Source organism: Petromyzon marinus, chromosome 14 (genome assembly GCF_048934315.1).
Source record: "Petromyzon marinus isolate PM22_M1 ecotype Great Lakes invasive population chromosome 14, UKy_Petmar_22M1.pri1.0, whole genome shotgun sequence".
NCBI lineage: Eukaryota > Metazoa > Chordata > Hyperoartia > Petromyzontiformes > Petromyzontidae > Petromyzon > Petromyzon marinus.
Window position 1 is genome coordinate 15672555 of NC_133680.1, and position 288358 is coordinate 15960912.

At 45.7% G+C, this 288358-nt stretch overlaps 1 protein-coding gene and 1 long non-coding RNA gene across 2 annotated transcripts; both read left to right on the forward strand.

Moving 5' to 3' along the window:
- The first annotated feature begins 25113 nt into the window (after positions 1-25113).
- Positions 25114-209563, forward strand: LOC142924556 (uncharacterized). Its single transcript, XM_076066958.1, has 7 exons — positions 25114-25200; positions 25592-25691; positions 26838-26990; positions 207367-207533; positions 208379-208537; positions 209259-209515; positions 209557-209563. Exons 1-7 carry the CDS (start codon positions 25114-25116, stop codon positions 209561-209563), a joined length of 930 nt encoding a protein of 309 aa, XP_075923073.1.
- Positions 209564-209691: 128 nt separating this feature from the next.
- LOC142924596 (uncharacterized) lies at positions 209692-211351 on the forward strand. The gene is made up of 2 exons (XR_012941711.1): positions 209692-210092; positions 211202-211351. It is a non-coding gene; the product is annotated as an uncharacterized LOC142924596 (long non-coding RNA).
- Positions 211352-288358: the final 77007 nt, after the last annotated feature.

The window sequence follows — 288358 nt, forward strand, 5'->3', positions numbered from 1 at the left end:
TGAAATCTCGTGCTGTTCTTAAACATTTACTTATCTTAAACATCGACTTATCTTAATCATTGACTTATCTTAAACATCTACTTATCTTAAACATCGATTTATCTTAAACATTTACTTATCTTAAACATTTACTTATCTTAAACATCCACTTAAACATCGACTTATCTTAAACATCGACTTATCTTGAACATCGTCTTATCTTAAACATCCACTTATCTTAAACATTTACTTATCTTAAACATCGACTTAAACATTGACTTATCTTAAACATCGACTTATCTTTTCTTAAACATCCACTTAATCATCGACTTATCTTAAACATCGCCTTATTTTAAACATAGATTTATCTTAAACATCAACTTATAAACATCGACTTATTTTAAACATCGACTTATCTTCAACATTTACTTATTTACTGGTAGGAACGAAGTTGTAAACTGAGTGTACCAGCCTGCAATAAATTAATGTGTCCGTCCGTCCCCTTTCAATACTTTAACGAAGTGAAATCTCGTGCTGTTCTTAAACATAGACTTATCTTAAACATATACTTAATCTTAAACGTAGACTTAATCTTAAACACACACTTAATCTTAAATATCGACTTAATCTTAAACATCGACTTAATCTTAAACATCGACTTATCTTAAACATTTACTTATCTTAAACATCCATGTAAAAATCGACTTATCTTAAACATCGACTTATTTTAAACATCGAATTATCTTAAACATCGACTTTTCATAAATATCGACTTAGTTTAAACATGGATTTATCTTAAAGATCGACTTATGTTAAGCATCGACTTATCTTCAACATTTACTTATTTACTGGTAGGAACGAAGTTGTAAACTGAGTGTACCATCCTGAAATAGATTAATGTGTCCGTCCGTCCCTCCGTCCGTCCGTCTGTCCCCTTTCAATACTTTAACGAAGTGAAATCTCGTGCTGTTTTTAAACATTTACTTATCTTAAACATCGACTTATCTTAATCATTGACTTATCTTAAACATCCACTTATCTTAAACATCGATTTATCTTAAACATTTACTTATCTTAAACATCGATTTCTCTAGAACATTTACTTATCTTGAACATCGACTTATCTTAAACATCGATTTATCTTAAACATCGATTTATGTTAAACATCGACTTATCTTCAACATTTACTTATTTACTGGTAGGAACGAAGTTGTAAACTGAGTGTACCAGCCTGCAATAGATGCATGTGTCCGTCCGTCCGTCCCCTTTCAATACTTTAACGAAGTGAAATCTCGTGCTGTTCTTAAACATTTACTTATTTTAAACATCGACTTATCTTAATCATTGACTTATCTTAAACATCCACTTAAACATCGACTTATCTTAAACATCGACTTATCTTGAACATCATCTTATCTTAAACATCCACTTATCTTAAACATTTACTTATCTTAAACATCGACTTATCTTAAACATCGACTTATCTTATCTTAAACATCGACTTATCTTAAATATCGCCTTATTTTAAACATAGATTTATCTTAAACATCGACTTATAAACATCGACTTATTTTAAAAATCGACTTATCTTCAACATTTACTGGTAGGAACGAAGTTGTAAACTGAGTGTACCAGCCGGAAATAAATTAATGTGTCCGTCCGTCCCCTTTCAATACTTTAACGGAGTGAAATCTCGTGCTGTTCTTAAACATAGACTTATCTTAAACATAGACTTAATCTTAAACATAGACTTAATCTTAAACATAGACTTAATCTTAAACATAGACTTAATCTTTAACATAGACTTAATCTTAAACACACACTTAATTTTAAACATCGACTTAATCTTAAACATCGACTTAATCTTAAACCGTTACTTATCTTAAACATCCACGTAAACATCGACTTATCTTAAACATCGACTTATTTTAAACATCGATTTATCTTAAACATCGACTTATGTTAAACATCGACTTATCTTCAACATTTACTTATTTACTGGTAGGAACGAAGTTGTAAACTGAGTGTACGAGCCTGCAATAGATTAAAGTGTCCGTCCGTCCGTCCCCTTTCAATACATTAACGAAGTGAAATCTCGTGCTGTTCTTAAACATTTACTTATCTTAAACATCGACTTATCTTAATCATTGACTTATCTTAAACATCTACTTATCTTAAACATCGATTTATTACTGGTAGTAACGAAGTTGTAACCTGAGTGTACCAGCCTGCAATAGATTATTGTGTCCGTTAGTCCGTCCGTCCGTCCCCTTTCAATACATTAACGAAGTGAAATCTCGTGCTGTTCTTAAACATTTACTTATCTTACTTAACTTGTCTTGAACATCTACCTGTCTTGAACATCTACCTGTCTTGAACATCTACCTGTCTTGAACATTTACTTAAACATTTACTTATCTTAAATATCGATTTATCTTAATCATTGACTTAAACATCGACTTATCTTGAACATTTACTTATCTTGAACATTTACTTATCTTATCTTAAACATCCATTTAAACATCGACTTATCTTAAACATTTACTTATCTTAAACATCGACTTATCTTAATCATTGACTTATCTTATACATCTACTTATCTTAAACATCGATTTATTACTGGTAGGAATGAAGTTGTAAACTGAGTGTACCAGCCTGCAATAGATTTTTGTGTCCGTCCGTCCGTCCCCTTTCAATACTTTAACGAAGTGAAATATCGTGCTGTTCTTAAACATTTACTTATCTTAAACATCGACTTATCTTAATCATTGACTTATCTTAAACATCTACTTATCTTAAACATCGACTTATCTTAATCATTGACTTATCTTAAATATCGACTTATCTTGAACATCGTCTTATCTTAAACATCCACTTATCTTAAACATTTACTTATCTTAAACATCGACTTAAACATTGACTTATCTTAAACATCGACTTATCTTTTCTTAAACATCCACTTAATCATCGACTTATCTTAAACATCGCCTTATTTTAAACATAGATTTATCTTAAACATCGACTTATAAACATCGACTTATTTTAAACATCGACTTATCTTCAACATTTACTTATTTACTGGTAGGTACGAAGTTGTATACTGAGTGTACCAGCCTGCAATAAATTAATGTGTCCGTCCGTCCCCTTTCAATACTTTAACGAAGTGAAATCTCGTGCTGTTCTTAAACATAGACTTATCTTAAACATAGACTTAATCTTAAACATAGACTTAATCTTAAACACACACTTAATCTTAAACATCGACTTAATCTTAAACATCGACCTAATCTTAAACATCGACTTATCTTAAACATTTACTTATCTTAAACATCCATGTAAACATCGACTTATCTTAAACATCGACTTATTTTAAACATCGAATTATCTTAAACATCGACTTATCATAAATATCGACTTATTTTAAACATGGATTTATCTTAAAGATCGACTTATGTTAAGCATCGACTTATCTTCAACATTTACTTATTTGCTGGTAGGAACAAAGTTGTAAACTGAGTGTACCATCCTGAAATAGATTAATGTGTCCGTCCGTCCCTCCGTCCGTCCGTCCGTCCCCTTTCAATACTTTAACGAAGTGAAATCTCGTGCTGTTCTTAAACATTTACTTATCTTAAACATCGACTTATCTTAATCATTGACTTATCTTAAACATCTACTTATCTTAAACATCGATTTATCTTAAACATTTACTTATCTTAAACATCGATTTATCTAGAACATTTACTTATCTTGAACATCGACTTATCTTAAACATCGATTTATCTTAAACATTGATTTATGTTAAACATCGACTTATCTTCAACATTTACTTATTTACTGGTAGGAACGAAGTTGTAAACTGAGTGTACCAGCCTGAAATAGATTAATGTGTCCGTCCGTCCGTCCCCTTTCAATACTTTAACGAAGTGAAATCTCGTGCTGTTCTTAAACATTTACTTATCTTAAACATCGACTTATCTTAATCATTGACTTATCTTAAACATCCACTTAAACATCGACTTATCTTAAACATCGACTTATCTTGAACATCATCTTATCTTAAACATCCACTTATCTTAAAAATTTACTTATCTTAAACATCGACTTATCTTAAACATCAACTTATCTTATCTTAAACATCGACGTATCTTAAATATCGCCTTATTTTAAACATAGATTTATCTTAAACATCGACTTATAAACATCGACTTATTTTAAAAATCGACTTATCTTCAACATTTACTTATTTACTGGTAGGAACGAAGTTGTAAACTGAGTGTACCAGCCTGCAATAAATTAATGTGTCCGTCCGTCCCCTTTCAATACTTTAACGGAGTGAAATCTCGTGCTGTTCTTAAACATAGACTTATCTTAAACATAGACTTAATCTTAAACATAGACTTAATCTTAAACACAGACTTAATCGTAAACATTGACTTAATCTTTAACATAGACTTAATCTTAAACACACACTTAATCTTAAACATCGACTTAATCTTAAACATCGACTTAATCTTAAACATTTACTTATCTTAAACATCCACGTAAACATCGACTTATCTTAAACATCGACTTATTTTAAACATCGATTTATCTTAAACATCGACTTATGTTAAACATCGACTTATCTTCAACATTTACTTATTTACTGGTAGGAACGAAGTTGTAAACTGAGTGTACGAGCCTGCAATAGATTAAAGTGTCCGTCAGTCCGTCCCCTTTCAATACTTTAACGAAGTGAAATCTCGTGCTGTTCTTAAACATTTACTTATCTTAAACATCGACTTATCTTAATCATTGACTTATCTTAAACATCTACTTATCTTAAACATCGATTTATTACTGGTAGTAACGAAGTTGTAACCTGAGTGTACCAGCCTGCAATAGATTATTGTGTCCGTTAGTCCGTCCGTCCGTCCCCTTTCAATACTTTAACGAAGTGAAATCTCGTGCTGTTCTTAAACATTTACTTATCTTACTTAACTTGTCTTTAACATCTACCTGTCTTGAACATCTACCTGTCTTGAACATCTACCTGTCTTGAACATTTACTTAAACATTTACTTATCTTAAACATCGATTTATCTTAATCATTGACTTAAACATCGACTTATCTTAATCATTGACTTATCTTATACATCTACTTATCTTAAACATCGATTTATTACTGGTAGGAATGAAGTTGTAAACTGAGTGTACCAGCCTGCAATAGATTTTTGTGTCCATCCGTCCGTCCCCTTTCAATACTTTAACGAAGTGAAGTCTCGTCCTGTTCTTAAACATTTACTTATCTTAAACATCGACTTATCTTAATAATTGACTTATCTTAAACATCTACTTATCTTTAACATCGATTTATCTTAAACATTTACTTATCTTAAACATCCACTTATCTTGAACATTTACTTATCTTAAACATCCACTTAAACATCCACTTATCTTAAACATTTACTTATCTTAAACATCGACTTATCTTATCTTAAACATCCACTTAAACATCGACTTATCTTAAACATCGCCTTATTTTAAACATAGATTTATCTTAAACATCGACTTATTTTAAACATCGACTTATCTTCAACATTTACTTATTTACTGGTAGGAACGAAGTTGTAAACTGAGTGTACCAGCCTGCAATAAATTAATGTGTCCGTCCGTCCCCTTTCAATACTTTAACGGAGTGAAATCTCGTGCTGTTCTTAAACATAGACTTATCTTAAACATAGACTTAATCTTAAACATAGACTTAATTTTAAACACACTTAATCTTAAACATCGACTTATCTTAAACATTTACTTATCTTAAACATCCACATAAACATCGACTTATCTTAAATATCGACTTATTTTAAACATCGATTTATCTTAAACATCGACTTATGTTAAACATCGAACTTATCTTCAACATTTACTTATTTACTGGTAGGAACGAAGTTGTAAACTGAGTGTACCAGCCTGAAATAGATTAATGTGTCCGTCCGTCCCTCCGTCCGTCCGTCCCCTTTCAATACTTTAACAAAGTGAAATCTCGTGCTGTTCTTAAACATTTACTTATCTTAAACATCGACTTATCTTAATCATTGACTTATCTTAAACATCTACTTATCTTAAACATCGATTTATTACTGGTAGTAACGAAGTTGTAAACTGAGTGTACCAGCCTGCAATAGATTATTGTGTCCGTCCGTCCGTCCATCCCCTTTCAATACTTTAACGAAATGAAATATCGTGCTGTTCTTAAACATTTACTTATCTTAAACATCGACTTATCTTAATCATTGACTATCTTAATCATCTACTTATCTTAAGCATCGATTTATCTTAAACATTTACTTATCTTGAACATCGACTTATCTTAAACATCGACTTATCATAAACATTGATTTATCTTAAACATCGACTTATGCTAAACATCGACTTATCTTCAACATTTACTTATTTACTGGTCGGAACGAAGTTGTAAACTGAGTGTACCAGCCTGCAATAGATTAATGTGTCCGTCCGTCCGTCCCCTTTTAATACTTTAACGAAGTGAAATCTCGTGCTGTTCTTAAACATTTACTTATCTTAAACATCGACTTATCTTCAACATTTACTTATTTACTGGTAGGAACGAAGTTGTAAACTGAGTGTACCAGCCTGCAATAGATTTATGTGTCCGTCCGTCCCCTTTCAATACTTTAACGGAGTGAAATCTCGTGCTGTTCTTAAACATAGACTTATCTTAAACATAGACTTAATCTTAAACATAGACTTAATCTTAAACATAGACTTAATCTTAAACATAGACTTAATCTTAAACATAGACTTAATCTTAAACACACACTTAATCTTAAACATCGACTTAATCTTAAACATCGACTTAATCTTAAACATCGACTTATCTTAAACATTTACTTATCTTAAACATCCACGTAAACATCGACTTATCTTAAACATCGACTTATTTTAAACATCGACTTATTTTAAACATGGATTTATCTTAAACATCGACTTATGTTAAACATCGACGTATCTTCAATATTTACTTATTTACTGGTAGGAACGAAGTTGTAAACTGAGTGTACCAGCCTGAAATAGATTAATGTGTCCGTCCGTCCCTCCGTCCGTCCGTCCCCTTTCAATACTTTAACGAAGTGAAATCTCGTGCTGTTCTTAAACATTTACTTATCTTAAACATCGAATTATCTTAATCATTGACTTATCTTAAACATCTACTTTTCTTAAACATCGATTTATTACTGGTAGTAACGAAGTTGTAAACCGAGTGTACCAGCCTGCAATAGATTATTGTGTCCGTCCGTCCGTCCATCCCCTTTCAATACTTTAACGAAATGAAATATCGTGCTGTTCTTAAACATTTACTTATCTTAAACATCGACTTATCTTAATCATTGACTATCTTAATCATCTACTTATCTTAAGCATCGATTTATCTTAAACATTTACTTATCTTGAACATCGACTTATCTTAAACATCGACTTATCATAAACATTGATTTATCTTAAACATCGACTTATGCTAAACATCGACTTATCTTCAACATTTACTTATTTACTGGTCGGAACGAAGTTGTAAACTGAGTGTACCAGCCTGCAATAGATTAATGTGTCCGTCCGTCCGTCCCCTTTTAATACTTTAACGAAGTGAAATCTCGTGCTGTTCTTAAACATTTACTTATCTTAAACATCGACTTATCTTCAACATTTACTTATTTACTGGTAGGAACGAAGTTGTAAACTGAGTGTACCAGCCTGCAATAGATTTATGTGTCCGTCCGTCCCCTTTCAATACTTTAACGGAGTGAAATCTCGTGCTGTTCTTAAACATAGACTTATCTTAAACATAGACTTAATCTTAAACATAGACTTAATCTTAAACATAGACTTAATCTTAAACATAGACTTAATCTTAAACATAGACTTAATCTTAAACACACACTTAATCTTAAACATCGACTTAATCTTAAACATCGACTTAATCTTAAACATCGACTTATCTTAAACATTTACTTATCTTAAACATCCACGTAAACATCGACTTATCTTAAACATCGACTTATTTTAAACATCGACTTATTTTAAACATGGATTTATCTTAAACATCGACTTATGTTAAACATCGACGTATCTTCAATATTTACTTATTTACTGGTAGGAACGAAGTTGTAAACTGAGTGTACCAGCCTGAAATAGATTAATGTGTCCGTCCGTCCCTCCGTCCGTCCGTCCCCTTTCAATACTTTAACGAAGTGAAATCTCGTGCTGTTCTTAAACATTTACTTATCTTAAACATCGAATTATCTTAATCATTGACTTATCTTAAACATCTACTTTTCTTAAACATCGATTTATTACTGGTAGTAACGAAGTTGTAAACCGAGTGTACCAGCCTGCAATAGATTATTGTGTCCGTCCGTCCGTCCATCCCCTTTCAATACTTTAACGAAATGAAATATCGTGCTGTTCTTAAACATTTACTTATCTTAAACATCGACTTATCTTAATCATTGACTATCTTAATCATCTACTTATCTTAAGCATCGATTTATCTTAAACATTTACTTATCTTGAACATCGACTTATCTTAAACATCGACTTATCATAAACATTGATTTATCTTAAACATCGACTTATGCTAAACATCGACTTATCTTCAACATTTACTTATTTACTGGTCGGAACGAAGTTGTAAACTGAGTGTACCAGCCTGCAATAGATTAATGTGTCCGTCCGTCCGTCCCCTTTTAATACTTTAACGAAGTGAAATCTCGTGCTGTTCTTAAACATTTACTTATCTTAAACATCGACTTATCTTCAACATTTACTTATTTACTGGTAGGAACGAAGTTGTAAACTGAGTGTACCAGCCTGCAATAGATTTATGTGTCCGTCCGTCCCCTTTCAATACTTTAACGGAGTGAAATCTCGTGCTGTTCTTAAACATAGACTTATCTTTAACATAGACTTAATCTTAAACATAGGCTTAATCTTAAACATAGACTTAATCTTAAACATAGACTTAATCTTAAACATAGACTTAATCTTAAACACACACTTAATCTTAAACATCGACTTAATCTTAAACATCGACTTAATCTTAAACATCGACTTATCTTAAACATTTACTTATCTTAAACATCCACGTAAACATCGACTTATCTTAAACATCGACTTATTTTAAACATCGACTTATTTTAAACATGGATTTATCTTAAACATCGACTTATGTTAAACATCGACTTATCTTCAATATTTACTTATTTACTGGTAGGAACGAAGTTGTAAACTGAGTGTACCAGCCTGAAATAGATTAATGTGTCCGTCCGTCCCTCCGTCCGTCCGTCCCCTTTCAATACTTTAACGAAGTGAAATCTCGTGCTGTTCTTAAACATTTACTTATCTGAAACATCGAATTATCTTAATCATTGACTTATCTTAAACATCTACTTTTCTTAAACATCGATTTATTACTGGTAGTAACGAAGTTGTAAACCGAGTGTACCAGCCTGCAATAGATTATTGTGTCCGTCCGTCTGTCCCTCCGTCCGTCCGTCCCCTTTCAATACTTTAACGAAGTGAAATCTCGTGCTGTTCTTGAACATTTACTTGTCTTGAACATTTACTTGTCTTGAACATTTACTTGTCTTGAACATTTACTTGTCTTGAACATTTACTTGTCTTGAACATTTACTTGTCTTGAACATCTACTTGTCTTGAACATCTACTTGTCTTGAACATCGATTTATCCTAATAATTGACTTAAACATCGACATATCTTAAACACCGACTTATCTTAAACATTGATTTATCTTAAACATCGACTTATCTTGAACATCGAATTATCTTAAACATTTACTTAAACATCAACTTATCTTAAACTATATTCTTAGTTTTTTCGGTAAAGTCACGTTGAAGAGAAACAACAAAATAACAAAATATATATAAAACAATAAAAATTCTCACGACGTTTCGACCATAACTCAAACGGTCATCATCAGGTGTGTCGGTTTGCATAAATTTATTTTGAAAACGGCATATTTATTTATTTATTTATATAAAAATTACGTTTGCGTCACGCGCAACGATTGGCTGTTTGCCAGGACTAGTCCATCTATTTTTTGAAAGAGGAGGGGGGAGACGAAATTTGTTTTTATGTATGCTGTCTGAAAGGCACTGTAAGCGTGAACAATCAATCAAGAACTGAAATGATTTATCAAATCTTTCCAATGATTGCTAAGATAGAATCCATCTTCTCGGTTGAAATTGTCTCTGTGTTTGTATATGTGGATAGCCTCATGAACGAATCTCTCATGGAAGCCAGATGGCTTACAAAGAACCTCCGTCTTGGAAAAGTCAATGGCATGTGAGCCTACTGAATTAGAACAATGATCTGCTACGGCCGAGGTGTTGGTCCTACCGTGTTTAAGGTCTGCTTTATGTTCACGAATGCGGTCCGAGATATGGCGTTTGGTTTCTCCAATGTAACTACTGCCACAGAGGCAACTTAGTTTGTAGACACCAGGGTATTGTATGTCCGGAATCACATCTTTTACAGACGGAACCAGATCACAGATTTTATGTAATGTGTTGAAACGGACCTGGATCTTGTGTTTATTCAAGATTTTGGAGATCTTTTTTGTGATCCCAGCAATGTAGGGTAAAGTGATGGTTTTGAAAGGCTCCTCAAGAGGGTTCTTCTTCATGGTTTGAGTGATAGCTTTGCGGATTGTATAGTCGGAGTAACCATTAGCCCTAAGAGCCTGGTGTACGTGCTTGAGTTCACTGCTTATGTGTTCCTGGTCGGATATGCATTGGGCTCTATGATACAGAGTCTTGATGAGAGAATTCTTCTGTGATGGATGGTGGTGGGAATCCGGTTTCAGATAAGCATCCGTATGGGTAGCTTTCCTGTAGACAGAGTGGCTCATTGAACCATCAGGTCTCTTTTTAATTAGGACATCCAAAAAAGGTATCTTGCCATCTATTTCGACTTCCATGGTAAATCTGATGGCTGGGTGTATGGAATTGATGTGGTCGAAGAATTGGTCTAGAGCAGGCCGGCCATGTGGCCAGATGACAAAAGTGTCATCCACGTACCTCTTCCACAAGGTTGGGCGCAGAGTGGCAGTCTGGATGGCGTCAGTCTCAAATTTCTCCATGAAAATGTTAGCTATAACTGGAGAAAGGGGGGAGCCCATTGGGGTGCCCTCAGTTTGTTTGTAGAAAGTTCCATTCCAAGTGAAGTATGTATTGGTTAAACAGTGTCTCACCAGGGGGGGTACCTCAGCGTTTAGTCCTTGATGAACCAAGTCTTCAATGATTGCAATGGTGTCAGGTACTGGAACCTTGGTGAACAAGGAAACTACATCAAAACTGACAAGCAGGTCGTCTGGGGACAGGGAAATACCCTTGATTGTTGATACCAGGTGAGTAGAATTTTGTACCGCAGAGGTGGTCTTTCCAGTGAAAGGACGCAGGATTTCAGACAAAAAACGAGCTAGTTTGTAGGTGGGGGAGCTGATAGTAGAGACTATGGGACGAAGAGGTGTATCAACTTTATGTATTTTTGGTAAGCCGTATAATCTTGGTGGCCTGGCAGCAGAAGGTTTCAACGAAAACCGTTTAGATTGATCAATTAATGCGGTTGAATCAGAAATTATTTTGTTGGTTTGTGTGACGAGGCTGTTGGTGGGATCTCTTTTTATTTTTGTATAACTACCATCGTCGAGTAATTCTTTAATTTTGTTGTTGTATTCTATTTTATCCATGATAACAGTAGCATTGCCTTTGTCAGCTGAGAGAACTACAATATCATTCCTCTTTTTTAATTTATATAATTCAAAACGCTCATCTTTGCTGAGGTTGCTAGCTGGCATCTTAGCGTTTTTGAGGGTTGCAGCGATTTCAGATCTTGCTACGTCTGCAGCGATGTGACCCAGGCCCCTGAGAGCAACGTCTACTTGGGCAATTATATCATTAACTGGTATGTGTTTAGGTGTGACTGCAAAGTTTAGACCTTTAGCTAAAACGGATTTCAGACCATCGGAAATAGAACTGTTACTGCGATTAATTACGACTTTATTAACGTCTAACTTTTTGGTGTGTGGGTCCGGTCTTTTGTTGAAAAGGAGGTTAAATTTGGAAATCAGGTTTTCCTTACATTTGGTCGACATAGTAGCAGCTGAAGAGGCAGTCATATTGTCTACATGTTCCCAATCCGATGTGGACATTATTGCCGTCAATGATAAGTGTGATTTGTAGAGTGTCTTGTCTAACTGATCTAGTTCTGTGCGTATAAGTCTGATTTTTTCTGAGATAAGAGCTAAGCTAGTTTTGAAAAGAATTCGTTTCGCATTAGAAGAAGTTACAGTAGCAGAGGTGAGTGTAAATGCGATTGGTATTACCCCAGAGTCGCGGCATCTCTTCAGGAAGGTGAGAGACTCGATCAGCTGAGCTTTCTTATCCCGGAGTTTGTTGAAGGATCTTAAAGTTATGTGAAAACCCTCCCCGTAGAGGCGATTAAATTTTGACTTAAAGCTTTCGTGACTGCAGTAATTCATATTCTTAGTTTTTTCGGTAAAGTCACGTTGAAGAGAAACAACAAAATAACAAAATATATATAAAACAATAAAAATTCTCACGACGTTTCGACCATAACTCAAACGGTCATCATCAGGTGTGTCGGTTTGCATAAATTTATTTTGAAAACGGCATATTTATTTATTTATTTATATAAAAATTACGTTTGCGTCACGCGCAACGATTGGCTGTTTGCCAGGACTAGTCCATCTATTTTTTGAAAGAGGAGGGGGGAGACGAAATTTGTTTTTATGTATGCTGTCTGAAAGGCACTGTAAGCGTGAACAATCAATCAAGAACTGAAATGATTTATCAAATCTTTCCAATGATTGCTAAGATAGAATCCATCTTCTCGGTTGAAATTGTCTCTGTGTTTGTATATGTGGATAGCCTCATGAACGAATCTCTCATGGAAGCCAGATGGCTTACAAAGAACCTCCGTCTTGGAAAAGTCAATGGCATGTGAGCCTACTGAATTAGAACAATGATCTGCTACGGCCGAGGTGTTGGTCCTACCGTGTTTAAGGTCTGCTTTATGTTCACGAATGCGGTCCGAGATATGGCGTTTGGTTTCTCCAATGTAACTACTGCCACAGAGGCAACTTAGTTTGTAGACACCAGGGTATTGTATGTCCGGAATCACATCTTTTACAGACGGAACCAGATCACAGATTTTATGTAATGTGTTGAAACGGACCTGGATCTTGTGTTTATTCAAGATTTTGGAGATCTTTTTTGTGATCCCAGCAATGTAGGGTAAAGTGATGGTTTTGAAAGGCTCCTCAAGAGGGTTCTTCTTCATGGTTTGAGTGATAGCTTTGCGGATTGTATAGTCGGAGTAACCATTAGCCCTAAGAGCCTGGTGTACGTGCTTGAGTTCACTGCTTATGTGTTCCTGGTCGGATATGCATTGGGCTCTATGATACAGAGTCTTGATGAGAGAATTCTTCTGTGATGGATGGTGGTGGGAATCCGGTTTCAGATAAGCATCCGTATGGGTAGCTTTCCTGTAGACAGAGTGGCTCATTGAACCATCAGGTCTCTTTTTAATTAGGACATCCAAAAAAGGTAGCTTGCCATCTATTTCTACTTCCATGGTAAATCTGATGGCTGGGTGTATGGAATTGATGTGGTCGAAGAATTGGTCTAGAGCAGGCCGGCCATGTGGCCAGATGACAAAAGTGTCATCCACGTACCTCTTCCACAAGGTTGGGCGCAGAGTGGCAGTCTGGATGGCGTCAGTCTCAAATTTCTCCATGAAAATGTTAGCTATAACTGGAGAAAGGGGGGAGCCCATTGGGGTGCCCTCAGTTTGTTTGTAGAAAGTTCCATTCCAAGTGAAGTATGTATTGGTTAAACAGTGTCTCACCAGGGGGGGTACCTCAGCGTTTAGTCCTTGATGAACCAAGTCTTCAATGATTGCAATGGTGTCAGGTACTGGAACCTTGGTGAACAAGGAAACTACATCAAAACTGACAAGCAGGTCGTCTGGGGACAGGGAAATACCCTTGATTGTTGATACCAGGTGAGTAGAATTTTGTACCGCAGAGGTGGTCTTTCCAGTGAAAGGACGCAGGATTTCAGACAAAAAACGAGCTAGTTTGTAGGTGGGGGAGCTGATAGTAGAGACTATGGGACGAAGAGGTGTATCAACTTTATGTATTTTTGGTAAGCCGTATAATCTTGGTGGCCTGGCAGCAGAAGGTTTCAACGAAAACCGTTTAGATTGATCAATTAATGCGGTTGAATCAGAAATTATTTTGTTGGTTTGTGTGACGAGGCTGTTGGTGGGATCTCTTTTTATTTTTGTATAACTACCATCGTCGAGTAATTCTTTAATTTTGTTGTTGTATTCTATTTTATCCATGATAACAGTAGCATTGCCTTTGTCAGCTGAGAGAACTACAATATCATTCCTCTTTTTTAATTTATATAATTCAAAACGCTCATCTTTGCTGAGGTTGCTAGCTGGCATCTTAGCGTTTTTGAGGGTTGCAGCGATTTCAGATCTTGCTACGTCTGCAGCGATGTGACCCAGGCCCCTGAGAGCAACGTCTACTTGGGCAATTATATCATTAACTGGTATGTGTTTAGGTGTGACTGCAAAGTTTAGACCTTTAGCTAAAACGGATTTCAGACCATCGGAAATAGAACTGTTACTGCGATTAATTACGACTTTATTAACGTCTAACTTTTTGGTGTGTGGGTCCGGTCTTTTGTTGAAAAGGAGGTTAAATTTGGAAATCAGGTTTTCCTTACATTTGGTCGACATAGTAGCAGCTGAAGAGGCAGTCATATTGTCTACATGTTCCCAATCCGATGTGGACATTATTGCCGTCAATGATAAGTGTGATTTGTAGAGTGTCTTGTCTAACTGATCTAGTTCTGTGCGTATAAGTCTGATTTTTTCTGAGATAAGAGCTAAGCTAGTTTTGAAAAGAATTCGTTTCGCATTAGAAGAAGTTACAGTAGCAGAGGTGAGTGTAAATGCGATTGGTATTACCCCAGAGTCGCGGCATCTCTTCAGGAAGGTGAGAGACTCGATCAGCTGAGCTTTCTTATCCCGGAGTTTGTTGAAGGATCTTAAAGTTATGTGAAAACCCTCCCCGTAGAGGCGATTAAATTTTGACTTAAAGCTTTCGTGACTGCAGTAATTCATATTCTTAGTTTTTTCGGTAAAGTCACGTTGAAGAGAAACAACAAAATAACAAAATATATATAAAACAATAAAAATTCTCACGACGTTTCGACCATAACTCAAACGGTCATCATCAGGTGTGTCGGTTTGCATAAATTTATTTTGAAAACGGCATATTTATTTATTTATTTATATAAAAATTACGTTTGCGTCACGCGCAACGATTGGCTGTTTGCCAGGACTAGTCCATCTATTTTTTGAAAGAGGAGGGGGGAGACGAAATTTGTTTTTATGTATGCTGTCTGAAAGGCACTGTAAGCGTGAACAATCAATCAAGAACTGAAATGATTTATCAAATCTTTCCAATGATTGCTAAGATAGAATCCATCTTCTCGGTTGAAATTGTCTCTGTGTTTGTATATGTGGATAGCCTCATGAACGAATCTCTCATGGAAGCCAGATGGCTTACAAAGAACCTCCGTCTTGGAAAAGTCAATGGCATGTGAGCCTACTGAATTAGAACAATGATCTGCTACGGCCGAGGTGTTGGTCCTACCGTGTTTAAGGTCTGCTTTATGTTCACGAATGCGGTCCGAGATATGGCGTTTGGTTTCTCCAATGTAACTACTGCCACAGAGGCAACTTAGTTTGTAGACACCAGGGTATTGTATGTCCGGAATCACATCTTTTACAGACGGAACCAGATCACAGATTTTATGTAATGTGTTGAAACGGACCTGGATCTTGTGTTTATTCAAGATTTTGGAGATCTTTTTTGTGATCCCAGCAATGTAGGGTAAAGTGATGGTTTTGAAAGGCTCCTCAAGAGGGTTCTTCTTCATGGTTTGAGTGATAGCTTTGCGGATTGTATAGTCGGAGTAACCATTAGCCCTAAGAGCCTGGTGTACGTGCTTGAGTTCACTGCTTATGTGTTCCTGGTCGGATATGCATTGGGCTCTATGATACAGAGTCTTGATGAGAGAATTCTTCTGTGATGGATGGTGGTGGGAATCCGGTTTCAGATAAGCATCCGTATGGGTAGCTTTCCTGTAGACAGAGTGGCTCATTGAACCATCAGGTCTCTTTTTAATTAGGACATCCAAAAAAGGTAGCTTGCCATCTATTTCTACTTCCATGGTAAATCTGATGGCTGGGTGTATGGAATTGATGTGGTCGAAGAATTGGTCTAGAGCAGGCCGGCCATGTGGCCAGATGACAAAAGTGTCATCCACGTACCTCTTCCACAAGGTTGGGCGCAGAGTGGCAGTCTGGATGGCGTCAGTCTCAAATTTCTCCATGAAAATGTTAGCTATAACTGGAGAAAGGGGGGAGCCCATTGGGGTGCCCTCAGTTTGTTTGTAGAAAGTTCCATTCCAAGTGAAGTATGTATTGGTTAAACAGTGTCTCACCAGGGGGGGTACCTCAGCGTTTAGTCCTTGATGAACCAAGTCTTCAATGATTGCAATGGTGTCAGGTACTGGAACCTTGGTGAACAAGGAAACTACATCAAAACTGACAAGCAGGTCGTCTGGGGACAGGGAAATACCCTTGATTGTTGATACCAGGTGAGTAGAATTTTGTACCGCAGAGGTGGTCTTTCCAGTGAAAGGACGCAGGATTTCAGACAAAAAACGAGCTAGTTTGTAGGTGGGGGAGCTGATAGTAGAGACTATGGGACGAAGAGGTGTATCAACTTTATGTATTTTTGGTAAGCCGTATAATCTTGGTGGCCTGGCAGCAGAAGGTTTCAACGAAAACCGTTTAGATTGATCAATTAATGCGGTTGAATCAGAAATTATTTTGTTGGTTTGTGTGACGAGGCTGTTGGTGGGATCTCTTTTTATTTTTGTATAACTACCATCGTCGAGTAATTCTTTAATTTTGTTGTTGTATTCTATTTTATCCATGATAACAGTAGCATTGCCTTTGTCAGCTGAGAGAACTACAATATCATTCCTCTTTTTTAATTTATATAATTCAAAACGCTCATCTTTGCTGAGGTTGCTAGCTGGCATCTTAGCGTTTTTGAGGGTTGCAGCGATTTCAGATCTTGCTACGTCTGCAGCGATGTGACCCAGGCCCCTGAGAGCAACGTCTACTTGGGCAATTATATCATTAACTGGTATGTGTTTAGGTGTGACTGCAAAGTTTAGACCTTTAGCTAAAACGGATTTCAGACCATCGGAAATAGAACTGTTACTGCGATTAATTACGACTTTATTAACGTCTAACTTTTTGGTGTGTGGGTCCGGTCTTTTGTTGAAAAGGAGGTTAAATTTGGAAATCAGGTTTTCCTTACATTTGGTCGACATAGTAGCAGCTGAAGAGGCAGTCATATTGTCTACATGTTCCCAATCCGATGTGGACATTATTGCCGTCAATGATAAGTGTGATTTGTAGAGTGTCTTGTCTAACTGATCTAGTTCTGTGCGTATAAGTCTGATTTTTTCTGAGATAAGAGCTAAGCTAGTTTTGAAAAGAATTCGTTTCGCATTAGAAGAAGTTACAGTAGCAGAGGTGAGTGTAAATGCGATTGGTATTACCCCAGAGTCGCGGCATCTCTTCAGGAAGGTGAGAGACTCGATCAGCTGAGCTTTCTTATCCCGGAGTTTGTTGAAGGATCTTAAAGTTATGTGAAAACCCTCCCCGTAGAGGCGATTAAATTTTGACTTAAAGCTTTCGTGACTGCAGTAATTCATATTCTTAGTTTTTTCGGTAAAGTCACGTTGAAGAGAAACAACAAAATAACAAAATATATATAAAACAATAAAAATTCTCACGACGTTTCGACCATAACTCAAACGGTCATCATCAGGTGTGTCGGTTTGCATAAATTTATTTTGAAAACGGCATATTTATTTATTTATTTATATAAAAATTACGTTTGCGTCACGCGCAACGATTGGCTGTTTGCCAGGACTAGTCCATCTATTTTTTGAAAGAGGAGGGGGGAGACGAAATTTGTTTTTATGTATGCTGTCTGAAAGGCACTGTAAGCGTGAACAATCAATCAAGAACTGAAATGATTTATCAAATCTTTCCAATGATTGCTAAGATAGAATCCATCTTCTCGGTTGAAATTGTCTCTGTGTTTGTATATGTGGATAGCCTCATGAACGAATCTCTCATGGAAGCCAGATGGCTTACAAAGAACCTCCGTCTTGGAAAAGTCAATGGCATGTGAGCCTACTGAATTAGAACAATGATCTGCTACGGCCGAGGTGTTGGTCCTACCGTGTTTAAGGTCTGCTTTATGTTCACGAATGCGGTCCGAGATATGGCGTTTGGTTTCTCCAATGTAACTACTGCCACAGAGGCAACTTAGTTTGTAGACACCAGGGTATTGTATGTCCGGAATCACATCTTTTACAGACGGAACCAGATCACAGATTTTATGTAATGTGTTGAAACGGACCTGGATCTTGTGTTTATTCAAAATTAAAGAATTACTCGACGATGGTAGTTATACAAAAATAAAAAGAGATCCCACCAACAGCCTCGTCACACAAACCAACAAAATAATTTCTGATTCAACCGCATTAATTGATCAATCTAAACGGTTTTCGTTGAAACCTTCTGCTGCCAGGCCACCAAGATTATACGGCTTACCAAAAATACATAAAGTTGATACACCTCTTCGTCCCATAGTCTCTACTATCAGCTCCCCCACCTACAAACTAGCTCGTTTTTTGTCTGAAATCCTGCGTCCTTTCACTGGAAAGACCACCTCTGCGGTACAAAATTCTACTCACCTGGTATCAACAATCAAGGGTATTTCCCTGTCCCCAGACGACCTGCTTGTCAGTTTTGATGTAGTTTCCTTGTTCACCAAGGTTCCAGTACCTGACACCATTGCAATCATTGAAGACTTGGTTCATCAAGGACTAAACGCTGAGGTACCCCCCCTGGTGAGACACTGTTTAACCAATACATACTTCACTTGGAATGGAACTTTCTACAAACAAACTGAGGGCACCCCAATGGGCTCCCCCCTTTCTCCAGTTATAGCTAACATTTTCATGGAGAAATTTGAGACTGACGCCATCCAGACTGCCACTCTGCGCCCAACCTTGTGGAAGAGGTACGTGGATGACACTTTTGTCATCTGGCCACATGGCCGGCCTGCTCTAGACCAATTCTTCGACCACATCAATTCCATACACCCAGCCATCAGATTTACCATGGAAGTAGAAATAGATGGCAAGCTACCTTTTTTGGATGTCCTAATTAAAAAGAGACCTGATGGTTCAATGAGCCACTCTGTCTACAGGAAAGCTACCCATACGGATGCTTATCTGAAACCGGATTCCCACCACCATCCATCACAGAAGAATTCTCTCATCAAGACTCTGTATCATAGAGCCCAATGCATATCCGACCAGGAACACATAAGCAGTGAACTCAAGCACGTACACCAGGCTCTTAGGGCTAATGGTTACTCCGACTATACAATCCGCAAAGCTATCACTCAAACCATGAAGAAGAACCCTCTTGAGGAGCCTTTCAAAACCATCACTTTACCCTACATTGCTGGGATCACAAAAAAGATCTCCAAAATCTTGAATAAACACAAGATCCAGGTCCGTTTCAACACATTACATAAAATCTGTGATCTGGTTCCGTCTGTAAAAGATGTGATTCCGGACATACAATACCCTGGTGTCTACAAACTAAGTTGCCTCTGTGGCAGTAGTTACATTGGAGAAACCAAACGCCATATCTCGGACCGCATTCGTGAACATAAAGCAGACCTTAAACACGGTAGGACCAACACCTCGGCCGTAGCAGATCATTGTTCTAATTCAGTAGGCTCACATGCCATTGACTTTTCCAAGACGGAGGTTCTTTGTAAGCCATCTGGCTTCCATGAGAGATTCGTTCATGAGGCTATCCACATATACAAACACAGAGACAATTTCAACCGAGAAGATGGATTCTATCTTAGCAATCATTGGAAAGATTTGATAAATCATTTCAGTTCTTGATTGATTGTTCACGCTTACAGTGCCTTTCAGACAGCATACATAAAAACAAATTTCGTCTCCCCCCTCCTCTTTCAAAAAATAGATGGACTAGTCCTGGCAAACAGCCAATCGTTGCGCGTGACGCAAACGTAATTTTTATATAAATAAATAAATAAATATGCCGTTTTCAAAATAAATTTATGCAAACCGACACACCTGATGATGACCGTTTGAGTTATGGTCGAAACGTCGTGAGAATTTTTTTTGTTTTATATATATTTTGTTATTTTGTTGTTTCTCTTCAACGTGACTTTACCGAAAAAACTAAGAATATGAATTACTGCAGTCACGAAAGCTTTAAGTCAAAATTTATCTTAAACTTCCACTTATCTTAAACATTTACTTATCTTAAACATCGATTTATGTTAATCATTGACTTAAACATCGACTTATCTTAAACATCGATTTATCTTAAACATTTACTTATCTTGAACATCGATTTATCTTAAACATCGACTTGTCTTAAACATTTACTTATCTTAAACATCGACTTACCTTGAACATCGACTTATCTTGAACATCAACTTATCTTGAACATCGACTTATCTTAATCATTGACTTGTCTTAAACATCGACTTGTCTAATACATCTACTTGTCTTAAACATCGACTTATCTTAAACATTTACTCATCTTAAACATCGACTTATCTTATCTTAAACATCCATTTAAACATCGACTTATCTTGAACATCGACTTATTTTAAACATCGACTTATCTTAAACATCGACTTATCATAAATATCGACTTATTTTAAACATCGATTTATCTTAAACATCGCCTTATGTTAAACATCGACTTATCTTCAACATTCACTTATTTACTGGTAGGAACGAAGTTGTAAACTGAGTGTACCAGCCTGCAAAAGATTAATGTGTCTGTCCGTCCGTCCCCTTTCAATACTTTAACGAAGTGAAATCTCGTGCTGTTCTTAAACATTTACTTATCTTAAACATCGACCTATCTTAATCATTGACTTATCTTAAAGATCTACTTATCTTAAACATCGACTTGTCTTAAACATTTACTTATCTTTAACATCGACTTATCTTAAACATCGACTTATTTTAAACATCGATTTATCTTAAACATCGACGTATCTTAAACATCGACTTATCATAAACATCGACTTATCTTAAACATCGACTTATGTTAAACATTTACTTATTTACTGGTAGGAACGAAGTTGTAAACTGAGTGTACCAGCCTGCAATAGATTAATGTGTCCGTCTGTCCGTCCGTCCCCTTTCAATACTTTAACGAAGTGAAATCTCGTGCTGTTCTTAAACATCGACTTAATCTTAAACATCGACTTAATCTGAAACATCGACTTAATCTTAAACATCGACGTATCCTTAAACATTTACTTATCTTGAACATCGACTTATCTTAAACATTTACTTATCTTAAACATTTCCTTATCTTAAACATCGACTTATCTTAAACATTTACTTAAACATCCACTTGTCTCAAACATTGATTTATCTTAATCATTGACTTATCTTAAACATCTACTCATCTTAAACATCGATTTATTTTAAATATTTACTTATCTTAAACATCGACTTATCTTAAACATTTACTTAAACATCCACTTATCTTAAACATCGACTTATTAACACGTAGGCTTTCGCGACCAATATTACTCATAATAAAGGTTTTTGGGTTAGATCCCGTTTATTTATAAATGTGTCGTAACCCTCCACCACCTGACATGGCCAATCAGCAAAAAAAGTGTCACGTTGACAAAAGACAAATAATTCACTACTTTAGCCCACTGGTGTGTTGAAGAGTGAATCCACATTTACAGTTTGAGTACGACGTTTCGCTGGTAAATACATCCAGCATCATCGGGCAATTCGCCAGAATGGTAAAGCCCTCGCTTGCTCCCGGTTTTATATAGAGCAGCAGGGTGACGTCATCACTTAACTCATATCAGGTGCAGTGATTAGAGGTGGGGGGGGGGGGGTAATTGTAATTATATAATCGATTAGTCATCAGTCATTGGTTATGATTAGTAATGAGTTGTAGATTAGTAATTCTTTAAATCAAAATGTAATGTGTATTATTTAATAATACGCTTCCAGGCCGCACTAAGCCTGTAGCTGTCAGAGCGATTAAAGTTATTCTTATTCCTCTCAATTTCAATGGATTCTCTAATTAGTCTTTGCCAGTAATAATTAGTTTTACACAACACTGCAACATTGTCAAAATCAATTGAGTGTCCTTGTTGACAAGCATGTTCTGCCACTGCCTACAGTTGTGTTTGAGATTATTTAATATTTCTCTGATGTTCTTTTAGTCTTACGCTGATGTTACGTCCCGTCTGTCCAATGTAGCAGCTGCCACATAAACAATTAATCCGATATACACCTTCTGTTGATAATTTAGGTAATGCGTCTATAGTACAAGATACTAGTTTTTGAATTTTCTGTACTGTACCAAATCTTACTGTAATGTTTTGCTTTTGCAAAACACGGGCTAATTTGTCAGTTACTCCTGAGATATATGGAATTTTTATTGTTTTAACAATCTGGTCGCTTTCAGCAGTATTGTTTTGCAGTCGTGATTTGGCATTCAGTGCTCTGTTAATTTGAGCATTATTGTAGCCATTCTTTCGTAGTGCGTCTTTAACGTGTTTAATCTCTCTCACTAGACTCTCGCCATCTGACACTGTTTTAGCCCGATGTATGAGCGTCTTGATAAGAGAGGATTTCTGAGCTGGATGATGATGTGATTCTGCATTCAGATAGGCATCAGTGTGCGTTTGCTTTCTGTAAACGCTGTGTGTTATTTTACCATTTAGGCCATGTCCAAGCAAAATATCTAGGAATGGGAGTGTGTTATTCACCTCCATTTCCATGGTGAACTGGATGGCCGGGTTTTGTGCATTGAGATGATTTAGAAAATCATTAAGTGTATCTTTACCATGTGGCCAGACAACCAAAGTGTCATCCACATATCTAAACCAAAAGGATGGTTTTAATGTGCTCGAGGCAAGTGCTCTTATTTCAAAGTTTTCCATGTACAAATTTGCTATAGCAGGGGATAAAGGAGAACCCATTGCTGCTCCTTCCTTTTGTTTAAAGAAATCCCCTCTCCATAAGAAGTAAGTGTTATTTAAACAATGGCCAGCAAGTTTCGGAATATCTTTTGGTAAACCGGTATTCTTTACTAGTGTATCAAGTAATTTAAGCGATTCGTCCACTGGAACCTTAGTGAATAGAGAAATCACATCAAAACTTACCAGAATATCATCAGGAGTAAGTTTAATATCTTTAATCACATTCACAAGATGTTCTGAATTTTTTTTATGAATGAAGATGTCCTTCCGATGTAGGGCTGTATTTGTTTGGTTATATATTTTGCTAATTGATATGTGGCAGAGCCAATTGTACTGACTATGGGTCGTAATGGGATGCCGATTTTATGAATCTTTGGTAGCCCATAGAGTCTAGGTGGTTTTGAGGCCCTTGGCTTAATTTGGAATTGCTCATTTTTAGGGATTAATGAATTTGCAATTATTGCAGTGGTCTTACATTCTAAAGTATTAGTTGGATCTCGTTTAATTTTAATGTAGGTACTTTCCTCTAGTAAATTTCTAATTTTATTATCATAATCGGCTCGTGACATCACTACAGTAGTGCGGCCTTTATCAGCTGCTAGGATTTGGATATCCTTGTTTACACGCAGCTCTCTTAAGGCTTTTGCCTCGTTAGAGCTAATATTCTCAATTATTTTAGCAACCTCATGTCTAGTCACCTCTGCCTCATTATGTGGAAGGAGTCTAACTGCTGATTCTACCTCAGCAATTATCTCATCCACTGGAATTGTGCGTGGGGTAACGGCAAAGTAAAGGCCTCATTACAAATCATAACCAATGACTGATGACTAATCGATTATATAATTACAATTACCCCCCCCCCCCCCCCCCCGCCTCTAATCACTGCACTTGATATGAGTTAAGTGATGACATCACCCTGCTGCTCTATATAAAACCAGGAGCAAGCGAGGGCTTTACCATTCTGGCGAATTGCCCGATGCTGCTGGAGTAATTACCAGCGAAACGCGTTACTGTTCTTCCTGACGCACTACTGCAGTGCTCGTCGGTGTCTCGTGGGTTTTCCAGCCACCCCGGGGTGTGCGAGGGCCCCAGGCCGGGTGGTCTGGGGTGGCCTTGCTGCCGGAGGGTGGGGGAGCCACAGGCGCCACGGGAGGAGTGACCCCGCTGCAGCGGCCACGTGGAGATGGCGGGGATGGAGCCGGAGTCGCGGCGCACGTCGCGGACCAAGGAAGACGCCTGAGGTGCTGCGAGCGACCGGAGGAGCGGCGCAAGCCCGTCTGGTGCGGGGGTGATGTTGGGTGAGGCGCAACGAGGAAAGAGAGTGGAGGGGGTGGATGGGCTGGAGAGTGCGGGGAGGGAGGAGCGGGGAGGAGAACGAGGGGGAGCGCCGGGAGGATGGGGTGGGAGTGCCCCCGACCAGAATGGGGAGGAAGGGGCAGGAGAGGCGCCTGCAGCCCAGGGGCCGGGGAAGGGGCAGTGGAGGGAGAAGACCATGGGCGCTGGCCCGGTGGGTGCGGGGAGGCCCAGTGGAGGAGCGGGGAGGTGGCGCAGCGGAGCTGGGGCGGGCCTGACCCCGATGCAGGCCAGGGGGCACAACTGTGTGCGAGTCGAATTCAAGGAAGATGTGGAAGAGGGGGTGACCCTGGACAGGACGACCTTCGTGAGGTCGGTGGTGCTTGGGATGCTGCGGGTGGAGGTGGAGGACCTCTATTGCTTGATTGCTCTGCCGGGGGGGAGGGCGTTTGATGTGAGCTTCAACTCCAACATTCTGCTGCAAAATTTCCTCGCCCGTTTCGAGGAGAAGGCAGGCGAGAAGCCGCTAACCTCCATGAGGACGCGGTTACTGTCGGACCTGGAGACAAAGGTTGTGACCGTGTTCCTTTATAATGAAGCGTTGTATGATCAGGACGTGGAGGTATGGCTGAGGCAGCATTGTGTGGTGCTGTCGGGTTGCAAGAGGGTCCTGGATGCGGTGGGGATATGGACGGGGGCCAGACAATGGAGGGTGCGTCTGAAGACGGAGGGGGGGGGCATTGAGGCACGTCCCGAGCGCATTGAACATTGGGGGGAACAGGGGCTATGTTGTCTATGCGGGACAGCCCAAACTCTGTAGGAGGTGTGGGGGAGGGGGGCACCTGGCGGCAGCGTGCGTGGCACGCGTTTGTTACAGGTGCAGGGCGCTGGACCACACGGTGGAGGAGTGTAGGGAGCCGGCCCTTTGCAACCTGTGCGGCAGCAGAGGGCATCTGTATAGGACCTGCCCAGAGTCCTATGCTAACAGGGTGCGGGCATGTCGGAGTGGACAGGTAGAGGGGGCGGCGGAGGAGGTGGCCGGACGGGAAGCGGGCCGGATGCATGGAGGGGAAGGGAAAGGGGAGGTGGAGGAACCACGACCCCCTGGGGAGGGTGAGGGGGGGGGGATCTGTGGGGGAGGGAGCACCACCACCACTGGAGGGGGAGGGGGGGGAGGAGGGGAGGGGAGATGGAGAAGAGGACTCGGAAACCCCAGTGGGGGACTGGGCGGAGGTGATGGGCGAGGAGGAGGGCGAGGAGGGGCAGCGGGTGGAGGAAGAAGCGGATGACGCATGGGAGGAATCAGGGGGGAGAAAACGGAAGCTGGATAGAGTTCTGAAAGAAGCTAGTCCCCAGCAAGATGCGAGCCTTTCAGGATCCTCGCCGGATTCGGGAGAATCTGGGTGGAGGTGGGCGGAAGGGGGGGACGTTTGAACCGGGGGAAGCCCCAAAGGTTGAAGGGGAGAAAAAAGGTGAAGGAGAAGGCGGACAAAGGCAGACGGGGGGAGCGCGCACCGGAGTCCGACACGGAATAATCACGCCTCGACATGGACATATCTGTAGCATCTGTTAATGTGAGAGGAATGAAGGGGAAGGGAAGGAGAGGGGCAATCATGCAGTGGCTGCAGATCACCAGACGTGACGTAATTTTCCTCCAAGAATGTCACCTACCCTATACCCTAGGGTCGGAGGCTCTGCTGGACGAATGGAAGGGACACTACATTTGGTCTGGCAGCAACGGGAACAGATGTACAGGCGTGGTTACCCTCCTAGGAAGAAGGGGAATGAGAGTGGAAGGGACCCAGGAAATAATACCGGGTCGGCTCCTCTGTGTAGATGCATCTTACCAGGGTGTGGAGCTACGGCTGATAAATGTGTATGCCCTGGTACGATGTATGGACAGGACGGAGGTGTGGGAGAGCCTGGCGGGCCTACTGGCCACCAGGAGGCAGGTCATTGTGGGGGGCGATTTTAACTGCCCGTTGTGTCTGGCGGATCTGGTGTCGGTAAAGGGGAGGAGGAAGTTAGATTCCTCTTCCAGGAAACTGAGGGAGTTGATGGAGGACTTTGGGATGGTGGATACGTTCAGGAGGGTGCATAGCACGCGGCCAGGGTTCACGTGGGCGGATAAGAGTGGGGGTACACAGTCACGTATCGACTTTATTTTCGTCTCCGACAAGGTGAATGTGGGAAGTGCGGGGGTGGAACCTTTTCCCCTCTCGGATCACAGAATGGTTGTGGCGGGGCTTGTGATCCCAGGTGGGGTGAAGAGGGGGAAGGGTGTGTGGAAGCTGAATGTGGGCTTGCTGGTGGATCAGGAGGTGGCGGAGGATTTCACGCGAGCATATACCAGCTGGAGGACGCTGCAGTTGTGCTTCCCCACGAGGGTGGAGTGGTGGGGGCAGATTAAGGGTAGGATAAGAACGTTCTTTCAGCGTTATAGTAGGAGGAAGGGGGTGGGTAGGGAATTGAGACAGTGGAACGCTAGGTTAGAAAGGCTGTATAGACTGCTAGAGCTAGGGTTCCCGGTGGGAGAAAGGATAGAGGAGTTGAAAGGGAGGGTAGCTTCAGTCCTGGAAAAGAGGACTAGGCAATTAGTGTATAGGGCAATTAGTGTACAGTGTACAAGATTCTTCTTTAAGGCGGGTAGGGAGGGAGACAATGAAATGAGGGAGCTGGTTAGTCCTACTAGGGGTAGACAAGTGACGACGGAAGGGATGATTAGTGTAGCGGAAGACTTTTATGGGGATTTGTATAAGAGGAAAGGGATAGATGGGGGGCGGCGGGAGGAGCTGCTGGGGGCATTGGGGAAGAGGGTTGAGAACCCGGAGGCGCTAGAGGAGAGAATTCGATGGGAAGAAGTGGAAGGGGCGGTGAAGGGGCTGAACAAGAACAGGACCCCAGGCCCGGACGGGATCCCAGCGGACTTCTATATAAAATTCTGGGAACTCCTGAAAGAGGATATTATGCAAATTTGTAGGGAAACTCTGGAGGAGGGGCGGGTGCCGGACGACATGCGGGAGGGCCTGGTCACATTGATTTATAAAGGGAAGGGAGACCGTAGGGACCTGGGAAGTTGGAGGCCAATAACCCTCCTGAATGCGGTCTACAAGATCTTGGCAAGGGTAGTCGCGGGGCGACTGGGGAAGGTGGTGGGTGAGGTGGTGGGGCCGGACCAGACGTGTGCGGTCCCGGGGAGGAGGATCGCGGACACTTTGGTGGTTTTGAGGGAGGCGATTGAAGGCGAGAGAGAGGGGGCGGGTGCCCGTTGGGGATCCTAAGTCTGGACCTGGACAAAGCCTTCGACCGCCTCTCTCATGAATTCATGCTGGCGGTGATGGAGAGGATGGGGGTGTGTGGGCCCCTGATGGAGTGGGTGGAGCGACTTTATGGGGGGCTCGGAGCCAGGCTCCTGATAAATGGGGAACGCTCCGGGATCATTCCAGTGGGTTCCGGGGTGCGGCAGGGATGCCCGATGTCCCCAGTACTATTTGTCATGTGCATGGAGCCTCTGGCGCAGATGATACGGAATGACCAGAGGATTAGGGGGGTGGTAATACCGGGGAGCAAGGAGCAAAGAAAGGTGACCTTGTACATGAACGATGTGGCCGTGCTATGCAGGAACGTAGCATCGGTATGGAGGGCAATGGAGGGGATGGGGAGGTTCTGCGCAGCCTCCGGATTGAAGGTTAGTGTGGGGACATGTGAGCTGATGGTTTATGGAGACTCGAGGCTTTTCGAGGGTCGGCTGCCAGAATTGAGTCTACAAACAGAGGGGATAAAGGTACTGGGGGTGTTCTTCTGTGGGGATAGGATGGGGGAAATAACTGGGAGAAGGGGGTGAGGAAGGCAAAGGGCTGTCTGGGTAAGTGTGCTGGGAGGCGGCTCACGATGGCCAGTAGGATTATGGTGGTAAAGACAGAAATATTACCATCCCTAAACTACTTGGCGCAGGTTTTCCCGCCAGGTGGGAGGGAGGCCAAGGCCTTGACCTCGGCGATTTTCAGGTTTATCTGGGGGGGAGGGATGGAGAGGGTGAGGAGGGCTGCAGTGTGTCTGCAGGTCGGGAATGGGGGGAGGGGTGCCCCAAATGTGGGGTCTACCCTTCAATCGACTTTTGTCTGCAACGCGCTGCGGCTGTTTTTCTCTGCGGAGCCGCGGGGCAAGGCAGCATGCTATACGAGGTATCGGCTGACGTGGCGGTTGCGGGGGCTTGGGATGACTGAGGTAGGAAGGAGCTCTCCTTTGGACTGGCCGGGGGGCTGGGTCAGCGACGTGGTGGGGAGCTACGTCGGGCAGCACGGCCTGAACCGGTGGGGGGGCCAGTGGGCTCCCAGGGAGGTGCGAGCTGCGGCGGAGAAGGAGGAGGCCTGTGACGAAGTGGCCGGTGCGAGGAGGGAGATGCACAGGAAGATTTGGAGGAATGTGTTGTCGGCAGCGCTCGCGAAGGAGCAGAGGGACCTGTCATGGCTGGCTGTCCGGGACAAGTTGGAGACGCGGGGTTTCTTGTACAGCTGCCAAATGGCGCATACCCCCAAGTGTCCGAGGGGCTGCAACGCGGACGAAACTGCATCGCACGTGATGGTGGCGTGACCTTTTGCCCAGGAGGTCTGGAGGAGGAGTAAGCCGTTGCTGGCCCGTTTCGCGCTGTCGAGGGTGACGGCACGGGACGTCATGTGGGGAGAGCTGCGGGGGGTGTGGAGGGAGGACAGGGACCAGGTGTGGGCTGTAATAGGAGCGACGAAGGAGGCGCTGTGGAAAGCGCGAAAGAAGGAGCTGGAGGGGTCCCTGATGTCCCCGTTGGAGACATGTTATGTTGCGAGGAGATTGTTGGAAAGGGTGGTGGAGGTGGACCGGGTGAAAATGGGGCGCGATGCCGCAAGGGAACGATGGAAGTGGCCGCTGCCCAGGGTGGGCTAGGGCGACCGGGGGGGGGGGGGGGGGGGGGGGGGCCTCGCCGGCGTCCGGGAGTGAAGGTGTGCTTGACTGGAAGGGGAGGCTGCCCCTCCAGTGCTATGGCAGGGGTGACTCCGGTCCAGAGGATTGGTCGGTGGCCGAGCGGGGCCTTTATGGCGCGAGCGAGGGGGCGGCCCCTCGGTCTTTGCTTTGTTTTGTTTTTGTTGTCTCCGCTGAGATACTGAATAAAATTAAAAACCGTATTTACCAGCGAAACGTCGTACTCAAACTGTAAATGTGGATTCACTCTTCAACACACCGGTGGGCTAAAGTAGTGAATTATTTGTCTTTTGTCAACGTGACACTTTTTTTGCTGATTGGCCGTGTCGGGTGGTGGAGGGTTACGACACATTTATAAATTAACGCGATCTAACCCAAAAACCTTTTATGGACATCGACATATCTTAAACATCGACTTATCTTAAACATCGACTTGTCTTAAACATCGACTTGTCTTAAACATCGACTTGTCTTAAACATCGACTTAAACATCGACTTATCTTATCTTAAACATCCACTTATCTCAAACATCGACTTATTTTAAACATCGATTTTTCTTAAACATCGACTTATCTTAAACATCGACTTATCTTAAACATCGACTTATTATAAACATCGACTTATTTTAAACATCAACTTATCTTCAACATTTACTTATTTACTGGTAGGAACAAAGTTGTAAACTGAGTGTACCAGCCTGCAATAGATGAATTTGTGTCCGTCCGTTCTCTTTCAATACTTTAACGAAGTTAAATCTCGTGCTGTTCTTAAACATTTACTTATCTTAAACATCGACTAATCTTAATCATTGACTTATCTTAAACATCGACTTATCTTAAACATCGACTTATCTTAAACATCGACGTATTTTAAACATCGATTTATGTAAAACATTTACTTTTCTTAAACATCCACTTATCTTAAACATTTACTTATCTTAAACATCGACTTAAACATCGACTTATCTTAAACATCGACTTATCTTATCTTAAACATCCACTTAAACATCGACTTATCTTCAACATTTACTTATTTACTGGTAGGAATGAAGTTGTAAACTGAGTGTACCAGCCTGCAATAGATTTATGTGTCCGTCCGTCCCCTTTCAATACGTTAACGAAGTGAAATCTCGTGCTGTTCTTAAACATTTACTTATCTTAAACATCAACTTATCTTAATCATTGACTTATCTTAAACATCGACTTATCTTAAACATCGACTTATCTTAAACATCGACGTATTTTAAACATCGATTTATGTAAAACATTTACTTTTCTTAAACATCCACTTATCTTAAACATTTACTTATCTTAAACATCGACTTAAACATCGACTTATCTTAAACATCGACTTATCTTATCTTAAACATCCACTTAAACATCGACTTATCTTCAACATTTACTTATTTACTGGTAGGAACGAAGTTGTAAACAGAGTGTACCAGCCTGCAATAGATTTATGTGTCCGTCCGTCCCCTTTCAATACGTTAACGAAGTGAAATCTCGTGCTGTTCTTAAACATTTACTTATCTTAAACATCAACTTATCTTAATCATTGACTTATCTTAAACATTGACTTATTTTAAACGTCGATTTATTTTAAACATCGACTTATCTTAAACATCGACTTATTTTAAACATCGATTTATCTTAAACATCGATTTATCTTAAACATCGACTTATGTTAAACATTTACTTATCTTAAACATCGACTTATCTTAAACATTTCCTTATCTTAAACATCGACTTATCTTAAACATTTACTTAAACATCAACTTATCTTAAACTTCCACTTATCTTAAACATCTACTTATCTTAAACATCGATTTATTTTAAACATTTACTTATCTTAAACATCGACTTATCTTAAACATTTACTTAAACATCGACTTATCTTAAACATCCACTTATCTTAAACATCGACTTATGTTAAACATCGACTTATCTTCAACATTTACTTATCTTAAACATCGACTTATCTTAAACATTTCCTTATCTTAAACATTTCCTTATCTTAAAAATCGACTTATCTTAAACATTTACTTAAACATCAACTTATCTTAAACTTCCACTTATATTAAACATTTACTTATCTTAAACATCGACTTATCTTAAACATTTACTTATCTTAAACATCGACTATTCTTAAACATCGACTTATCTTAAACATGGACTTATTTACACATTTACTTTTCTTAAACATCAACTTATCTTAAACATTTACTTATCTTAAACATCGACTTAAACATCGACTTATCTTTAACATCAACTTGTATTATCTTAAACATCCACTTAAACATCGACTTATCTTAAATATCGACTTATTCTTAAACATCGACTTATCTTAAACATCGACTTATCTTAAACATCGACTTTTCTTAAACATTGACTTATCTTAAACATCGACTTATTGTGAACATTGACTTATCTTAACATCGACTTATCTTAATCATTGACTTGTCTTAAACATATACTTGTCTTAAACATCGACTTGTCTTAAACATTTACTTATCTAAAACATACACTTAAACATCGACTTATCTTAAACATCGACTTATTTTAAACATCGATTTATCTTAAACATCTACTTATCTTAAACATTTACATATCTTAAACATTTACATATATTAAACATTTACTATTCTCAAACATCCACTTAAACATCGAGTTATCTTAAACATTGACTTATTTTAAACATCGACTTATCTTAAACATCGACTTATCTTAAATATCGACTTGTCTTAAACATCGACTTGTCTTAAACATGCACTTATCTTTAACATCGACTTTTCTTTAAAATCCACTTATCTTAAACATTTACTTATCTTAAACATCGACTTAAACATCGACTTATCTTAAACATCGATTTGTCTTATCTTAAACATCCACGTAAACATCGACTTATCTTAAACATCGACTTATTTTAAACATCGATTTATCTTAAACATCGACTTATCTTAAACATCGACTTATCATAAACATCGACTTATTTTACACATCGATTTATCTTAAACATAGACTTATGTTAAACATTTACTTATTTACTGGTAGGAACGAAGTTGTAAACTGAGTGTACCAGCCTGCAATAGATTAATGTTTCTGTCCGTCCGTCCGTCCCCTTTCAATATGTAGGGGTGCTATGGGGAATAAACACATGGCACGGGAAGGTGTGGTTCACCCACACCTTGGTGGCTACAACAACGTCCGCTAAGGCTCCAGTGGGTATAAAGTGCGGGGAGCCAGGGAGCTCGGGGCAGAGTGTGGGGCCCGAGGCTGAAGCAACCAGTGAAGAAAGAAGGCCAGCTAGGTGAGACCCTGGAACTCCTGTGACCGCTGCCCTTTTCAGGGCCGGCACAGCAAGCCAGTGGTGCGGCCCCAGAGCCCCAGAGTCAGAGTCCTTCTAAGGGCCGGTCTGGTCGGCGTGGTGCCGAGATCTGTGCCTAACCAGGGCCGGATCTGATAGCCTCCCTTAGAGCCCTACCAGGAGGAACTGGGAGCCTAGAGCTTAGGCTAGAGAGCCTGGGGTGTGTTCCTGAGTTATACGGGTGGAGGGGCCGCTACCCCTTCTAGTGTAACCCTTGTTAAGGTTTAAATAAATAGTGCTGCTTCTATTCTGCCGTCTCCGTGTCCTGGAACCCACTACAACTGGTGTCAGAAGTGGTCTTAAAATAGACACAAGGAGTACAAACCGATCACAGGAACCCCAGGAGGAGGACGGCTCGCCTAGGATTGCGCCAGAGGCCGCGGCCGACGATCCTGGGATGTCCCAGACGCCCCAACAGCAGCCGCCGCTGGAGGAGTGGCCGCCGATGGAGGACGGGTTGCAGGTGGCTCACTCTCGACTGGCTGAGCTGCTGTATGCCGCGGCTTCCACGCTGGAGGAAATCAACCACGCGGGGCTGCGGGCGCAAAGGCGGCAGAGAGACGAACGCCGTTCAACGGCCATTCCCGCCGAAACACAGCCACCAGATTTCGGATTTGCCGCCATGACAGTGTCCTCCACGGCGATTGGAGGGTCGCAGCTCCACGTGGACGCTGTGGGCCAATCAGCGGTGGTGACGTCATCACCAACGGACGCCCGCTGTCAGGACCAATCGGCGGGCGCATCGTCATCACCTGCGCGACCGCCGATGGGTGTCCCCAGCCCCTCAAACACCGGTGGAGAGGCCGTAAATGGCGCGCGGCACCTCTCAGAGACGAAGCCATCGTTTCAACAACGCCTGCCGGTGTTGAAGGAGTTCGTTTCAGACGGCGGCGACTGGGGGGCCTTTCAACGCCGCTTTCTCGCTCATCAAGATATGGCCGGCTGGACGGACAACGAGGCGTTGAGTGCGCTACCGGCCATGCTGGACGATGACGCCCTTGCTACGCTCATCACAGCTCCCAGATCAACGCGATCTACGCTACAGTCGGCGCTCCAGGTCCTCACCATAGTCTACGGGCCATCGTCGGACTGCCGCAAACTCTTCCACGAGCGGTGCAGGGGCCAGAAGGAGCCACCGCTGGCGTATCGCACGGCTCTCCTGGCCCTCGCAAAAGCGGCTTTCCCGCGGATGGACGACGAAGGGGTGGACGCGATGGTGACGGAGAAGCTCCTGGCATTGGCCCAGGAGCTACAGATCGTCATCGTCGCAGAGGACGACGCGGACATGTGCTCCTTGCGGGCAGCAAGACACATCCACGCGCACCTGATAGCGCAGCGTCGATCACCTCTCGTCCCCAAGGGCGCCGCTGCGGTGTGCGCTGGGACGCCGACCATCCCCCCCTCCGAGGAGGTCTTCGCGGCGGGTCGCCCAGTGGAGTGGAGATCCGGAGGGAGGCCGGCTCGGACCACACCGGATCGCCAGGAGCACCCCAAGGCGCTCATCACGTGCTACAACTGTGGCCGCAAGGGCCACGTGGCTGCGGAATGCCGGGCGCCTCGTCAACGACAGCCGGGATGGTCGGACGGCGCTCCAGCCTACAGGCCTCCGCATCGCAACCCGGCAAGTCGCGGCACCCCACATGCTCGGCCTGTGCACACACCTGTCCCCACCTCGCGCGTTTCGGTGTACGGGCCTCGGGGTACGCCCATTGGTTTGTTGGGTGGCGGCGGGGTCGAGAGGGTGCTCGGGCCGGGGCAGTGGACGGAATTGGCCCACCGCATTGTTGCTGCGTCGGCAGGCTCGTCCGTGGTCGCGGGTCGCATTGACGGGGTCGAGGTGCGTATCCTCGTCGATACGGGAGCTTCGGCGACCATTGTGTCAGACTTGATTTATAATATTCTTCCCGTTCAAAGCCGCCCCTTGCTTCCAGTCACCGTTCCGTGTTACGCAGCGAACGGGGGTTCGCTGGGTATCATAGGCCAAATTCGAGCACAAATTTGCATTGGCGATATCAAACTCTCCGGGCCGATATTAGTCTCGTCCTCGCTGGCGGTTCCGTGCTTGTTGGGGACGGACTTTTTGAGCAAAATGCCGATTAAAATTCTAATTGATCAGGGTTGCATCGAGCTTCCCTCGGGCCGACGGGTAACATTCCTGCCTTCCCCTGTCACCTCAAGGGCAGCGTGCGCGTCGATACAAGCGTTCGTCACTCGGACGGTGCGTGTACCTCCCGGGGCGCAAATGCTCGTGCCCCTTCGCTTGCGTCGGCCTTTCGTGCCCGGTGTTCTGGACCAGGGAATTCTGTTAGGGCCCTCGAGGGTTGGGGAAAACGGGCTGGATCTGGTGGCCGCTCAAACGCTCGTTAAGGGGAGCGATGACCCGTTTATCCTCGTCCTTAACGTTGGCGTACAGACGGCCGTCGTTCCTCAGGGAACTGTGCTCGCGCACGCGACACCGGTCCCCGTGGTAGACACGGTTATGGGTAATGTGGGGACCGATCCTCTGGCTCAACCGCATTCTGAGGGGGACGATAGTTGGATGGACACACTATGTTCGGGCACGAGTGATCTGTCCGACTCCCAGCGTGCCGGCCTACGCACCCTTCTGACGTAATTTTCCGATGTTTTTAGTAAACACAAATATGACATTGGGTGCACGAAATTGTTGCGTCACCACATTGACACGGGTGACAATGCCCCGGTACGCCAGAATCCTTTTCGGTTAAGTCCGGCCGAAAAAGATCATGTCAAATTGGCAGTGGATGACATGCTGGCTGCAGACATTATAGCCCCTTCCCCCAGTCCATGGGGAGCACCCATACTGCTTGTCAAAAAGCACGATGGGTCCTTGCGATTCTGTGTGGATTTTCGCCGCCTTAATAAGATCTCCGTGGCCGACGCGTATCCACTTCCCCGGATGGACGAATCTCTGGATGCTCTGGCTGGCGCACGTTTTTTTTCTACGTTGGACTTGTTATCCGGATTCTGGCAACTCCCATTGGATGATGAGTCCAAGCCAAAGACTGCGTTTCGCACACCACACGGCCTATTCCAATTTAACCGGTTACCTATGGGATTACACTCCGCTCCGGCGACATTTCAGCGCCTTATGGAACTGGTTTTGGCTGGCTTACAGTGGAACGTCTGTTTGATCTATCTGGATGACGTCATCGTGTTCAGCAAGACATTTGACGAACACCTTTTGCGCTTGCGCGCCGTGTTCCTCAAAATGCGTGCTGCGAATTTGAAATTTAAGCCGCAAAAGTGCCACCTGCTACGGGAATCCGTACGCTATTTGGGGCACATCGTCAGCCGCTCGGGCATATCCACCGATCCCGCAAAGACGCAGTGTGTCAACTCCTGGCCAACCCCCACCTCGGTGGCTGAGGTCAGGAGTTTCATTGGATTTGCGTCTTATTACCGGCGGTTCGTCGCGGATTTCGCGACTATTGCTAAGCCCTTACACGCTCTGACGGCGAAGGGAGTGAAATTTCACTGGGGCCAGGAGGAGGAGGTCGCTTTATGTTCCCTTCGCGACGCTCTCGTGCGGGCCCCTCCATTGAGCTACCCCGATTTTTCGGAACCCTTCCTGCTCGATACAGACGCCAGCAATACGGGCATTGGGGGTGTGGTCTCACAGGTGATCTGTGGTGTGGAACGCGTCGTGGCTTATGGCAGTAGGGTTTTGTCTCCGGCGGAACAGAGATACTGCGTCACGCGTCGGGAACTCTTGGCTATTGTATTTTTTATGCAACAGTATCGCCCATACCTGTACGGTCGGCATTTCACTGTCCGTACGGACCATGCGGCATTACAATATGCCTTGCGGGTGACACAGCCTTCGGGGCAATTGTCCCGATGGCTCGAAATCCTTCAGGATTATGATTTCACGACCACATATCGGAAGGGTGCTCGGCACACTAATGCGGATGCGCTGTCTCGCCTGCCGCCCGCCTCAGATTGCGCTTGTCTCAGGGGATCGGGGCGTTGTAAGCCGCCAGAGGATAGCCCCCCCTTAGATATCCCGGTTCTCGCTGCTGCCACTGAGGACCCCGTGCCTGAGGGTCCTGTCGGGGAGGGAGTTGCGGACTCCTTGCTGGGGTTGTCCGTTGCGGAATGGGGGCGCCTCCAGATGGAGGACGCATCCCTCCTCGCGTTGCGTCGTCGCGCAGGGGGTTCCGTGCGGGGGGTCGCGGGGATTGATTCGTACGGGCTGCTCCAGGGGCTCCTAATGCATTGGGATGGGAGGGCCTGCCGTCACAGGCTTGTGGTGCCATCCGCTTTGCGGGGTAAGGCCGTTTGGGCCGCACACGAGCGACTTTTGCACCTGGGGACCCACAAGACCCTTGCCGTGCTCCAGCTGGATTTCTTCTGGCCGGGTATGGCAAGGGATGTGGATGACCTCCTGGGTGCATGCACTCAGTGCGCCCAACGAAAACCACCAGCGAAAGGCGCCTGCCCACCGCTACAATCTATCACGGTCTCTCGGGTTAACGAACTCGTCGCACTCGATATATTGGGGCCCTTCCCTGCGACCCCTAGGGGTAACAAGTACCTGCTGGTTGGCGTGGAATATTTCACCCGATGGCCTATGGCATGGCCTCTTGCTAACCAGTCAGCAGCAGCCGTTGCCGAGGCCTTTGTCCAGGGCTATGTCCTCGACAAGGGTGCTCCCGAACGGCTGCTGACTGACCAAGGGAAGAACTTCTCTGGCGTCCTTCTGCACGAGGTGTGTGCGCTTCTTGGTACGAAAAAGATTCGCACTTCCCCCTATCACCCACAAACCGATGGCATGGTGGAGCGGCTGCATAGGATGCTCACATCTATGTTGTGTCACCAGGTGTGTGACTCCCAGACCGATTGGGACCTTCACATTCCGGGGGTTTTGGCCACCTATAGAATGGCTCCTCACGCGGCAACCGGTTTCTCGCCGTTCTTTTTGATGTACGGTCGCGACGTTGACCCACCAATTGCGAATCAGCTCCGCGTCTCGGAAACCAGCAGAAAATCGAAATTGGCCGACCACGTTAAATTTAATATCCTGAGGTTGACCGAGGCGCGGGAGGCAGCGGCCAACGAGAGGTTGCGATCGCGCCAATCACGCACACATGCGTGGAAGCCAGGCGATTAAGCCTGGCTGCACTGCCCTCAGGTGCCGTTGGCGACCTCGGCGAAATTGTTGCGGCCTTGGAGGGGCCCTGTGGTTATTGTGAAGGTTATGCGGCCGCAGTGCGTTCGTATCCAGTGGGGGAAACGCCGCTGGTACGTACACCCCTCGCGTCTGAAGCCGTTTGTGGCGCCGCGCGTCCCTCCACCACATTACACAGGCCGAGCATGTGATGTCTCCGCTGACTCCCGGACGGCGTCTTCGTCACCTGCCCTTGATGCTTTGCTAACTGTTCCACCTTCAGGCGCCTCAAGAATGACGGCTTCCAGCGCGCCTGCGCCACCCGGTGGGGACGGAGTTTGCCCTTCCGGGGTGACGGAAGACGGTGCACCTGCACAGCCGGTGCCCACTGCCGGGCCGACCGGACCCTCCCCCTACGATGGACCCGCAAATCGGACTCGCGCCAAAATGCGCCGCTTGTTGTAAAAATGGTTCTTGTTACTCTTGTTGTTCACTGTTAAGTTTTCTTGCTGCGTTGATGGGGGGGGGGGGGGGGGGGGGTACAATGTATATGTGTATATAGTGTAATTTTGTATAGGTGGGTTGGGTTATTTATTGGGGTGTTCGTTCTTATGAGGCACGCACGGGTGGGGGTTTGTTGTGTTTATTGTTCGAGTATTGTTGCAGCCGGGACGGCTGCGGGTTACACGGGAGGGGGTGATGTAGGGGTGCTATGGGGAATAAACACATGGCACGGGAAGGTGTGGTTCACCCACACCTTGGTGGCTACAACAACGTCCGCTAAGGCTCCAGTGGGTATAAAGTGCGGGGAGCCAGGGAGCTCGGGGCAGAGTGTGGGGCCCGAGGCTGAAGCAACCAGTGAAGAAAGAAGGCCAGCTAGGTGAGACCCTGGAACTCCTGTGACCGCTGCCCTTTTCAGGGCCGGCACAGCAAGCCAGTGGTGCGGCCCCAGAGCCCCAGAGTCAGAGTCCTTCTAAGGGCCGGTCTGGTCGGCGGGGTGCCGAGATCTGTGCCTAACCAGGGCCGGATCTGATAGCCTCCCTTAGAGCCCTACCAGGAGGAACTGGGAGCCTAGAGCTTAGGCTAGAGAGCCTGGGGTGTGTTCCTGAGTTATACGGGTGGAGGGGCCGCTACCCCTTCTAGTGTAACCCTTGTTAAGGTTTTAATAAATAGTGCTACTTCTATTCTGCCGTCTCCGTGTCCTGGAACCCACTACAAATACTTTAACGAAGTGAAATCTCGTGCTGTTCTTAAACATTTACTTATCTTAAACATCGACTTATCTTAATCATTGACTTATCTTAAACATCTACTTATCTTAAACATCGATTCATTACTGGTAGGAACGAAGTTGTAAACTGAGTGTACTAGCCTGAAATAGATTATTGTGTCCGTCTGTCCATCCGTCCGTCCGTCCCCTTTCAATACTTTAACGATGTGAAATCTCCTGCTGTTCTTAAACATCTACTTATTTTAAACATCGATTTATTACCTGTAGGAACGAAGTTGTAAACTGAGTGTACCAGCCTGCATTAGATTATTTTGTCCGTCCGTCCGTCCCCTTTCAATACTTTAACGAAGTGAAATCTCGTGCTGTTCTTAAACATTTACATATCTAAAACATTTACTTATCTTAAACATTTACATATCTTAAACATTTACATATCTTAAACATTTACATATCTTAAACATTTACTTATCTTAAACATTTACTTATCTTAAACATTTACTTATCTTAAACATCCACATAAACATCGACTTATCTTAAATATCGACTTATTTACACATTTACTTTTCTTAAACATCCACTTATCTTAAACATTTACTTATCTTAAACATCGACTTATCTTGAACATCGACTTATATTATCTTAAACATCCACTTAAACATCGACTTATCTTAAACATCGACTTATCTTAAACATCGACTTATTTTAAACATCGATTTATCTTAAACATCGACTTATCTTAAACATCGACTTATCTTAAACATCGACTTATTTTAAACATCGATTTATCTTAAACATCGACTTATCTTAAATATCGACTTATCTTAAACATCGACTTATTTTAAACATCGATTTATCTTAAACATCGACTTATCTTCAACATTTACTTATCTTATACATCGACTTATCTTAAACATTTACTTAAAAATCAACTTATCTTAAACTTCCACTTATCTTAAACATTTACTTATCTTAAACATCGATTTATCTTAATCATTGACTTATCTTAAACATCTACTTTTCTTAAACATCTTCTTATCTTAAACATCGACTTATTTTAAACATCGATTTATCTTAAACATCGACTTATGTTAAACATCGACTTATCTTCAACATTTACTTATCTTATACATCGACTTATCTTAAACATTTACTTAAAATCAACTTAACTTAAACTTCCATTTATCTTAAACATTTACTTATCTTGAACATCGACTTATCTTGAACATCGACTTATCTTGAACATCGACTTATCTTGAAGATTTACTTGTCTTAAACATCGACTTGTCTTAAACATCGACTTGTCTTAAACATCGACGTATTTTAAACATCGATTTATCTTAAACATCGATTTATCTTAAACATCGACGTATCTTCAACATTTACTTATTTACTGCTAGGAACGAAGTTGTAAACTGAGTGTACCAGCCTGCAATAGATTAATGTTTCTGTCCGTCCGTCCCCTTTCAATACTTTAACAAAGTGAAATCTCGTGCTGTTCTTAAACCTTTTTCTTATCTTAAACATCGACTTATCTTAATCATTGAGTTATCTTAAACATCTAATTATCTTAAACATCGATTTATTAATGGTAGGAACGAAGTTGTAAACTGAGTATACTAGCCTGCAATAGATTATTGTGTCCGTCCGTCCGTCCATCCGTCTGTCCGTCCCCTTTCAATACTTTAACGATGTGAAATCTCCTGCTGTTCTTAAACATCTACTTATTATAAACATCGATTTATTACTGGTATGAACGAAGTTGTAAACTGAGTGTACCAGCCTGCATTAGATTATTTTGTCTGTCCGTCCGTCTGTCCGTCCCCTTTCAATACTTTAACGAAGTGAAATCTCGTGCAGTTCTTAAACATTTACTTATCATAAACATCGACTTATCTTAAACGTCGACTTATCTTAAGCATCCACTTTAACATCGACTTATCTTAAACATCGACTTATCCTATCTTAAACATCCACTTAAACATCGACTTATCTTAAATATCGACTTATTCTTAAACATCGATTTATCTTAAACATTGACTTATCATAAACATCGACTTATTTTAAACATCAATTTATCTTAAACATCGACTTATGTTAAACATCGACTTATCTTCAACATTTACTTATTTATTGGTAGGAACGAAGTTGTAAACTGAGTGTACCAGCCTGCAATAGATTAATCTGTCCGTCCGTCCGTCCCCTTTCAATACTTTAACGAAGTGAAATCTCGTGCTTTTCTTAAACATTTACTTATCTTAAACATCGACTTATCTTAATCATTGACTTATCTTAAACATCTACTTATCTTAAACATCGATTTATTACTGGTAGGAACGAAGTTGTAAACTGAGTGTACTAGCCTGCAATAGATTATTGTGTCCGTCCGTCCGTCCATCCGTCCGTCCGTCCCCTTTCAATACTTTCACGATGTGAAATCTCCTGCTGTTCTTAAACATCTACTTATTTTAAACATCGATTTATTACCTGTAGGAACGAAGTTGTAAACTGAGTGTACCAGCCTGCATTAGATTATTTTGTCCGTCCGTCCGTCCGTCCCCTTTCAATACTTTAACGAAGTGAAATCTCGTGCTGTTCTTAAACATTTAAATATCTAAAACATTTACTTATCTTAAACATTTACATATCTTAAACATTTACATATCTTAAACATTTACATATCTTAAACATTTACTTATCTTAAACATTTACTTATCTTAAACATCCACTTAAACATCGACTTATCTTAAACATCGACATATTTACACATTTACTTTTCTTAAACATCCACTTATCTCAAACATCGATTTATTACTGGTAGGAACAAAGTTGTAAACTGAGTGTACCAGCCTGCAATAGATTATTGTGTCCGTCCGTCCGTCCCCTTTCAATACTTTAATGAAGAGAAATCTCGTGCTGTTCTTAAACATTTACTTATCTTAAACATTTACTTATCTTAAACATCGACTTATCTTCATCATTGACTTATCTTAAATATTTACTTAAACATCAACGTATCTTAAACTTCCACTTATCTTAAACATTTACTTATCTTAAACATCGATTTATCTTAATCATTGACCTATCTTAAACATCTACTTATATTAAACATCGATTTATTTTAAACATTTACTTATTTTAAACATCGCCTTATCTTAAACATTTACTTAAACATCGACTTATCTTAAACATCCACTTATCTTAAACATTCACTTATCTTAAACATCGACTTATCTTAAACATTGACTTATCTTAAACATCGACTTATCTTGAACATTGACTTATCTTAACATCGACTTATCTTAATCATTAACTTGTCTTAAACATATACTTGTCTTAAACATCGACTTGTCTTAAACATTTACTTATCTAAAACATACACTTAAACATCGACTTATCTTAAACATCGACTTATTTTAAACATCGATTTATCTTAAACATCTACTTATCTTAAACATTTACATATCTTAAACATTTACTTATCTTAAACATTTACTTATCTTAAACATCCACTTAAACATCGACCTATCTTAATCATTTACAAATCTAAAACATCGACTTATCTTAAGCATTTACATATCTTAAACATTTACATATCATAAACATTTACATATCTTAAACATTTACTTATCTTAAACATTTATTTATCTTAAACATCCACTTATCTTAAACATTTACTATTCTTAAACATCGACTTATCTTAAACATCGACTTATCATAAACATCGACTTATTTTAAACATCGATTTATCTTAAACATAGACTTATGTTGAACATTTACTTATTTACTGGTCGGAACGAAGTTGTAAACTGAGTGTACCAGCCTGCAATAGATTAATCTGTCCGTCCGTCCGTCCCCTTTCAATACTTTAACGAAGTGAAATCTCGTGCTTTTCTTAAACATTTACTTATCTTAAACATCGACTTATCTTAATCATTGACTTATCTTAAACATCTACTTATCTTAAACATCGATTTATTACTGGTAGGAACGAAGTTGTAAACTGAGTGTACTAGCCTGCAATAGATTATTGTGTCCGTCCGTCCGTCCATCCGTCCGTCCGTCCCCTTTCAATACTTTCACGATGTGAAATCTCCTGCTGTTCTTAAACATCTACTTATTTTAAACATCGATTTATTACCTGTAGGAACGAAGTTGTAAACTGAGTGTACCAGCCTGCATTAGATTATTTTGTCCGTCCGTCCGTCCGTCCCCTTTCAATACTTTAACGAAGTGAAATCTCGTGCCGTTCTTAAACATTTAAATATCTAAAACATTTACTTATCTTAAACATTTACATATCTTAAACATTTACATATCTTAAACATTTACATATCTTAAACATTTACTTATCTTAAACATTTACTTATCTTAAACATCCACTTAAACATCGACTTATCTTAAACATCGACATATTTACACATTTACTTTTCTTAAACATCCACTTATCTTAAACATCGATTTATTACCGGTAGGAACGAAGTTGTAAACTGAGTGTACCAGCCTGCAATAGATTATTGTGTCCGTCTGTCCGTCCGTCCCCTTTCAATACTTTAATGAAGAGAAATCTCGTGCTGTTCTTAAACATTTACTTATCTTAAACATTTACTTATCTTAAACATCGACTTATCTTCATCATTGACTTATCCTAAACATCTACTTATCTTAAACATCGGTTTATCTTAAACATTTACTTATCTTAAACATCGACTTTTCTTAAACATCGACTTATCTTAAATATTTACTTAAACATCAACGTATCTTAAACTTCCACTTATCTTAAACATTTACTAATCTTAAACATCGATTTATCTTAATCATTGACCTATCTTAAACATCTACTTATATTAAACATCGATTTATTTCAAACATTTACTTATTTTAAACATCGCCTTATCTTAAACATTTACTTAAACATCGACTTATCTTAAACATCCACTTATCTTAAACATTTACTTATCTTAAACATCGACTTATCTTAAACATTGACTTATCTTAAACATCGACTTATCTTGAACATTGACTTATCTTAACATCGACTTATCTTAATCATTGACTTGTCTTAAACATATACTTGTCTTAAACATCGACTTGTCTTAAACATTTACTTATCTAAAACATACACTTAAACATCGACTTATCTTAAACATCGACTTATTTTAAACATCGATTTATCTTAAACATCTGCTTATCTTAAACATTTACATATCTTAAACATTTACTTATCTTAAACATTTACTTATCTTAAACATTTACTTACCTTAAACATCCACTTAAACATCGACCTATCTTAATCATTTACATATCTAAAACATCGACTTATCTTAAGCATTTACATATCTTAAACATTTACATATCATAAACATTTACATATCTTAAACATTTACTTATCTTAAACATTTATTTATCTTAAACATCCACTTATCTTAAACATTTACTATTCTTAAACATCGACTTATCTTAAACATCGACTTATCATAAACATCGACTTATTTTAAACATCGATTTATCTTAAACATAGACTTATGTTGAACATTTACTTATTTACTGGTCGGAACGAAGTTGTAAACTGAGTGTACCAGCCTGCAATAGATTAATGTGTCCGTCCTTCCGTCCGTCCCCTTTCAATACTTTAAAGAAGTGAAATATCGTGTTGTTCTTGAACATTTACTTATCTTAAACATCGACGTATCTTAATCATTGACTTTTCTTAAACATCTACTTATCTTAAACATCGATTTATCTTAAACATTTACTTATCTTAAACATCGACTTATCTCAAACATCGACTTATCTTAAACCTCCACTTTTCTTAAACATCCACTTTTCTTAAACATTTACTTTTCTTAAACATCCACTTATCTTAAACATTTCCTTATGTTAAACATCGATTTAAACATCGACTTATCTTAAACATTGACTTATCTTATCTTAAACATCCACTTAAACATCAACTTATTTTAATTATCGACTTATTCTTAAATATCGACTTATCTTAAACATCGACTTATCTTAAACATCGACTTATTTTAAACATCGATTTATCTTAAATATCGACTTATCTTAAACATCGACTTATCTTCAACATTTACTTATCTTATACATCGACTTATGTTAAACATTTACTTAAAAATCAACTTATCTTAAACTTCCACTTATCTTAAACATTTACTTATCTTTAACATCGATTTATCTTAATCATTGACTTATCCTAAACATCTACTTATCTTAAACATCTACATATCTTAAACATCGATTTATCTTAAACATTTACTTATCTTGAACATCGATTTATCTTGAACATCGACTTATCTTGAACATCGACTTATCTTGAACATTTACTCATCTTAAACATCGACTTGTCTTAAACATCGACTTGTCTTAAACATCGACTTATTTTAAACATCGATTTATCTTAAACATCGATTTATCTTAAACATCGACTTATGTTAAACATCGACTTATCTTCAACATTTACTTATTTACTGGTAGGAACGAAGTTGTAAACTGAGTGTACCAGCATGCAATAGATTAATGTTTCTGTCCGTCCGTCCACCCCTTTTCAATACTTTAACGAAGATAAATCTCGTGCTGTTCTTAAACATTTACTTATCTTAAACATCGACTTATCTTAATCATTGACTTATCTTAAACATCTACTTATCTTAAACATCGATTTATTACTGGTAGGAACGAATTTGTAAACTGAGTGTACTAGCCTGCAATAGATTATTGTGTCCGTCCGTCCGTCCATCCGTCCGTCCGTCCGTCCCCTTTCAATACTTTAACGAAGTGAAATTTCCTGCTGTTCTTAAACATCTACTTATTTTAAACATCGATTTATTACTGGTAGGAACGAAGTTGTAAACTGAGTGTACCAGCCTGCATTAGATTATTTTGTCCGTCTGTCCGTCCGTCCGTCCCCTTTCAATACTTTAACGAAGTGAAATCTCGTGCTGTTCTTAAACATTTACATATCTTAAACATTTACATATCTTAAACATTTACTTATCTTAAACATCCACTTAAACATCGACTTATCTTAAACATCGACTTATTTACACATTTACTTTTCTTAAACATCCACTTATCTTAAACATCCACTTATCTTAAACATTTACTATTCTTAAACATCGACTTATCTTAAACATCGACTTATCATAAACATCGACTTATTTTAAACATCGATTTATCTTAAACATAGACTTATGTTGAACATTTACTTATTTACTGGTCGGAACGAAGTTGTAAACTGAGTGTACCAGCCTGCAATAGATTAATGTGTCCGTCCTTCCGTCCGTCCCCTTTCAATACTTTAAAGAAGTGAAATATCGTGTTGTTCTTGAACATTTACTTATCTTAAACATCGACGTATCTTAATCATTGACTTTTCTTAAACATCTACTTATCTTAAACATCGATTTATCTTAAACATTTACTTATCTTAAACATCGACTTATCTCAAACATCGACTTATCTTAAACCTCCACTTTTCTTAAACATCCACTTTTCTTAAACATTTACTTTTCTTAAACATCCACTTATCTTAAACATTTCCTTATGTTAAACATCGATTTAAACATCGACTTATCTTAAACATTGACTTATCTTATCTTAAACATCCACTTAAACATCAACTTATTTTAATTATCGACTTATTCTTAAATATCGACTTATCTTAAACATCGACTTATCTTAAACATCGACTTATTTTAAACATCGATTTATCTTAAATATCGACTTATCTTAAACATCGACTTATCTTCAACATTTACTTATCTTATACATCGACTTATGTTAAACATTTACTTAAAAATCAACTTATCTTAAACTTCCACTTATCTTAAACATTTACTTATCTTTAACATCGATTTATCTTAATCATTGACTTATCCTAAACATCTACTTATCTTAAACATCTACATATCTTAAACATCGATTTATCTTAAACATTTACTTATCTTGAACATCGATTTATCTTGAACATCGACTTATCTTGAACATCGACTTATCTTGAACATTTACCCATCTTAAACATCGACTTGTCTTAAACATCGACTTGTCTTAAACATCGACTTATTTTAAACATCGATTTATCTTAAACATCGATTTATCTTAAACATCGACTTATGTTAAACATCGACTTATCTTCAACATTTACTTATTTACTGGTAGGAACGAAGTTGTAAACTGAGTGTACCAGCATGCAATAGATTAATGTTTCTGTCCGTCCGTCCACCCCTTTTCAATACTTTAACGAAGATAAATCTCGTGCTGTTCTTAAACATTTACTTATCTTAAACATCGACTTATCTTAATCATTGACTTATCTTAAACATCTACTTATCTTAAACATCGATTTATTACTGGTAGGAACGAATTTGTAAACTGAGTGTACTAGCCTGCAATAGATTATTGTGTCCGTCCGTCCGTCCATCCGTCCGTCCGTCCGTCCCCTTTCAATACTTTAACGAAGTGAAATTTCCTGCTGTTCTTAAACATCTACTTATTTTAAACATCGATTTATTACTGGTAGGAACGAAGTTGTAAACTGAGTGTACCAGCCTGCATTAGATTATTTTGTCCGTCTGTCCGTCCGTCCGTCCCCTTTCAATACTTTAACGAAGTGAAATCTCGTGCTGTTCTTAAACATTTACATATCTTAAACATTTACATATCTTAAACATTTACTTATCTTAAACATCCACTTAAACATCGACTTATCTTAAACATCGACTTATTTACACATTTACTTTTCTTAAACATCCACTTATCTTAAACATCGACTTATCTTGAACATTGACTTATCTTATCTTAAACATCCACTTAAACATCGACTTATCTTAAATATCGACGTATTCTTAAACATCCACTTATCTTAAATATCGACTTATCTTAAACATCGACTTATCTTAAACATTGACTTATCCTAAACATCGACTTATCTTAAACATTTACTTATCTTGAACATTGATTTATCTTAAGCATCGACTTGTCTTAAACATCGACTTATCTTAAACATCGACTTATCTTAAACATCCACTTTTCTTAAACATCCACTTTTCTTAAACATCCACTTTTCTTAAACATTTACTTTTCTTAAACATCCACTTATCTTAAACATTTCCTTATCTTAAACATCGACTTAAACATCGACTTATCTTATCTTAAACATCCACTTAAATATCGACTTATTCTTAAACATCGACTTATCTTAAACATCGACTTATCTTAAACATCTACTTATTTTAAACATCGATTTATCTTAACCATCGACTTATGTTAAACATCGACTTATCTTCAACATTTGCTTATCTTAAACATCGACTTATCTTAAACATTTACTTAGCCATCAACTTATCATAAACTTCCACTTATCTTAAACATTTACTTATCTTAAACATCGACTTATCTTGAACATTTGCTTATCTTAAACATCGACTTATCTTAAACATTTACTTAGCCATCAACTTATCATAAACTTCCACTTATCTTAAACATTTACTTATCTTAAATATCGACGTGTCTTAAACATCGACTTATCTTAAACATCGACATATTTACACATTTACTTTTCTTAAACATCCACTTATCTTAAACATCGATTTATTACCGGTAGGAACGAAGTTGTAAACTGAGTGTACCAGCCTGCAATAGATTATTGTGTCCGTCTGTCCGTCCATCCCCTTTCAATACTTTAATGAAGAGAAATCTCGTGCTGTTCTTAAACATTTACTTATCTTAAACATTTACTTATCTTAAACATCGACTTATCTTCATCATTGACTTATCCTAAACATCTACTTATCTTAAACATCGGTTTATCTTAAACATTTACTTATCTTAAACATCGACTTTTGTTAAACATTGACTTATCTTAAATATTTACTTAAACATCAACGTATCTTAAACTTCCACTTATCTTAAACATTTACTTATCTTAAACATCGATTTATCTTAATCATTGACCTATCTTAAACATCTACTTATATTAAACATCGATTTATTTTAAACATTTACTTATTTTAAACATCGCCTTATCTTAAACATTTACTTAAACATCGACTTATCTTAAACATCGACTTATCATAAACATCGACTTATTTTAAACATTGATTTATCTTAAACATAGACTTATGTTGAACATTTACTTATTTACTGGTCGGAACGAAGTTGTAAACTGAGTGTACCAGCCTGCAATAGATGAATGTGTCCGTCCTTCCGTCCGTCCCCTTTCAATACTTTAAAGAAGTGAAATATCGTGTTGTTCTTGAACATTTACTTATCTTAAACATCGACGTATCTTAATCATTGACTTTTCTTAAACATCTACTTATCTTAAACATCGATTTATCTTAAACATTTACTTATCTTAAACATCGACTTATCTCAAACATCGACTTATCTTAAACCTCCACTTTTCTTAAACATCCACTTTTCTTAAACATTTACTTTTCTTAAACATCCACTTATCTTAAACATTTCCTTATCTTAAACATCGATTTAAACATCGACTTATCTTAAACATCGACTTATCTTATCTTAAACATCCACTTAAACATCAACTTATCTTAATTATCGACTTATTCTTAAATATCGACTTATCTTAAACATCGACTTATCTTAAACATCGACTTATTTTAAACATCGATTTATCTTAAATATCGACTTATGTTAAACATCGACTTATCTTCAACATTTACTTATCTTATACATCGACTTATGTTAAACATTTACTTAAAAATCAACTTATCTTAAACTTCCACTTATCTTAAACATTTACTTATCTTTAACATCGATTTATCTTAATCATTGACTTATCCTAAACATCTACTTATCTTAAACATCTACATATCTTAAACATCGATTTATCTTAAACATTTACTTATCTTGAACATCGATTTATCTTGAACATCGACTTATCTTGAACATCGACTTATCTTGAACATTTACTCATCTTAAACATCGACTTGTCTTAAACATCGACTTGTCTTAAACATCGACTTATTTTAAACATCGATTTATCTTAAACATCGATTTATCTTAAACATCGACTTATGTTAAACATCGACTTATCTTCAACATTTACTTATTTACTGGTAGGAACGAAGTTGTAAACTGAGTGTACCAGCATGCAATAGATTAATGTTTCTGTCCGTCCGTCCGCCCCTTTTCAATACTTTAACGAAGAGAAATCTCGTGCTGTTCTTAAACATTTACTTATCTTAAACATCGACTTATCTTAATCATTGACTTATCTTAAACATCTACTTATCTTAAACATCGATTTATTACTGGTAGGAACGAATTTGTAAACTGAGTGTACTAGCCTGCAATAGATTATTGTGTCCGTCCGTCCGTCCATCCGTCCGTCCGTCCGTCCCCTTTCAATACTTTAACGAAGTGAAATTTCCTGCTGTTCTTAAACATCTACTTATTTTAAACATCGATTTATTACTGGTAGGAACGAAGTTGTAAACTGAGTGTACCAGCCTGCATTAGATTATTTTGTCCGTCTGTCCGTCCGTCCGTCCCCTTTCAATACTTTAACGAAGTGAAATCTCGTGCTGTTCTTAAACATTTACATATCTTAAACATTTACATATCTTAAACATTTACTTATCTTAAACATCCACTTAAACATCGACTTATCTTAAACATCGACTTATTTACACATTTACTTTTCTTAAACATCCACTTATCTTAAACATCGACTTATCTTGAACATTGACTTATCTTATCTTAAACATCCACTTAAACATCGACTTATCTTAAATATCGACGTATTCTTAAACATCCACTTATCTTAAATATCGACTTATCTTAAACATCGACTTATCTTAAACATTGACTTATCCTAAACATCGACTTATCTTAAACATTTACTTATCTTGAACATTGATTTATCTTAAGCATCGACTTGTCTTAAACATCGACTTATCTTAAACATCGACTTATCTTAAACATCCACTTTTCTTAAACATCCACTTTTCTTAAACATCCACTTTTCTTAAACATTTACTTTTCTTAAACATCCACTTATCTTAAACATTTCCTTATCTTAAACATCGACTTAAACATCGACTTATCTTATCTTAAACATCCACTTAAATATCGACTTATTCTTAAACATCGACTTATCTTAAACATCGATTTATCTTAACCATCGACTTATGTTAAACATCGACTTATCTTCAACATTTGCTTATCTTAAACATCGACTTATCTTAAACATTTACTTAGCCATCAACTTATCATAAACTTCCACTTATCTTAAACATTTACTTATCTTAAACATCGACTTATCTTGAACATTTTCTTATCTTAAACATCGACTTGTCGTAAACATCGACTTGTCTTAAATATCGACGTGTCTTAAACATCGACTTGTCTTAAACATCGACTTATATTAAACATCGATTTATCTTAAACATCGACTTATCTTAAACATCGACTTATTTTAAACATCGATTTATCTTAAACATCGACTCATGTTAAACATCGACTTATCTTCAACATTTACTTATTTACTGGTAGGAACGAAGTTGTAAACTGAGTGTTCCAGCCTGCAATAGATTAATGTTTCTGTCCGTCCGTCCGTCCGTCCCCTTTCAATACTTTAACGAAGTGAAATCTCGTGCTGCTCTTAAACATTTACTTATCTTAAACATCGACTTATCTTAATCATTGACTTATCTTAAACATCTACTTATCTTAAACATCGATTTATTACTGGTAGGAACGCAGTTGTAAACTGAGTGTACTAGCCTGCAATAGATTATTGTGTCCGTCCGTCTGTCCATCCGTCCATCCGTCCGTCCGTCCCCTTTCAATACTTTAACAAAGTTAAATCTCGTGCTGTTCTTAAACATTTACTTATCTTAAACATCGATTTATCTTAATCAATGACTTATCTTAAACATCTACTTGTCTTAAAATCGATTTATTACTGGTAGGAACGAAGTTGTAAACTGAGTGTACCAGCCTGCATTAGATTATTTTGTCCGTCCGTCCGTCCGTCCATCCGTCCCCTTTCAATACTTTAACGAAGTGAAATCTCGTGCTGTTCTTGATCATTTACTTATCTTAACATCGACGTACCTTAATTATTTACATATCTTAAACATTTCCTTATCTTAAACATTTACATATCTTAAACATTTACATATCTTAAACATTTACATATCTTAAACATTTACTTATCTTAAACATTTACTTATCTTAAACATCCACTTATCTTAAACTTTTACTATTCTTAAACATCGACTTAAACATCGACGTATCTTAAACATCGACTTATCTTAATAATTGACTTATCTTAAACATCTACTTATCTTAAACATCGATTTATTACTGGTAGGAACGAAGTTGTAAAACTGAGTGTACCAGCCTGCAATAGATTATTGTGTCCGTCCGTCCGTCCGTCCCCTTTCAATACTTTAACGAAGTGAAATCTCGTGCTGTTCTTAAACATTTACTTATCTTAAACATCGACTTATCTTAATCATTGACTTATCTTAAACATCTACTTATCTTAAACATCGATTTATTACTGGTAGGAACGAATTTGTAAACTGAGTGTACCAGCCTGCAATAGATTATTTTGTCCGTCCGTCCGTCCCCTTTCAATACTTTAACGAAGTGAAATCTCGTGCTGTTCTTAAACATTTACTTATCTTAAACATCGACGTATCTTAATCATTGACTTTTCCAAAAACATCTACTTATCTTAAACATCGATTTATCTTAAACATCGACTTATCTTAAACATCGACTTATCTTAAACATAGACTTTTCTTAAATGTCCACTTTTCTTAAACATCCACTTTTCTTAAACATCCACTTATTTTAAACATTTCCTGATCTTAAACATCGACTTAAACATCGACTTATCTTAAAAATCAACTTATGTTATCTTAAACATCCACTTAAACATCGACTTACCTTAAATACCGACTTATTCTTAAACATTGACTTATCTCAAACATCGACTTATCTGAAACATCGACTTATTTTAAACATCGATTTACCTTAAACATCGACTTATCTTAAACATCCACTTTTCTTAAACATCTACTTATCTTAAACATCGATTTATTACTGGTAGGAACGAAGGTGTAAACTGATTGTACCAGCCTGCAATAGATTGTTTTGTCCGTCCGTCCGTCCATCCGTCCGTCCGTCCCCTTTCAATACTTTAACGAAGTGAAATATCGTGCTGTTCTTAAACATCTACTTATCTTAAACATCGATTTATTACTGGTAGGAACGAAGTTGTAAACTGAGTGTACCAGCCTGCATTAGATTATTTTGTCCGTCTTTCCTCTTTCAATACTTTAACGAAGTGAAATCTCGTGCTCTTCTTGAACATTTACTTATCTTAAAGATCGACGCATCTTAATCATTGACTTATCTTAAACATCTACTTATCTTAAACATCGATTTATCTTAAACATTTACTTATCTTGAACATCGACTTATCTTAAACATCGACTCATATTAAATATCGACTTATTTTAAACATCGATTTATCTTAAACATTTACTTATCTTAAACAATTACTTATCTTAAACATCCACTTAAACATCGACCTATCTTACACATTTACATATCTAAACCATCGACTTACGTTAAACATTTACATATCTTAAACATTTACTTATCTTAAACATTTACATATGTTAAACATTTACATATCTTAAACATTTACTTATCTTAAACATCCACTTATCTTAAACTTTTACTATTCTTAAACATCCACTTAAACATCGACTTATCTTAAACATCGACGTATCTCAAACATTTACTTATCTTGAAGATCGACTTATCTTAAACATCGACTTATCTTAAACATCGACTTATCTTAAACATTTACTTATTTTGAACAGTGATTTATCTTAGGCATCGACTTGTCTTAAACATCGACTTATCTTAAACATGGACTTATCTTAAACATCGATTTATCTGAAACATTTACTTATCTTAAACATCGACTTATCTTAAACATCGACTTATCTTAAACATCGACTTATTTACACATTTACTTTTCTTAAACATCCACTTATCTTAAACATTTACTTCTCTTAAACATCGACTTAAACATCGACTTATCTTGAACATCGACTTATCTTATCTTAAACATCCACTTAAACATCGACTTATCTTAAATATAGACTTATTCTTAAACATCGACTTATCTTAAACATCGATTTATCTTAAACATCAACTTATCTTAAACATTTTCTTAAACATCAACTTATCTTAAACTTCCACTTATCTTAAACATATACTATTCTTAAACATCGATTTATCTTAATCATTGACTTATCTTAAACATCTACTTATATTAAACATCGATTTATTTTAAACATTTACTTATTTTAAACATCACCTTATCTTAAACATCTTAAACATTTACTTATCTTAAACATTGACTTGTCTTAAACATAGACTTGTCTTAAACATCGACTTGTCTTAAACATTTCCTTATCTTAAACATCGACTTAAACATCGACTTATCTTAAACATCGACTTATTTTAAACATCGATTTATCTAAACATCGACTTATCATAAACATCGACTTATTTTAAACATCAATTTATCTTAAACATCGACTTATGTTAAACATCGACTTATCTTCAACATTTACTTATTTACTGGTAGGAACGAAGTTGTAAACTGAGTGTACCAGCCTGCAATAGATTAATGTTTCCGTCCATCCGTCCGTCCGTCCCCTTTCAATACTTTAACAAAGTGAAATCTCGTGCTGTTCTTAAACATTTACTTATCTTAAACATCGACTTATCTTAATCATTGACTTATCTTAAACATCTACTTATCTTAAAATCGATTTATCACTGGTAGGAACGAAGTTGTAAACTGAGTACCAGCCTGCAATAGATTATTTTGTCCGTCCGTACGTCCGTCCCCTTTTAATACTTTAACGAAGTGAAATCTCGTGCTGTTCTTGAACATTTACTTATCTTAAACATCGACGCATCTTAATCATTGACTTATCTTCAACATCTACTTATCTTAAACATCGATTTATCTTATACATTTACTTATCTTGAACATCGACTTATCTTAAATATAGACTTATTCTTAAACATCGACTTATCTTAAACATCGATTTATCTTAAACATCAACTTATCTTAAACATTTACTTAAACATCAACTTATCTTAAACTTCCACTTATCTTAAACATATACTATTCTTAAACATCGATTTATCTTAATCATTGACTTATCTTAAACATCTACTTATATTAAACATCGATTTATTTTAAACATTTACTTATTTTAAACATCGCCTTATCTTAAACATCTTAAACATTTACTTATCTTAAACATTGACTTGTCTTAAACATAGACTTGTCTTAAACATCGACTTGTCTTAAACATTTCCTTATCTTAAACATCCACTTAAACATCGACTTATCTTAAACATCGACTTATTTTAAACATCGATTTATCTTAAACATCGACTTATCATAAACATCGACTTATTTAAAACATCAATTTATCTTAAACATCGACTTATGTTAAACATCGACTTATCTTCAACATTTACTTATTTACTGGTAGGAACGAAGTTGTAAACTGAGTGTACCAGCCTGCAATAGATTAATGTTTCCGTCCATCCGTCCGTCCGTCCCCTTTCAATACTTTAACAAAGTGAAATCTCGTGCTGTTCTTAAACATTTACTTATCTTAAACATCGACTTATCTTAATCATTGACTTATCTTAAACATCTACTTATCTTAAAATCGATTTATCACTGGTAGGAACGAAGTTGTAAACTGAGTACCAGCCTGCAATAGATTATTTTGTCCGTCCGTACGTCCGTCCCCTTTTAATACTTTAACGAAGTGAAATCTCGTGCTGTTCTTGAACATTTACTTATCTTAAACATCGACGCATCTTAATCATTGACTTATCTTCAACATCTACTTATCTTAAACATCGATTTATCTTATACATTTACTTATCTTGAACATCGACTTATCTTAAATATAGACTTATTCTTAAACATCGACTTATCTTAAACATCGATTTATCTTAAACATCAACTTATCTTAAACATTTACTTAAACATCAACTTATCTTAAACTTCCACTTATCTTAAACATATACTATTCTTAAACATCGATTTATCTTAATCATTGACTTATCTTAAACATCTACTTATATTAAACATCGATTTATTTTAAACATTTACTTATTTTAAACATCGCCTTATCTTAAACATCTTAAACATTTACTTATCTTAAACATTGACTTGTCTTAAACATAGACTTGTCTTAAACATCGACTTGTCTTAAACATTTCCTTATCTTAAACATCCACTTAAACATCGACTTATCTTAAACATCGACTTATTTTAAACATCGATTTATCTTAAACATCGACTTATCATAAACATCGACTTATTTAAAACATCAATTTATCTTAAACATCGACTTATGTTAAACATCGACTTATCTTCAACATTTACTTATTTACTGGTAGGAACGAAGTTGTAAACTGAGTGTACCAGCCTGCAATAGATTAATGTTTCCGTCCATCCGTCCGTCCGTCCCCTTTCAATACTTTAACAAAGTGAAATCTCGTGCTGTTCTTAAACATTTACTTATCTTAAACATCGACTTATCTTAATCATTGACTTATCTTAAACATCTACTTATCTTAAAATCGATTTATCACTGGTAGGAACGAAGTTGTAAACTGAGTACCAGCCTGCAATAGATTATTTTGTCCGTCCGTACGTCCGTCCCCTTTTAATACTTTAACGAAGTGAAATCTCGTGCTGTTCTTGAACATTTACTTATCTTAAACATCGACGCATCTTAATCATTGACTTATCTTCAACATCTACTTATCTTAAACATCGATTTATCTTATACATTTACTTATCTTGAACATCGACTTATCTTAAATATAGACTTATTCTTAAACATCGACTTATCTTAAACATCGATTTATCTTAAACATCAACTTATCTTAAACATTTACTTAAACATCAACTTATCTTAAACTTCCACTTATCTTAAACATATACTATTCTTAAACATCGATTTATCTTAATCATTGACTTATCTTAAACATCTACTTATATTAAACATCGATTTATTTTAAACATTTACTTATTTTAAACATCGCCTTATCTTAAACATCTTAAACATTTACTTATCTTAAACATTGACTTGTCTTAAACATAGACTTGTCTTAAACATCGACTTGTCTTAAACATTTCCTTATCTTAAACATCGACTTAAACATCGACTTATCTTAAACATCGACTTATTTTAAACATCGATTTATCTAAACATCGACTTATCATAAACATCGACTTATTTTAAACATCAATTTATCTTAAACATCGACTTATGTTAAACATCGACTTATCTTCAACATTTACTTATTTACTGGTAGGAACGAAGTTGTAAACTGAGTGTACCAGCCTGCAATAGATTAATGTTTCCGTCCATCCGTCCGTCCGTCCCCTTTCAATACTTTAACAAAGTGAAATCTCGTGCTGTTCTTAAACATTTACTTATCTTAAACATCGACTTATCTTAATCATTGACTTATCTTAAACATCTACTTATCTTAAAATCGATTTATCACTGGTAGGAACGAAGTTGTAAACTGAGTACCAGCCTGCAATAGATTATTTTGTCCGTCCGTACGTCCGTCCCCTTTTAATACTTTAACGAAGTGAAATCTCGTGCTGTTCTTGAACATTTACTTATCTTAAACATCGACGCATCTTAATCATTGACTTATCTTCAACATCTACTTATCTTAAACATCGATTTATCTTATACATTTACTTATCTTGAACATCGACTTATCTTAAATATAGACTTATTCTTAAACATCGACTTATCTTAAACATCGATTTATCTTAAACATCAACTTATCTTAAACATTTACTTAAACATCAACTTATCTTAAACTTCCACTTATCTTAAACATATACTATTCTTAAACATCGATTTATCTTAATCATTGACTTATCTTAAACATCTACTTATATTAAACATCGATTTATTTTAAACATTTACTTATTTTAAACATCGCCTTATCTTAAACATCTTAAACATTTACTTATCTTAAACATTGACTTGTCTTAAACATAGACTTGTCTTAAACATCGACTTGTCTTAAACATTTCCTTATCTTAAACATCCACTTAAACATCGACTTATCTTAAACATCGACTTATTTTAAACATCGATTTATCTTAAACATCGACTTATCATAAACATCGACTTATTTAAAACATCAATTTATCTTAAACATCGACTTATGTTAAACATCGACTTATCTTCAACATTTACTTATTTACTGGTAGGAACGAAGTTGTAAACTGAGTGTACCAGCCTGCAATAGATTAATGTTTCCGTCCATCCGTCCGTCCGTCCGTCCGTCCCCTTTCAATACTTTAACAAAGTGAAATCTCGTGCTGTTCTTAAACATTTACTTATCTTAAACATCGACTTATCTTAATAATTGACTTATCTTAAACATCTACTTATCTTAAAATCGATTTATTACTGGTAGGAACGAAGTTGTAAACTGAGTACCAGCCTGCAATAGATGATTTTGTCCGTCCGTCCGTCCGTCCCCTTTCAATACTTTAACGAAGTGAAATCTCGTGCTGTTCTTGAACATTTACTTATCTTAAACATCGACGCATCTTAATCATTGACTTATCTTCAACATCTACTTATCTTAAACATCGATTTATCTTATACATTTACTTATCTTGAACATCGACTTATCTTAAATATAGACTTATTCTTAAACATCGACTTATCTTAAACATCGATTTATCTTAAACATCAACTTATCTTAAACATTTACTTAAACATCAACTTATCTTAAACTTCCACTTATCTTAAACATATACTATTCTTAAACATCGATTTATCCTAATCATTGACTTATCTTAAACATCTACTCATATTAAACATCGATTTATTTTAAACATTTACTTATTTTAAACATCACCTTATCTTAAACATCTTAAACATTTACTTATCTTAAACATTGACTTGTCTTAAACATAGACTTGTCTTAAACATCGACTTGTCTTAAACATTTCCTTATCTTAAACATCCACTTAAACATCGACTTATCTTAAACATCGACTTATTTTAAACATCGATTTATCTTAAACATCGACTTATCATAAACATCGACTTATTTTAAACATCAATTTATCTTAAACATCGACTTATGTTAAACATCGACTTATCTTCAACATTTACTTATTTACTGGTAGGAACGAAGTTGTAAACTGAGTGTACCAGCCTGCAATAGATTAATGTTTCCGTCCATCCGTCCGTCCGTCCGTCCGTCCGTCCCCTTTCAATACTTTAACAAAGTGAAATCTCGTGCTGTTCTTAAACATTTACTTATCTTAAACATCGACTTATCTTAATCATTGACTTATCTTAAACATCTACTTATCTTAAAATCGATTTATTACTGGTAGGAACGAAGTTGTAAACTGAGTACCAGCCTGCAATAGATTATTTTGTCCGTCCGTACGTCCGTCCCCTTTCAATACTTTAACGAAGTGAAATCTCGTGCTGTTCTTGAACATTTACTTATCTTAAACATCGACGTATCTTAATCATTGACTTTTCTAAAAACATCTACTTATCTGAAACAACGACTTATTTTAAACATCGATTTATCTTAAACATCGACTTATCTTAAACATCGACTTGTTTTAAACATCAATTGATCTTAAACGTCGACTTATATTAAACATCGACTTATCTTAAACATCCGCTTTTCTTAAACATCCACTTTTCTTAAACATCCACTTTTCTTAAACATCCACTTATTTTAAACATTTCCTGATCTTAAACATCGACTTAAACATCGACTTATCTTAAACATCGACTCATTTTATCTTAAACATCCACTTAAACATCGATTTATCTTAAATACCGACTTATTCTTAAACATCGACTATCTGAAACATCGACTTATCTGAAACATCGACTTATTTTAAACATCGATTTATCTTAAACATCGACTTATCTTAAACATCGACTTATTTTAAACATCGATTCATCTTAAAAATCGACTTATATTAAACATCGACTTATCTTCAACATTTACTTATTTACTGGTAGGAACGAAGTTGTAAACTGAGTGTACCAGCCTGCAATAGATTAATGTTTCTGTCCATCCGTCCGTCCCCTTTCAATACTTTAACGAAGTGAAATCTCGTGCTGTTCTTAAACATTTACTTATCTTAAACATCGACTTATCTTAATCATTGACTTATCTTAAACATCTACTTATCTTAAACATCGATTTATTACTGGTAGGAATGAAGTTGTAAACCGAGTGTACCAGCCTGCAATAGATTATTGTGTCCGTCCGTCCGTCCCTCCATCCGTCCGTCCGTACCCTTTCAATACTTTAACGAAGTGAAATATCCTGCTGTTCTTAAACATCTACTTATCTTAAACATCGATTTATTACTGGTGGGAACGAAGTTAATCATTGACTTATCTTCAACATCTACTTATCTTAAACATCGATTTATCTTATACATTTACTTATCTTGAACATCGACTTATCTTAAACATCGACTCATATTAAATATCGACTTATTTTAAACATCGATTTATCTTAAACATTTACTTATCTTAAACATTTACTTATCTTAAACATTTACTCATCTTAAACATCCACTTAAACATCGACCTATCTTAAACATTTGCATATCTAAAACATCGACTTATGTTAAACATTTACATATCTTAAACATTTACTTATCTTAAATATTTACATATCTTAAACATTTAGTTTAACACGTAGGCTTTCGCGACCAATATTATTCATAATAAAGGTTTTTGGGTTAGATCGCGTTTATTTATAAATGTGTCGTAACCCTCCACCACCCGACACGGCCAATCAGCAAAAAAAGTGTCACGTTGACAAAAGAAAAATAATTCACTACTTTAGCCCACCGGTGTGTTGAAGAGTGAATCCACATTTACAGTTTGAGTATGACGTTTCGCTGGTAAATACATCCAGCATCATTGGGCAATTCGCCAGAATGGTAAAGCCCTCGCTTGCTCCCGGTTTTATATAGAGCAGCAGGGTGATGTCATCACTTAACTCATATCAGGTGCAGTGATTAGAGGCGGAGGGGGGGGGTTATTGTAATTATATAATCGATTAGTAATCAGTCATTGGTTATGATTAGTAATGAGTTGTAGATTTAGTAATTCTTTAAATCAAAATGTAATGTGTATTATTTAATAATACGCTTCCAGACCGCACTAAGCCGGTAGCTGTCAGAGCGAATAAAGTTATTCTTGTTCCTCTCAATTTCAATGGATTCTCTAATTAGGTCTTTGCCACAAGAGAGACATCCCTGCCAATTTCTAGCGTTTGACGGGGTCTATCCGTGAAAAATATTAATTTGTTTGAGTGCACATGCATTTCTGCTGCAAATGCCTCTGGAAGATTCGTGCCGTTCATATGCAATGTTGCAACACGAAAATGACCCGTTTTCCCATTCTGAGGGATTTCTGTGCGACCCTAACAGCCTCGTGACCCACAAGAGAGGCATCCACGCCAAATTCTAGCGTTTGACGGGGTCTATCCGTGAAAATATTAAATTTTTTGAGTGCACATGCATTTCTGCTGCAAATGCCTCTGGAAGTTTCATGCCGTTCGTATGCAATGGGGCAACACGAAAATGACCCGTTTTCCCATTCCGAGGGATTTCTGTGCGACCCTAACAGCCCCGTAACCCACAAGAGAGACATCCCCGCCAATTTCTAGCGTTTGACGGGGTCTATCCGTGAGAAATATTCAATTTTTTTTAGTGCACATGCATTTCTGCTGCAAATGCCTCTGGAAGTTTCATGCTGTTCGTATGCAATGTGGCAACACGAAAATGATCCATTTTCCCATTCCGAGGGATTTCTGTGCGATCCTAACAGCCCCGTGACCCACAAGAGAGACATCCCCGCCAATTTCTAGCATTTGACGGGGTCTATCTGTGAAAAATATTAAATTTTTTGAGTGCACATGCATTTCTGCTACAAATGCCTCTGGAAGTTTCATGCGGTTCGTTACCAATGTGGCCACACGAAAATGACCCGTTTTCCCATTCCGAGGGATTTCTGTGCGACTCTAACAGCCGCGTGACCCACAAGAGAGACATCCCCGCCAATTTCTAGCGTTTGACCGGGTCTATTCGTGAAAAATATAAAAAATTTTGAGTACACATGCATTTCTGCTGCAAATGCCTCTGGAAGTTTCATGCGGTTCGTTTCCAATGTGGCAACACGAAAATGACCCGTATTCCCATTCCGAGGGATTTCTGTGCGACCCTAACAGCGCCCGTGACCCACAAGAGAGACATCCCCGCCAATTTCTAGCGTTTGACGGGGTCTATCCGTGAAAAATATTACATTTTTTGAGTGCACATGCATTTCTACTGCAAATGCCTCTGGAAGTCTTATGCCGTTCGTTTGCAATGTGGCAACACGAAAATGACCCGTTTTCCCATTCCGAGGGATTTCTGTGCGACCCTAACAGCCCCGTGACCCATAAGAGAGACATCCCCGCCAATTTCTAGCATTTGACGGGGTCTATCCGTGAAAAATATTAATTTGTTTGAGTGCACATGCATTTCTGCTGCAAATGCCTCTGGAAGTTTCATGCCGTTCGTATGCAATGTTGCAACACGAAAATGACCCGTTTTCCCATTCCGAGGGATTTCTGTGCGATCCTAACAGCCTCGTGACCCACAAGAGAGGCATCCCCTCAAATTTCTAGCGTTTGACGGGGTCTATCCGTGAAAATATTTAATTTTTTGAGTGCACATGCATTTCTGCTGCAAATGCCTCTGGAAGTTTCATGCCGTTCGTATCCAATGTGGCAACACAAAAATGACCCGTTTTCCCATTCTGAGGGATTTTTTGCGACCCTAACAGCCCCGTAACCCACAAGAGAGACATCCCGTCCAATTTCTAGCGTTTGACGGGGTCTTTCCGTGAAAAATATAAAAAATTTTGAGTGCACATGCATTTCTGCTGCAAATGCCTCTGGAAGTTTCATGCCGTTCGTATGCAATGTGGCAACACGAAAATGACCCGTTTTCCCATTCGGGGGATTTCTGTGCGACCCTAACAGCCCCGGAACCCACAAGAGAGACATCCCCGCCAATTTCTAGCGTTTGACGGGGTCTATCTGTGAAAAATATTAAATTTTTTGAGTGCACATGCATTTCTGCTACAAATGCCTCTGGAAGTTTCATGCGGTTCGTTTCCAATGTGGCAACACGAAAATGACCCGTTTTCCCATTCCGAGGGATTTCTGTGCGACTCTAACAGCGGCGTGACCCACAAGAGAGACATCCCCGCCAATTTCTAGCGTTTGACCGGGTCTATTCGTGAAAAATATTATATTTTTTGAGTACACATGCATTTCTGCTGCAAATGCCTCTGGAAGTTTCATGCCGTTCGTATGCAATGTGGCAACACGAAAATGACCCGTTTTCCCATTCCGAGGGATTTCTGTGCGACCCTAAGAGCCCCGTGACCCACAAGAGAGACATCCCCGCCAATTTCTAGTGTTTGACGGGGTGTATCTGTGAAAAATATTAAATTTTTTGAGTGCACATGCATTTCTGCTGCAAATGCCTCTGGAAGTTTCATGCGGTTCGTTTCCAATGTGGCAACACGAAAATGACCCGTATTCCCATTCCGAGGGATTTCTGTGCGACCCTAACAGCGCCCGTGAACCACAAGAGAGATATCCCCGCCAATTTCTAGCGTTTGACGGGGTCTATCCGTGAAAAATATTACATTTTTTGAGTGCACATGCATTTCTGCTGCAAATGCCTCTGGAAGTCTTATGCCGTTCGTTTGCAATGTGGCAACACGAAAATTACCCGTTTTCCCATTCCGAGGGATTTCTGTGCGACCCTAACAGCCCCGTGACCCATAAGAGAGACATCCCCGCCAATTTCTAGCATTTGACGGGGTCTATCCGTGAAAAATATTAATTTGTTTGAGTGCACATGCATTTCTGCTGCAAACGCCTCTGGAAGTTTCATGCCGTTCGTATGCAATGTTGCAACACGAAAATGACCCGTTTTCCCATTCCGAGGGATTTCTGTGCGATCCTAACAGCCTCGTGACCCACAAGAGAGGCATCCCCTCAAATTTCTAGCGTTTGACGGGGTCTATCCGTGAAAATATTTAATTTTTTGAGTGCACATGCATTTCTGCTGCAAATGCCTCTGGAAGTTTCATGCCGTTCGTATGCAATGTGGCAACACGAAAATGACCCGTTTTCCCATTCGGGGGATTTCTGTGCGACCCTAACAGCCCCGGAACCCACAAGAGAGACATCCCCGCCAATTTCTAGCGTTTGACGGGGTCTATCTGTGAAAAATATTAAATTTTTTGAGTGCACATGCATTTCTGCTACAAATGCCTCTGGAAGTTTCATGCGGTTCGTTTCCAATGTGGCAACACGAAAATGACCCGTTTTCCCATTCCGAGGGATTTCTGTGCGACTCTAACAGCGGCGTGACCCACAAGAGAGACATCCCCGCCAATTTCTAGCGTTTGACGGGGTCTATTCGTGAAAAATATAAAAAAAATTGAGTACACATGCATTTCTGCTGCAAATGCCTCTGGAAGTTTCATGCCGTTCGTATGCAATGTGGCAACACGAAAATGACCCGTTTTCCCATTCCGAGGGATTTCTGTGCGACCCTAAGAGCCCCGGGACCCACAAGAGAGACATCCCCGCCAATTTCTAGCATTTGACGGGGTGTATTTGTGAAAAATATTAAATTTTTTGAGTGCACATGCATTTCTGCTGCAAATGCCTCTGGAAGTTTCATGCGGTTCGTTTCCAATGTGGCAACACGAAAATCACCCGTATTCCCATTCCGAGGGATTTCTGTGCGACCCTAACAGCGCCCGTGACCCACAAGAGAGAGATCCCCGCCTATTTCAAGCGTTTGACGGGGTCTATCCGTGAAAAATATTACATTTTTTGAGTGCACATGCATTTCTGCTGCAAATGCCTCTGGAAGTCTCATGCCGTTCGTTTGCAATGTGGCAACACGAAAATGACCCGTTTTCCCATTCCGAGTGATTTCTGTGCGACCCTAACAGCCCCGTGACCCATAAGAGAGACATCCACGCCAATTTCTAGCATTTGACGGGGTCTATCCGTGAAAAATATTAATTTGTTTGAGTGCACATCCATTTCTGCTGCAAATGCCTCTGGAAGTTTCATGCCGTTCGTATGCAATGTTGCAACACGAAAATGACCCGATTTCCCATTCCGAGGGATTTCTGTGCGACCCTAACAGCCTCGTGACCCACAAGAGAGGCATCCCCTCAAATTTCTAGCGTTTGACGGGGTCTATCCGTGAAAATATTAAAATTTTTGAGTGCACATGCATTTCTGCTGCAAATGCCTCTGGAAGTTTCATGCCGTTCGTATCCAATGTGGCAACACGAAAATGACCCGTTTTCCCATTCTGAGGGATTTTTTGCGACCCGAACAGCCCCGTAACCCACAAGAGAGACATCCCGTCCAATTTCTAGCGTTTGACGGGGTCTTTCCGTGAAAAATATAAAAAATTTTGAGTGCACATGCATTTCTGCTGCAAATGCCTCTGGAAGTTTCATGCCGTTCGTATGCAATGTGGCAACACGAAAATGACCCGTTTTCCCATTCGGGGGATTTCTGTGCGACCCTAACAGCCCCGGAACCCACAAGAGAGACATCCCCGCCAATTTCTAGTGTTTGACGGGGTCTATCTGTGAAAAATATTAAATTTTTTGAGTGCACATGCATTTCTGCTACAAATGCCTCTGGAAGTTTCATGCGGTTCGTTTCCAATGTGGCAACACGAAAATGACCCGTTTTCCCATTCCGAGGGATTTCTGTGCGACTCTAACAGCGGCGTGACCCACAAGAGAGACATCCCCGCCAATTTCTAGCGTTTGACGGGGTCTATTCGTGAAAAATATATAAAAAAATTTGAGTACACATGCATTTCTGCTGCAAATGCCTCTGGAAGTTTCATGCCGTTCGTATGCAATGTGGCAACACGAAAATGACCCGTTTTCCCATTCCGAGGGATTTCTGTGCGACCCTAAGAGCCCCGGGACCCACAAGAGAGACATCCCCGCCAATTTCTAGCATTTGACGGGGTGTATTTGTGAAAAATATTAAATTTTTTGATTGCACATGCATTTCTGCTGCAAATGCCTCTGGAAGTTTCATGCGGTTCGTTTCCAATGTGGCAACACGAAAATGACCCGTATTCCCATTCCGAGGGATTTCTGTGCGACCCTAACAGCGCCCGTGACCCACAAGAGAGACATCCCCACCTATTTCTAGCGTTTGACGGGGTCTATCCGTGAAAAATATTACATTTTTTGAGTGCACATGCATTTCTGCTGCAAATGCCTCTGGAAGTCTCATGCCGTTCGTTTGCAATGTGGCAACACGAAAATGACCCGTTTTCCCATTCCGAGGGATTTCTGTGCGACCCTAACAGGCCCGTGACCCATAAGAGAGACATCCCCACCAATTTCTAGCATTTGACGGGGTCTATCCGTGAAAAATATTAATTTGTTTGAGTGCACATCCATTTCTGCTGCAAATGCCTCTGGAAGTTTCATGCCGTTCGTATGCAATGTTGCAACACGAAAATGACCCGTTTTCCCATTCCGAGGGATTTCTGTGCGACCCTAACAGCCTCGTGACCCACAAGAGAGGCATCCCCTCAAATTTCTAGCATTTGACGGGGTCTATCCGTGAAAATATTAAATTTTTTGAGTGCACATGCATTTCTGCTGCAAATGCCTCTGGAAGTTTCATGCCGTTCGTATCCAATGTGGCAACACGAAAATGACCCGTTTTCCCATTCTGAGGGATTTTTTGCGACCCGAACAGCCCCGTAACCCACAAGAGAGACATCCCGTCCAATTTCTAGCGTTTGACGGGGTCTATCCGTGAAAAATATAAAAAAATTTGAGTGCACATGCATTTCTGCAGCAAATGCCTCTGGAAGTTTCATGCCGTTCTTATGTAATGTGGCAACACGAAAATGACCCGTTTTCCCATTCCGAGGGATTTCTGTGCGATCCTAACAGCCCCGTGACCCACAAGAGAGACATCCCCTCCAATTTCTAGCGTTTGACGGGGTCTATCCGTGAAAAATATTAATTTGTTTGAGTGCACATGCATTTCTGCAGCAAATGCCTCTGGAAGTTTCATGCCGTTCTTATGCAATGTGGCAACACGAAAATGACCCGTTTTCCCATTCCGAGGGATTTCTGTGCGATCCTAACAGCCCCGTGACCCACAAGAGAGACATCCCCTCCAATTTCTAGCGTTTGACGGGGTCTATCCGTGAAAAATATTACATTTTTTGAGTGCACATGCATTTCTGCTGCAAATGCCTCTGGAAGTTTCATGCGGTTCGTTTCCCATGTGGCAACACGAAAATGACCCGTATTCCCATTCCGAGGGATTTCTGTGCGACCCTAACAGCGCCCGTGACCAACAAGAGAGACATCCCCGCCAATTTCTAGCGTTTGACGGGGTCTATCCGTGAAAAATATTACATTTTTTGAGTGCACATGCATTTCTGCTGCAAATGCCTCTGGAAGTCTCATGCCGTTCGTTTGCAATGTGGCAACACGAAAATGACCCGTTTTCCCATTCCGAGGGATTTCTGTGCGACCCTAACAGCCCCGTGACCCAGAAGAGAGATATCCCCGCCAATTTCTAGCATTTGACGGGGTCTATCAGTGAAAAATGTTTAATTTGTTTGAGTGCACATGCATTTCTGCTGCAAATGCCTCTGGAAGTTTCATGCCGTTCGTATGCAATGTGGCAACACGAAAATGACCCGTTTTCCCATTCCGAGGGATTTCTTTGCGACCCTAAGAGCCCCGTGACCCACAAGAGAGACATCCCCGACAATTTCTAGCGTTTGACGGGGTGTATCTGTGAAAAATATTAAATTTTTTGAGTGCACATGCATTTCTGCTGCAAATGCCTCTGGAAGTTTCATGCGGTTCGTTTCCAATGTGGCAACACGAAAATGACCCGTATTCCCATTCCGAGGGATTTCTGTGCGACCCTAACAGCGCCCGTGACCCACAAGAGAGACATCCCCGCCAATTTCTAGCGTTTGACGGGGTCTATCCGTGAAAAATATAAAAAAATTTGAGTGCACATGCATTTCTGCAGCAAATGCCTCTGGAAGTTTCATGCCGTTCTTATGCAATGTGGCAACACGAAAATGACCCGTTTTCCCATTCCGAGGGATTTCTGTGCGATCCTAACAGCCCCGTGACCCACAAGAGAGACATCCCCTCCAATTTCTAGCGTTTGACGGGGTCTATCCGTGAAAAATATTAATTTGTTTGAGTGCACATGCATTTCTGCTGCAAATGCCTCTGGAAATGTCATGCCGTTCGTATGCAATGTGGCAACACGAAAATGACCCGTTTTCCCATTCCGAGGGATTTCTTTGCGACCCTAACAGCGCCCGTGACCCACAAGAGAGACATCCCCGCCAATTTCTAGCGTTTGACGGGGTCTATCCGTGAAAAATATTACATTTTTTGAGTGCACATGCATTTCTGCTGCAAATGCCTCTGGAAGTTTCATGCGGTTCGTTTCCAATGTGGCAACGCGAAAATGACCCGTATTCCCATTCCGAGGGATTTCTGTGCGACCCTAACAGCGCCCGTGACCAACAAGAGAGACATCCCCGCCAATTTCTAGCGTTTGACGGGGTCTATCCGTGAAAAATATTACATTTTTTGAGTGCACATGCATTTCTGCTGCAAATGCCTCTGGAAGTCTCATGCCGTTCGTTTGCAATGTGGCAACACGAAAATGACCCGTTTTCCCATTCCGAGGGATTTCTGTGCGACCCTAACAGCCCCGTGACCCAGAAGAGAGACATCCCCGCCAATTTATAGCATTTGACGAGGTCTATCCGTGAAAAATGTTTAATTTGTTTGAGTGCACATGCATTTCTGCTGCAAATGCCTCTGGAAGTTTCATGCCGTTCGTATGCAATGTGGCAACACGAAAATGACCCGTTTTCCCATTCCGAGGGATTTCTTTGCGACCCTAAGAGCCCCGTGACCCACAAGAGAGACATCCCCGCCAATTTCTAGCGTTTGACGGGGTGTATCTGTGAAAAATATTAAATTTTTTGAGTGCACATGCATTTCTGCTGCAAATGCCTCTGGAAGTTTCATGCGGTGCGTTTCCAATGTGGCAACACGAAAATGACCCGTATTCCCATTCCGAGGGATTTCTGTGCGACCCTAACAGCGCCCGTGACCCACAAGAGAGACATCCCCGCCAATTTCTAGCGTTTGACGGGGTCTATCCGTGAAAAATATTACATTTTTTGAGTGCACATGCATTTCTGCTGCAAATGCCTCTGGAAGTTTCATGCGGTTCGTTTCCAATGTGGCAACACGAAAATGACCCGTATTCCCATTCCGAGGGATTTCTGTGCGACCCTAACAGCGCCCGTGACCAACAAGAGAGACATCCCCGCCAATTTCTAGCGTTTGACGGGGTCTATCCGTGAAAAATATTACATTTTTTGAGTGCACATGCATTTCTGCTGCAAATGCCTCTGGAAGTCTCATGCCGTTCGTTTGCAATGTGGCAACACGAAAATGACCCGTTTTCCCATTCCGAGGGATTTCTGTGCGACCCTAACAGCCCCGTGACCCAGAAGAGAGATATCCCCGCCAATTTCTAGCATTTGACGGGGTCTATCCGTGAAAAATGTTTAATTTGTTTGAGTGCACATGCATTTCTGCTGCAAATGCCTCTGGAAGTTTCATGCCGTTCGTATGCAATGTGGCAACACGAAAATGACCCGTTTTCCCATTCCGAGGGATTTCTTTGCGACCCTAAGAGCCCCGTGACCCACAAGAGAGACATCCCCGCCAATTTCTAGCGTTTGACGGGGTGTATCTGTGAAAAATATTAAATTTTTTGAGTGCACATGCATTTCTGCTGCAAATGCCTCTGGAAGTTTCATGCGGTTCGTTTCCAATGTGGCAACACAAAAATGACCCGTATTCCCATTCCGAGGGATTTCTGTGCGACCCTAACAGCGCCCGTGACCCACAAGAGAGACATCCCCGCCAATTTCTAGCGTTTGACGGGGTCTATCCGTGAAAAATATTACATTTTTTGAGTGCACATGCATTTCTGCTGCAAATGCCTCTGGAAGTTTCATGCGGTTCGTTTCCAATGTGGCAACGCGAAAATGACCCGTATTCCCATTCCGAGGGATTTCTGTGCGACCCTAACAGCGCCCGTGACCAACAAGAGAGACATCCCCGCCAATTTCTAGCGTTTGACGGGGTCTATCCGTGAAAAATATTACATTTTTTGAGTGCACATGCATTTCTGCTGCAAATGCCTCTGGAAGTCTCATGCCGTTCGTTTGCAATGTGGCAACACGAAAATGACCCGTTTTCCCATTCCGAGGGATTTCTGTGCGAACCTAACAGCCCCGTGACCCAGAAGAGAGACATCCCCGCCAATTTATAGCATTTGACGAGGTCTATCCGTGAAAAATGTTTAATTTGTTTGAGTGCACATGCATTTCTGCTGCAAATGCCTCTGGAAGTTTCATGCCGTTCGTATGCAATGTGGCAACACGAAAATGACCCGTTTTCCCATTCCGAGGGATTTCTTTGCGACCCTAAGAGCCCCGTGACCCACAAGAGAGACATCCCCGCCAATTTCTAGCGTTTGACGGGGTGTATCTGTGAAAAATATTAAATTTTTTGAGTGCACATGCATTTCTGCTGCAAATGCCTCTGGAAGTTTCATGCGGTGCGTTTCCAATGTGGCAACACGAAAATGACCCGTATTCCCATTCCGAGGGATTTCTGTGCGACCCTAACAGCGCCCGTGACCCACAAGAGAGACATCCCCGCCAATTTCTAGCGTTTGACGGGGTCTATCCGTGAAAAATATTACATTTTTTGAGTGCACATGCATTTCTGCTGCAAATGCCTCTGGAAGTTTCATGCGGTTCGTTTCCAATGTGGCAACACGAAAATGACCCGTATTCCCATTCCGAGGGATTTCTGTGCGACCCTAACAGCGCCCGTGACCAACAAGAGAGACATCCCCGCCAATTTCTAGCGTTTGACGGGGTCTATCCGTGAAAAATATTACATTTTTTGAGTGCACATGCATTTCTGCTGCAAATGCCTCTGGAAGTCTCATGCCGTTCGTTTGCAATGTGGCAACACGAAAATGACCCGTTTTCCCATTCCGAGGGATTTCTGTGCGACCCTAACAGCCCCGTGACCCAGAAGAGAGATATCCCCGCCAATTTCTAGCATTTGACGGGGTCTATCCGTGAAAAATGTTTAATTTGTTTGAGTGCACATGCATTTCTGCTGCAAATGCCTCTGGAAGTTTCATGCCGTTCGTATGCAATGTGGCAACACGAAAATGACCCGTTTTCCCATTCCGAGGGATTTCTTTGCGACCCTAAGAGCCCCGTGACCCACAAGAGAGACATCCCCGCCAATTTCTAGCGTTTGACGGGGTGTATCTGTGAAAAATATTAAATTTTTTGAGTGCACATGCATTTCTGCTGCAAATGCCTCTGGAAGTTTCATGCGGTGCGTTTCCAATGTGGCAACACGAAAATGACCCGTATTCCCATTCCGAGGGATTTCTGTGCGACCCTAACAGCGCCCGTGACCCACAAGAGAGACATCCCCGCCAATTTCTAGCGTTTGACGGGGTCTATCCGTGAAAAATATTACATTTTTTGAGTGCACATGCATTTCTGCTGCAAATGCCTCTGGAAGTTTCATGCGGTTCGTTTCCAATGTGGCAACACGAAAATGACCCGTATTCCCATTCCGAGGGATTTCTGTGCGACCCTAACAGCGCCCGTGACCAACAAGAGAGACATCCCCGCCAATTTCTAGCGTTTGACGGGGTCTATCCGTGAAAAATATTACATTTTTTGAGTGCACATGCATTTCTGCTGCAAATGCCTCTGGAAGTCTCATGCCGTTCGTTTGCAATGTGGCAACACGAAAATGACCCGTTTTCCCATTCCGAGGGATTTCTGTGCGACCCTAACAGCCCCGTGACCCAGAAGAGAGATATCCCCGCCAATTTCTAGCATTTGACGGGGTCTATCCGTGAAAAATGTTTAATTTGTTTGAGTGCACATGCATTTCTGCTGAAAATGCCTCTGGAAGTTTCATGCCGTTCGTATGCAATGTGGCAACACGAAAATGACCCGTTTTCCCATTCCGAGGGATTTCTTTGCGACCCTAAGAGCCCCGTGACCCACAAGAGAGACATCCCCGCCAATTTCTAGCGTTTGACGGGGTGTATCTGTGAAAAATATTAAATTTTTTGAGTGCACATGCATTTCTGCTGCAAATGCCTCTGGAAGTTTCATGCGGTTCGTTTCCAATGTGGCAACACAAAAATGACCCGTATTCCCATTCCGAGGGATTTCTGTGCGACCCTAACAGCGCCCGTGACCCACAAGAGAGACATCCCCGCCAATGTCTAGCGTTTGACGGGGTCTATCCGTGAAAATATTACATTTTTTGAGTGCACATGCATTTCTGCTGCAAATGCCTCTGGAAGTTTCATGCGGTTCGTTTCCAATGTGGCAACACGAAAATGACCCGTATTCCCATTCCGAGGGATTTCTGTGCGACCCTAACAGCGCCCGTGACCCACAAGAGAGACATCCCCGCCAATTTCTAGCGTTTGACGGGGTCTATCCGTGAAAAAGATTACATTTTTTGAGTGCACATGCATTTCTGCTGTAAATGCCTCTGGAAGTCTCATGCCGTTCGTTTGCAATGTGGCAACACGAAAATGACCCGTTTTCCCATTCCGAGGGATTTCTGTGCGACCCTAACAGCCCCGTGACCCACAAGAGAGACATCCCCGCCAATTTCTAGCATTTGACGGGGTCTATCCGTGAAAAATATTAATTTGTTTGAGTGCACATGCATTTCTGCTGCAAATGCCTCTGGAAGTTTCATGCCGTTCATATGCAATGTTGCAACATGAAAATGACCCGTTTTCCCATTCCGAGGGATTTCTGTGCGACCCTAACAGCCCCGTGACCCACAAGAGAGACATCCCCGCCAATTTCTAGCATTTGACGGGGTCTATCCGTGAAAAATATTAATTTGTTTGAGTGCATATGCATTTCTGCTGCAAATGCCTCTGGAAGTTTCATGCCGTTCATATGCAATGTTGCAACACGAAAATGACCCGTTTTCCCATTCCGAGGGATTTCTGTGCGACCCTAACAGCCTCGTGACCCACAAGAGAGGCATCCCCTCAAATTTCTAGCGTTTGACAGGGTCTATCCGTGAAAATATAAAATTTTTTGAGTGCACATGCATTTATGCTGCAAATGCCTCTGGAAGTTTCATGCCGTTCGTATCCAATTTGGCAACACGAAAATGACCCGTTTTCCCATTCTGAGGGATTTTTTGCGACCCTAACAGCCCCGAAAACCCACAAGAGAGACATCCCGTCCCATTTCTAGCGTTTGACGGGGTCTATCCGTGAAAAATATAAAAAATTTTGAGTGCACATGCATTTCTGCTGCAAATGCCTCTGGAAGTTTCATGCCGTTCTTATGCAATGTGGCAACACGAAAATGACCCGTTTTCCCATTCCGAGGGATTTCTGTGCAATCCTAACAGCCCCGTGACCCACAAGAGAGACATCCCCTCCAATTTCTACCGTTTGACGGGGTCTATCCGTGAAAAATATTAATTTGTTTGAGTGCACATGCATTTCTGCTGCAAATGCCTCTGGAAGTTTCATGCCGTTCGTATGCAATGTGGCAACACGAAAATGACCCGTTTTCCCATTCCGAGGGATTTCTTTGCGACCCTAAGAGCCCCGTGACCCACAAGAGAGACATCCCCGCCAATTTCTAGCGTTTGACGGGTGTATCTGTGAAAAATTTTAAATTTTTTGAATGCCCATGCATTTCTGCTGCAAATGCCTCTGGAAGTCTCATGCCGTTCGTTTGCAATGTGGCAACACGAAAATGACCCGTTATCCCATTGCGAGGGATTTCTGTGCGACCCTAACAGCCCCGTGACCCACAAGAGAGACATCCCCGCTAATTTCTAGCATTTGACGTGGTCTATCCGTGAAAAATATATAATTTTTTTAGTGCACGTTCATTTCTGCTGTAAATGTCTCCGGAAGTTTCATGCCATTCGTATGCAATGTGGCAACACGAAAATGACCCGTTTTCCCATTCCGAGGGATTTCTGTGCGACCCTAACAGCCCCGTGACCCACAAGAGAGACATCCCCGCCAATTTTTAGCGTTTGACAGGGTCTATCCGTGAAAAATATTAAATTTTTTGAGTGCACATGCATTTCTGCTGCAAATGCCTATGGGAGTTTCATGACGTTCGTTTGCAATGGGAGAACACGAAAATGACCCGTTTTCCCATTCCGAGGGATTTCTGTGCGACCCTAACAGCCCTGTGACCCACAAGAGAGACATCCCCTCCAATTTCTAGCGTTTGACGGGGTTTATCCGTGAAAAATATTCAATTTTTTGAGCGCACATGCATTTCTGCTGCAAATGCCTCTGGAAGTTTCATGCTGCTCGTATGCAATGTGGCAACACGAAAATGACCCGTTTTCCCATTCCGAGGGATTTCTGTGCGACCCAAACAGCCCAGTGACCCACAAGAGAGACATCCCCGCCAATTTCTAGCGTTTGACGGGGTCTATTCGTGAATAATATTAAATTTTTTGAGTACACATGCATTTCTGCTGCAAATGCCTCTGGAAGTTTCATGCCGTTCGTATGCAATGTTGCAACACGAAAATGACCCGTTTTCCCATTCCGAGGGATTTCTGTGCGACCCTAACAGCCCCGTGACCCACAAGAGAGACATCCCCGCGAATTTCTAGCGTTTGACGGGGTCTATCCGTGAAAAATATTTTTTTTTTTAGTGCACATTCATTTCTGCTGCAAATGCCTCTGAAAGATTCATGCCGTTCGTATGCAATATGGCAACACGAAAATGACCCGTTTTCCCATTCCGAGGGATTTCTGTGCGACCCTAACAGCGCCCGTGACCGACAAGAGAGACATCCCCACCAATTTCTAGCGTTTGACGGGGTCTATCCGTAAAAAATATTAATTTGTTTGAGTGCACATGCATTTCTGCTGCAAATGCCTCTGGAAGTTTCATGCCGTTCGTATGCAATGTGGCAACACGAAAATGACCCGTTTTCCCATTCCGAGGGATTTCTTTGCGACCCTAAGAGCCCCGTGACCCACAAGAGAGACATCCCCGCCAATTTCTAGCGTTTGACGGGTGTATCTGTGAAAAATATTAAATTTTTTGAGTGCACATGCATTTCTGCTGCAAATGCCTCTGGAAGTTTCATGCGGTTCGTTTCCAATGTGGCAACACGAAAATGACCCATATTACCATTCCGAGGGATTTCTGTGCGACCCTAACAGCGCCCGTGACCCACAAGAGAGACATCCCCGCCAATTTCTAGCGTTTGACGGGGTCTATCCGTGAAAAATATTACATTTTTTGAGTGCACATGCATTTATGCTGCAAATGCCTCTGGAAGTTTCATGCCGTTCGTATCCAATTTGGCAACACGAAAATGACCCGTTTTCCCATTCTGAGGGATTTTTTGCGACTCTAACAGCCCCGTAACCCACAAAAGAGACATACCGTCCAATTTCTAGCGTTTGACGGGGACTATCCGTGAAAAATATAAAAAATTTTGAGTGCACATGCATTTCTGCTGCAAATGCCTCTGGAAGTTTCATGCCGTTCTTATGCAATGTGGCAACACGAAAATGACCCGTTTTCCCATTCCGAGGGATTTCTGTGCGATCCTAACAGCCCCGTGACCCACAAGACAGACATCCCCTCCAATTTCTAGCGTTTGACAGGGTCTATCCGTGAAAAATATTAATTTGTTTGAGTGCACATGCATTTCTGCTGCAAATGCCTCTGGAAGTTTCATGCCGTTCGTATGCAATGTGGCAACACGAAAATGACCCGTTTTCCCATTCCGAGGGATTTCTTTGCGACCCTAAGAGCCCCGTGACCCACAAGAGAGACATCCCCGCCAATTTCTAGCGTTTGACGGGTGTATCTGTGAAAAATATTAAATTTTTTGAGTGCACATGCATTTCTGCTGCAAATGCCTCTGGAAGTCTCATGCCGTTCGTTTGCAATGTGGCAACATGAAAATGACCCGTTTTCCCATTGCGAGGGATTTCTGTGCGACCCTAACAGCCCCGTGACCCACAAGAGAGACATCCCCGCCAATTTTTAGCGTTTGACAGGGTCTATCCGTGAAAAATATAAAGATTTTTGAGTGCACATGCATTTCTGCTGCAAATGCCTCTGGAAGTTTCATGCGGTTCGTTTGCAATGTGGCAACACGAAAATGACCCGTTTTCCCATTCCGAGGGATTTCTGTGCGACCCTAACAGCGCCCGTGACCGACAAGAGAGACATCCCCACCAATTTCTAGCGTTTGACCGGGTCTATCCGTAAAAAATATTAATTTGTTTGAGTGCACATGCATTTCTGCTGCAAATGCCTCTGGAAGTTTCATGCCGTTCGTATGCAATGTGGCAACACGAAAATGACCCGTTTTCCCATTCCGAGGGATTTCTTTGCGACCCTAAGAGCCCCGTGACCCACAAGAGAGACATCCCCGCCAATTTCTAGCGTTTGACGGGTGTATCTGTGAAAAATATTAAATTTTTTGAGTGCACATGCATTTCTGCTGCAAATGCCTCTGGAAGTTTCATGCGGTTCGTTTCCAATGTGGCAACACGAAAATGACCCATATTACCATTCCGAGGGATTTCTGTGCGACCCTAACAGCGCCCGTGACCCACAAGAGAGACATCCCCGCCAATTTCTAGCGTTTGACGGGGTCTATCCGTGAAAAATATTACATTTTTTGAGTGCACATGCATTTATGCTGCAAATGCCTCTGGAAGTTTCATGCCGTTCGTATCCAATTTGGCAACACGAAAATGACCCGTTTTCCCATTCTGAGGGATTTTTTGCGACCCTAACAGCCCCGAAACCCACAAGAGAGACATCCCGTCCAATTTCTAGCGTTTGACGGGGTCTATCCGTGAAAAATATAAAAAATTTTGAGTGCACATGCATTTCTGCTGCAAATGCCTCTGGAAGTTTAATGCCGTTCTTATGCAATGTGGCAACACGAAAATGACCCGTTTTCCCATTCCGAGGGATTTCTGTGCGATCCTAACAGCCCCGTGACCCACAAGAGAGACATCCCCTCAAATTTCTAGCGTTTGACGGGGTCTATCCGTGAAAAATATTAATTTGTTTGAGTGCACATGCATTTCTGCTGCAAATGCCTCTGGAAGTTTCATGCCGTTCGTATGCAATGTGGCAACACGAAAATGACCCGTTTTCCCATTCCGAGGGATTTCTTTGCGACCCTAAGAGCCCCGTGACCCACAAGAGAGACATCCCCGCCAATTTCTAGCGTTTGACGGGTGTATCTGTGAAAAATATTAAATTTTTGAGTGCACATGCATTTCTGCTGCAAATGCCTCTGGAAGTCTCATGCCGTTCGTTTGCAATGTGGCAACATGAAAATGACCCGTTTTCCCATTGCGAGGGATTTCTGTGCGACCCTAACAGCCCCGTGACCCACAAGAGAGACATCCCCACTAATTTCTAGCATTTGACGGGGTCTATCCGTGAAAAATATTTTTTTTTTTAGTGCACGTTCATTTCTGCTGTAAATGTCTCCGGAAGTTTCATGCCATTCGTATGCAATGTGGCAACACGAAAATGACCCGTTTTCCCATTCCGAGGGATTTCTGTGCGACCCTAACAGCCCCGTGACCCACAAGAGAGACATCCCCGCCAATTTTTAGCGTTTGACAGGGTCTATCCGTGAAAAATATAAAAAAATTTGAGTGCACATGCATTTCTGCTGCAAATGCCTCTGGAAGTTTCATGCGGTTCGTTTGCAATGTGGCAACACGAAAATGACCCGTTTTCCCATTCCGAGGGATTTCTGTGCGACCCTAACAGCGCCCGTGACCGACAAGAGAGACATCCCCACCAATTTCTAGCGTTTGACTGGGTCTATCCGTGAAAAATATTAAATTTTTTGAGTGCACATGCATTTCTGCTGCAAATGCCTATGGGAGTTTCATGACGTTCGTTTGCAATGGGAGAACACGAAAATGACCCGTTTTCCCATTCCGAGGGATTTCTGTGCGACCCTAACAGCCCTGTGACCCACAAGAGAGACATCCCCGCCGATTTCTAGCGTTTGACGGGGTCTATCCGTGAAAAAGATTAATTTGTTTGGGTGCACATGCATTTCTGCTGCAAATGCCTCTGGAAGTTTCATGCCGTTCGTATGCAATGTGGCAACATGAAAATGACCCGTTTTCCCATTCCGAGGGATTTCTGTGCGACCCTAACAGCCCCGTAACCCACAAGAGAGACATCCCCGCTAATTTCTAGCGTTTGACCGGGTCTATCCGTGAAAAATAGTCAATTTTTTGAGCGCACAAACATTTCTGCTGCAAATGCCTCTGGAAGTTTCATGCTGCTCGTATGCAATGTGGCAACACGAAAATGACCCATTTTCCCATTCCGAGGGATTTCTGTGCGACCCAAACAGCCCAGTGACCCACAAGAGAGACATCCCCGCCAATTTCTAGCGTTTGACGGGGTCTATTCGTGAATAATATTAATTTTTTTGAGTACACATGCATTTCTGCTGCAAATGCCTCTGGAAGTTTCATGCCGTTCGTATGCAATGTGGCAACACGAAAATGACCCGTTTTCCCATTCCGAGGGATTTCTGTGCGACCCTAACAGCGCCCGTGACCGACAAGAGAGACATCCCCACCAATTTCTAGCGTTTGACGGGGTCTATCCGTAAAAAATATTAATTTGTTTGAGTGCACATGCATTTCTGCTGCAAATGCCTCTGGAAGTTTCATGCCGTTCGTATGCAATGTGGCAACACGAAAATGACCCGTTTTCCCATTCCGAGGGATTTCTTTGCGACCCTAAGAGCCCCGTGACCCACAAGAGAGACATCCCCGCCAATTTCTAGCGTTTGACGGGTGTATCTGTGAAAAATATTAAATTTTTTGAGTGCACATGCATTTCTGCTGCAAATGCCTCTGGAAGTTTCATGCGGTTCGTTTCCAATGTGGCAACACGAAAATGACCCATATTCCCATTCCGAGGGATTTCTGTGCGACCCTAACAGCGCTAGTGACCCACAAGAGAGACATCCCCGCCAATTTCTAGCGTTTGACGGGGTCTATCCGTGAAAAATATTACATTTTTTGAGTGCACATGCATTTCTGCTGCAAATGCCTCTGGAAGTCTCATGCCGTTCGTTTGCAATGTGGCAACATGAAAATGACCCGTTTTCCCATTGCGAGGGATTTCTGTGCGACCCTAACAGCCCCGTGACCCACAAGAGAGACATCCCCGCTAATTTCTAGCATTTGACGGGGTCTATCCGTGAAAAATATTTTTTTTTTTAGTGCACGTTCATTTCTGCTGTAAATGTCTCCGGAAGTTTCATGCCATTCGTATGCAATGTGGCAACACGAAAATGACCCGTTTTCCCATTCCGAGGGATTTCTGTGCGACCCTAACAGCCCCGTGACCCACAAGAGAGACATCCCCGCCAATTTTTAGCGTTTGACAGGGTCTATCCGTGAAAAATATAAAAAAATTTGAGTGCACATGCATTTCTGCTGCAAATGCCTCTGGAAGTCTCATGCCGTTCGTTTGCAATGTGGCAACACGAAAATGACCCGTTTTCCCATTCCGAGGGATTTCTGTGCGACCCTAACAGCGCCCGTGACCGACAAGAGAGACATCCCCACCAATTTCTAGCGTTTGACCGGGTCTATCCGTGAAAAATATTAAATTTTTTGAGTGCACATGCATTTCTGCTGCAAATGCCTATGGGAGTTTCATGACGTTCGTTTGCAATGGGAGAACACGAAAATGACCCGTTTTCCCATTCCGAGGGATTTCTGTGCGACCCTAACAGCCCTGTGACCCACAAGAGAGACATCCCCGCCGATTTCTAGCGTTTGACGGGGTCTATCCGTGAAAAAGATTAATTTGTTTGGGTGCACATGCATTTCTGCTGCAAATGCCTCTGGAAGTTTCATGCCGTTCGTATGCAATGTGGCAACATGAAAATGACCCGTTTTCCCATTCCGAGGGATTTCTGTGCGACCCTAACAGCCCCGTAACCCACAAGAGAGACATCCCCGCTAATTTCTAGCGTTTGACCGGGTCTATCCGTGAAAAATATTAAATTTTTTGAGTGCACATCCATTTCTGCTGCAAATGCCTATGGGAGTTTCATGACGTTCGTTTGCAATGGGAGAACACGAAAATGACCCGTTTTCCCATTCCGAGGGATTTCTGTGCGACCCTAACAGCCCTGTGACCCACAAGAGAGACATCCCTGCCGATTTCTAGCGTTTGACGGGGTCTATCCGTGAAAAAGATTAATTTGTTTGGGTGCACATGCATTTCTGCTGCAAATGCCTCTGGAAGTTTCATGCCGTTCGTATGCAATGTGGCAACATGAAAATGACCCGTTTTCCCATTCCGAGGGATTTCTGTGCGACCCTAACAGCCCCGTAACCCACAAGAGAGACATCCCCTCCAATTTCTAGCGTTTGACGGGGTTTATCCGTGAAAAATAGTCAATTTTTTGAGCGCACAAACATTTCTGCTGCAAATGCCTCTGGAAGTTTCATGCTGCTCGTATGCAATGTGGCAACACGAAAATGACCCGTTTTCCCATTCCGAGGGATTTCTGTGCGACCCAAACAGCCCAGTGACCCACAAGAGAGACATCCCCGCCAATTTCTAGCGTTTGACGGGGTCTATTCGTGAATAATATTAATTTTTTTGAGTACACATGCATTTCTGCTGCAAATGCCTCTGGAAGTTTCATGCCGTTCGTATGCAATGTTGCAACACGAAAATGACCCGTTTTCCCATTCCGAGGGATTTCTGTGCGACCCTAACAGCCCCGTGACCCACAAGAGAGACATCCCCGCGAATTTCTAGCGTTTGACGGGGTCTATCCGTGAAAAATATTTTTTTTTTTAGTGCACATTCATTTCTGCTGCAAATGCCTCTGGAAGATTCATGCCGTTCGTATGCAATATGGCAACACGAAAATGACCCGTTTTCCCATTCCGAGGGATTTCTGTGCGACCCTAACAGCGCCCGTGACCGACAAGAGAGACATCCCCACCAATTTCTAGCGTTTGACGGGGTCTATCCGTAAAAAATATTAATTTGTTTGAGTGCACATGCATTTCTGCTGCAAATGCCTCTGGAAGTTTCATGCCGTTCGTATGCAATGTGGCAACACGAAAATGACCCGTTTTCCCATTCCGAGGGATTTCTTTGCGACCCTAAGAGCCCCGTGACCCACAAGAGAGACATCCCCGCCAATTTCTAGCGTTTGACGGGTGTATCTGTGAAAAATATTAAATTTTTTGAGTGCACATGCATTTCTGCTGCAAATGCCTCTGGAAGTTTCATGCGGTTTGTTTCCAATGTGGCAACACGAAAATGACCCATATTCCCATTCCGAGGGATTTCTGTGCGACCCTAACAGCGCTAGTGACCCACAAGAGAGACATCCCCGCCAATTTCTAGCGTTTGACGGGGTCTATCCGTGAAAAATATTACATTTTTTGAGTGCACATGCATTTCTGCTGCAAATGCCTCTGGAAGTCTCATGCCGTTCGTTTGCAATGTGGCAACACGAAAATGACCCGTTTTCCCATTCCGAGGGATTTCTGTGCGACCCTAACAGCCCCGTGACCCACAACAGAGACATCCCCGCTAATTTCTAGCATTTGACGGGGTCCATCCGTGAAAAATATATATTTTTTTAGTGCACGTTCATTTCTGCTGCAAATGTCTCTGGAAGTTTCATGCCATTCGTATGCAATGTGGCAACACGAAAATGACCCGTTTTCCCATTCCGAGGGATTTCTGTGCGACCCTAACAGCCCCGTGACCCACAAGAGAAACATCCCCGCCAATTTCTAGCATTTGACGGGGTCTATCCGTGAAAAATATTAAATTTTTTGAGTGCACATGCATTTCTGCTGCAAATGCCTATGGGAGTTTCATGACGTTCGTTTGCAATGGGAGAACACGAAAAGGACCCGTTTTCCCATTCCGAGGGATTTCTGTGCGACCCTAACAGCCCTGTGACCCACAAGAGAGACATCCCTGCCGATTTCTAGCGTTTGACGGGGTCTATCCGTGAAAAATATTAATTTGTTTGGGTGCACATGCATTTCTTCTGCAAATGCCTCTGGAAGTTTCATGCCGTTCGTATGCAATGTGGCAACATGAAAATGACCCGTTTTCCCATTCCGAGGGATTTCTGTGCGACCCTAACAGCCCCGTGACCCACAAGAGAGACATCCCCGCGAATTTCTAGCGTTTGACGGGGTCTATCCGTGAAAAATATTTTTTTTTTTAGTGCACATTCATTTCTGCTGCAAATGCCTCTGGAAGATTCATGCCGTTCGTATGCAATATGGCAACACGAAAATGACCCGTTTTCCCATTCCGAGGGATTTCTGTGCGACCCTAACAGCGCCCGTGACCGACAAGAGAGACATCCCCACCAATTTCTAGCGTTTGACGGGGTCTATCCGTAAAAAATATTAATTTGTTTGAGTGCACATGCATTTCTGCTGCAAATGCCTCTGGAAGTTTCATGCCGTTCGTATGCAATGTGGCAACACGAAAATGACCCGTTTTCCCATTCCGAGGGATTTCTTTGCGACCCTAAGAGCCCCGTGACCCACAAGAGAGACATCCCCGCCAATTTCTAGCGTTTGACGGGTGTATCTGTGAAAAATATTAAATTTTTTGAGTGCACATGCATTTCTGCTGCAAATGCCTCTGGAAGTTTCATGCGGTTCGTTTCCAATGTGGCAACACGAAAATGACCCATATTCCCATTCCGAGGGATTTCTGTGCGACCCTAACAGCGCTAGTGACCCACAAGAGAGACATCCCCGCCAATTTCTAGCGTTTGACGGGGTCTATCCGTGAAAAATATTACATTTTTTGAGTGCACGTTCATTTCTGCTGCAAATGTCTCTGGAAGTTTCATGCCATTCGTATGCAATGTGGCAACACGAAAATGACCCGTTTTCCCATTCCGAGGGATTTCTGTGCGACCCTAACAGCCCCGTGACCCACAAGAGAAACATCCCCGCCAATTTCTAGCGTTTGACGGGGTCTATCCGTGAAAAATATTAAATTTTTTGAGTGCACATGCATTTCTGCTGCAAATGCCTATGGGAGTTTCATGACGTTCGTTTGCAATGGGAGAACACGAAAAGGACCCGTTTTCCCATTCCGAGGGATTTCTGTGCGACCCTAACAGCCCTGTGACCCACAAGAGAGACATCCCTGCCGATGTCTAGCGTTTGACGGGGTCTATCCGTGAAAAATATTAATTTGTTTGGGTGCACATGCATTTCTTCTGCAAATGCCTCTGGAAGTTTCAGGCCGTTCGTATGCAATGTGGCAACATGAAAATGACCCGTTTTCCCATTCCGAGGGATTTCTGTGCGACCCTAACAGCCCCGTAACCCACAAGAGAGACATCCCCTCCAATTTCTAGCGTTTGACGGGGTTTATCCGTGAAAAATATTCAATTTTTTGAGCGCACATGCATTTCTGCTGCAAATGCCTCTGGAAGTTTAATGCTGCTCGTATGCAATGTGGCAACACGAAAATGACCCGTTTTCCCATTCCGAGGGATTTCTGTGCGACCCAAACAGCCCCGTGACCCACAAGAGAGACATCCCCGCCAATTTCTAGCGTTTGACGGGGTCTATTCGTGAATAATATTAAATTTTTTAAGTACACATGCATTTCTGCTGCAAATGCCTCTGGAAGTTTCATGCCGTTCGTATGCAATGTTGCAACACGAAAATGACCCGTTTTCCCATTCCGAGGGATTTCTGTGCGACCCTAACAGCCCCGTGACCCACAAGAGAGACATCCCCGCGAATTTCTAGCATTTGACGGGGTCTATCCGTGAAAATATTTAATTTTTTTTAGTGCACATTCATTTCTGCTGCAAATGCCTCTGGAAGTTTCATGCCGTTCGTATGCAATATGGCAACACGAAAATGACCCGTTTTCCCATTCCGAGGGATTTCTGTGCGACCCTAACAGCGCCCGTGACCGACAAGAGAGACATCCCCACCAATTTCTAGCGTTTGACGGGGTCTATCCGTGAAAAATATTAATTTGTTTGAGTGCACATGCATTTCTGCTGCAAATGCCTCTGGAAGTTTCATGCCGTTCGTATGCAATGTGGCAACACGAAAATGACCCGTTTTCCCATTCCGAGGGATTTCTTTGCGACCCTAAGAGCCCCGTGACCCACAAGAGAGACATCCCCGCCAATTTCTAGCGTTTGACGGGTATATCTGTGAAAAATATTAAATTTTTTGAGTGCACATGCATTTCTGCTGCAAATGCCTCTGGAAGTTTCATGCGGTTTGTTTCCAATGTGGCAACACGAAAATGACCCATATTCCCATTCCGAGGGATTTCTGTGCGACCCTAACAGTGCCCGTGACCCACAAGAGAGACATCCCCGCTAATTTCTAGCATTTGACGGGGTCCATCCGTGAAAAATATATTTTTTTTTAGTGCACGTTCATTTCTGCTGCAAATGTCTCTGGAAGTTTCATGCCATTCGTATGCAATGTGGCAACACGAAAATGACCCGTTTTCCCATTCCGAGGGATTTCTGTGCGACCCTAACAGCCCCGTGACCCACAAGAGAGACATCCCCGCCAATTTCTAGCGTTTGACGGGGTCTATCCGTGAAAAATATTAAATTTTTTGAGTGCACATGCATTTCTGCTGCAAATGCCTATGGGAGTTTCATGACGTTCGTTTGCAATGGGAGAACACGAAAAGGACCCGTTTTCCCATTCCGAGGGATTTCTGTGCGACCCTAACAGCCCTGTGACCCACAAGAGAGACATCCCTGCCGATTTCTAGCGTTTGACGGGGTCTATCCGTGAAAAATATTAATTTGTTTGGGTGCACATGCATTTCTTCTGCAAATGCCTCTGGAAGTTTCATGCCGTTCGTATGCAATGTGGCAACATGAAAATGACCCGTTTTCCCATTCCGAGGGATTTCTGTGCGACCCTAACAGCCCCGTAACCCACAAGAGAGACATCCCCTCCAATTTCTAGCGTTTGACGGGGTTTATCCGTGAAAAATATTCAATTTTTTGAGCGCACATGCATTTCTGCTGCAAATGCCTCTGGAAGTTTAATGCTGCTCGTATGCAATGTGGCAACACGAAAATGACCCGTTTTCCCATTCCGAGGGATTTCTGTGCGACCCAAACAGCCCCGTGACCCACAAGAGAGACATCCCCGCCAATTTCTAGCGTTTGACGGGGTCTATTCGTGAATAATATTAAATTTTTTGAGTGCACATGCATTTCTGCTGCAAATGCCTCTGGAAGTTTCATGCGGTTCGTTTCCAATGTGGCAACACGAAAATGACCTGTTTTCCCATTCCGAGGGATTTCTGTGCGACCCCAACAGCGCCCGTGACCGACAAGAGAGACATCCCCACCAATTTCTAGCGTTTGACGGGGTCTATCCGTAAAAAATATTAATTTGTTTGAGTGCACATGCATTTCTGCTGCAAATGCCTCTGGAAGTTTCATGCCGTTCGTATGCAATGTGGCAACACGAAAATGACCCGTTTTCCCATTCCGAGGGATTTCTTTGCGACCCTAAGAGCCCCGTGACCCACAAGAGAGACATCCCCGCCAATTTCTAGCGTTTGACGGGTGTATCTGTGAAAAATATTAAATTTTTTGAGTGCACATGCATTTCTGCTGCAAATGCCTCTGGAAGTTTCATGCGGTTTGTTTCCAATGTGGCAACACGAAAATGACCCATATTCCCATTCCGAGGGATTTCTGTGCGACCCTAACAGTGCCCGTGACCCACAAGAGAGACATCCCCGCCAATTTCTAGCGTTTGACGGGGTCTATCCGTGAAAAATGTTACATTTTTTGAGTGCACATGCATTTCTGCTGCAAATGCCTCTGGAAGTCTCATGCCGTTCGTTTGCAATGTGGCAACACGAAAATGACCCGTTTTCCCATTCCGAGGGATTTCTGTGCAACCCTAACAGCCCCGTGACCCACAAGAGAGACATCCCCGCTAATTTCTAGCATTTGACGGGGTCCATCCGTGAAAAATATTTTTTTTTTTAGTGCACGTTCATTTCTGCTGCAAATGTCTCTGGAAGTTTCATGCCATTCGTATGCAATGTGGCAACACGAAAATGACCCGTTTTCCCATTCCGAGGGATTTCTGTGCGACCCTAACAGCCCCGTGACCCACAAGAGAGACATCCCCGCCAATTTCTAGCGTTTGACGGGGTCTATCCGTGAAAAATATTAAATTTTTTGAGTGCACATGCATTTCTGCTGCAAATGCCTATGGGAGTTTCATGACGTTCGTTTGCAATGGGAGAACACGAAAAGGACCCGTTTTCCCATTCCGAGGGATTTCTGTGCGACCCTAACAGCCCTGTGACCCACAAGAGAGACATCCCTGCCGATTTCTAGCGTTTGACGGGGTCTATCCGTGAAAAATATTAATTTGTTTGGGTGCACATGCATTTCTTCTGCAAATGCCTCTGGAAGTTTCATGCCGTTCGTATGCAATGTGGCAACATGAAAATGACCCGTTTTCCCATTCCGAGGGATTTCTGTGCGACCCTAACAGCCCCGTAACCCACAAGAGAGACATCCCCTCCAATTTCTAGCGTTTGACGGGGTTTATCCGTGAAAAATATTCAATTTTTTGAGCGCACATGCATTTCTGCTGCAAATGCCTCTGGAAGTTTAATGCTGCTCGTATGCAATGTGGCAACACGAAAATGACCCGTTTTCCCATTCCGAGGGATTTCTGTGCGACCCAAACAGCCCCGTGACCCACAAGAGAGACATCCCCGCCAATTTCTAGCGTTTGACGGGGTCTATTCGTGAATAATATTAAATTTTTTGAGTACACATGCATTTCTGCTGCAAATGCCTCTGGAAGTTTCATGCCGTTCGTATACAATGTTGCAACACGAAAATGACCGGTTTTCCCATTCCGAGGGATTTCTGTGCGACCCTAACAGCCCCGTGACCCACAAGAGAGACATCCCCGCGAATTTCTAGCATTTGACGGGGTCTATCCGTGAAAAATATTTAATTTTTTTTAGTGCACATTCATTTCTGCTGCAAATGCCTCTGGAAGTTTCATGCCGTTCGTATGCAATATGGCAACACGAAAATGACCCGTTTTCCCATTCCGAGGGATTTCTGTGCGACCCTAACAGCGCCCGTGACCGACAAGAGAGACATCCCCACCAATTTCTAGCGTTTGACGGGGTCTATCCGTCAAAAATATTAATTTGTTTGAGTGCACATGCATTTCTGCTGCAAATGCCTCTGGAAGTTTCATGCCGTTCGTATGCAATGTGGCAACACGAAAATGACCCGTTTTCCCATTCCGAGGGATTTCTTTGCGACCCTAAGAGCCCCGTGACCCACAAGAGAGACATCCCCGCCAATTTCTAGCGTTTGACGGGTGTATCTGTGAAAAATATTAAATTTTTTGAGTGCACATGCATTTCTGCTGCAAATGCCTCTGGAAGTTTCATGTGGTTCGTTTCCAATGTGGCAACACGAAAATGACCCGTATTCCCATTCCGAGGGATTTCTGTGCGACCCTAACTGCGCCCGTGACCCACAAGAGAGACATCCCCGCCAATTTCTAGCGTTTGACGGGGTCTATCCGTGAAAAATATTACATTTTTTGAGTGCACATGCATTTCTGCTGCAAATGCCTCTGGAAGTCTCATGCCGTTCGTTTGCAATGTGGCAACACGAAAATGACCCGTTTTCCCATTCCGAGGGATTTCTGTGCGACCCTAACAGCCCCGTGACCCACAAGAGAGACATCCCCGCTAATTTCTAGCATTTGACGGGGTCTATCCGTGAAAAATATTTTTTTTTTTAGTGCACGTTCATTTCTGCTGCAAATGTCTCTGGAAGTTTCATGCCATTCGTATGCAATGTGGCAACACGAAAATGACCCGTTTTCCCATTCCGAGGGATTTCTGTGTGACCCTAACAGCCCCGTGACCCACAAGAGAGACATCCCCGCCAATTTCTAGCGTTTGACAGGGTCTATCCGTGAAAAATATTAAATTTTTTGAGTGCACATGCATTTCTGCTGCAAATGCCTCTGGAAGTTTCATGCGGTTCGTTTGCAATGTGGCAACACGAAAATGACCCGTTTTCCCATTCCGAGGGATTTCTGTGCGACCCTAACAGCGCCCGTGACCGACAAGAGAGACATCCCCACCAATTTCTAGTGTTTGACGGGGTCTATCCGAGAAAAATATTAAATTTTTTGAGTGCACATGCATTTCTGCTGCAAATGCCTATGGGAGTTTCATGACGTTCGTTTGCAATGGGAGAACACGAAAATGACCCGTTTTCCCATTCCGAGGGATTTCTGTGCGACCCTAACAGCCCTGTGACCCACAAGAGAGACATCCCCTCCGATTTCTAGCGTTTGACGGGGTCTATCCGTGAAAAATATTAATTTGTTTGGGTGCACATGCATTTCTGCTGCAAATGCCTCTGGAAGTTTCATGCCGTTCGTATGCAATGTGGCAACATGAAAATGACCCGTTTTCCCATTCCGAGGGATTTCTGTGCGACCCTAACAGCCCCGTAACCCACAAGAGAGACATCCCCGCTAATTTCTAGCATTTGACGGGGTCTATCCGTGAAAAATATTTTTTTTTTAGTGCACGTTCATTTCTGGTGCAAATGTCTCTGGAAGTTTCATGCCATTCGTATGCAATGTGGCAACACGAAAATGACCCGTTTTCCCATTCCGAGGGATTTCTGTGCGACCCTAACAGCCCCGTGACCCACAAGAGAGACATCCCCGCCAATTTCTAGCGTTTGACAGGGTCTATCCGTGAAAAATATTAAATTTTTTGAGTGCACATGCATTTCTGCTGTCCCATTATTTTTACAGATGTCCCCATAGTTTCACAGATGTCCCAATAGTTTAACAGATGTCCCAGTAGTTTTACAGATGTCCCAATAGTTTCACCCATGTCCCAATAGTGTCACAGATGTCCCAGGAGTTTAACAGATGTCCCAATAGTTTAACAGATGTCCCAGTTGTTTCAAAGATGTCCCAATAGTTTCACAGATGTCCCAATAGTTTCACAGATGTCCCAATAGGTTCACATATGTCCCAGTAGTTTTACAGATGTCCCAGTAGTTTCAAAGATGTCCCAGTAGTTTCACAGACGCCCCAATAGTTTCACATATGTCCCATTAGTTTTACAGATGTCCAAGTAGGTTAACAGATGTCCCCATAGTTTCACAGATGTCCCAATAGTTTCATAGATGTCCCAGTAGTTTTACAGATATCCCAGTAGGTTAACAGATGTCCCCATAGTTTCACAGATGTCCCCATAGTTTCACAGATGTCCCAATAGTTTAACAGATGTCCCAATAGTTTAACACATGTCCCAGTAGTTTAACATATGTCCCAGTAGTTTCACAGATGTCCCAGTAGGTTACCAGATGTCCCCATAGTTTCACAGATGTCCCAATAGTTTCACAGATGTCCCAGTAGTTTTACAGATATCCCAATATGTTAACAGATGTCCCCACAGTTTCACAGATGTACCAGTAGTTTCACAGATGTCCCAATAGTATCACAGATGTACCAATAGTTTCAAATATGTCCAAATAGTTTCACATATGTCCCATTAGTTTCACAGATGACCCCATAGTTTCACAGATGTCCCAATAGTTTAACAGATGGCCCAGTAGTTTTACAGATGTCCCAGTAGTTTCACACATGTCCCAGTAGTTTCACAGACGCCCCAATAGTTTCACATATGTCCCATTAGTTTCACAGATGTCCCATAGTTTCACAGATGTCCCAATAGTTTCACAGATGTACCAGTAGTTTCACAGATGTCCCAATAGTTTAACAGATGTCCCAATAGTTTCACCCATGTCCCAATAGTTTCACAGATGTCCCAGGAGTTTAACAGATGTCCCAATAGTTTAACAGATGTCTCAGTTGTTTCACAGATGTCCCAATAGTATCACAGATGTCCCAATAGTTTCAAATATGTCCAAATAGTTTCACATATGTCCCATTAGTTTCACAGATGACCCCATAGTTTCACAGATGTCCCAATAGCTTAACAGATGGCCCAGTAGTTTTACAGATGTCCCAGTAGTTTCACACATGTCCCAGTAGTTTCACAGATGTCCCAATAGTTTCACAGATGTCCCAGTAGTTTTACAGATATCCCAATAGGTTAAAATATGTCCCCATAGTTTCACAGATGTACCAGTAGTTTCACAGATGTCCCCATAGTTTCACAGATGTCCCAATAGTTTCACATATGTCCCATTAGTTTCACAGATGTCCCAATAGTTTCACATATGTCCCATTAGTTTCAAAGATGTCCCCATAGTTTCACAGATGTCCCAATAGTTTCACAGATGTCCCAATAGTTTCACATACGTCCCATTAGTTTCACAGATGTCCCAATAGTTTCACATATGTCCCATTAGTTTCACAGATGTCCCCATAGTTTCACAGATGTCCCAATAGTTTAACAGATGTCCCAGTAGTTTTAGAGATGTCGCAGTAGTTTCACACATGTACCAGTAGTTTCACAGACGCCCCAATAGTTTCACATATGTCCCATTAGTTTCACAGATGTCCCCATAGTTTCACAGATGTCCCAATAGTTTCACAGATGTACCAGTAGTTTCACAGATGTCCCAATAGTTTAACAGATGTCCCAATAGTTTCACCCATGTCCCAATAGTTTCACAGATGTCCCAGGAGTTTAACAGATGTCCCAATAGTTTAACAGATGTCTCAGTTGTTTCACAGATGTCCCAATAGTTTCACAGATGTCCCAATAGTTTCACAGATGTCCCAATAGGTTCACATATGTCCCAGTAGTTTTACAGATGTCCCACTAGTTTCAAAGATGTCCCAGTAGTTTCACAGACGCCCCAATAGTTTCAAATATGTCCAAATAGTTTCACATATGTCCCATTAGTTTCACAGATGACCCCATAGTTTCACAGATGTCCCAATAGCTTAACAGATGGCCCAGTAGTTTTACAGATGTCCCAGTAGTTTCAAACATGTCCCAGTAGTTTTACAGATATCCCACTAGGTTAACAGATGTCCCAGTAGTTTTACAGATTTCCCAATATGTTACCAGATGTCCCCACAGTTTCACAGATGTACCAGTAGTTTCACAGATGTCCCAATAGTATCACAGATGTCCCAATAGTTTCAAATATGTCCAAATAGTTTCACATATGTCCCATTAGTTTCACAGATGACCCCATAGTTTCACAGATGTCCCAATAGCTTAACAGATGGCCCAGTAGTTTTACAGATGTCCCAGTAGTTTCACACATGTCCCAGTAGTTTTACAGATATCCCAGTAGGTTAACAGATGTCCCCATAGTTTCACAGATGTCCCAATAGTTTAACACATGTCCCAGTAGTTTAACAGATGTCCCAGTAGATTCACAGATGTCCCAGTAGGTTAACAGATGACCCCATAGTTTCACAGATGTCCCAATAGTTTCACATATGTCCCATTAGTTTCACAGATGTCCCCATAGTTTCACAGATGTCCCAATAGTTTCACAGATGTCCCAATAGTTTCACATACGTCCCATTAGTTTCACAGATGTCTCAATAGTTTCACATATGTCCCATTAGTTTCACAGATGTCCCCATAGTTTCACAGATGTCCCAATAGTTTAACAGATGTCCCAGTAGTTTTAGAGATGTCCCAGTAGTTTCACACATGTCCCAGTAGTTTCACAGACGCCCCAATAGTTTCACATATGTCCCATTAGTTTCACAGATGTCCCATAGTTTCACAGATGTCCCAATAGTTTCACAGATGTACCAGTAGTTTCACAGATGTCCCAATAGTTTAACAGATGTCCCAATAGTTTCACCCATGTCCCAATAGTTTCACAGATGTCCCAGGAGTTTAACAGATGTCCCAATAGTTTAACAGATGTCTCAGTTGTTTCACAGATGTCCCAATAGTATCACAGATGTCCCAATAGTTTCAAATATGTCCAAATAGTTTCACATATGTCCCATTAGTTTCACAGATGACCCCATAGTTTCACAGATGTCCCAATAGCTTAACAGATGGCCCAGTAGTTTTACAGATGTCCCAGTAGTTTCACACATGTCCCAGTAGTTTCACAGATGTCCCAATAGTTTCACAGATGTCCCAGTAGTTTTACAGATATCCCAATAGGTTAAAATATGTCCCCATAGTTTCACAGATGTACCAGTAGTTTCACAGATGTCCCAATAGTTTCACAGATGTCCCAATAGTTTCACATATGTCCCATTAGTTTCACAGATGTCCCAATAGTTTCACATATGTCCCATTAGTTTCAAAGATGTCCCCATAGTTTCACAGATGTCCCAATAGTTTCACAGATGTCCCAATAGTTTCACATACGTCCCATTAGTTTCACAGATGTCCCAATAGTTTCACATATGTCCCATTAGTTTCACAGATGTCCCCATAGTTTCACAGATGTCCCAATAGTTTAACAGATGTCCCAGTAGTTTTAGAGATGTCGCAGTAGTTTCACACATGTACCAGTAGTTTCACAGACGCCCCAATAGTTTCACATATGTCCCATTAGTTTCACAGATGTCCCCATAGTTTCACAGATGTCCCAATAGTTTCACAGATGTACCAGTAGTTTCACAGATGTCCCAATAGTTTAACAGATGTCCCAATAGTTTCACCCATGTCCCAATAGTTTCACAGATGTCCCAGGAGTTTAACAGATGTCCCAATAGTTTAACAGATGTCTCAGTTGTTTCACAGATGTCCCAATAGTTTCACAGATGTCCCAATAGTTTCACAGATGTCCCAATAGGTTCACATATGTCCCAGTAGTTTTACAGATGTCCCACTAGTTTCAAAGATGTCCCAGTAGTTTCACAGACGCCCCAATAGTTTCAAATATGTCCAAATAGTTTCACATATGTCCCATTAGTTTCACAGATGACCCCATAGTTTCACAGATGTCCCAATAGCTTAACAGATGGCCCAGTAGTTTTACAGATGTCCCAGTAGTTTCAAACATGTCCCAGTAGTTTTACAGATATCCCACTAGGTTAACAGATGTCCCAGTAGTTTTACAGATTTCCCAATATGTTACCAGATGTCCCCACAGTTTCACAGATGTACCAGTAGTTTCACAGATGTCCCAATAGTATCACAGATGTCCCAATAGTTTCAAATATGTCCAAATAGTTTCACATATGTCCCATTAGTTTCACAGATGACCCCATAGTTTCACAGATGTCCCAATAGCTTAACAGATGGCCCAGTAGTTTTACAGATGTCCCAGTAGTTTCACACATGTCCCAGTAGTTTTACAGATATCCCAGTAGGTTAACAGATGTCCCCATAGTTTCACAGATGTCCCAATAGTTTAACACATGTCCCAGTAGTTTAACAGATGTCCCAGTAGATTCACAGATGTCCCAGTAGGTTAACAGATGACCCCATAGTTTCACAGATGTCCCAATAGTTTCACATATGTCCCATTAGTTTCACAGATGTCCCCATAGTTTCACAGATGTCCCAATAGTTTCACAGATGTCCCAATAGTTTCACATACGTCCCATTAGTTTCACAGATGTCTCAATAGTTTCACATATGTCCCATTAGTTTCACAGATGTCCCCATAGTTTCACAGATGTCCCAATAGTTTAACAGATGTCCCAGTAGTTTTAGAGATGTCCCAGTAGTTTCACACATGTACCAGTAGTTTCACAGACGCCCCAATAGTTTCACATATGTCCCATTATTTTTACAGATGTCCCCATAGTTTCACAGATGTCCCATATAGTTTCACAGATGTCCCATTAGTTTCACAGATGTCCCAATAGTTTCACAGATGTCCCATAGTTTCACAGATGTCCCAATAGTTTCACAGATGTACCAGTAGTTTCACAGATGTCCCAATAGTTTAACAGATGTCCCAATAGTTTCACCCATGTCCCAATAGTTTCACAGATGTCCCAGGAGTTTAACAGATGTCCCAATAGTTTAACAGATGTCTCAGTTGTTTCACAGATGTCCCAATAGTATCACAGATGTCCCAATAGTTTCAAATATGTCCAAATAGTTTCACATATGTCCCATTAGTTTCACAGATGACCCCATAGTTTCACAGATGTCCCAATAGCTTAACAGATGGCCCAGTAGTTTTACAGATGTCCCAGTAGTTTCACACATGTCCCAGTAGTTTCACAGATGTCCCAATAGTTTCACAGATGTCCCAGTAGTTTTACAGATATCCCAATAGGTTAAAATATGTCCCCATAGTTTCACAGATGTACCAGTAGTTTCACAGATGTCCCAATAGTTTCACAGATGTCCCAATAGTTTCACATATGTCCCATTAGTTTCACAGATGTCCCAATAGTTTCACATATGTCCCATTAGTTTCAAAGATGTCCCCATAGTTTCACAGATGTCCCAATAGTTTCACAGATGTCCCAATAGTTTCACATACGTCCCATTAGTTTCACAGATGTCCCAATAGTTTCACATATGTCCCATTAGTTTCACAGATGTCCCCATAGTTTCACAGATGTCCCAATAGTTTAACAGATGTCCCAGTAGTTTTAGAGATGTCGCAGTAGTTTCACACATGTACCAGTAGTTTCACAGACGCCCCAATAGTTTCACATATGTCCCATTAGTTTCACAGATGTCCCCATAGTTTCACAGATGTCCCAATAGTTTCACAGATGTACCAGTAGTTTCACAGATGTCCCAATAGTTTAACAGATGTCCCAATAGTTTCACCCATGTCCCAATAGTTTCACAGATGTCCCAGGAGTTTAACAGATGTCCCAATAGTTTAACAGATGTCTCAGTTGTTTCACAGATGTCCCAATAGTTTCACAGATGTCCCAATAGTTTCACAGATGTCCCAATAGGTTCACATATGTCCCAGTAGTTTTACAGATGTCCCACTAGTTTCAAAGATGTCCCAGTAGTTTCACAGACGCCCCAATAGTTTCAAATATGTCCAAATAGTTTCACATATGTCCCATTAGTTTCACAGATGACCCCATAGTTTCACAGATGTCCCAATAGCTTAACAGATGGCCCAGTAGTTTTACAGATGTCCCAGTAGTTTCAAACATGTCCCAGTAGTTTTACAGATATCCCACTAGGTTAACAGATGTCCCAGTAGTTTTACAGATTTCCCAATATGTTACCAGATGTCCCCACAGTTTCACAGATGTACCAGTAGTTTCACAGATGTCCCAATAGTATCACAGATGTCCCAATAGTTTCAAATATGTCCAAATAGTTTCACATATGTCCCATTAGTTTCACAGATGACCCCATAGTTTCACAGATGTCCCAATAGCTTAACAGATGGCCCAGTAGTTTTACAGATGTCCCAGTAGTTTCACACATGTCCCAGTAGTTTTACAGATATCCCAGTAGGTTAACAGATGTCCCCATAGTTTCACAGATGTCCCAATAGTTTAACACATGTCCCAGTAGTTTAACAGATGTCCCAGTAGATTCACAGATGTCCCAGTAGGTTAACAGATGACCCCATAGTTTCACAGATGTCCCAATAGTTTCACATATGTCCCATTAGTTTCACAGATGTCCCCATAGTTTCACAGATGTCCCAATAGTTTCACAGATGTCCCAATAGTTTCACATACGTCCCATTAGTTTCACAGATGTCTCAATAGTTTCACATATGTCCCATTAGTTTCACAGATGTCCCCATAGTTTCACAGATGTCCCAATAGTTTAACAGATGTCCCAGTAGTTTTAGAGATGTCCCAGTAGTTTCACACATGTACCAGTAGTTTCACAGACGCCCCAATAGTTTCACATATGTCCCATTATTTTTACAGATGTCCCCATAGTTTCACAGATGTCCCATATAGTTTCACAGATGTCCCATTAGTTTCACAGATGTCCCAATAGTTTCACAGATGTCCAATAGTTTAACAGATGTCCCAGTAGTTTTACAGATGTCCCAATAGCTTCACCCATGTCCCAATAGTTTCACAGATGTCCCAGGAGTTTAACAGATGTCCCAATAGTTTAACAGATGTCCCAGTTGTTTCACAGATGTCCCAATAGTTTCACAGATGTCCCAATAGTTTCACAGATGTCCCAATAGGTTCACAGATGACCCCATAGTTTCACAGATGTCCCAATAGCTTAACAGATGGCCCAGTAGTTTTACAGATGTCCCAGTAGTTTCACACATGTCCCAGTAGTTTCACAGATGTCCCAATAGTTTCACAGATGTCCCAGTAGTTTTACAGATATCCCAATAGGTTAAAATATGTCCCCATAGTTTCACAGATGTACCAGTAGTTTCACAGATGTCCCAATAGTTTCACAGATGTCCCAATAGTTTCACATATGTCCCATTAGTTTCACAGATGTCCCAATAGTTTCACATATGTCCCATTAGTTTCAAAGATGTCCCCATAGTTTCACAGATGTCCCAATAGTTTCACAGATGTCCCAATAGTTTCACATACGTCCCATTAGTTTCACAGATGTCCCAATAGTTTCACATATGTCCCATTAGTTTCACAGATGTCCCCATAGTTTCACAGATGTCCCAATAGTTTAACAGATGTCCCAGTAGTTTTAGAGATGTCGCAGTAGTTTCACACATGTACCAGTAGTTTCACAGACGCCCCAATAGTTTCACATATGTCCCATTAGTTTCACAGATGTCCCCATAGTTTCACAGATGTCCCAATAGTTTCACAGATGTACCAGTAGTTTCACAGATGTCCCAATAGTTTAACAGATGTCCCAATAGTTTCACCCATGTCCCAATAGTTTCACAGATGTCCCAGGAGTTTAACAGATGTCCCAATAGTTTAACAGATGTCTCAGTTGTTTCACAGATGTCCCAATAGTTTCACAGATGTCCCAATAGTTTCACAGATGTCCCAATAGGTTCACATATGTCCCAGTAGTTTTACAGATGTCCCACTAGTTTCAAAGATGTCCCAGTAGTTTCACAGACGCCCCAATAGTTTCAAATATGTCCAAATAGTTTCACATATGTCCCATTAGTTTCACAGATGACCCCATAGTTTCACAGATGTCCCAATAGCTTAACAGATGGCCCAGTAGTTTTACAGATGTCCCAGTAGTTTCAAACATGTCCCAGTAGTTTTACAGATATCCCACTAGGTTAACAGATGTCCCAGTAGTTTTACAGATTTCCCAATATGTTACCAGATGTCCCCACAGTTTCACAGATGTACCAGTAGTTTCACAGATGTCCCAATAGTATCACAGATGTCCCAATAGTTTCAAATATGTCCAAATAGTTTCACATATGTCCCATTAGTTTCACAGATGACCCCATAGTTTCACAGATGTCCCAATAGTTTAACAGATGTCCCAGTAGTTTTACAGATGTCCCAATAGTTTCACCCATGTCCCAATAGTGTCACAGATGTCCCAGGAGTTTAACAGATGTCCCAATAGTTTAACAGATGTCCCAGTTGTTTCAAAGATGTCCCAATAGTTTCACAGATGTCCCAATAGTTTCACAGATGTCCCAATAGGTTCACATATGTCCCAGTAGTTTTACAGATGTCCCAGTAGTTTCAAAGATGTCCCAGTAGTTTCACAGACGCCCCAATAGTTTCACATATGTCCCATTAGTTTTACAGATGTCCAAGTAGGTTAACAGATGTCCCCATAGTTTCACAGATGTCCCAATAGTTTCATAGATGTCCCAGTAGTTTTACAGATATCCCAGTAGGTTAACAGATGTCCCCATAGTTTCACAGATGTCCCCATAGTTTCACAGATGTCCCAATAGTTTAACAGATGTCCCAATAGTTTAACACATGTCCCAGTAGTTTAACATATGTCCCAGTAGTTTCACAGATGTCCCAGTAGGTTACCAGATGTCCCCATAGTTTCACAGATGTCCCAATAGTTTCACAGATGTCCCAGTAGTTTTACAGATATCCCAATATGTTAACAGATGTCCCCACAGTTTCACAGATGTACCAGTAGTTTCACAGATGTCCCAATAGTATCACAGATGTACCAATAGTTTCAAATATGTCCAAATAGTTTCACATATGTCCCATTAGTTTCACAGATGACCCCATAGTTTCACAGATGTCCCAATAGTTTAACAGATGGCCCAGTAGTTTTACAGATGTCCCAGTAGTTTCACACATGTCCCAGTAGTTTCACAGACGCCCCAATAGTTTCACATATGTCCCATTAGTTTCACAGATGTCCCATAGTTTCACAGATGTCCCAATAGTTTCACAGATGTACCAGTAGTTTCACAGATGTCCCAATAGTTTAACAGATGTCCCAATAGTTTCACCCATGTCCCAATAGTTTCACAGATGTCCCAGGAGTTTAACAGATGTCCCAATAGTTTAACAGATGTCTCAGTTGTTTCACAGATGTCCCAATAGTATCACAGATGTCCCAATAGTTTCAAATATGTCCAAATAGTTTCACATATGTCCCATTAGTTTCACAGATGACCCCATAGTTTCACAGATGTCCCAATAGCTTAACAGATGGCCCAGTAGTTTTACAGATGTCCCAGTAGTTTCACACATGTCCCAGTAGTTTCACAGATGTCCCAATAGTTTCACAGATGTCCCAGTAGTTTTACAGATATCCCAATAGGTTAAAATATGTCCCCATAGTTTCACAGATGTACCAGTAGTTTCACAGATGTCCCCATAGTTTCACAGATGTCCCAATAGTTTCACATATGTCCCATTAGTTTCACAGATGTCCCAATAGTTTCACATATGTCCCATTAGTTTCAAAGATGTCCCCATAGTTTCACAGATGTCCCAATAGTTTCACAGATGTCCCAATAGTTTCACATACGTCCCATTAGTTTCACAGATGTCCCAATAGTTTCACATATGTCCCATTAGTTTCACAGATGTCCCCATAGTTTCACAGATGTCCCAATAGTTTAACAGATGTCCCAGTAGTTTTAGAGATGTCGCAGTAGTTTCACACATGTACCAGTAGTTTCACAGACGCCCCAATAGTTTCACATATGTCCCATTAGTTTCACAGATGTCCCCATAGTTTCACAGATGTCCCAATAGTTTCACAGATGTACCAGTAGTTTCACAGATGTCCCAATAGTTTAACAGATGTCCCAATAGTTTCACCCATGTCCCAATAGTTTCACAGATGTCCCAGGAGTTTAACAGATGTCCCAATAGTTTAACAGATGTCTCAGTTGTTTCACAGATGTCCCAATAGTTTCACAGATGTCCCAATAGTTTCACAGATGTCCCAATAGGTTCACATATGTCCCAGTAGTTTTACAGATGTCCCACTAGTTTCAAAGATGTCCCAGTAGTTTCACAGACGCCCCAATAGTTTCAAATATGTCCAAATAGTTTCACATATGTCCCATTAGTTTCACAGATGACCCCATAGTTTCACAGATGTCCCAATAGCTTAACAGATGGCCCAGTAGTTTTACAGATGTCCCAGTAGTTTCAAACATGTCCCAGTAGTTTTACAGATATCCCACTAGGTTAACAGATGTCCCAGTAGTTTTACAGATTTCCCAATATGTTACCAGATGTCCCCACAGTTTCACAGATGTACCAGTAGTTTCACAGATGTCCCAATAGTATCACAGATGTCCCAATAGTTTCAAATATGTCCAAATAGTTTCACATATGTCCCATTAGTTTCACAGATGACCCCATAGTTTCACAGATGTCCCAATAGCTTAACAGATGGCCCAGTAGTTTTACAGATGTCCCAGTAGTTTAACACATGTCCCAGTAGTTTTACAGATATCCCAGTAGGTTAACAGATGTCCCCATAGTTTCACAGATGTCCCAATAGTTTAACACATGTCCCAGTAGTTTAACAGATGTCCCAGTAGATTCACAGATGTCCCAGTAGGTTAACAGATGACCCCATAGTTTCACAGATGTCCCAATAGTTTCACATATGTCCCATTAGTTTCACAGATGTCCCCATAGTTTCACAGATGTCCCAATAGTTTCACAGATGTCCCAATAGTTTCACATACGTCCCATTAGTTTCACAGATGTCTCAATAGTTTCACATATGTCCCATTAGTTTCACAGATGTCCCCATAGTTTCACAGATGTCCCAATAGTTTAACAGATGTCCCAGTAGTTTTAGAGATGTCCCAGTAGTTTCACACATGTCCCAGTAGTTTCACAGACGCCCCAATAGTTTCACATATGTCCCATTAGTTTCACAGATGTCCCATAGTTTCACAGATGTCCCAATAGTTTCACAGATGTACCAGTAGTTTCACAGATGTCCCAATAGTTTAACAGATGTCCCAATAGTTTCACCCATGTCCCAATAGTTTCACAGATGTCCCAGGAGTTTAACAGATGTCCCAATAGTTTAACAGATGTCTCAGTTGTTTCACAGATGTCCCAATAGTATCACAGATGTCCCAATAGTTTCAAATATGTCCAAATAGTTTCACATATGTCCCATTAGTTTCACAGATGACCCCATAGTTTCACAGATGTCCCAATAGCTTAACAGATGGCCCAGTAGTTTTACAGATGTCCCAGTAGTTTCACACATGTCCCAGTAGTTTCACAGATGTCCCAATAGTTTCACAGATGTCCCAGTAGTTTTACAGATATCCCAATAGGTTAAAATATGTCCCCATAGTTTCACAGATGTACCAGTAGTTTCACAGATGTCCCAATAGTTTCACAGATGTCCCAATAGTTTCACATATGTCCCATTAGTTTCACAGATGTCCCAATAGTTTCACATATGTCCCATTAGTTTCAAAGATGTCCCCATAGTTTCACAGATGTCCCAATAGTTTCACAGATGTCCCAATAGTTTCACATACGTCCCATTAGTTTCACAGATGTCCCAATAGTTTCACATATGTCCCATTAGTTTCACAGATGTCCCCATAGTTTCACAGATGTCCCAATAGTTTAACAGATGTCCCAGTAGTTTTAGAGATGTCGCAGTAGTTTCACACATGTACCAGTAGTTTCACAGACGCCCCAATAGTTTCACATATGTCCCATTAGTTTCACAGATGTCCCCATAGTTTCACAGATGTCCCAATAGTTTCACAGATGTACCAGTAGTTTCACAGATGTCCCAATAGTTTAACAGATGTCCCAATAGTTTCACCCATGTCCCAATAGTTTCACAGATGTCCCAGGAGTTTAACAGATGTCCCAATAGTTTAACAGATGTCTCAGTTGTTTCACAGATGTCCCAATAGTTTCACAGATGTCCCAATAGTTTCACAGATGTCCCAATAGGTTCACATATGTCCCAGTAGTTTTACAGATGTCCCACTAGTTTCAAAGATGTCCCAGTAGTTTCACAGACGCCCCAATAGTTTCAAATATGTCCAAATAGTTTCACATATGTCCCATTAGTTTCACAGATGACCCCATAGTTTCACAGATGTCCCAATAGCTTAACAGATGGCCCAGTAGTTTTACAGATGTCCCAGTAGTTTCAAACATGTCCCAGTAGTTTTACAGATATCCCACTAGGTTAACAGATGTCCCAGTAGTTTTACAGATTTCCCAATATGTTACCAGATGTCCCCACAGTTTCACAGATGTACCAGTAGTTTCACAGATGTCCCAATAGTATCACAGATGTCCCAATAGTTTCAAATATGTCCAAATAGTTTCACATATGTCCCATTAGTTTCACAGATGACCCCATAGTTTCACAGATGTCCCAATAGCTTAACAGATGGCCCAGTAGTTTTACAGATGTCCCAGTAGTTTCACACATGTCCCAGTAGTTTTACAGATATCCCAGTAGGTTAACAGATGTCCCCATAGTTTCACAGATGTCCCAATAGTTTAACACATGTCCCAGTAGTTTAACAGATGTCCCAGTAGATTCACAGATGTCCCAGTAGGTTAACAGATGACCCCATAGTTTCACAGATGTCCCAATAGTTTCACATATGTCCCATTAGTTTCACAGATGTCCCCATAGTTTCACAGATGTCCCAATAGTTTCACAGATGTCCCAATAGTTTCACATACGTCCCATTAGTTTCACAGATGTCTCAATAGTTTCACATATGTCCCATTAGTTTCACAGATGTCCCCATAGTTTCACAGATGTCCCAATAGTTTAACAGATGTCCCAGTAGTTTTAGAGATGTCCCAGTAGTTTCACACATGTACCAGTAGTTTCACAGACGCCCCAATAGTTTCACATATGTCCCATTATTTTTACAGATGTCCCCATAGTTTCACAGATGTCCCATATAGTTTCACAGATGTCCCATTAGTTTCACAGATGTCCCAATAGTTTCACAGATGTCCCATAGTTTCACAGATGTCCCAATAGTTTCACAGATGTACCAGTAGTTTCACAGATGTCCCAATAGTTTAACAGATGTCCCAATAGTTTCACCCATGTCCCAATAGTTTCACAGATGTCCCAGGAGTTTAACAGATGTCCCAATAGTTTAACAGATGTCTCAGTTGTTTCACAGATGTCCCAATAGTATCACAGATGTCCCAATAGTTTCAAATATGTCCAAATAGTTTCACATATGTCCCATTAGTTTCACAGATGACCCCATAGTTTCACAGATGTCCCAATAGCTTAACAGATGGCCCAGTAGTTTTACAGATGTCCCAGTAGTTTCACACATGTCCCAGTAGTTTCACAGATGTCCCAATAGTTTCACAGATGTCCCAGTAGTTTTACAGATATCCCAATAGGTTAAAATATGTCCCCATAGTTTCACAGATGTACCAGTAGTTTCACAGATGTCCCAATAGTTTCACAGATGTCCCAATAGTTTCACATATGTCCCATTAGTTTCACAGATGTCCCAATAGTTTCACATATGTCCCATTAGTTTCAAAGATGTCCCCATAGTTTCACAGATGTCCCAATAGTTTCACAGATGTCCCAATAGTTTCACATACGTCCCATTAGTTTCACAGATGTCCCAATAGTTTCACATATGTCCCATTAGTTTCACAGATGTCCCCATAGTTTCACAGATGTCCCAATAGTTTAACAGATGTCCCAGTAGTTTTAGAGATGTCGCAGTAGTTTCACACATGTACCAGTAGTTTCACAGACGCCCCAATAGTTTCACATATGTCCCATTAGTTTCACAGATGTCCCCATAGTTTCACAGATGTCCCAATAGTTTCACAGATGTACCAGTAGTTTCACAGATGTCCCAATAGTTTAACAGATGTCCCAATAGTTTCACCCATGTCCCAATAGTTTCACAGATGTCCCAGGAGTTTAACAGATGTCCCAATAGTTTAACAGATGTCTCAGTTGTTTCACAGATGTCCCAATAGTTTCACAGATGTCCCAATAGTTTCACAGATGTCCCAATAGGTTCACATATGTCCCAGTAGTTTTACAGATGTCCCACTAGTTTCAAAGATGTCCCAGTAGTTTCACAGACGCCCCAATAGTTTCAAATATGTCCAAATAGTTTCACATATGTCCCATTAGTTTCACAGATGACCCCATAGTTTCACAGATGTCCCAATAGCTTAACAGATGGCCCAGTAGTTTTACAGATGTCCCAGTAGTTTCAAACATGTCCCAGTAGTTTTACAGATATCCCACTAGGTTAACAGATGTCCCAGTAGTTTTACAGATTTCCCAATATGTTACCAGATGTCCCCACAGTTTCACAGATGTACCAGTAGTTTCACAGATGTCCCAATAGTATCACAGATGTCCCAATAGTTTCAAATATGTCCAAATAGTTTCACATATGTCCCATTAGTTTCACAGATGACCCCATAGTTTCACAGATGTCCCAATAGCTTAACAGATGGCCCAGTAGTTTTACAGATGTCCCAGTAGTTTCACACATGTCCCAGTAGTTTTACAGATATCCCAGTAGGTTAACAGATGTCCCCATAGTTTCACAGATGTCCCAATAGTTTAACACATGTCCCAGTAGTTTAACAGATGTCCCAGTAGATTCACAGATGTCCCAGTAGGTTAACAGATGACCCCATAGTTTCACAGATGTCCCAATAGTTTCACATATGTCCCATTAGTTTCACAGATGTCCCCATAGTTTCACAGATGTCCCAATAGTTTCACAGATGTCCCAATAGTTTCACATACGTCCCATTAGTTTCACAGATGTCTCAATAGTTTCACATATGTCCCATTAGTTTCACAGATGTCCCCATAGTTTCACAGATGTCCCAATAGTTTAACAGATGTCCCAGTAGTTTTAGAGATGTCCCAGTAGTTTCACACATGTACCAGTAGTTTCACAGACGCCCCAATAGTTTCACATATGTCCCATTATTTTTACAGATGTCCCCATAGTTTCACAGATGTCCCATATAGTTTCACAGATGTCCCATTAGTTTCACAGATGTCCCAATAGTTTCACAGATGTCCAATAGTTTAACAGATGTCCCAGTAGTTTTACAGATGTCCCAATAGCTTCACCCATGTCCCAATAGTTTCACAGATGTCCCAGGAGTTTAACAGATGTCCCAATAGTTTAACAGATGTCCCAGTTGTTTCACAGATGTCCCAATAGTTTCACAGATGTCCCAATAGTTTCACAGATGTCCCAATAGGTTCACAGATGACCCCATAGTTTCACAGATGTCCCAATAGCTTAACAGATGGCCCAGTAGTTTTACAGATGTCCCAGTAGTTTCACACATGTCCCAGTAGTTTCACAGATGTCCCAATAGTTTCACAGATGTCCCAGTAGTTTTACAGATATCCCAATAGGTTAAAATATGTCCCCATAGTTTCACAGATGTACCAGTAGTTTCACAGATGTCCCAATAGTTTCACAGATGTCCCAATAGTTTCACATATGTCCCATTAGTTTCACAGATGTCCCAATAGTTTCACATATGTCCCATTAGTTTCAAAGATGTCCCCATAGTTTCACAGATGTCCCAATAGTTTCACAGATGTCCCAATAGTTTCACATACGTCCCATTAGTTTCACAGATGTCCCAATAGTTTCACATATGTCCCATTAGTTTCACAGATGTCCCCATAGTTTCACAGATGTCCCAATAGTTTAACAGATGTCCCAGTAGTTTTAGAGATGTCGCAGTAGTTTCACACATGTACCAGTAGTTTCACAGACGCCCCAATAGTTTCACATATGTCCCATTAGTTTCACAGATGTCCCCATAGTTTCACAGATGTCCCAATAGTTTCACAGATGTACCAGTAGTTTCACAGATGTCCCAATAGTTTAACAGATGTCCCAATAGTTTCACCCATGTCCCAATAGTTTCACAGATGTCCCAGGAGTTTAACAGATGTCCCAATAGTTTAACAGATGTCTCAGTTGTTTCACAGATGTCCCAATAGTTTCACAGATGTCCCAATAGTTTCACAGATGTCCCAATAGGTTCACATATGTCCCAGTAGTTTTACAGATGTCCCACTAGTTTCAAAGATGTCCCAGTAGTTTCACAGACGCCCCAATAGTTTCAAATATGTCCAAATAGTTTCACATATGTCCCATTAGTTTCACAGATGACCCCATAGTTTCACAGATGTCCCAATAGCTTAACAGATGGCCCAGTAGTTTTACAGATGTCCCAGTAGTTTCAAACATGTCCCAGTAGTTTTACAGATATCCCACTAGGTTAACAGATGTCCCAGTAGTTTTACAGATTTCCCAATATGTTACCAGATGTCCCCACAGTTTCACAGATGTACCAGTAGTTTCACAGATGTCCCAATAGTATCACAGATGTCCCAATAGTTTCAAATATGTCCAAATAGTTTCACATATGTCCCATTAGTTTCACAGATGACCCCATAGTTTCACAGATGTCCCAATAGCTTAACAGATGGCCCAGTAGTTTTACAGATGTCCCAGTAGTTTCACACATGTCCCAGTAGTTTTACAGATATCCCAGTAGGTTAACAGATGTCCCCATAGTTTCACAGATGTCCCAATAGTTTAACACATGTCCCAGTAGTTTAACAGATGTCCCAGTAGATTCACAGATGTCCCAGTAGGTTAACAGATGACCCCATAGTTTCACAGATGTCCCAATAGTTTCACATATGTCCCATTAGTTTCACAGATGTCCCCATAGTTTCACAGATGTCCCAATAGTTTCACAGATGTCCCAATAGTTTCACATACGTCCCATTAGTTTCACAGATGTCTCAATAGTTTCACATATGTCCCATTAGTTTCACAGATGTCCCCATAGTTTCACAGATGTCCCAATAGTTTAACAGATGTCCCAGTAGTTTTAGAGATGTCCCAGTAGTTTCACACATGTACCAGTAGTTTCACAGACGCCCCAATAGTTTCACATATGTCCCATTATTTTTACAGATGTCCCCATAGTTTCACAGATGTCCCATATAGTTTCACAGATGTCCCATTAGTTTCACAGATGTCCCAATAGTTTCACAGATGTCCAATAGTTTAACAGATGTCCCAGTAGTTTTACAGATGTCCCAATAGCTTCACCCATGTCCCAATAGTTTCACAGATGTCCCAGGAGTTTAACAGATGTCCCAATAGTTTAACAGATGTCCCAGTTGTTTCACAGATGTCCCAATAGTTTCACAGATGTCCCAATAGTTTCACAGATGTCCCAATAGGTTCACATATGTCCCAGTAGTTTTACAGATGTCCCAGTAGTTTCAAAGATGTCCCAGTAGTTTCACAGACGCCCCAATAGTTTCACATATGTCCCATTAGTTTCACAGATGTCCAAGTAGGTTAACAGATGTCCCCATAGTTTCACAGATGTCCCAATAGTTTCATAGATGTCCCAGTAGTTTTACAGATATCCCAGTAGGTTAACAGATGTCCCCATAGTTTCACAGATGTCCCCATAGTTTCACAGATGTCCCAATAGTTTAACAGATGTCCCAGTAGTTTCACAGATGTTCCAGTAGGTTAACAGATGTCCCCATAGTTTCACAGATGTCCCAATAGTTTCACAGATGTCCCAGTAGTTTTACAGATATCCCAATAGGTTAACAGATGTCCCCATAGTTTCACAGATGTACCAGTAGTTTCACAGATGTCCCAATAGTTTCACAGATGTCCAAATAGTTTCACATATGTCCCATTAGTTTCACAGATGTCCCAATAGTTTCACATATGTCCCATTAGTTTCACAGATGTCCCCATAGTTTCACAGATGTCCCAATAGTTTCACAGATGTCCCAATAGTTTCACATACGTCCCATTAGTTTCACAGATGTCCCAATAGTTTCACATATGTCCCATTAGTTTCACAGATGTCCCCATAGTTTCACAGATGTCCCAATAGTTTAACAGATGTCACAGTAGTTTTACAGATGTCCCAGTAGTTTCAAAGATGTCCCAGTAGTTTCACAGACGCCCCAATAGTTTCACATATGTCCCATTAGTTTCACAGATGTCCAAGTAGGTTAACAGATGTCCCCATAGTTTCACAGATGTCCCAATAGTTTCATAAATGTCCCAGTATTTTTACAGATATCCCAGTAGGTTAACAGATGTCCCCATAGTTTCACAGATGTCCCCATAGTTTCACAGATGTCCCCATAGTTTCACAGATGTCCCAATAGTTTAACAGATGTCCCAGTAGTTTAACAGATGTCCCAGTAGTTTCACAGATGTCCCAGTAGGTTAACAGATGTCCCCATAGTTTCACAGATGTCCCAATAGTTTCACAGATGTCCCGGTAGTTTTGCAGATATCCCAATATGTTAACAGATGTCCCCATAGTTTCACAGATGTACCAGTAGTTTCACAGATGTCCCAATAGTTTCACAGATGTCCCAATAGTTTCACATATGTCGCATTAGTTTCACAGATGTCCCAATAGTTTCACATATGTCCCATTAGTTTCACAGATGTCCCAAAGTTTCACAGATGTCCCAATACTTTCACAGATGTCCCAATAGTTTAACAGATGTCCCAGTAGTTTTAGAGATGTCCCAGTAGTTTCACACATGTACCAGTAGTTTCACAGACGCCCCAATAGTTTCACATATGTCCCATTATTTTTACAGATGTCCCCATAGTTTCACAGATGTCCCAATAGTTTAACAGATGTCCCAGTAGTTTTACAGATGTCCCAATAGTTTCACCCATGTCCCAATAGTGTCACAGATGTCCCAGGAGTTTAACAGATGTCCCAATAGTTTAACAGATGTCCCAGTTGTTTCACAGATGTCCCAATAGTTTCACAGATGTCCCAATAGTTTCACAGATGTCCCAATAGGTTCACATATGTCCCAGTAGTTTTACAGATGTCCCAGTAGTTTCAAAGATGTCCCAGTAGTTTCACAGACGCCCCAATAGTTTCACATATGTCCCATTAGTTTTACAGATGTCCAAGTAGGTTAACAGATGTCCCCATAGTTTCACAGATGTCCCAATAGTTTCATAGATGTCCCAGTAGTTTTACAGATATCCCAGTAGGTTAACAGATGTCCCCATAGTTTCACAGATGTCCCCATAGTTTCACAGATGTCCCAATAGTTTAACAGATGTCCCAATAGTTTAACACATGTCCCAGTAGTTTAACATATGTCCCAGTAGTTTCACAGATGTCCCAGTAGGTTACCAGATGTCCCCATAGTTTCACAGATGTCCCAATAGTTTCACAGATGTACCAGTAGTTTTACAGATATCCCAATATGTTAACAGATGTCCCCACAGTTTCACAGATGTACCAGTAGTTTCACAGATGTCCCAATAGTATCACAGATGTACCAATAGTTTCAAATATGTCCAAATAGTTTCACATATGTCCCATTAGTTTCACAGATGACCCCATAGTTTCACAGATGTCCCAATAGTTTAACAGATGGCCCAGTAGTTTTACAGATGTCCCAGTAGTATCACACATGTCCCAGTAGTTTCACAGACGCCCCAATAGTTTCACATATGTCCCATTAGTTTCACAGATGTCCCATAGTTTCACAGATGTCCCAATAGTTTCACAGATGTACCAGTAGTTTCACAGATGTCCCAATAGTTTAACAGATGTCCCAATAGTTTCACCCATGTCCCAATAGTTTCACAGATGTCCCAGGAGTTTAACAGATGTCCCAATAGTTTAACAGATGTCTCAGTTGTTTCACAGATGTCCCAATAGTATCACAGATGTCCCAATAGTTTCAAATATGTCCAAATAGTTTCACATATGTCCCATTAGTTTCACAGATGACCCCATAGTTTCACAGATGTCCCAATAGCTTAACAGATGGCCCAGTAGTTTTACAGATGTCCCAGTAGTTTCAAACATGTCCCAGTAGTTTTACAGATATCCCAGTAGGTTAACAGATGTCCCCATAGTTTCACAGATGTCCCAATAGTTTAACACATGTCCCAGTAGTTTAACAGATGTCCCAGTAGTTTCACAGATGTCCCAGTAGGTTAACAGATGTCCCCATAGTTTCACAGATGTCCCAATAGTTTCACAGATGTCCCAGTAGTTTTACAGATATCCCAATATGTTAACAGATGTCCCCACAGTTTCACAGATGTACCAGTAGTTTCACAGATGTCCCAATAGTTTAACAGATGTCCCAGTAGTTTAACAGATGTCCCAGTAGTTTCACAGATGTCCCAGTAGGTTAACAGATGTCCCCATAGTTTCACAGATGTCCCAATAGTTTCACAGATGTCCCGGTAGTTTTACAGATATCCCAATAGGTTAACAGATGTCCCCATAGTTTCACAGATGTACCAGTAGTTTCACAGATGTCCCAATAGTTTCACAGATGTCCCAATAGTTTCACATATGTCCCATTAGTTTCACAGATGTCCCAATAGTTTGACATATGTCCCATTAGTTTCACAGATGTCCCCATAGTTTCACAGATGTCCCAATAGTTTCACAGATGTCCCAATAGTTTCACATATGTCCCATTAGTTTCACAGATGTCCCCATAGTTTCACAGATGTCCCAATAGTTTAACAGATGTCCCAGTAGTTATAGAGATGTCCCAGTAGTTTCACACATGTACCAGTAGTTTCACAGACGCCCCAATAGTTTCACATATGTCCCATTATTTTTACAGATGTCCCCATAGTTTCACAGATGTCCCAATAGTTTCACAGATGTCCCATTAGTTTCACAGATGTACCAATAGTTTCACAGATGTCCAATAGTTTAACAGATGTCCCAGTAGTTTTACAGATGTCCCAATAGTTTCACCCATGTCCCATTAGTTTCACAGATGTCCCAGGAGTTTAACAGATGTCCCAATAGTTTAACAGATGTCCCAGTTGTTTCACAGATGTCCCAATAGTTTCACAGATGTCCCAATAGTTTCACAGATGTCCCAATAGGTTCACATATGTCCCAGTAGTTTTACAGATGTCCCAGTAGTTTCAAAGATGTCCCAGTAGTTTCAAAGATGTCCCAGTAGTTTCACAGACGCCCCAATAGTTTCACATATTTCCCATTAGTTTCACAGATGTCCAAGTAGGTTAACAGATGTCCCCATAGTTTCACAGATGTCCCAATAGTTTCATAGATGTCCCAGTAGTTTTACAGATATCCCAGTAGGTTAACAGATGTCCCCATAGTTTCACAGATGTCCCCATAGTTTCAAAGATGTCCCAATAGTTTAACAGATGTCCCAGTAGTTTAACAGATGTCCCAGTAGTTTCACAGATGTTCCAGTAGGTTAACAGATGTCCCCATAGTTTCACAGATGTCCCAATAGTTTCACAGATGTCCCAGTAGTTTTACAGATATCCCAATAGGTTAAAAGATGTCCCCGTAGTTTCACAGATGTACCAGTAGTTTCACAGATGTCCCAATAGTTTCACAGATGTCCCAATAGTTTCACATATGTCCCATTAGTTTCACAGATGTCCCCATAGTTTCACAGATGTCCCAGTAGTTTTAGAGATGTCGCAGTAGTTTCACACATGTACCAGTAGTTTCACAGACGCCCCAATAGTTTCACATATGTCCCATTAGTTTCACAGATGTCCCCATAGTTTCACAGATGTCCCAATAGTTTCACAGATGTACCAGTAGTTTCACAGATGTCCCAATAGTTTAACAGATGTCCCAATAGTTTCACCCATGTCCCAATAGTTTCACAGATGTCTCAGTTGTTTCACAGATGTCCCAATAGTTTCACAGATGTCCCAATAGTTTCACAGATGTCCCAATAGGTTCACATATGTCCCAGTAGTTTTACAGATGTCCCACTAGTTTCAAAGATGTCCCAGTAGTTTCACAGACGCCCCAATAGTTTCAAATATGTCCAAATAGTTTCACATATGTCCCATTAGTTTCACAGATGACCCCATAGTTTCACAGATGTCCCAATAGCTTAACAGATGGCCCAGTAGTTTTACAGATGTCCCAGTAGTTTCAAACATGTACCAGTAGTTTTACAGATATCCCACTAGGTTAACAGATGTCCCCATAGTTTCACAGATGTCCCAGTAGTTTTACAGATTTCCCAATATGTTACCAGATGTCCCCACAGTTTCACAGATGTACCAGTAGTTTCACAGATGTCCCAATAGTATCACAGATGTCCCAATAGTTTCAAATATGTCCAAATAGTTTCACATATGTCCCATTAGTTTCACAGATGACCCCATAGTTTCACAGATGTCCCAATAACTTAACAGATGGCCCAGTAGTTTTACAGATGTCCCAGTAGTTTCACACATGTCCCAGTAGTTTTACAGATATCCCAGTAGGTTAACAGATGTCCCCATAGTTTCACAGATGTCCCAATAGTTTAACACATGTCCCAGTAGTTTAACAGATGTCCCAGTAGATTCACAGATGTCCCAGTAGGTTAACAGATGTCCCCATAGTTTCACAGATGTCCCAATAGTTTCACATATGTCCCATTAGTTTCACAGATGTCCCCATAGTTTCACAGATGTCCCAATAGTTTCACAGATGTCCCAATAGTTTCACATACGTCCCATTAGTTTCACAGATGTCTCAATAGTTTCACATATGTCCCATTAGTTTCACAGATGTCCCCATAGTTTCACAGATGTCCCAATAGTTTAACAGATGTCCCAGTAGTTTTAGAGATGTCACAGTAGTTTCACACATGTACCAGTAGTTTCACAGACGCCCCAATAGTTTCACATATGTCCCATTATTTTTACAGATGTCCCCATAGTTTCACAGATGTCCCAATAGTTTCACAGATGTCCCATTAGTTTCACAGATGTCCCAATAGTTTCACAGATGTCCAATAGTTTAACAGATGTCCCAGTAGTTTTACAGATGTCCCAATAGCTTCACCCATGTCCCAATAGTTTCACAGATGTCCCAGGAGTTTAACAGATGTCCCAATAGTTTAACAGATGTCCCAGTTGTTTCACAGATGTCCCAATAGTTTCACAGATGTCCCAATAGTTTCACAGATGTCCCAATATGTTCACATATGTCCCAGTAGTTTTACAGATGTCCCAGTAGTTTCAAAGATGTCCCAGTAGTTTCACAGACGCCCCAATAGTTTCACATATGTCCCATTAGTTTCACAGATGTCCAAGTAGGTTAACAGATGTCCCCATAGTTTCACAGATGTCCCAATAGTTTCATAGATGTCCCAGGAGTTTTACAGATATCCCAGTAGGTTAACAGATGTCCCCATAGTTTCACAGATGTCCCCATAGTTTCACAGATGTCCCAATAGTTTAACAGATGTCCCAGTAGTTTCACAGATGTTCCAGTAGGTTAACAGATGTCCCCATAGTTTCACAGATGTCCCAATAGTTTCACAGATGTCCCAGTAGTTTTACAGATATCCCAATAGGTTAACAGATGTCCCCATAGTTTCACAGATGTACCAGTAGTTTCACAGATGTCCCAATAGTTTCACAGATGTCCCAATAGTTTCACATATGTCCCATTAGTTTCACAGATGTCCCAATAGTTTCACATATGTCCCATTAGTTTCACAGATGTCCCCATAGTTTCACAGATGTCCCAATAGTTTCACAGATGTCCCAATAGTTTCACATACGTCCCATTAGTTTCACAGATGTCCCAATAGTTTCACATATGTCCCATTAGTTTCACAGATGTCCCCATAGTTTCACAGATGTCCCAATAGTTTAACAGATGTCACAGTAGTTTTAGAGATGTCACAGTAGTTTCACACATGTACCAGTAGTTTCACAGACGCCCCAATAGTTTCACATATGTCCCATTATTTTTACAGATGTCCCCATAGTTTCACAGATGTCCCAATAGTTTCACAGATGTCCCATTAGTTTCACAGATGTCCCAATAGTTTCACAGATGTCCAATAGTTTAACAGATGTCCCAGTAGTTTTACAGATGTCCCAATAGTTTCACCCATGTCCCAATAGTTTCACAGATGTCCCAGGAGTTTAACAGATGTCCCAATAGTTTAACAGATGTCCCAGTTGTTTCACAGATGTCCCAATAGTTTCACAGATGTCCCAATAGTTTCACAGATGTCCCAATAGGTTCACATATGTCCCAGTAGTTTTACAGATGTCCCAGTAGTTTCAAAGATGTCCCAGTAGTTTCACAGACGCCCCAATAGTTTCACATATGTCCCATTAGTTTCACAGATGTCCAAGTAGGTTAACAGATGTCCCCATAGTTTCACAGATGTCCCAATAGTTTCATAGATGTCCCAGTAGTTTTACAGATGTCCCAGTAGTTTCACACATTTCCCAGTAGTTTCACAGACGCCCCAATAGTTTCACATATGTCCCATTAGTTTCACAGATGTCCCCATAGTTTCACAGATGTCCCCATAGTTTCACAGATGTCCCCATAGTTTCACAGATGTCCCCATTGTTTCACAGATGTACCAGTAGTTTCACAGATGTCCCAATAGTTTCACAGATGTCCCAATAGTTTCACATATGTCCCATTAGTTTCACAGATGTCCCAATAGTTTCACATATGTCCCATTAGTTTCACAGATGCCCCATTAGTTTCACAGATGTCCCAATAGTTTCACAGATGTCGAAATAGTTTCACAGATGTCCCAATAGTTTCACATATGTCCCATTAGTTTCACAGATGTCCCCATAGTTTCACAGATGTCCCAATAGTTTAACAGATGTCCCAGTAGTGTTAGAGATGTCCCAGTAGTTTCACACATGTACCAGTAGTTTCACAGACCCCCCAATAGTTTCACATATGTCCCATTATTTTTACAGATGTCCCCATAGTTTCACAGATGTCCCAATAGTTTCACAGATGTCCCATTAGTTTCACAGATGTCCCATTAGTTTCACAGATGTCCCATTAGTTTCACCCATGTCCCAGTAGTTTTACAGATATGCCAGTAGGTTAACAGATGTCCCCATAGTTTCACAGATGTCCCAATAGTTTAACACATGTCCCAGTAGTTTAATAGATGTCCCAGTAGTTTCACAGATGTCCCAGTAGGTTAACAGATGTCCCCATAGTTTCACAGATGTCCCAATAGTTTCACAGATGTCCCATTAGTTTCACAGATGACCCCATAGTTTCACAGATGTCCCAATAGCTTAACATATGTCCCATTAGTTTCACAGATGCCCCATTAGTTTCACAGATGTCCCAATAGTTTCACAGATGTCGAAATAGTTTCACAGATGTCCCAATAGTTTCACATATGTCCCATTAGTTTCACAGATGTCCCCATAGTTTCACAGATGTCCCAATAGTTTAACAGATGTCCCAGTAGTGTTAGAGATGTCCCAGTAGTTTCACACATGTACCAGTAGTTTCACAGACCCCCCAATAGTTTCACATATGTCCCATTATTTTTACAGATGTCCCCATAGTTTCACAGATGTCCCAATAGTTTCACAGATGTCCCATTAGTTTCACAGATGTCCCATTAGTTTCACAGATGTCCCATTAGTTTCACCCATGTCCCAGTAGTTTTACAGATATGCCAGTAGGTTAACAGATGTCCCCATAGTTTCACAGATGTCCCAATAGTTTAACACATGTCCCAGTAGTTTAATAGATGTCCCAGTAGTTTCACAGATGTCCCAGTAGGTTAACAGATGTCCCCATAGTTTCACAGATGTCCCAATAGTTTCACAGATGTCCCATTAGTTTCACAGATGACCCCATAGTTTCACAGATGTCCCAATAGCTTAACAGATGGCCCAGTAGTTTTACAGATGTCCCAGTAGTTTCACACATGTCCCAGTAGTTTTACAGATATCCCAGTAGGTTAACAGATGTCCCCATAGTTTCACAGATGTCCCAATAGTTTAACACATGTCCCAGTAGTTTAACAGATGTCCCAGTAGTTTCACAGATGTCCCAGTAGGTTAACAGATGTCCCCATAGTTTCACAGATGTCCCAATAGTTTCACAGATGTCCCAGTAGTTTTACAGATATCCCAGTAGGTTAACAGATGTCCCCATAGTTTCACAGATGTCCCCATAGTTTCACAGATGTCCCCATAGTTTCACAGATGTACCAGTAGTTTCACATATGTCCCAATAGTTTCACATATGTCCCATTAGTTTCACAGATGTCCCAATAGTTTCACATATGTCCCATTAGTTTCACAGATGTCCCCATAGTTTCATAGATGTCCCAATAGTTTCACAGATGTCCCAATAGTTTTACAGATGTCCCAATAGTTTCACATATGTCCCATTAGTTTCACAGATGTCCCCATAGTTTCACAGATGTCCCAATAGTTTAACAGATGTCCCAGTAGTGTTAGAGATGTCCCAGTAGTTTCACACATGTACCAGTAGTTTCACAGACGCCCCAATAGTTTCACATATGTCCCATTATTTTTACAGATGTCCCCATAGTTTCACAGATGTCCCAATAGTTTCACAGATGTCCCATTAGTTTCACAGATGTCCCATTAGTTTCACAGATGTTCCATTAGTTTCACAGGTGTCCCAATAGTTTCACAGATGTCCAATAGTTTAACAGATGTCCCAGTAGTTTTACAGATGTCCCAGTAGTTTCACACATTTCCCAGTAGTTTCACAGACGCCCCAATAGTTTCACATATGTCCCATTAGGTTCACAGATGTCCCCATAGTTTCACAGATGTCCCAATAGTTTCACAGATGTACCAGTAGTTTCACAGATGTCCCAATAGTTTCACATATGTCCCAATAGTTTCACATATGTCCCATTAGTTTCACAGATGTCCCCATAGTTTCACAGATGTCCCAATAGTTTCACAGATGTCCCAATAGTTTCACAGATGTCCCAATAGTTTCACATATGTCCCATTTGTTTCACAGATGTCCCCATAGTTTCACAGATGTCCCAATAGTTTCACAGATGTACCAGTAGTTTCACAGATGTCCCAATAGTTTAACAAATGTCCCAATAGTTTCACCCATGTCCCAGTAGTTTTACAGATATCCCAGTAGGTTAACAGATGTCCCCATAGTTTCACAGATGTCCCAATAGTTTAACACATGTCCCAGTAGTTTAACAGATGTCCCAGTAGTTTCACAGATGTCCCAGTAGGTTAACAGATGTCCCCATAGTTTCACAGATGTCCCAATAGTTTCACAGATGTCCCAGTAGTTTTACAGATTTCCCAATATGTTAACAGATGTCCCCACAGTTTCACAGATGTACCAGTAGTTTCACAGATGTCCCCATAGTTTCACAGATGTCCCCATAGTTTCACAGATGTACCAGTAGTTTCACAGATGTCCCAATAGTTTCACAGATGTCCCAATAGTTTCACATATGTCCCAATAGTTTCACATATGTCCCATTAGTTTCACAGATGTCCCAATAGTTTCACATATGTCCCATTAGTTTCACAGATGTCCCCATAGTTTCACAGATGTCCCAATAGTTTCACAGATGTCCCAATAGTTTCACATATGTCCCATTAGTTTCACAGATGTCCCCATAGTTTCACAGATGTCCCAATAGCTTAACAGATGTCCCAGTAGTGTTAGAGATGTCCCAGTAGTTTCACACATGTACCAGTAGTTTCACAGACGCCCCAATAGTTTCACATATGTCCCATTATTTTTACAGATGTTCCCATAGTTTCACAGATGTCCCAATAGTTTCACAGATGTCCCATTAGTTTCACAGATGTCCCATTAGTTTCACAGATGTCCCATTAGTTTCACAGATGTCCCAATAGTTTCACAGATGTCCAATAGTTTAACAGATGTCCCAGTAGTTTTACAGATGTCCCAGTAGTTTCACACATTTCCCAGTAGTTTCACAGACGCCCCAATAGTTTCACATATGTCCCATTAGTTTCACAGATGTCCCCATAGCTTCACAGATGTCCCAATAGTTTCACAGATGTCCCAATAGTTTCACATACGTCCCATTAGTTTCAAAGATGTCCCAGTAGTTTCACAGACGCCCCAATAGTTTCAAATATGTCCAAATAGTTTCACATATGTCCCATTAGTTTCACAGATGACCCCATAGTTTCACAGATGTCCAATAGCTTAACAGATGGCCCAGTAGTTTTACAGATGTCCCAGTAGTTTCAAACATGTCCCAGTAGTTTTACAGATATCCCACTAGGTTAACAGATGTCCCCATAGTTTCACAGATGTCCCAGTAGTTTTACAGATTTCCCAATATGTTACCAGATGTCCCCACAGTTTCACAGATGTACCAGTAGTTTCACAGATGTCCCAATAGTATCACAGATGTCCCAATAGTTTCAAATATGTCCAAATAGTTTCACATATGTCCCATTAGTTTTACAGATGACCCCATAGTTTCACACATGTCCCAGTAGTTTTACAGATATCCCAGTAGGTTAACAGATGTCCCCATAGTTTCACAGATGTCCCAATAGTTTTACAGATATCCCAGTAGGTTAACAGATGTCCCCATAGTTTCACAGATGTCCCAATAGTTTAACACATGTCCCAGTAGTTTAACAGATGTCCCAGTAGATTCACAGATGTCCCAGTAGGTTAACAGATGTCCCCATGGTTTCACAGATGTCCCAATAGTTTCACATATGTCCCATTAGTTTCACAGATGTCCCCATAGTTTCACAGATGTCCCAATAGTTTCACAGATGTCCCAATAGTTTCACATACGTCCCATTAGTTTCACAGATGTCTCAATAGTTTCACATATGTCCCATTAGTTTCACAGATGTCCCCATAGTTTCACAGATGTCCCAATAGTTTAACAGATGTCCCAGTAGTTTTAGAGATGTCCCAGTAGTTTCACACATGTACCAGTAGTTTCACAGACGCCCCAATAGTTTCACATATGTCCCATTATTTTTACAGATGTCCCCATAGTTTCACAGATGTCCCCATAGTTTCACAGATGTCCCAATAGTTTCACAGATGTCCCAATAGATTCACATACGTCCCATTAGTTTCACAGATGTCTCAATAGTTTCACATATGTCCCATTAGTTTCACAGATGTCCCCATAGTTTCACAGATGTCCCAATAGTTTAACAGATGTCCCAGTAGTTTTAGAGATGTCCCAGTAGTTTCACACATGTACCAGTAGTTTCACAGACGCCCCAATAGTTTCACATATGTCCCATTATTTTTACAGATGTCCCCATAGTTTCACAGATGTCCCAATAGTTTCACATATGTCCCATTAGTTTCACAGATGTCCAAGTAGGTTAACAGATGTCCCCATAGTTTCACAGATGTCCCAATAGTTTCATAGATGTCCCAGTAGTTTTACAGATATCCCAGTAGGTTAACAGATGTCCCCATAGTTTCACAGATGTCCCCATAGTTTCACAGATGTCCCAATAGTTTAACAGATGTCCCAGTAGTTTCACAGATGTTCCAGTAGGTTAACAGATGTCCCCATAGTTTCACAGATGTCCCAATAGTTTCACAGATGTCCCAGTAGTTTTACAGATATCCCAATAGGTTAACAGATGTCCCCATAGTTTCACAGATGTACCAGTAGTTTCACAGATGTCCCAATAGTTTCACAGATGTCCCAATAGTTTCACATATGTCCCATTAGTTTCACAGATGTCCCAATAGTTTCACATATGTCCCATTAGTTTCACAGATGTCCCCATAGTTTCACAGATGTCCCAATAGTTTCACAGATGTCCCAATAGTTTCACATACGTCCCATTAGTTTCACAGATGTCCCAATAGTTTCACATATGTCCCATTAGTTTCACAGATGTCCCCATAGTTTCACAGATGTCCCAATAGTTTAACAGATGTCACAGTAGTTTTAGAGATGTCACAGTAGTTTCACACATGTACCAGTAGTTTCACAGACGCCCCAATAGTTTCACATATGTCCCATTATTTTTACAGATGTCCCCATAGTTTCACAGATGTCCCAATAGTTTCACAGATGTCCCATTAGTTTCACAGATGTCCCAATAGTTTCACAGATGTCCAATAGTTTAACAGATGTCCCAGTAGTTTTACAGATGTCCCAATAGTTTCACCCATGTCCCAATAGTTTCACAGATGTCCCAGGAGTTTAACAGATGTCCCAATAGTTTAACAGATGTCCCAGTTGTTTCACAGATGTCCCAATAGTTTCACAGATGTCCCAATAGTTTCACAGATGTCCCAATAGGTTCACATATGTCCCAGTAGTTTTACAGATGTCCCAGTAGTTTCAAAGATGTCCCAGTAGTTTTACAGATGTCCCATTAGTTTCACAGATGTCCCCATAGTTTCACAGATGTCCCAATAGTTTAACAGATGTCCCAGTAGTTTTAGAGATGTCCCAGTAGTTTCACACATGTACCAGTAGTTTCACAGACGCCCCAATAGATTCACATATGTCCCATTATTTTTACAGATGTCCCCATAGTTTCACAGATGTCCCAATAGTTTCACATATGTCCCATTAGTTTCACAGATGTCCAAGTAGGTTAACAGATGTCCCCATAGTTTCACAGATGTCCCAATAGTTTCATAGATGTCCCAGTAGTTTTACAGATATCCCAGTAGGTTAACAGATGTCCCCATAGTTTCACAGATGTCCCAATAGTTTAACAGATGTCCCAGTAGTGTTAGAGATGTCCCAGTAGTTTCACACATGTACCAGTAGTTTCACAGACGCCCCAATAGTTTCACATATGTCCCATTATTTTTACAGATGTCCCCATAGTTTCACAGATGTCCCAATAGTTTCACAGATGTCCCATTAGTTTCACAGATGTCCCATTAGTTTCACAGATGTTCCATTAGTTTCACAGGTGTCCCAATAGTTTCACAGATGTCCAATAGTTTAACAGATGTCCCAGTAGTTTTACAGATGTCCCAGTAGTTTCACACATTTCCCAGTAGTTTCACAGACGCCCCAATAGTTTCACATATGTCCCATTAGGTTCACAGATGTCCCCATAGTTTCACAGATGTCCCAATAGTTTCACAGATGTACCAGTAGTTTCACAGATGTCCCAATAGTTTCACATATGTCCCAATAGTTTCACATATGTCCCATTAGTTTCACAGATGTCCCCATAGTTTCACAGATGTCCCAATAGTTTCACAGATGTCCCAATAGTTTCACAGATGTCCCAATAGTTTCACATATGTCCCATTTGTTTCACAGATGTCCCCATAGTTTCACAGATGTCCCAATAGTTTCACAGATGTACCAGTAGTTTCACAGATGTCCCAATAGTTTAACAAATGTCCCAATAGTTTCACCCATGTCCCAGTAGTTTTACAGATATCCCAGTAGGTTAACAGATGTCCCCATAGTTTCACAGATGTCCCAATAGTTTAACACATGTCCCAGTAGTTTAACAGATGTCCCAGTAGTTTCACAGATGTCCCAGTAGGTTAACAGATGTCCCCATAGTTTCACAGATGTCCCAATAGTTTCACAGATGTCCCAGTAGTTTTACAGATTTCCCAATATGTTAACAGATGTCCCCACAGTTTCACAGATGTACCAGTAGTTTCACAGATGTCCCCATAGTTTCACAGATGTCCCCATAGTTTCACAGATGTACCAGTAGTTTCACAGATGTCCCAATAGTTTCACAGATGTCCCAATAGTTTCACATATGTCCCAATAGTTTCACATATGTCCCATTAGTTTCACAGATGTCCCAATAGTTTCACATATGTCCCATTAGTTTCACAGATGTCCCCATAGTTTCACAGATGTCCCAATAGTTTCACAGATGTCCCAATAGTTTCACATATGTCCCATTAGTTTCACAGATGTCCCCATAGTTTCACAGATGTCCCAATAGCTTAACAGATGTCCCAGTAGTGTTAGAGATGTCCCAGTAGTTTCACACATGTACCAGTAGTTTCACAGACGCCCCAATAGTTTCACATATGTCCCATTATTTTTACAGATGTTCCCATAGTTTCACAGATGTCCCAATAGTTTCACAGATGTCCCATTAGTTTCACAGATGTCCCATTAGTTTCACAGATGTCCCATTAGTTTCACAGATGTCCCAATAGTTTCACAGATGTCCAATAGTTTAACAGATGTCCCAGTAGTTTTACAGATGTCCCAGTAGTTTCACACATTTCCCAGTAGTTTCACAGACGCCCCAATAGTTTCACATATGTCCCATTAGTTTCACAGATGTCCCCATAGCTTCACAGATGTCCCAATAGTTTCACAGATGTCCCAATAGTTTCACATACGTCCCATTAGTTTCAAAGATGTCCCAGTAGTTTCACAGACGCCCCAATAGTTTCAAATATGTCCAAATAGTTTCACATATGTCCCATTAGTTTCACAGATGACCCCATAGTTTCACAGATGTCCAATAGCTTAACAGATGGCCCAGTAGTTTTACAGATGTCCCAGTAGTTTCAAACATGTCCCAGTAGTTTTACAGATATCCCACTAGGTTAACAGATGTCCCCATAGTTTCACAGATGTCCCAGTAGTTTTACAGATTTCCCAATATGTTACCAGATGTCCCCACAGTTTCACAGATGTACCAGTAGTTTCACAGATGTCCCAATAGTATCACAGATGTCCCAATAGTTTCAAATATGTCCAAATAGTTTCACATATGTCCCATTAGTTTTACAGATGACCCCATAGTTTCACACATGTCCCAGTAGTTTTACAGATATCCCAGTAGGTTAACAGATGTCCCCATAGTTTCACAGATGTCCCAATAGTTTTACAGATATCCCAGTAGGTTAACAGATGTCCCCATAGTTTCACAGATGTCCCAATAGTTTAACACATGTCCCAGTAGTTTAACAGATGTCCCAGTAGATTCACAGATGTCCCAGTAGGTTAACAGATGTCCCCATGGTTTCACAGATGTCCCAATAGTTTCACAGATGTCCCAATAGTTTCACATACGTCCCATTAGTTTCACAGATGTCTCAATAGTTTCACATATGTCCCATTAGTTTCACAGATGTCCCCATAGTTTCACAGATGTCCCAATAGTTTAACAGATGTCCCAGTAGTTTTAGAGATGTCCCAGTAGTTTCACACATGTACCAGTAGTTTCACAGACGCCCCAATAGTTTCACATATGTCCCATTATTTTTACAGATGTCCCCATAGTTTCACAGATGTCCCCATAGTTTCACAGATGTCCCAATAGTTTCACAGATGTCCCAATAGATTCACATACGTCCCATTAGTTTCACAGATGTCTCAATAGTTTCACATATGTCCCATTAGTTTCACAGATGTCCCCATAGTTTCACAGATGTCCCAATAGTTTAACAGATGTCCCAGTAGTTTTAGAGATGTCCCAGTAGTTTCACACATGTACCAGTAGTTTCACAGACGCCCCAATAGTTTCACATATGTCCCATTATTTTTACAGATGTCCCCATAGTTTCACAGATGTCCCAATAGTTTCACATATGTCCCATTAGTTTCACAGATGTCCAAGCAGGTTAACAGATGTCCCCATAGTTTCACAGATGTCCCAATAGTTTCATAGATGTCCCAGTAGTTTTACAGATATCCCAGTAGGTTAACAGATGTCCCCATAGTTTCACAGATGTCCCCATAGTTTCACAGATGTCCCAATAGTTTAACAGATGTCCCAGTAGTTTCACAGATGTTCCAGTAGGTTAACAGATGTCCCCATAGTTTCACAGATGTCCCAATAGTTTCACAGATGTCCCAGTAGTTTTACAGATATCCCAATAGGTTAACAGATGTCCCCATAGTTTCACAGATGTACCAGTAGTTTCACAGATGTCCCAATAGTTTCACAGATGTCCCAATAGTTTCACATATGTCCCATTAGTTTCACAGATGTCCCAATAGTTTCACATATGTCCCATTAGTTTCACAGATGTCCCCATAGTTTCACAGATGTCCCAATAGTTTCACAGATGTCCCAATAGTTTCACATACGTCCCATTAGTTTCACAGATGTCCCAATAGTTTCACATATGTCCCATTAGTTTCACAGATGTCCCCATAGTTTCACAGATGTCCCAATAGTTTAACAGATGTCACAGTAGTTTTAGAGATGTCACAGTAGTTTCACACATGTACCAGTAGTTTCACAGACGCCCCAATAGTTTCACATATGTCCCATTATTTTTACAGATGTCCCCATAGTTTCACAGATGTCCCAATAGTTTCACAGATGTCCCATTAGTTTCACAGATGTCCCAATAGTTTCACAGATGTCCAATAGTTTAACAGATGTCCCAGTCGTTTTACAGATGTCCCAATAGTTTCACCCATGTCCCAATAGTTTCACAGATGTCCCAGGAGTTTAACAGATGTCCCAATAGTTTAACAGATGTCCCAGTTGTTTCACAGATGTCCCAATAGTTTCACAGATGTCCCAATAGTTTCACAGATGTCCCAATAGGTTCACATATGTCCCAGTAGTTTTACAGATGTCCCAGTAGTTTCAAAGATGTCCCAGTAGTTTTACAGATGTCCCATTAGTTTCACAGATGTCCCCATAGTTTCACAGATGTCCCAATAGTTTAACAGATGTCCCAGTAGTTTTAGAGATGTCCCAGTAGTTTCACACATGTACCAGTAGTTTCACAGACGCCCCAATAGATTCACATATGTCCCATTATTTTTACAGATGTCCCCATAGTTTCACAGATGTCCCAATAGTTTCACATATGTCCCATTAGTTTCACAGATGTCCAAGTAGGTTAACAGATGTCCCCATAGTTTCACAGATGTCCCAATAGTTTCATAGATGTCCCAGTAGTTTTACAGATATCCCAGTAGGTTAACAGATGTCCCCATAGTTTCACAGATGTCCCCATAGTTTCACAGATGTCCCAATAGTTTAACAGATGTCCCAGTAGTTTCACAGATGTTCCAGTAGGTTAACAGATGTCCCCATAGTTTCACAGATGTCCCAATAGTTTCACAGATGTCCCAGTAGTTTTACAGATATCCCAATAGGTTAACAGATGTCCCCATAGTTTCACAGATGTACCAGTAGTTTCACAGATGTCCCAATAGTTTCACAGATGTCCCAATAGTTTCACATATGTCCCATTAGTTTCACAGATGTCCCAATAGTTTCACATATGTCCCATTAGTTTCACAGATGTCCCCATAGTTTCACAGATGTCCCAATAGTTTCACAGATGTCCCAATAGTTTCACATACGTCCCATTAGTTTCACAGATGTCCCAATAGTTTCACATATGTCCCATTAGTTTCACAGATGTCCCCATAGTTTCACAGATGTCCCAATAGTTTAACAGATGTCACAGTAGTTTTAGAGATGTCACAGTAGTTTCACACATGTACCAGTAGTTTCACAGACGCCCCAATAGTTTCACATATGTCCCATTATTTTTACAGATGTCCCCATAGTTTCACAGATGTCCCAATAGTTTCACAGATGTCCCATTAGTTTCACAGATGTCCCAATAGTTTCACAGATGTCCAATAGTTTAACAGATGTCCCAGTAGTTTTACAGATGTCCCAATAGTTTCACCCATGTCCCAATAGTTTCACAGATGTCCCAGGAGTTTAACAGATGTCCCAATAGTTTAACAGATGTCCCAGTTGTTTCACAGATGTCCCAATAGTTTCACAGATGTCCCAATAGTTTCACAGATGTCCCAATAGGTTCACATATGTCCCAGTAGTTTTACAGATGTCCCAGTAGTTTCAAAGATGTCCCAGTAGTTTCACAGACGCCCCAATAGTTTCACATATGTCCCATTAGTTTCACAGATGTCCAAGTAGGTTAACAGATGTCCCCATAGTTTCACAGATGTCCCAATAGTTTCATAGATGTCCCAGTAGTTTTACAGATGTCCCAGTAGTTTCACACATTTCCCAGTAGTTTCACAGACGCCCCAATAGTTTCACATATGTCCCATTAGTTTCACAGATGTCCCCATAGTTTCACAGATGTCCCCATAGTTTCACAGATGTCCCCATAGTTTCACAGATGTCCCCATAGTTTCACAGATGTACCAGTAGTTTCACAGATGTCCCAATAGTTTCACAGATGTCCCAATAGTTTCACATATGTCCCATTAGTTTCACAGATGTCCCAATAGTTTCACATATGTCCCATTAGTTTCACAGATGCCCCATTAGTTTCACAGATGTCCCAATAGTTTCACAGATGTCGAAATAGTTTCACAGATGTCCCAATAGTTTCACATATGTCCCATTAGTTTCACAGATGTCCCCATAGTTTCACAGATGTCCCAATAGTTTAACAGATGTCCCAGTAGTGTTAGAGATGTCCCAGTAGTTTCACACATGTACCAGTAGTTTCACAGACGCCCCAATAGTTTCACATATGTCCCATTATTTTTACAGATGTCCCCATAGTTTCACAGATGTCCCAATAGTTTCACAGATGTCCCATTAGTTTCACAGATGTCCCATTAGTTTCACAGATGTCCCATTAGTTTCACCCATGTCCCAGTAGTTTTACAGATATGCCAGTAGGTTAACAGATGTCCCCATAGTTTCACAGATGTCCCAATAGTTTAACACATGTCCCAGTAGTTTAACAGATGTCCCAGTAGTTTCACAGATGTCCCAGTAGGTTAACAGATGTCCCCATAGTTTCACAGATGTCCCAATAGTTTCACAGATGTCCCAGTAGTTTTACAGATTTCCCAATATGTTAACAGATGTCCCCACAGTTTCACAGATGTACCAGTAGTTTCACAGATGTCCCAATAGTATCACAGATGTCCCAATAGTTTCAAATATGTCCAAATAGTTTCACATATGTCCCATTAGTTTCACAGATGACCCCATAGTTTCACAGATGTCCCAATAGCTTAACAGATGGCCCAGTAGTTTTACAGATGTTCCAGTAGTTTCACACATGTCCCAGTAGTTTTACAGATATCCCAGTAGGTTAACAGATGTCCCCATAGTTTCACAGATGTCCCAATAGTTTAACACATGTCCCAGTAGTTTAACAGATGTCCCAGTAGTTTCACAGATGTCCCAGTAGGTTAACAGATGTCCCCATAGTTTCACAGATGTCCCAATAGTTTCACAGATGTCCCAGTAGTTTTACAGATATCCCAGTAGGTTAACAGATGTCCCCATAGTTTCACAGATGTCCCCATAGTTTCACAGATGTCCCCATAGTTTCACAGATGTACCAGTAGTTTCACATATGTCCCAATAGTTTCACATATGTCCCATTAGTTTCACAGATGTCCCAATAGTTTCACATATGTCCCATTAGTTTCACAGATGTCCCCATAGTTTCATAGATGTCCCAATAGTTTCACAGATGTCCCAATAGTTTTACAGATGTCCCAATAGTTTCACATATGTCCCATTAGTTTCACAGATGTCCCCATAGTTTCACAGATGTCCCAATAGTTTAACAGATGTCCCAGTAGTGTTAGATATGTCCCAGTAGTTTCACACATGTACCAGTAGTTTCACAGACGCCCCAATAGTTTCACATATGTCCCATTATTTTTACAGATGTCCCCATAGTTTCACAGATGTCCCAATAGTTTCACAGATGTCCCATTAGTTTCACAGATGTCCCTTTAGTTTCACAGATGTCCCATTAGTTTCACAGATGTCCCAATAGTTTCACATATGTCCCATTAGTTTCACAGATGTCCCCATAGTTTCATAGATGTCCCAATAGTTTCACAGATGTCCCAATAGTTTTACAGATGTCCCAATAGTTTCACATATGTCCCATTAGTTTCACAGATGTCCCCATAGTTTTACAGATGTCCCAATAGTTTAACAGATGTCCCAGTAGTGTTAGAGATGTCCCAGTAGTTTCACACATGTACCAGTAGTTTCACAGACGCCCCAATAGTTTCACATATGTCCCATTATTTTTACAGATGTCCCCATAGTTTCACAGATGTCCCAATAGTTTCACAGATGTCCCATTAGTTTCACAGATGTCCCATTAGTTTCACAGATGTCCCATTAGTTTCACAGGTGTCCCAATAGTTTCACATATGTCCCATTAGTTTCACAGATGTCCCAATAGTTTCACATATGTCCCATTAGTTTCACAGATGTCCCCATAGTTTCACAGATGTCCCAATAGTTTCACAGATGTCCCAATAGTTTCACAGATGTCCCAATAGTTTCACATATGTCCCATTTGTTTCACAGATGTCCCCATAGTTTCACAGATGTCCCAATAGTTTCACAGATGTACCAGTAGTTTCACAGATGTCCCAATAGTTTAACAGATGTCCCAATAGTTTCACCCATGTCCCAGTAGTTTTACAGATATCCCAGTAGGTTAACAGATGTCCCCATAGTTTCACAGATGTCCCAATAGTTTAACACATGTCCCAGTAGTTTAACAGATGTCCCAGTAGTTTCACAGATGTCCCAGTAGGTTAACAGATGTCCCCATAGTTTCACAGATGTCCCAATAGTTTCACAGATGTCCCAGTAGTTTTACAGATTTCCCAATATGTTAACAGATGTCCCCACAGTTTCACAGATGTACCAGTAGTTTCACAGATGTCCCAATAGTATCACAGATGTACCAATAGTTTCAAATATGTCCAAATAGTTTCACATATGTCCCATTAGTTTCACAGATGACCCCATAGTTTCACAGATGTCCCAATAGCTTAACAGATGGCCCAGTAGTTTTACAGATGTCCCAGTAGTTTCACACATGTCCCAGTAGTTTTACAGATATCCCAGTAGGTTAACAGATGTCCCCATAGTTTCACAGATGTCCCAATAGTTTAACACATGTCCCAGTAGTTTCACAGATGTCCCCATAGTTTCACAGATGTCCCCATAGTTTCACAGATGTACCAGTAGTTTCACAGATGTCCCAATAGTTTCACAGATGTCCCAATAGTTTCACATATGTCCCAATAGTTTCACATATGTCCCATTAGTTTCACAGATGTCCCAATAGTTTCACATATGTCCCATTAGTTTCACAGATGTCCCCATAGTTTCACAGATGTCCCAATAGTTTCACAGATGTCCCAATAGTTTCACATATGTCCCATTAGTTTCACAGATGTCCCCATAGTTTCACAGATGTCCCAATAGCTTAACAGATGTCCCAGTAGTGTTAGAGATGTCCCAGTAGTTTCACACATGTACCAGTAGTTTCACAGACGCCCCAATAGTTTCACATATGTCCCATTATTTTTACAGATGTTCCCATAGTTTCACAGATGTCCCAATAGTTTCACAGATGTCCCATTAGTTTCACAGATGTCCCATTAGTTTCACAGATGTCCCATTAGTTTCACAGATGTCCCAATAGTTTCACAGATGTCCAATAGTTTAACAGATGTCCCAGTAGTTTTACAGATGTCCCAGTAGTTTCACACATTTCCCAGTAGTTTCACAGACGCCCCAATAGTTTCACATATGTCCCATTAGTTTCACAGATGTCCCCATAGCTTCACAGATGTCCCAATAGTTTCACAGATGTCCCAATAGTTTCACATACGTCCCATTAGTTTCACAGATGTCCCAATAGTTTCACAGATGTCCCAATATTTTCACATATGTCCCATTAGTTTCACAGATGTCCCCATAGTTTCACAGATGTCCCAAGAGTTTAACAGATGTCCCAGTAGTTTTAGAGATGTCCCAGTAGTTTCACACATGTACCAGTAGTTTCACAGACGCCCCAATAGTTTCACATATGTCCCATTATTTTTACAGATGTCCCCATAGTTTCACAGATGTCCCAATAGTTTCACAGATGTCCCATTAGTTTCACAGATGTCCCAATAGTTTCACAGATGTCCAATAGTTTAACAGATGTCCCAGTAGTTTTACAGATGTCCCAAAAGTTTCACCCATGTCCCAATAGTTTCACAGATGTCCCAGGAGTTTAACAGATGTCCCAATAGTTTAACAGATGTCCCAGTTGTTTCACAGATGTCCCAATAGTTTCACAGATGTCCCAATAGTTTCACAGATGTCCCAATAGGTTCACATATGTCCCAGTAGTTTTACAGATGTCCCAGTAGTTTCAAAGAAGTCCCAGTAGTTTCACAGACGCCCCAATAGTTTCACATATGTCCCATTAGTTTCACAGATGTCCAAGTAGGTTAACAGATGTCCCCGTAGTTTCACAGATGTCCCAATAGTTTCATAGATGTCCCAGTAGTTTTACAGATATCCCAGTAGGTTAACAGATGTCCCCATAGTTTCACAGATTCCCCCATAGTTTCACAGATGTCCCAATAGTTTAACAGATGTCCCAGTAGTTTAACAGATGTCCCAGTAGTTTCACAGATGTTCCAGTAGGTTAACAGATGTCCCCATAGTTTCACAGATGTCCCAATAGTTTCACAGATGTCCCAGTAGTTTTACAGATATCCCAATAGGTTAACAGATGTCCCCATAGTTTCACAGATGTACCAGTAGTTTCACAGATGTCCCAATAGTTTCACAGATGTCCCAATAGTTTCACATATGTCCCATTAGTTTCACAGATGTCCCAATAGTTTCACATATGTCCCATTAGTTTCACAGATGTCCCCATAGTTTCACAGATGTCCCAATAGTTTCACAGATGTCCCAATAGTTTCACATACGTCCCATTAGTTTCACAGATGTCCCATTAGTTTCACAGATGTCCCAATAGTTTCACATATGTCCCATTAGTTTCACAGATGTCCCCATAGTTTCACAGATGTCCCAATAGTTTAACAGATGTCCCAGTAGTTTTAGAGATGTCCCAGTAGTTTCACACATGTACCAGTAGTTTCACAGACGCCCCAATAGTTTCACATATGTCCCATTATTTTTACAGATGTCCTCATAGTTTCACAGATGTCCCAATAGTTTCACAGATGTCCCATTAGTTTCACAGATGTCCCAATAGTTTCACAGATGTCCAATAGTTTAACAGATGTCCCAGTAGTTTTACAGATGTCTCAATAGTTTCACCCATGTCCCAATAGTTTCACAGATGTCCCAGGAGTTTAACAGATGTCCCAATAGTTTAACAGATGTCCCAGTTGTTTCACAGATGTCCCAATAGTTTCACAGATGTCCCAATAGTTTCACAGATGTCCCAATAGGTTCACATATGTCCCAGTAGTTTTACAGATGTCCCAGTAGTTTCAAAGATGTCCCAGTAGTTTCACAGATGCCCCAATAGTTTCACATATGTCCCATTAGTTTCACAGATGTCCAAGTAGGTTAACAGATGTCCCCATAGTTTCACAGATGTCCCATTAGTTTTACAGATGTCCCATTAGTTTCACAGATGTCCCATTAGTTTCACAGATGTCCCAATAGTTTAACAGATGTCCCAGTAGTTTCACAGATGTCCCAGTAGGTTAACAGATGTCCCCATAGTTTCACAGATGTCCCAATAGGTTCACATATGTCCCAGTAGTTTTACAGATGTCCCAGTAGTTTCACAGATGTCCCATTAGTTTCACAGATGTCCCCACAGTTTCACAGATGTCCCAATAGTTTCACAGATGTCCCCATAGTTTCACAGATGTACCAGTAGTTTCACAGATGTCCCAATAGTTTCACAGATGTCCCAATAGTTTCACAGATGTACTAGTAGTTTCACAGATGTTCCAATAGTTTCACATATGTCCCATTAGTTTCACAGATGTCCCCATTATTTTTACAGATGTCCCCATAGTTTCACAGATGTCCCAATAGTTTCACAGATGTCCCATTAGTTTCACAGATGTCCCATTAGTTTCACAGATGTCCCATTAGTTTCACAGGTGTCCCAATAGTTTCACAGATGTCCAATAGTTTAACAGATGTCCCAGTAGTTTTACAGATGTCCCAGTAGTTTCACACATTTCCCAGTAGTTTCACAGACGCCCCAATAGTTTCACATATGTCCCATTAGTTTCACAGATGTCCCCATAGTTTCACAGATGTCCCAATAGTTTCACAGATGTACCAGTAGTTTCACAGATGTCCCAATAGTTTCACATATGTCCCAATAGTTTCACATATGTCCCATTAGTTTCACAGATGTCCCAATAGTTTCACATATGTCCCATTAGTTTCACAGATGTCCCCATAGTTTCACAGATGTCCCAATAGTTTCACAGATGTCCCAATAGTTTCACAGATGTCCCAATAGTTTCACATATGTCCCATTTGTTTCACAGATGTCCCCATAGTTTCACAGATGTCCCAATAGTTTCATAGATGTCCCAGTAGTTTTACAGATATCCCAGTAGGTTAACAGATGTCCCCATAGTTTCACAGATGCCCCCATAGTTTCACAGATGTCCCAATAGTTTAACAGATGTCCCAGTAGTTTAACAGATGTCCCAGTAGTTTCACAGATGTTCCAGTAGGTTAACAGATGTCCCCATAGTTTCACAGATGTCCCAATAGTTTCACAGATGTCCCAGTAGTTTTACAGATATCCCAATAGGTTAACAGATGTCCCCATAGTTTCACAGATGTACCAGTAGTTTCACAGATGTCCCAATAGTTTCACAGATGTCCCAATAGTTTCACATATGTCCCATTAGTTTCACAGATGTCCCAATAGTTTCACATATGTCCCATTAGTTTCACAGATGTCCCCATAGTTTCACAGATGTCCCAATAGTTTCACAGATGTCCCAATAGTTTAACAGATGTCCCAGTAGTTTCACATATGTCCCAGTAGGTTAACAGATGTCCCCATAGTTTCACAGATGTCCCAATAGGTTCACATATGTCCCAGTAGTTTTACAGATGTCCCAGTAGTTTCACAGATGTCCCATTAGTTTCACAGATGTCCCCACAGTTTCACAGATGTCCCAATAGTTTCACAGATGTCCCCATAGTTTCACAGATGTACCAGTAGTTTCACAGATGTCCCAATAGTTTCACAGATGTCCCAATAGTTTCACAGATGTACTAGTAGTTTCACAGATGTTCCAATAGTTTCACATATGTCCCATTAGTTTCACAGATGTCCCCATTATTTTTACAGATGTCCCCATAGTTTCACAGATGTCCCAATAGTTTCACAGATGTCCCATTAGTTTCACAGATGTCCCATTAGTTTCACAGATGTCCCATTAGTTTCACAGGTGTCCCAATAGTTTCACAGATGTCCAATAGTTTAACAGATGTCCCAGTAGTTTTACAGATGTCCCAGTAGTTTCACACATTTCCCAGTAGTTTCACAGACGCCCCAATAGTTTCACATATGTCCCATTAGTTTCACAGATGTCCCCATAGTTTCACAGATGTCCCAATAGTTTCACAGATGTACCAGTAGTTTCACAGATGTCCCAATAGTTTCACATATGTCCCAATAGTTTCACATATGTCCCATTAGTTTCACAGATGTCCCAATAGTTTCACATATGTCCCATTAGTTTCACAGATGTCCCCATAGTTTCACAGATGTCCCAATAGTTTCACAGATGTCCCAATAGTTTCACAGATGTCCCAATAGTTTCACATATGTCCCATTTGTTTCACAGATGTCCCCATAGTTTCACAGATGTCCCAATAGTTTCACAGATGTACTAGTAGTTTCACAGATGTCCCAATAGTTTAACAGATGTCCCAATAGTTTCACCCATGTCCCAGTAGTTTTACAGATATCCCAGTAGGTTAACAGATGTCCCCATAGTTTCACAGATGTCCCAATAGTTTAACACGTCCCAGTAGTTTAACAGATGTCCCAGTAGTTTCACAGATGTCCCAGTAGGTTAACAGATGTCCCCATAGTTTCACAGATGTCCCAATAGTTTCACAGATGTCCCAGTAGTTTTACAGATTTCCCAATATGTTAACAGATGTCCCCACAGTTTCACAGATGTACCAGTAGTTTCACAGATGTCCCAATAGTATCACAGATGTCCCAATAGTTTCAAATATGTCCAAATAGTTTCACATATGTCCCATTAGTTTCACAGATGACCCCATAGTTTCACAGATGTCCCAATAGTTTAACACATGTCCCAGTAGTTTCACAGATGTCCCCATAGTTTCACAGATGTCCCCATAGTTTCACAGATGTACCAGTAGTTTCACAGATGTCCCAATAGTTTCACAGATGTCCCAATAGTTTCACAGATCTACTAGTAGTTTCACAGATGTCCCAATAGTTTCACATATGTCCCATTAGTTTCACAGATGTCCCCATAGTTTCACAGATGTCCCAATAGTTTAACAGATGTCCCAGTAGTTTCACAGATGTCCCAGTAGGTTAACAGATGTCCCCATAGTTTCACAGATGTCCCAATAGGTTCACATATGTCCCAGTAGTTTTACAGATGTCCCAGTAGTTTCACAGATGTCCCATTAGTTTCACAGATGTCCCCACAGTTTCACAGATGTCCCAATAGTTTCACAGATGTACCAGTAGTTTCACAGATGTCCCAATAGTTTCACAGATGTCCCAATAGTTTCACAGATGTCCCAATAGTTTCACAGATGTACTAGTAGTTTCACAGATGTCCCAATAGTTTCACATATGTCCCATTAGTTTCACAGATGTCCCCATAGTTTCACAGATGTCCCAATAGTTTAACAGATGTCCCAGTAGTTTTACAGATGTCCCAGTAGTTTCACAGATGTCCCCATAGTTTCACAGATGTCCCAATAGTTTAACAGATGTCCCAGTAGTTTTACAGATGTCCCAGTAGTTTCACACATGTCCCAGTAGTTTCACAGACGCCCCAATAGTTTCACATATGTCCCATTAGTTTCACAGATGTCCCCATAGTTTCACAGATGTCCCAATAGTTTCACAGATGTACGAGTAGTTTCACAGATGTCCCAATAGTTTCACAGATGTCCCAATAGTTTCACAGATGTCCCATTAGTTTCACAGATGTCCCCATAGTTTCACAGATGTCCCAATAGTTTCACAGATGTCCCAGTAGGTTAACAGATGTCCCAGTACTTTAACAGATGTCCCAGTAGTTTCACAGATGTCCCAGTAGGTTAACAGATGTCCCCATAGTTTCACAGATGTCCCATTAGTTTCACAGATGTCCCCATAGTTTCACAGATGTCCCAATAGTTTCACATATGTCCCAGTAGATTTACAGATGTCCCAGTAGTTTCACAGATGTCCCATTAGTTTCACAGATGTCCCCACAGTTTCACAGATGTCCCAATAGTTTCCCAGATGTCCCAATAGTTTCACAGATGTCCCCATAGTTTCACAGATGTACCAGTAGTTTCACAGATGTCCCAATAGTTTCACAGATGTCCCAATAGTTTCACAGATGTACTAGTAGTTTCACAGATGTCCCAATAGTTTCACATATGTCCCATTAGTTTCACAGATGTCCCCATAGTTTCACAGATGTCCCAATAGTTTAACAGATGTCCCAATAGTTTCACAGATGTCCAAAAAGTTTCACAGATGTCCCATTAGTTTCACAGATGTCCCCATAGTTTCACAGATGTCCCAATAGTTCCGCAGATGTCCCAGTAGGTTAACAGATGTCCCAGTAGTTTAACAGATGTCCCAGTAGTTTCACAGATGTCCCAGTAGGTTAACAGATGTCCCCATAGTTTCACAGATGTCCCAATAGGTTCACATATGTCCCAGTAGTTTTACAGATGTCCCAGTAGTTTCACAGATGTCCCCATAGTTTCACAGATGTACCAGTAGTTTCACAGATGTCCCAATAGTTTCACAGATGTCCCAATAGTTTCACAGATGTACTAGTAGTTTCACAGATGTCCCAATAGTTTCACATATGTCCCATTAGTTTCACAGATGTCCCCATAGTTTCACAGATGTCCCAATAGTTTAACAGATGTCCCAGTAGTTTTACAGATGTCCCAGTAGTTTCACAGATGTCCCCATAGTTTCACAGATGCCCCAATAGTTTAACAGATGTCCCAGTAGTTTTACAGATGTCCCAGTAGTTTCACACATGTCCCAGTAGTTTCACAGACGCCCCAATAGTTTCACATATGTCCCATTAGTTTCACAGATGTCCCCATAGTTTCACAGATGTCCCAATAGTTTCACAGATGTACGAGTAGTTTCACAGATGTCCCAATAGTTTCACATATGTCCCATTAGTTTCACAGATGTCCCCATAGTTTCACAGATGTCCCAATAGTTTCACAGATGTCCCAATAGTTTCACAGATGTCCCATTAGTTTCACAGATGTCCCCATAGTTTCACAGATGTCCCAATAGTTTAACAGATGTCCCAGTAGTTTTACAGATGTCCCAGTAGTTTCACACATGTCCCAATAGTTTAACAGATGTCCCAGTAGTTTAACAGATGTCCCAGTAGTTTCACAGATGTCCCAGTAGGTTAACAGTTGTCCCCATAGTTTCACAGATGTCCCAATCGTTTCACAGATGTCCCAGTAGTTTTACAGATATCCCAGTAGGTTAACAGATGTCACCATAGTTTCACAGATGTCCCAATAGTTTAACAGATGTCCCAGTAGTTTAACAGATGTCCCAGTAGTTTCACAGATGTCCCAGTAGGTTAACAGATGTCCCCATAGTTTCACAAATGTCCCAAAAGGTTCACATATGTCCCAGTAGTTTTACAGATGTCCCAGTAGTTTTACAGATTTCCCAATATGTTAACAGATGTCCCCACAGTTTCACAGATGTACCAGTAGTTTCACAGATGTCCCAATAGTATCACAGATGTCCCAATAGTTTCAAATATGTCCAAATAGTTTCACATATGTCCCATTAGTTTCACAGATGACCCCATAGTTTCACAGATGTCCCAATAGCTTAACAGATGGCCCAGTAGTTTTACAGATGTCCCAGTAGTTTCACACATGTCCCAGTAGTTTTACAGATATCCCAGTAGGTTAACAGATGTCCCCATAGTTTCACAGATGTCCCAATAGTTTAACACATGTCCCAGTAGTTTCACAGATGTCCCCATAGTTTCACAGATGTCCCCATAGTTTCACAGATGTACCAGTAGTTTCACAGATGTCCCAATAGTTTCACAGATGTCCCAATAGTTTCACAGATCTACTAGTAGTTTCACAGATGTCCCAATAGTTTCACATATGTCCCATTAGTTTCACAGATGTCCCCATAGTTTCACAGATGTCCCAATAGTTTAACAGATGTCCCAGTAGTTTCACAGATGTCCCAGTAGGTTAACAGATGTCCCCATAGTTTCACAGATGTCCCAATAGGTTCACATATGTCCCAGTAGTTTTACAGATGTCCCAGTAGTTTCACAGATGTCCCATTAGTTTCACAGATGTCCCCACAGTTTCACAGATGTCCCAATAGTTTCACAGATGTACCAGTAGTTTCACAGATGTCCCAATAGTTTCACAGATGTCCCAATAGTTTCACAGATCTACTAGTAGTTTCACAGATGTCCCAATAGTTTCACATATGTCCCATTAGTTTCACAGATGTCCCCATAGTTTCACAGATGTCCCAATAGTTTAACAGATGTCCCAGTAGTTTCACAGATGTCCCAGTAGGTTAACAGATGTCCCCATAGTTTCACAGATGTCCCAATAGGTTCACATATGTCCCAGTAGTTTTACAGATGTCCCAGTAGTTTCACAGATGTCCCATTAGTTTCACAGATGTCCCCACAGTTTCACAGATGTCCCAATAGTTTCACAGATGTACCAGTAGTTTCACAGATGTCCCAATAGTTTCACAGATGTCCCAATAGTTTCACAGATGTCCCAATAGTTTCACAGATGTACTAGTAGTTTCACAGATGTCCCAATAGTTTCACATATGTCCCATTAGTTTCACAGATGTCCCCATAGTTTCACAGATGTCCCAATAGTTTAACAGATGTCCCAGTAGTTTTACAGATGTCCCAGTAGTTTCACAGATGTCCCCATAGTTTCACAGATGTCCCAATAGTTTAACAGATGTCCCAGTAGTTTTACAGATGTCCCAGTAGTTTCACACATGTCCCAGTAGTTTCACAGACGCCCCAATAGTTTCACATATGTCCCATTAGTTTCACAGATGTCCCCATAGTTTCACAGATGTCCCAATAGTTTAACAGATGTCCCAGTAGTTTCACAGATGTCCCAGTAGGTTAACAGATGTCCCCATAGTTTCACAGATGTCCCAATAGGTTCACATATGTCCCAGTAGTTTTACAGATGTCCCAGTAGTTTCACAGATGTCCCATTAGTTTCACAGATGTCCCCACAGTTTCACAGATGTCCCAATAGTTTCACAGATGTACCAGTAGTTTCACAGATGTCCCAATAGTTTCACAGATGTCCCAATAGTTTCACAGATGTCCCAATAGTTTCACAGATGTACTAGTAGTTTCACAGATGTCCCAATAGTTTCACATATGTCCCATTAGTTTCACAGATGTCCCCATAGTTTCACAGATGTCCCAATAGTTTAACAGATGTCCCAGTAGTTTTACAGATGTCCCAGTAGTTTCACAGATGTCCCCATAGTTTCACAGATGTCCCAATAGTTTAACAGATGTCCCAGTAGTTTTACAGATGTCCCAGTAGTTTCACACATGTCCCAGTAGTTTCACAGACGCCCCAATAGTTTCACATATGTCCCATTAGTTTCACAGATGTCCCCATAGTTTCACAGATGTCCCAATAGTTTCACAGATGTACGAGTAGTTTCACAGATGTCCCAATAGTTTCACAGATGTCCCAATAGTTTCACAGATGTCCCATTAGTTTCACAGATGTCCCCATAGTTTCACAGATGTCCCAATAGTTTCACAGATGTCCCAGTAGGTTAACAGATGTCCCAGTACTTTAACAGATGTCCCAGTAGTTTCACAGATGTCCCAGTAGGTTAACAGATGTCCCCATAGTTTCACAGATGTCCCAATAGGTTCACATATGTCCCAGTAGATTTACAGATGTCCCAGTAGTTTCACAGATGTCCCATTAGTTTCACAGATGTCCCCACAGTTTCACAGATGTCCCAATAGTTTCCCAGATGTCCCAATAGTTTCACAGATGTCCCCATAGTTTCACAGATGTACCAGTAGTTTCACAGATGTCCCAATAGTTTCACAGATGTCCCAATAGTTTCACAGATGTACTAGTAGTTTCACAGATGTCCCAATAGTTTCACATATGTCCCATTAGTTTCACAGATGTCCCCATAGTTTCACAGATGTCCCAATAGTTTAACAGATGTCCCAATAGTTTCACAGATGTCCAAAAAGTTTCACAGATGTCCCATTAGTTTCACAGATGTCCCCATAGTTTCACAGATGTACCAGTAGTTTCACAGATGTCCCAATAGTTTCACAGATGTCCCAATAGTTTCACAGATGTACTAGTAGTTTCACAGATGTCCCAATAGTTTCACATATGTCCCATTAGTTTCACAGATGTCCCCATAGTTTCACAGATGTCCCAATAGTTTAACAGATGTCCCAGTAGTTTTACAGATGTCCCAGTAGTTTCACAGATGTCCCCATAGTTTCACAGATGCCCCAATAGTTTAACAGATGTCCCAGTAGTTTTACAGATGTCCCAGTAGTTTCACACATGTCCCAGTAGTTTCACAGACGCCCCAATAGTTTCACATATGTCCCATTAATTTCACAGATGTCCCCATAGTTTCACAGATGTCCCAATAGTTTCACAGATGTACGAGTAGTTTCACAGATGTCCCAATAGTTTCACATATGTCCCATTAGTTTCACAGATGTCCCCATAGTTTCACAGATGTCCCAATAGTTTCACAGATGTCCCAATAGTTTCACAGATGTCCCATTAGTTTCACAGATGTCCCCATAGTTTCACAGATGTCCCAATAGTTTAACAGATGTCCCAGTAGTTTTACAGATGTCCCAGTAGTTTCACACATGTCCCAATAGTTTAACAGATGTCCCAGTAGTTTAACAGATGTCCCAGTAGTTTCACAGATGTCCCAGTAGGTTAACAGATGTCCCCATAGTTTCACAGATGTCCCAATCGTTTCACAGATGTCCCAGTAGTTTTACAGATATCCCAGTAGGTTAACAGATGTCCCCATAGTTTCACAGATGTCCCAATAGTTTAACAGATGTCCCAGTAGTTTAACAGATGTCCCAGTAGTTTCACAGATGTCCCAATAGTTTGACAGATGTCCCAATAGGTTCACATATGTCCCAATAGGTTCACATATGTCCCAGTAGTTTTACAGATGTCCCAGTAGTTTTACAGATGTCCCATTAGTTTCACAGATGTCCCCATAGTTTCACAGATGTCCCAATAGTTTAACAGATGTCCCAGTAGTTTTACAGATGTCCCAGTAGTTTCACACATGTCCCAGTAGTTTCACAGACGCCCCAATATTTTCACATATGTCCCATTAGTTTCACAGATGTCCCCATAGTTTCACAGATGTCCCAATAGTTTCACAGATGTACCAATAGTTTCACAGATGTCCCAATAGTTTAACAGATGTCCCAATAGTTTCACCCATGTCCCAATAGTTTCACAGATGTCCCAGGAGTTTAACAGATGTCCCAAAAGTTTAACAGATGTCCCAGTTGTTTCACAGATGTCCCAATAGTTTCACAGATGTCCCAATAGGTTCACATATGTCCCAGTAGTTTTACAGATGTCCCAGTAGTTTCACAGATGTCCCAATAGTTTAACACATGGCCCAGTAGTTTAACAGATGTCCCAGTAGTTTCACAGATGTCCAAGTAGGTTAACAGATGTCCCCATAGTTTCACAGATGTCCCAATCGTTTCACAGATGTCCCAGTAGTTTTACAGTTATCCCAGTAGGTTAACAGATGTCCCCATAGTTTCACAGATGTCCCAATAGTTTAACAGATGTCCCAGTAGTTTAACAGATGTCCCAGTAGTTTCACAGATGTCCCAGTAGGTTAACAGATGTCCCCATAGTTTCACAGATGTCCCAATAGGTTCACATATGTCCCAGTAGTTTTACAAATGTCCCAGTAGTTTCACAGATGTCCCATTAGTTTCACAGATGTCCCCACAGTTTCACAGATGTCCCAATAGTTTCACAGATGTTCCAATAGTTTAACAGATGTCCCAGTAGTTTTACAGATGTCCCAGTAGTTTCACACATGTCCCAGTAGTTTCACAGACGCCCCAATAGTTTCACATATGTCCCATTAGTTTCACAGATGTCCCCATAGTTTCACAGATGTCCCAATAGTTTCACAGATGTACCAATAGTTTCACAGATGTACCAATAGTTTCACAGATGTCCCAATAGTTTAACAGATGTCCCAATAGTTTCACCCATGTCCCAATAGTTTCACAGATGTCCCAGGAGTTTAACAGATGTCCCAGTAGTTTCACAGATGTCCAAATAGTTTCACAGATGTACCAGTAGTTTCACAGATGTCCCAATAGTTTAACAGATGTCCCAATAGTTCACCCATGTCCCAATAGTTTCACAGATGTCTCAGGAGTTTAACAGATGTCCCAATAGTTTAACAGATGTCCCAGTTGTTTCACAGATGTCCCAATAGTTTCACAGATGTCCCAATAGTTTCACAGATGTCCCAATAGGTTCACATATGTCCCAGTAGTTTTACAGATGTCCCAGTAGTTTCACAGATGTCCCAGTAGGTTAACAGATGTCCCCATAGTTTCACAGATGTCCCAATCGTTTCACAGATGTCCCAGTAGTTTTACAGATATCCCAATAGTTTCACAGATGTCCCAATAGTTTAACAGATGTCCCAATAGTTCACCCATGTCCCAATAGTTTCACAGATGTCTCAGGAGTTTAACAGATGTCCCAATAGTTTAACAGATGTCCCAGTTGTTTCACAGATGTCCCAGTAGTTTCACAGATGTCCCCATAGTTTCACAGATGTCCCAATAGGTTCACATATGTCCCAGTAGTTTTACAGATGTCCCAGTAGTTTCACAGATGTCCCAGTAGGTTAACAGATGTCCCCATAGTTTCACAGATGTCCCAATCGTTTCACAGATGTCCCAGTAGTTTTACAGATATCCCAATAGTTTCACAGATGTCCCAGTAGTTTCACAGATGTCCCAATAGTTTCACAGATGTCCCAATAGTTTCACAGATGTACTAGTAGTTTCACAGATGTCCCAATAGTTTGACAGATGTCCCAATAGGTTCACATATGTCCCAGTAGTTTCACAGATGTCCCCATAGTTTCACAGATGTCCCAATAGTTTAACAGATGTCCCAGTAGTTTTACAGATGTCCCCATAGTTTCACAGATGTCCCAATAGTTTAACAGATGTCCCAGTAGTTTTACAGATGTCCCAGCAGTTTCACACATGTCCCAGTAGTTTCACAGACGCCCCAATAGTTTTACATATGTCCCATTAGTTTCACAGATGTCCCCATAGTTTCACAGATGTCCCAATAGTTTCACAGATGTCCCAATAGTTTCACAGATGTCCCAATAGGTTCACATATGTCCCAATAGGTTCACATATGTCCCATTAGTTTCACAGATGTCCCCATAGTTTCACAGATGTCCCAATAATTTCACAGATGTCCCAATAGTTTCACAGATGTCCCATTAGTTTCACAGATGTCCCCATAGTTTCACAGATGTCCCAGTAGTTTCCCAGATGTCCCAATAGTTTCACAGATGTCCCAGGAGTTTAACAGATGTCCCCGTATAGGAATAGGTTTTACCCTTTTAACTGGCACAAAAAACTGACACCTTTATTCAAGGCATCATGTTTGCAATAACCACAACACAAGCAGTCAAAATGCAAAAAAAAAGACAACTCTGATAATAATATTGGCACTGTCCTTGAATTTGATTGGTCCACACCCGAGACGGCTTTTCTTAAGAGCCTAGTCTCCATTGGTGTTGGACCAGAAGACGCCAAAAGGCGTACAACTCAAAAACAGCGCCACTATCAGAGTATTGAGGGCTCGGGGTGAGCATTTACATTATGGGACCTCCTTTGCCAGTAACAAGATACAGGAATAGGTTTTTACCCTTTTAACTGGCTCCCTCATCCTGCTCCAGACATCCGAGATGCTCTTGCTCACGGCAGGAGGCTTTGGCGTCTGTGGATAAAGACAAAAATCCCCCCCCCCGTATAGAGTTAGCATGGCTGTCGGTGCTCGCGCTGTTGGCGACTAGCAGCGTCCATGAAGGCTGGCACAGCGCGCGCATTAAAAAATATATATTGTGGACGATGTTGGTCACGAAAGCCTACGTGTTAAATCTGTGAAACCGCCTGGACATCTGTGAAACTAAACTAAGGGGACATCCGTGAAACCATTGGGAATATCTGCGAATCTGCGGTGACTGCGACCGTCACCGCGTGGCGCCGGGCTTACGAAGCCACGGCGGGTAACGTGTTGCCATCACGTGCAGCCCCGCTCACTGATCGTAGTACCACCGGCCCCGGCGGGGCCTGGGTTGAGCGTCGGCCAGCCAGGGTCACGTTGGGGCACGGTACGCCGGCTGACCTGCCGACGCGCGACCGGACGATATCGGGCGGGGGGGGGGGGGGGCCCGCCGGTGGACCGGGGGGAGGCCGCTGGGCGGTCACGTGGTCTAGAGGAGCTCTCGGGGAGCCCTTTGGGAAAGAGCCGGAGAGGTCTGGAAGGTGGGCGGGGCGAGGGGCGGAGCCGGGCCCAGCCCCAGGCCGCCGTAACGGGGGGGGGGGGGGGCCCGTGAAGGGGCTCGGGGGCCCTTCGTGTTGCTGGCGATGAAGATCCACGGTGGGGTAAACGAAGCCTCTAGCCACGCGGTCCAGGACCCGGCTCATGGAGTCCGGGCCGGGGATAGGGAACCTTGTCCAGTTCTGTCGTGGCGTGGCCAGGTGAGCACTCAACACCCAAAGTGTGGGTGGCGTTGTGTTACATCGATTTAATGAATAGCGTTGCTCCCAAGGCAACGTCTCGCCATTCGGTTGGACTCACTACAAAACCTATTGGGATGTCTTTGAAACGATTGGCCAGCAACACGCCCGGCAGTCTTCGGCCACACCAGCAGCCACGTTTCCAAACCGGACCAGGTAGTTATGTGACGACCTGTTGTGCGCCCTCGTGTGAATCTTTACCAATGAAAGTTCTACCGGGAGCTATCCCAAGGCCACATTCGTCGGCACGGCCTGTGGTAGAATCATCGCTGCGCACCGTGGCACTGCAGCCAGAATCAGAATCTTTATTTATACTGGAGGAATACTATGAGCTATGAAGCTCTTTTTCACAAATGTAAAATAATTATAACAGGTGTCCAATAGTTTCAGAGATGTCCAATAGTTTCAGAGATGCCCAATAGTTTCAGAGATGTCCAATAGTTTTACAGATGCCCAATAGTTTTACAGATGTCCCAATAGGTTCACATATGTCCCAATAGTTTTACAGATATCCAATAGTTTCACAGATGCCCAATAGTTTTACAGATGCCCAATAGTTTTAGAGATGCCCAATAGTTTTACAGATGCCCAATAGTTTTACAGATGCTCAATAGTTTTACAGATGCCCAATAGTTTTACAGATGCCCAATAGTTTTAGAGATGCCCAATAGTTTTACAGATGCCCAATAGTTTTAGAGATGCCCAATAGTTTTACAGATGCCCAATAGTTTCACTCATGTCCAGTCGTCGCCTTCCCCTGGTGCAGCCCCCCAACGTGACCACGAGCCGTGAGGTTGACGCGCAGCTCACCAGTACCGGGGTCTTGGTGGAAGCCGAGCGGGAACGACGATCGCCTGTCGCTAGATCTCGGCCGTGCGCCTCACCCCTCTCCCCGGAATCCCCACGGCCACCGTCGCTTCGTCAGCGGGGGGCGGTCGGAGTCGCCGCACCGTCACCCCTACGGACGTCGCGGTCGGGCGGGCCGATGCCGTCCTTGCCGCCGTTGCCGCCGTTGCCGCCGTTGCCGCCGTTGCCGCCGCCGCCGCCGCCGCCGCCCATCCTCCTCACGTGCAGGGTGCCCTCGCTCACGGCGGGGAGGGTTCGGCATCCGTGCGCGTGGGGAGGCGACAATCCTCCCACGCAGCGCATTAGCGGACCGCCGGGGGGGCAGGCGAAGTCGGCGAGGGGCTCCGACGAACACCGGCAAAGCTCCGTCGCCGCACGTGGGGAGTCGTTCACGGCCGCGGCCCGGCGCTCTCAACGCACCTCTCCAAAGTTGGAGGTGGGCGGAACCGGAGGAGGGGGAGGAGGAGCCTGCAGGAGAAAGGTCCTAGAACAAGATGACACTGAAGCAGACGAACGGGGGAATAACACAATTTCAAAAGTAGCAGCTTTGCATTATTCAAATATTCGCCACGTGCCGGACACCTCCAATCACCGGATTGGTTCCCACTCCACTCGGTCTCGTCTCGCAGAGATCCCACAGAACCATCTGTCGGTGTTCCTACAAACATCCCGCGTGCGTACGCACCGTGGGCTAGAGCAGCAACTCCTGGCACAATGGTGGTGGTGGTGATGGTGGGGGTGGTGGTGGTAGTGGTGGTGGTGGGGGGGTGGTGGGGGTGGTAGTGGTGGTGGTGGGGGTGGTGGGGGTGGTGGGGGTGGTGGGGGGGGGGGGGTGATGGTGGTGATGGGGGTGGTGGTGGGGGTGGTGGGGGTGGTGGTGGTGGTGATGGTGGTGATGGTGGTGATGGTGGTGGTGATGGTGGTGGTGGTGATGGTGGTGGTGGTGGTGATGGTGGTGATGGTGGGGGTGATGATGGTGATGGTGGTGGTGGTGGTGGTGGTGATGGTGGTGGTGATGGTGATGGTGGTGATGGTGGTGGTGGTGATAGTGGGGGTGGTGGTGGTGATGGTGGTGGTGGTGATGGTGGTGATGGTGGTGGTGGTGATGGTGGTGGTGGGGGTGGTGGTGGTGGTGATGGTGGTGGTGATGGTGATGATGGTGGTGGTAGTGGTGGGGGTGGTGATGGTGGTGGTGATGGTGGTGGGGGTGGTGATGGTGGTGGTAGTGGTGATGGTGGTGGTGGTGATGGTGGTGGTGATGGTGGTGGTGGTGGGGGTGGTGATGGTGGTGGTGGGGGTGGTGATGGTGGTGGTGGGGGTGGTGATGGTGGTGGTGGTGGTGGTGGGGGTGGTGATGGTGGTGGTGGTGGGGGTGGTGATGGTGGTGGTGGTGGGGGTGGTGGTGGTGGTGGTGGTGATGGTGGGGGTGGTGGTGATGGTGGTGGTGGTGATGGTGGTGGGGGTGGTGGTGGTGATGGTGGTGATGGTGGTGATGGTGGTGGTGGTGGTGATGGTGGTGGTGGTGATGGTGGTGGTGGTGATGGTGGGGGTGATGATGGTGATGGTGGTGGTGGTGATGGTGGTGGTGATGGTGATGGTGGTGATGGTGGTGGTGGTGATAGTGGGGGTGGTGGTGGTGATGGTGGTGGTGGTGGGGGTGGTGGTGATGGTGGTGATGGTGGTGGTGGTGATGGTGGTGGTGGGGGTGGTGGTGGTGGTGGTGGTGATGGTGGTGGTGGTGATGGTGATGATGGTGGTGGTAGTGGTGGGGGTGGTGATGGTGGTGGTGATGGTGGTGGGGGTGGTGATGGTGGTGGTGGTGGTGATGGTGGTGGTGGTGATGGTGGTGGTGATGGTGGTGGTGGTGGGGGTGGTGATGGTGGTGGTGGGGGTGGTGATGGTGGTGGTGGGGGTGGTGATGGTGGTGGTGGTGGGGGTGGTGATGGTGGTGGTGGTGGGGGTGGTGATGGTGGGGGTGGTGGTGGTGGTGGTGATGGTGGTGGTGATGGTGGGGGTGGTGGTGATGGTGGTGGTGGTGATGGTGGTGGGGGTGGTGGTGGTGGTGGTGGTGATGGTGGTGGTGATGGTGGGGGTGGTGGTGATGGTGGTGGTGATGGTGGTGGTGGTTATGGTGATGGTGGTGGTGGTGGCGCTGCTGTTGCTGGTGGCCTTGGTCAGGACCCGCTCCCTGACCCTCCTCACCTACGTCACAATGCTCTTGCAGGTGACGGGGAGATTTGTATCTGAGTGGACAAAGACAAAGATGACCCTCCCCCCGTAGAGCATTAACACTACACTATACACTACACTATACACTACACTATACACTACACTATACACTACACTATACACTATACTATACACTACACTATACACTACACTACACTATACACTATACTATACACTACACTATACACTACACTATACACTACACTATACACTACACACTACACTACACTATACACTACACTATACACTACACTATGCACTACACTATACACTACACTATACACTACTCTACACTACACTATGCACTACACTATACACTACACTATACACTACTCTACACTACACTATACACTACACTATCCACTACACTATACACTATCCACTACACTATACACTATACACTACACTATACACTACACTATACACTACACTATACACTACACTATACACCACACTATACACTACTCTATACACTATACACTACACTATACACTACACTATACACTACACTATACACTACACTATACACTACACTATACACTATGCACTACACTATACACTACAGTATACACTACACTATACACTACACACTACAGACTACACTATACACTACACTATACACTACACTATACACTACACTATACACTACACTATACACTACACTACCCTATACACTACACTATACACTACACTATACACTACACCACACTATACACTATACACTACACTATACACTACACTATACACTACACTATACACTATACTATACACTACACTATACACTACACTATACACTACACTATACTACACTACACACTATACACTACACTTTACACTACACTATACACTACACTATACACTACACTTTACACTACACTATACACTACACTATACACTACACTATACACTATGCACTACACTATACACACACAGACACACACACACACACACAGACACACACAGATACACACACACACAGACACACAGACAGAGACACACACAAGCAGACACACACACAGACAGAGACTCACACACACAGACACACACACACACAGAGACACAGAGACACACACACAGACACACAGACACACACAGACACACACAGACACACAGAGACACACAGAGACACACAGAGACACACACACACAGACACACACAGACACACACACAGACACACACACAGACACACACACACACAGACACACACACAGACACACACACACACAGACAGACACAGACACACACACAGAGACACACACACACAGACACACACACACAGACACACACACACAGACACACACAGACACAGACACACACAGACACAGACACACACAGACACAGACACACACACACACACAGACACACACACAGACACACACACAGACACACACACAGACACACACACAGACACACACACACAGACACACACACACAGACACACACACACAGACACACACACACAGACACACACACACAGACACACACACACAGACACACACACACAGACACACACACACAGACACACACACACAGACACACACACACAGACACACACACACAGACACACACACACAGACACACACACACAGACACACACACACAGACACACACACACAGACACACACACACAGACACACACACACAGACACACACACACAGACACACACACACAGACACACACACACAGACACACACACACAGACACACACACACAGACACACACACACAGACACACACACACAGACACACACACACAGACACACACACACAGACACACACACACAGACACACACACACAGACACAGACACACACACACAGACACACACACACAGACACACACACACAGACACACACACACAGACACACACACACAGACACACACACACAGACACAGACACACAGACACAGACACACAGACACAGACACACAGAGACACAGACACAGACACACACACAGACACACACACAGACACACACACAGACACACACAGAGACACACACAGACACACACACACACACACACAGACACACACAGACAAAGACAAAGACAAAGATCCCCCATATAGCCTTAACAGACTGTAGGGGCAAGTGCTGTTAGCGAGCACCTATGAAGGCCGGAACGGTACACGAGGGGGTGGGTGGCCAGCACCACGCCCGACCGCCTTTGTCTCCCCAGTGGCAATGTTTACACACCGCACCAGGTACTCATTTGAGGCTGAGTCGACCTAGGGGAGGCCCGGGACCGGTTCAGATAATCGTCACTGGTGTTGGCCGTGAGCGGGAATCGAACCCGGGTCGCCAGGTTCATAGCGCAGCGCGCTAACCGCTACACTATCGCTCCCCATAACACACACAGACACACACAGAGACACACACACACAGACACACACAGAGACACACACAGACACACACACAGACACACACACAGACACACACAGAGACACAGACACACAGAGACACACAGACACACACACAGACACACACAGACACACACAGATACACACACACACAGACACACAGACAGAGACACACACAAGCAGACACACACAGACAGAGACTCACACACACAGACACACACACACAGACACACACACACACAGACACAGAGACACACACACACAGAGACACAGAGACACAGAGACACACACACAGACACAGACACACACACAGAGACACACACACAGACACACAGAGACACACACACAGAGACACACACAGACACACAAAGACACAGACACACACACAGAGACACACAGACACACACACAGACACACACAGACACACACACAGACACACACACACAGACACACACAGACACAGACACACACACAGACACACACAGACACACACACACAGACAGACACAGACACACACACAGAGACACACACACAGAGACACACACACAGACACACACACACACAGACACACACACAGACACACACAGACACACACACACACACAGACACACACACACAGAGACACACACACAGACACACACAGACACACACACACAGACACACACAGAGACACACACACAGACACACACAGAGACACACACAGACACACACACAGACACACACACACACAGAGACACACAGAGACACACACACAGAGACACACACACAGACACACACACACACACAGACACACACACAGACACACACACACAGACACACACACACACAGACACACACAGAGACACACACACACAGACACACACACACAGACACACACACACAGACACACACAGACACACACACAGAGACACACACAGACACACACACACAGACACACACACAGAGACACACACACACACAGACACACACAGACACACACAGACACACACACACAGACACACAAAGACACACACACAGACACACACAGAGACACACACAGACACACACACAGACACACACACAGACACACACACACAGAGACACACACACAGACACACACACACACAGACACACACACACAGACACACACAGAGACACACACACACAGACACACACAGAGACACACACAGACACACATACAGACACACACAGACACACACACAGACACACACACACAGACACACACACAGACACACACACACAGACACACACACAGACACACACACACAGAGACACACACAGACACACACAGAGACACACACACAGACAGACACACACAGAGACACACAGACACACACACTCCACGACGTTTCGATCGCAACACACGACCCTGATGACGGCCGCTTGCGTTGCTTTAATTTTAAATGTATTATTTAAAAAAAAGAGTTTTTATTTTATTTATTTTTATTTGATTAAATTTTACATTTTCTAATAATTTTAATTAACACAAAAATGTAATAATTATTTCCCTAGCTATGTGACTTTTCTCCCGAAAGAGGCGAAGAATAATAAGAAGGAAGTCCCCGCAGGCCACCAAAGGCTCAAGTCTAAGAGACGAGAATCTCACCACCACCAACTCCTCCGCGCCTCGTCCACTCGCTCTCGACACCTGTCACGTGGCTCGTCGCGTGACGCCAAGTGACGTCACGCGAGCGGAACTCGGCGCCACGTGACCGGAACTCGGTGCCACGTGACTGCGGCTGGCCCCGCCCACTTGGAGGGGCGGGGAAAAGGGAGGGGGGATGGGCGGAGCCGAGGGGGAGGGGCGAAGTCGACAGTCACTCACAGTCACTCACACAGTTACACAGTCACTCACAGTCACTCACACAGTCACTCACACAGTCACACAGTCACTTACACAGTCACTCACACAGTCACTCACACAGTCACTCACAGTCACTCACACAGTCACTCACACAGTCACTCACAGTCACTCACACAGTTACACAGTCACTCACACAGTCACTCACAGTCACTCACACAGTCACTCACACAGTCACTCACAGTCACTCACACAGTTACACAGTCACTCACAGTCACTCACACAGTCACTCACACAGTCACTCACACAGTCACTCACAGTCACTCACACAGTTACACAGTCACTCACACAGTCACTCAGTCACTCAGTCACTTACACAGTCACACACAGTCACTCACAGTCACTCACACAGTCACTCACACAGTCACTCACACAGTCACTTACAGTCACTCACACAGTCACTCACAGTCACTCACACAGTCACTCACACAGTCACTCACACAGTCACTCACAGTCACTCACACAGTCACACAGTCACTTACACAGTCACACACAGTCACTCACAGTCACTCACACAGTCACTCACACAGTCACTCACAGTCACTCACACAGTCACTCACAGTCACTCACACAGTCACTCACACAGTCACTCACACAGTCAATCACACAGTCACTCACACAGTCACTCATAGTCACTCACACAGTCACTCACACAGTCACTCACAGTCACTCAGTCACTCACACAGTCACTCACACAGTCACTCACACAGTCACTCACAGTCACTCACACAGTCACTCACACAGTCACTCACAGTCACTCACACAGTCACTCACAGGGGTGAGGAAGGTGTCCACGCGTGGTTCTGACCACCCACCCACACGAGTGCCGTGCCGGCCTTCATAGTTACTGTCTAACACCACGTGCCACAACAGTTTGTTAAGGCTACAGTGGGTGGGTGAGATGGTGAGTGAGTCGGTGAGTGCGTGAGTGGGTGAGTGAGATGGTGAGTGAGTGAGTGAGATGGTGAGTGAGTGGGTGGGTGAGTGAGTGAGATGGCGAGCGAGTGGGTGATTGAGTGGGGGAATGAGAGGGTGAGTGAGTGAGTGTGAGTGATTGGGTGAGTGAGTGGGTGAGTGAGTGGGTGAGTGAGTGGGTGAGTGAGTGAGTTGGTGAGTGAGTGGGTGAGTGTGTGGGTGAGTGAGTGAGTGGGTGAGTGAGTGGGTGAGTGAATGGGTGAGTGGGTGAGTGAGTGAATGGGTGAGTGAGTGAGTGGGTGAGTGGGTAAGTGAGTGCGTAAGTGAGTGGGTGAGTGAGTGGGTGAGTGAGTGGGTGGGTGAGTAAGTGGGTGAGTGAGTGGGTGAGTGAGTGAGTGTGTGAGTGGGTGAGTGAGTGGGTGAGTGAGTGGGTGAGTAAGTGGGTGAGTGAGTGGGTGGGTGAGTAAGTGGGTGAGTGAGTGGGTGAGTGGGTGAGTGAGTGGGTGAGTGTGAGGGTGAGTGAGTGGGTGAGTGAGTGGGTGAGTGAGTGGGTGAGTGTGAGGGTGAGTGAGTGGGTGAGTGAGTGAGTGGGTGAGTGAGTGAGTGGCTGAGTGAGTGAGTTGGTGAGTGAGTGGGTGAGTGTGTGGGTGAGTGTGTGGGTGAGTGAGTGAGTGGGTGAGTGAGTGGGTGAGTGAATGGGTGAGTGAGTGGGTGAGTGAGTGGGTGAGTGAGTGGGTGGGTGAATTGGTGAGTGAGTGGGTGAGTGAGTGGGTGAGTGGGTGAGTGAGTGAATGGGTGAGTGAGTGAGTGGGTGTGGGTAAGTGAGTGCGTAAGTGAGTGGGTGAGTGAGTGAGTGTGTGAGTGGGTGAGTGAGTGGGTGGGTGAGTAAGTGGGTGAGTGAGTGGGTGAGTGAGTGAGTGTGTGAGTGGGTGAGTGAGTGGGTGAGTGAGTGAGTGAGTGGGTGAGTAAGTGGGTGAGTGGGTGAGTGATTGGGTGAGTGTGAGGGTGAGTGAGTGGGTGAGTGAGTGGGTGAGTGAGTGAGTGAGTGGTTGAGTGAGTGAGTGGGTGAGTGAGTGGGTGAGTGAATGGGTGAGTGAGTGGGTGAGTGAGTGAGTGGTTGAGTGAGTGAGTGGGTGAGTGAGTGGGTGAGTGAATGGGTGAGTGAGTGGGTGAGTGGGTGAGTGAGTGGTGAGTGGGTGAGTGAGTGGGTGAGTGGGTGGGTGAATTGGTGAGTGAGTGGGTGAGTGAGTGGGTGAGTGAGTGAATGGGTGAGTGGGTGAGTGAGTGGGTGAGTGTGTGAGTGGGTGAGTGTGTGAGTGGGTGAGTGAGTGGGTGAGTGGGTGAGTGAGTGGGTGAGTGAGTGGGTGAGTGAGTGAGTGGGTGAGTAAGTGGGTGATTGAGTGGGTGGGTCGCTCACACAAGTCACTGATAGTCACTCACACAGTCACTCATAGTCACTCACAGTCAATTACAGTCACACATACAGTCACTCATAGTCACTCACACAGTCACTCAGTCACTCACATTCACTCACAGTCACTCACACAGTCACTCATAGTCACTCACACAGTCACACAGTCACTCATAGTCACTCACAGTCACTCACAGTCACTCACAAAGTCACTCAGAGTCACTCACAGTCACTCACACAGTCACTCACAGTCACTCACACAGTCACTCACAGTCACTCATAGTCACTCACAGTCACTCACACAGTGACTCAGTCACTCACAGTCACTCAAAGTCACTCACACAGTCACTCATAGTCACTCAGAGTCACTCACAGTCACTCAGAGTCATTCACAGTCACTCACACAGTCACACACACAGTCACTCACAGTCACTCACAGTCACTCAGAGTCATTCACAGTCACTCACACAGTCACACACACAGTCACTCACAGTCACTCACAGTCACTCACACAGTCACTCAGTCACTCATGGTCACTCACAGTCACTCACACAGTCACTCACACAGTCACTCATAGTCAATCACAGTTACTCACAGTCACTCACACAATCACTCAGAGTCACTCAGAGTCACTCACACAGTCACTCATAGTCATTCACAGTCATTCACACAGTCAAATAGTCACTCATAGTCACTCACAGTCACTCACACAGTCACTCAGTCACTCACACAGTCACTCATAGTCACTCACAGTCACTCATAGTCACTCACACAGTCACTCACAGTCACTCATAATCACTCACACAGTCACTCAAGAGTCACTCACTCAGACTCACTCACAGTCACTCACACAGTCACTCACACAAGTCACTCATAGTCACTCACACAGTCACTCACACAGTCACTCATAGTCACTCACAGTCACTCACAGAGTAACTCAGTCACTCATAGTCACTCACAGTCACTCACACAGTCACTCGTAGTCACTCACAGTCACTCACACAGCCACTCACACAGTCACTCATAGTCACTCACATTCACTCACAGTCACTCACACAATCACCATGAGTCACTCAGAGTCACTCACACAGTCACTCACACAGTCACTCATTCACTCACACAGTCATTCACACAGTCACTCATAGTCAGTCATAGTCACTCACACAGTCAATTACAGTCACTCATACAGTCACTCATAGTCACTCACAGTCACTCACACAGTCACTCAGTCACTCATAGTCACTCATAGTCACTCACACAGTCACTCATAGTCACTCAGTCATTCTCACAGTCAATTAGTCACTCATAGGCACTCACCAGTCAATTACAGCCACTCACACAGTCACTCAGAGTCACTCAGTCACTCACACAGTCACTCAAAGTCACTCACACAGTCACTCATAGTCACTCAGAGTCACTCACAGTCACTCAGAGTGATTCACAGTCACTCACACAGTCACTCACACAGTCACTTACAGTCACTCACACAGTCACTCACAGTCACTCACACAGTCACTTACACAGTCACTCACAGTCACTCACACAGTCACTCATAGTCACTCACACAGTCACTCACACAGTCACTCACAGTCACTCACACAGTCACTCACAGTCACTCACATAGTCACTCACACAGTCACTCACACAGTCACTCACACAGTCACTCATAGTCACTCACACAGTCACTCACACAGTCACTCACACAGTCACTCACAGTCACTCACACAGTCACTCACAGTCACTCACATAGTCACTCACACAGTCACTCACACAGTCACTTACACAGTCACTCAGACAGTCACTCACACAGTCACTCATAGTCACTCACACAGTCACTCACACAGTCACTTACACAGTCACTCACACAGTCACTCACACAGTCACTCAGTCACTCACACAGTCACTCACAGTCACTCACACAGTCGCTCACACAGTCACTCACACAGTCACTCACAGTCACTCACAGTCACTCACACAGTCACTCACACAGTCACTCACAGTCGCTCACACAGTCACTCACACAGTCACTCACACAGTCACTCACAGTCACTCACACAGTCACTCACAGTCGCTCACACAGTCACTCACACAGTCAACAACAACAACAACAACCGCCATTCGCCACTAAGTGGCGGTGACGTCACCACGACGCTTGTGCCAGGCTATGTGCACCCTGAGGCCACGTGAAGTGTCGAACGCCCGCTGGCAGGAGGTCACGGGGCAGACCCAGGTGCCACGGGTCGACTGACTGAGATGACTGGCTGATGCACCACCTGTGCCCCCTACTGTGCCAACCTGCTGTGCTTTAGCCACCCGGCGCTCCGCTCGCTGTTGTGAGCGTCGCTCCTCCGCCCTCCGTTGTTGTTGGAGGGCGACTGCCTCCAACTGCCCAGTAGCATCCTTCACGAGCCTCCTCCACAGAGGCCGATCTTGACACCGCTGGTACCAGTCATCGGCAAGTCCACTCAGCTCCACGTCCTCCTGTACCACATCACTCCATCTCTTCTCTAGCCCGTGCCGCGCCCGCTTAGCCCCCTCAATCCGGCCAAACAAAAGCTGTTTCGGCATGCGGTGGCTGGGCATGCGGGCTACATGACCCAGCCATCGCAGCCTTGCCTGCCGGAGGAGCTCACCGATGGGACCCTGCCCAGATCTTTCAAGGATTTGTGAGCTCCTCACACAATCCAGTCTGGTTAAACCCAGGATGGATCGTAGGCAGGCCAGCCTAAATGTTTCTAACCGGCGAAGATGTTCCATTAGGGGGGTCCACGTTTCGCAAGCGTAGAGAAGGGAGGGAATGACCGTGGCCGAGAAGACCTGAAGCTTAGTGCGGAGCGACAGACCAGGTAGCTTCCACACAGCGTTACGCAACCGATGAAAAGATATTGCCGCTCGACTGATTCGGAGTGAGACCTCTGCTGTTAAACTGGAGCCAGTCATAAGCACACTGCCCAGGTATGGGAAACTCTCCACTCTCTCCACAACTGCCCCATCACCGATTGGGAGTTGTGGGGGTGGAGTGTCCGATGGTACAAAATACCCAGGCAGGTGCTTAGTTTTGGTGGGGCTGATGGTAAGGCCCCACCTCTTAGTGGCACGCTCCAGTCTCAGCAGCAGCGTCTCCAACTCCTCCTCTGACTGAGCAGCTATTACCAAGTCATCAGCATACATAACGTGGTTGAGCAATAGGGAGCCATCCCTTGACCGCACCCGGGCATCGATTAGCCTCCCATTATATCTGTACCATATGGAGATTCCCCCGGTACAGCTATTGAAGGCTTCACGAACTACGTGGTCAAAATAGATGTTAAATAATGTGGGAGCCAGAGGACATCCCTGTCGCACCCCAAGGTGTACAGGGAATGGCTCTGACTCCCGGCCACGTAGTTTTACCCGGGCCCGCTCACCATCATGAAGGTCCTTAATGATCGTGAGCAGAGGGTCAGGTACTCCAAAAGCACGAAGAACGACCCAGAGCCCAGGCCTACTGATGGTATCATAGGCCTTGACCAGGTCAATAAAGCAGAGATGTAGGTCTTGTTGGAATTCCCTACACCTCTGCTGTAGCAGACGGACAGAAAATATGGCATCTGTGCAGGACCGCCCTTTCCTGAAACCACTCACACAGTCACACACACAGTCACTCACACAGTCACTCACAGTCACTCACAGTCACTCACACAGTCACCCACAGTCACTCACACAGTCACTCACACAGTCACTCTCACAGTCACTCACACAGTCACTCACAGTCACTCACAGGGGTGAGGAAGGTGTCCACGCGTGGTGCTGACCACCCACCCACACGAGTGCCGTGCCGGCCTTCATAGTTACTGTCTAACACCACTTGCCACAACAGTTTGTTAAGGCTACAGTGGGTGGGTGAGATGGTGAGTGAGTGAGTGGGTGAGTGAGTGATAGGGTGAGTGAGTGGGTGGGTTGGTGAGTGAGTGGGTGAGTGAGTTGGTGAGTGAATGGGTGAGTGAGTGGGTGAGTGGTGAGTGGGTGAGTGAGTGGGTGGGTGAATTGGTGGGTGAGTGAGTGGGTGAGTGGGTGAGTGAGTGGGTGAGTGGGTAAGTGAGTGCGTAAGTGAGTTGGTGAGTGAGTGTGTGAGTGGGTGAGTGAGTGGGTGGGTGAGTAAAGTGGGTGAGGGAGTGGGTGAGTGAGTGAGTGTGTGAGTGGGTGAGTGGGTGAGTGAGTGGATGAGTGTGTGAGTGGGTGAGTGGGTGAGTGTGTGAGTGAGTGGGTGAGTGGGTGAGTGGGTGAGTGAGTGGGTGAGTGAGTGGGTGAGTAAGTGGGTGATTGAGTGGGTGATTGAGTGGGTGGGTCGCTCACACAAGTCACTCATAGTCACTCACACAGTCACTCATAGTCATTCACAGTCATTCACAGTCAATTAGTCACTCAGTCACTCACACAGTCACTCATTCACTCACACAGTCACTCACACAGTCACTCATAGTCACTCACAGTCAATTACAGTCACACATACAGTCACTCACAGTCACTCACACAGTCACTCAGTCACTCATAGTCACTCATAGTCACTCACACAGTCACTCATAGTCACTCAGTCATTCTCACAGTCAATTAGTCACTCATAGTCACTCACCAGATGGAGTGCATGCACGGCCAGATCGCCGGGCTGCAGCACCAGATAACCAGAGCCTTATGCGGCAGCCCCCCCACCTCCATGTGTGTGCATGACGCCTGTCCTCATCGCCTGAGCAGTGCACCATCGCATGTTAGAGAATGTTTTTTTAGGTAAAGTCACGTAGAAATAAGAAATAATAAAATTACATAATAGCGTACAACGTTTCGATTGCAACACAAGCAATCATCATCAGGTACAGAAGAGCTAAATTTACGAGAGAGAGGAGACACATAACCGCAGATATATATACAGACACATACAACAGGGGATACAGAGAGAGATAGACGGGGGGAGCACACTAAATCAAACAAGGTTTAGCAAAATTTGGAAAGCATATAACGCAACACAGACAGTCGGTCAAAACACAATTAACGCATGGTCTGGTTGATTACGCTATTTCAAAGATTGCTAAATTGCAAGTTAAGTGTGAAATTTATATATACAGACCGCATACACATATATAGACATCCAAGCAGAAAGAGTTAGCACAGAGACACATGGAGAGAGGCAAGCACACAGTAATCTGTGTCAAGGTTTTAAATAGACAGAGAAGGTGGGGCTGAGATGCAATGGGACACAAATTAGCATGGAGCATGCAGCAAGGTGCGGCGCGGAGACTGTAACACCAAGGCACAAACACAGGCAGAGACTGTAACACCAAGGCACAAACACAGGCAGAGACTGTAACACCAAGGCACAAACACAGGCAGAGACACCACAGAGACACAAACTTAAGTCAAGACACAAAGGTAGACACACCAGCAGAGAACACAAAGACACAGACTTCATACCTCCCCGAAGAGGTGGTTGAAACTTGAATTTGGAGCTTTCGTGACTGCAGGAATTATTCTTTGTTTTTTTCGGTAAAGTCACGTAGTAATTCCTGCAGTCACGAAAGCTCCAAATTCAAGTTTCATGTTAGAGAATGGTTTGCAGAAGCATAAATCACATAACTACTTCTGAGAAATATTTAAGTGCCCTCTGGTACCCACACAATAGGAGGAAATACTTTGATATCTGCCCTGCTATGGAGAGTAATGAGTAATGTTCATCACAAAACAGTCTGATCTTTGGTTTTCAGAGCTGGAACTTAGCTCGATTTAGTGTAAAGCCGACATTGTTTTCATGGGCTTTTCTGTGAAGTCATTGATGATCAGGCTGAGATCATTAACTCACTGCACATGTGAACCTGGCTTAATCACAGGTGGCTGAAACCTGAAGTGGTTATATAAGTAATATGGATGCAGCCAGGAAGGCAGACAGCCAGAATGTTTTTTTTCGAATGTAGTATGATAATGCATTTCTATATGGCAAAAGGTATAATTGTGACCACAGGATCGGTCCTCCCCTCATGGCTCTTAATTTTGTCTGCAGATAGGTGAATGTTGGATGAGGTAATTACACTAGACAAGGCAATCCCTGAGTAGCCCTTTAACTAATTCACTCCCTCTCATAATTTGTCATGATTCAGAGTTGCGAATGTATTTTCTCACATTTTAATACTTTCAGTTAGAATAAATACAATTTAATTATAAAGTCAGCTGCAGTTTACAGGACTTTTTCTAAAATGTGATTGGCTTGCATTTGTTAGAGAAACAATATAGGCTTGCAGACACACAGCTATATGCAAACCACAGAGTTTAAATGACTTAAGTGGTAATTATTTATCTGTTTGCAAGCCGGGTTTAATTACAGCTGGGTCTTTTCCAACCCAGAAAATATTTCCACATTCTGCACACCATATTCAGTATACTTCCCCAGACATGAATCCAGCATTGTGGAACGTGTGCGTGCCTGTAGCTGAAGGAGTCGGAGGGGCACGTCCAGGCACTTGGGATGGAGAAGGCGCAGCAGCAGGACGCGCATCGGAAAGAGGCCTGCGAGCTGGCGACAGGGCTGGAGGAGGTCCGGCTCACCCTCACCGATGCTTTTAAGCAGTTCGAGCGCAACTCCAAGAAGGTATCGGCTCGCAAGGGCACGCGTGGTGAAGCCGCGATTGGCACTGAATAGGAGCGCCACGGTGGCGAGATGTTAACTACCTCGCCTGTATGCAGGAGGTTGTGGGTTTGATCCCAACCCCGACACCTGTATATTTGGAGTTTGCATGTTCTCCCTGTGGTCACGTGGATTTTTTCCGGGTCCTCCGGTTCTTCCTCCACATTTAGAAACGTGCGTTTAGATTCTATAGCTGCAATACATTTCCACATGATAAGCCACTTCGTTGAACTTTCATTTGTGGGCAGGTCGCTTCTGAAAAAGAGCTATATAGTTCAGTAGGCCTTAGCTGGTAAAATAAAGATAATTAAAGTTTGAGTTTTAAGACATTTGTGGCAGCGTTCACAAGAGGATGAGACCCTTGTGCGGCGAAATATTTATGATGATATACAACGTATTAATTTACTGTGATGAGCCTTCTGCACTCTGAACCAAGATGTCCGAGTTTGATTACCAACCATGGCTAGCATTGGTGGCCAGTGAAATCTGACCCAGTCTTGGGTGTACCACTTCGTGCTGACCAGTGTGATGAAGTATGATCAATTAATTCCCATGACCGGTATGGCTCAGGGAAACTTTCATCCAGCAGTATCACAAAAACACATTCAGCGGTGGACGGATCATGGCTGTTCATGATGATGATGGTGATGATTACGATGGTAAAACGAACGTTGCCTGTATTAAGGCTCAGGAGGACGAGGACACAATCACTCGGCTGAGGGAGGAGCTCAAGGCGAGCAAGGAGGAGCTCGCAGCGAGTGAGGCGGAGCGCACCAGTGCCCAGCCGGAGCTCTCCACCCCCCAACAGGGACTGTCGGCGCTGCAGGATCAGCTGACCACGTCCCAAGCTGAGAATGAGGACACTCTGCGTCAGGTACCGCTCCCAGCCTCGTTCCCACGGCCGCTGAGAACCCAGGCTCTCCTGGCCCCGGAACGGCCCAGGTCTGACCGTGACACAGCACTTGAGTCGTCAGGCTGTGTAGGGTCTGACCATCTGCTCCCCTCTGCTACGTGCATGTCCATGCCCTCCCTGTCCTGGTTTGGGAAGCGATTTTAATCTGACCTTTTACTGCAGATTTTGGGTTACTTAATCCATATATGTGGGTTTTTATAGGCGTAATCATGGGTTGTGTGCATGATGGTCTGACAAGATTGGGTGCATCCTGGGTGATTTGGTCAAACATGGTGTATGGACATCTGTGAAAAATATTTTCACAGCTCATCAGACTCCTCCAATATGAATAAAGATTCTGGTTCTAAATGTGTCTGTTGTTGCATCTGTATGTTCTACAATAACCGCACACAGTCGTTAAAATGCTTTTCTCTGTCCCTCTGCCTGTGGCCCAAGCAGCTGTTCGAGAGGAGCCAGGAGCTGGGATCCCTGCATGCGGGGATTCTTTGGTATCAGCGTATGCTGGCCGAGCTGCACACAGAGCTGGAGCAGTACCGCGAAAACGCACAGATCGGACGCTCACAGCTGCAGCATTTGGACATGCTGCGCCAGCAGAGCGAGGCGGAGGTGAGTACACTGCATTCGCACGTCGCAGACAAAGACTTCCCGTATAGCCTTAATAGACTGTTGGGGAAAGTACTGTTAGTGAGCAGCACCTATGAAGGCCTGCATGGCACACAAGGGGGTGATTGGCCAGCACCATGCCTCGCTGCCTTTGTCTCTCCAGTGGTGGTGTTTACACATCGCACCAGGTACTCATTTGAGGCTGGGTCGATCTAGGGGACGCCCAGGACCGGTTCACATAATCGTCACTGGTGTTGGCCATGAACGGGAATCGAACTCGGGTCGCCGCTTTCGAAGGCTAATCGCTACACTACCGCTCCCCACACATTCACTTTCATACACATAGACACGTGCGCGTGCACACACACACACTTATAGGCAAACACTTGCTCCAAGCGCCATCCTGAATTATTACATGTCGCGGAGGATTGCTCCACTGAACAAAATAGTGACGCGGTTCAATTTTCAAGTGCGAGTTCGCGTTTAAAGTCAATGTTATAAAATATATATTTGATGGAAGCAGGTTCGTAAGTGCAGGTGTTTGTAAGTTGAGGACTGCCTATATATACACTTATTTTTCACACAGATGTGTATATGCGCACTGGGTTACTGAGCATCCTCTGTTTAGGGACTGTACCACATTACAATCCACCATCCCACCTCTAGTAAAAGTATCTACTACTACTAGAACATCTGCTCCCCTCTGCTACGTGCATCTCCATCCCCTCCCTATTTTTGGTTGTGAGGCAATTATAATCGGACATTTTAAAGTAGCTTTTGGGTTAATTAATCCATATATCTGGGCTTTTATAGGTGTTATCTTGGGTTGTATGGATGGTGGTCACCCATCCAAGTACCATCAAAGTTCAACCCTGCTTTTCTTCCAAGATCTTATAATATTGGGTGCATTCCAGGTCATTTGGTCATAGGTGGTGTGGTGTATGGACATCTGTGAAAAAGAGTTTCATAGCTTATCAGATTCCTTCATTTAAAATAAAGATACTGGTTCTGTATGTGTTTGTTGGATTTGTATGTTCTTTAACAACTGCACGCAGTCGTTAAAATGCTTAGCCATGTCCTTCTGCTGCCGTTTGTCCGTGGCCCATGCAGCTCATCGAAAAGAATGAGCACCTGGCATCCCTGCAGGTGGGGATTTTGGGTTACCAGCGTGTGGTGGCGGAGCTGCACGCTGAGCTGGCGCCATGCCAAGAAAACCTGCAGAGCATTCACTGTCAGCTCCAGGATCTGCAAGTGCTGCACCAGCAGAGTGAGGCGAAGGTGAGCAAGTGCTGTTAGCGAGCACCTATGAAGTCCGGCATGGCACAAACGCACATATATACAGTAATACCATTATTTACGCCCTCCCGTTGTACGTACTTTCACTATTAACGTACTCAAATCATTGATAGCCAATCACATGTTATGTACTGTGGTACCTTGCCATAGCGTACTTGAGATTTACGAACTTTACTATAAAGACCCAAATAGTTTACGCTGGATGGTGACAGTAAGGCACCAGATGACGCCCAAGCGTTTGCATCTCTGACTACAGTAGTCACTTTCATGTGTACATGTGTAGTGACTAACTCAGAGACAGTAAGACTTTTAGGCGCTTCTTTTATTTAACGAGCACCATTGGGATAATACAGACACCCTACGTGGGTACACACTATTACCGTTGCTTGCCTATACACAACACTAACCATCTAACACTGACAGCACTGAACGGAGACAGCGAACACCTATCTAGCAGCGTAATATCGAGTGAAGACGGCAGCGACGATGGCGACAAGACGACAGCGACGAGACGACAACGACGATGACGAGATGGTGACGACGACTATCTTAAATATACGAACAGCACGACGAGGATCCCACTTCCAGCAACAGCCACAAGGTCCCTCACAGGGGCCCTTCTTATACTCTCAGCGTGGCCTCGCTCCGCCACAGCCACGCCCCCTCTCTGGAACCTACTAGCGGGTTCCCGATGGCCCCCCCTCTGTGACCTTTCCCCTAGATGTCCCCCTCTCGTGTCTATCGTGGCCTGCTGACGTGGGTACTACCATACACCGCAGTTACCCTTTTTTACCAGCAGCCAGCGCTATGCCACTACACATACTCTATCAATATTTTTTCCCCACATACCGGATTTATGGTGAATATTTTTCAAGTGTAAACTAATTTTACATGATAAACAACTAATAATACACATAGTATAATAGACAAATGTATCAATAATATGGCAGTCCTCGACTTACGAACGCATTTAGTTCCTGAGGCCCATTCATAAGTCGGAACGGTTCGTAAGTCGGAATACAATAATGTGCGATATTTAAATTCCCATATTGTCAGTGTTATAAAATGTGTTAAGGTTCAACAAAAGTCAAGCATTGTTAAACTCGTAAATAAGAAATCATGTACATTTGCATTAACACTAAAATTATAGTGTATCGTAAGTAATACATAAAATGTAGTAAAAATATGTTTTATTTTCACTCACTGCTTTCAAATCACAAGCGTGCTCACCGCTACACTTCCGATCCGCACAAAGATCCACCGTGTAGCTTTAATAGGCTGTTGGGGCACGTGCTGTTAGCGATAGCCTATGAAAGCCAGCACGGCATGCGAGGGGTTGTGTGCCAGCACCACACCCAGCTGCATTTGTGTCCCGAGTGGTGATGTTTATACAGCGCGCTAGGTGCTCATTTGAGGCCGAGTTGACCTACGGGAGGCCCAGGAATGGTTCAGATAATCGTCACTGGTGTTGGCCGTGAGTTGGAATTGAACTTGGGTCGGTGGGTTTGTAGCGCAGCGCGTGAACTGCAACACTACCGCTCCCCACACAATCACTTTCACATATACGCACATGTGCGCGTGCACGAGGCTGACTCATGACATCTCGTGGAGGATCGCAGCACTGAACAAAATAGTTCTGTGGTTCAGTTTGGAAGTGCAAGTTCGCGTTTTAAAGTCAATGGTAACCAAAAATTAATACATTTCATAGAAACAGATTCGGAAGTCGGGTATCCGTAAGTCGGGTCTCCGTAAGTATGGTGTTCCTAAGTCGAGGACTGTATGTATACACTTATTTTTCACACTGATGGTTGTACAGAATGGATGCGCACTAGGTTACTGAGCATTCTCTGTTTAGGGACTGTACCACGTTACGATCCACCATCCCACCTCTAGTAGAAGTACCTACGACTACTAGACCATCTGCTCCCCTCTGCTACATGCATCTCCATCCCCTCCCTCTTTTTGGTTGGGAAGCGATCTTAATCTATTATTTTAATCCAGATTTTGGGTTAATTAATTCCTAAAAAATGTTTAACATAAAACTTTCGTGACTGCAGGAATTCATATTCTTGATTCTTTCGGTAAAGTCACGTACTTTTTTTTAATGATATAAAAAAACCCACGACGTTTCGATTGCAACACAAGCGGTCTTCATCATGCTTTTATAGGTGTTATCTTGGTTTGTATTGATGGTGGTTGCCCATCCAAGCACTTGAGGTTCAACCATGCTTTTCTTCCAAGATCTGAGATGATTGGATGCATTTCGGTTTATTTGGTCAAAGGTGGTGTATGGACATCTGTGTAAAAGAGCTTCGTAGCTCATTACATTACTCAATTATAAATGAAGATCCTGGTTGTGTGTGTTATTATACCTGTATGTTCTGCAATAACCTCACGCAGTCGTTAAAATGCTTTCCTGTGTCCCTCTGCCGCCATTTGCCCGTGGCCCACGCAGCTCATTGACAGGAACTGGCAACTGGAATCTCTGCAGGCAGAGATTCAGTGGTATCAACGTGTAGTGGCGGAGCTGCACGCTGAGCTGGCGCCCTACCGCGACAACGAGCAGAATGAACACTCGGAGCAGCAGCGTCTGCAGAGCGAGGTGGAGGTGAGTGCACAGCACTCGCGCATCGCACACACACACATACACGTATATAATTTGCGTTTAACGTAAATAATAGATTCATGCACACACGATTCAGTGTATTATGATAATGATGAACTGGTCTAACCATCACGTTAAGCCGTCATGGTCCCCGTTTACAAATACAGATTATCTATCTATAGACAATTTCATTATTGCTGGATACAGTGATAATGATGAGAATGATTTAGCACCTTTCTGTACACCGGGGCATCTCAGAGCGCTTTACATCACATCTCATCTCAACACGTGTGAAAGGGCACCCCCAATGACAGATGTGGGCACAAGGTGACTCAGCACCTGGTGTGCAATTGGCATTTGTCTGCCAAGTACTGAGTTGTGTGTAGTGTCTAATGGGTCAGTATGTCCACAGCTTGTCACGGTTGAGGAGGAAGAGGACATCTCTGGCTGCTCACTGGAGCCCGGCATTCAAGAAGCCTCCCAAGACCTGCCCCCCCAGGCCTCGAACACCCTCTGAGCATCTCACAGCCCCCCACACTTCCAGCACCACCCACCCCCACCAGCACCTCCCCTTCCTTACAAGGCGTCGCGTTTTAATAATAAATATTTGTATCTAATACTATCGCCTCGTCTCAATTCTTTTGAGTGTTTGGGACACGCGAGTGGCTCACATTTATAACGCTAAGGGCTGTCTACATCCACAGTGTGGCTGTTGCGGAGCTTCTAGAAACCAAATGTGAGGCAGAGTTCTGTGTCCCTTGGGTAATGCCAGCCCTCCAAGGGGTTTGCACTGAGCTTGAGTTGGGGGCGACAAGCACAAGGTTGTGGAGGTGGTCATGGTGTTGGAAATTTAGGAGGATGGCAAGGAGGAGATGCCCATCAATAAACTAGTTGGCCACGGTGAAGCCAGCAACCATAGTCGTTCCTACGTCCCCTGATGTGAGCGGCAGTGCTGGAGGGCAGTTCCACGGTCTCAGACGGACGTGGATACTCATTACCATAATCGCACAGTTATCTTACCTTGGGCAAAGTATTTCAACCAAGAGATTCAGATAGAAATCATCTGTGTGAATAATGTCATTTCTAAAGCAATAATTACCTTCTATATTATATCCCATATAAATATATAAAATTAAGATGATGCTGAAATTGTGATGTTTGCCTAATATGTGGAACTGCCCTACATGTAGTGCCAAACACTGACGCTCTGAAAAATATTTCTGCAGCAAATCTGTAGCCCTATCCCTAACTCCAAGCCTGAATAGACTATGGAATATATGAAAACTCAATGTCCAATTCACAAATTCGGAGGCATCATCACAGCGATGCACCAACTCTACTTCTAACACAATGATCTGGATCAACCACCTCAATCCAATATAGTTGTTGCTCTACATAAACGTCGACCATACGAAGAACATGACTCCAACCCCTGTTCGTACCCTTGTGCTAATTCATTGCTCGAGACAATGCGTTTCCATGTAGTTCTCCCCTCTTCGGGTTTTGAGAGATCCTTCTTCCCATGATGTGTCCCCAGGTTGTGTACGTCACAGATGGCAACTCTTATCCTCGTACATGGACGGTCACGTTGCGTCCCTTGTCTCCTCCCATCACCCATCACTTGCCATCCCTCCCCCCCCACCCCAATGTAATCACTCAAAACCAACTGTGATTGACTGCAGCAGTGTTTTTAACAGACACCAGTCGTGTTACGGCTATTGGTGTTGTTATCGTTTATTGTAATAAACGCATTGCCTCCAAGAGAAGTCTCGCTCTACGTTCATACCCACAACACAGGCGCAAAATACATTACAGAAGTTATGTTAAGCAGCGGCAAAGTTTGAGTGATAGCTCATCTGACACTGACTCCTCTCACAACGACCAACTTTCCGAATACTCATTCAGTAGTAAGACTCTTAAATTGACGGAGAAAGCTCTCGTCAGAATCCCCTATTTTGATCCACACAATAGGAACAGAGACATACACTCATATCACAACAGTCGAAGTGGAGGCAATGATCAGAGGTCTGAGGAAGTTGGACGAGAAAACAAGTGCTGAAAAGAAGGTTACATGAATATTCTATACCATGGGTAAAGTCGCTACCATACAAGGTTAGGAATTATTTCAAACAACTCAGCCTAACAGTGATTACGAAGTTTGGAGAATATTCAACACTGAGGGGTTTAATGCTGCCAAATTTATGACCCAGTGCGTAAACGAGGAGTGTATTACGCAGGTGATGTTGATCAATACCACGAAGGTGACAAAATGTTCAAGATTGTTTTTTTAATCCTTGAGTCCAGAGATTACAGAAATTGTGGGTATGGTTTTCGACCCAGAGACGGCCTCCTTACACCACATACAGAATAGGGTTCACACGGCATGGCTATATAGAATTAGGAGCCATAATTCGGACAAAACACAGGGTGAGAGATAATGCACCCTGCCATCTAGAGGGAAGTAAAAATCACGTGAGCAGCTACAGCACCTCACACCAAGCCCCACAATACAGAGTTAGTTAGTTCATAGTTCATTTATTTGGTATAGCCCTGTGAGCCATTCGCTCTTGAATCGGGTGCAACCGCAACAAAAAAAAACATGAACAAGAAAACATCTTAAAGTGATTATGTGACTGTGCAAACAGAAAATACAGGAAAAAAATATCAAAATATTCCTGAAATAGCACCGTACACCAACGCGGTGTGCAAAAATCCCAGTGGGATGCAAGTCAAATAACAACAACAACAACAACCACAAGACAACTAAGATTAAAGCCATCAGTCTAACTCCGTACTACAATAAACAAAAACATGGCCAAAACAAAAAAAAACACTTTTCGAAATCACCAAAATAAAAGCCATAAATCCAATGTAACAGTGATCATAGGGACTGTGACCAAATTTTAAACAATAAACTACATAAATAAATTATAACACCAAAATCTAGAGCCATATTTTAGGCCACTGAATAGCAGTGGCAGCTAGGGTTGTACAACTCCTCCAGAGCAGTTTTGAGTGAAGATCTCATAGATAGTGATTCAAGTTGCAGTTTATTGGCAATAGCATTCCAGACCCTGGGGGCATCAATAGCAAAGGCCCTTCCTCCAGTTTTTGTACGGCAATAGGGAATGTGAAGCTGGTAAATGAGCGAAGACCTGAGGTCAAATTTGTTCTTTGAAACAGAGAGGAGATCCAGTAGGTAGTCTGCGGAATTTTTTTTCAGAGAGGAGCAAGCACCCAAGAACTACCAACATAATTACACGCAGAGATGGCAAGGTAACAATCCAGCGAGAGAGTGGCACACCAATCCGAGGCAACCACAGCGCACAAAGACAGGTAATTATTGGAATTTCAGGGTGTGGAAGCCAAGAGCGGAATCATACCAGCACCCCATGCCACGACAAACTCAAGGTTAAACACAATCTGCCCATTCCCCCTTCGATACCCCCACCCGGCTATACCAGGAGGGAGTAGAGAAACAGGAAAGGAAACAAAAATGGACTCAACTCAGATACAAAATGTGGCACAAACACGTGGTGAATCACCCACATTAATTGAGAATGAGCTGCCAGTGAGAGCACTGCCCACTGAATTACTGAAAAATAGTTTTTCATCCAAAGGCCGATGCCTGCATTCCTCAGGGCGTGTCCCTGTAGCACGTTCCTCTGCCCCATCCATCGTACAATCATGCAAATCCGCGAGACAATGGGCGACTTTTCCAATTACCTGGCGATTAGGTTTTACTCCCCCTCCCTGCGGTTTATCATCTCCTGTCGGATGTAGATCGGAGTGCTGAAATGGGGGAAGGGAAGATTCACAATGGATCGGGAATTATGTTGAAACCCAGCACACCCAAATGCACAAAAGGGGGGAGGACCCAACGGGGCACGGAATCGAATCGACTCATCGAGTTAAATGTACGGATCAATGAGTGGTGGCCCACTTTACTCCAGTGACCCGGGTGCTGCTGCGGGGTCCACTTTCTGCCCCGCCTCCTTTCCCCCCCCCCTTCTCTCTCCCCCCTACTGCCGAGGCCTATATAACCTCGTGCCACGGCAGATCTCTCGCCTACTTCAGCAGTTTTTTCTTGCTGTGGTTGTCCCACCTGATGGGAGGGACTTGATCACATCAGCCGCGTCACAGGAAGTAAGATGTGGGGATGGCTGTCATTTTAAAGGGGTCTGAGTAATTTACCATACACAAGGAATCGGTTATAATCGACTTGGTAATCGAATCGTTCCAGCTTTAGTACTCGCGCATATAATACACTAGCTGTACTACCCAGCTTCTCCTGGGACTTGGATCCACCACGCCCGGCGGCCTTTGTCTCCCCAGTGGCGATGTTTACACACCACAGCAGTTACTCGTTTTGAGGCTGAGTCGACGTAGGGGAGGCCCAGGACCGGTTAAAATAATAGTCACTGGTAGTGGCCGTGAGCGGGAATCGAACTCGGGTTGCCGGATTCGTAGCGCAGCGCGCTAACCACTACACAACAATGCGTTACGCTTCCACATGTGCGGGTCACGTGACAGATTTGACCTCACAGCTCACTTGCCGTACAAAAAATAAATGCATTATTGAGCTCCCCCCCCCCACACACAAAAAAGTGTATTTTCATAACTTTTGCATGGTGTAGAGTCTGGAAAGTACCCACATGGTAAATTTCAAGTTTGTTGCATGTCGGGAAGTACGCTAAACATTTTGAACAGACACATATTTACAACTTTTATATATATGGAGATAACACAAAATAATCATTACCACATTTGCGTTCGTTTGAGCATTCAGTGTCTCAAACCGACGCTGGTGAACTGCCAGATATTTGCAGGCAAGGATGCTCTCTGTTAGTTACAGGTCCTAGTTCTATGCAAAACTGTGGAATACTTCACAAAAAGTCATCATGAGCTTTGCAGAGCTGAAAACCATTCTGACGTTTGCTCGTGTTGAACCAATGCTGCTGAAATAAAAATCACGGCCAGAAAGGCCGTAGGCTTTCACGACCAATATTATTCATAATAAACGTTTTTGGGTTAGATCGCATTACTCATAAATGTGTCGTAACCCTCCACTACCTGACACGGCCAATCAGTAAAAAATGTGTCACATTGACAAAAGAGAAATAGATCACTCCTTCAGCCCACCGGTGTGTTGAAGAGTAAATCCACAACATTTACAATTTTTGAGTACGACGTTTCGCTGGTAATTACATCCAGCATCATCGGGCAATTTGCCAGAAAGGTGAAGCCCTCACTTCCTCCCGGTCTAAAAAACCGGGAGCACCGTCACCATCGCAGCATGACACATGTGTGCCCGTTGAAACGTGCAGCCCTCGATCGCAATAGAACCGATAATAATTATTGTTGGTATAACTTTCTTACTCATGAAAGCTCTGCGAAGTTTCAATATAATTGGCTTACATCGTGGATATGAGTAACAAAATTAACACGCAAACGATGATTCCCCTCCTTCACATATCTGTCTTTCCACTTAAAAAATACAAGTATTTGTACACATCCCATTAGCCACACGGCTTTCCTTCTGGGAGTGCATCATTTCAGCAGTATTGGTTGTACATAAACCAAGCTCTGGTCCGGTTTTTATATTCATCAGCACGCTCCAGCTCACTTGAAGCAATGCTGGTGAACTGCCAGCTGTTATAGGTTAGGGCCCGCTCTGTGAGATATGGGTGCTCGAAGGTTGTTGTATATGTAGGTTATGAAAATTTGATGAAAATAATGAAAATTTGATTAAATTTGAAATTTTAATAATTTATCTGAATTAATTGGTGTAATTATGTGCTTAAACTATGCTAATTCGAGAGATAATCGTATGAATTCATGCGAGTGGGCGTGGTTATGATGATGCAGGTCGTTATGATAATTAGGTCCAGCCTCGGTGACGAAGGTTGGTTATTAATGGCAACAACGCAATTAATCGTATGCAGTTGTGCAGGTATTGTGACCGTGAATGAGAGAGAGTCGACTCGACTTGCTATTTAATTGCGTATTTTCAATAAGGATACAATTATCTTCGATTTAACGCTTATTGATTATGTGCTGGATTAGTGATTAGTGTGCTTATGATAGGTAACCGAGATTCAGATCTCATTCGCAGAACAATTCTATGCAGAATCACGGAAAGAATCACACACAACTCTTCTGCTTTAATCAATTTTATTTTCTAGCTAAACTTAAATTTTTGGACAATATGAGAACTCTCAACTTCGGAATTTCAACACAGCATTAACATGGTACACATCACGATTGCGTTGTTTCACTTCGATAACGGCACCTGTGGTTAATTCCCGACGCGTAACGCAATGTTGTTGTTGTTGAGAGAGATGAAAACATGCAAACTATTCTATCAAAACCTTAACCTTATAATATGTAATTCGTATTTAAATTGTTACACAACACGGCATTCGGTCATTGATCATATGCAACCCTTAATGCAGATTCTTGTCACGTTGTTAACAGTAGGACGATTGATTATTATGCAACGCTGTTCATATGGAAAGACACTCAAACCATTATTATTCCTAAAGGCACAAATATGCGTTCATAGATTCGTCTTGTTCATTCATGGATACCAGCAAGATTATGCAATAGAAAAAAACGAACCACTCAAATACCATGAACTGTGATATGGTCGCTGAGGTGAATGAGAACATGTGGGGGCACCGCGCTACAGACACATGCGCGACACTTTCCGCAATACGCTTTTATGCTTCGTTGCAATAACGAGCAACAATTATTCTTCAAACATTGAGGGCCTTGTGGCTCTATGGCCACAAATCCTTTCATTACTCCGACCACTTCCCACCCTCCCTTTTGCCCACAGCCAGATGAAAGCGACAATATTTATTTTTCAATTATTATTAACGTGGTTGAGATGACTTACACATATACCCAGCTGGAATCTGTTTTTTTTACATTTATTGCCATGAACTTCACCTTAATCAGCACTAACTTGACGATTGCCTCTCTTTTGCATTGACTCCGTGACATCACGACCGTTTCCAAGGTCGGCCAACATCAAAGCGAGCAGCTCCCATAGGAAAGTGGGCCAAGTGGCACAGTTTAAGGGGCCTGCGTGGCCCACTTGGGGCAGGCGTCGCCCACTGAGGCTGCCGTGGGCATCCAGGCTGGGCCTAGATACCTGGTTGACAAACTGGATTGTTACATTGGCTTCTCTCTTGTGCATGTGTGCGCCCACTCTCAGGTGTCTGCAGGACACCTTCATGGAAGTGGACGCGAGCACCGTCCCACCCATGGACATGACTGATCGCAAACGGTTTGGGGCGCGTTCGCGCGTCACCAATGATACCGCTCATCTCCCCTTCCGTTCTGCCCCCGCCACTCGCTCCCCCCCCTTCCTTCATCACTGTTGCCGCTCCGGCCCCGGCTACGATCTCCAAAAACCATGGTCGCCTACCATCATCGTTTCCGTCGACAAACTGCTGGATGGATTCCACGGGAGGCGTTTGTGCAGCGAGCGGAGTCCACCTGGGATTACTGGTGATCTCTGCACACGTCCCACCAACCCTTTCCTCAATTGTTGATTGTTTTAACCCCAGTTGGGGGGAAGAGGACAAGATAAAAAATATAATTGTATTTGAAACTTGCGTCCTCAAACACACTAACACCTAGTACCCTGGTTGTTATTTCCCCCCACCCTTATAAACGTGACATCACAGGATGTTGCCATGATGTAATGGTTGGTACACAATATAGAAGTCGCCGGTTCGATTTATCGTGGCCATTTTAATGTGGACTTTTCTTAAATCCCTCCGGCTTCTGTCCACACAACCGGTACGAATGAGTGGATAAACAATTGGGAGAACTCAAACATCCCCAAGAAGTGCCTCATCGTGGATCAAACCATCAAGAAGCTCGCTGGCCCCCCACCACCGCAAGCAGTGGGGGGCCACCGTACACCGGATCCAACCTGGCCATGGCACGAGCAATTGCCTCCACAAATGGAAAACAAAAGCATCACCAAAATGCCACGGCGGGGCACCGCAACGGTGAAAAACGCACAAACGCATCAGGAAGCTCTCTTCACCTGCTGGAGGCCTGCATTACCATTAAGAGGCTATGGTCTTGGATTATTCTTCGTGTTATTTAGGGTCCCTGACTCTGTTCACGACCATTAAAGACCATGATGGTGGGCAGGCCCACGGAACGCTGCATGGCCGGGTGTCAGAGCCATTTCCTCATCTTTACTGTAGGGTGTGATGGGGATGTCCTCTGGCCCCGACACTATTTCAAGTATTCTTGATCGCAGTCTTACGAGATATAATTCCCGGTTGTGGCCAAAATCAGTGATGAATTATATTCTAATCGACCCTATGCCTCCCCTAAGTCGACTTAACCTTAAATTAGTATCAGGTGTGGTTGGTAAACATCACCACTGGAGAGACAAAGGTGGCTGAGTGTGTTTCTGGAAACAAATCCCCACCATGACAAGTTTGCCTCTGAATGCCAGTTTCTTGGCCCAAGCCACTGTATAAAGTCCAGCAAATATGCATCCGACACAAGATCCTAACCTTTTATATAGTCATATTCATAGCCAGTGTAATGTCATCATTTTTTTTACTCAAAATTATTCACCTCAATTTTGGTTCACACGACGAACAAATAATGCTACTCAGCTGATTCGGCGTGAGACCTCTGCTGACTGCATAAGTACGGAAACTTCTCCACTTTCTCTACGACTGCCCCATCACTCATACAAAGATCCCCCTAGAGTGACGGTGATGTCACGTCGACCCACGCGGCACAGCAATCTCACGCGGTACAGCAGCCTCACGCGGCAGAGCAGCCTAATGCACAAGCCGCACGTGGCACAGTAGCCTCATGCAGAAGCTGCACGTGGCACAGCAGGCATAAAGGAAGCTGTGGAACAACTCGAGGAGCTGCTTGGCCTCGTCTGGCAACCCTGGTCAGCTGGTTCAGAACTGGAGGAGGAGAAGCAGCTGTTGTGAATCCCTGCAACAGCTGTCCCTGTGAGCTGCCCCTCACTACAGAGAGCTCCATGGAGAGCATGGCGATGATCACACCCACTCACCCACCCACCCAATCACCCACCGACCCACTCACCCTGTAACTCACTTACTCACCCTCATAACTTACCCAATCATTTACCCAGTCATCCACCCATCCACTCAATCACCCACTCACTCACCCACCCATCCACTCACTAACTCACTCACCAACCCACTCGTCCACCAACCCCACACCCACTCACCCACTTATTAACACAGGCATTCATTCACTAACTCAACCACTAACTCACCCATCCACCAACTCACCCACAAACTCACTAACCAACCCAACCACCCACTCATTCACTTAACAAACCACCTACTCACTCAAGAACCAACCCACTCACCACCCACTCACCTACTACCAACGCAACCTCTCACCCACTCACCCACCCATTCACTCACTGACGTATCCACTCACTAACTCACTCATCCCAACCACTCCTTCACGCACCCACCAACCGATTAACCACCCACTCACTCACCCACTCACCCTCTCACTTGCCAACACACTCACCCAATCAATCACCCACCCATCCACTCACTCACTCACCTACCCACGCACCGTTTCACCCATCAACTCACTCAACAACCCATCCACTCACTCAAAAACCCATGCATGAACTCAACCATCCACCGAGCCACCAGCACAGACTCACCCAGTCACCGACTCCATCACCCACAGACTAACACACAAATTAACTCAAACACCCACTAACTCACCCACTGAATCACCAATCCACTCAACCACTCACTCAATCTCTAACCCATCCACTCACTCGTGCACTCACCCACCCACTCACCAATCCACTCACTAACTCACCCACTCACTCATTCACCCCACTCAATCAACAACCCATCCACTCTGACTCACTATCGCATCTTCACTATCGCATCCACTAAGTCGCCTGTCACTAACGAACCCACGCACGTAGTCACCCAGTGAACAACCCACCCACTCACCCATTACCCAGGCTACCACTCCACTATTCCCCCACCCACCTAGTCACTCCTGACCCACCCACAAACCCACTCACCTACTCGCCAACCCACTCACCTACCCGCCAACCCACTCAACTACCCGCCAACCCACTCAGCAACCACTCGCGCATAAACTCACCGACTCAACCTCCCACACTCACCACCTACCCACTCACTCAACCAACTATTCACTCACCCTATTCACTCACCCATCCATACATTCACTCACCCACCCCCTCACTCACCGAACCCTTCACTCATCCACACACTCACCCAAAAACTCACCCACTGAACCTCCCACATTCACCCACCCACTAACCAACCCACCCTCTCAACCAACCATTTAATCACCCATCGACTCATCCCTTCAACCTCGCACAGTCATCCAATCACCCACCCACTAACTCAAACACCCATTCACTCACCCATCCCTCCACTCACCTACTCAATCACATAACCACCAACTCAATCTCTAACCCAAACACTCACCAACTCACCCATCTTCTTATTCACTCAATCTTGTACCCATTAACTCTAATCACTCACCCACCCTCCCATTCACCAACTCACTCACCGACACACTCACACACCAACTCAGCCAGCCACGACCCACTACCCACGTAACCACTCACCCACCCAAGCATTAAATCACCCATCCACTCACCTTTTCAACCTCCCACTCATCCAATCACCCACCCACTGACTTAAACACAAACATCCATTCACTCACCCACCCACCTGCTCACTCACCCACCCACCTGCTCACTCACCCACGCACCAAACCACCCACCCAATCACTCACCCACCCACCTTTTCACCCAGCCACCCTCTCAAACCCGTACCCACTAACACACCCACTGACCCACCCTCACCCACCCACTCATGAACTCACCCATCCAATTATTAACCCACCCAGTAACTCACCCACTAATTCACCAACCCGACCACTCACCAACACAGCCTAAATATAAATTGTTTGTTTTACCAGGCAAGGCCCACTGACATATATGGATGATTTTCAGAAGCAACTTCGCCACAAATGATAGCTCAACAGAGTGGCTTATCACGTATACATTTATAGCAGCCAACTCCTCTAAATGCATGTTTCTAAATGTGGAATCGAACCCACAACATCCTGTAAACTCGGCGAGGTAGTTAACATCTTGCCACCATGACACTCCATTCTCTGACTCTCCCACCCACGAAACCACACTCAAACACCGACCCACTAACTCAACCATCCATTAATTCAACCACCGAGCCTTGCACACACTCACTCACCCAGCCACGCACTCGCCAAGCCACGCACTCAATCTCTAATCCACACTCACTCACCAAGCCTCTCACCTACTACCCATCGAACGTCGCACTCACTCATCCACGCACCCACCCACAAAACCGCCCATCTACACACCAAATAAAAATGTAGCTTTTTTTTTACTTTACTAGGTAAGGCCCATGCTATATACATCTTTTTCAGAAACAAGCAGAGTACAAATGATTGCTCAATGGAATGGCTTTTCACATAGAACGTTATAGCAGTCAAAGTCTATAAATGAATGTTTCTAAATGTGGAGGGGCAACCTGGAGTACCCAGAGAAAATTCCATGCAACCACGGGGGAGAACGTGCAAACTCTAGATATACAGGCGAGGTTCTTAAAATTTTGCCACCTTGACATTCCACTCTTTAACTCAACCACCCACCCACCCACACACAAACCACTTGTAGAGTAAAATGGGGACGTGACGTCATGTGTGCCGTCTAGTGCGATGACGTCACGGAACGTGGCGTCATGCACGCTGGGCGGCTCGATGACGTCATGTCTCTAGTATTTAAGGGGGACCCCGTGACGAAAGCGGGATCACTGTGGGAACGGGTAGAGTGAGAAGGGTGGAGAGGGAACCAGGGGTAGAGAGGGATCGACGAAGAGTCAGGAGTGAAGCTGGTGGTAGCCGTAGGAGGTGCTGCTCTTCCCGGTCGGTGGGGTTGGCAAGTTCCCCCATCCGACTCGAGGGAGAGAGACCGGAGCTAGCCGGGCTGGACCAGGACTTAGTGTAGGACCCCTAACCCCTGGGAAGTTGTCACACCCTTTGTGTTATTGTAATATACTTAATAAACCTTTGGCGAAAGCCCTTACCTTCAAGCCGTCTCCGAGTCGTCGTCGGGAACTCCTCAACACACTAACCAAATCAATCTCTAACCGACTGACTCACCCACACACCCACAAACTAATTCACCAACCCACTTACCAGCCCACCCACTACCTAACTCAACAACCCACTCACTCAACAATCCACTCACCCACCAGGTCACCTATTCACTCCCTCACACACCCACCCATCCACCAACTCAATGTCTAACTCACACACTCACCCACCCAACCAATCACAAACTCACCCAGCCACTCACCCTGCCACAAAATCAATCTCTAACCCACGCACTCAACATTCCACCTACTCACTAATCCAAACTGACTAAATTCAACTATTTTTTAAGTTACCAGGTAAGACCCACAGAGCTATATAAAATATTTTTCCAAAGTAACCTGGCCACAAATGAGAGCTTCACTAAGTGGCCTATCACATAGTAATGTATAGCAGCCAAATCCGATAAATGAATGTTTCTAAATGTGGAGTCGAAATCCACGTGACCATAGAGCACATGCAAACCCCAAATATGCAAGCATCAGGGTTGGGATGGAACCTACGAACTCCAAAATACCAGGCGAGGTAGCTAACATCTCGCCACAGTGGCGTACAATTCTCGAACTCAGCCACTCAACTACTAAAGCCACTCACCAACCCACTCACAAACCCGCTCACCCTGCCATGCACTCAATTTCTAATCAACGCACACACGCACACACCCACTCACTCACTCAACCACTCATCCACGCACCCACCTACACATGCACTCACTAACTCACTCACCCACCCACCCACCCAACCTACCCACCCACTCACCTCACCCACCCACTCACTCAGTGACCAACTCACGCTCCAACCCACCCACTCACACTGTGACCCACTCAATCTCCCAACAACTCACCCAGCACCTCACCTACTTACTTAACCACCCATTCACTCACCCACCGACGCACTCACCGCCCACTCACCCAACTGTAAACTAAAATTTAACTATTTTAATTTTACCAGGAAAGGCCGACGGAGCTATATAGATTTTTTTCATAAGCGACGCGGCCACAAATGACTGCTCAAATAAGTCAGTGAGTGCGTGTGTAGGTGGGTGCGTGGATGAGTGGTTGAGCGAGTGAGTGGGTGTGTGCGTGAGTGCATTGATTAAAAATTGAGTGCATGGTAGGGTGAGCAGGTTTGTGAGTGGGTTGGTGGGTGGCTTTAGTAGTTGAGTGAGTGAGTTCCAGAACAGCCAAAACCTCGAAATGCATGTTTCTAAATATGGAGAGAAAACCCGGAGGACTCGGAGAAAAATCCATGCAACCACAAGAACATGCACACTCCAAATATACAGGCGTCATAATCGAGATCGAACCCACAACCTCCTGTACAAAAGGCAAGGTAGTTAATATCTCACCACCATGGCGCTCCACTTTCTTGACTCAGTCACCTACTCACCCACCCCTTCAGCCACCTACCCACTCAGAAACACCCACCCACTCAAAAACCCGCACCTTGCTACCAACTCAACCACTTACCGACGCATCCACTTACACACCCACCCATCCACCCACTCAATCTCTAACTCGCACACTCACCAGTCCACCCGCTCACCCAGCTACTTACCTACTCACCCACTCACCCTGCCACCCACTCACCATGCCGCCCACTCAACCTCTAACCGACCTACCGACCCAACCAGCCACCCATCCCCTAAACTAAACTACTTTTTATTTCACCAGGTAAGGCTCATTGAGCTATATAGACCCTTTTCAGAATCGGCCTGGCTACAAATGATAGATAAACGAAGTGGCTTATCACATACATTTATTGCAGCCAAATCCTCAAAAGGCATGTTGATTCTAAATGCAGCGGAAAGGACCCGGAGAACATGCAAACTCCAAATATACAGGCGGCAGGATCGCAATCGAATCCACAACCTCATGTATACTAGGCGAGCTAGTGAACATTTCACCACCGTAGCGCCCCACTCTTTGACTCACCCAATCACTCACAAGCTAACTTACCCACTCAACCTCCCACATTAACTTACCCACCCAGCAGTCACTCACCCATTCACTCACTCACCTACTTTCTGACCCCATTCAGTCAACAACTCACCGACCCACCCAACCACTCACTTAGTTAACCACTTGCTCACCCACCCACTCACCCTATGACCCACTTAATCTCTAAATCACTCACTCACTAAACTACACACTCACCCACCAACATACTAACTCAAACACTCACCAACGAACTCACTCACCCAACCACGAACTGACCCACTCACTCACCCACAAACTCGCGAACCAAAAACACACATACCCAACCCATCACTCACCCAACCCCTCACTCACCGACTTACTCAATCACCAATCCAGACACTCACCCACTGACCGACCCACCAACTCATTAACTCACCCAGGACTCACTCACTCTGCCACCCATTCAATTTCTAACCCACCCACACACCTACTCCCTCAGCCACTCACCTCTTCACACACTCACCCACTACCCACGTAATTATTCACCCACCCACTAACTCAACCACCCACTAACGCAACCACTGACCCACTCGAACTCATCCACTCAAAAAGCCACCCACTAAAATATCTAAACCACACTCATGCAACCACCCACCCACTCACCCTCACACTTACCAATGCACTTTCCCACTCACTCACCCATCAACTCACTAACCCACCCATTAATTCAGGAACTCACCGAGCAACTGACCTACTCACCCAAGACGCACTACCCACGGAACCACCCACCCACCAACTGACTCAATTTCTCACCCACTCACCCACCCACCCACTAGTGCTCCCACTAACTAATTCATTCATCTACTCACTCACCCACCCCTCACTCACCTAACCATTCACTGCTTCAAGCTCCCATACTGACCAAATCACCCACCGACTAAATCACCCACAAATATCCACTCACTCACCACCCACTCACCCACTACTCACACAACCACTCACCAACTCATTCACTTGCTCACCCACGCATTCACTCACCCCACTCACTCACCAACCATCCACTCACCCACTCACTGAACCACCCCTTCACTTACCCACCCCCTCCATACTTAACCGCAATAACTCACCCACTGAACCTCTCACATCCATCCACTCACTCACCAACCCAACCTTCCACGGTCATCCAATCTCGTACCCACTAACTCAATCACTCACCAACGCACTCACCGTCTCACTCATCCATTCCCTCATCCATCCACTCACTCACCCATTCACCAAATCAATCACGCACAAATTAACTCACCAATTCAACCAGCCACTGAGCTACTCACCCACGAGCCACGTAACCACTCACCCACCCTCCCTCCCACTGAATCTCTAACCTACCCACTCACACATCAACTAACCCACCCATCATCATCTCACTAACCCACCCATCATCTCACCCACTCACCCAGCCACCCACTCAATCTCGCACCCACCAATTCAATCACTCACCCCCCATCCAAGCATTCAATCACCCATTCACTCACCATTTAAATCTCCCACTCATCCAATTACCCTCCCACTCATCCAATCACCCACCCACTCATCCAATCACCCACCCACTAACTCAAACATAAACATCTATTCACTCACCCAATCCTCCGCTCACCTACTCAATCACATAACCACCAACTCAATATCTAACTCAAACACTCACCAACGAACTCTCAACCTCCCACACTCATGCACTCACCCACCTAACCAGTAACTCAACCACACAAATCCACTAATTCACCCCTTTGCTCAGCCAATCAATCACACAACCACCCACTCAATCTATAACCCATCCACTCACTCAACGACCCATCTTCTCACCCACTCAGCCAACCACCCACTCAGCCAACCATCCACTCAACCACACACTAACTGATCAATCCACTCATTCACCCACCCACCAACTCACCCAACCCCTCACTCATGCAACCCCTCACCTCCACCCACCCAACCTCCCACTCTCACCCTACTACTCAATCACCCACTCAATTTACAAACTCAATCACCGACTCCATCACCCATCCACCCATACTGACCCACCCCCTAACTCACCCGCACACCCACTCAGCCACCCAATAATTCACCCACTCAACTCACCCACCCCTTCACTCATTCACACACCCACTTAACTTCCCACGCTCACCCACCCATACAACCATTAAATTACACATCCACTCACCCCCTCAACCTCCCACAATCATCCACTCACCCACCCACTAACTCATCCACACACACACTCACTAAACCACAAACACTCATTCACCTACCCCTCCGTTCAGCCATTCAATCACACGATGATTGATTAAATCACTAACCCGCCCACTCACTCCCCCACCCACTTATGCACTCCCCAACCCACTCACGCACTCCCCAACCCACTCATCCTCTCACTTACCCACCCATGCACGCACTCACTGACTCACCGAGCCATTTACACAATTAACAATGCACTTACCAAATCACCCACGCATCCACTCACCCACTCAAACTCCCCCACCCACTCACCATCCGTCTCACTCACCCACTCGACCCCCTCACTCACCCACTCGACCTCCCACACTCACCCACCTACTCACCAACCCACTCTCTCATCCAACCATTCATTCACCCCCTCAACCTCCCACATTCACCCACTCGGCCACCTACCAACTAACTCAACCACATACACCCGCTCACTCAACATTACCACTCACCCTCTACCCACGCAATCAATCAATGCCTCCTTCACTCACCCAACCTGTCACTCACCCAACCCCTCAGCCACCTACCTCTGTCTCAAGCCTCGTGCAGTCCAAGCTCCAGGAGGGCCTCCTCCTCCTCGAACCCGCCGAGGTTGGGTCCCGTGTACATGCCCTCGTGGCCCCGCACGCTCACGCGCACACGGGGTCGCGCGTTTGTTCTCGCCACGCGAACCTCGGCCGTTATCTCCCACCCGAGTCCCCGCCCACTGGAGCCCCATTAGGGTCCCCGTCGGGGGGAACAATTAGGTGTCCATCCGCTGTGTCTCCTCCCCTCTCGACCCCGCTAGGACCCCCTGCGCTGCTCACAATATCCCCCCAGGAGGACCCTGTCCCTCCTGTTTCCATCTCGCGGGGTCGCCTCTCCGCACTCCCGCGCTTCAGCAGGCTCAGTGCTTGCACCACCATGCGGCGCTCCTCAGAACCTGCGGGGGTGGACGAGGGTGGGGGGGATCATCATCGTCAGCAGCAGATGCAGCATCATTATTATTATAAGCAGCTACAGCAAGTCGCAGCATCATAATCATCATCTGAATTACCACCACCAGCAGGAGCACTATCATCACCATCTTCAACTTGCCAAGCCATCATCATTACATCATCACCAGATTAATAGATCTCTACCATCACCATGCGTAAAGACATTAGCATTATAATCACTATCTCCTGCATATCCTAATCTCAACATAATTATCGTTAACATTATAATCAACATCATATCGATCAACGCACCGGTGTAAATTGTTCTAGTTGTATTCAATACAAATCAGTTAATATTTGCATCACTCGAACGTGCCACACCACTGCTCCACTCCCCGCTGCCCTTCTCCATCCTCCCCCTTGCTCCTTGGCCCCTTACCATCTGCCAACTGCCCCCTTGCTGCCCGGGCTCGTGGGTACCCTCAGAGGATTTGTATTCAGCTGTAATATCGAGGCTAGAATACATTTCCGCGTGATAAGCCACTTCGTTGAGTTATCATTTGTGATAGCCAGGTCGCTTCAGAGAAACATCTATATAGCTCAGTGAGCTTTACCGGGTAAAATACAAAATTGTTTAGTTTTTTTGTCTGATGGTAAGGTACCACGCAAACCACCACCATCATGACTGCTGTCAGGCTCCGTAGAGCAGGGTGCGTGTTTGTTGTCATCGTCTACAAGAGCTACACGTGGCAAACCGGGGGTGCTGTCGCATGGCTCGGCGATTGCGCATTTGCAGAATTAATCTGGCAAGGGTCACATGATCAGAAAAGGGGCAGTCCAGCAACATGAACCCTTGCACTGTGCCGCTCCCCACACCTGCAACCAACCAGCGTGGTGAAGTATGGTCAAATACACCGCAACGATCCGCTAGGTTGTGGCGGTCCCCATACAGCAGCGGAATCGTGAAAGGGCCATAGCGTGGTCGCACATCCATCGTCCCACGTGATACCACCTGCGGGGCACGCCTCGCAACGCTCAGGTGAGCGTTACCTGCACTCGCTTCCTGCCGGATAGCTTCAACCACCTGCCAGCCATCGTATCCCGAGGGGAGGTCGGGTCGCTTCATTTGCTCGTCGCTCCACAATTGGAAGTTCCTGGCAAAGGTGCGCGAGGTGGATGAGCTGGAGTCCTGTCTGTGAGCGTGTGGGTTTAGCACGCTGCGCTACAATAAATCCGGCGACCCGAGCTCGATTCCCGCTTACAGCCACCATCACCAGTGCGTCCTGGATCTTGAGAGGTCGGTTCAGCCTTAAATTAGTATCTGGTACGATGTGTACACATCGCAACTCGGGAGAAAAAGGCAGCTGAGGGTGGTCCCGGCCACCCACACAGAACATGTGTGAAACCCAGAGATTATGCGTGAAACACGTGCAGATCATTAGAAAAACAGGCAAATATATTGTGTGATATCAAATATGGATCATGCGTAAAACACATACCGATCATACGCAAGAAACACACAATCAGGCAATGTATGAAAACACACTCATATGCTTCTGTAGGATACGTTGGTTCAGCAGATGTACAGGGTGATGGATTACAATGTTAAGTTTTTTTAAAATGGCGATGAAGAATATTGTCCATTCATTTGCAGTCCAGCCGTACACTCATTCATTCACGTGCTATCTTTTCGTCTATGCATCGGTCAATCCGCAAGTCAATTATGCAAGAGGACTCAGTCCCCCCCTGCCCCGCCCCCCTCTGCAAGTAGTAGCAGCTCCCTGCACCACCCAGCTAACCCCACACTGCATGCCGCGTTCTGCGCGATGCCTCAAGTTCAAGGTCGTGTGGGTGACACATTACCGTGGTGATTATTTGAAATGTAACTTTTTATTTTACCAGGGAAGTGAGCCATATAGCTCTTTTTAAGAAGCGATCTGGTCACAAATGTTAGTTTTAACGGAGTGGCTCATCTTGTGGAAATTTATAGCAGTAAAATACTCTAAACCAGGGGTCTCAAACTCACGGCCCGCAGGCCAATTGTGGCCCGCGGAACAATATTTTGTGGCCCACTATTTGGCATCAATTTTTTATTTTTTATTATTATATTTTTTTACCATAGCTCAGGCTCGTGACAGCTTCCGGTGTTTGTTGACAAGTTAGCCAACGCGAATTAGCAACGTTAGTCACTTGGTTGAAACGTGATTCCGGAGTGACACCAAATGGAAGGAAAATATATCCTGTCACCCAGTGCAAGGTACAGAGGACTTAGGAAGTGGGCGGACTCAACAAGTGTAATCAGTGACCTAATAAAGACAACAGAGTGTTGCAATAGGAAAGGGAAAATAATTACATGGATAGCAAATAGCATGAGATGGGTGGCAAGAACAAAAGCCAAATGGTGGTTAGAACCTGAATATTATAAAGAAGTTATAATTATTATTACAAGAGAAACAAAGAAAAGGAAAAAGGACAGATATGTGCAATTGCAAAAGAAAATAATTTACCAAGAACAATTTAATCAAAAAGAGCAAGAAATTAAAAGATATAAAACATGAGACAATGCACTTGATGTTAAGAATTAAGACAGGTGGAGTAACATGGACACCAGAGTTAGCTCAATGGCATCCAGAGAGATTCGGTAGAGCAGAAGGATATGTAGGATGTAAACAAAAAGAAGAAAATCTAGATCACTTTATTTATGAATGTGAAAGTTATAAACACCTGAGAGAACACGATTGATGAATTTAATAATGATAAAAAAAACGAAGTGCTCAAAAAAAGCATGAACAATGATAAAGTTTTCAAATACCTCTCAGAATATATAGAAAGGGCATACTAAATAAGATCCCAAATACTCAGGTATTGGGATAAAAACATGTAAATATATCACCCCCACCTTCCCTGAGCTTTCCAAGATGTTCAAGTGGACCATGTGCCTTTTTGGGAGCACATATCTGTGTTAAAAGCTCTTTTGCACCATGAACTTTAATAAGTCAAAGTACAGGTCCAAACTTACTGATGAGCATTTCAAGCCATACTGAGGGTCTCAATTGCTTCCTCCCTCAAGCCAAATGTGGCTCAGCTGTGTAAGAAGAGGAAGCGCTGCCAGGTCTCTGGAAGCATGGAGTAGGTAAGAGAAGCCTATGTTCTGAAGAACCGTTCATGTTCTGAACTGTTATTAATAAAGATTGAGAAGATTGGATCAGTTGCACTTTTTTTTGAATACTTGATGAGGCCCAGCCTCACCCAGACTCTACCTCCAGCGGCCCCCAGGTAAGTTGAGTTTGAGACTCCTGCTCTGAACGCATGTTTCTAAATATGGAGGGAAAAACTGGAAGACCTGGAGAACAATCCACGCGACCACGGGAGAGAGAGACATGCAAACTCCAAATATTCAGGCGTCAGGGTCCGGTTCGAACCCACGACCTCTTGCAAACCAGGTGAAGGAGTTAACATCCCACCACCGCGGCACCCTTATGTACCAGGTTACACAGTCACGGACTCAAATGAAGACACAGTCCCTTCATTTAACAGTCTGTTCGATAAATAAGTGCTGTTAGCGAGTACCTATTAAGGCTAGCATGCCAGACGAGGGGGTGGGTGGTCAGTTTTACCCAGGATAGCCCTACTGGCTCTTTTCAGGAGGGTTCTACCACATTTCCCAGCAATGATTACTAGGCACAGTAAATTCCAACTGGGTAATTTGCGGGCAATTGTATTTAATTCGGTTAATCTGGTCCATGACGCTGGGATCTTCAACGTCCACTGAAGCAGACGGCACATGGTGTCTTTGCGGTGAACACGCCTGTAGCATTAAACAGGGCGGCCGCTGGATTCAAACCGCGAACATCTACGACAAGCGGCACACGTACAACTGCTACGGACACACGCCGAGTGTGTAATCACTCAATATGTGAGTGATTACACGCAACATTGTTGTGTGATTAAACACAACGTTGTTGTGTGTGTAATCACACACAAAAATATTGATGAGACGCAACGACGTTGTGTTGAGTGTAATCACAAACAACAACGTTGTGTTGAGTGTAATCACTCAAAACGACATTGTGTTGAGTGTAATCACTCACAACGACGTTGTGTTGAGTGTAATCACTTACAACAACAACGTTGTGTTGAGTGTAATCACTTACAACAACAACAACGTTGTGTTGAGTGTAATCACTTACAACAACGTTGTGTTGAGTGTAATCACAGGCAACAATGTTGATGACACACAGCGTCCAACAGAGGGCGTCGTAGTCGTGCCATAGGGAGGTGGCGAGTGATGAACGTCACTGCGGCGCCGCAAAGAGATCAGAGCCGTGATATTTATTTATTTATTTGTACACTGGAGGAGGAATCCGATGAGCTACGAAGTTCTTTATCACAAACGTCCAGCGTCTTGGCCGTCACGATAGAACGAGGCCGATAAACGTGGAGGTATAAATGAGGGTGATGCTAAGTCGGTGTGCCGTGCCCTAAGTGAGGTTGCCATGGGCGTGTGTATTGGCCGTGTCAGGAGCGGGTGAGGAGGACGAGGCAAGGGGTCAGGATGACGAGGTGAAGGGTAAGAAGAACGAGGTCAGGAGGTGAGGGGTGAGGAGGACGAGATGAGGTCTGAGGAACGCGAGGAGAAAGGTGAGGAGAACGAGGAGTGAAGAGAACGAGGGGTGAGGAGGACGAGGCGTGAGGAGGACGAGGGGTGAGGAGGACGAGGGGTGAGGAGGACGAGGGGTGAGGAGGACGAGGGGTGAGGAGGACGAGGGGTGAGGAGGACGAGGGGTGAGGAGGACGAGGGGTGAGGAGGACGAGGGGTGAGGAGAGTGAGGGGTGAGGAGTAAGAAGAACGAGCTGTGGGGGTGAGGACGAGGTGAGGGGTGAGAACGAGGTGAGGGTTGAGGACAAGTGAGGTGGACAAGGTGAGGGGTGAGAATGAGGTGAGGGGTCAAGAGGACGAGGTGAGGGGTCAAGCGGACGACGTGAGGGGTAAGGAGGACGAGGTGAGGGGTGAGGAGGATGAGGAGCAGGGTGCGGTGGACGAGCGAAGGGTGAGGAGGACGAGGGGCGAGGAGGACGGGGGGTGAGAAGTAAGAAGAACGAGGTGTGGGGGTGAGGAGGACGAGGGGTGAGGAGGACGAGGGGTGAGGATGAGAGGTGAGGACGAGGGGTGAGGAGGATGAGGGGTGAGAAGGACGAGTCGAGGGGTGAGGAGGACGAGGTGAGAGGTGAGGAAGACGAAGTGAGGAGTGAGTACGAGGCAAGGGGTGAGGAGGAGGAGAGGGGTGAGAACGAGGGTTGAGGAGGACGAGGGGTGAGCAGAACGAGGGGTGAGGAGGACGAAGTGAGGGGTGAGTACGAGGCGAGGGGTGAGGAGGACGAGGGGTGAGGAGGGTGAGGTGAGGGGTGAGTAGGATGAGTCGAGTGGTGAGGAGGACAAGATGAGGGGTAAGAAGAACGAGGTGTGGGGTGAGGAGGACGAGGCAAATGGTGAGGACAGCGAGGGGAGGACGAGGAGTGAGTACGAGCTAAGGGTGAGGAGGACGAGGTGAGCGGTGAGGACGACGACGGGTGAGAAGGACGAGCTGAGGTGAGGACGAGTCGAGGGGTGAGGAGGACGAGGTAAAAGGTGAGGCGGACGAGGGGTGAGGAGGACGATGGGTGAGGAAGATGAGGCGAGGGGTGAGGAGGACGAGGGGTGAGGAGGACAAGGGGTGACGATGACGAGAGTGAGGAGGACGAGGGGTGAGGAGAGTGAGGGGTGAGGAGTAAGAAGAACGAGCTGTGGGGGTGAGGAGGACGAGGTGAGGGGTGAGAACGAGGTGAGGGTTGAGGACAAGTGAGGTGGACGAGGTGAGGGGTGAGAACGAGGTGAGGGGTCAAGAGGACGAGGTGAGGGGTCAAGCGGACGACGTGAGGGGTAAGGAGGACGAGGTGAGGGGTGAGGAGGATGAGGAGCAGGGTGCGGTGGACGAGCGAGGGGTGAGGAGAACGAGAAGTGAGGAGGACGGGGGGTGAGGAGGACGAGGCGAGGGCTGAGGAGAGCGAGGGGTGAGGAGAGCGAGGGGTGAGGAGAGTGAGGGGTGAGGAGGACGAGGGGTGGGGAGGATGAGGGGTGAGGAGGACGAGGGGTGAGGACGACGAGGGGTGAGGAGGTGAGGAGCAGGGTGCGGTGGACGAGCGAGGGGTGAGGACGGGGGGTGAGAAGAAAAACGAGGTGTGGGGGTGAAGACGAGGGTTGAGGAGAGCGAGGGGTGAAGAGAGCGAGGGGTGAGGAGGACGAGGGGTGAGGAGGACGAGGGGTGAGGAGAGCGAGGGGTGAGGAGGTGAGGGGTGCGGAGGACGAGTCGAGCGGTCAGGAGGAAGAGGTGAGGGGTAAGAAGAACGCGGTGTGGGTGAGAAGGACGAGGTGAGGGGTGGGGCGGGCGAGGCGTGAGGATGACGAGGCGCGGGGTGGGGTGGACGAGGTGAGGGGTGAGGAAGACGAGCTGAGAGGTGAGGAGAACGAGGGGTGAGGAGAACGAGCGGTGAGGAGGACAATGGGTGAGGAGGACAATGGGTGAGGAGGACAATGGGTGAGGAGGACGAGGGGTGAGGAGGGTGAGGTGAGGGGTGAGTAGGACGAGTCGAGTGGTGAGGAGGACAAGATGAGGGGTAAGAAGAACGAGGTGTGGGGTGAGGAGGACGAGGCAAATGGTGAGGACAGCGAGGGGAGGGGAGGACGAGGAGGACGAGCTAAGGGTGAGGAGGACGAGGCGAGGGAGAGGTGAGGGGTGAGGAGGACGAGGTGAGCGGTGAGGACGGCGACGGGTGAAAAGGACGAGCTGAGGTGAGAGGTGAGGATGAGTCGAGGGGTGAGGAGGACGAGGTGAAAGGTGAGGCGGACGAGGGGTGAGGAGGACGATGGGTGAGGAAGATGAGGCGTGAGGGGTGAGGAGGACGAGGGGTGAGGGGTGAGGAGGACGAGAAGTGAGGAGGACGGGGGGTGAGAAGTAAGAAGAACGAGGTGTGGGGGTGAGGAGGACGAGGCGAGGGCTGAGGAGAGCGAGGGGTGAAGAGAGCGAGGGGTGAGGAGAGCGAGGGGTGAGGAAGACGAGGGGTGAGGAGAGCGAGGGGTGAGGAGGACAAGGGATGAGGAGGAAGAGGTGAGGGGTAAGAAGAACGCGGTGTGGGTGAGAAGGACGAGGTGAGGGGTGAGGTGGGCAAGGCGTGAGGATGACGAGGCGTGGGGTGGGGTGGACGAGGTGAGGTGAGGGGTGAGGAAGACGAGCTGAGGGGTGAGGAGAACGAGGGGTGAGGAAAACGAGCGGTGAGGAGGACAATGTGTGAGGAGGACAATGTGTGAGGAGGACAATGGGTCGAGGAGGACGAGGGGTGAGGAGGACGAGGGGTGAGGAGGGTGAGGTGAGGGGTGAGTAGGATGAGTCGAGTGGTGAGGACAAGATGAGGGGTAAGAAGAACAAGGTGTGGGGTGAGGAGGACGAGGCAAATGGTGAGGACAGCGAGGGGAAGGGAGGACGAGGAGTGAGGACGAGCTAAGGGTGAGGAGGACGAGGCGAGGGAGAGGTGAAGGGTGAGAAGGACGAGGTGAGCGGTGAGGACGACGACGGGTGAGGAGGACGAGCTGAGGTGAGAGGACGAGTCGAGGGGTGAGGGGGACAAGGTAAAAGGTGAGGCGGACGAGGGGTGAGGAGGACGATGGGTGAGAAAGATGAGGCGAGGGGTGAGGAGGACGAGGGGTGAGGACGACGAGGGGTGAGGACGACGAGGGGTGAGGAGGATGAGGGGTGAGAAGGACGAGTCGAAAGGTGAGGAGGACGAGGTGAGGGGTGAGGAAGACGAGCTGAAGGGTGAGGAGGACGAGGGGTGAGGAGGACGAGCTGAGGGATAAAGCGGATGAGGTGAGGGGTGAGGAAGACGAGGTGATGGGTGAGGATGAGGTGAGGGGTGTGGACGAGGTGAAAGGTCAAGCGGACGACGTGAGGGGTGAGGACGAGGTGAGGAAGACGAGCTGAGGGGTGAGGAGGATGAGGTGAGGAGGACGAGGGGTGAAGAGGACGAGCTGAGGAGGACGAGGTGAGGGGTGAGGAGGACGAGGTGAGGGTGAGGATGAGCTGAGGGGTAAAGATTACGAGGCAAGGGGTGAGGAGGACGAGGCGATGACGAGGTGAGGGGTGAGGAGGACGAAGTGAGGGGTGAGTACGAGACGAGGGGTGAGGAGAACGAGAGGCGAGGAGAACGAGGGGTGAGGAGGACGAGGCGAGGGGTGAGGAGGAGACGAGGGGTGAGAACGAGGGTTGAGGAGGACGAGGCGATGGGTGAGGAGGACGAGGCGATGGGTGAGGAGGACGAGGCGATGGGTGAGGACGAGGTGATGGGTGAGGACGAGGTGAGGAGAGTGAGGGGTTAGAGAAGGACGAGGTGAGGGTGAGGAGGATGAGCTAAGGGGTAAAGATGACGAGGCAAGGGGTGAGGACGAGGCGAGGACGAGGTGAGGGGTGAGGAGGGCGAAGTGAGGGCGAGGTGAGGGGTGAGGAATACGAGCTGAGGGATGAGAAGGACGAGGTGAGGGATGAGGAGGACGAGGGGTGAGGAGGACGAGGCGAGGGGTGAGGAGGAGGCGAGGGGTGAGAACGAGGGTTGAGGAGGACGAGGCGATGGGTGAGGAGGACGAGGTGATGGGTGAGGACGAGGTGAGGAGAGCGAGGGGTTAGAGAAGGACGAGGTGAGGGTGAGGAGGATGAGCTAAGGGGTAAAGATGACGAGGCAAGGGGTGAGGACGAGGCGAGGACGAGGTGAGGGGTGATGAGGACGAAGTGAGGGCGAGGTGAGGGGTGAGGAATACGAGCTGAGGGATGAGAAGGACGGGGTGAGGAGGACGAGGCGACCCGAGCTCGATTCCCGCTTACAGCCACCATCACCACTGCGTCCTGGATCTCGAGAGGTCGGTTCAGCCTTAAATTAGTATCTGGTACGATGTGTACACATCGCAACTCGGGAGAAAAAGGCAGCTGAGGGTGGTCCGGGCCACCCACACAGAACATGTGTGAAACCCAGAGATTATGCGTGAAACACGTGCAGATCATTAGAAAAACAGGCAAATATCTTGTGTGATATCAAATATGGATCATGCGTAAAACACATACCGATCATACGCAAGAAACACACACTCAGGCAAAGTATGAAAACACACTCATATGCTGCTGTAGGATACGTTGGTTCAGCAGATGTACAGGGTGATGGATTACAATGTTAAGTTTTTTTTAAAATGGCGATGAAGAACATTGTCCATTCATTTGCAGTCCAGCCGTACACTCATTCATTCACGTGCTATCTTTTCGTCTATGCATCGGTCAATCCGCAAGTCAATTATGCAAGAGGACTCAGTCCCCCCCTGCCCCGCCCCCCTCTGCAAGTAGTAGCAGCTCCCTGCACCACCCAGCTAACCCCACACTGCATGCCGCGTTCTGCGCGATGCCTCAAGTTCAAGGTCGTGTGGGTAACACATTACCGTGGTGATTATTCGAAATGTAACTTTTTATTTTACCAGGTAAGTGAGCCATATAGCTCTTTTTAAGAAGCGATCTGGTCACAAATGTTAGTTTTAACGGAGTGGCTCATCTTGTGGAAATTTATAGCAGTAAAATACTCTAAACCAGGGGTCTCAAACTCGCGGCCCGCAGGTCAATTGTGGCCCGCGGAACGATATTTTGTGGCCCACTATTTGACACCAATTTATTATTTATTTTTTAATTATTATATTTTTTACCATAGCTCAGGCTCGTGACAGCTTCCGGTGTTTGTTGACAAGTTAGCCAACGCGAATTAGCAACGTTAGTCACTTGGTTGAAACGTGATTCCGGAGTGACACCAAGTGGAAGGAAAATATATCCTGTCACCCAGTGCAAGGTAGAGAGGACTTAGGAAGTGGGCGGACTCAACAAGTGTAATCAGTGACCTAATAAAGACAACAGAGTGTTGCAATAGGAAAGGGAAAATAATTACATGGATAGCAAATAGCATGAGATGGGTGGCAAGAACAAAAGCCAAATGGTGGTTAGAACCTGAATATTATAAAGAAGTTATAATTATTATTACAAGAGAAACAAAGAAAAGGAAAAAGGACAGATATGTGCAATCACAAAAGAAAATAATTTACCAAGAACAATTTAATCAAAAAGAGCAAGAAATTAAAAGATATAAAACATGAGACAATGCACTTGATGTTAAGAATTAAGACAGGTGGAGTAACATGGACACCAGAGTTAGCTCAATGGCATCCAGAGAGATTCGGTAGAGCAGAAGGATATGTAGGATGTAAACAAAAAGAAGAAAATCTAGATCACTTTATTTATGAATGTGAAAGTTATAAACACCTGAGAGAACACGATTGATGAATTTAATAATGATAAGAAAAACGAAGTGCTCAAAAAAAGCATGAACAATGATAAAGTTTTCAAATACCTCTCAGAATATATAGAAAGGGCATACTAAATAAGATCCCAAATACTCAGGTATTGGGATAAAAACATGTAAATATATCACCCCCACCTTCCCTGAGCTTTCCAAGATGTTCAAGCGGACCATGTGCCTTTTTGGGAGCACATATCTGTGTGAAAAGCTCTTTTGCACCATGAACTTTAATAAGTCAAAGTACAGGTCCAAACTTACTGATGAGCATTTCAAGCCATACTGAGGGTCTCAATTGCTTCCTCCCTCAAGCCAAATGTGGCTCAGCTGTGTAAGAAGAGGAAGCGCTGCCAGGTCTCTGGAAGCATGGAGTAGGTAAGAGAAGCCTATGTTCTGAAGAACCGTTCATGTTCTGAACTGTTATTAATAAAGATTGAGAAGATTGGATCAGTTGCACTTTTTTTTTGGAATACTTGATGCGGCCCAGACTCTACCTCCAGCGGCCCCCAGGTAAGTTGAGTTTGAGACTCCTGCTCTGAACGCATGTTTCTAAATATGGAGGGAAAAACTGGAAGACCTGGAGAACAATCCACGCGACCACGGGAGAGAGACATGCAAACTCCAAATATTCAGGCGTCAGGGTCCGGATCGAACCCACGACCTCTTGCAAACCAGGTGAAGGAGTTAACATCCCACCACCACGGCACCCTTATGTACCAGGTTACACAGTCACGGACTCAAATGAAGACACAGTCCCTTCATTTAACAGTCTGTTCGATAAATAAGTGCTGTTAGCGAGCACCTATTAAGGCTAGCATGCCACACGAGGGGGTGGGTGGTCAGTTTTACCCAGGATAGCCCTACTGGCTCTTTACAGGAGGGATCTACCACATTTCCCAGCAATGATAACTAGGCACAGTATATTCCAACTGGGTAATTTGCGGGCAATTGTATTTAATTCGGTTAATCTGGTCCATGACGCTGGGATCTTCAACGTCCACTGAAGCAGACGGCACATGGTGTCTTTGCGGTGAACACGCCTGTAGCATTAAACAGGGCGGCCGCTGGATTCAAACCGCGAACATCTACGACAAGCGGCACACGTACAACTGCTACAGACACACGCCGAGTGTGTAATCACTCAATATGTGAGTGATTACACGCAACATTGTTGCGTGATTAAACACAACGTTGTTGTGTGTGTAATCACACACAAAAATATTGATGAGACGCAACGACGTTGTGTTGAGTGTAATCACAAACAACAACGTTGTGTTGAGTGTAATCACTCAAAACGACATTGTGTTGAGTGTAATCACTCACAACGACGTTGTGTTGAGTGTAATCACTTACAACAACGTTGTGTTGAGTGTAATCACTTACAACAACAACGTTGTGTTGAGTGTAATCACAGGCAACAATGTTGATGACACACAGCGTCCAACAGAGGGCGTCGTAGTCGTGCCATTGGGAGGCGGCGAGTGATGAACGTCACTGCGGCGCCGCAAAGAGATCAGAGCCGTGATATTTATTTATTTGTACACTGGAGGAGGAATCCGATGAGCTACGAAGTTCTTTATCACAAACGTCCAGCGTCTTGGCTGTCACGATAGAACGAGGCCGATAAACGTGGAGGTATAAATGAGGGTGATGCTAAGTCGGTGTGCCGTGCCCTAAGTGAGGTTGCCATGGGCGTGTGTGTTGGCCGTGTCAGGAGCGGGTGAGGAGGACGAGGCAAGGGGTCAGGATGACGAGGTGAAGGGTAAGAAGAACGAGGTCAGGAGGTGAGGGGTGAGGAGGACGAGATGAGGTGTGAGGAACGCGAGGAGAAAGGTGAGGAGAACGAGGAGTGAAGAGAACGAGGGGTGAGGAGGACGAGGCGTGAGGAGGACGAGGGGTTAGGAGGACGAGGGGTGAGGAAGACGAGAGGTGAGGAGAACGAGGGGTGAGGAGGACGAGGGGTGAGGAGGACGAGGGATGAGGAGGACGAGGGGTGAGGAGAGTGAGGGGTGAGGAGTAAGAAGAACGAGCTGTGGGGGTGAGGACGAGGTGAGGGGTGAGAACGAGGTGAGGGTTGAGGACAAGTGAGGTGGACAAGGTGAGGGGTGAGAATGAGGTGAGGGGTCAAGAGGACGAGGTGAGGGGTCAAGCGCACGACGTGAGGGGTAAGGAGGACGAGGTGAGGGGTGAGGAGGATGAGGAGCAGGGTGCGGTGGACGAGCGAAGGGTGAGGAGGACGAGGGGCGAGGAGGACGGGGGGTGAGAAGTAAGAAGAACGAGGTGTGGGGGTGAGGAGGACGAGGGGTGAGGAGGACGAGGTGAGGGCTGAGGAGAGCGAGGCGTGAGGAGAGCGAGGGGTGAGGAGAGCGAGGGGTGAGGACAGCGAGGGGTGAGGAGGACGAGGGGTGAGGAGGACGAGGGGTGAGGAGGTGAGGAGCAGGGTGCGGTGGACGAGCGAGGGGTGAGGACGGGGGGTGAGAAGAAAAACGAGGTGTGGGGGTGAGGACGAGGGTTGAGGAGAGTGAGGGGTGAAGAAAGCGAGGGGTGAGGAGAGCGAGGGGTGAGGAGGACGAGGGGTGAGGAGAGCGAGGGGTGAGGAGAGCGAGGGGTGAGGAGGACGAGGGGTGAGGAGGACGAGGGGTGAGGACGACGAGTCGAGGGGTGAGGTGAGGGGTAAGAAGAACGCGGTGTGGGTGAGAAGGACGAGGTCAGGGGTGAGGTGGGCGAGGCGTGAGGATGACGAGGCGCGGGGTGCGGTGGACGAGGTGAGGGGTGAGGAAGACGAGCTGAGGGGTGAGGAGAACGAGGGGTGAGGAGAACGAGCGGTGAGGAGGACGAGGGGTGAGGAGGGTGAGGTGAGGGGTGAGTAGGATGAGTCGAGTGGTGAGGAGGACAAGATGAGGGGTAAGAAGAACGAGGTGAAGGGTGAGGAGGACGAGGTGAGCGGTGAGGACGACGACGGGTGAGGAGGACGAGCTGAGGTGAGGACGAGCTGAGGTTAGAGGTGAGGACGCGTCGAGGGGTGAGGAGGACGAGGTGAAAGGTGAGGCGGACGAGGGGTGAGGACGATGGGTGAGGAAGATGAGGCGAGGGGTGAGGAGGACGAGGGGTGAGGATGAGAGGTGAGGACGAGGGGTGAGGAGGATGAGGGGTGAGAAGGACGAGTCGAGGGGTGAGGAGGACGAGGTGAGAGGTGAGGAAGACAAGCTGAGGAGTGAGGAGGACGAGGGGTGTGGAGGACGAGCTGAGGGGTGAGGAGGACGAGCTGAGGAGTGAGGAGGATGAGCTGAGGGGTAAAGCGGATGAGGTGAGGGGTGAGGAAGACGAGGTGATGGGTGAGGATGAGGTGAGGGGTGTGAACGAGGTGAAAGGTCAAGCGGACGACGTGAGGGGTGAGGACGAGGTGAGGAAGACGAGCTGAGGGGTGAGGAGGACGAGGTGAGGGGTGAGGAGGACGAGGGGTGAAGAGGACGAGCTGAGGAGGACGAGGTGAGGGGTGAGGAGGACGAGGTGAGGGTGAGGAGGATGAGCTGAGGGGTAAAGATGACGAGGCAAGGGGTGAGGAGGACGAGGCGAGGACGAGGTGAGGGGTGAGGAGGACGAGGTGAGGGGTGAGGAGGACGAAGTGAGGGGTGAGTACGAGGCAAGGGGTGAGGAGGAGGAGAGGGGTGAGAACGAGGGTTGAGGAGGACGAGGGGTGAGCAGAACGAGGGGTGAGGAGGACGAAGTGAGGGGTGAGTACGAGGCGAGGGGTGAGGAGGACGAGGGGTGAGGAGGGTGAGGTGAGGGGTGAGGAGGATGAGTCGAGTGGTGAGGAGGACAAGATGAGGGGTAAGAAGAACGAGGTGTGGGGTGAGGACGAGGCAAATGGTGAGGACAGCGAGGGGAGGACGAGGAGTGAGGACGAGCTAAGGGTGAGGAGGACGAGGTGAGCGGTGAGGACGACGACGGGTGAGAAGGACGAGCTGAGGTGAGGACGAGTCGAGGGGTGAGGAGGACGAGGTAAAAGGTGAGGCGGACGAGGGGTGAGGAGGACGAGGGGTGAGGAGAGCGAGGGGTGAGGAGGTGAGGGGTGCGGAGGACGAGTCGAGCGGTCAGGAGGAAGAGGTGAGGGGTAAGAAGAACGCGGTGTGGGTGAGAAGGACGAGGTGAGGGGTGGGGCGGGCGAGGCGTGAGGATGACGAGGCGCGGGGTGGGGTGGACGAGGTGAGGGGTGAGGAAGACGAGCTGAGAGGTGAGGAGAACGAGGGGTGAGGAGAACGAGCGGTGAGGAGGACAATGGGTGAGGAGGACAATGGGTGAGGAGGACGAGGGGTGAGGAGGGTGAGGTGAGGGGTGAGTAGGACGAGTCGAGTGGTGAGGAGGACAAGATGAGGGGTAAGAAGAACGAGGTGTGGGGTGAGGAGGACGAGGCAAATGGTGAGGACAGCGAGGGGAGGGGAGGACGAGGAGGACGAGCTAAGGGTGAGGAGGACGAGGCGAGGGAGAGGTGAGGGGTGAGGAGGACGAGGTGAGTGGTGAGGATGGCGACGGGTGAAAAGGACGAGCTGAGGTGAGAGGTGAGGATGAGTCGAGGGGTGAGGAGGACGAGGTGAAAGGTGAGGCGGACGAGGGGTGAGGAGGACGATGGGTGAGGAAGATGAGGCGTGAGGGGTGAGGAGGACGAGGGGTGAGGGGTGAGGAGGACGAGAAGTGAGGAGGACGGGGGGTGAGAAGCAAGAAGAACGAGGTGTGGGGGTGAGGAGGACGAGGCGAGGGCTGAGGAGAGCGAGGGGTGAGGAGGACGAGGGGTGAGGAGGACGAGGGGTGAGGAGGACGAGGGATGAGGAGGTGAGGAGCAGGGTGTGGTGGACGAGCGAGGGGTGAGGACGGGGGGTGAGAAGAAAAACGAGGTGAGGACGAGGGTTGAGGAGAGCGAGGGGTGAAGAGAGCGAGGGGTGAGGAGAGCGAGGGGTGAGGAAGACGAGGGGTGAGGAGAGCGAGGGGTAAGGAGGACGAGGGGTGAGGAGGAAGAGGTGAGGGGTAAGAAGAACGCGGTGTGGGTGAGAAGGACGAGGTGAGGGGTGAGGTGGGCGAGGCGTGAGGATGACGAGGCGCGGGGTGGGGTGGACGAGGTGAGGTGAGGGGTGAGGAAGACGAGCTGAGGGGTGAGGAGAACGAGGGGTGAGGAGAACGAGCGGTGAGGAGGACAATGTGTGAGGAGGACAATGTGTGAGGAGGACAATGGGTGAGTAGGACGAGGGGTGAGGAGGACGAGGGGTGAGGAGGGTGAGGTGAGGGGTGAGTAGGATGAGTGGAGTGGTGAGGAGGACAAGATGAGGAATAAGAAGAACAAGGTGTGGGGTGAGGAGGACGAGGCAAATGGTGAGGACAGCGAGGGGAGGGGAGGACGAGGAGTGAGGACGAGCTAAGGATGAGGAGGACGAGGCGAGGGAGAGGTGAAGGGTGAGAAGGACGAGGTGAGCGGTGAGGACGACGACGGGTGAGGAGGACGAGCTGAGGTGAGAGGACGAGTCGAGGGGTGAGGGGGACGAGGTAAAAGGTGAGGCGGACGAGGGGTGAGGAGGACGATGGGTGAGAAAGATGAGGCGAGGGGTGAGGAGGACGAGGGGTGAGGAGGATGAGGGGTGAGAAGGACGAGTCGAGGGGTGAGGAGGACGAGGTGAGGGGTGAGGAAGACGAGCTGAGGGGTGAGGAGGACGCGGGGTGAGGAGGACGAGCTGAGGGGTAAAGCGGATGAGGTGAGGGGTGAGGAAGACGAGGTGATGGGTGAGGATGAGGTGAGGGGTGTGGACGAGGTGAAAGGTCAAGCGGACGACGTGAGGGGTGAGGACGAGGTGAGGAAGACGAGCTGAGGGGTGAGGAGGACGAGGTGAGGAGGACGAGGGGTGAAGAGGACGAGCTGAGGAGGACGAGGTGAGGGGTGAGGAGGACGAGGTGAGGGTGAGGAGGATGAGCTGAGGGGTAAAGATGACGAGGCAAGGGGTGAGGACGAGGCGAGGACGAGGTGAGGGGTGAGGAGGACGAAGTGAGGGGTGAGTACGAGGCGAGGGGTGAGTACGAGGCGAGGGGTGAGGAGGACGAGGGGTGAGGAGGACGAGGGGTGAGGAGGACGAGGGGTGAGGAGGATGAGGGGTGAGAAGGACGAGTCGAGGGGTGAGGAGGACGAGGTGAGGGGTGAGGAAGACGAGCTGAGGGGTGAGGAGGACGCGGGGTGAGGAGGACGAGCTGAGGGGTAAAGCGGATGAGGTGAGGGGTGAGGAAGACGAGGTGATGGGTGAGGATGAGGTGAGGGGTGTGGACGAGGTGAAAGGTCAAGCGGACGACGTGAGGGGTGAGGACGAGGTGAGGAAGACGAGCTGAGGGGTGAGGAGGACGAGGTGAGGAGGACGAGCGGTGAAGAGAACGAGCTGAGGAGGACGAGGTGAGGGGTGAGGAGGACGAGGTGAGGGTGAGGAGGATGAGCTGAGGGGTAAAGATGACGAGGCAAGGGGTGAGGACGAGGCGAGGACGAGGTGAGGGGTGAGGAGGACGAAGTGAGGGGTGAGTACGAGGCGAGGGGTGAGTACGAGGGGTGAGGAGAACGAGGGGTGAGGAGAACGAGGGGTGAGGAGGCCGAGGCGAGGGGTGAGGAGACGAGGGGTGAGAACGAGGGTTGAGGAGGCCGAGGCGAGGGGTGAGTACGAGGCGAGGGGTGAGGAGAACGACGGGTGAGGAGGACGAGGCGAGGGGTGAGGAGGAGGCGAGGGGTGAGAACGAGGGTTGAGGAGGACGAGGCGATGGGTGAGGAGGACGAGGCGATGGGTGAGGAGGACGAGGTGATGGGTGAGGATGAGGTGAGGAGAGCGAGGGGTTAGAGAAGGATGAGGTGAGGGTGAGGAGGATGAGCTAAGGGGTAAAGATGACGAGGCGAGGACGAGGTGAGGGGTGAGGAGGGCGAGGTGAGGGGTGAGGAATACGAGCTGAGGGATGAGAAGGACGAGGTGAGGGGTGAGGAGGACGAGGGGTGAGGAGGACGAGGCGAGGGGTGAGGAGGAGGCGAGGGGTGAGAACGAGGGTTGAGGAGGACGAGGCGATGGGTGAGGAGGACGAGGCGATGGGTGAGGAGGACGAGGTGAGGAGAGCGAGGGGTTAGAGAAGGACGAGGTGAGGGTGAGGAGGATGAGCTAAGGGGTAAAGATGACGAGGCAAGGGGTGAGGACGAGGCGAGGACGAGGTGAGGGGTGAGGACCAAGTGAGGGCGAGGTGAGGGGTGAGGAATACGAGCTGAGGGATGAGAAGAACGAGGTGAGGGGTGAGGAGGACGAGGTGAGGGGTGAGAACGAGGGGTGAAGGAGAACGGGGTGAGGAGGACGAGGCGAGATGCGAGGACGGGGTGAGGACGAGGTGAAGGGTGAGGAGGAGGTGATGTTTGATTCGTGACAAAACATGTAATAAAGTTAATAACAATCTGAATTATAGTCAATTATTCACGTCTACTACATAGAGTGCAGGTAGCCGTGTGAGGATGAGGTGAGAACGAGGTGAGGGGTAACGACGGGGTGAGTAGAACGAGAGGCGAGGGGTGAGAACGAGGTGAGGGTTGAGGACGACGGGTGAGGTGGACGAGGTGAGGGGTGAGGATGAGTCGAGGGGTGAGGATGAGTCGAGGGGTGAGGATGAGTCGAGGGGTGAGGATGAGTCGAGGGGTGAGGATGAGTCGAGGGGTGAGGATGAGTCGAGGGGTGAGGATGAGTCGAGGGGTGAGGATGAGGCGAGCGGTGAGGACGAGGTGAGTAGAACGGGGGTGAGGACGAGGCGAGGGGTGAGGAGAACGAGGTGAGGAGAACGAGGGGTGAGGAGAACGAGGGGTGAGGAGAACGAGGGGTGAGGAGAACGAGGGGTGAGGAGAACGAGGGGTGAGGAGAACGAGGGGTGAGGAGGGCGAGGTGAGGGGTTAGGGGTGAGGAGGATGAGGTGAGGTCGGTAAGGGAGGTGTCCGTCTCCGGAGAGTTGCATGATATTTGTTGCTATGCTCGATGTTTGGTTGGTGACATAACATTCAATAAAGTTCTAAATAACATCCTGAAAGATAATAAATTACTCGTGTCTGCTGCATAGAGGCCAGGTACCCGCGTTTGCCTTCTGCGTGTGCGTGTAGATAAATCAGAATCTGTATTTTACATGAGTTTTGACGTTCTCTTTCACACACGTCCAGAAGGGTCGGGTTAGCCAGTTGCATCAACAACAAAATGCAATTAAAGATACTCGAGTAAGGATTGAGAAAATGTAGTCAAGTCAAGAATAAATGTCATGTAAAATCAAACTGTGCAAGCTCATACCTTATTGTAGATTTGTCAACATCAAATCCAAGCTTGGGCAAGATGGCAAAACACCAACAGTCAAAGGACCATACCAAGACAGTGGCCTCGATTAAATTACATTCAAACATTGAACTCTCGACACGTGGGTGAAGAGGTTCCGAGTTTCAAATCGCAGACGCAAAAGCCGCGTCGAGAACTTTGAGCCCTGGCTGATACGGAGGCAGCTTCCTCTGCCCCCATAGGGTGCCTGGGGGCACGTGATCTGGCTCCGCCCATGGTAGGCGGGGCCAATTGCGTAACTTCCTGCGCTCTCACCTCCGACCCCAATGGCGTTACGTCACTCCGGCAGGGCGAGCGAGCTGAGCGGCTGCGTTTGTCTCTTGCGCCCCCAACAGGAGCCATGAAGTTCTTCAAGAGACGGCAGCAGATGCAAGCGACGCTGGAGACTCCAAATTCGTCAACAGTGGAGGTGAGTGGCGCCACCTCTTGCGTTGGAGTTATACGAAGTAACAAATATAGTACTGTGATCACATCGAGAAAAAATATTATTTTTTAAAATATTTAAATTTTACTTTAAATTGAGCGCTTGATGCGTGGGTAACGAGGTTCATAGTTTAAGATCACAGATTGAGAGTTTCATCAAGGATTTTAGTCGGAGAAAGCTTTCTCTGGGCAGTTGGTCCTTGTTTGCGTTGCCAAGGTGATAGCATCTCGTGTCAACTGCCATTTCCCAGCAGCTGTGCCTGGGGGTCACGTGACGTTTGGTGACGCAATAAGGACCGAGCCATTGGCTCCGCCCTTTTTGGGTAAAGCCAGTGACGTAATCACTGCCATTGCTGACGTCATCATTGTATTCGATGCCGTCTTCACTGAAATTGACGTCGTCACTGTAATTGATGACGTCATCACTAATCGATGTCGTCATCGCTGTAGTCGATGGCGTAATCGCTGCATATGATGACGTCATCGCTGCATTTGATTACGCCAGCGCTGCGGGCTCCTTATCGCTGCGTGGTGGCCTGTAATTCGGGCAAAGCCAGCGATCTGAGCACCTGTGTTTCTTTATCTGCGTCGGCAAGAATATACATGATATTCTTCAACAGACCACAGTTGAGAAAGCAACACATGAGACAATGAATGTGTCAACAGTGTAGGTGCGTAGTGCCACCTCTTGGGGGCCGTCCATAAATGACGTCACGCACTTGGGGGGGGGGGGCAGACATTTGTGACGATGTGTGACGGGGGGGGGGGTTTGAGAAATGTGATGTCACATCAAAATGCGCAATTTTAAATAAAAATAGACAACACGTTCCACTTAATTAAATAGACTTTTTAATAAATGTTCTACAACATCAGAGTGCAGCACCACATTAATACGCACTACAATGACAATAGTTTAAAATGTTTTCTTGTTCATGTTTTTGTTTGTTGCGGGTGCACCCGATTCAAGAGCTGAATGGCTCACAGGGCTATACCAAATAAATGGAACTGTGAACTAAAGCGATTAGAAGCATGTTTTTTTTGGGGGGTCTGACTTTTTGTGACACCGTGTGACAAAGGGGGATGGGTCCAAAATCGCGTGACGTCATTTATGGACGGCCCCTTGTGTTTTGATGTCAGAGGAGTTGTACTCGGTAAGAGAGGTAGGGGACAGACACAAATCTAGGCTGGAGTGGAGGCCACCACTCTGCCACTTACTAGCTAAAATGCAAACGTGTATGGAATGATAAAAAAAAGCTTTGCCCCAACACCAGATTGACACCTTTTACAAGGCAGCAAGTCCGCATGAACCACAAATACCTGCTAACACCAGTGGCGAGGGATATCTGAGCCAGTGTTGGGACTCCCCTATGTCGACTTAGGCTGAAATGAATACAGGCAGTCTCGCTTAGCGCTCAAGATGCCTATGTGGAGAAGTGAGCATTCAGGAAATCAGCGCGAAAAGGGTTATACCATTATATATGGGGATGACTTCTCGACAGCATTATCTCTTATGAACAATAAATGAGGGCTTCATTGGAGTATCAGCGCTATTTTATAAGAGTAATAAAAGAGATGGTAAACATTCCATCAAAACGAATTTATTTTTTTAATAGCATCAGGAAGTATTATGTACTGTACTCACCAGTGTAACCGCCATATGCTCACTCACCTCGACCGGCCTTATCACTGGCATGTTGACATTCCCAGACATTTTGGGGCTAAGGCAGAGAGACCAAGGAGGAGCAAACACATCGGCGGACGAGTTTGTCTTTTAAAAATTGGCGAGCGCTGTGTGGCTCAGAGCGTACTGTGATAAAACTGAACAACAAATTAACCTTATGGCGGGACCCCGAGGTCCCGAATAAACGTAAGTCAAAATCGTAATGAATAAATTTTTGGTGACTCCGTCACACCGCGCACATAAACGACGCGACCTACCTGGCGCGGATCATTCTGTTGTCATGCCGTCCAAGCGCAGCGAGGACGAATGCGCAGAAGAAACCAAACTTTGAAACTTTGATTAGCGCATCGTGTAGAGCTCGTCGAGAGGATTAGATTGCCGTTTCATTCGCCTTCAACAGACAAAATGACGTCGCAACGCAGTTTATGCGAGAGCCGGGGGCTTATGGGACCCCATAAGGTTCAAATATTGTATTAACATTGACGAAATTATTGATTTTTTTTAAGTACTCATGGCCATGAATGCTGGTTGTCTTGGAGCGTTTGTCACTCTCATTGGCTGAGCGAATGTAAATGAAGATGGTGTGGGTGCGTTTCCTGGGCCAGCGCTGCTGCGCATTCTACCACTCTGTTTAGGCTGTGCGGGGAATCATGGTGTTGCCTTTGCTTGGGTGTGTGGGTGTCAGCCCATCTGTCCTATGTGTGTCTACCTGTGTATTAGGCACCTCACTTGCCATGTGCCATGGTGTTGTCTCCACCATCCGATGGCGAATGGCATGTCACGATGCGATTGAAGGCAGGATTTACGCTGGGAGGAGCTAACGTGCCCGTGCCATGTGCCCTTGCTCCCGTCGCAGTTGGAAATGCCGGAAAAGGAAATGCACCACCTGTCCCGGGAGGTGTCGACCCTGCGGGACAATCTGAGCAGGGCAAGAGCGCAGTTCGCCACCCTGCGTGGCGCACTGAGCCAGACAGAGAAGAGTCTCCACGAGATGCTGCACCAACTCAAGAAAAACCATGCTGAGGAGGTACTGTGGCCACCACCAACCCCCCTGTCCCCTTGTTACACGGAGCACGGCTAAAGTGAAACTTCGTTTGTCAAGATTTCGCCGATCTTACATTTACATGCAAATTTCATCAAGCCCTGCCCACTGACCCTTGAGCTACACCCATCTCAAACCTTTTTAACTCCCTACCTTAGCAGCGCTCCCGCCATATATTTTTTCCTGCCTCGGCAGCTCTCCTGCCATATCCTTCACTTGATGACGATTGCTTGTGTTGCGATCGAAACGTCGTGATATTGTTATTATTTTTGTATCTACATGGCCTTACCGAAAGACCCAAATAATGTGTTCACGTTGTGAAGCTGCGTGGCACACAAGCAGAGATAACAAAACCTCAACATATTCGTCAATAACGCTGCAATGGATATTGCTTTGACTTCTCTGATGTGATGAAGGCCCATTGCCTGAAACATCACCTTTTAGAAGCTCTGCCCTATTAAGTGCATCATTATTGATTCATGCGTTGAGTTTTTATTCAGAGTTACGATCTGAACGTCAAGGAAATGGCACATTAAATGAGTGCATTCTGGGAGGTAGCTAGGTGCCCCAGGGGTCAGACATGCTGTGCCAGCATGGCTGAGATGCCAGGATTGAATGTGGATTACAGCTGCCCAACCACAGTGATTAAACCGGATTCTCAAGCATAGTGGTCTCAGCCTAGTTGCAAATGAGTGCACAAAAAACCCATCGAATTATATTTTTGTTCCGTAATAAATTTTGCTAAATTCACTGTAGCGAGTGGTCCATGGTTTTATTCCCAATAATGTTGAAAATGAAAGATAAAAGCAGATCAAACTAAATTTTTGTATCATAGCATCTCCCCACATAATGTGCATGTATTATGTTTTATTGATTAATACATCTGTACGGTGCTGACCAGCATGGGGAAGTATAGTCAAACACATTCCCATGACCGACATGGTGTGAGGAGGCGTTGTGAGTTATTTGTTTTGAATATTGACTCAATTTGAAGATGAACATTTGGGTGCAACGAGTTTCTTCATTATCTTATGATGAAGAACGTTGCCATGTTGTATGCACGCTTACCAATCGTTTATTGATGTATACAATGTATCATGGTTCTATTTTTTGACTTTCTATTATCATTCTAAATATTTTAAACGTGATTGTGGTATGTTCAATAAGACCACAGGTGTTTACCTTGCATATTTTTGTAGTTCTTGATTTGTTTACAATAGAATCTCAATTTCTTATTTTCATCTTGAAAAGCATCCACTGCACGTGTGCGTCCGTCTGCATGCGAGGCGCCTGTATGTGCGTCTCTGTACTCAATGCCCGTGTCTCCGCATTCTTATCTTGTCTCCCTCTGCATGTTCTGCCTTTGGCTATGTACATCTCTCTCCACATGCACTGTCTTTCCATAATGTGTCCAAATTTGTATGACTTGCTTGTGTCTTTGTGTGTATGTCTCTGCATCTGTAATTTATTTTCTTGTGCCTCCTGCCCATGTCTATAGTCTCTTATCTCTCTGTACAACTACATGCTCCGTGTGTCTGTATGTCTGTACCTGTCCTCATCTGCACGCTGCATGTGTCTGTGATGAAGGGCTGCCCACCTATGCATGCACGTGCCTGTGACACTGTGCCCTTCTGCCCGTGAGCAGCTAATGGCACACTCGCAGGCCATCAACAGCCTGCAGGTGGAGTTGGAGGCAGTGCGGTGGGGCGAGCGCGAGGAGCAGCTGAGGCGTGAGCACGATGCGACTCTGCATCTGGCATACATAGAGCTGGCCGAATATCGTGCATCACATATGCACGACGATTCAGAGTACGACGCTCACGTTGTGCACATCACGGTCCTCCAGAAGGTGAGGCCTCCACTCTCGCAACAGCCACCCCCCTTCTTGCAACAGCAATGTGTCCTGCCCAAGCCCACTTATTTTCTCAATATTTTGGATGAATGCTAAACAATTTATTAATATATTCAAGTTACATGTTGTAATTACGTGTAATTTAGATGCTGCCCGTCTCCGCCCGCAGGCGCTGAAGGAGCGTGACGAGCTGCTGCGGCGCTCAGAGGCAGACCTGGTGGCGGCGCGGGAAGAGGCGCGAGAGCGCGGGACTGAAACCGAGCGGCTGGGCACCGAGGCCGCGGAGCTGAGAGCGAACATGCGCGACCTCTTTACCAACCAAGAGGTGCAGCAGACCGAGGTGGACAACCTGCGGCATGAAGTACTGGAGCTGCAGCAACGACTGCAGGAGGCTAACGCTTGCTGCGAGGAGACCGGTGGGTAGGGGCCTGTGTTCCAAAATCTTTCTGAATCCACGGACCCATTGAACACTAATTTTTGTCGAGCACTGTGCACCAATAACTTCTTTTTACGAGTTAAAACGAGTAATTCCTCGTTTTTACTTCATTTCCCACGTGGACCACTTCCGCTGTCTAACATAGGACTGCACTGGGTTTACTAACTGCTCTCTCACTAGGCCCTTCCTGTGCTTATATTATTATTCTGGACCCTGTGTTTGCATGCAAGCTGGTGAATAGGTCTGAGGGACCTCAGACCTATTCTGTCTGCTACTACTCCCGCTGCTGGTACTCTTCCTCCTGAGCTACTGCTCCTTCTCTGTCTGCTGCCACTGGTGGCTGTACTGTCTTCATCGCCATGGTTTTGTGTCCCTTCCGACAGGCAATTCTCTGGAGCAACAGACGGACTTTCTCAAGGCCGAGCTGGGAGTCTCCAGGGCAGAGGAGGCCGCGAGGGCACAGGAGGTGGTGCAGCTGCAGCACACACTTCAGCACACGGATGCTGAGATGGAGTGCATGCACGGCCAGATCGCCGGGCTGCAGCACCAGGTAACCAGAGCCTTATGCGGCAGCCCCCCCACCTCCATGTGTGTGCATGAGGCCTGTCTTCATCGCCTGAGCAGTGCACCATCGCATATTAGAGAATGTTTTTTTAGGTAAAGTCACGTAGAAATAAGAAATAATAAAATTAATAATAAAAAACAAAGAATAATTCCTGCAGTCACGAAAGCTCCAAATTCAAGTTTCATTTCGATTTAAAGCTTTCGTGACTGCAATGATTCATCTTCTTTGGTTCTTTCGGTAAAGTCACGTAGAATGAGAATACAATAATAAATTGATAAAATAAAATAACACAATAATATTCTCACGACGTTTCGGCCACAACAACCTGATGAAGGCCGCTTGTGTTGTTATAATTGTGACCACAGGATCGGTCCTCCCCTCATGGCTCTTAATTTTGTCTGCAGATAGGTGAATGTTGGATGAGGTAATTACACTAGACAAGGCAATCCCTGACTAGGCCTTTAACTAATTCACTCCCTCTCATAATTTGTCATAATTCAGAGTTGCGAATGTATTTTCTCACATTTTAATACTTTCAGTTAGAATAAATACAATTTAATTATAAAGTCAGCTGCAGTTTACAGGACTTTTTCTAAAATGTGATTGGCTTGCATTTGTTAGAGAAACAATATAGGCTTGCAGACACACAGCTATATGCACACCACAGAGTTTAAATGACTTAAGTGGTAATTATTTATCTGTTTGCAAGCCAGGCTTAATTACAGCTGGGTCTTTTCCAACCCAGAAAATATTTCCACATTCTGCACACCATATTCAGTATACTTCCCCAGACATGAATCCAACATTGTGGAACGTGTGCGTGCCTGTAGCTGAAGGAGTCGGAGGGGCACATCCAGGCACTTGGGATGGAGAAGGCGCAGCAGCAGGACGCGCACCGGAAAGAGGCCTGCGAGCTGGCGACAGGGCTGGAGGAGGTCCGGCTCACCCTCACCGATGCTTTTAAGCAGTTCGAGCGCAACTCCAAGAAGGTATCGGCTCGCAAGGGCACGCGTGGTGAAGCCGCGATTGGCACTGAAGAGGGGCGCCACGGTGGCGAGATGTTAACTACCTCGCCTGTATGCAGGAGGTTGTGGGTTTGATCCCAACCCCGACACCTGTATATTTGGAGTTTGCATGTTCTCCCTGTGGTCACGTGGATTTTTTCCGGGTCCTCCGGTTCTTCCTCCACATTTAGAAACGTGCGTTTAGATTCTATAGCTGCAATACATTTCCACATGATAAGCCATTTCGTTGAACTTTCATTTGTGGGCAGGTTGCTTCTGAAAAAGAGCTATATAGTTCAGTAGGCCTTAGCTGGTAAAATAAAGATAATGAAAGTTTGAGTTTTAAGACATTTGTGGCAGCGTTCACAAGAGGAGGAGACCCTTGTGAGGCGAAATATTTATGATGATATACAACGTATTAATTTACTGTGATGAGCCTTCTGCACTCTGAACCAAGCTGTCCGAGTTTGATTACCAACCATGGCTAGCATTGGTGGCCAGTGAAATCTGACCCAGTCTTGGGTGTACCACTTCGTGCTGACCAGTGTGATGAAGTATGATCAATTAATTCCCATGACCGGTATGGCTCAGGGAAACTTTCATCCAGCAGTATCACAAAAACACATTCAGCGGTGGACGGATCATGGCTATTCATGATGATGATGGTGATGATTACGATGGTAAAACGAACGTTGCCTGTATTAAGGCTCAGGAGGACGAGGACACAATCACTCGGCTGAAGGAGGAGCTCAAGGCGAGCAAGGAGGAGCTCGCAGCGAGTGAGGCGGAGCGCGCCAGTGCCCAGCCGGAGCTCTCCACCCCCCAACAGGGACTGTCGGCGCTGCAGGATCAGCTGACCACGTCCCAAGCTGAGAATGAGGACACTCTGCGTCAGGTAATGCTCCCAGCCTCGTTCCCACGGCCGCTGAGAACCCAGGCTCTCCTGACCCCGGAACGGCCCAGGTCTGACCGTGACACAGCACTTGAGTCGTCAGGCTGTGTAGGGTCTGACCATCTGCTCCCCTCTGCTACGTGCATGTCCATGCCCTCCCTGTCCTGGTTTGGGAAGCGATTTTAATCTGACCTTTTACTGCAGATTTTGGATTACTTAATCCATATATGTGGGCTTTTATAGGCGTAATCATGGGTTGTGTGCATGATGGTCTGACAAGATTGGGTGCATCCTGGGTGATTTGGTCAAACATGGGGTATGGACATCTGTGAAAAATATTTTCACAGCTCATCAGACTCCTCCAATATGAATAAAGATTCTGGTTCTAAATGTGTCTGTTGTTGCATCTGTATGTTCTACAATAACCGCACACAGTCGTTAAAATGCTTTTCTCTGTCCCTCTGCCTGTGGCCCAAGCAGCTGTTCGAGAGGAGCCAGGAGCTGGGATCCCTGCATGCGGGGATTCTTTGGTATCAGCGTATGCTGGCCGAGCTGCACACAGAGCTGGAGCAGTACCGCGAAAACGCACAGATCGGACGCTCACAGCTGCAGCATTTGGACATGCTGCGCCAGCAGAGCGAGGCGGAGGTGAGTACACTGCATTCGCACGTCGCAGACAAAGACTCCCCGTATAGCCTTAATAGACTGTTGGGGAAAGTACTGTTAGTGAGCAGCACCTATGAAGGCCGGCATGGCACACAAGGGGGTGATTGGCCAGCACCATGCCTCGCTGCCTTTGTCTCTCCAGTGGTGGTGTTTACACATCGCACCAGGTACTCATTTGAGGCTGGGTCGATCTAGGGGACGCCCAGGACCGGTTCACATAATCGTCACTGGTGTTGGCCATGAACGGGAATCGAACTCGGGTCGCCGCTTTCGAAGGCTAATCGCTACACTACCGCTCCCCACACATTCACTTTCATACACATAGACACGTGCGCGTGCACACACACACACACTTATAGGCAAACACTTGCTCCAAGCGCCATCCTGAATTATTACATGTCGCGGAGGATTGCTCCACTGAACAAAATAGTGACGCGGTTCAATTTTCAAGTGCGAGTTCGCGTTTAAAGTCAATGTTATGAAATATATATTTGATGGAAGCAGGTTCGTAAGTGCAGGTGTTTGTAAGTTGAGGACTGCCTATATATACACTTATTTTTCACACAGATGTGTATATGCGCACTGGGTTTCTGAGCATCCTCTGTTTAGGGACTGTACCACATTACATTCCACCATCCCACCTCTAGTAAAAGTACCTACTACTACTAGAACATCTGCTCCCCTCTGCTACGTGCATCTCCATCCCCTCCCTATTTTTGGTTGGGAAGCAATTATAATCGGACATTTTAAAGTAGCTTTTGGGTTAATTAATCCATATATCTGGGCTTTTATAGGTGTTATCTTGGGTTGTATGGATGGTGGTCACCCATCCAAGTACCATCAAAGTTCAACCCTGCTTTTCTTCCAAGATCTTATAATATTGGGTGCATTCCGGGTCATTTGGTCATAGGTGGTGTGGTGTATGGACATCTGTGAAAAAGAGTTTCATAGCTTATCAGATTCGTTCATTTAAAATAAAGATACTGGTTCTGTATGTGTTTGTTGGATTTGTATGTTCTTTAACAACTGCACGCAGTCGTTAAAATGCTTAGCCATGTCCTTCTGCTGCCGTTTGTCCGTGGCCAATGCAGCTCATCGAAAAGAATGAGCACCTGGGATCCCTGCAGGTGGGAATTTTGGGTTACCAGCGTGTGGTGGCAGAGCTGCACGCTGAGCTGGCGCCATGCCAAGAAAACCTGCAGAGCATTCACTGTCAGCTCCAGGATCTGCAAGTGCTGCACCAGCAGAGTGAGGCGAAGGTGAGCAAGTGCTGTTAGCGAGCACCTATGAAGTCCGGCATGGCACAAACGCACATATATACAGTAATACCATTATTTACGCCCTCCCGTTGTACGTACTTTCACTATTAATGTACTCAAGTCATTGATAGCCAATCGCATGTTATGTACTGTGGTACCTTGCCATAGCGTACTTGAGATTTACGAACTTTACTATGAAGACCCAAATAGTTTACGCTGGATGGCGACAGTAAGGCACCAGATGACGCCCAAGCGTTTGCATCTCTGACTACAGTAGTCACTTTCATGTGTACATGTGTAGTGACTAACTCAGAGACAGACTTTTAGGCGCTTCTTTTATTTAACGAGCACCATTGGGATAATACAGACACCCTACGTGGGTACACACTATTACCGTTGCTTGCCTATACAAAACACTAACCATCTAACACTGACAGCACTGAACGGAGACAGCGAACACCTATCTAGCAGCGTAATATCGAGTGAAGACGGCAGCGACGATGGCGACAAGACGACAGCGACGAGACGACAACGACGATGACGAGATGGTGACGACGACTATCTTATATATACGAACAGCACGACGAGGATCCCACTTCCAGCAACAGCCACAAGGTCCCTCACAGGGGCCCTTCTTATACTCTCAGCGTGGCCTCGCTCCGCCACGGCCACGCCCCCTCTCTGGAACCTACTAGCGGGTTCCCGATGGCCCCCCCTCTGTGACCTTACCCCTAGATGTCCCCCTCTCGTGTCTATCGTGGCCTGCTGACGTGGGTACTACCATACACCGCAGTTACCCTTTTTTACCAGCAGCCAGCGCTATGCCACTACACATACTCTATCAATATTTTTTCCCCACATACCGGATTTATGGTGAATATTTTTCAAGTGTAAACTAATTTTACATGATAAACAACTAATAATACACATAGTATAATAGACAAATGTATCAATAATATGGCAGTCCTCGACTTACGAATGCATTTAGTTCCTGAGGCCCATTCATAAGTCGGAACGGTTCGTAAGTCGGAATACAATAATGTGCGATATTTAAATTCCCATATTGTCAGTGTTATAAAATGTGTTAAGGTTCAACAAAAGAGTCAAGCATTGTTAAACTCGTAAATAAGAAATCATGTACATTTGCATTAACACTAAAATTATAGTGTATCGTAAGTAATACGTAAAATGTAGTAAAAATATTTTTTATTTTCACTCACCGCTTTCAAATCACAAGCGTGCTCACCGCTACACTTCCGATCCGCACAAAGATCCACCGTGTAGCTTTAATAGGCTGTTGGGGCACGTGCTGTTAGCGATAGCCTATGAAAGCCAGCACGGCATGCGAGGGGTTGTGTGCCAGCACCACACCCAGCTGCATTTGTGTCCCGAGTGGTGATGTTTATACAGCGCGCTAGGTGCTCATTTGAGGCCGAGTTGACCAACGGGAGGCCCAGGAATGGTTCAGATAATCGTCACTGGTGTTGGCCGTGAGTTGGAATTGAACTTGGGTCGGTGGGTTTGTAGCGCAGCGCGTGAACTGCAACACTACCGCTCCCCACACAATCACTTTCACATATACGCACATGTGCGCGTGCACGAGGCTGACTCATGACATCTCGTGGAGGATCGCAGCACTGAACAAAATAGTTCTGTGGTTCAGTTTGGAAGTGCAAGTTCGCGTTTTAAAGTCAATGGTAACCAAAAATGAATACATTTCATAGAAACAGATTCGGAAGTCGGGTATCCGTAAGTCGGGTCTCCGTAAGTATGGTGTTCCTAAGTCGAGGACTGTATGTATACACTTATTTTTCACACTGATGGTTGTACAGAATGGATGCGCACTAGGTTACTGAGCATTCTCTGTTTAGGGACTGTACCACGTTACGATCCACCATCCCACCTCTAGTAGAAGTACCTACGACTACTAGACCATCTGCTCCCCTTTGCTACATGCATCTCCATCCCCTCCCTCTTTTTGGTTGGGAAGCGATCTTAATCAATTATTTTAATCCAGATTTTGGGTTAATTAATTCCTAAAAAATGTTTAACATAAAACTTTCGTGACTGCAGGAATTCATATTCTTGATTCTTTCGGTAAAGTCACGTACTTTTTTTTAATAATATAAAAAACCCACGACGTTTCGATTGCAACACAAGCGGTCTTCATCATGCTTTTATAGGTGTTATCTTGGTTTGTATTGATGGTGGTTGCCCATCCAAGCACTTGAGGTTCAACCATGCTTTTCTTCCAAGATCTGAGATGATTGGATGCATTTCGGTTTATTTGGTCAAAGGTGGTGTATGGACATCTGTGTAAAAGAGCTTCGTAGCTCATTACATTACTCAATTATAAATGAAGATCCTGGTTGTGTGTGTGTTATTATACCTGTATGTTCTGCAATAACCTCACGCAGTCGTTAAAATGCTTTCCTGTGTCCCTCTGCCGCCATTTGCCCGTGGCCCACGCAGCTCATTGACAGGAACTGGCAACTGGAATCTCTGCAGGCAGAGATTCAGTGGTATCAACGTGTAGTGGCGGAGCTGCACGCTGAGCTGGCGCCCTACCGCGACAACGAGCAGAGTGGACACTCGGAGCAGCAGCGTCTGCAGAGCGAGGTGGAGGTGAGTGTACAGCACTCGCGCATCGCACACACACACACGTATATAATTTGCGTTTAACGTAAATAATAGATTCATGCACACACGATTCAGTGTATTATGATAATGATGAGCTGGTCTAACCATCACGTTAAGCCGTCATGGTCCCCGTTTACAAATACAGATTATCTATCTATAGACAATTTCATTATTGCTGGACACAGTGATAACGATGAGAATGATTTAGCAACTTTCTGTACACCGGGGCATCTCAGAGCGCTTTACATCACATCTCATCTCAACACGTGTGAAAGGGCACCCCCAATGACAGATGTCCCTGTGGGCACAAGGTGACTCAGCACCTGGTGTGCAATTGGCATTTGTCTGCCAGTAGGGGGTGCTGATTGTTGTGTGTAATCCCAGTTGAGCTGGTAGAAGTACTGAGTTGTGTGTAGTGTCTAATGGGTCAGTATGTCCACAGCTTGTCACGGTTGAGGAGGAAGAGGACATCTCTGGCTGCTCACTGGAGCCCGGCATTCAAGAAGCCTCCCAAGACCTGCCCCCCCAGGCCTCGAACACCCTCTGAGCATCTCACAGCCCCCCACACTTCCAGCACCACCCAACCCCACCAGCACCTCCCCTTCCTTACAAGGCGTCGCGTTTTAATAATAAATATTTGTATCTAATACTATCGCCTCGTCTCAATTCTTTTGAGTGTTTGGGACACGCGAGTGGCTCACATTTATAACGCTAAGGGCTGTCTACATCCACAGTGTGGCTGTTGCGGAGCTTCTAGAAACCAAATGTGAGGCAGAGTTCTGTGTCCCTTGGGTAATGCCAGCCCTCAAAGGGGTTTGCACTGAGCTTGAGTTGGGGGCGACAAGCACAAGGTTGTGGAGGTGGTGATGGTGGTGGAAATTTAGGATGGCAAGGAGGAGATGCCCATTAATAAACTAGTTGGCCACGGTGAAGCCAGCAACCATAGTCATTCCTATGTCCCCTGATGTGAGCGGCAGTGCTGGAGGGCAGTTCCACGGTCTCAGACGGACGTGGATACTCATTACCATAATCGCACAGTTATCTTACCTTGGGCAAAGTATTTCAACCAAGAGATTCAGATAGAAATCATCTGTGTGAATAATGTCATTTCTAAAGCAATAATTACCTTCTATATTATATCCCATATAAATATATAAAATTAAGATGATGCTGAAATTGTGATGTTTGCCTAATATGTGGAACTGCCCTACATGTAGTGCCAAACACTGACGCTCTGAAAAATATTTCTGCAGCAAATCTGTAGCCCTATCCCTAACTCCAAGCCTGAATAGACTATGGAATATATGAAAACTCAATTTCCAATTCACAAATTCGGAGGCATCATCACAGCGATGCACCAACTCTACTTCTTACACAATGATCTGGCTCAACCACCTCAATCCAATATAGTTGTTGCTCTACATAAACGTCGACCATACGAAGAACATGACTCCAACCCCTGTTCGTCCCCTTGTGCTAATTCATTGCTCAAGACAATGCGTTTCCATGTAGTTCTCCCCTCTTCGGGTTTTGAGAGATCCTTCTTCCCATGATGTGTCCCCAGGTTGTGTACGTCACAGATGGCAACTCTTATCCTCGTACATGGACGGTCACGTTGCGTCCCTGGTCTCCTCCCATCACCCATCACTTGCCATCCCTCCCCCCCCACCCCAATGTAATCACTCAAAACCAACTGTGATTGACTGCAGCAGTGTTTTTAACAGACACCAGTCGTGTTACGGCTATTGGTGTTGTTATCGTTTATTGTAATAAACGCATTGCCTCCAAGAGAAGTCTCGCTCTACGTTCATACCCACAACACAGACGCAAAATACATTACAGAAGTTATGTTAAGCAGCGGCAAAGTTTGAGTGATAGCTCATCTGACACTGACTCCTCTCACAACGACCAACTTTCCGAATACTCATTCAGTAGTAAGACTCTTAAATTGACGGAGAAAGCTCTCGTCAGAATCCCCTATTTTGATCCACACAATAGGAACAGAGACATACACTCATATCACAACAGTCGAAGTGGAGGCAATGATCAGAGGTCTGAGGAAGTTGGACGAGAAAACAAGTGCTGAAAAGAAGGTTACATGAATATTCTATACCATGGGTAAAGTCGCTACCATACAAGGTTAGGAATTATTTCAAACAACTCAGCCTAACAGTGATTACGAAGTTTGGAGAATATTCAACACTGAGGGGTTTAATGCTGCCAAATTTATGACCCAGTGCGTAAACGAGGAGTGTATTACGCAGGTGATGTTGATCAATACCACGAAGGTGACAAAATGTTCAAGATTGTTTTTTTTAATCCTTGAGTCTAGAGATTACAGAAATTGTGGGTATGGTCTTGGACCCAGAGACGGCCTCCTTACACCACATACAGAATAGGGTTCACGCGGCATGGCTATATAGAATTAGGAGCCATAATTCGGACAAAACACAGGGAGAGAGATAATGCACCCCGCCATCTAGAGGGAAGTAAAAATCACGTGAGCAGCTACAGCACCTCACACCAAGCCCCACAATAGAGTTAGTTAGTTCATAGTTCATTTATTTGGTATAGCCCTGTGAGCCATTAAGCTCTTGAATCGGGTGCAACCGCAACAAACAAAAACATGAACAAGAAAACATCTTAAAGTGATTATGTGACTGTGCAAACAGAAAATACAGGAAAAAAATATCAAAATATTCCTGAAATAGCACCGCACACCAACGCTGTGTGCAAAAATCCCAGTGGGATGCAAGTCAAATAACAACAACCACAAGACAACTAAGATTAAAGCCATCAGTCTAACTCCGTACTACAATAAACAAAAACATGGCCAAAACAAAAAAAACTTTTCGAAATCACCAAAATAAAAGCCATAAATCCAATGTAACAGTGATCATAGGGACTGTGATCGAATTTTTAACAATAAACTACATAAATAAATTATAACACCAAAATCTAGAGCCATATTTTAGGGCACTGAATAGCAGTGGCAGCTAGGGTTGTACAACTCCTCTAGAGCAGTTTTGAGTGAAGATCTCATAGGTAGTGATTCAAGTTGCAGTTTATTGGCAATAGCATTCCAGACCCTGGGGGCATCAATAGCAAAGGCCCTTCCTCCAGTTTTTGTACAGCAATAGGGAATGTGAAGCTGGTAAATGAGCGAAGACCTGAGGTCAAATTTGTTCTTTGAAACAGAGAGGAGATCCAGTAGGTAGTCTGCGGAATTTTTTTTCAGAGAGGAGCAAGCACCCACGAACTACCAACATAATTACACGCAGGGATGGCAAGGTAACAATCCAGCGAGAGAGTGGCACACCAATCCGAGGCAACCACAGCGCACAAAGACAGGTAATTATTGGAATTTCAGGGTGTGGAAGCCAAGAGCGGAATCATACCAGCACCCCATGCCACGACAAACTCAAGGTTAAACACAATCTGCCCATTCCCCCTTCGATACCCCCACCCGGCTATACCAGGAGGGAGTAGAGAAACAGGAAAGGAAACAAAAATGGACTCAACTCAGATACAAAATGTGGCACAAACACGTGGTGAATCACCCACATTAATTGAGAATGAGCTGCCAGTGAGAGCACTGCCCACTGAATTACTGAAAAATTGTTTTTCATCCAAAGGCCGATGCCTGCATTCCTCAGGGCGTGTCCCTGTAGCACGTTCCTCTGCCCCATCCATCGTACAATCATGCACATCCGCGAGACAATGGGCGACTTTTCCAATTACCTGGCGATTAGGTTTTACTCCCCCTCCCTGCGGTTTATCATCTCCTGTCGGATGTAGATCGGAGTGCTGAAATGGGGGAAGGGAAGATTCACAATGGATCGGGAATTATGTTGAAACCCAGCACACCCAAAAGCACAAAAGGGGGGAGGACCCAACGGGGCACGGAATCGAGTCGACTCATCGAGTTAAATGTACGGATCAATGAGTGGTGGCCCACTTTACTCCAGTGACCCGGGTGCTGCTGCGGGGTCCACTTTCTGCCCCCCCCCCCCCCTTCTCTCTCCCCCCTACTGCCGAGGCCTATATAACCTCGTGCCACGGCAGATCTCTCGCCTACTTCAGCAGTTTTTTCTTGCTGTGGTTGTCCCACCTGATGGGAGGGACTTGATCACATCAGCCGCGTCACAGGAAGTAAGATGTGGGGATGGCTGTCATTTTTAAAGGGGTCTGAGTAATTGACCATACACAAGGAATCGGTTATAATCGACTTGGTAATCGAATCGTTCCAGCTTTAGTACTCGCGCATATAATACACTAGCTGTACTACCCAGCTTCTCCTGGGACTTGGATCCACCACGCCCGGCCGCCTTTGTCTCCCCAGTGGCGATGTTAACACACCACAGCAGTTACTCGTTTTGAGGCTGAGTCGACGTAGGGGAGGCCCAGGACCGGTTAAAATAATCGTCACTGGTAGTGGCCGTGAGCGGGAATCGAACTCGGGTTGCCGGATTCGTAGCGCAGCGCGCTAACCACTACACGACAATGCGTTACGCTTCCACATGTGCGGGTCACGTGACAGATTTGACGTCACAGCTCACTTGCCGTACCAAAAATAAATGCATTATTGAGCTCCCCCCCCCACACACAAAAAAGTGTATTTTCATAACTTTTGCATGGTTTAGAGTCTGGAAAGTACCCACGTGGTAAATTTCAAGTTTGTTGCATGTCGGGAAGTACGCTAAACATTTTGAACAGACACATATTTACAACTTTTATATATATGGAGATAACACAAAATAATCATTACCACATTTGCGTTCGTTTGAGCATTCAGTGTCTCAAACCGACGCTGGTGAACTGCCAGATATTTGCAGGCAAGGATGCTCTCTGTTCGTTACAGGTCCTAGTTCTATGCAAAACTGTGGAATACTTCACAAAAAGTCATCATGAGCTTTGCAGAGCTGAAAACCATTCTGACGTTTGCTCGTGTTGAACCAATGCTGCTGAAATAAAAATCACGGCCAGAAAGGCCGTAGGCTTTCACGACCAATATTATTCATTATAAAAGTTTTTGGGTTAGATCGCATTATTCATGTGTCGTAACCCTCCACTACCCGACACGGCCAATCAGTAAAAAATGTGTCACATTGACAAAAGAGAAATAGATCACTCCTTCAGCCCACCGGTGTGTTGAAAAGTGAATCCACAACATTTACAATTTTTGAGTACGACGTTTCGCTGGTAATTACATCCAGCATCATCGGGCAATTTGCCAGAAAGGTGAAGCCCTCACTTCCTCCCGGTCTTAAAAAACCGGGAGCACCGTCACCATCGCAGCATGACACATGTGTGCCCGTTGAAACGTGCAGCCCTCGATCGCAATAGAACCGATAATAATTATTGTTGGTACAACTTTCTTACTCATGAAAGCTCTGCGAAGTTTCAATATAATAATTGGCTTACATCGTGGATATGATTATCAAAATTAACACGCAAACGATGATTCCCCTCCTTCACATATCCGTCTTTCCACTTAAAAAATACAAGTATTTGTACACATCCCATTAGCCACACGGCTTTCCTTCTGGGAGTGCATCATTTCAGCAGTATTGGTTGTACATAAACCAAGCTCTGGTCCGGTTTTTATATTCATCAGCACGCTCCAGCTCACTTGAAGCAATGCTGGTGAACTGCCAGCTGTTATAGGTTAGGGCCCGCTCTGTGAGATATGGGTGCTCGAAGGTTGTTGTATATGTAGGTTATGAAAATTTGATGAAAATAAGGAAAATTTGATTAAATTTGAAATTTAAATAATTTATCTGAATTAATTGGTGTAATTATGTGCATAAACTATGCTAATTCGAGAGATAATCGTATTAATTTATGCGAGTGGGCGTGGTTATGATGATGCAGGTCGTTATGATAATTAGGTCCAGCCTCGGTGACGAAGGTTGGTTATTAATTGGAACGCCATTAATCGTATGCAGTTGTGCAGGTATTGTGAGCGTGAATGAGAGAGAGTCGACTCGACTTGCTATTTAATTCCGTATTTTCAATAAGGATACAATTATCTTCGATTTAACGCTTATTGATTATGTGCTGGATTAGTGATTTGTGTGCTTATGATAGGTAACCGAGATTCAGATCTCATTCGCAGAACAATTCTATGCAGAATCATGGAAAGAATCACACACAACTCTTCTGCTTTAATCAATTTTATTTTCTAGCTAAACTTAAATTTTTGGATATGAGAACTCTCAACTTCGGAATTTCAACACAGCATTAACATGGTACACATCACGATTGCGTTGTTTCACTTCGATAACGGCACCTGTGGTTAATTCCCGACGCGTAACGCAATGATGTTGTTGTTGAGAGAGAGATTAAAACATGCAGACTATTCTATCAAAACCTTAACCTTATAATATGTAATTCGTATTTAAATTGTTACACAACACGGCATTCGGTCATTGATCATATGCGACCCTTAATGCAGATTCTTGTCACGTTGTTAACAGTAGGACGATTGATTATTATGCAACGCTGTTCATATGGAAAGACACTCAAACCATTATTATTCCTAAAGGCACAAATATGCGTTCATAGATTCATCTTGTTCATTCATGGATACCAGCAAGATTATGCAATAGAAAAAAACGAACCACTCAAATACCATGAACTGTGATATGGTCGCTGAGGTGAATGAGAACATGTGGGGGCACCGCGCTACAGACACATGCGCGACACTTTCCGCAATACGCTTTTATGCTTCGTTGCAATAACGAGCAACAATTATTCTTCAAACATTGAGGGCCTTGTGGCTCTATGGCCACAAATCCTTTCATTACTCCAACCACTTCCCACCCTCCCTTTTGCCCACAGCCAGATGAAAGCGACAATATTTATTTTTCAATTATTATTAACGTGGTTTAGATGACTTACACATATACCCAGCTGGAATCTGTTTTTTTACATTTATTGCCATAAACTTCACCTTAATCAGCACTAACTTGACGATTGCCTCTCTTTTGCATTGACTCCGTGACATCACGACCGTTTCCAAGGTCGGCCAACATCAAAGCGAGCAGCTCCCATAGGAAAGTGGGCCAAGTGGCACAGTTTAAGGGGCCTGCGTGGACCACTTGGGGCAGGCGTCGCCCACTGAGGCTGCCGTGGGCATCCAGGCTGGGCCTAGATACCTGGTTGACAAACTGGATTGTTACATTGGCTTCTCTCTTGTGCATGTGTGCGCCCACTCTCAGGTGTCTGCAGGACACCTTCATGGAAGTGGACGCGAGCACCGCCCCACCCATGGACATGACTCATCGCAAACGGTTTGGGGCGCGTTCGCGCGTCACCAATGATACCGCTCATCTCCCCTTCCGTTCTGCCCCCGCCACTCGCTCCCCCCCCTTCCTTCATCACTGTTGCCGCTCCGGCCCCGGCTACGATCTCCAAAAACCATGGTCGCCTACCATCATCGTTTCCGTCGACAAACTGCTGGATGGATTCCACAGGAGGCGTTTGTGCAGCGAGCGGGAGTCCACCTGGGATTACTGGCGATCTCTGCACACGTCCCACCAACCCTTTCCTCAATTGTTGATTGTTTTAACCCCAGTTGGGGGGAAGAGGACAAGATAAAAAATAATTGTATTTGAAACTTGCGTCCTCAAACACACTAACACCTAGTACCCTGGTTGTTATTTCCCCCCACCCTTATAAACGTGACATCACTGGATGTTGCCATGATGTAATGGTTGGTACACAATATAGAAGTCGCCGGTTCGATTTATCGTGGCCATTTTAATCAATGTGGACTTTTCTTAAATCCCTCCGGCTTCTGTCCACACAACCGGTACGAATGAGTGGATAAACAATTGGGAGAACTCAAACATCCCCAAGAAGTGCCTCATCGTGGATCAAACCATCAAGAAGCTCGCTGGCCCCCCACCACCGCAAGCAGTGGGGGGCCACCGTACACCGGATCCAACCTGGCCATGGCACGAGCAATTGCCTCCACAAATGGAAAACAAAAGCATCACCAAAATGCCACGGCGGGGCACCGCAACGGTGAAAAACGCACAAACGCATCAGGAAGCTCTCTTCACCTGCTGGAGGCCTGCATTACCATTAAGAGGCTATGGTCTTGGATTATTCTTCGTGTTATTTAGGGTCCCTGACTCTGTTCACGACCATTAAAGACCATGATGGTGGGCAGGCCCACGTAACGTGCATGGCCGGGTGTCAGAGCCATTTCCTCATGTTTACTGTGGGGTGTGATGGGGATGTCCTCTGGCCCCGACACTATTTCAAGTATTCTTGATCGCAGTCTTACGAGATATAATTCCCGGTTGTGGCCAAAATCAGTGATGAATTATATTCTAATCGACCCTATACCTCCCCTAAGTCTACTTAACCTTAAATTAGTATCAGGTGTGGTTGGTAAACATCACCACTGGAGAGACAAAGGTGGCTGAGTGTGTTTCTGGAAACAAATCCCCACCATGACAAGTTTGCCTCTGAATGCCAGTTTCTTGGCCCAAGCCACTGTATAAAGTCCAGCAAATATGCATCCGACACAAGATCCTAACCTTTTATATAGTCATATTCATAGCCAGTGTAATGTCATCATTTTTTTTACTCAAAATTATTCACCTCAATTTTGGTTCACACGACGAACAAATAATGCTACTCAGCTGATTCGGCGTGAGACCTCTGCTGACTGCATAAGTACGGAAACTTCTCCACTTTCTCTACGACTGCCCCATCACTCATACAAAGATCCCCCTAGACTGACGGTGATGTCACGTCGACCCACGCGGCACAGCAATCTCACGCAGCAGCCTCACGCGACACAGCAGCCTCACGCAGCAGCCTCACTCGGCACAGCAGCCTCACACGGCACAGCAGTCTCACACGGCACAGCAGCCTCACACGGCACAGCAGCCTCACACACCAGCCTCACACGGCACAGCAGCCTCACGTGGCACAGCAGTCTCACGCAGCAGCCTCACTCGGCACAGCAGCCTCACACGGCACAGCAGCCTCACGCAGCAGCCTCACTCGGCACAGCAGCCTCACACAGCAGCCTCACGCAGCAGCCTCACACGCGGCGCAGCAGCCTAATGCACAAGCCGCACGTGGCACAGTAGCCTCATGCAGAAGCCGCACGTGGCACAGCAGGCATGAAGGAAGCTGTGGAACAACTCGAGGAGCTGCTTGGCCTCGTCTGGCAACCCTGGTCAGCTGGTTCAGAACTGGAGGAGGAGAAGCAGCTGTTGTGAATCCCTGCAACAGCTGTCCCTGTGAGCTGCCCCTCACTACAGAGAGCTCCATGGAGAGCATGGCGATGATCACACCCACTCACCCACCCACCCAATCACCCACCGACCCACTCACCCTGTAACTCACTTACTCACCCTCATAACTTACCCAATCATTTACCCAGTCATCCACCCATCCACTCAATCACCCACTCACTCACCCACCCATCCACTCACTAACTCACTCACCAACCCACTCATTCACCAACCCCACACCCAGTCACCCACTTATTAACACAGGCATTCATTCACTAACTCAACCACTAACTCACCCACCCACCAACTCACCCACAAACTCACTAACCAACCCAACCACCCACTCATTCACTTAACAAACCACCTACTCACTCAAGAACCAACCAACCCACTCACCACCCACTCACCTACTACCAACGCAACCTCTCACCCACTCACCCACCCATTCACTCACTGACGTATCCACTCACTAACTCACTCATCCCAACCACTCCTTCACGCACCCACCAACCGATTAACCACCCACTCACTCACCCACTCACTTGCCAACACACTCACCCAATCAATCACCCACCCATCCACTCACTCACTCACCTACCCACGCACCGTTTCACCCATCAACTCACTCAACAACCCATCCACTCACTCAAAAACCCATCCATGAACTCAACCATCCACCGAGCCACCAGCACAGACTCAACCAGTCACCGACTCCATCACCCACAGACTAACACACAAATGAACTCAAACACCCACTAACTCACCCACTGAATCACCAATCCACTCAACCACTCACTCAATCTCTAACCCATCCACTCACTCGTGCACTCACCCACCCACTCACCAATCCACTCACTAACTCACCCACTCACTCATTCACCCCACTCAATCAACACCCATCCACTCTGACTCACTATCGCATCTTCACTATCGCATCCACTAAGTTGCCTGTCACTAACGAACCCACGCACGTAGTCACCCAGTGAACAACCCACCCACTCACCCATTACCCAGGCTACCACTCCACTACTCCCCCACCCACCTAGTCACTCCTGACCCACCCACAAACCCACTCACCTACTCGCCAACCCACTCACCTACCCGCCAACCCACTCACCTACCCGCCAACCCACTCACCTACCCGCCAACCCACTCAGCAACCACTCGCGCATAAACTCACCGACTCAACCTCCCACACTCACCACCTACCCACTCACTCAACCAACTATTCACTCACCCTATTCACTCACCCATCCATACATTCACTCACCCACCCCCTCACTCACTGAACCCTTCACTCATCCACACACTCACCCAATAACTCACCCACTGAACCTCCCACATTCACCCACCCACTAACCAACCCACCCTCTCAACCAACCATTTAATCACCCATCGACTCATCCCTTCAACCTCGCACAGTCATCCAATCACCCACCCACTAACTCAAACACCCATTCACTCACCCATCCCTCCACTCACCTACTCAATCACATAACCACCAACTCAATCTCTAACCCAAACACTCACCAACTCACCCATCTTCTTATTCACTCAATCTTGTACCCATTAACTCTAATCACTCACCCACCCTCCCATTAACCAACTCACTCACCGACACACTCACACACCAACTCAGCCAGCCACGACCCACTACCCACGTAACCACTCACCCACCCAAGCATTAAATCACCCATCCACTCACCTTTTCAACCTCCCACTCATCCAATCACCCACCCACTGACTCAAACACAAACATCCATTCACTCACCCACCCACCTGCTCACTCACCCACCCACCTGCTCACTCACCCACGCACCAAACCACCCACCCAATCACTCACCCACCCACCTTTTCACCCAGCCACCCTCTCAAACCCGTACCCACTAACACACCCACTGACCCACCCTCACCCACCCACTCATGAACTCACCCATCCAATTATTAACCCACCCACTAACTCACCCACTAATTCACCAACCCGACCACTCACCAACACAGCCTAAATATAAATTGTTTGTTTTACCAGGCAAGGCCCACTGAGATATATGGATGATTTTCAGAAGCAACTTCGCCACAAATGATAGCTCAACAGAGTGGCTTATCACGTATACATTTATAGCAGCCAACTCCTCTAAATGCATTTTTCTAAATGTGGAATCGAACCCACAACATCCTGTATACCCGGCGAGGTAGTTAACATCTTGCCACCATGACACTCCATTCTCTGACTCTCCCACCCACGAAACCACACACTCAAACACCGACCCACTAACTCAACCATCCATTAATTCAACCACCGAGCCTTGCACACACTCACTCACCCAGCCACGCACTCGCCAAGCCACGCACTCAATCTCTAATCCACACTCACTCACCAAGCCTCTCACCTACTACCCATCGAACGTCGCACTCACTCATCCACGCACCCACCCACAAAACCGCCCATCTACACACCAAATAAAAATGTAGATTTTTTTTACTTTACTAGGTAAGGCCCATGCTATATACATCTTTTCAGAAACAAGCAGAGTACAAATGATTGCTCAATGGAATGGCTTTTCACGTAGAACGTTATAGCAGTCAAAGTCTATAAATGCATGTTTCTAAACGTGGAGGGGCAACCTGGAGTACCCAGAGAAAATTCCATGCAACCACGGGGGAGAACGTGCAAACTCTAGATATACAGGCGAGGTTCTTAAAATTTTGCCACCTTGACATTCCACTCTTTAACTCAACCACCCACTCAAACACCCACCCACACACAAACCACTTGTAGAGTAAAATGGGGACGTGACGTCATGTGTGCCGTCTAGTGCGATGACGTCACGGAACGTGGCGTCATGCACGTTGGGCGGCTCGATGACGTCATGTCTCCTCTAGTATTTAAGGGGGACCCCGTGACGAAAGCGGGATCACTGTGGGAACGGGTAGAGTGAGAAGGGTGGAGAGGGAACCAGGGGTAGAGAGGGATCGACGAAGAGTCAGGAGTGAAGCTGGTGGTAGCCGTAGGAGGTGCTGCTCTTCCCGGTCGGTGGGGTTGGCAAGTTCCCCCATCCGACTCGAGGGAGAGAGACCGGAGCTAGCCGGGCTGGACCAGGACTTAGTGTAGGACCCCTAACCCCTGGGAAGTTGTCACACCCTTTGTGTTATTGTAACATACTTAATAAACCTTTGGCGAAAGCCCTTACCTTCAAGCCGTCTCCGAGTCGTCGTCGGGAACTCCTCAACACACTAACCAAATCAATCTCTAACCGACTGACTCACCCACACACCCACAAACTAACTCACCAACCCACTTACCAGCCCACCCACTACCTAACTCAACAACCCACTCACTCAACAATCCACTCACCCACCAGGACACCTATTCACTCCCTCACACACCCACCCATCCACCAACTCAATGTCTAACACACACACTCACCCACCCAACCAATCACAAACTCAACCAGCCACTCACCCTGCCACAAAATCAATCTCTAACCCACGCACTCAACATTCCACCTACTCACTAATCCAAACTGACTAAATTCAACTATTTTTTAAGTTACCAGGTAAGACCCACAGAGCTATATAAAATATTTTTCCAAAGTAACCTGGCCACAAATGAGAGCTTCACTAAGTGGCCTATCACATAGTAATGTATAGCAGCCAAATCCGATAAATGAATGTTTCTAAATGTGGAGTCGAAATCCACGTGACCATAGAGAACATGCAAACCCCAAATATGCAAGCATCAGGGTTGGGATGGAACCTACGAACTCCAAAATACCAGGCGACGTAGCTAACATCTCGCCACAGTGGCGTACAATTCTCGAACTCACCCACTCAACTACTAAAGCTACCCACCAACCCACTCACAAACCCGCTCACCCTGCCATGCACTCAATTTCTAATCAACACACTCACGCACACACCCACTCACTCACTCAACCACTCATCCACGCACCCACCTACACATGCACTCACTAACTCACTCACCCAGCCACCCACCCAACCTACCCACCCACTCACCTCACCCACCCACTCACTCAGTGACCAACTCACGCTCCAACCCACCCACTCACACTGTGACCCACTCAATCTCCCAACAACTCACCCAGCCCCTCACCTACTTACTTAACCACCCATTCACTCACCGACCGACGCACTCACCGCCCACTCACCCAACTGTAAACTAAAATTTAACTATTTTAATTTTACCAGGAAAGGCCCACGGAGCTATATAGATTTTTTTCATAAGCGACGCGGCCACAAATGACTGCTCAAATAAGTCAGTGAGTGCTTGTGTAGGTGGGTGCGTGGATGAGTGGTTGAGCGAGTGAGTGGGTGTGTGCGTGAGTGCGTTGATTAAAAATTCAGTGCATGGTAGGGTGAGCGGGTTTGTGAGTGGGTTGGTGGGTGGCTTTAGTAGTTGAGTGAGTGAGTTCCAGAACAGCCAAAACCTCGAAATGCATGTTTCTAAATATGGAGAGAAAACCCGGAGGACTCGGAGAAAAATCCATGCAACCACAAGAACATGCACACTCCAAATATACAGGCGTCATAATCGAGATCGAACCCACAACCTCCTGTACAAAAGGCGAGGTAGTTAATATCTCACCACCATGGCGCTCCACTTTCTTGACTCAGTCACCCACTCACCCACCCATTCAGCCACCTACCCACTCAGAAACACCCACCCACTCAAAAACCCGCACCTTGCCACCAACTCAACCACTTACCAACGCATCCACTTACACACCCACCCATCCACCCACTCAATCTCTAACTCGCACACTCACCAGTCCACCCGCTCACCCAGCTACTTACCTACTCACCCACTCACCCTGCCACCCACTCACCCTGCCGCCCACTCAACCTCTAACCGACCTACCGACCCAACCAGCCACCCATCCCCTAAACTAAACTACTTTTTATTTCACCAGGTAAGGCTCATTGAGCTATATAGACCCTTTTCAGAATCGGCCTGGCTACAAATGATAGATAAACGAAGTGGCTTATCACATACATTTATTGCAGCCAAATCCTCAAAAGGCATGTTGATTCTAAATGCAGCGGAAAGGACCCGGAGCAAAATCCACACGACCAGGGGGAGAACATGCAAACTCCAAATATACAGGCGGCAGGATCGCAATCGAATCCACAACCTCATGTATACTAGGCGAGCTAGTGAACATTTCACCACCGTAGCGCCCCACTCTTTGACTCACCCAATCACTCACAAGCTAACTTACCCACTCAACCTCCCACATTAACTTACCCACCCAGCAGTCACTCACCCATTCACTCACTCACCTACTTTCTGACCCCATTCAGTCAACAACTCACCGACCCACCCAACCACTCACTTAGTTAACCACTTGCTCACCCACCCACTCACCCTATGACCCACTTAATCTCTAAATCACTCACTCACTAAACTACACACTCACCCACCAACATACTAACTCAAACACTCACCAACGAACTCACTCACCCAACCACGAACTGACCCACTCACTCACCCACAAACTCGCGAACCAAAAACACACATACCCAACCCATCACTCACCCAACCCCTCACTCACCGACTTACTCAATCACCCATCCAGACACTCACCCACTGACCGACCCACCAACTCATTAACTCACCCAGGACTCACTCACTCTGCCACCCATTCAATTTCTAACCCACCCACACACCTACTCCCTCAGCCACTCACCTCTTCACACACTCACCCACTACCCACGTAATTATTCACCCACCCACTAACTCAACCACCCACTAACGCAACCACTGACCCACTCGAACTCATCCACTCAAAAAACCACCCACTAAAATATCTAAACCACACTCATGCAACCACCCACCCACTCACCCTCACACTTACCAATGCACTTTCCCACTCACTCACCCATCAACTCACTAACCCACCCATTAATTCAGGAACTCACCGAGCAACTGACCTACTCACCCAAGACGCACTACCCACGGAACCACTCACCCACCAACTGACTCAATTTCTCACCCACTCACTCACCCACCCACCCACTAGTGCTCCCACTAACTAATTCATTCATCTACTCACTCACCCACCCCTCACTCACCTAACCATTCACTGCTTCAAGCTCCCATACTGACCAAATCACCCACCGACTAAATCACCCACAAATATCCACTCACTCACCACCCACTCACCCACTACTCACACAACCACTCACCAACTCATTCACTTGCTCACCCACGCATTCACTCACCCCACTCACTCACCAACCATCCACTCACTCACCCACTCACTGAACCACCCCTTCACTTACCCACCCCCTCCATACTTAACCGCAATAACTCACCCACTCAACCTCTCACATCCATCCACTCACTCACCAACCCAACCTTCCACGGTCATCCAATCTCGTACCCACTAACTCAATCACTCACCAACGCACTCACCGTCTCACTCATCCATTCCCTCATCCATCCACTCACTCACCCATTCACCAAATCAATCACGCGCAAATTAACTCACCAATTCAACAAGCCACTGAGCTACTCACCCACGAGCCACGTAACCACTCACCCACCCTCCCTCCCACTGAATCTCTAACCTACCCACTCACACATCAACTAACCCACCCATCATCATCTCACTAACCCACCCATCATCTCACCCACTCACCCAGCCACCCACTCAATCTCGCACCCACCAATTCAATCACTCACCCCCCATCCAAGCATTCAATCACCCATTCACTCACCATTTAAATCTCCCACTCATCCAATTACCCTCCCACTCATCCAATCACCCACCCACTCATCCAATCACCCACCCACTAACTCAAACATAAACATCTATTCACTCACCCAATCCTCCGCTCACCTACTCAATCACATAACCACCAACTCAATATCTAACTCAAACACTCACCAACGAACTCTCAACCTCCCACACTCATGCACTCACCCACCTAACCAGTAACTCAACCACACAAATCCACTAATTCACCCCTTTGCTCAGCCAATCAATCACACAACCACCCACTCAATCTATAACCCATCCACTCACTCAACGATCCATCTTCTCAACCACTCAGCCAACCACCCACTCAACCACACACTAACTGATCAATCCACTCATTCACCCACCCACCAACTCACCCAACCCCTCACTCATGCAACCCCTCACCTCCACCCACCCAACCTCCCACTCTCACCCTACTACTCAATCACCCACTCAATTTACAAACTCAATCACCGACTCCATCACCCATCCACCCATACTGACCCACCCCCTAACTCACCCGCACACCCACTCAGCCACCCAATAATTCACCCACTCAACTCACCCACCCCTTCACTCATTCACACACCCACTTAACTTCCCACGCTCACCCACCCATACAACCATTAAATTACACATCCACTCACCCCCTCAACCTCCCACAATCATCCACTCACCCACCCACTAACTCATCCACACACACACTCACTAAACCACAAACACTCATTCACCTACCCCTCCGTTCAGCCATTCAATCACACGATGATTGATTAAATCACTAACCCGCCCACTCGCTCCCCCACTCACTCCCCCACCCACTTATGCACTCCCCAACCCACTCACGCACTCCCCAACCCACTCATCCTCTCACTTACCCACCCATGCACGCACTCACTGACTCACCGAGCCATTTACACAATTAACAATGCACTTACCAAATCACCCACGCATCCACTCACCCACTCAAACTCCCCCACCCACTCACCATCCGTCTCACTCACCCACTCGACCCCCTCACTCACCCACTCGACCTCCCACACTCACCCACCTACTCACCAACCCACTCTCTCATCCAACGATTCATTCACCCCCTCAACCTCCCACATTCACCCACTCGGCCACCTACCAACTAACTCAACCACATACACCCGCTCACTCAACATTACCCACTCACCCTCTACCCACGCAATCAATCAATGCCTCCTTCACTCACCCAACCTGTCACTCACCCAACCCCTCAGCCACCTACCTCCGTCTCAAGCCTCGTGCAGTCCAAGCTCCAGGAGGGCCTCCTCGAACCCGCCGAGGTTGGGTCCCGTGTACGTGCCCTCGTGGCCCCGCACGCTCACGCGCACGCGGGGTCGCGCGTTTGTTCTCGCCACGCGAACCTCGGCCGTTATCTCCCACCCGAGTCCCCGCCCACTGGAGCCCCATTAGGGTCCCCGTCGGGGGGAACAATGAGGTGTCCATCCGCTGTGTCTCCTCCCCTCTCGACCCCGCTAGGACCCCCTGCGCCGCTCACGATATCCCCCCAGGAGGACCCTGTCCCTCCTGTTTCCATCTCGCGGGGTCGCCTCTCCGCACTCCCGCGCTTCAGCAGGCTCAGTGCTTGCACCACCATGCGGCGCTCCTCAGAACCTGCGGGGGTGGACGAGGGTGGGGGGGATCATCATCGTCAGCAGCAGATGCAGCATCATTATTATTATAAGCAGCTACAGCAAGTCGCAGCATCATAATCATCATCTGAATTACCACCACCAGCAGGAGCACTATCATCACCATCTTCAACTTGCCAAGCCATCATCATTACATCATCACCAGATTAATAGATCTCTACCATCACCATGCGTAAAGACATTAGCATTATAATCACTATCTCCTGCATATCCTAATCTCAACATAATTATCGTTAACATTATAATCAACATCATATCGATCAACGCACCGGTGTAAATTGTTCTAGTTGTATTCAATACAAATCAGTTAATATTTGCATCACTCGAACGTGCCACACCACTGCTCCACTCCCCGCTGCCCTTCTCCATCCTCCCCCTTGATCCTTGGCCCCTTACCATCTGCCAACTGCCCCCTTGCTGCCCGGGCTCGTGGGTACCCTCAGAGGATTTGTATTCAAGCTGTAATATCGAGGCTAGAATACATTTCCACGTGATAAGCCACTTCGTTGAGTTATCATTTGTGATAGCCAGGTCGCTTCAGAGAAACATCTATACAGCTCAGTGAGCTTTACCGGGTAAAATACAAAATTGTTTAGTTTTTTTGTCTGATGGTAAGGTACCACGCAAACCACCACCATCATGACTGCTGTCAGGCTCCGTAGAGCAGGGTGCGTGTTTGTTGTCATCGTCTACAAGAGCTACACGTGGCAAACCGGGGGTGCTGTCGCATGGCTCGGCGATTGCGCATTTGCAGAATTAATCTGGCAAGGGTCACATGATCAGAAAAGGGGCAGTCCAGCAACATGAACCCTTGCACTGTGCCGCTCCCCACACCTGCAACCAACCAGCGTGGTGAAGTATGGTCAAATACACCGCAACGATCCGCTAGGTTGTGGCGGTCCCCATACAGCAGCGGAATCGTGAAAGGGCCATAGCGTGGTCGCACATCCATCGTCCCACGTGATACCACCTGCGGGGCACGCCTCGCAACGCTCAGGTGAGCGTTACCTGCACTCGCTTCCTGCCGGATAGCTTCAACCACCTGCCAGCCATCGTATCCCGAGGGGAGGTCGGGTCGCTTCATTTGCTCGTCGCTCCACAATTGGAAGTTCCTGGCAAAGGTGCGCGAGGTGGATGAGCTGGAGTCCTGTCTGTGAGCATGTGGGTTTAGCACGCTGCGCTACAATGAATCCGGCGACCCGAGCTCGATTCCCGCTTACATCCACCATCACCAGTGCATCCTGGATCTTGAGAGGTCGGTTCAGCCTTAAATTAGTATCTGGTACGATGTGTACACATCGCAACTCGGCAGAAAAAGGCAGCTGAGGGTGGTCCCGGCCACCCACACAGAACATGTGTGAAACCCAGAGATTATGCGTGAAACACGTGCAGATCATTAGAAAAACAGGCAAATATCTTGTGTGATATCAAGTAAGGATCATGCGTAAAACACATACCGATCATACGCAAGAAACACACACTCAGGCAATGTATGAAAACACACTCATATGCTGCTGTAGGATATGTTGGTTCAGCAGATGTACAGGGTGATGGATTACAATGTTAAGTTTTTTTTAAATGGCGATGAAGAATATTGTCCATTCATTTGCAGTCCAGCCGTACACTCATTCATTCACGTGCTATCTTTTCGTCTATGCATCGGTCAATCCGCAAGTCAATTATGCAAGAGGACTCAGTCCCCCCCTGCCCCGCCCCCCTCTGCAAGTAGTAGCAGCTCCCTGCACCACCCAGCTAACCCCACACTGCATGCCGCGTTCTGCACGATGCCTCAAGTTCAAGGTCGTGTGGGTAACACATTACCGTGGTGATTATTTGAAATGTAACTTTTTATTTTACCAGGTAAGTGAGCCATATAGCTCTTTTTAAGAAGCGATCTGGTCACAAATGTTAGTTTTAACGGAGTGGCTCATCTTGTGGAAATTTATAGCAGTAAAATACTCTAAACCAGGGGTCTCAAACTCGCGGCCCGCAGGCCAATTGTGGCCCGCGGAACGATATTTTGTGGCCCACTATTTGACATCTTTTATTTATTTATTTATTATTATATTTTTCCCCCATAGCTCAGGCTCGTGACAGCTTCCGGTGTTTGTTGACAAGTTAGCCAACGCGAATTAGCAACGTTAGTCACATGGTTGAAACGTGATTCCGGAGTGACACCAAGTGGAAGGAAAATATATCCTGTCACCCAGTGCAAGGTACAGAGAACTTAGGAAGTGGGCGGAGTCAACAAGTGTAATCAGTGACCTAATAAAGACAACAGAGTGTTGCAATAGGAAAGGGAAAATAATTACATGGATAGCAAATAACATGAGATGGGTGGCAAGAACAAAAGCCAAATGGTGGTTAGAACCTGAATATTATAAAGAAGTTATAGATTATTATTACAAGAGAAACAAAGAAAAGGAAAAAGGACAGATATGTGCAATCGCAAAAGAAAATAATTTACCAAGAACAATTTAATCAAAAAGAGCAAGAAATAAAAAGATATAAAACATGAGACAATGCACTTTATGTTAAGAATTAAGACAGGTGGAGTAACATGGACGCCAGAGTTAGCTCAATGGCATCCAGAGAGATTCGGTAGAGCAGAAGGATATGTAGGATGTGAACAAAAAGAAGAAAATCTAGATCACTTTATTTATGAATGTGAAAGGTATAAACACCTGAGAGAGAACACGATTGATGAATTTAATAATGATAAGAAAAACGTGTGCTCAAAAAAAGCATGAACAATGATACAGTTTTCAAATACCTCTCAGAATATATAGAAAGGGCATACTAAATAAGATCCCAAATATTATTATGAGACCTCCTTTGCCAGAAACAAGATTTAGGAATAGGTTTTACCCTTTTAACTGGCACAAAAACTGACACCTTTATTCAAGGCATCATGTTTGCAATGACCACAACACAAGCAGTCAAAATGCAAACAAAAAAGACAACTCTGATAATAATATGCACTGTCCTTGAATTTGATTGGTCCACACCCGAGACAGCTTTTCTTAGAGCCTAGTCTCCATTGGTGTTGGACCAGAAGACGCCAAAAGGCGTACAACTCAAAAACAGCGCACTATCAGAGTATTGAGGGCTCGGGGTGAGCATTAACATTATGAGACCTCCTTTGCCAGAAACAAGATTTAGGAATAGGTTTTACCCTTTTAACTGGCACAAAAACTGACACCTTTATTCAAGGCATCATGTTTGCAATGACCACAACACAAGCAGTCAAAATGCAAACAAAAAAGACAACTCTGATAATAATATGCACTGTCCTTGAATTTGATTGGTCCACACCCGAGACAGCTTTTCTTAGAGCCTAGTCTCCATTGGTGTTGGACCAGAAGACGCCAAAAGGCGTACAACTCAAAAACAGCGCACTATCAGAGTATTGAGGGCTCGGGGTGAGCATTAACATTATGAGACCTCCTTTGCCAGAAACAAGATTTAGGAATAGGTTTTACCCTTTTAACTGGCACAAAAACTGACACCTTTATTCAAGGCATCATGTTTGCAATGACCACAACACAAGCAGTCAAAATGCAAACAAAAAAGACAACTCTGATAATAATATGCACTGTCCTTGAATTTGATTGGTCCACACCCGAGACAGCTTTTCTTAGAGCCTAGTCTCCATTGGTGTTGGACCAGAAGACGCCAAAAGGCGTACAACTCAAAAACAGCGCACTATCAGAGTATTGAGGGCTCGGGGTGAGCATTAACATTATGAGACCTCCTTTGCCAGAAACAAGATTTAGGAATAGGTTTTACCCTTTTAACTGGCACAAAAACTGACACCTTTATTCAAGGCATCATGTTTGCAATGACCACAACACAAGCAGTCAAAATGCAAACAAAAAAGACAACTCTGATAATAATATGCACTGTCCTTGAATTTGATTGGTCCACACCCGAGACAGCTTTTCTTAGAGCCTAGTCTCCATTGGTGTTGGACCAGAAGACGCCAAAAGGCGTACAACTCAAAAACAGCGCACTATCAGAGTATTGAGGGCTCGGGGTGAGCATTAACATTATGAGACCTCCTTTGCCAGAAACAAGATTTAGGAATAGGTTTTACCCTTTTAACTGGCACAAAAACTGACACCTTTATTCAAGGCATCATGTTTGCAATGACCACAACACAAGCAGTCAAAATGCAAACAAAAAAGACAACTCTGATAATAATATGCACTGTCCTTGAATTTGATTGGTCCACACCCGAGACAGCTTTTCTTAGAGCCTAGTCTCCATTGGTGTTGGACCAGAAGACGCCAAAAGGCGTACAACTCAAAAACAGCACACTATCAGAGTATTGAGGGCTCGGGGTGAGCATTAACATTATGAGACCTCCTTTGCCAGAAACAAGATTTAGGAATAGGTTTTACCCTTTTAACTGGCACAAAAACTGACACCTTTATTCAAGGCATCATGTTTGCAATGACCACAACACAAGCAGTCAAAATGCAAACAAAAAAGACAACTCTGATAATAATATGCACTGTCCTTGAATTTGATTGGTCCACACCCGAGACAGCTTTTCTTAGAGCCTAGTCTCCATTGGTGTTGGACCAGAAGACGCCAAAAGGCGTACAACTCAAAAACAGCGCACTATCAGAGTATTGAGGGCTCGGGGTGAGCATTAACATTATGTCTTTTTTGTTTGCATTTTGACTGCTTGTGTTGTGGTCATTGCAAACATGATGCCTTGAATAAAGGTGTCAGTTTTTGTGCCAGTTAAAAGGGTAAAACCTATTCCTAAATCTTGTTTCTGGCAAAGGAGGTCTCATAATGTTAATGCTCACCCCGAGCCCTCAATACTCTGATAGTGCGCTGTTTTTGAGTTGTACGCCTTTTGGCGTCTTCTGGTCCAACACCAATGGAGACTAGGCTCTAAGAAAAGCTGTCTCGGGTGTGGACCAATCAAATTCAAGGACAGTGCATATTATTATCAGAGTTGTCTTTTTTGTTTGCATTTTGACTGCTTGTGTTGTGGTCATTGCAAACATGATGCCTTGAATAAAGGTGTCAGTTTTTGTGCCAGTTAAAAGGGTAAAACCTATTCCTAAATCTTGTTTCTGGCAAAGGAGGTCTCATAATGTTAATGCTCACCCCGAGCCCTCAATACTCTGATAGTGCGCTGTTTTTGAGTTGTACGCCTTTTGGCGTCTTCTGGTCCAACACCAATGGAGACTAGGCTCTAAGAAAAGCTGTCTCGGGTGTGGACCAATCAAATTCAAGGACAGTGCATATTATTATCAGAGTTGTCTTTTTTGTTTGCATTTTGACTGCTTGTGTTGTGGTCATTGCAAACATGATGCCTTGAATAAAGGTGTCAGTTTTTGTGCCAGTTAAAAGGGTAAAACCTATTCCTAAATCTTGTTTCTGGCAAAGGAGGTCTCATAATGTTAATGCTCACCCCGAGCCCTCAATACTCTGATAGTGCGCTGTTTTTGAGTTGTACGCCTTTTGGCGTCTTCTGGTCCAACACCAATGGAGACTAGGCTCTAAGAAAAGCTGTCTCGGGTGTGGACCAATCAAATTCAAGGACAGTGCATATTATTATCAGAGTTGTCTTTTTTGTTTGCATTTTGACTGCTTGTGTTGTGGTCATTGCAAACATGATGCCTTGAATAAAGGTGTCAGTTTTTGTGCCAGTTAAAAGGGTAAAACCTATTCCTAAATCTTGTTTCTGGCAAAGGAGGTCTCATAATGTTAATGCTCACCCCGAGCCCTCAATACTCTGATAGTGCGCTGTTTTTGAGTTGTACGCCTTTTGGTGTCTTCTGGTCCAACACCAATGGAGACTAGGCTCTAAGAAAAGCTGTCTCGGGTGTGGACCAATCAAATTCAAGGACAGTGCATATTATTATCAGAGTTGTCTTTTTTGTTTGCATTTTGACTGCTTGTGTTGTGGTCATTGCAAACATGATGCCTTGAATAAAGGTGTCAGTTTTTGTGCCAGTTAAAAGGGTAAAACCTATTCCTAAATCTTGTTTCTGGCAAAGGAGGTCTCATAATGTTAATGCTCACCCCGAGCCCTCAATACTCTGATAGTGCGCTGTTTTTGAGTTGTACGCCTTTTGGCGTCTTCTGGTCCAACACCAATGGAGACTAGGCTCTAAGAAAAGCTGTCTCGGGTGTGGACCAATCAAATTCAAGGACAGTGCATATTATTATCAGAGTTGTCTTTTTTGTTTGCATTTTGACTGCTTGTGTTGTGGTCATTGCAAACATGATGCCTTGAATAAAGGTGTCAGTTTTTGTGCCAGTTAAAAGGGTAAAACCTATTCCTAAATCTTGTTTCTGGCAAAGGAGGTCTCATAATGTTAATGCTCACCCCGAGCCCTCAATACTCTGATAGTGCGCTGTTTTTGAGTTGTACGCCTTTTGGCGTCTTCTGGTCCAACACCAATGGAGACTAGGCTCTAAGAAAAGCTGTCTCGGGTGTGGACCAATCAAATTCAAGGACAGTGCATATTATTATCAGAGTTGTCTTTTTTGTTTGCATTTTGACTGCTTGTGTTGTGGTCATTGCAAACATGATGCCTTGAATAAAGGTGTCAGTTTTTGTGCCAGTTAAAAGGGTAAAACCTATTCCTAAGATCCCAAATACTCACGTATTGGGATAAAAACATGTAAATATATCACCCCCACCTTCCCTGAGCTTTCCAGGATGTTCAAGCGGACCATGTGCCTTTTTGGGAGCACATATCTGTGTGAAAAGCTCTTTTGCACCATGAACTTTAATAAGTCAAAGTACAGGTCCAAACTTACTGATGAGCATTTCAAGCCATACTGAGAGTCTCAATTGCTTCCTCCCTCAAGCCAAATGTGGCTCAGCTGTGTAAGAAGAGGAAGCGCTGCCAGGTATCTGGAAGCATGGAGTAGGTAAGAGAAGCCTATGTTCTGAAGAACCGTTCATGTTCTGAACTGTTATTAATAAAGATTGAGAAGATTGGATCAGTTGCACTTTTTTTTTGAATACTTGATGAGGCCCAGCCTCACCCAGACTCTACCTCCAGCGGCCCCCAGGTAAGTTGAGTTTGAGACTCCTGCTCTGAACGCATGTTTCTAAATATGGAGGGAAAAACTGGAAGACCTGGAGAACAATCCACGCGACCACGGGAGAGAGAGACATGCAAACTCCAAATATACAAGCGTCAGGGTCCAGATCGAACCCACGACCTCTTGCATACCAGGTGAAGGAGTTAACATCCCACCACCGCGGCACCCTTATGTACCAGGTTACACAGTCACGGACTCAAATGAAGACACAGTCCCTTCATTTAACAGTCTGTTCGATAAATAAGTGCTGTTAGCGAGCACCTATTAAGGCTAGCATGCCACACGAGGGGGTGGGTGGTCAGTTTTACCCAGGATAGCCCTACTGGCTCTTTTCAGGAGGGTTCTACCACATTTCCCAGCAATGATTACTAGGCACAGTATATTCCAACTGGGAAATTTGCGGGCAATTGTATTTAATTTGGTTAATCTGGTCCATGACGCTGGGATCTTCAACGTCCACTGAAGCAGACGGCACATGGTGTCTTTGCGGTGAACACGCCTGTAGCATTAAACAGGGCGGCCGCTGGATTCAAACCGCGAACATCTACGACAAACGGCACACGTACAACTGCTACAGACACACGCCGAGTGTGTAATCACTCAATATGTGAGTGATTACACGCAACATTGTTGCGTGATTAAACACAACATTGTTGTGTGTGTAATCACACACAAAAATATTGATGAGACGCAACGACGTTGTGTTGAGTGTAATCACAAACAACAACGTTGTGTTGAGTGTAATCACTCAAAACGACATTATGTTGAGTGTAATCACTCACAACGACGTTGTGTTGAGTGTAATTACACACAACGACATTGTGTTTAGTGTAATCACACACAACGACGTTGTGTTGTGTGTAATCACTAACAACGACGTTGTGTTTAGTGTAATCACTAACAACGACGTTGTGTTTAGTGCAGGGGTCGGGAACCTATGGCTCGCGAGCCAGATGTGGCTCTTTTGATGATTGCATATGGCTCGCAGATAAAACAAAATATTCTCACTTGTTTTAATCCATCCATCGATTTTTCACTGCGCATGTCCTGTTCAGGGCTGCAGGAGCAATTGTCCATTATTTTAATTGGATGATACTGGCCTACGTTTGCCGTTGCTGGGTAAAACAGGTAAACGCCCCCTTTTGAATCAGTCTGAGACTGCGTCTGCTCGGTCATTAGCTCAAAGCTAACCCTTTGACGAAGAAGATGGCGAAAAGAAAAAAAAGACGACGAGTATCGTACATTTCAGGACGAATGGACCGAAGAATTCGCCTTTGTGGAGAGAGCGGGTTCTGCGGTGTGTCTAATTTGCAATGACAAAATTACATCGTTGAAACGGTCGAATGTAAAGCGGCACTTCGGCACGCGCCACGCTACCTTTGCATCAAAATACCCTGCGGGAGACAGCAGAAAGAAAGCGTGCCAAGAGCTTCTGAGCAGGGTGCAAGCTAGCCAGCAGCAACTCCGCGTATGGACCCGGCAAGGTGACTATAATTCGGCTAGCTTTGCTGGTTCTTTAGCAATAGTGAGGAACGGAAAACCATTCACAGATGGCGAGTATGCTAAAACGTTCATGCTGGATGTAGCCAATGAACTTTTTGATGATCTTCCGAACAAAGACAAGATAATCAAACGGATACAAGACATGCCTCTGTCGGCAAGAACTGTTCATGATCGTACCATCGTGATGGCAAACAAAGTGGAGGAAACGCAAGTGAAGGACATAAATGCAGCGCCGTTCTTTTTTCTGGCTTTGGATGAGTCAACAGACGTGAGCCATTTGTCGCAGTTCAGCGTGATTGCAAGATATGCTGTTGGTGACACACTGCGTGAAGAAAGTCTTGCTGTTCTGCCATTAAAAGGGTCCACAAGAGGTGAGGATTTATTCAAGTCTTTCATGGAGTTTGCTCAAGAAAAAAGTCTACCTATGGATAAACTTCTCTCAGTGTGTACTGATGGTGCTCCGTGTATGGTGGGGAAAAACAAAGGATTTGTGGCGCTTCTCCGTGAACATGAAAATAGACCCATCCTAAGTTTCCATTGCATTATACACCAGGAGGCACTTTGTGCTCAGATGTGTGACAGGCAGTTTGGCGAAGTGATGTCGCTGGTCATTCGTGTGATCCACTTTATTGTTGCCCGAGCCTTAAATGATCGCCAGTTTAAAACACTGCTGGATGAAGTTGTAAATAACTATCCTGGTCTGCTTTTGCACAGCAATGTGCGTTGGTTGTCAAGAGGGAAGGTGCTTAGCCGTTTTGCGGCTTGCCTGAACGAAATCCCGACTTTCCTTGAAATGAAAGGCGTCGGGCATCCTGAGCTAGCCGACACCGAGTGGCTCCTCAAGTTTTACTATCTCGTAGATCTGACTGAACATCTGAACCAGCTCAACGTGAAAATGCAAGGCATTGGAAATACAGTGTTATCCCTTCAACAAGCTGTATTTGCTTTTGAAAACAAGCTGGAGCTTTTCATCACGGATCTTGAAACAGGTCGTTTACTACATTTTGAAAAACTGAGCCAATTTAAAGATGCATGCACAGCAAGTGAGCCCATTCAAAACCTTGATCTCCACCAGCTAGCTGGCTGCACATCCAGTCTCCTACAGTCCTTCAAAGCACGCTTTGGAGAATTTCGTGAGCACACTCGTCTTTTTAAGTTCATCACCCATCCAAACGAGTGTTCACTGAACACAGCCGACCTGAATTACATCCCTGGTGTCTCCGTCAGAGATTTTGAAGCAGAAGTGGCTGACCTGAAGGCCTCAGACATGTGGGTGAATAAGTTCAAGTCACTGAATGAAGATTTGGAAAGAATCACACGACAGAAAGCGGAGTTGGCGAGCAAGCACATGTGGACAGAAATGAAAAAACTCCAACCCGAAGACCAGCTGATTCTCAAAACTTGGAACGCGCTTCCTGTCACATACCACACACTGCAGCGTGTGAGTATTGCTGTATTGACCATGTTTGGATCTACGTATGCATGTGAGCAGTCATTCTCACATCTTAAAAACATCAAGTCCAACCTACGATCACGTTTAACGGATGAAAGCCTCAACGCTTGCATGAAGCTTAACCTCACCAAGTACCAACCCGACTACAAAGTACCAACCCGACTACAAAGACATCAGCAAATCCATGCAGCACCAGAAGTCGCATTAATGGTGAGTGTTATAACAACATTATTTTAAAGAATAAATTCAGAGGCTTATTATACTGACATTTAGTTGAATTCACTTTTAAAATATATTATATGGCTCTCACTGAAATAAATTTCCAAATTTTTTGCTTTCATGGCTCTCTTAGTCAAAAAGGTTCCCGACCCCTGGTTTAGTGTAATCACTAACAACGACGTTGTGTTGAGTGTAATCACTTACAACAACAACGTTGTGTTGAGTGTAATCACAGGCAACAATGTTGATGACACACAGCGTCCAACAGAGGGCGTCGTAGTCGTGCCATGGGGAGGCGGCGAGTGATGAACGCCACTGCGGCGCCGCAAAGAGATCAGAGCCGTGATATTTATTTATTTGTACACTGGAGGAGGAATCCGATGAGCTACGAAGTTCTTTATCACAAACGTCCAGCGTCTTGGCCGCCACGATAGAACGAGGCCGATAAACGTGGAGGTATAAATGAGGGTGATGCTAAGTCGGTGTGCCGTGCCCTAAGTGAGGTTGCCATGGGCGTGTGTGTTGGCCGTGTCAGGAGCGGGTGAGGAGGACGAGGCAAGGGGTGAGGAGGACGAGGTGAAGGGTAAGAAGAACGAGGTCAGGAGGTGAGGGGTGAGGAGGACGAGATGAGGTGTGAGGAGGACGAGATGAGGTGTGAGGAGGACGAGGTGTGAGGAGGACGAGGGGTGAGGAGGACGAGGGGTGAGGAGGACGAGAGGTGAGGAGGACGAGAGGTGCCGAAGACGAGGGGTGAGGAGGACGAGGGGTGAGGAAGACGAGGGGTGAGGAGGACGAGGGGTGAGGAGGACGAGGGGTGAGGAGGACGAGGGGTGAGGAGGACAGGAGTGAGGAGGACGAGGGGTGAGGGGTGAGGAGTAAGAAGAACGAGCTGTGGGGGTGAGGACGAGGTGAGGGGTGAGAACGAGGTGAGGGTTGAGGACAAGTGAGGTGGACGAGTTGAGGGGTGAGAATGAGGTGAGGGGTCAAGAGGGCGAGGTGAGGGGTCAAGAGGGCGAGGTGAGGGGTCAAGCGGACGACGTGAGGGGTAAGGAGGACGAGGTGAGGGGTGAGGAGGATGAGGAGCGGGGTGCGGTGGACGAGCGAGGGGTGAGGAGGACGAGGGGCGAGGAGGACGAGGTGAGGGCTGAGGAGAGCGAGGCGTGAGGAGAGCGAGGGGTGAGGAGAGCGAGGGGTGAGGAGAGCGAGGGGTGAGGACAGCGAAGGGTGAGGAGGACGAGGGGTGAGGAGGACGAGGGGTGAGGAGGTGAGAAGCAGGGTGCGGTGGACGAGCGAGGGGTGAGGACGAAGGGTGAGAAGAAAAACGAGGTGTGGGGGTGAGGACGAGGGTTGAGGAGAGCGAGGGTTGAGGAGAGCGAGGGGTGAGGAGAGCGAGGGGTGAGGAGAGCGAGGGGTGAGGAGAGCGAGGGCTGAGGAGAGCGAGGGATGAGGAGGACGAGGGGTGAGGAGGACGAGGGGTGAGGAGGACGAGGGGTGAGGAGGACGAAGGATGAAGAGGTGAGGAGCAGGGTGCGGTGGACGAGCGAGGGGTGAGGACGGGGGGTGAGAAGAAAAACGAGGTGAGGACGAGGGGTGAGGAGAGCGAGGGGTGAGGAAGACGAGGTGTGAGGAGAGCGAGGGGTGAGGAGGACGAGGGGTGAGGAGAACGAGCGGTGAGGAGGACGATGTGTGAGGAGGACGATGGGTGAGGAGGACGAGGGGTGAGGAGGACGAGGGGTGAGGAGGGTGAGGTGAGGGGTGAGTAGGACGAGTCGAGTGGTGAGGAGGACAAGATGAGGAATAAGAAGAACAAGGTGTGGGGTGAGGAGGACGAGGCAAATGGTGAGGACAGCGAGGGGAGGGGAGGACGAGGAGTGAGGACGAGCTAAGGATGAGGAGGACGAGGCGAGGGAGAGGTGAAGGGTGAGAAGGACGAGGTGAGCGGTGAGGACGACGACGGGTGAGGAGGACGAGCTGAGGTGAGAGGACGAGTCGAGGGGTGAGGGGGACAAGGTAAAAGGTGAGGCGGACGAGGGGTGAGGAGGACGATGGGTGAGAAAGATGAGGCGAGGGGTGAGGAGGACGAGGGTTGAGGAGGACGAGGGGTGAGGAGGACGAGGGGTGAGGAGGATGAGGGGTGAGAAGGACGAGTCGAGGGGTGAGGAGGACGAGGTGAGGGGTGAAGAAGACGAGTTGAGGGGTGAGGAGGACGAGGGGTGAGGAGGACGAGCTGAGGGGTAAAGCGGATGAGGTGAGGGGTGAGGAAGACGAGGTGATGGGTGAGGATGAGGTGAGGCGTGTGGACGAGGTGAAAGGTCAAGCGGACGACGTGAGGGGTGAGGACGAGGTGAGGAAGACGAGCTGAGGGGTGAGGAGGACGAGGGGTGAAGAGGACGAGCTGAGGAGGACGAGCTGAAGAGGACGAGGTGAGGGGTGAGGAGGACGAGGTGAGGGTGAGGAGGATGAGCTGAGGGGTAAAGATGACGAGGCAAGGGGCGAGGAGGACGAGGCGAGGACGAGGTGAGGGGTGAGGAGGACGAAGTGAGGGCGAGGTGAGGGGTGAGGAATACGAGCTGAGGGATGAGAAGGACGAGGTGAGGGGTGAGGAGGACGAGGGGTGAGGAGGACGAGGCGAGGGGTGAGGAGGAGGCGAGGGGTGAGAACGAGGGTTGAGGAGGACGAGGTGATGGGTGAGGACGAGGTGAGGAGAGCGAGGGGTTAGAGAAGGACGAGGTGAGGGTGAGGAGGATGAGCTGAGGGGTAAAGATGACGAGGCGAGGACGAGGTGAGGGGTGAGGAGGACGAAGTGAGGGCGAGGTGAGGGGTGAGGAATACGAGCTGAGGGTTGAGGAGGACGAGGCGATGGGTGAGGAGGACGAGGCGATGGGTGAGGAGGACGAGGTGATGGGTGAGGACGAGGTGAGGAGAGCGAGGGGTTAGAGAAGGACGAGGTGAGGATGAGGAGCAGGGTGCGGTGGACGAGCGAGGGGTGAGGAGAACGAGAAGTGAGGAGGACGGGGGGTGAGAAGTAAGAAGAACGAGGTGTGGGGGTGAGGAGGACGAGGGGTGAGGAGGACGAGGCGAGGGCTGAGGAGAGCGAGGCGTGAGGAGCGCAAGGGGTGAGGACAGCGAGGGGTGAGGAGGACGAGGGGTGAGGAGGTGAGGAGCAGGGTGCGGTGGACGAGCGAGGGATGAGGACGGGGGGTGAGAAGAAAAACGAGGTGTGGGGGTGAGGCCGAGGGTTGAGGAGAGCGAGGGGTGAGGAGGACGAGGCGAGGCGTGAGGAGGAGGCGAGGGGTGAGAACGAGGGTTAAGGAGGACGAGGCGATGGGTGAGGAGGAGGCGAGGGGTGAGAACGAGGGTTAAGGAGGACGAGGCGATGGGTGAGGAAGACGAGGTGAGGAGAGCGAGGGGTTAGAGAAGGACGAGGTGAGGGTGAGGAGGATGAGCTAAGGGGTAAAGATGACGAGGCAAGGGGTAAAGATGACGAGGCGAGGACGAGGTGAGGGGTGAGGAGGACGAAGTGAGGGCGAGATGAGGGGTGAGGAATACGAGCTGAGGGATGAGAAGGACGAGGTGAGGGGTGAGGAGGACGAGGCGACCCGAGCTCGATTCCCGCTTACAGCCACCATCACCACTGCGTCCTGGATCTCGAGAGGCCGGTTCAGCCTTAAATTAGTATCTGGTACGATTTGTACACATCGCAACTCGGGAGAAAAAGGCAGCTGAGGGTGGTCCCGGCCACCCACACAGAACATTTGTGAAACCCAGAGATTATGCGTGAAACACGTGCAGATCATTAGAAAAACAGGCAAATATCTTGCATGATATCAAATATGGATCATGCGTAAAACACATACCGATCATACGCAAGAAACACACACTCAGGCAATGTATGAAAACACTCATATGCTGCTGTAGGATACGTTGGTTCAGCAGATGTACAGGGTGATGGATTACAATGTTAAGTTTTTTTAAAATGGCGATGAAGAATATTGTCCATTCATTTGCAGTCCAGCCGTACACTCATTCATTCACGTGCTATCTTTTCGTCTATGCATCGGTCAATCCGCAAGTCAATTATGCAAGAGGACTCAGTCCCCCCCCTGCCCCGCCCCCCTCTGCAAGTAGTAGCAGCTCCCTGCACCACCCAGCTAACCCCACACTGCATGCCGCGTTCTGCACGATGCCTCAAGTTCAAGGTCGTGTGGGTAACACATTACCGTGGTGATTATTTGAAATGTAACTTTTTATTTTACCAGGTAAGTGAGCCATATAGCTCTTTTTAAGAAGCGATCTGGTCACAAATGTTAGTTTTAACGGAGTGGCTCATCTTGTGGAAATTTATAGCAGTAAAATACTCTAAACCAGGGGTCTCAAACTCGCGGCCCGCAGGCCAATTGTGGCCCGCGGAACGATATTTTGTGGCCCACTGTTTGGCATCATTTATTTATTTATTAAATGCTATATTTTTTTTTTACCATAGCTCAGGCTCGTGACAGCTTCCGGTGTGTGTTGACAAGTTAGCCAACGCGAATTAGCAACGTTAGTCACTTGGTTGAAATGTGATTCCGGAGTGACACCAAGTGGAAGGAAAATATATCCTGTCACCCAGTGCAAGGTACAGAGGACTTAGGAAGTGGGCGGACTCTACAAGTGTAATCAGTGACCTAATAAAGACAACACAGTGTTGCAATAGGAAAGGGAAAATAATTACATGGATAGCAAATAGCATGAGATGGGTGGCAAGAACAAAAGCCAAATGGTGGTTAGAACCTGAATATTATAAAGAAGTTATATTATTATTACAAGAGAAACAAAGAAAAGGAAAAAGGACAGATATGTGCAATCGCAAAAGAAAATAATTTACCAAGAACAATTTAATTAAAAAGAGCAAGAAATTAAAAGATATAAAACATGAGACAATGCACTTGATGTTAAGAATTAAGACAGGTGGAGTAACATGGACACCAGAGTTAGCTCAATGGCATCCAGAGAGATTCGGTAGAGCAGAAGGATATGTAGCATGTAAACAAAAATAAGAAAATCTAGATCACTTTATTTATGAATGTGAAAGATATAAACACCTGAGAGAGAACACGATTGATGAATTTAATAATGATGAGAAAAACGAAGTGCTCAAAAAAAGCATGAACAATGATAACGTTTTCAAATACCTCTCAGAATATATAGAAAGGGAATACTAAATAAGATCCCAAATACTCAGGTATTGGGATAAAAACATGTAAATATATCACCCCAACCTTCCCTGAGCTTTCCAGGATGTTCAAGCGGACCATGTGCCTTTTTGGGAGGACATATCTGTGTGAAAAGCTCTTTTGCACCATGAACTTTAATAAGTCAAAGTACAGGTCCAAACTTACTGATGAGCATTTCAAGCCATACTGAGGGTCTCAATTGCTTCCTCCCTCAAGCCAAATGTGGCTCAGCTGTGTAAGAAGAGGAAGCGCTGCCAGGTCTCTGGAAGCATGGAGTAGGTAAGAGAAGCCTATGTTCTGAAGAACCGTTCATGTTCTGAACTGTTATTAATAAAGATTGAGAAGATTGGATCAGTTGCACTTTTCTTTGGAATACTTGATGAGGCCCAGCCTCACCCAGACTCTACCTCCAGCGGCCCCCAGGTAAGTTGAGTTTGAGACTCCTGCTCTGAACGCATGTTTCTAAATTTGGAGGGAAGAACTGGAAGACCTGGAGAACAATCCACGGGACCACGGGAGAGAGAGAGACATGCAAACTCCAAATATACAGGCGTCAGGGTCCGGATCGAACCCACGACCTCTTGCATACCAGGTGAAGGAGTTAACATCCCACCACCGCGGCACCCTTATGTACCAGGTTACACAGTCACGGACTCAAATGAAGACACAGTCCCTTCATTTAACAGTCTGTTCGATAAATAAGTGCTGTTAGCGAGCACCTATTAAGGCTAGCATGCCACACGAGGGGGTGGGTGGTCAGTTTTACCCAGGATAGCCCTACTGGCTCTTTTCAGGAGGGTTCTACCACATTTCCCAGCAATGATTACTAGGCACAGTATATTCCAACTGGGAAATTTGCGGGCAATTGTATTTAATTCGGTTAATCTGGTCCATGACGCTGGGATCTTCAACGTCCACTGAAGCAGACGGCACATGGTGTCTTTGCGGTGAACACGCCTGTAGCATTAAACAGGGCGGCCGCTGGATTCAAACCGCGAACATCTACCACAAGCGGCACACGTACACCTGCTACAGACACATGCCGAGTGTGTAATCACTCAATATGTGAGTGATTACACGCAACATTGTTGTGTGATTAAACACAACGTTGTTGTGTGTGCAATCACACACAAAAATATTGATGAGACGCAACGACGTTGTGTTGAGTGTAATCACAAACAACAACGTTGTGTTGAGTGGAATCACTCAAAACGACATTGTGTTGAGTGTAATCACTCACAACGACGTTGTGTTGAGTGTAATCACACACAACGACGTTGTGTTGAGTGTAATCACTAACAACGACGTTGTGTTTAGTGTAATCACTAACAACGACGTTGTGTTGAGTGTAATCACTTACAACAACAACGTTGTGTTGAGTGTAATCACAGGCAACAATGTTGATGACACACAGCGTCCAACAGAGGGCGTCGTAGTCGTGCCATGGGGAGGCGGCGAGTGATGAACGCCACTGCGGCGCCGCAAAGAGATCAGAGCCGTGATATTTATTTATTTGTACACTGGAGGAGGAATCCGATGAGCTACGAAGTTCTTTATCACAAACGTCCAGCGTCTTGGCCGCCACGATAGAACGAGGCCGATAAACGTGGAGGTATAAATGAGGGTGATGCTAAGTCGGTGTGCCGTGCCCTAAGTGAGGTTGCCATGGGCGTGTGTGTTGGCCGTGTCAGGAGCGGGTGAGGAGGACGAGGCAAGGGGTGAGGAGGACGAGGTGAAGGGTAAGAAGAACGAGGTCAGGAGGTGAGGGGTGAGGAGGACGAGATGAGGTGTGAGGAGGACGAGATGAGGTGTGAGGAGGACGAGGGGTGAGGAGGACGAGGGATGAGGAGGACGAGGGGTGAGGAGGACGAGAGGTGCCGAAGACGAGGGGTGAGGAGGACGAGGGGTGAGGAAGACGAGGGGTGAGGAGGACGAGGGGTGAGGAGGACGAGGGGTGAGGAGGACGAGGGGTGAGGAGGACGAGGGGTGAGGAGGACGAGGGGTGAGGAGGACGAGGTTTGAGGAGGACAGGAGTGAGGAGGACGAGGGGTGAGGGGTGAGGAGTAAGAAGAACGAGCTGTGGGGGTGAGGACGAGGTGAGGGGTGAGAACGAGGTGAGGGTTGAGGACAAGTGAGGTGGACGAGGTGAGGGGTGAGAATGAGGTGAGGGGTCAAGAGGACGAGGTGAGGGGTCAAGCGGACGACGTGAGGGGTAAGGAGGACGAGGTGAGGGGTGAGGAGGATGAGGAGCAGGGTGCGGTGGACAAGCGAGGGGTGAGGAGGACGAGGGGCGAGGAGGACGAGGTGAGGGCTGAGGAGAGCGAGGCGTGAGAGCGAGGGGTGAGGAGAGCGAGGGGTGAGGACAGCGAGGGGTGAGGACAGCGAGGGGTGAGGAGGACGAGGGGTGAGGAGGTGAGGAGCAGGGTGCGGTGGACGAGCGAGGGGTGAGGACGGGGGGTGAGAAGAAAAACGAGGTGTGGGGGTGAGGACGAGGGTTGAGGAGAGCGAGGGGTGAAGAGAGCGAGGGGTGAAGAGAGCGAGGGGTGAAGAGAGCGAGGGGTGAAGAGAGCGAGGGGTGAGGAGAGCGAGCGGTGAGGAGAGCGAGGGGTGAGGAGGCAGAGGGGTGAGGAGAGCGAGGGGTGAGGAGAGCGAGGGCTGAGGAGAGCGAGCGGTGAGGAGAGCGAGGGGTGAGGAGGCCGAGGGGTGAGGAGGACGAGGGGTGAGGAGGACGAGTCGAGGGGCGAGGAGGAAGAGGCGAGGGGTAAGAAGAACGCGGTGTGGGTGAGAAAGACGAGGTGAGGGGTGAGGCGGGCGAGGCATGAGGATGACGAGGCGCGGGGTGCGGTGGACGAGGTGAGGTGAGGGGTGAGGATGACGAGCTGAGGGGTGAGGAGAACGAGGGGTGAGGAGAACGAGCGGTGAGGAGGACAATGGGTGAGGACAATGGGTGAGGAGGGTGAGGTGAGGTGAGGGGTGAGTAAGACGAGTCGAGTGGTGAGGAGGACAAGATGAGGGGTAAGAAGAACGAGGTGTGGGGTGAGGAGGACGAGGTGAAAGGTGAGGCGGACGAGGGGTGAGGACGATGGGTGAGGAAGATGAGGCGAGGGGTGAGGAGGATGAGAGGTGAGGAGGACGAGGGGTGAGGAGGATGAGGGGTGAGAAGGACGAACTGAGGAGTGAGGAGGATGAGCTGAGGGGTAAAGCGGATGAGGTGAGGGGTGAGGAAGACGAGGTGATGGGTGAGGATGAGGTGAGGGGTGTGGACGAGGTGAAAGGTCAAGCGGACGACGTGAGGGGTGAGGACGAGGTGAGGAAGATGAGCTGAGGAGGATGAGGTGAGGGGTGAGGAGGACGAGGTGAGGGTGAGGAGGATGAGCTGAGGGGTAAAGATGACGAGGCAAGGGGTGAAGAGGACGAGGCGAGGACGAGGTGAGGGGTGAGGACGAGGTGAGGGGTGAGGAGGACGAAGTGAGAAGTGAGTACGAGGCGAGGGGTGAGGAGAACGAGGGGTGAGGAGGACGAGGCGAGGGGTGAGGAGGAGGCGAGGGGTGAGGTGAGGTGAGGGGTGAGGAGGGTGAGGTGAGGTGAGGGGTGAGTAGGATGAGTCGAGTGGTGAGGAGGACAAGATGAGGGGTAAGAAGAACGAGGTGTGGGGTGAGGAGGACGAGGCAAATGGTGAGGACAGCGAGGGGAGGACGAGGAGTGAGGACGAGCTAAGGGTGAGGAGGACGAGGCGAGGGCGAGGTGAGCGGTGAGGAGGACGAGGTGAGCGGTGAGGACGAGTCGAGGGGTGAGGAAGACGAGGTAGAAGGTGAGGCGGAAGAGGGGTGAGGAGGACGATGGGTGAGGAAGATGAGGCGAGGGGTGAGGAGGACGAGGGGTGAGGAGGACGAGGGGTGAGGAGAGTGAGGGGTGAGGAGTAAGAAGAACGAGCTGTGGGGGTGAGGAGGACGAGGTGAGGGGTGAGAACGAGGTGAGGGTTGAGGACAAGTGAGGTGGACGAGGTGAGGGGTGAGAACGAGGTGAGGGGTCAAGAGGACGAAATGAGGGGTCAAGCGGACGACGTGAGGGGTAAGGAGGACGAGGTGAGGGGTGAGGAGGATGAGGAGCAGGGTGCGGTGGACAAGCGAGGGGTGAGGAGAACGAGAAGTGAGGAGGACGGGGGGTGAGAAGTAAGAAGAACGAGGTGTGGGGGTGAGGAGGACGAGGGGTGAGGAGGACGAGGCGAGGGCTGAGGAGAGCGAGGTGTGAGGAGAGCGAGGGGTGAAGAGAGCGAGGGCTGAGGAGAGCGAGGGGTGAGGAGGACGAGGGGTGAGGAGGACGAGGGGTGAGTAGAGCGAGGGGTGAGGAGGTGAGGGGTGCGGAGGACGAGTCGAGCGGTCAGGAGGAAGAGGTGAGGGGTAAGAAGAACGCGGTGTGGGTGAGAAGGACGAGGTGAGGGGTGAGGCGGGCGAGGCGTGAGGATGACGAGGCGCGGGGTGGGGTGGACGAGGTGAGGGGTGAGGAAGACGAGCTGAGGGGTGAGGAGAACGAGGGGTGAGGAGAACGAGCGGTGAGGAGGACAATGGTTGAGGAGGACAATGGGTGAGGAGGACGAGTCGAGTGGTGAGGACAGCGAGGAGAGGGGAGGACGAGGAGGACGAGCTAAGGGTGAGGAGGATGAGGCGAGGGAGAGGTGAGGGGTGAGGAGGACGAGGTGAGCGGTGAGGACGGCGACGGGTGAGGAGGACGAGCTGAGGTGAGAGGTGAGGTCCAGTCGAGAAGTGAGGAGGACGAGGTGAAAGGTGAGGCGGACGAGGGGTGAGGAGGACGATGGGTGGGGAAGATGAGGCGTGAAAGGTGAGGAAGACGAGGGGTGAGGGGTGAGGGGTGAGGAGGACGAGAAGTGAGGAGGACGGGGGGTGAGAAGTAAGAAGAACGAGGTCAGGAGGTGAGGTGTGAGGAGGACGAGATGAGGTGTGAGGAGGACGAGGAGAGGGGTGAGGAGAACGAGGAGTGAAGAGAACGAGGGGTGAGGAGGACGAGGGGTGAGGAGGACGAGGGGTGACGAGGACGATGGGTGAGGAGGACGAGGGGTGACGAGGACGATGGGTGAGGAGGACGAGGGGTGCCGAAGACGAGGGGTGAGGACGGGAGTGAGGAGGACGAGGGGTGAGGAGAGTGAGGGGTGAGGAGGACGAGGGGTGAGGAGGACGAGAGTGAGGAGGACGAGGGGTGAGGAGAGTGAGGAGTAAGAAGAACGAGCTGTGGGGGTGAGGACGAGGTGAGGGGTGAGAACGAGGTGAGGGTTGAGGACAAGTGAGGTGGACGAAGTGAGGGGTGAGAATGAGGTGAGGGGTCAAGCGGACGACGTGAGGGGTAAGGAGGACGAGGTGAGGGGTGAGGAGGATGAGGAGCTGGGTGCGGTGGACGAGCGAGGGGTGAGGAGGACGAGGGGTGAGGAGGACGGGGGGTGAGAAGTAAGAAGAACGAGGTGTGGGGGTGAGGAGGACGAGGGGTGAGGAGGACGAGGTGAGGGCTGAGGAGAGCGAGGCGTGAGAGGGAGGGGTGAGGAGAGCGAGGGGTGAGGACAGCGAGGGGTGAGGAGGACGAGGGGTGAGGAGGTGAGGAGCAGGGTGCGGTGGACGAGCGAGGGGTGAGGACGGGGGGTGAGGAGAGCGAGGGGTGAGGAGAGCGAGGGGTGAGGAGGACGAGGGGTGAGGAGGACGAGTGGTGAGGAGGACGAGGGGTGAGGAGGACGAGGGGTGAGGAGGGTGCGGTGAGGGGTGAGTAGGACGAGTCGAGTGGTGAGGAGGACAAGCTGAGGGGTAAAGATGACGAGGCAAGGGGTGAGGAGGACGAGGCGAGGACGAGGTGAGGGGTGACGAGGACGAAGTGACGGGTGAGGAGGATGAAGTGAGGGGTGAGTACGAGGCGAGGGGTGAGGAGAACGAGGGGTGAGGAGGACGAGGCGAGGGGTGAGGTGAAGAGGACGAGCTGAGGAGGACGAGGTGAGGGGTGAGGAGGACGAGGTGAGGGGTGAGGAGGACGAGGTGAGGGGTGAGGAGGACGAAGTGAGGGGTGAGGAGAACGAGGGGTGAGGAGAACGAGGGGTGAGGAGGACGAGGCGAGCGGTGAGGAGGAGGCGAGGGGTGGAACGAGGGTTGAGGAGGACGAGGCGATGGGTGAGGAGGACGAGGTGATGGGTGAGGACGAGGTGAGGAGAGCGAGGGGTTAGAGAAGGACGAGGTGAGGGTGAGGAGGATGAGCTAAGGGGTAAAGATGACGAGGCAAGGGTTGAGGACGAGGCGAGGACGAGGTGAGGGGTGAGGACGAAGTGAGGGCGAGGTGAGGGGTGAGGAATACGAGCTGAGGGATGAGAAGAACGAGGTGAGGGGTGAGGAGGACGAGGTGAGGGGTGAAGGAGAACGGGGTGAGGAGGACGAGGCGAGATGCGAGGACGGGGTGAGGACGAGGTGAAGGGTGAGGAGGAGGTGATGTTTGATTCGTGACAAAACATGTAATAAAGTTAATAACAATCTGAATTATAGTCAATTGTTCACGTTTACTACATAGAGTGCAGGTAGCCGTGTGAGGATGAGGTGAGAACGAGGTGAGGGGTAACGACGAGGTGAGTAGAACGAGAGGCGAGGGGTGAGAACGAGGTGAGGGTTGAGGACGACGGGTGAGGTGGACGAGGTGAGGGGTGAGGATGAGTCGAGGGGTGAGGAGGACGAGGTAAAACGTGAGGCAGACGAGGGGTGAGGAGGACGATGGGTGAGAAAGATGAGTCGAGGGGTGAGGAGGACGAGGGGTGAGGAGGACGAGGGGTGAGGAGGATGAGGGGTGAGAAGGACGAGTCGAGGGGTGAGGAGGACGAGGTGAGGGGTGAGGAAGACGAGCTGAGGGGTGAGGAGGACACGGGGTGAGGAGGACGACCTGAGGGGTAAAGCGGATGAGGTGAGGGGTGAGGAAGACGAGGTGATGGGTGAGGATGAGGTGAGGGGTGTGGACGAGGTGAAAGGTCAAGCGGACGACGTGAGGGGTGAGGACGAGGTGAGGAAGACGAGCTGAGGGGTGAGGAGGACGAGGTGAGGAGGACGAGGGGTGAAGAGGACGAGCTGAGGAGGACGAGGTGAGGGGTGAGGAGGACGAGGTGAGGGTGAGGAGGATGAGCTGAGGGGTAAAGATGACGAGGCAAGGGGTGAGGACGAGGCGAGGACGAGGTGAGGGGTGAGGAGGACGAAGTGAGGGGTGAGTACGAGGCGAGGGGTGAGGAGAACGAGGGGTGAGGAGGACGAGGGGTGAGGAGAACGAGGGGTGAGGAGGACGAGGCGAGGGGTGAGGAGGCGAGGGGTGAGAACGAGGGTTGAGGAGGACGAGGCGATGGGTGAGGAGGACGAGGCGATGGGTGAGGAGGACGAGGTGATGGGTGAGGACGAGGTGATGGGTGAGGACGAGGTGAGGAGAGCGAGGGGTTAGAGAAGGACGAGGTGAGGGTGAGGAGGATGAGCTAAGGGGTAAAGATGACGAGGCGAGGACGAGGTGAGGGGTGAGGAGGACGAAGTGAGGGCGAGGTGAGGGGTGAGGAATACGAGCTGAGGGATGAGAAGGACGAGGTGAGGGGTGAGGAGAACGATGGGGTGAGGAGGACAAGGCGAGGGGTGAGGAGGAGGCGAGGGGTGAGAACGAGGGTTGAGGAGGACGAGGTGATGGGTGAGGACGAGGTGAGGAGAGCGAGGGGTTAGAGAAGGACGAGGTGAGGGTGAGGAGGATGAGCTAAGAGGTAAATATGACGAGGCGAGGACGAGGTGAGGGGTGAGGAGGACAAAGTGAGGGCGAGGTGAGGGGTGAGGAATACGAGCTGAGGGATGAGAAGGACGAGGTGAGGGGTGAGGAGGACGAAGTGAGGGCGAGGTGAGGGGTGAGGAATACGAGCTGAGGGATGAGAAGGACGAAGTGAGGGGTGAGGAGGACGAGGGGTGAGGAGGACGAGGCGAGGGGTGAGGAGGAGGCGAGGGGTGAGAACGAGGGTTGAGGAGGACGAGGTGATGGGTGAGGACGAGGTGAGGAGAGCGAGGGGTTAGAGAAGGACGAGGTGAGGGTGAGGAGGATGAGCTGAGGGGTAAAGATGACGAGGCGAGGACGAGGTGAGGGGTGAGGAGGACGAAGTGAGGGCGAGGTGAGGGGTGAGGAATACGAGCTGAGGGTTGAGGAGGACGAGGCGATGGGTGAGGAGGACGAGGCGATGGGTGAGGAGGACGAGGTGATGGGTGAGGACGAGGTGAGGAGAGCGAGGGGTTAGAGAAGGACGAGGTGAGGATGAGGAGCAGGGTGCGGTGGACGAGCGAGGGGTGAGGAGAACGAGAAGTGAGGAGGACGGGGGGTGAGAAGTAAGAAGAACGAGGTGTGGGGGTGAGGAGGACGAGGGGTGAGGAGGACGAAGCGAGGGCTGAGGAGAGCGAGGCGTGAGGAGCGCGAGGGGTGAGGACAGCGAGGGGTGAGGAGGACGAGGGGTGAGGAGGTGAGGAGCAGGGTGCGGTGGACGAGCGAGGGATGAGGACGGGGGGTGAGAAGAAAAACGAGGTGTGGGGGTGAGGACGAGGTTTGAGGAGAGCGAGGGGTGAAGAGAGCGAGCGGTGAGGAGAGCGAGGGGTGAGGAGGACGAGGGGTGAGGAAAGCGAGGGGTGAGGAGAATGAGGGGTGAGGAGGACGAGGGGTGAGGAGGTGAGGAGGTGAGGGGTGCGGAGGACGAGTCGAGGGGTGAGGAGGAAGAGGTGAGGGGTAAGAAGAACGCGGTGTGGGTGAGAAGGACGAGGTGAGGTGTGAGGCGGGCGAGGCGTGAGGATGACGAGGCGCGGGGTGGGGTGGACGAGGTGAGGGGTGAGGAAGACGAGCTGAGGGGTGAGGAGAACGAGCGGTGAGGAGGACAATGGGTGAGGAGGACGAGGGGTGAGTAGGATGAGGTGAGGGGTGAGTAGGACGAGTCGAGTGGTGAGGAGGACAAGATGAGGGGTAAGAAGAACGAGGTGTGGGGTGAGGAGGACGAGGCAAATGGTGAGGACAGCGAGGGGAGGGGAGGACGAGGAGTGAGGACGAGCTAAGGGTGAGGACGACGAGGCGAGGGAGAGGTGAGGGGTGAGGACGACGACGGGTGAGGAGGACGAGCTGAGGTGAGAGGTGAGGACGAGTCGAGGGGTGAGGAGGACGAGGTGAAAGGTGAGGCGGACGAGGGGTGAGGAGGACGATGGGTGAGGGGTGAGGAGGACGAGAGGTGACGATGACGAGAGTGAAGAGGACGAGGGGTGAGGAGAGTGAGGGGTGAGGAGTAAGAAGAACGAGCTGTGGGGGTGAGAACGAGGTGAGGGGTGAGAACGAGGTGAGGATTGAGGACAAGTGAGGTGGACGAGGTGAGGGGTGAGAACGAGGTGAGGGGTCAAGAGGACGAGGTGAGGGGTCAAGAGGACGAGGTGAGGGGTCAAGCGGACGACGTGAGGGGTAAGGAGGACGAGGTGAGGGGTGAGGAGGATGAGGAGCAGGGTGCGGTGGACGAGCGAGGGGTGAGGAGGATGAGAAGTGAGGAGGACGGGGGGTGAGACGTAAGAAGAACGAGGTGTGTGGGTGAGGAGGACGAGGCGAGGGCTGAGGAGGACGGGGGGTGAGGACGGGGGGTGAGAAGAAAAACGAGGTGAGGACGAGGGTTGAGGAGAGCGAGGGGTGAAGAGAGCGAGGGGTGAAGAGAGCGAGGGGTGAGGAGACCGAGGGGTGAGGAGACCGAGGGGTGAGGAGACCGAGGGGTGAGGAGGATGAGGGGTGAGAAGGACGAGTCGAGGGGTGAGGAGGACGAGGTGAGGGGTGAGGAAGACGAAGTGATGGGTGAGGATGAGGTGAGGGGTGTGGACGAGGTGAAAGGTCAAGCGGACGACGTGAGGGGTGAGGACGAGGTGAGGAAGACGAGCTGAGGGGTGAGGAGGACGAGGTGAGGAGGACGAGGGGTGAAGAGGACGAGCTGAGGAGGACGAGGTGAGGGGTGAGGAGGACGAGGTGAGGGTGAGGAGGATGAGCTGAGGGGTAAAGATGACGAGGCAAGGGGTGAGGACGAGGCGAGGACGAGGTGAGGGGTGAGGAGGACGAAGTGAGGGGTGAGTACGAGGCGAGGGGTGAGGAGAACGAGGGGTGAGGAGGACGAGGCGAGGGGTGAGGAGGCGAGGGGTGAGAACGAGGGTTGAGGAGGACGAGGCGATGGGTGAGGAGGACGAGGCGATGGGTGAGGAGGACGAGGTGATGGGGGAGGACGAGGTGAGGAGAGCGAGGGGTTAGAGAAGGACGAGGTGAGGGTGAGGAGGATGAGCTAAGGGGTAAAGATGACGAGGCGAGGACGAGGTGAGGGGTGAGGAGGACGAAGTGAGGGCGAGGTGAGGGGTGAGGAATACGAGCTGAGGGATGAGAAGGACGAGGTGAGGGGTGAGGAGGACGAGGGGTGAGGAGGACAAGGCGAGGGGTGAGGAGGAGGCGAGGGGTGAGAACGAGGGTTGAGGAGGACGAGGTGATGGGTGAGGACGAGGTGAGGAGAGCGAGGGGTTAGAGAAGGACGAGGTGAGGGTGAGGAGGATCAGCTAAGAGGTAAATATGACGAGGCGAGGACGAGGTGAGGGGTGAGGAGGACGAAGTGAGGGCAAGGTGAGGGGTGAGGAATACGAGCTGAGGGATGAGAAGGACGAGGTGAGGGGTGAGGAGAACGAGGGGTGAGGAGGACAAGGCGAGGGGTGAGGAGGAGGCGAGGGGTGAGAACGAGGGTTGAGGAGGACGAGGTGATGGGTGAGGACGAGGTGAGGAGAGCGAGGGGTTAGAGAAGGACGAGGTGAGGGTGAGGAGGATGAGCTAAGAGGTAAATATGACGAGGCGAGGACGAGGTGAGGGGTGAGGAGGACGAAGTGAGGGCGAGGAGGGGTGAGGAATACGAGCTGAGGGATGAGAAGGACGAGGTGAGGGGTGAGGAGGACGAAGTGAGGGCGAGGTGAGGGGTGAGGAATACGAGCTGAGGGATGAGAAGGACGAGGTGAGGGGTGAGGAGGACGAGGGGTGAGGAGGACGAGGCGAGGGGTGAGGAGGAGGCGAGGGGTGAGAACGAGGGTTGAGGAGGACGAGGTGATGGGTGAGGACGAGGTGAGGAGAGCGACGGGTTAGAGAAGGACGAGGTGAGGGTGAGGAGGATGAGCTGAGGGGTAAAGATGACGAGGCGAGGACGAGGTGAGGGGTGAGGAGGACGAAGTGAGGGCGAGGTGAGGGGTGAGGAATACGAGCTGAGGGTTGAGGAGGACGAGGCGATTGGTGAGGAGGACGAGGCGATGGGTGAGGAGGACGAGGTGATGGGTGAGGACGAGGTGAGGAGAGCGAGGGGTTAGAGAAGGACGAGGTGAGGATGAGGAGCAGGGTGCGGTGGACGAGCGAGGGGTGAGGAGAACGAGAAGTGAGGAGGACGGGGGGTGAGAAGTAAGAAGAACGAGGTGTGGGGGTGAGGAGGACGAGGGGTGAGGAGGACGAGGCGAGGGCTGAGGAGAGCGAGGCGTGAGGAGCGCGAGGGGTGAGGACAGCGAGGGGTGAGGAGAATGAGGGGTGAGGAGGACGAGGGGTGAGGAGGTGAGGAGGTGAGGGGTGCGGAGGACGAGCGAGGGATGAGGACGGGGGGTGAGAAGAAAAACGAGGTGTGGGGGTGAGGACGAGGTTTGAGGAGAGCGAGGGGTGAAGAGAGCGAGCGGTGAGGAGAGCGAGGGGTGAGGAGAATGAGGGGTGAGGAGGACGAGGGGTGAGGAGGTGAGGGGTGCGGAGGACGAGTCGAGCGGTGAGGAGGAAGAGGTGAGGGGTAAGAAGAACGAGGTGTGGGGTGAGGAGGACGAGGCAAATGGTGAGGACAGCGAGGGGAGGGGAGGACGAGGAGTGAGGACGAGCTAAGGGTGAGGAGGACGAGGCGAGGGAGAGGTGAGGGGTGAGGACGACGACAGGTGAGGAGGACGAGCTGAGGTGAGAGGTGAGGACGAGTCGAGGGGTGAGGAGGACGAGGTGAAAGGTGAGGCGGACGAGGGGTGAGGAGGACGATGGGTGAGGGGTGAGGAGGACGAGAGGTGACGATGACGAGAGTGAAGAGGACGAGGGGTGAGGAGAGTGAGGGGTGAGGAGTAAGAAGAACGAGCTGTGGGGGTGAGAACGAGGTGAGGGGTGAGAACGAGGTGAGGATTGAGGACAAGTGAGGTGGACGAGGTGAGGGGTGAGAACGAGGTGAGGGGTCAAGAGGACGAGGTGAGGGGTCAAGAGGACGAGGTGAGGGGTCAAGCGGACGACGTGAGGGGTAAGGAGGACGAGGTGAGGGGTGAGGAGGATGAGGAGCAGGGTGCGGTGGACGAGCGAGGGGTGAGGAGGATGAGAAGTGAGGAGGACGGGGGGTGAGACGTAAGAAGAACGAGGTGTGTGGGTGAGGAGGACGAGGCGAGGGCTGAGGAGAGCGAGGGGTGAGGACGGGGGGTGAGAAGAAAAACGAGGTGAGGACGAGGGTTGAGGAGAGCGAGGGGTGAAGAGAGCGAGGGGTGAAGAGAGCGAGGGGTGAGGAGACCGAGGGGTGAGGAGACCGAGGGGTGAGGAGACCGAGGGGTGAGGAGACCGAGGGGTGAGGAGGACGAAGTGAGGGGTGAGTACGAGGCGAGGGGTGAGGAGAACGAGGGGTGAGGAGGATGAGGGGTGAGAAGGACGAGTCGAGGGGTGAGGAGGACGAGGTGAGGGGTGAGGAAGACGAAGTGATGGGTGAGGATGAGGTGAGGGGTGTGGACGAGGTGAAAGGTCAAGCGGACGACGTGAGAGGTGAGGACGAGGTGAGGAAGACGAGCTGAGGGGTGAGGAAGACGAGCTGAGGGGTGAGGAGGACGAGGTGAGGAGGACGAGGGGTGAAGAGGACGAGCTGAGGAGGACGAGGGGTGAGGAGGACGAGGTGAGGGTGAGGAGGATGAGCTGAGGGGTAAAGATGACGAGGCAAGGGGTGAGGACGAGGCGAGGACGAGGTGAGGGGTGAGGAGGACGAAGTGAGGGGTGAGTACGAGGCGAGGGGTGAGGAGAACGAGGGGTGAGGAGGACGAGGCGAGGGGTGAGGAGAACGAGGGGTTAGAACGAGGGTTGAGGAGGACGAGGCGATGGGTGAGGAGGACGAGGCGATGGGTGAGGAGGACGAGGTGATGGGTGAGGACGAGGTGAGGAGAGCGAGGGGTTAGAGAAGGACGAGGTGAGGGTGAGGAGGATCAGTTAAGAGGTAAATATGACGAGGCGAGGACGAGGTGAGGGGTGAGGAGGACGAAGTGAGGGCGAGGTGAGGGGTGAGGAATACGAGCTGAGGGATGAGAAGGACGAGGTGAGGGGTGAGGAGAACGAGGGGTGAGGAGGACAAGGCGAGGGGTGAGGAGGAGGCGAGGGGTGAGAACGAGGGTTGAGGAGGACGAGGTGATGGGTGAGGACGAGGTGAGGAGAGCGAGGGGTTAGAGAAGGACGAGGTGAGGGTGAGGAGGATGAGCTAAGAGGTAAATATGACGAGGCGAGGACGAGGTGAGGGGTGAGGAGGACGAAGTGAGGGCGAGGTGAGGGGTGAGGAATACGAGCTGAGGGATGAGAAGGACGAGGTGAGGGGTGAGGAGGACGAAGTGAGGGCGAGGTGAGGGGTGAGGAATACGAGCTGAGGGTTGAGGAGGACGAGGCGATGGGTGAGGAGGACGAGGCGATGGGTGAGGAGGACGAGGTGATGGGTGAGGACGAGGTGAGGAGAGCGAGGGTTTAGAGAAGGACGAGGTGAGGATGAGGAGCAGGGTGCGGTGGACGAGCGAGGGGTGAGGAGAACGAGAAGTGAGGAGGACGAGGGGTGAGGAGGTGAGGAGCAGGGTGCGGTGGACGAGCGAGGGATGAGGACGGGGGGTGAGAAGAAAAACGAGGTGTGGGGGTGAGGACGAGGTTTGAGGAGAGCGAGGGGTGAAGAGAGCGAGCGGTGAGGAGAGCGAGGGGTGAGGAGGACGAGGGGTGAGGAGAGCGAGGGGTGAGGAGGACGAGGGGTGAGGAGGTGAGGGGTGAGGAGGTGAGGGGTGCGGAGGACGAGTCGAGCGGTGAGGAGGAAGAGGTGAGGGGTAAGAAGAACGCGGTGTGGGTGAGAAGGACGAGGTGAGGGGTGAGGCGGGCGAGGCGTGAGGATGACGAGGCGCGGGGTGGGGTGGACGAGGTGAGGGGTGAGGAAGACGAGCTGAGGGGTGAGGAGAACGAGCGGTGAGGAGGACAATGGGTGAGGAGGACAATGGGTGAGGAGGACGAGGGGTGAGTAGGATGAGGTGAGGAGTGAGTAGGACGAGTCGAGTGGTGAGGAGGACAAGATGAGGGGTAAGAAGAACGAGGTGTGGGGTGAGGAGGACGAGGCAAATGGTGAGGACAGCGAGGGGAGGACGAGGAGTGAGGACGAGCTAAGGGTGAGGAGGACGAGGCGAGGGAGAGGTGAGGGGTGAGGACGACGACGGGTGAGGAGGACGAGCTGAGGTGAGAGGTGAGGACGAGTCGAGGGGTGAGGAGGACGAGGTGAAAGGTGAGGCGGACGAGGGGTGAGGAGGACGATGGGTGAGGGGTGAGGAGGACGAGAGGTGACGATGACGAGAGTGAAGAGGACGAGGGGTGAGGAGAGTGAGGGGTGAGGAGTAAGAAGAACGAGCTGTGGGGGTGAGAACGAGGTGAGGGGTGAGAACGAGGTGAGGATTGAGGACAAGTGAGGTGGACGAGGTGAGGGGTGAGAACGAGGGTTGAGGAGGACGAGGTGATCGGTGAGGACGAGGTGAGGAGAGCGAGGGGTTAGAGAAGGAGGAGGTGAGGGTGAGGAGGATCAGCTAAGAGGTAAATATGACGAGGCGAGGACGAGGTGAGGGGTGAGGAGGACGAAGTGAGGGCGAGGTGAGGGGTGAGGAATACGAGCTGAGGGATGAGAAGGACGAGGTGAGGGGTGAGGAGGACGAAGTGAGGGCGAGGTGAGGGGTGAGGAATACGAGCTGGGTGATGAGAAGGACGAGGTGAGGGGTGAGGAGGACGAGGGGTGAGGAGGACGAGGCGAGGGGTGAGGAGGAGGCGAGGGGTGAGAACGAGGGTTGAGGAGGACGAGGTGATGGGTGAGGACGAGGTGAGGAGAGCGAGGGGTTAGAGAAGGACGAGGTGAGGGTGAGGAGGATGAGCTGAGGGGTAAAGATGACGAGGCGAGGACGAGGTGAGGGGTGAGGAGGACGAAGTGAGGGCGAGGTGAGGGGTGAGGAATACGAGCTGAGGGTTGAGGAGGACGAGGCGATGGGTGAGGAGGACGAGGCGATGGGTGAGGAGGACGAGGTGATGGGTGAGGACGAGGTGAGGAGAGCGAGGGGTTAGAGAAGGACGAGGTGAGGATGAGGAGCAGGGTGCGGTGGACGAGCGAGGGGTGAGGAGAACGAGAAGTGAGGAGGACGAGGGGTGAGGAGGTGAGGAGCAGGGTGCGGTGGACGAGCGAGGGATGAGGACGGGGGGTGAGAAGAAAAACGAGGTGTGGGGGTGAGGACGAGGTTTGAGGAGAGCGAGGGGTGAAGAGAGCGAGCGGTGAGGAGAGCGAGGGGTGAGGAGGACGAGGGGTGAGGAGAGCGAGGGGTGAGGAGGACGAGGGGTGAGGAGGTGAGGGGTGAGGAGGTGAGGGGTGCGGAGGACGAGTCGAGCGGTGAGGAGGAAGAGGTGAGGGGTAAGAAGAACGCGGTGTGGGTGAGAAGGACGAGGTGAGGGGTGAGGCGGGCGAGGCGTGAGGATGACGAGGCGCGGGGTGGGGTGGACGAGGTGAGGGGTGAGGAAGACGAGCTGAGGGGTGAGGAGAACGAGCGGTGAGGAGGACAATGGGTGAGGAGGACAATGGGTGAGGAGGACGAGGGGTGAGTAGGATGAGGTGAGGAGTGAGTAGGACGAGTCGAGTGGTGAGGAGGACAAGATGAGGGGTAAGAAGAACGAGGTGTGGGGTGAGGAGGACGAGGCAAATGGTGAGGACAGCGAGGGGAGGACGAGGAGTGAGGACGAGCTAAGGGTGAGGAGGACGAGGCGAGGGAGAGGTGAGGGGTGAGGACGACGACGGGTGAGGAGGACGAGCTGAGGTGAGAGGTGAGGACGAGTCGAGGGGTGAGGAGGACGAGGTGAAAGGTGAGGCGGACGAGGGGTGAGGAGGACGATGGGTGAGGGGTGAGGAGGACGAGAGGTGACGATGACGAGAGTGAAGAGGACGAGGGGTGAGGAGAGTGAGGGGTGAGGAGTAAGAAGAACGAGCTGTGGGGGTGAGAACGAGGTGAGGGGTGAGAACGAGGTGAGGATTGAGGACAAGTGAGGTGGACGAGGTGAGGGGTGAGAACGAGGTGAGGGGTCAAGAGGACGAGGTGAGGGGTCAAGAGGACGAGGTGAGGGGTCAAGCGGACGACGTGAGGGGTAAGGAGGACGAGGTGAGGGGTGAGGAGGATGAGGAGCAGGGTGCGGTGGACGAGCGAGGGGTGAGGAGGATGAGAAGTGAGGAGGACGGGGGGTGAGACGTAAGAAGAACGAGGTGTGTGGGTGAGGAGGACGAGGCGAGGGCTGAGGAGAGCGAGGGGTGAGGACGGGGGGTGAGAAGAAAAACGAGGTGAGGACGAGGGTTGAGGAGAGCGAGGGGTGAAGAGAGCGAGGGGTGAAGAGAGCGAGGGGTGAGGAGACCGAGGGGTGAGGAGACCGAGGGGTGAGGAGGATGAGGGGTGAGGAGGACGAGGGTGAGGAGGACGAGGGGTGAGGAGGACGAGAGGTAAGGAGGTGAGGGGTGCGAAGGACGAGTCGAGGGGTGAGTAGGAAGAGGTGAGGGGTAAGAAGAACGCGGTGTGGGTGAGAAGGACGAGGTGAGGGGTGAGGTGGGCGAGGCGTGAGGATGACGAGGCGCGGGGTGCGGTGGACGAGGTGAGGTGAGGGGTGAGGAGAACGAGGGGTGAGGAGAACGAGCGGTGAGGAGGACGATGTGTGAGGAGGACGATGTGTGAGGAGGACGAGGGGTGAGGAGGACGAGGGGTGAGGAGGGTGAGGTGAGGGGTGAGTAGGACGAGTCGAGTGGTGAGGAGGACAAGATGAGGGGTAAGAAGAACGAGGTGTGGGGTGAGGAGGACGAGGCAAATGGTGAGGACAGCGAGGGGAGGGGAGGACGAGGAGTGAGGACGAGCTAAGGGTGAGGAGGACGAGGCGAGGGAGAGGTGAGGGGTGAGAAGGACGAGGTGAGCGGTGAGGACGACGACGGGTGAGGAGGACGAGCTGAGGTGAGAGGACGAGTCGAGGGGTGAGGAGGACGAGGGGTGAGGAGGACGATGGGTGAGGAAGATGAGGCGAGGAGTGAGGAAGATGAGGCGAGGGGTGAGGAGGACGAGGGGTGAGGAGGATGAGGGGTGAGAAGGACGAGTCGAGGGGTGAGGAGGACGAGGTGAGGGGTGAGGAAGACGAAGTGATGGGTGAGGATGAGGGGTGGGGTGTGGACGAGGTGAAAGGTCAAGCGGACGACGTGAGGGTTGAGGACGAGGTGAGGAGGACGAGGGGTTAAGAGGACGAGCTGAGGAGGACGAGGTGAGGGGTGAGGAGGACGAGGTGAGGGTGAGGAGCATGAGCTGAGGGGTAAAGATGACGAGGCAAGGGGTGAGGAGGACGAGGACGAGGTGAGGGGTGAGGAGGACGAAGTGAGGGGTGAGGAGAACGAGGGGTTAGAACGAGGGTTTAGGAGGACGAGGCGATGGGTGAGGAGGACGAGGCGATGGGTGAGGAGGACGAGGTGATGGGTGAGGACGAGGTGAGGAGAGCGAGGGGTTAGAGAAGGACGAGGTGAGGGTGAGGAGGATGAGCTAAGGGGTAAAGATGACGAGGCAAGGGGTGAGGACGAGGCGAGGACGAGGTGAGGGGTGAGGAGGACGAAGTGAGGGCGAGGTGAGGGGTGAGGAATACGAGCTGAGGGATGAGAAGGACGAGGTGAGGGGTGAGGAGGACGAGGCGAGGGGTGAAAACGAGGGGTGAAGGAGAACGGGGTGAGGAGGACGAGGCGAGATGCGAGGACGGGGTGAGGACGAGGTGAAGGGTGAGGAGGAGGTGATGTTTGATTCGTGACAAAACATGTAATAAAGTTATTAATAACAATCTGAATTATAGTCAATTATTCACGTCTACTACATAGAGTGCAGGTAGCCGTGTGAGGATGAGGTGAGAACGAGGTGAGGGGTAAGGACGAGGTGAGTAGAACGAGAGGCGAGGGGTGAGAACGAGGTGAGGGTTGAGGACGACGGGTGAGGTGGACGAGGTGAGGGGTATGAGGCGAGGGGTGAGGATGAGGCGAGCGGTGAGGACGAGGTGAGTAGAACGGGGGTGAGGACGAGGCGAGGGGTGAGGAGAACGAGGTGAGAAGATGAGGGGTGAGGAGAACGAGGGGTGAGGAGAACGAGGGGTGAGGAGGGCGAGGTGAGGGGTTAGGGGTGAGGAGGACGAGGCTAGGGGTGAGGAGGACGAGGTGAGGTCGGTAAGGGAGGTGTCCGTCTCCGGAGTGTTGCATGATATTTGTTGCTATGCTCGATGTTTGGTTGGTGACATAACATTCAATACAGTTCTAAATAACATCCTGAAAGATAATAAATTACTCGTGTCTGCTGCATAGAGGCCAGGTACCCGCGTTTGCCTTCCGCGTGTGCGTGTAGATAAATCAGAATCTGTATTTTACATGAGTTTTGACGTTCTCTTTCACACACGTCCAGAAGGGTCGGGTTAGCCAGTTGCATCAACAACAAAATGCAATTAAAGATACTCGAGTAAGGATTGAGAAAATGTAGTCAAGTCACGAATAAATGTCATGTAAAATCAAACTGTGCAAGCTCATACCTTCTTGTAGATTTGTCAACATCAAATCCAAGCTTGGACAAGATGGCAAAACACCAACAGTCAAAGGACCATACCAAGACAGTGGCCTCGATTAAATTGCATTCAAACATTGAACTCTCGACACGTGGGTGAAGAGGTTCCGAGTTTCAAATCGCAGACGCAAAAGCCGCGTCGAGAACTTTGAGCCCTGGCTGATACGGAGGCAGCTTCCTCTGCCCCCATAGGGTGCCTGGGGGCACGTGATCTGGCTCCGCCCATGGTAGGCGGGGCCAATTGCGTCACTTCCTGCGCTCTCACCTCCGACCCCAATGGCGTTACGTCACTCCAGCAGGGCGAGCGAGCTGAGCGGCTGCGTTTGTCTCTTGCGCCCCCAACAGGAGCCATGAAGTTCTTCAAGAGACGGCAGCAGATGCAAGCGACGCTGGAGACTCCAAATTCGTCAACAGCGGAGGTGAGTGGCGCCACCTCTTGCGTTGGAGTTATACGAAGTAACAAATATAGTACTGTGATCACATCGAGAAAAAATATTATTTTTTAAAATATTTAAATTTTACTTTAAATTGAGCGCTTGATGCGTGGGTAACGAGGTTCATAGTTTAAGATCACAGATTGAGAGTTTCATCAAGGATTTTAGTCGGAGAAAGCTTTCTCTGGGCAGTTGGTCCTTGTTTGCGTTGCCAAGGTGATAGCATCTCGTGTCAACTGCCATTTCCCAGCAGCTGTGCCTGGGGGTCACGTGACGTTTGGTGACGCAATAAGGCCCGAGCCATTGGCTCCGCCCTTTTTGGGTAAAGCCAGTGACGTAATCACTGCCATTGATGACGTCATCACTGTATTCGATGCCTTCACTGAAATTGACGTCGTCACTGTAATTGATGACGTCATCACTAATCGATGTCATCGCTGTAGTCGATGGCGTAATCGCTGCATCTGATGACGTCATCGCTGCATTTGTTTACGTCAGCGCTGCGGGCTCCTTATCGCTGCGTGGTGGCCTGTAATTCGGGCAAAGCCAGCGATCTGAGCACCTGTGTTTCTTTATCTGCGTCGGCAAGAATATACATGATATTCTTCAACAGACCACAGTTGAGAAAGCAACACATGAGACAATGAATGTGTCAACAGAGTAGGTGCGTAGTGCCACCTCTTGGGGGCCGTCCATAAATGACGTCACGCACTTGGGGGGGGGGCAGACATTTGTGACGATGTGTGACGGGGGGGGGGGGTTTGAGAAATGTGATGTCACATCAAAATGCGCAATTTTAAATAAAAATAGACAACACGTTCTGCTTAATTAAATAGACTTTTTAATAAATGTTCTACAACATCAGAGTGCAGCACCACATTAATACGCACTACAAGGCAATAGTTTAAGATGTTTTCTTGTTCATGTTTTTGTTTGTTGCGGTTGCACCCGATTTGGGGGGGGGGGGGTCTGACTTTTTGTGACACCGTGTGACAAAGGGGGAGGGGTCCAAAATCGCGTGACGTCATTTATGGACGGCCCCTTGTGTTTTGATGTCAGAGGAGTTGTACTCGGTAAGAGAGGTAGGGGACAGACACAAATCTAGGCTGGAGTGGAGGCCACCACTCTGCCACTTAGCAGCTAAAATGCAAACGTGTATGGAATGATAAAAAAAAGCTTTGCCCCAACACCAGATTGACACCTTTTACAAGGCAGCAAGTCCGCATGAACCACAAATACCTGCTAACACCAGTGGCGAGGGATATCTGAGCCAGTGTTGGGACTCCCCTATGTCGACTTAGGCTGAAATGAATACAGGCAGTCTCGCTTAGCGCTCAAGATGCCTATGTGGAGAAGTGAGCATTCAGGAAATCAGCGCGAAAAGGGTTATACCATTATATATGGGGATGACTTCTCGACAGCGTTATCTCTTATGAACAATAAATGAGGGCTTCATTGGAGTATCAGCGCTATTTTATAAGAGTAATAAAACAGATGGTAAACATTCCATCAAAACGATTTTTTTAATAATAGCATCAGGAAGTATTATGTACTGTACTCACCAGTGTAACCGCCATATGCTCACTCACCTCGACCGGCCTTATCACTGGCATGTTGACATTCCCAGACATTTTGGGGCTAAGGCAGAGAGACCAAGGAGGAGCAAACACGTCGGCGGACGAGTTTGTCTTTTAAAAATTGGCGAGCGCTGTGTGGCTCAGAGCGTACTGTGATAAAACTGAATATCAAATTAACCTTATGGCGGGACCCCGAGGTCCCGAATAAACGTAAGTCAAAATCGTAATGAATAAATTTTTGGTGACTCCGTCACACCGCGCACATAAACGGCGCGACCTACCTGGCGCGGATCATTCTGTTGTCATGCCGTCCAAGCGCAGCGAGGACGAATGCGCAGAAGAAACCAAACTTTGAAACTTTGATTAGCGCATCGTGTAGAGCTCGTCGAGAGGATTAGATTGCCGTTTCATTCGCCTTCAACAGACAAAATGACGTCGCAACGCAGTTTATGCGAGAGCCGGGGGCTTATGGGACCCCATAAGGTTCAAATATTGTATTAACATTGACAAAAATATTGATTTTTTTAAAGTACTCATGGCCATGAATGCTGGTTGTCTTGGAGCGTTTGTCACTCTCATTGGCTGAGCGAATGTAAATGAAGATGGTGTGGGTGCGTTTCCTAGGCCAGCGCTGCTGCGCATTCTACCACTCTGTTTAGGCTGTGCGGGGAATCGTGGTGTTGCCTTTGCTTGGGTGTGTGGGTGTCAGCCCATCTGTCCTATGTGTGTCTACCTGTGTATTAGGCACCTCACTTGCCATGTGCCATGGTGTTGTCTCCACCATCCGATGGCGAATGGCATGTCACGATGCGATTGAAGGCAGGATTTACGCTGGGAGGAGCTAACGTGCCCATGCCATGTGCCCTTGCTCCCGTCGCAGTTGGAAATGCCGGAAAAGGAAACGCACCACCTGTCCCGGGAGGTGTCAACCCTGCGGGACAATCTGAGCAGGGCAAGAGCGCAGTTCGCCACCCTGCGTGGCGCACTGAGCCAGACAGAGAAGAGTCTCCTCGAGATGCTGCACCAACTCAAGAAAAACCATGCTGAGGAGGTACTGTGGCCACCACCAACCCCCCTGTCCCCTTGTTACACGGAGCACGGCTAAAGTGAAACTTCGTTTGTCAAGACTTCGCCGATCTTACATTTACATGCAAATTTCATCAAGCCCTGCCCACTGACCCTTGAGCTACACCCATCTCAAACCTTTTTAACTCCCTACCTTAGCAGCGCTCCCGCCATATATTTTTTCCTGCCTCGGCAGCTCTCCTGCCATATCCTTCACTTGATGACGATTGCTTGTGTTGCGATCGAAACGTCGTGATATTGTTATTATTTTATTATTTTTGTATCTACATGGCCTTACTGAAAGACCCAAATAATGTGTTCACGTTGTGAAGCTGCGTGGCACACAAGCAGAGATAACAACACCTCAACATATTCGTCAATAACACTGCAATGGATATTGCTTTGACTTCTCTGATGTGATGAAGGCCCATTGCCTGAAACATCACCTTTTAGAAGCTCTGCCCTATTAAGTGCATCATTATTGATTCATGCGTTGAGTTTTTATTCAGAGTTACGATCTGAACGTCAAGGAAATGGCACATTAAATGAGTGCATTCTGGGAGGTAGCTAGGTGCCCCAGGGGTCAGACATGCTGTGCCAGCATGGCTGAGATGCCAGGATTGAATGTGGATTACAGCTGCCCAACCACAGTGATTAAACCGGATTCTCAAGCATAGTGGTCTCAGCCTAGTTGCAAATGAGTGCACAAAAAACCCATCGAATTATATTTTGGTTCCGTAATAAATTTTGCTAAATTCACTGTAGCGAGTGGTCCATGGTTTTATTCCCAATAATGTTGAAAATGAACGATAAAAGCAGATCAAACTAATTTTTTGTATCATAGCATCTCCCCAAATAATGTGCATGTATTATGTTTTATTGATTAATACATCTGTACGGTGCTGACCAGCATGGGGAAGTATAGTCAAACAAATTCCCATGACCGACATGGTGTGAGGAGGCGTTGTGAGTTATTTGTTTTGAATATTGACTCAATTTGAAGATGAACATTTGGGTGCAACGAGTTTCTTCATTATCTTATGATGAAGAACGTTGCCATGTTGTATGCACGCTTACCAATCGTTGATTGATGTATACAAGTATCATGGTTCTATTTTTTGACTTTCTATTATTCTAAATATTTTAAACGTGATTGTGGTATGTTCAATAAGACCACAGGTGTTTACCTTGCATATTTTTGTAGTTCTTGATTTGTTTACAATAGAATCTCAATTTCTTATTTTCATCTTGAAAAGCGTCCACTGCACGTGTGCATCCGTCTGCATGCGAAGCGCCTGTATGTGCGTCTCTGTACTCAATGATGTATACAAGTATCATGGTTCTATTTTTTGACTTTCTATTATTCTAAATATTTTAAACGTGATTGTGGTATGTTCAATAAGACCACAGGTGTTTACCTTGCATATTTTTGTAGTTCTTGATTTGTTTACAATAGAATCTCAATTTCTTATTTTCATCTTGAAAAGCGTCCACTGCACGTGTGCATCCGTCTGCATGCGAAGCGCCTGTATGTGCGTCTCTGTACTCAATGCCCGTGTCTCCGCATTCTTATCTTGTCTCCCTCTGCATGTTCTGCCTTTGGCTATGTACATCTCTCTCCACATGCACTGTCTTTCCATAATGTGTCCAAATTTGTATGACTTGCTTGTGTCTTTGTGTGTATGTCTCTGCATCTGTAATTTATTTTCTTGTGCCTCCTGCCCATGTCTATAGTCTCTTATCTCTCTGTACAACTACATGCTCCGTGTGTCTGTATGTCTGTACCTGTCCTCATCTGCACGCTGCATGTGTCTGTGATGAAGGGCTGCCCACCTATGCATGCACGTGCCTGTGACACTGTGCCCTTCTGCCCGTGAGCAGCTAATGGCACACTCGCAGGCCATCAACAGCCTGCAGGTGGAGTTGGAGGCAGTGCGGTGGGGCGAGCGCGAGGAGCAGCTGAGGCGTGAGCACGATGCGACTCTGCATCTGGCATACATAGAGCTGGCCGAATATCGTGCATCACATATGCACGACGATTCAGAGTACGACGCTCACGTTGTGCACATCACGGTCCTCCAGAAGGTGAGGCCTCCACTCTCGCAACAGCCACCCCCCTTCTTGCAACAGCAATGTGTCCTGCCCAAGCCCACTTATTTTCTCAATATTTTGGATGAATGCTAAACAATTTATTAATATATTCAAATTACATGTTGTAATTACGTGTAATTTAGATGCTGCCCGTCTCCGCCCGCAGGCGCTGAAGGAGCGTGACGAGCTGCTGCGGCGCTCAGAGGCAGACCTGGTGGCGGCGCGGGAAGAGGCGCGAGAGCGCGGGACTGAAACCGAGCGGCTGGGCACCGAGGCCGCGGAGCTGAGAGCGAACATGCGCGACCTCTTTACCAACCAAGAGGTGCAGCAGACCGAGGTGGACAACCTGCGGCATGAAGTACTGGAGCTGCAGCAACGACTGCAGGAGGCTAACGCTTGCTGCGAGGAGACCGGTGGGTAGGGGCCTGTGCTCCAAAATCTTTCTGAATCCACGGACCCATTGAACACTAATTTTTGTCGAGCACTGTGCACCAATAACTTCTTTTTACGAGTTAAAACGAGTAATTCCTCGTTTTTATTTCATTTCCCACATGGACCACTTCCGCTGTCTAACATAGGACTGCACTGGGTTTACTAACTGCTCTCTCACTAGGCCCTTCCTGTGCATATATTATTATTCTGGACCCTGTGTTTGCATGCAAGCTGGTGAATAGGTCTGAGGGACCTCAGACCTATTCTGTCTGCTACTACTCCCGCTGCTGGTACTCTTCCTCCTGAGCTGCTGCTCCTTCTCTGTCTGCTGCCACTGGTGGCTGTACTGTCTTCATCGCCATGGTTTTGTGTCCCTTCCGACAGGCAATTCTCTGGAGCAACAGACGGACTTTCTCAAGGCCGAGCTGGGAGTCTCCAGGGCAGAGGAGGCCGCGAGGGCACAGGAGGTGGTGCAGCTGCAGCACACACTTCAGCACACGTATGCTGAGATGGAGTGCATGCACGGCCAGATCGCCGGGCTGCAGCACCAGGTAACCAGAGCCTTATGCGGCAGCCCCCCCACCTCCATGTGTGTGCATGAGGCCTGTCCTCATCGCCTGAGCAGTGCACCATCGCATGTTAGAGAATGTTTTTTTAGGTAAAGTCACGTAGAAATAAGAAATAATAAAATTAATAATAAAAAGACAAAGAATAATTCCTGCAGTCACGAAAGCTCCAAATTCAAGTTTCATGTTAGAGAATGGTTTGCAGAAGCATAAATCACATAACTACTTCTGAGAAATATTTAAGTGCCCTCTGGTACCCACACAATAGGAGGAAATACTTTGATATCTGCCCTGCTATGGAGAGTAATGAGTAATGTTCATCACAAAACAGTCTGATCTTTGGTTTTCAGAGCTGGAACTTAGCTCGATTTAGTGTAAAGCCGACATTGTTTTCATGGGCTTTTCTGTGAAGTCATTGATGATCAGGCTGAGATCATTAACTCACTGCACATGTGAACCTGGCTTAATCACAGGTGGCTGAAACCTGAAGTGGTTATATAAGTAATATGGATGCAGCCAGGAAGGCAGACAGCCAGAATGTTTTTTTTTTCGAATGTAGTATGATAATGCATTTCTATATGGCAAAAGGTATAATTGTGACCACAGGATCGGTCCTCCCCTCATGGCTCTTAATTTTGTCTGCAGATAGGTGAATGTTGGATGAGGTAATTACACTAGACAAGGCAATTCCTGACTAGGCCTTTAACTAATTCACTCTCTCTCATAATTTGTCATGATTCAGAGTTGCGAATGTATTTTCTCACATTTTAATACTTTCAGTTAGAATAAATACAATTTAATTATAAAGTCAGCTGCAGTTTACAGGACTTTTTCTAAAATGTGATTGGCTTGCATTTGTTAGAGAAACAATATAGGCTTGCAGACACAACTATATGCACACCACAGAGTTTAAATGACTTAAGTGGTAATTATTTATCTGTTTGCAAGCCGGGCTTAATTACAGCTGGGTCTTTTCCAACCCAGAAAAGATTTCCACATTCTGCACACCATATTCAGTATACTTCCCCAGACATGAATCCAGCATTGTGGAACGTGTGCGTGCCTGTAGCTGAAGGAGTCGGAGGGGCACGTCCAGGCACTTGGGATGGAGAAGGCGCAGCAGCAGGACGCGCATCGGAAAGAGGCCTGCGAGCTGGCGACAGGGCTGGAGGAGGTCCGGCTCACCCTCACCGATGCTTTTAAGCAGTTCGAGCGCAACTCCAAGAAGGTATCGGCTCGCAAGGACACGCGTGGTGAAGCCGCGATTGGCACTGAAGAGGGGCGCCACGGTGGCGAGATGTTAACTACCTCGCCTGTATACAGGAGGTTGTGGGTTTGATCCCAAACTCGACACCTGTATATTTGGAGTTTGCATGTTCTCCCTGTGGTCACGTGGATTTTTTCCGGGTCCTCCGGTTCTTCCTCCACATTTAGAAACGTGCGTTTAGATTCTATAGCTGCAATACATTTCCACATGATAAGCCACTTCGTTGAACTTTCATTTGTGGGCAGGTCGCTTCTGAAAAAGAGCTATATAGTTCAGTAGGCCTTAGCTGGTAAAATAAAGATAATGAAAGTTTGAGTTTTAAGACATTTGTGGCAGCGTTCACAAGAGGAGGAGACCCTTGTGCGGCGAAATATTTATGATGATATACAACGTATTAATTTACTGTGATGAGCCTTCTGCACTCTGAACCAAGCTGTCCGAGTTTGATTACCAACCATGGCTAGCATTGGTGGGCAGTGAAATCTGACCCAGTCTTGGGTGTACCACTTCGTGCTGACCAGTGTGATGAAGTATGATCAATTAATTCCCATGACCGGTATGGCTCAGGGAAACTTTCATCCAGCAGTATCACAAAAACACATTCAGAGGTGGACGGATCATGGCTGTTCATGATGATGATGGTGATGATTACGATGGTAAAACGAACGTTGCCTGTATTAAGGCTCAGGAGGACGAGGACACAATCACTCGGCTGAGGGAGGAGCTCAAGGCGAGCAAGGAGGAGCTCGCAGCGAGTGAGGCGGAGCGCGCCAGTGCCCAGCCGGAGCTCTCCACCCCCCAACAGGGACTGTCGGCGCTGCAGGATCAGCTGACCACGTCCCAAGCTGAGAATGAGGACACTCTGCGTCAGGTAATGCTCCCAGCCTCGTTCCCACGGCCGCTGAGAACCCAGGCTCTCCTGGCCCCGGAACGGCCCAGGTCTGACCGTGACACAGCACTTGAGTCGTCAGGCTGTGTAGGGTCTGACCATCTGCTCCCCTCTGCTACGTGCATGTCCATGCCCTCCCTGTCCTGGTTTGGGAAGCGATTTTAATCTGACCTTTTACTGCAGATTTTGGGTTACTTAATCCATATATGTGGGCTTTTATAGGCGTAATCATGGGTTGTGTGCATGATGGTCTGACAAGATTGGGTGCATCCTGGGTGATTTGGTCAAACATGGTGTATGGACATCTGTGAAAAATATTTTCACAGCTCATCAGACTCCTCCAATATGAATAAAGATTCTGGTTCTAAATGTGTCTGTTGTTGCATCTGTATGTTCTACAATAACCGCACACAGTCGTTAAAATGCTTTTCTCTGTCCCTCTGCCTGTGGCCCAAGCAGCTGTTCGAAAGGAGCCAGGAGCTGGGATTCCTGCATGCGGGAATTCTTTGGTATCAGCGTATGCTGGCCGAGCTGCACACAGAGCTGGAGCAGTACCGCGAAAACGCACAGATCGGACGCTCACAGCTGCAGCATTTGGACATGCTGCGCCAGCAGAGCGAGGCGGAGGTGAGTACACTGCATTCGCACGTCGCAGACAAAGACTCCCCGTATAGCCTTAATAGACTGTTGGGGAAAGTACTGTTAGTGAGCAGCACCTATGAAGGCCGGCATGGCACACAAGGGGGTGATTGGCCAGCACCATGCCTCGCTGCCTTTGTCTCTCCAGTGGTGATGTTTACACATCGCACCAGGTACTCATTTGAGGCTGTGTCAATCTAGGGGACGCCCAGGACCGGTTCACATAATCGTCACTGGTGTTGGCCATGAACGGGAATCGAACTCGGGTCGCCGCATTCGAAGGCTAATCGCTACACTACCGCTCCCCACACATTCACTTTCATACACATAGACACGTGCGCGTGCACACACACACACACTTATAGGCAAACACTTGCTCCAAGCGCCATCCTGAATTATTACATGTCGCGGAGGATTGCTCCACTGAACAAAATAGTGACGCGGTTCAATTTTCAAGTGCGAGTTCGCGTTTAAAGTCAATGTTATAAAATATATATTTGATGGAAGCAGGTTCGTAAGTGCAGGTGTTTGTAAGTTGAGGACTGCCTATATATACACTTATTTTTCACACAGATGTGTATATGCGCACTGGGTTACTGAGCATCCTCTGTTTAGGGACTGTACCACATTACAATCCACCATCCCACCTCTAGTAAAAGTACCTACTACTGCTAGAACATCTGCTTCCCTCTGCTACGTGCATCTCCATCCCCTCCCTATTTTTGGTTGGGAAGCAATTATAATCGGACATTTTAAAGTAGCTTTTTGGTTAATTAATCCATATATCTGGGCTTTTATAGGTGTTATCTTGGGTTGTATGGATGGTGGTCACCCATCCAAGTACCATCAAAGTTCAACCCTGCTTTTCTTCCAAGATCTTATAATATTGGGTGCATTCCGGGTCATTTGGTCATAGGTGGTGTGGTGTATGGACATCTGTGAAAAAGAGTTTCATAGCTTATCAGATTCCTTCATTTAAAATAAAGATACTGGTTCTGTATGTGTTTGTTGGATTTGTATGTTCTTTAACAACTGCACGCAGTCGTTAAAATGCTTAGCCATGTCCTTCTGCTGCCGTTTGTCCGTGGCCCATGCAGCTCATCGAAAAGAATGAGCATCTGGGATCCCTGCAGGTGGGGATTTTGGGTTACCAGCGTGTGGTGGCAGAGCTGCACGCTGAGCTGGCGCCATACCAAGAAAACCTGCAGAGCATTCACTGTCAGCTCCAGGATCTGCAAGTGCTGCACCAGCAGAGTGAGGCGAAGGTGAGCAAGTGCTGTTAGCGAGCACCTATGAAGTCCGGCATGGCACAAACGCACATATATACAGTAATACCATTATTTACGCCCTCCCGTTGTACGTACTTTCACTATTAACGTACTCAAGTCATTGATAGCCAATCACATGTTATGTACTGTGGTACCTTGCCATAGCGTACTTGAGATTTACGAACTTTACTATAAAGACCCAAATAGTTTACGCTGGTTGGCGACAGTAAGGCACCAGATGACGCCCAAGCGTTTGCATCTCTGACTACAGTAGTCACTTTCATGTGTACATGTGTAGTGACTAACTCAGAGACAGTAAGACTTTTAGGCGCTTCTTTTATTTAACGAGCACCATTGGGATAATACAGACACCCTACGTGGGTACACACTATTACCGTTGCTTGCCTATACACAACACTAACCATCTAACACTGACAGCACTGAACGGAGACAGCGAACACCTATCTAGCAGCGTAATATCGAGTGAAGACGGCAGCGACGATGGCGACAAGACGACAGCGACGAGACGAAAACGACGATGACGAGATGGTGACGACTATCTTAAATATACGAACAGCACGACGAGGATCCCACTTCCAGCAACAGCCACAAGGTCCCTCACAGGGGCCCTTCTTATACTCTCAGCGTGGCCTCGCTCCGCCACGGCCACGCCCCCTCTCTGGAACCTACTAGCGGGTTCCCGATGGCCCCCCCTCTGTGACCTTTCCCCTAGATGTCCCCCTCTCGTGTCTATCGTGGCCTGCTGACGTGGGTACTACCATACACCGCAGTTACCCTTTTTTACCAGCAGCCAGCGCTATGCCACTACACATACTCTATCAATATTTTTTCCCCACATACCGGATTTATGGTGAATATTTTTCAAGTGTAAACTAATTTTACATGATAAACAACTAATAATACACATAGTATGATAGACAAATGTATCAATAATATGGCAGTCCTCGACTTACGAACGCATTTAGTTCCTGAGGCCCGTTCATAAGTCGGAACGGTTCGTAAGTCGGAATACAATAATGTGCGATATTTAAATTCCCATATTGTCAGTGTTATAAAATGTGTTAAGGTTCAACAAAAGAGTCAAGCATTGTTAAACTCATAAATAAGAAATCATGTACATTTGCATTAACACTAAAATTAGTGTATCATAAGTAATACATAAAATGTAGTAAAAATATTTTTTATTTTCACTCACCGCTTTCAAATCACAAGCGTGCTCACCGCTACACTTCCGATCCGCACAAAGATCCACCGTGTAGCTTTAATAGGCTGTTGGGGTACGTGCTGTTAGCGATAGCCTATGAAAGCCAGCACGGCATGCGAGGGGTTGTGTGCCAGCACCACACCCAGCTGCATTTGTGTTCCGAGTGGTGATGTTTATACAGCGCGCTAGGTGCTCATTTGAGGCCGAGTTGACCTACGGGAGGCCCAGGAATGGTTCAGATAATCGTCACTGGTGTTGGCCGTGAGTTGGAATTGAACTTGGGTCGGTGGGTTTGTAGCGCAGCGCGTGAACTGCAAAACTACCGCTCCCCACACAATCACTTTCACATATACGCACATGTGTGCGTGCACGAGGCTGACTCATAACACCTTGTGGAGGATCGCAGCATTGAACAAAATAGTTCTGTGGTTCAGTTTGGAAGTGCAAGTTCGCGTTTTAAAGTCAATGGTAACCAAAAATTAATACATTTCATAGAAACAGATTCGGAAGTCGGGTATCCGTAAGTCGGGTCTCCGTAAGTATGGTGTTCCTAAGTCGAGGACTGTATGTATACACTTATTTTTCACACTGATGGTTGTACAGAATGGATGCGCCCTAGGTTACTGAGCATTCTCTGTTTAAGGACTGTACCACGTTACGATCCACCATCCCACCTCTAGTAGAAGGACCTACGACTACTAGACCATCTGCTCCCCTCTGCTACATGCATCTCCATCCCCTCCCCCTTTTTGGTTGGGAAGCGATCTTAATCTATTCTTTTAATCCAGATTTTGGGTTAATTAATTCCTAAAAAATGTTTAACATAAAACTTTTGTGACTGCAGGAATTCATATTCTTGATTCTTTCGGTAAAGTCACGTACTTTTTTTTTTAAATATAAAAAACCCGACGACGTTTCGATTGCAACACAAGCGGTCTTCATCATGCTTTTATAGGTGTTATCTTGGTTTGTATTGATGGTGGTTGCCCATCCAAGCACTTGAAGTTCAACCATGCTTTTCTTCCAAGATCTGAGATGATTGGATGCATTTCGGTTTATTTGGTCAAAGGTGGTGTATGGACATCTGTGTAAAAGAGCTTTGTAGCTCATTACATTACTCAATTATAAATTAAGATCCTGGTTGTGTGTGTGTTATTATACCTGTATGTTCTGCAATAACCTCACGCAGTCGTTAAAATGCTTTCCTGTGTCCCTCTGCCGCCATTTGCCCGTGGCCCACGCAGCTCATTGACAGGAACTGGCAACTGGAATCTCTGCAGGCAGAGATTCAGTGGTATCAACGTGTAGTGGCGGAGCTGCACGCTGAGCTGGCGCCCTACCGCGACGAGCAGAGTGAACACTCGGAGCAGCAGCGTCTGCAGAGCGAGGTGCAGGTGAGTGCACAGCACTCGCGCATCGCACACACACACACACGTATATAATTTGCGTTTAACGTAAATAATAGATTCATGCACACACGATTCAGTGTATTATGATAATGATGAGCTGGTCTAACCATCACGTTAAGCCGTCATGATCCCCGTTTACAAATACAGATTATATATCTATAGACAATTTCATTATTGCTGGACACAGTGATAACGATGAGAATGATTTAGCAACTTTCTGTACACCGGGGCATCTCAGAGCGCTTTACATCACATCTCATCTCAACACGTGTGAAAGGGCACACCCAATGACAGATGTCCCTGTGGGCACAAGGTGACTCAGCACCTGGTGTGCAATTGGCATTTGTCTGCCAGTAGGGGGTGCTGATTGTTGTGTGTAATCCCAGTTGAGCTGGTAGAAGTACTGAGTTGTGTGTAGTGTCTAATGGGTCAGTATGTCCACAGCTTGTCACGGTTGAGGAGGAAGAGGACATCTCTGGCTGCTCACTGGAGCCCGGCATTCAAGAAGCCTCCCAAGACCTGCCCCCCCAGGCCTCGAACACCCTCTGAGCATCTCACAGCCCCCCACACTTCCAGCACCACCCACCCCCACCAGCACCCCCCCTTCCTTACAAGGCGTCGCGTTTTAATAATAAATATTTGTATCTAATACTATCGCCTCGTCTCAATTCTTTTGAGTGTTTGGGACACGCGAGTGGCTCACATTTATAACGCTAAGGGCTGTCTACATCCACAGTGTGGCTGTTGCGGAGCTTCTAGAAACCAAATGTGAGGCAGAGTTCTGTGTCCCTTGGGTAATGCCAGCCCTCCAAGGGGTTTGCACTGAGCTTGAGTTGGGGGCGACAAGCACAAGGTTGTGGAGGTGGTGATGGTGGTGGAAATTTAGGAGGATGGCAAGGAGGAGATGCCCATCAATAAACTAGTTGGCCACGGTGAAGCCAGCAACCATAGTCGTTCCTACGTCCCCTGATGTGAGCGGCAGTGCTGGAGGGCAGTTCCACGGTCTCAGACGGACGTGGATACTCATTACCATAATCGCACAGTTATCTTACCTTGGGCAAAGTATTTCAACCAAGAGATTCAGATAGAAATCATCTGTGTGAATAATGTCATTTCTAAAGCAATAATTACCTTCTATATTATATCCCATATAAATATATAAAATTAAGATGATGCTGAAATTGTGATGTTTTCCTAATATGTGGAACTGCCCTACATGTAGTGCCAAACACTGACGCTCTGAAAAATATTTCTGCAGCAAATCTGTAGCCCTATCCCTAACTCCAAGCCTGAATAGACTATGGAATATATGAAAACTCAATGTCCAATTCACAAATTCGGAGGCATCATCACAGCGATGCACCAACTCTACTTCTTACACAATGATTTGGCTCAACCACCTCAATCCAATATAGTTGTTGCTCTACATAAACGTCGACCATACGAAGAACATGACTCCAACCCCTGTTCGTCCCCTTGTGCTAATTCATTGCTCGAGACAATGCGTTTCTATGTAGTTCTCCCCTCTTCGGGTTTTGAGAGATCCTTCTTCCCATGATGTGTCCCCAGGTTGTGTACGTCACAGATGGCAACTCTTATCCTCGTACATGGACGGTCACGTTGCGTCCCTTGTCTCCTCCCATCACCCATCACTTGCCATCCCTCCCCCCCCACCCCAATGTAATCACTCAAAACCAACTGTGATTGACTGCAGCAGTGTTTTTAACAGACACCAGTCGTGTTACGGCTATTGGTGTTGTTATCGTTTATTGTAATAAACGCATTGCCTCCAAGAGAAGTCTCGCTCTACGTTCATACCCACAACACAGGCGCAAAATACATTACAGAAGTTATGTTAAGCAGCGGCAAAGTTTGAGTGATAGCTCATCTGACACTGACTCCTCTCACAACGACCAACTTTCCGAATACTCATTCAGTAGTAAGACTCTTAAATTGACGGAGAAAGCTCTCGTCAGAATCCCCTATTTTGATCCACACAATAGGAACAGAGACATACACTCATATCACAACAGTCGAAGTGGAGGCAATGATCAGAGGTCTGAGGAAGTTGGACGAGAAAACAAGTGCTGAAAAGAAGGTTACATGAACATTCTATACCATGGGTAAAGTCGCTGCCATACAAGGTTAGGAATTATTTAAAAAAACTCAGCCTAACAGTGATTACGAAGTTTGGAGAATATTCAACACTGAGGGGTTTAATGCTGCCAAATTTATGACCCAGTGCGTAAACGAGGAGTGTATTACGCAGGTGATGTTGATCAATACCACGAAGGTGACAAAATGTTCAAGATTGTTTTTTTAATCCTTGAGTCTAGAGATTACAGAAATTGTGGGAATGGTTTTGGACCCAGAGACGGCCTCCTTACACCACATACAGAATAGGGTTCACACGGCATGGCTATATATATCATTCGGACAAAACACAGGGAGAGAGATAATGCACCCCGCCATCTAGGGGGAAGTAAAAATCACGTGAGCAGCTACAGCACCTCACACCAAGCCCCACAATACAGAGAGGAGCAAGCACCCACGAACTACCAACATAATTACACGCAGAGATGGCAAGGTAACAATCCAGCGAGAGAGTGGCACACCAATCCGAAGCAACCACAGCACACAAAGACATGGTAATTATTGGAATGTCTGGGTGTGGAAGCCAAGAGCGGAATCATACCAGCACCCCATGCCACGACAAACTCAAGGTTAAACACAATCTGCCCATTCCCCCTTCGATACCCCCACCCGGCTATACCAGGAGGGAGTAGAGAAACAGGAAAGGAAACAAAAATGGACTCAACTCAGATACAAAATGTGGCACAAACACGTGGTGAATCAGCCACATTAATTGAGAATGAGCTGCCAGTGAGAGCACTGCCCACTGAATTACTGAAAAATTGTTTTTCATCCAAAGGCCGATGCCTGCATTCCTCAGGGCGTGTCCCTGTAGCACGTTCCTCTGCCCCATCCATCAATCATGCAAATCCGCGAGACAATGGGCGACTTTTCCAATTACCTGGCGATTAGGTTTTACTCCCCCTCCCTGCGGTTTATCATCTCCTGTCGGATGTAGATCGGAGTGCTGAAATGTGGGAAGGGAAGATTCACAATGGATCGGGAATTATGTTGAAACCCAGCACACCCAAAAGCACAAAAGTGGGGAGGACCCAACGGGGCACGGAATCGAATCGACTCATCGAGTTAAATGTACGGATCAATGAGTGGTGGCCCACTTTACTCCAGTGACCCGGGTGCTGCTGCGGGGTCCACTTTCTGCCCCGCCTCCTTCCCTCCCCCCTTCTCTCTCCCCCCTACTGCCGAGGCCTATATAACCTCGTGCCACGGCAGATCTCTCGCCTACTTCAGCAGTTTTTTCTTGCTGTGGTTGTCCCACCTGATGGGAGGGACTTGATCACATCAGCCGCGTCACAGGAAGTAAGATGTGGGGATGGCTGTCATTTTAAAGGGGTCTGAGTAATTGACCATACACAAGGAATCGGTTATAATCGACTTGGTAATCGAATCGTTCCAGCTTTAGTACTCGCACATATAATACACTAGCTATTCCAGATTTAAAGCTTTCGTGACTGCTAGGATCCATACTCTTTGGTTCTATTGGGTAAAGTCACGTAGGTGAAAATAAAATAACAAAATATCACGACATTTCGGCCACAACACAAGCGGCTTTCATCAGGTGAAGGGACGAGACTGTCTGGAGGACAGCGCTGGAGTGGAAGAAGCCATGCTTAGATCACGACCTTTAAGCTGTGTGAGAAGAAAACACCAAGTGCCTTGACAAAGGAATTAGCATATAATTTAGCATTGAAATGGCTAATTGAAATAGCTAAGTGAAAGTATACACATCCGCAGAGGTACCCCTTGACAAAGGAATTAGCATATAAGTTAGCATTGAAATATCTGAGTGATTAGCTTGTAACTGGTCACAGAAATAGCTATGTTAAAGTTAGAGCATATGCATTCACCGAGGCACCTAGTACTCATCAAACAGGAGAATTTAGCGAAACACAACCACGCTCAGACAGCGGACCTTTAAACTGTGTGCGAGCAAACAAGGTGTTCTGACAAAAAAAATTAGCATAAAAATTAGCATTTGATTGGCGGATTTTAGGAAAGAGGTGGTGTACGTGCCGGTGGACTTGCCGTTTGGCGCGGGGGGAGGGGGGGGGAAGGGGGGAGGGGGAGTTTACCTATTGATGGTGTGAAAAGGGAATTTATAAGAGCTGCGAAAGTTTGGGGTACCACTACTTGAAAAATATACTGTACAATTGAAATTAGTGTAATGTTTAGTTCGATTTAGAACATCTTTCCAATGGTTGCTCAATTTGAAACCATCCTCTCGGTTGAAATTATGTCTGTGTTTGTAGATCTGAATTGCTTCATGAACAAATCTCAGATAAAAGCCCGTGGGTTTGCAAAGAACCTTGGTATCGGAGAAAATTATATCGTGATCCCCCACAGCGTTGTAACAGTGATCAGCCACGGCAGAAGAATTCGTTTTGCCGTGTTTCAAATCTGATTTGTGCTCGCGAATTCGGTCAGAGACATGTCGCTTTGTCTCACCGATATAGCAATCACCGCAGGTACAACTCAATTTGTAAACCCCGGGGTACTGTAAATCAGGAATGACATCCTTCACGGATGGGATCAGATCACGAATTTTGTGTACTGTATTGAACCGGACCTGGATCTTGTGTTTGTTTAGAATTTTGGAAATCTTTTTAGTAACGCCTGCTATATATGGAAGTGTGATGGTTTTGACCGGAGTATCAAGTGGTTGTTTCTGTATGGAGGGAGAGACAGCTTGGCGGATGGTACGGTCAGAGTAACCATTCCTTTTGAGGGCCAGGTGTACATGTTTTAATTCACTGGTCAGGTGGTGTTGGTCCGAAATGCAATGAGCCCTATGGTATAAAGTTTTGATGAGAGAATTATTTTGGGCTGGGTGGTGGTGGGAATCAGGTTTCAAGTAGGAATATGTGTGGGTGGGTTTCCTGAAGACAGAATGCCCCAATGAGCCATCAGGTCTCCTCTCAAACAGAACATCTAAGAATGGTAGCTTGCCATCTTTCTCCACTTCCATGGTGAACTTGATGGCGGGATGTCTGGAATTGATGTGGTGTAGGAAAAGGTTCAGAGCTGGGAGGCCATGTGGCCAAATGACGAAAGTGTCATCCACATATCTCTTCCACAGGGAAGGTCTGAGGGTGGAAGTCTGGATGGCATCTGATTCAAATTTCTCCATGAAAATATTGGCTATCACTGGTGATAAGGGGGATCCCATGGGGGAACCCTCATTTTGTTTGTAGAAGGAGCCATTCCAAGTAAAGTAGGTATTGTTGAGGCAGTGCCTAACCAGTGCAGGTGTGTCGGGGTCTAGTCCATGTTGGACCAAATTTTAAATTATTTTAATGGTATCAGGTACTGGGACCTTGGTGAACAAAGAGACCACATCGAAGCTGACAAGGATATCGTCAGGGGACAGTACAACGTCTTTGACCATAGAGACCAATTGGGCTGAGTTAAGTACTGCTGAGGCGGTCTTGCCAGTGAAATATATATATATTATATAATTTATTATTTTGTTGTTTCCCTTCAACGTGACTTTACCGAAAGAACTAAGATTATAATACCTACTTTACTTGGAATGGCTCCTTCTACAAACAAAATGAGGGTACCCCCATGGGATCCCCCTCATCACCAGTGATAGCCAATATTTTCATGGAGAAATATGAATCAGACGCCATCCAGACTTCCACCCTCAGACCTTCCCTGTGGAAGAGATATGTGGATGACACTTTCGTCATTTGGCCACATGGCCTCCCAACTCTGAACCTTTTCCTACACCACATCAATTCCAGACACATCAATTCCAGACATCCCGCCATCAAATTCACCATGGAAGTGGAGAAAGATGGCAAGCTATCATTCTTAGATGTTATGTTTGAGAGGAGACCTGATGGCTCATTGGGGCATTCTGTCTACAGGAAACCCACCCACACAGATTCCTACTTGAAACCTGATTCCCACCACCACCCAGCCCAAAAGAATTATCTCATCAAAACTTTATACCATAGGGCTCATTGCATTTCGGACCAACACCACCTGACCAGTGAATTAAAACATGTACACCTGGCCCTTAAAAGGAATGGTTACTCTAACCGTACCATCCGCCAAGCTGTCTCTCCCTCCATACAGAAACAACCACTTGATACTTCGGTCAAAACCATCACACTTCCATATATAGCAGGCGTTACTAAAAAGATTTCCAAAATTCTAAACAAACACAAGATCCAGGTCCGGTTCAATACAGTACACAAAATTTGTGATCTGATCCCATCCGTGAAGGATGTCATTCCTGATTTACAGTACCCCGGGGTTTACAAATTGAGTTGTACCTGCGGTGATTGCTATATCGGTGAGACAAAGCGACATGTCTCTGACCGAATTCGCGAGCACAAATCAGATTTGAAACACGGCAAAACGAATTCTTCTGCCGTGGCTGATCACTGTTACAACGCTGTGGGGGATCACGATATAATTTTCTCCGATACCAAGGTTCTTTGCAAATCCACGGGCTTTTATCAGAGATTTGTTCATGAAGCAATTCAGATCTACAAACACAGACACAATTTCAACCGAGAGAATGGTTTCAAATTAAGCAACCATTGGAAAGATGTTCTAAATCGAACTAAACATTAAAATAATTTCAATGGTACAGTATATTTTTCAAGTAGTGGTACCCCAAACTTTCGCAGCTCTTATAAATTCCCTTTTCACACCATCAATAGGTTAACTCCCCCTCCCCCCTTTCCCCCCCCCCCCCCGCGCCAAACGGCAAGTCCACCGGCACGTACACCACCTCTTTCCTAAAATCCGCCAATCAAATGCTAATTTTTATGCTATTTTTTTTGTCAGAACACCTTGTTTGCTCGCACACAGTTTAAAGGTCCGCTGTCTGAGCGTGGTTGTGTTTCGCTAAATTCTCCTGTTTGATGAGTACTAGGTGCCTCGGTGAATGAATATGCTCTATCTTTAACATAGCTATTTCTGTGACCAGTTACAAGCTAATCACTCAGCTATTTCCATGCTGAATTCTATGCTAATTCCTTTGTCAAGGGGTACCTCTGCGGATGTGTATACTTTAACTTAGCTATTTCAATGAGCCATTTCAATGCTAAATTTTATGCTAATTCCTTTGTCAAGGTGCTTGGTGTTTTTCTTGTCACACAGCTTAAAGGTCGTGATCTAAGCGTGGCTTCTTCCACTCCAGCGCTGTCCTCCAGACAGTCTCGTCCCTTCACCTGATGAAGGCTGCTTGTGTTGTGGCCGAAACGTCGTGATTTTTTGTTATTTTATTTTCACCTACGTGACTTTACCCAATAGAACCAAAGAGTATGAATACACTAGCTGTACTACCCAGCTTCTCCTGGGACTTGGATCCACCACGCCCGGCCGCCTTTGTCTCCCCAGTGGCGATGTTTACACACCACAGCAGTTACTCGTTTTGAGGCTGAGTCGACATAGGGGACGCCCAGGACCGGTTAAACTAATCGTCACTGGTAGTGGCCGTGAGCGGGAATCGAACTCGGGTGGCCGGATTCGCAGCGCAGCGTGCTAACCACTACACAATGCGTTACGCTTCCACATGTGCGGGTCACGTGACAGATTTGACGTCACAGCTCACTTGCCGTACAAAAAATAAATGCATTATTGAGCTCCCCCCCCACAAAAAAGTGTGTTTTCATAACTTTTGCATGGTGTACAGTCTGGAAAGTACCCACATGGCAAATTTCAAGTTTGTTGCATGTCGGGAAGTACGCTAAACATTTTGAACAGGCACACATATTCACAACTTTTATATATATGGAGATAACACAAAATAATCATTACCACATTTGCGTTCGTTTGAGCATTCAGTGTCTCAAACCGACGCTGGTGAACTGCCAGATATTTGCAGGCAAGGATGCTCTCTGTTAGTTACAGGTCCTAGTTCTATGCAAAACTGTGGAATACTTCACAAAAAGTCATCATGAGCTTTGCAGCGCTGAAAACCATTCTGACGTTTGCTCGTGTTGAACCAATGCTGCTGAAATAAAAATCACGGCCAGAAAGGCCGTAGGCTTTCACGACCAATATTATTCATAATAAACGTTTTTGGGTTAGACCGCATTATTCATAAATGTGTCGTAACCCTCCACTACCCGACACGGCCAATCAGTAAAAAATGTGTCACATTGACAAAAGAGAAATAGATCACTTCTTCAGCCCACCGGTGTGTTGAAGAGTGAATCCACAACATTTACAATTTTTGAGTACGACGTTTCGCTGGTAATTACATCCAGCATCATCGGGCAATTTGCCAGAAAGGTGAAGCCCTCACTTCCTCCCGGTCTTAAAAAACCGGGAGCACCGTCACCATCGCAGCATGACACACGTGTGCCTGTTGAAACGTGCAGCCCTCGATTGCAATAGAACCGATAATAATTATTGTTGGTACAAGTTTCTTACTCATGAAAGCTCTGCGAAGTTTCAATATAATAATTGGCTTACATCGTGGATATGAGTAACAAAATTAACACGCAAACGATGATTCCCCTCCTTCACATATCTGTCTTTCCACTTAAAAAATACATTTGTACACATCCCATTAGCCACACGGTTTTCCTTCTGGGAGTGCATCATTTCAGCAGTATTGGTTGTACATAAACCAAGCTCTGGTCCGGTTTTTATATTCATCAGCACGCTCCAGCTCACTTGAAGCAATGCTGGTGAACTGCCAGCTGTTATAGATTAGGGCCCGCTCTGTGAGATATGGGTGCTCTAAGGTTGTTGTATATGTAGGTTATGAAAATTTGATGAAAATAATGAAAATTTGATTAAATTTGAAATTTTAATAATTTATCTGAATTAATTGGTGTAATTATGTGCATAAACTATGCTAATTCGAGAGATAATCGTATTAATTCAGGCGAGTGGGCGTGGTTATGATGCAGGTCGTTATGATAATTAGGTCCAGCCTCGGTGACGAAGGTTGGTTATTAATGGCAACAACGCAATTAAGCGTATGCAGTTGTGCAGGTATTGTGAGCGTGAATGAGAGAGAGTCGACTCGACTTGCTATTTAATTGCGTATTTTCAATAAGGATACAATTATCTTCGATTTAACGCTTACTGATTATGTGCTGGATTAGTGATTAGTGTGCTTATGATAGGTAACTGAGATTCAGATCTCATTCGCAGAACAATTCTATGCAGAATCAAGGAAAGAATCACACACAACTCTTCTGCTTTAATCAATGTTATTTTCTAGCTCAACTTAAATTTTTGGATAATATGAGA

Excerpts from the sequence above, each read along its gene's own strand:
- LOC142924556 (XM_076066958.1), top strand. The coding sequence starts at position 25,114 with ATGAGGACGCGGTTACTGTCGGACCTGGAGACAAAGGTTGTGACCGTG. Across the intron at positions 25,201-25,591 it reads TGTATGATCAGGACGTGGAG|GTAGAGGGGGCGGCGGAGGA; the intron begins GTATGGCTGAGG and ends CGGAGTGGACAG. Across the intron at positions 207,534-208,378 it reads TCGCCGGGCTGCAGCACCAG|CTGAAGGAGTCGGAGGGGCA; the intron begins GTAACCAGAGCC and ends GCGTGCCTGTAG.